The 282343-nt window shown below is 38.7% G+C and overlaps 22 protein-coding genes, 2 long non-coding RNA genes and 1 pseudogene across 31 annotated transcripts in view; 9 read left to right on the top strand and 16 right to left on the bottom strand.

Moving 5' to 3' along the window:
- Positions 1–5363: 5363 nt before the first annotated feature.
- Positions 5364–5895, top strand: LOC148157907 (uncharacterized). Its single transcript, XR_015764011.1, has 2 exons — positions 5364–5472; positions 5549–5895. It is a non-coding gene; the product is annotated as an uncharacterized LOC148157907 (long non-coding RNA).
- An 8914-nt stretch (positions 5896–14809) lies between these two features.
- Positions 14810–27797, top strand: pih1d1 (PIH1 domain containing 1). 2 transcript variants are annotated; one of them, XM_014967660.2, is made up of 11 exons: positions 14810–14910; positions 17772–17868; positions 18887–18944; positions 21583–21771; positions 22841–22902; positions 22988–23069; positions 23141–23237; positions 23899–23925; positions 24012–24090; positions 26824–26967; positions 27123–27797. In XM_014967660.2, the coding sequence occupies exons 1-11, from the start codon at positions 14831–14833 to the stop codon at positions 27162–27164; spliced, it is 957 nt and encodes a 318-aa protein (XP_014823146.2). In that variant the 5' UTR covers positions 14810–14830; the 3' UTR covers positions 27165–27797. The 2 variants fall into 2 exon arrangements, with proteins under 2 accessions (XP_014823146.2, XP_087864196.1); XM_088008070.1 differs by lacking the exon at positions 14810–14910 and adding an exon at positions 15763–16054.
- Positions 27798–40580: 12783 nt separating this feature from the next.
- LOC148157908 (serine/threonine-protein kinase pim-2-like) lies at positions 40581–49683 on the bottom strand. Its single transcript, XM_088007958.1, has 8 exons — positions 49548–49683; positions 46222–46509; positions 42589–42747; positions 42347–42441; positions 41534–41890; positions 41045–41222; positions 40774–40944; positions 40581–40672 (listed from the first exon to the last, which is right to left on the bottom strand). Exons 1-8 carry the CDS (start codon positions 49681–49683, stop codon positions 40581–40583), a joined length of 1476 nt encoding a protein of 491 aa, XP_087864084.1.
- Positions 49684–49911: 228 nt separating this feature from the next.
- LOC106909591 (uncharacterized) lies at positions 49912–59820 on the bottom strand (annotated as a pseudogene).
- Positions 59403–66186, bottom strand: LOC106912881 (serine/threonine-protein kinase pim-1-like). The gene is made up of 9 exons (XM_088007959.1): positions 66078–66186; positions 65692–65979; positions 62057–62215; positions 61815–61909; positions 61311–61358; positions 61002–61220; positions 60513–60690; positions 60242–60412; positions 59403–60140 (listed from the first exon to the last, which is right to left on the bottom strand). The coding sequence occupies exons 1-9, from the start codon at positions 66184–66186 to the stop codon at positions 60049–60051; spliced, it is 1359 nt and encodes a 452-aa protein (XP_087864085.1). The 3' UTR covers positions 59403–60048.
- Positions 66187–77108: 10922 nt separating this feature from the next.
- tnnt1 (troponin T type 1 (skeletal, slow)) lies at positions 77109–92092 on the top strand. 2 transcript variants are annotated; one of them, XM_014976002.2, is made up of 15 exons: positions 77109–77215; positions 82425–82490; positions 82582–82595; positions 82681–82755; positions 82899–82916; positions 85593–85613; positions 88004–88025; positions 88142–88202; positions 88736–88852; positions 88949–89026; positions 89502–89615; positions 89704–89813; positions 90815–90905; positions 91740–91780; positions 91872–92092. In XM_014976002.2, exons 2-15 carry the CDS (start codon positions 82465–82467, stop codon positions 91915–91917), a joined length of 834 nt encoding a protein of 277 aa, XP_014831488.1. In that variant the 5' UTR covers positions 77109–77215; positions 82425–82464; the 3' UTR covers positions 91918–92092. The 2 variants fall into 2 exon arrangements, with proteins under 2 accessions (XP_014831488.1, XP_014831489.1); XM_014976003.2 differs by lacking the exon at positions 85593–85613.
- Positions 92093–100297: 8205 nt separating this feature from the next.
- Positions 100298–107685, bottom strand: syt5a (synaptotagmin Va). Its single transcript, XM_088007913.1, has 9 exons — positions 107501–107685; positions 107297–107311; positions 106007–106194; positions 103771–103854; positions 102098–102265; positions 101842–102009; positions 101640–101757; positions 101426–101559; positions 100298–100580 (listed from the first exon to the last, which is right to left on the bottom strand). The coding sequence occupies exons 1-9, from the start codon at positions 107652–107654 to the stop codon at positions 100371–100373; spliced, it is 1239 nt and encodes a 412-aa protein (XP_087864039.1). The 5' UTR covers positions 107655–107685; the 3' UTR covers positions 100298–100370.
- Positions 107686–112168: 4483 nt separating this feature from the next.
- Positions 112169–114083, bottom strand: LOC148157909 (ferritin, middle subunit-like). 2 transcript variants are annotated; one of them, XM_088008076.1, is made up of 5 exons: positions 113994–114083; positions 113791–113908; positions 112819–112965; positions 112580–112705; positions 112169–112507 (listed from the first exon to the last, which is right to left on the bottom strand). In XM_088008076.1, exons 2-5 carry the CDS (start codon positions 113890–113892, stop codon positions 112352–112354), a joined length of 531 nt encoding a protein of 176 aa, XP_087864202.1. In that variant the 5' UTR covers positions 113893–113908; positions 113994–114083; the 3' UTR covers positions 112169–112351. The 2 variants fall into 2 exon arrangements, with proteins under 2 accessions (XP_087864202.1, XP_087864201.1); XM_088008075.1 differs by having other exon boundaries at positions 113791–113913; positions 113994–114082.
- A 2166-nt stretch (positions 114084–116249) lies between these two features.
- Positions 116250–117961, bottom strand: LOC148157910 (ferritin, middle subunit-like). Its single transcript, XM_088008077.1, has 4 exons — positions 117661–117961; positions 116909–117055; positions 116660–116785; positions 116250–116587 (listed from the first exon to the last, which is right to left on the bottom strand). The coding sequence occupies exons 1-4, from the start codon at positions 117760–117762 to the stop codon at positions 116435–116437; spliced, it is 528 nt and encodes a 175-aa protein (XP_087864203.1). The 5' UTR covers positions 117763–117961; the 3' UTR covers positions 116250–116434.
- Positions 117962–119818: 1857 nt separating this feature from the next.
- LOC106932757 (ferritin, middle subunit-like) lies at positions 119819–121531 on the bottom strand. Of its 2 annotated transcripts, none has more exons than XM_088008079.1 (5): positions 121435–121531; positions 121232–121349; positions 120484–120630; positions 120237–120362; positions 119819–120164 (listed from the first exon to the last, which is right to left on the bottom strand). In XM_088008079.1, the coding sequence occupies exons 2-5, from the start codon at positions 121331–121333 to the stop codon at positions 120009–120011; spliced, it is 531 nt and encodes a 176-aa protein (XP_087864205.1). In that variant the 5' UTR covers positions 121334–121349; positions 121435–121531; the 3' UTR covers positions 119819–120008. The 2 variants fall into 2 exon arrangements, with proteins under 2 accessions (XP_087864205.1, XP_087864204.1); XM_088008078.1 differs by having other exon boundaries at positions 121232–121354; positions 121435–121530.
- A 1858-nt stretch (positions 121532–123389) lies between these two features.
- Positions 123390–125101, bottom strand: LOC148157911 (ferritin, middle subunit-like). Of its 2 annotated transcripts, none has more exons than XM_088008081.1 (5): positions 125006–125101; positions 124803–124920; positions 124055–124201; positions 123808–123933; positions 123390–123735 (listed from the first exon to the last, which is right to left on the bottom strand). In XM_088008081.1, the coding sequence occupies exons 2-5, from the start codon at positions 124902–124904 to the stop codon at positions 123580–123582; spliced, it is 531 nt and encodes a 176-aa protein (XP_087864207.1). In that variant the 5' UTR covers positions 124905–124920; positions 125006–125101; the 3' UTR covers positions 123390–123579. The 2 variants fall into 2 exon arrangements, with proteins under 2 accessions (XP_087864207.1, XP_087864206.1); XM_088008080.1 differs by having other exon boundaries at positions 124803–124925; positions 125006–125100.
- Positions 125102–127261: 2160 nt separating this feature from the next.
- Positions 127262–128973, bottom strand: LOC148157912 (ferritin, middle subunit-like). The gene is made up of 4 exons (XM_088008082.1): positions 128667–128973; positions 127925–128071; positions 127676–127801; positions 127262–127602 (listed from the first exon to the last, which is right to left on the bottom strand). Exons 1-4 carry the CDS (start codon positions 128766–128768, stop codon positions 127447–127449), a joined length of 531 nt encoding a protein of 176 aa, XP_087864208.1. The 5' UTR covers positions 128769–128973; the 3' UTR covers positions 127262–127446.
- A 1825-nt stretch (positions 128974–130798) lies between these two features.
- LOC148157913 (ferritin, middle subunit-like) lies at positions 130799–132479 on the bottom strand. Its single transcript, XM_088008083.1, has 4 exons — positions 132182–132479; positions 131461–131607; positions 131212–131337; positions 130799–131139 (listed from the first exon to the last, which is right to left on the bottom strand). Exons 1-4 carry the CDS (start codon positions 132281–132283, stop codon positions 130984–130986), a joined length of 531 nt encoding a protein of 176 aa, XP_087864209.1. The 5' UTR covers positions 132284–132479; the 3' UTR covers positions 130799–130983.
- Positions 132480–134685: 2206 nt separating this feature from the next.
- Positions 134686–136683, bottom strand: LOC148157914 (ferritin, middle subunit-like). The gene is made up of 4 exons (XM_088008084.1): positions 136385–136683; positions 135353–135499; positions 135100–135225; positions 134686–135031 (listed from the first exon to the last, which is right to left on the bottom strand). The coding sequence occupies exons 1-4, from the start codon at positions 136484–136486 to the stop codon at positions 134876–134878; spliced, it is 531 nt and encodes a 176-aa protein (XP_087864210.1). The 5' UTR covers positions 136487–136683; the 3' UTR covers positions 134686–134875.
- Positions 136684–141247: 4564 nt separating this feature from the next.
- Positions 141248–142585, bottom strand: LOC106932747 (ferritin, middle subunit). The gene is made up of 4 exons (XM_088008085.1): positions 142259–142585; positions 141911–142057; positions 141666–141791; positions 141248–141593 (listed from the first exon to the last, which is right to left on the bottom strand). Exons 1-4 carry the CDS (start codon positions 142358–142360, stop codon positions 141438–141440), a joined length of 531 nt encoding a protein of 176 aa, XP_087864211.1. The 5' UTR covers positions 142361–142585; the 3' UTR covers positions 141248–141437.
- Positions 142586–148025: 5440 nt separating this feature from the next.
- On the bottom strand, positions 148026–161744 carry aldh16a1 (aldehyde dehydrogenase 16 family, member A1). 2 transcript variants are annotated; one of them, XM_088008087.1, is made up of 18 exons: positions 161684–161744; positions 161455–161599; positions 159764–159863; positions 159563–159689; positions 159318–159475; positions 159157–159234; positions 157873–158060; positions 157634–157789; positions 157388–157546; positions 155624–155777; positions 155337–155412; positions 154175–154280; positions 153419–153549; positions 153164–153334; positions 151636–151840; positions 151377–151562; positions 150176–150301; positions 148026–150071 (listed from the first exon to the last, which is right to left on the bottom strand). In XM_088008087.1, exons 2-18 carry the CDS (start codon positions 161542–161544, stop codon positions 149892–149894), a joined length of 2391 nt encoding a protein of 796 aa, XP_087864213.1. In that variant the 5' UTR covers positions 161545–161599; positions 161684–161744; the 3' UTR covers positions 148026–149891. The 2 variants fall into 2 exon arrangements, with proteins under 2 accessions (XP_087864213.1, XP_014867671.1); XM_015012185.2 differs by lacking the exon at positions 161684–161744 and having other exon boundaries at positions 161455–161670.
- A 576-nt stretch (positions 161745–162320) lies between these two features.
- Positions 162321–182513, top strand: LOC106933076 (histone acetyltransferase KAT7-like). Its single transcript, XM_015012138.2, has 15 exons — positions 162321–162490; positions 164266–164410; positions 165869–166096; positions 169080–169361; positions 169504–169586; positions 170955–171041; positions 172179–172277; positions 172364–172474; positions 174078–174269; positions 174362–174451; positions 174543–174683; positions 175709–175802; positions 175973–176119; positions 177477–177583; positions 177673–182513. Exons 1-15 carry the CDS (start codon positions 162476–162478, stop codon positions 177769–177771), a joined length of 1920 nt encoding a protein of 639 aa, XP_014867624.1. The 5' UTR covers positions 162321–162475; the 3' UTR covers positions 177772–182513.
- A 964-nt stretch (positions 182514–183477) lies between these two features.
- LOC148157915 (uncharacterized) lies at positions 183478–186280 on the bottom strand. Its single transcript, XM_088008088.1, has 5 exons — positions 185958–186280; positions 184375–184471; positions 184255–184281; positions 184101–184163; positions 183478–183984 (listed from the first exon to the last, which is right to left on the bottom strand). Exons 1-5 carry the CDS (start codon positions 186081–186083, stop codon positions 183950–183952), a joined length of 348 nt encoding a protein of 115 aa, XP_087864214.1. The 5' UTR covers positions 186084–186280; the 3' UTR covers positions 183478–183949.
- Positions 186281–193358: 7078 nt separating this feature from the next.
- On the top strand, positions 193359–195823 carry LOC148157916 (uncharacterized). Its single transcript, XR_015764012.1, has 2 exons — positions 193359–193494; positions 195168–195823. It is a non-coding gene; the product is annotated as an uncharacterized LOC148157916 (long non-coding RNA).
- Positions 195824–205589: 9766 nt separating this feature from the next.
- On the bottom strand, positions 205590–212099 carry LOC106933020 (growth hormone secretagogue receptor type 1-like). Its single transcript, XM_015012050.2, has 4 exons — positions 211811–212099; positions 209867–210042; positions 208087–208939; positions 205590–206155 (listed from the first exon to the last, which is right to left on the bottom strand). The coding sequence occupies exons 1-4, from the start codon at positions 211944–211946 to the stop codon at positions 205590–205592; spliced, it is 1731 nt and encodes a 576-aa protein (XP_014867536.2). The 5' UTR covers positions 211947–212099.
- A 1050-nt stretch (positions 212100–213149) lies between these two features.
- On the top strand, positions 213150–218216 carry eci1 (enoyl-CoA delta isomerase 1). The gene is made up of 7 exons (XM_015012069.2): positions 213150–213235; positions 213741–213851; positions 214608–214735; positions 214828–214974; positions 216116–216237; positions 216313–216491; positions 217571–218216. The coding sequence occupies exons 1-7, from the start codon at positions 213211–213213 to the stop codon at positions 217735–217737; spliced, it is 879 nt and encodes a 292-aa protein (XP_014867555.1). The 5' UTR covers positions 213150–213210; the 3' UTR covers positions 217738–218216.
- A 1121-nt stretch (positions 218217–219337) lies between these two features.
- Positions 219338–224172, bottom strand: dnase1 (deoxyribonuclease I). The gene is made up of 9 exons (XM_015012057.2): positions 224059–224172; positions 223152–223310; positions 222309–222397; positions 222109–222189; positions 221637–221752; positions 220576–220688; positions 220341–220495; positions 220174–220267; positions 219338–219466 (listed from the first exon to the last, which is right to left on the bottom strand). The coding sequence occupies exons 2-9, from the start codon at positions 223287–223289 to the stop codon at positions 219419–219421; spliced, it is 834 nt and encodes a 277-aa protein (XP_014867543.2). The 5' UTR covers positions 223290–223310; positions 224059–224172; the 3' UTR covers positions 219338–219418.
- Positions 224173–227454: 3282 nt separating this feature from the next.
- naa60 (N-alpha-acetyltransferase 60, NatF catalytic subunit) lies at positions 227455–236452 on the top strand. The gene is made up of 7 exons (XM_088008089.1): positions 227455–227666; positions 229915–230030; positions 230450–230579; positions 231058–231154; positions 232957–233191; positions 233923–234075; positions 234168–236452. Exons 2-7 carry the CDS (start codon positions 229921–229923, stop codon positions 234262–234264), a joined length of 822 nt encoding a protein of 273 aa, XP_087864215.1. The 5' UTR covers positions 227455–227666; positions 229915–229920; the 3' UTR covers positions 234265–236452.
- Positions 236453–238912: 2460 nt separating this feature from the next.
- On the top strand, positions 238913–254647 carry carhsp1 (calcium regulated heat stable protein 1). The gene is made up of 5 exons (XM_015012097.2): positions 238913–239089; positions 251726–251855; positions 252129–252237; positions 253252–253374; positions 254129–254647. The coding sequence occupies exons 2-5, from the start codon at positions 251774–251776 to the stop codon at positions 254289–254291; spliced, it is 477 nt and encodes a 158-aa protein (XP_014867583.1). The 5' UTR covers positions 238913–239089; positions 251726–251773; the 3' UTR covers positions 254292–254647.
- Positions 254648–260031: 5384 nt separating this feature from the next.
- LOC106933009 (neurabin-2-like) overlaps positions 260032–282343 on the top strand; it is a 30800-nt gene continuing 8488 nt past the window's right edge. The window contains exons 1-9 of one of the 2 annotated variants that reach the window (XR_015764070.1): positions 260032–260273; positions 268372–268767; positions 268847–269055; positions 269132–269464; positions 269544–270212; positions 277890–278022; positions 279911–280031; positions 281355–281459; positions 281572–281707. Coding sequence is in view for 1 of the 2 variants with exons in the window: in XM_015012027.2 (XP_014867513.2) it covers positions 268458–268767; positions 268847–269055; positions 269132–269464; positions 269544–270212; positions 277890–278022; positions 279911–280031; positions 281355–281459; positions 281572–281707 (2016 nt within the window). In the remaining variant the exon portion in view is untranslated. The remainder of the gene's footprint in view (positions 260274–268371; positions 268768–268846; positions 269056–269131; positions 269465–269543; positions 270213–277889; positions 278023–279910; positions 280032–281354; positions 281460–281571; positions 281708–282343) is intronic. The other variant, XM_015012027.2, reaches the window with a different exon arrangement.

Consider the following 282343-nt stretch of genomic DNA (forward strand, 5'->3'; position numbering starts at 1 on the left):
AAATGTGTGTGTGTGTGTGTGTGTGTGTGTGTGTGTGTGTGTGCGTGCGTGCGTGCGTGTGTGTCTAATTTTTAGCTGGAGTGCTTTCTTTAAGCAAATGTATTTTCGTAATTTTTAATTACACAATTTCATGGTTAGTGGAAATGCAGCTACTGACAGGTCTGATAGAGATCAGCTGCACTCGTTGCCCAGGATCTCAAAGAAAGATTGTTATTAGGACTAATTTAACATATGAGCATTCAACAATCATCTTTGAATATTGAGCAGCGTATATCTTTCATTTACTAACAGTTACATTTTAATCTCTTTGCATTTGATTAACTCAGCATGCAAGAAACTGCTAAGAACTCTTTATTTTATTTTGAAAATTAAGTGTAATATTGATTCCATTAGAAAATAAATTGTAATTTATGCTTGATTAAATAAGAGATTTTAAGCTGTTAATGTTGAATTTCTGAATGAATCAAACGAAACGCGCTGTTCATGCAGCCACCTGCTGTCCTCAAATCCTACACAGCCTCGACAAGTTTGGAAAAAAAACAAGTTTAGATTTAATTATCCTTCTGACAGAAGGAGAAAAGTGTCAAAGGTGTTAATGATGGGTAATGTGGCTATGTTCAGTTCACACACTCTTGTGATTTACACGGTTAAAGCTTCGCAGATTGACTCGGTGTGAAATCCTAACTGACTGCAGCTGAACCGAGCTTCAAAAACATTCAGACTTCAGAGCAGAGAAGCTGTTCAGTTCTGAATCCTTTTGACTTATCGCTTTTGGGGAAGAGTGATTTGAAAAGGTGTGGAAACAATTACTGCAGTAATTATTGGAGTGCATTCCTCTAACAGACAGCATGTCAAGACTTTGCAAACTGTCCCTGATTTATAACAAGATCAGGATTGATCCAATATGACATATGATCCTGAGTGTGACTCAGGATTGCTCCTTTAAAGGGGCAGTGCTACGTAAAAAATTTTTTTTTGAGCTTTACATCATGTTATAATGTCATTCCTTCATCAAAAATATAACTGATGTGTTGCCCTTATTCTTTCGCAGATGTTTGAGAAATCCTTTAAAACACTCAGCTGTACAAAACACTCGAGTAGATCTACCGCTGCCTTCTGTGGAATAAGCCTTTTCTTATCAAATGCAGGCTGTCTATTGCATCTTCATCACTGCACTGACACTGATTATAGATTCAATCCTGTACTACTTGTTGCTAAGCCTAATTTAACTTTAATTTTGAGATGATCAATTATTTTGTAGGACCTTCTGGCTGTAAGTTTGGGGGTACAGTAGATCTCTGATATTCAGCTAAAATTTGGGAATACTTGAGATACTCTCATAAATACAAAACAAACAAAAATAAATGAACACTTATAATCGCCTATTTTAATAGCTTAAACACCAAAACTACCTTAACCTATCTACCTTAACTACCTTAACCTAACCCACAGTGAAGTGTGGGTTAGCTTTGCACAGTGCACAATGTAAACCATCCTTGGACGACCGCAAAAGCTAATATTTACAGTTTTCCCTTTTTTTTCCCCGTCTTGAGGTTAATCAGACACCAAAGTTTTGGTGTCTGATTGGCACCAAAGCAAAACTAAATGGTGCTCATGATTGATTGGTTACTTTTGGAATGCCAGCCAATTGCGTGTGAAGTAGCATTGTGGCTAGGTATTTCAGCTTCCCTAACTTTTCCTTTTGCATATTTCACATCTACTAGGAGAATGTTGATAAATTTCTTGCAAATAATCTGAAGTTGTGTTCCACTGAAACGTCTGCAGATAGGAGAATCCGAGAACCGTAAATAGGGAGGTACCCACTGTATGTCTGCCAACTTCTGTTAGTCTTTCTTGGCAAAATAGCTTAAGTCCAGTAAGACTGATATGTTCCAATTCCATTCCAAGTCCCACAAAATATTCTGTATTGGGTCTACGTTTTGTCCTGAACTGGATCAGTTTAGTTCACTGATAAGTTTATATCTAAACTATTCTTTTGTATCACTGGCTGGACAATTAAAGTCGTGGCTCTGGTCAAAGGTGAACCTCTCCCTCAGCTGGCTGGTCTTTTGCACCATTTCGTAGGTTTTCTTCCAGTATTGTCCTCTGTTTAACTCCACTCTTCTCATCAACTCAGATCAACTGCCCTGTCCTGGATCATGAAAGCCCTTCTTACACCATAATTCTGCCACCACCATGTTTCACTGTTATATGGCGGTGAGGAGGATGCAGTTTTGTCACTTGCTGAATTTTTGCATGCTGTTTTTGAGTGAGGGGTTAGGTTTAAGACTAAGGTGTTGGTGAAGATTGGGTTAGATTTAGGGTTGTTCAAATACTGGTAATGGTAGGGTTAGAATACAGAAATGAAAAATGATGAGAAGTCACTGCAAAGTGTTTGTGAAGATAAAATGACATATTTGTGTGCATTTGTCTGAATATACAACATCATTTTAACATTTTAAACATGGTCACAGAAAAAAAGGCATGGTGTTTTCCAAGCTGGATGTGTCAATGTGCTTTTTGTGGCACTAAATATTGGCACATATTTATTATATTTAGTAATCAGTATTTAACTGAGGTTGGCATGACACATTTGTGGGACTAATACAGGCGGAAAGTACATGAAAAGATAGAAATTTTGCCATTTTTGATGAACAAAACCCCCACAAGTACTCTTATGAGGCAATGTCAGGCATAGGTTTCATCTCTCCGAGAACAATGTCCAGACACGCTCCGGGATCAGTAAATCTGGCACCAGATCAGGGCCTTCATGTCTTTCACTGAGCGCTTTAATTTGTTTCCAGATGGTTTTGCAAAATCCTGGTCAATCAGGGACTTGTGGAGTCAATGTGTGTGTTCGACACACTGGCTCCACAGTACCATAACGTAAAATCCTTTTCTTTGTTTTCCAGGTGGGGTTTACATAACCTACATGTTCACTCATTCAAGACAAGTCCCACCTCATCCTCATCCAGTTTAGACAATGCCACATCTGTGTTGTTCAAGAAAAGATTTTGGAGGGAAAATATGTGCAAAGTTCCCCAAGTCCATGTCAAGACATATTTTTTTATATTCTAACGTAATAATGATGGAAATAAGTCTTTTTAATCCCGTACTGTTTTCTTATTGGGCCTAATTTCACCCATGAATATTATCACTTATTCTTGAATATTTAGCATCTGATGTCAGTCTTTTAACATATGATCAGCTTAATGTCATACTTTTGAAAATTGAAATACTAAGCATACTAAAGACTGCTATGAAATTGATCAACTCATTTCTACTCACAGGATTTTCTGAAGTTTCTCTTTAACATAGCATACCTAAATCTAATTTAGTTTTTATCAGCAATTACAAACTACTTTAATAATTTGGTATCAGAAATAAAGCTAAGGGAGAGTCCATCAGAAGTGCAAGTATCACAGCAGCTGTTATAGTTTCAGAGAAAAGAGGATGGAGCATAAAATAACTTTTTTCCCTCAGCAGACTTTTTTTTTTTTTTTACATTATCATTTTTGCTTTTAATGCTAGTAATATTGATCCATTACAAAAAGTGGAAAGAATAATTTAAATTAATAACTATCTTTAAATTCTCAATACACTTTAAATAAATGTGTACAAACTCAGGCCTGTGTACACAATACCACATTGTGTACACAATGCGCGCATTATGTACACAATGTGCGCATTGTGTACATAATGCGCACATTGTGTACACAATGCGCACATTGTGTACACAATGCGCACATTGTGTACACAATACCACATTGTGTACACAATGTGCGCATTGTGTACAAATTCAAGTTCGTTTCAGTTGCTGAGTGCTGCTGAAGAAGTGGTTACTTTTCTGTAGCACTTCCTTTAGCACAAGGAACAATTTATCCCTGAAACACAAAATCCATTCTGTTGTGTTTCGTGACGGGAAACTTCCCCAGTCGATTTCGAATAACGAAGTGCACTGTGACTTTAGGAGCTGAAAGATGTTTGAAAGGCTTCAAGCGATCAGAGACCTGATCACGCTCAATGCTGACTCCAGTTCTACTCCGGTGTTGAGAAATGAAAAGAATAATTCATAAGGATACGCTTGTCTTCATGTGAACTTTGACAAAAACAAAATCAAACTGCTCCAGACATGTGTCAGGGTATTTTACAGATGTCTGTGCGGTGGGTCTGTGATTCTGGAGAAGGAAGGCGAACTCTGACCTGAGCAAAGTTCAACAATGCCTCTCGTATGGGCTGCCAATTTGACAACATCCAGCCAGCAACGCTGCACTGCCAACATTCCCTGGAAGTCTGGATGTCAATTGACAGCAGCCGGTTTCAAAACCTTGAAGCTCACTGGGTCTTATGAATAGATAGTGTCAGGTTTTTTTTTTGGGGGGGTGGGGGGTCTCCAACTGAGACAACAGAGCTTTGAAAGTTGAGATTAATTGCTGAAGGAAACACAAAAATTCCTTTTAGCATATTTCACATAAAATAGTTGTGAAACATGGACTACAACTGGAGCTTTATCTGGAACAGAATCAAAGCCAAACAGTGAAAAACTTTGTGTATGACGAGGTCCGCTCACGACCTTGTAGTAAACCCCAAGGGGGGCTCACAAACCTCTGACCTGCTTCTGTTTCATAAAGGCAAAGCGGAGCGGGCAGTTCTGCTGAGAGCAGGGCATTCAACAACATTACACATTCAACAGATTTAGTTTTGTGGGGGGTTTTGGACAAATTTCAGTCCATTCCATTTTCTTGGAGTTGAGAAAACACATTCTTGGTTTTATGGCACTTTTCATCTTTTCTTGGCATTCTTGACAATGATTTTGAAGAAACAAGTTCATGATTTGCTTAGGACATTGTTTCCCAAACTTTTTCAGCCCATTTATCAAACACTGTTGGACCACCAGGTTTGAAATTTCCCCTGCAGAAGCACAAAGGAAAATAGTCATGTCTTAACTAAAAATGTGCTGTTTTGTAAATGTGACTGGCCATGAACAAGTCAACTCTGGATAACTTGTTCATTGGTTTTGAGTTATTTACAGACTCTGAAAGTGTGGATTCTAAGCTTTCGTACAGTGTCAAACACATGGACTTCAAAAAGCAAGTTGTTTTTTTCTACAAGTATTGTAATTTGTAATTTAGGAGCATATTAAAAGGAAAATAGATTTGAGTTCCTTTGGCACAAGCAAAAATGAGGCCTGTCACAATAACAAACATAGCTGGATGATAAATTGTCCCAGAAGTTATTGCAATAAATGATGACATTTTTTGAGACCATTGTGACGTCCCCCTCCACTTTCTGTGGAGGGATCCGTCAGTTATTGTGTTTTGTCCTGAGGCGGAGCAGAGTGGGCGGAACCAGGATTCGCCAGGCCCAGCGCGTCATCGCTATAGAAGCAGCCTGCTTCAGCGCGTGAACAGAGAGAGGAGTTGAAGCTGGTTGGAGGGAGTCGGCTTCTTCACCCAGCTCTGCTCTGCAGAGGTGGCTCTTCCCTTACCTGTCTGGCCACCCCGTCCTTGTTAGGTTTTGTTTGTTTGACCTTTCTTTTCTTTTGCAGGACTTTTCCTTCATCACTGGCTTCAGAGATGCCATCGACCATAGGGGGGGGGCACCCGCTTGCCGCTGTTTGGCCCTGTTTATTTGTTTGGGTTGTTCAATAAAGAGTGTATTCTTTTATTGAAGGCCGTGTCTCCCTGGCTTTTTGTTGCGGCTCACGAGCCGGGTCGTAACAACCATTTTAAAGTCATAGTGGCAAAAATAATGCAAGAACGCATTCTCAAAGATCAACAAACTTTAAATTCTAGTGAACATTTAACACTGCAACTGGATGACATTTTAAATTTCCAAAGTAAATAAACAAAACAAAAAATATAAAATGAATTATGAAGTCTCTGTAAAACAAAATTGTCCTTCAAAATAAAAACTTAAAAAAAGGGTTAGATGAGAACCAAAGCTCCAGACTGAAGACCTTTGTGACCAGTTTTGGTAAAAAAAAAAAAGGAAAGAAAAAAAATCTGGAAGTAATTCAGTTTGTTTTCATTTATCATTCAAATAATTGGTGTCATGCTTATTGTGACAGGCCTGTCAAAAAATCCTCTTCTGCACCATTACATATAAAAATAATGCACTGATTTCTATTGGTTTTAGCTATCTCCTGCATTTCTTCACCAACGGAGCCATTTTAAATTAGATTAAAAAATACCAACAGCTGTTGATGCACGTGCAGAGCATCATAGGCACGAAAAGTTGTAAAAATCAAAACAAAACAACAACAACAACAAAAACAGCTCTTACTTCTGTACTAGTTGAACTGAGCTCACATCACGGTAAATACAAGTTCGTTTACATGCAGTACCTGGTGGGCCACTAGGGGGCGCCCGTGTACCACCAGTTTTGAGAAAGCCTGGCTGACGTAGGTGTCGGGAGACGTTTTAAAGTAGTTTTTTTTTTTTACGTATCTGTCAGGCAGAGGTAACCGTACCTATATGAATCTGTTTGGTACCTGAGGTGTTCAAAGACTTGAAACTTCATAAACTGTCCTCCTTATCCGACAAATGACTGAATGTCGTGTGAAGCGCTTTGGGGTTCCTCTGGACTACCTAAAGCGCTACACAAGCACAGGTCACTTCTTCATGGCTCACTCTTCGACGATCAAACACAAATGCAATTTATGTGCAATACAAAGGAGGACTCTCAAATTCAAAACTGTTTTTAAATTGAAAAATGGTTACACACAAGGCAAGTCGTAAAAAACAAAACCATTTTTCTACACAGAATTGTATACAACTATTGTTCAATTATACATGAACAGTAATAGAAGAAATTACATTGACTAAGTTAGTAAGTAAAATGTGTCAATTAAAGACAATGAGGACAAAACAAGGCTTTGAAACGTCATACAAATACAGTTCAAAGCATTGTATCAATGATAAACAAGCAAAGAATTACATTGCTATCATTGCTAAACTCACATTCTTCAGTTTCCTTTTGACAACCAACTTTCACTTTATCTGAATTCACCAGAATATTTAATGTTGGGAATTCTGAAGCAGATGCTTAACCTCACTGATGTCTCAACACACCAGCTGTTATAACTGAGACGTTGAGCCAGTCAACACTGTGTACCAATCACTGGATTCACTCGCATAACAAACCAGTTGCTGCTTCAGATTGCTGCAGGATGACAGCAGACCCTGTGAATTTGCTGCTGTTTTACCTTCTTGATCTCTCTCTGTGTTCTTTTCTCTTCATAGATGCTACGTCTGCTCTGATGTCCTGTTTAGCGGTTACATCTTCCTGGAACGGGAGTAAATGTGTATGAGTAATTTGAATTGCGAGAACATTTAATTTCCCTTTGGAGTTAGTAAAATACTTGACTTTTTTGTTGGCAAATGTTGCCATCAACTTACTGTCCTTTAACAGATGACACACCTGGCCCTTCTTTTAGTGTTTCTCCCAGACAGTCTATTGGCGCAACCCCCTCTTCCAAGAAGTGTGAACGCTGCAGGTCACTAGCTGCGTTTCCATTACAAATGTACGCAAAACTTTGTCTCATCCTAGCGCCAAGGATTTTTAACAAAAAGCGAAAATTTTTCTTTGTTTTATTACTGTTTTTCATTGAGCTCATTTATTTTACCAACCTCAAATTGTGCAGTTTTATGGGTAATGGAAATGCAGCTGGTGACTTGATGACATCTGTGGGGTTTCTTTAGACAAAAAAAAATGTTAAGGAATTAATAAAATAAAATAAAATAAAATAAAATAAAATAAAAACGTAAAATGAACTTTATAGCATTTGTTAGCAGACCCTCCCCGCCCCCGAATGAAGGATTGTGGCTTTACTGATGAATAGTGAGGTTTATTGGAAGTAAACCCTGCGTTTCACCATAGTACAGTATGTACTATGGTGAGTGTCTTTTTGTGAGTGTCAGTATGTACAGACATCACAAAAAGACAGTGTAAGCTATCAAATCACACTCTTACAACCTTAACGTTTGAACCAAAAAATAAGGTTCACTATTAAAATATCAACTCTTGTTTTATTTGTATGCAATAAAACAAATTCACAATTTCAATCGATCAACTTCAGAAATATCCTTATTTACAAAATAAACATACCTTGTGCCTCCATCAACAACGCTGTTGCACCTTGTCTTCCGCTCTCTATATTTTATTTATTTATTTCTGTTGTTAAGCCGCTGTTCTATAAAATAAACAGCGAAAGTTGTCTTATAATAAATAAAAGCATCAAATCAAAAGCCGAAATATATTTTACAAATAAAACAAAGTAAAGGCCATAAGCACAAAAAGAGAAAACAATAGATTAGGAATTTAAATTGGGGTTATTTACAGAATTGCTTAATAACTTGGATAAGTTTGGAAAGCAATTGGCTTGGATCGTGTGTGAGCCCAGAATTTTGGAAACTCCCAGAGACACAGAACCAGTACTTGCATTATGTATGTAAGATAATTAGAAGCTTAAGATTAAGAAAATATAGACAGTATCAATAAATAATCTAAATGCAAAAAGTCACACTGGGTGTATAACTCACTGGGTATGAAACAAGTTTAAAACAAATCATGTGTGTGTCCTCTGTGGAGTCTGGATGTAATTTACTGTTTCCGGTACACGCTGTCCAGTTCTGCAGCTGCCAACTTCTTTTCTCTCTGATTTGATAAGGGTGGAAAATGTTCAAATCTTCTTTCTCTTTTGCTTTTGACTCCCAAATGTTTCAGTGCAAACAAATTCAAATAGCAGACAAAGATGACTTGAGAAATTACAAAATGCTCTTATGAACTGATGGTTTCATTTTTCGAAGATCAGTTGATTTCTCTTTGGGTTCAGTAAAGTACTTGAACTGAATTGAACTGAATAACAAATGAAGCCCAGCATGAGTGATTTACTTCAGTTAGTGCTCATGATTCAACAATAATAGTGTAAAAAAGAAATCTTTTTCTTTTACTCTCTTTTTACTGTGGAAGACAGTGTGTTCCTGATAGTTGCATACTTTCAATAGAGTCACAAAAATAATGAATAATTTACAGATGCTTTCAATTAAATGACTTTATTATTTTTACCAGACTTGCTTTGGAGGCTTAGATTGGGAAAAAAGAACATAAAATGTTGGTGTCTGTCTGAAGAAGTAAGGACTGCCATCTGTCCTGCTGATGCAGATGGAGACTTTTCTGAGTATTTTTTTCTTTGTATGAGATTTTCAATAAAATTTAAGCTTTAAATAGAAGATTCTAGATGCTAAATATGTGTTTTTCTTTTATTAGCCGTGTTTTGTTTTGTTTTGTTTTCGATTTCATTTTACCGTCTTATTAAGTAGGGGCAAAAATCCTCCAGCGACTTTTTTTACTCAAACCCAGACATAACCCAATAACTAAAACAGTCAAGGGCTTTCAATCTTAAATATCAGTTACATGAACTAAATAATGAAAAAGCTGAATATGCCTTATTTAGACTTAAAATTAAATATTATCAAGGTGGAGAAAAAAGTGGCAAATTATTAGCAAGACAACTTAAACAACAAGATAACTCCAAAACATTCCAGTAATAAAAAAGGAGGTAAAACATTCACTGCAGCCAAAGACATAAATAGGGTCTTTGAAGACTTTTATAAAAACCTCTACACATCCACTAATAAATCTGACACTGAAGAAATTAATGCTTTTTTCTCATCATTGAAGCTGCCTACCATCTCCAATGAGCAAAGAGAAAAATTTGATTCTCCTATCACTCTGGAAGAAATCAAAGCTACGATCTTGTCTATGAAACCTGGTAAATCGCCGGGCCTGGCTTTCCAATTAAAAATTATAGAAAATATATTGACACCATAGCAACAGTATTGATGTATATAGAGAAGCCTTTGAGTCAGGATCTCTGCCTGGCACTTTCAATGAGGCTCTGATATCACTTATTCCTAAAAATGTCAGAGATGTTTCAGATCCATCAAACTTCAGACCCATTAGTCTTATAAAAGCAGACTGCAAAATATTAACAAAAACACTAGCATCACGGTTAGAAAAAGTACTTCTGGATATCATAAATGAAGACCAGGTAGGCTTTATTAAGAACAGATCTGCAATCGACAATATGAGAAGGCTTGTTCATCTAATACATTTGAATTCCTCTAATCCAATCCCTGTTGCGGCATTCTCTTTGGATGCTAAGAAAGCCTTCGACCGCGTGGAGTGGGGGTTTCTTAAAACAACACGTCTAAAATCTGGATTTGGATCTATGTTCTGCAAATGGGTGGAAAGACTGTATTGTAAACCAAAAGCAGCAATTATGACGAATGGTCAGTTATCCAAAATTTTTTATCCTTCCAGAGGGACAAGACAAGGCTGTGCCTTGTCCCCACTGCTTCCAAGTACTGTTACAGATATTTGACTCAGGGCTCACAAACGACTCCAGAGTTTAGTTTGAAAACAGAATATGTCACTTTTAGATAACTGCTTCTCCAAAACTACCAAGGTCTGCTTATCTTTGCTATCTGTGTTTTGTTCCTTTGGTTTGTTTTTCCTGGTGTATTTTTAAGCCTTGTCTGGGTCAGTTCATTTACATGCAGTCTGGGACAGCGCTCATTCTATTTCTAGATTCCTGATAAGATGTTTAGATTAAACACGCAGGGAAAACAAAAAGCAAAATCTGAAGCACTGGAAGAGAAAACATTTCCAGTGAGACATTCCCAGTGTATTTAGTCCCACCTGTTGTCTGTGTTCCTCACCGGGTCCTCGTCTATTGTTTGTCGTACGTCGTCAAGTCTTGTCTAATGATGGTTCGTCTGCCGGCACAGTTGAACTGTTAAGTCCTGTGTCGGCATCAGCTCTCGTGTGCAGACTTCTCCTTATCAGTCGCTACCGGTGTTAGCTTTATCTCTGCTCACTGTGCTGCCTGTTTTCTTGGACTGTTGAGTTGCTTCCATTAAATTCATCCTTCATCTTTCAACCTGGGTTCTCTGCATTCATTCTCACCACCATATACTGCTACATCATGACGCGCGCGCGCACACACACACACACACACACACACACACACACACACACACACACACACACACACACCTGGAATGCATTGTAAAATGAAATTTCTTAGACTGCGTTCACACTGCAGCCTGAAGTGACCCAATTTCAAATTTTTTGCCGTAATGCGACCTGCATCTGACCTTTTCATGACAGACCGAAAGATACAAGTCAGATTTTTTTCGAATGCAACCCAGGCCACTTGGATATCAGATAAGTATCTGATCTTTTCAAATGTGACCTGAATCTCAATGGCCAGGTAGCATTCATCCAACTTGAACGTCATTGCTACTCAAATGTCCAAATGTCCCTATTCTGCGTCCTGCAAGCGGGAAGAAAAATAACAACCGTGGCAGACTCTAATGAGGATTAAGTTGTTAATGTGCTGGTTCTGGTCGGACAACAACTTCAAGATCATAAGGTATGCATGGATGCTCATGCAGATGTAAACATGAGCATCCACATTTACTTGCGTAAACACTGAGCAATTCTTCGTCTTTATGGCGGTTGGCAAAACACGAAGCACGCTCTCTACATGTGACGTTATTGTATCCTCTACTGCGCAGGCAGGTTCACTTTTAGATCGTTTACTGTTCACATTGTAGTACACATACAGGTCGCATATATTAGGAAGTTTCCACAACCATGGCAAAAAAAAAAAAAAAATCCGATTTAACAAAAAAATTTGAATTTGGTCACTTCACGCCGCAGTGTGAATGTAGCCTTAGTCCAGGACTATTCAGTAAACCTGAATAGGTTTCCGCATTGTTTCAGATTATAGTGTACCTAGTCTCACTGACTAGGACCTTATCCCAAGAAATTTTATTGCAAGGCTATAATATTGAATAAATAAATAAGTAATAATAAAAGCATTGATGTAAATATATATAGTAGAAGATTAAACTAATGGCAGTTTAGTAGTCTTATGAAGGGATGAAGCTGTTGTGGAATCTGGTTGTTCTGCATTTGAAGCAGTTGAACCTTTTTCCAAAGGGCAGCAGGGACAACAAACCATGCTGAGGGTAGAAGGGGTCTTTTACAATCGCCTGAGTTGGACAGGCAGCAACGGTGAGCGGTGTCAAGGATGAAAGGAAGCTCAGTCCAGATGGTCCTCACCATACTCTCTACATGTTGCCAGTCAGAGGTGTTACATGATCCAAACCAGATGGAGATGCTGCTGGTCAGTTTACTCTCTACTGTCCCTCTGTAGAAAGTGGTGAGGATGGGAGAGGGAAGGTTTGCTCTTCTCATCTGACGTGGAAACTGCAGACGTTGCTGAGCTTTCTTCACCAGGCCAGAGGTTTGGACAGACCAGGTCAAAGTGTCAGTGATCTGCTCCCCTGTGGCATCGTTGATGAGGAGGGGTGTGTGACTTGACTGATTTTTCCTGAAATCAACAACAATTTCTTTTGTTTTATTGACATTCAGAATTAGATGGTTTGCATCACACCAGTCCACCAGATGTTTCACCTAGATCGTTGTCCCTGATGAGGCCCACCACTGTTGTATTGTCTGCATACTTAATGACGTGATTCGTACTGAACCTGGTTTGGCAGACATGAGTCATGAAGAGCAGTGGGCTCAGTACACAGCCCTGGGGGGAGGCAGTGCTGAGGGAGATGACCCTTGAAGCTTTTTTCCCAACCCTCCCAAACTGGGGTCTGTCTGTGAGGAAATCCAACAGCCAGTTACACAGGGGGAGTGTTGAGCCCAAGGGCAGCTAGTTTGCTCACCAGGTGCTGGGGGATGATTGTGTTGAATGCTGAGCTGAAGTCCAAAAACAGCATTCACACAGTTATCAAACAACTCATTAAGTTCATAACTGTGGGGCGCGCTCCCTAGGGGGGGCGCCGTGCCATTGCAGGGGGAGCGCGGGAAGCCGTCTGGATGAAAAAACCCCCCAAAAAACATGAACGCTGTATGCGCTGGGTTTTTACCTTAGAATGGCCAACTCTCTGTCATTCCTCTGTCAATTTGATACAATAGGGGCTTCCGCACTTCCCATATCTGTGTCCTCTGTCACTTTTATCAGCAGTTAAAACTGCTTAATCCGTTGTTAACATGTGGTAACCTGTTTTTCAGAGCCGCCTTTAAACGCAACATGAGCACTTCGACACTCGCGATGGGTTTACACCTGTGGGCAGTGAAGGAGACCTGCTGCTGCTGTGCAGAGCTACACAGGTGTGTTAGAATCACGGCAGCAAACCAGCAAAACGCAAAGAACTTTTCACAGTTTTTCCCCCAAACTAACAGACTGTTGAATAAAGCTGTTGGATGCAGGTAAAGTTAGCTAAAGGATGACTAGCTAGCTAATATCAATACAGAACCTTAAGCTTGTTAACAAGTAGCTTGTAGGCTATTGGTGTTGTTGTCTATGCTCAGCTATGATTCATAGCCCAAAAGTTGATTCCCCCCCTTGTTCATCTGGAGCCAGGCACCCAAAAAAGGGGGAGGGAGGTCTCTAAGAATAGTGGCTTAATGGAACTTTTGTTGGATGTTTGGTTTGATGTTGAAGAAGACGTGGCCTTTGAAGACGTTTTTTGTTTCTGAAGCCCTTCTCTCGCAGATGCCGTCTGATGGTTATTGGGCTGCAGTCAGCACCAGTAATGGCCTTAATTTGGGTAGAGGATCATCCCGTGTCTTGACGGACAGCCAATCAGACCCTTGCTCTTGCCACCAGGAGGTCTTGACAGTGTAAAGACTTGACAGAAAATGACATGGAATCCAGATTTTTGCACAGGTTTTGGCTTTTAAAGACTATGGTCTTAAACTTTTGATCAGCTGAAAAAATCATGTTTGAGTGTAAATGCAGTATTCAGAAAATTTCCTACTCAAAAGTTCTTGTCTCTTGCACTGATTTTTTCCTTTAACATTGTGAAGCTCTACTTAGAACCTTCTTAAGATCCAATAGTGCAAAATGCAAATTCTTGCAATTTTTTGGCTGGTCTTAAGATTTTGATCAGGAGTGTATTAACTAATTTTATTTTGTAACCAGGTTGCTGAGTATTGCAGACTTCTGCCCAGGTCCCTCTTGAACATGAGATCTGGATCTCAACGGGGTTTACCTGGTTAACTAAAGGAAATAAAAAAATAATAAAAAAAAAATATATATATAAATTGAGCATTTTCTCAGAAAAAAGAGAAAAAACTGACATCTTAAATTTCTTCCTCTTTACTGGTCTGTTACTGTCTTAGCAATATTTTTGATGGAAGCATAAAATTTACTCCGAAATTAGGCTGTCCTTGTTGGCATTTTTTTTATCAGTCTGTTTGTTTTTTTCAGTTTAGAACTTTGACCTTATCAAGCTGTAACTTGCATGACTTTACTAGAAAGGTTTGGAGTAAACAGGAATTCTTAAGGGAATTAATTACAGTCTTGGAAAAAAAAACCTGTTACAGTCTGTAAGACTGAGGGAGATTCACATTCCAACAGGACAAAAAATTCTAAATCTATAGTAGTCCGAGCTTAATGGTATCCTGTACGTCAAAGTAAATTATATGTCTAAGTATATATGTGTAAGATTGAATGGCCAAGTCAAACTCCACACCAAGGGTTTGAATATTTTAACTCGCTCTATATTCAGAGGGGGAAAAAGGCTTCTGTCTTTTCTTCTTCCAAGAAGCCGCGGAGAAAAAAATGGGGAGCGAGTGACTACAACTGCTGTTTTTACAAATTAACACAGCGAGGTGTTATGCTGGAGGTGTTAAGTGTTTGTGTTCCCCCTGCTGCCTCTGTGTGAGTGACATGTTTCACCGCGAACTTGCGGTTTCATTGCGCTTCTGGACATGTTTTGGATGCTTTTATTCTGAAATGCTCGAGGCGGAAAAGGTTGTTGCTACAAGGAAGATAACACAGCGTGCCTTCTGCTGCTTACCGGACGATTTGAAACAGTAAGCACAGATTTATTTAAGCATGTCAAGACGTGTTAAAATATTAAAGAAACAAAGAATACACTGTAGAAAGTTCAGCAGCTGCCAAAGACAACCGGAAGTTGTTCGTCTCGTGGGCTAACAAGCTCAAGCTAGGCTAATTTGCAACTGTGTCTTTTTCATTACGTTATAACAGTTTTGCACATGTAAACTTGTTACATGTGCAAATAATAAGCTAATGTCTGTTTTTGGTGTATCTATTCCTCTGTTATTTATTTCAAAGAAAAAAAAAACTTTTAAAATGCTTTTTAAATCCCTAATATGCTCTTTGCTCATGTCCCTATTAAGTTATACTATTCAAATAGAAAACCTAATGTTAAGTAACTCATTGTAAAATATGCCACACTTGTGACATTCTTCACTATTGCTGGATGGGTTTATATGAGGAATTCATTGTGTTTTCACTTTGGCTACATGTTGTTGTGGATCTCATTGTTAGCATACTGTCAAAGCTGCTGGAATGAAATAATGAGGACCAGAAGAATCAGAGGAAATAAGAGCAGACCGAGAGATAGTCCTGCACATCTGCTCTGGAAAGAAAGGAGAGAGGGATGGAGGCAGGCAAAGGGAAAGTTGCGACACTATTGAAGTTTATATCTTTTTGGTGTGTATCCAAGTGTGTGCACTCATACGTGCTAGGTTGAGAATGAGTACTCACAACCTCAAACCTCAGGCTGCAGTGAGGGGACCATGAATCTGCCGCTGTGCGCTATAAAAACAATAATACATTGAGCAAGAACCCTGCCTTTCACCCACACCTTGTACTTATATGACATTCTTTTTCTGCTCCACACTTCCGCCTTTAAGCTGTGGCGTGGCTCAGAACATCGGGTGTCAGGCTGTCAGAAGTTGGTCTTCACCACAAATATGAGCTAGGCTGTTTGGAAGCAATTCCCATTTCGTATCAATGTATAAATTAGCACTTTGCATGCTTTCCCTGGCACATTAAGGAGAGTAGATGTTTGCAGTAAGTGTCTCGGAGTTTTGCTAGCAGACTAAAACTTCTTTGTGCAACACAACAGCACAATCTGTGTTCACACGAGAGAGGTGACATAATGTGAGACAAAAGATCAAGAGGCTTCTGAGGAAATGAACGTCTGGCACCGTGAGTTCAGATTTACGTTTAGTCTGGAGAAGATGGGTCTTTGAACTGCCAGAGGTGATTAGACAGAAGAAAAAAAAGACCTCTGAACTGTCTGTGTATGACTTTGTGTACATCAAGTGCATGTGTCACACTAATAGTTGCCTAAAAAGAACCTCAGCTTTCGTAGAACTTAATTGCCGATACGTCGTCTTGTATTTTTGCAAGTATTACGCACTGTGACAGATGATAGAAATAATCATGAGAACAATTTCTGATTTATCCCGAAATGTGTGAAAATGTATCTGTACCTAACTGTACTTGAGATCAAGGGAGTTTGGGAAATAAAATAATAAAAAAGTCACTTGGTTGCAAAATGTCAGCCAGTGACTAAGCTGTTTTTTTGTCTTCGAGTAACCAAACTTCACTTTCTGTCTCACAGCCCAGTGTGGCTCGAAAGGCAGGCATGAACTCTTAATGGTTTGAAAACCCTGAGTAAGAACACTCTGCCGTTCTTACTGTTGCTTAATCTCATTAGTGAGATTATGGCAGTTTTGACGCCATCATTTTTGTAAAACCTTGGTGTACCTTGACCTTATATAACTTGACGAGTAGATTCTTGATTGTCTGGCACCTTCTTTTAATGAGGTTTGACAGATTGGATTTTAATGTGCTTCAAACATTTTGGGTTTTTGTGCATATTTAGAGCAACACACTTTTTATCAGACCGCCCAGATGACTAGAGTGCAGATGTTCAGATGAGAACAAACGGTTAGTAAGTATCAGGACTGGTGAAGGTGGAGATGTGGGAGAACCGAAATGCAAACGGCGACGGGGCATAATGAAGATTTATTTAACACAAAGACCTGACATGACATGACATATTCACCAAACTGCAGCCGTAAGACACACAAGAATCCCATTACCAGACAAAGGCATGACTCGAACTTAAACACTCTGCGAGACAGTAACTGATCAGGAAACACAGGTGAAAAAATGAGCTAATTTAACAGGAAATAAAACAACACAATTTTATACACACAATTATGTGTATACACAACATAATTATAGACCTGCATCAACCTATTTGCGTGTTCAGTACGCCAATACAGCCTAACAGCACAGAAAAAGAGAGGGAGAAGTAGAGAGAGTTAGTCAGCAGATGAAAGAGTCAGAGTAAAAAACAAACAAAAAAAAAACATTACAGCTCCCTTGCTCACTTTTTGAAGTCATTCAAGAAGTGAATTTAATGAGATTCCCTGCCTCCATCCTATTGGATGGATGTTATGATAACTCTATAGGACACCCAATGTATCAATAAATCCTGAATGCAGACCAAGTTCTCATACTTTTAAAAAAAAAAATAAAGCATTTTCATTTGGCAAGCAGACTTGAATTGTCATCAACATCTTATAAGTGAGTCTTTGTGTCCTTATGCTAGCATTATCTTCAGCCCAGCATGGATATGATGCTCACCTCACTTCACTACTGTAATTATATTCTTTAATGCTGAGTAAATAAAAAAAGTTGTCATAATGAATACAGCTTGACACAGCAAAGTCTTCAAATATGATGCTCCCAGATTTTTCTGCCTTAATGGCAGCTCCCTTTAATGTGAAACAACTCTTAATGTCAAGTATTTATTAAGCTTTCACATTTATGACAGCCTTAACTGCTATAGCTGGATGGGTGAAGAATGATATGTGAAGAATTGATCATCTTTGAATTTTCATTTTGGCAGCGTTGAGCTCAAACTGAGGATGACTGACTCATCACTTCTCAACTCTGAGCTGGAGTTACAGCAACAAGAGGAACTCTACCAGCAGATGCTGCTGCAGGTCATCATCCTTCCCTTACTTTATCACATCTGGTTTGCTGTTAGTATTCACAGTGCAAGAATTGTGAAATTGTCATATATTTTGATGTTTCAATGGTAGATCTCAAGGTATTTCATCAGGATTTTATAAGAGAATAAGACAAAGTAGAACATATATTGTACAGGTAGATCTCATAAATTAGAGTATTGTGGAAATTTTTCATTTCAGAATCTGAAATTCATGTTTTAATTATTGATTACATGGAGAGTGAAATATGTCGAGCCTTTGTTTGTGACTTCCAGGTAATGAAAACCCAAAAATCAGTGTCTCAGAAAGTGAGAATATTTTGAATTGACTGCTGACTGTATGGTTATGATCAACCTCCACTAGGAGGGTTAGTGACTAAAGGTCATTGCTAAAGACTAGGGTTGTTTACACTTATTCATTGAAGTTTGAGTGGAAGGAAACATTCTGGTATGAAAAGTTACACCAGCAACACCTTTTCATACCACAGCCTTATAGAATGTCAAGCAAAATCCATTCAGGCTGAGGCTGGTGTGAGTCTGGGAAATCTCAACGTGTCATTCTGAAATTATATTGATTTTTTTTTTTTTTCATGAATTTCCTGATCTATACATGCCAATTTATTTATTTACTCGTTTTTCTCCAGACAAAAATCTGAAAATTTAGTCAGTTAAATTCTTGTCTTTGGATGCACAAAGGTGAAATTTATCTAACATTTTGATTTAAATAGTGGCTAAATTTATTTACAACTACACATTCTCATTTACAAGCACAACATTTACATACCATGGATGTTCTGCACACAGGCATTCAGAAGAAATTCTCTGCCATTTTATGTACAAGGTTATAAAGCTCAATTCACAACCAGAACAAAATATTGAATGAAGTTAAATAAAATAGTTTATCGCTCTGAGAAAGCAACGTGTCGTAGCGCATGCAGTTGGAGAAGGGAGCAAAAGAAAAGAATGTATAACTTGTCCAAACACAGATAATAAAATAACTGTCGTTTTTGTAGACGATGGGAAAGCTGCAGTCGGAATCTCCAGATTCCACACTAATCCGGCCTCAACCAGGTAAGCATTTTGAAACATAAAGGTAAGTGTCAACCAGGTGCTTCATATCACAAGGGCCTGAACAGACAGTAGGATTACGGGATCATGCCGGGTGTGACACAAAGCAGAGCAAGCAATACTGAAATCCCTGATCGCTGTCGTCAAGAATGGAGGTGGAAAGGTGGAAATTCTAGAATCGTAATGTTTTATTTAAGAAATTCTATCCATCATTTAAATCCTGGGTCGTCCAAAAGAACAAAAATAATCAAGATTGAAATATGTGAAACAGAAAGAAATGTGTGCCGGACTTCTCCAGCTAAAGTTCACACCTTAAACTGATGAAATGCTGCAGTGGAAGCCTAAAGAACAAAAAGAAATAAACAAAGTAGTGTAATTTAGGTTGCATTCACACCAGCCCTGTTCATTCCCAGACTCAAGAAGAGTTTCATACTCAAACTCTACTTTCTTTAGAAGGTCTGGTTCGTCTGCGGAGGTGTGAATGCTGTGAAGATCCCCTCCCATCCACTAGGTGTCTCTTTTTTTCTTCTTCTTTTCAGGAAGCAGGCAGATAGGTTGGCCCCCTAACTGAACCGTATTTTGAACCATATATCTCAGAGCCATATTTTTGTATAAATAAATTGTTGTTTGTATAGACCCACTCGTCTCTCTCCCATTTTTGTCATCCCCTTTGAGCCAGGTATGATAATTTCATAAATGAACTCTGATGTGGACCAAAAAGGCGAACATCGGTTTGCCTATAAACCTGGGTTTCTGTTCTGTTTAAGTTATGCATGACAGTAGACCTCTCCAAAAGCAGGAAGTGGACTACATCATATACATGTGTATAGATACAACCAAAACAAACTTGGTAACTGAAGGAACGACTTGTGGTCTTTTGCCAAAGACAGAAGGGAAATCCTACAATCGCTAAAATTTGATGCCACGCCATTTTTGTTTACATTTTGTGAAGATGAAAGTTGCTCTCAATTGATTCAAAGGTTCCCCTGTTGAGTCCTTCAGTGGTTCGTGGTGCAGCGCCCCCACAGGCCAGGGGGTGAGCAGGTTTATTATTATTTATTTATTTATTTATTTATTTATTTATTTTTTAATATTGATTTATGATTTTCAAGAATAAACAGGCAAATTAGAGGACGAAATATCAAGGATAAAAAAAATAATAAAAACTAAAACAAAGAAAAAAAAAAACTAACCAAAATCATCAAAACAAAAATCCACAAGACAGAACAATCAGAACACTGTCAGCTAACAGAGGGTCTGATAAGAGGATAAAATAAGTGCACATCAGATTGTAGAGTGTTATCGAGCATGAGACAGAGTCCAAGCGAGTAACAGACATTTCTGAGGATATTGAATCAAACAGCTCACCATAGAATATGGAATAACAAGAAAAGATGAAAACAAGTTATAATCACAATAGAAATGACAAAACGGTAAATGAGTAAAATAAATTATTAGAAAATACAGGTCCAGATGTAAACGACAGTTATTTTAGCCTATTATTTTGTATGTATCTATTGAAAGGACCCCACACATCCAGGAACTTCTGATGATTGTCAGACAAAGAGTATCGAATTTCCTCAAGATAGATACAGGACACCATGTCATTAAGCCATTTCTTAAAACAAGGCAGGGTAGAGGATTTCCATTCCCGTAGAATAACCCGCTTTGCTACCACTAAACCAAAAATTAGAGACTGTTGTAGGGACATGGGAAGAGCAAGAGAGGATTTAGAGCAACCCAAAATGATCAAATGCCTATCCGGAAATAGAGGCTTGCCATAAGCATTGCTATAAAATTCAAAAATCCTGCACCAGAAGTCCATTAGTTTAGGACAGGAGCAAAACATGTGACCCAGGGTCCCATCATCTAATTTACATTTGTCGCATTTTGGTGAGACGCAGGGGAATAGCCTATTGAGTTTAGTTTTAGAAAAGTGCAGCCGATGGATAACTTTGAATTGAATAAGTTTCAGTCTAGAGTTAATGGAACAGGTCTTGATTCTCGAAAGAGACAAATCCCATTGCTCATCCGAAATCTCACCAGGCAGATCAGAAGCCCAGGCCTCTTTTATATGCCTAGTAGATGGGGATGAACTGAAAAGATTAACAAACTGAGAAAATAGGTAGCAGGTTTATTTTTTAACTGGGTTGACACAGTGCAGTGTGGAATCGAACCGTTCCAGCTGAAGACGGAACAAATGTGGCAATTTTGGTCCACAATCAAACCGAGTCTACTGGACTATCAGGTGGGAAAAACACCCAGAGTGTCCCAAAGTCTCTCAACAATGTTGTTGTTGGAAGTCGATAAATAGTAGAACATTGCTTGTACGTGATTACTGAAGATATCTGAGGGTCTGCAGTTCTTATGTCTTTGGGAGGGTTTAGGTTTTCATGACTTGTATCTTGAATCACGTTAAGCCTTATTGGGTGTAAACTGGAAGAGAGCAACGTGCTATTTTGTAATGGTAATATTTTCACCTAATTAGTCTGGGCTGACTTTCCCCGATCCCTCACACATGAAACATCTCTATGATATATATTTTTTTATTAATCCAAACCTGGTAGACTTTATAGTTTTCTTTTACTTTCTCCTTTTTAGTACTTTTTTTCTCTACATCTCCGCTCTTTCCTCCACCCAGGTCTGTGTGTGAAGACGTTCTCGGAGCCAGGCAAGCAGAAGGTTTTCATAAACATCTGCCAGTCGACCTCTGTCCCGCCGCCCCCTGATCTCTCCAGAGAGGAGCTTGTGCAGCTTCTCCAGTCGGAGGATCCCAGCGGCTACAGAGTTCCGATGAGCCTGGGAGAGCCGCATGCAGAAACTGACAATAGTATGTAGCAGAGGCCAAAGCCTGCAGGTTTCTTAAGATGACGGAAATGTGGAGGTTGTGATGTGATCTGTAATTTGGTCAAAAGGTTTGGTTAGTCAAAATAGTGCTACAGTATTTGACATTCTGAGCTGACTTTTTTCTTTATTGGTTTAGAACAGCAACATGGTTTTAATTATGACCATTTCAAACTGGATGTTTTTGTTTTACAGATTTGTTCACTATGTTCACCCTGTGCAATTGAAATTACAACTCTGTTGCAGTAATCTAATTGGTCAGTTAGCAGCCTGCATTGTATTTTTCTGGATATCTTCAAAAAGAGATGAAAGCAATTATGTTTGAGAAAGGAGAGAAACCGAGCTACTTCTGACTGACTTTCGATTTGTTTCAACTGCTAACGTCATGCAGGGAGCGTTGGGAACATTTAAATATTACACACATCAGATCACCATCATTTCTATATTCCTGAGAACTGGAGGGAGGATTTCTAGTATTACCTCAACATCTTCCTCGGGTTCCCTTCCTCTTATAATATATAACATAAATGAGTAATATATTCATCTGAAAACGCTACCAGAAACGAGTCACAACAGGAAAATTACAGTGCTGTTTAAAGTCTGAAAAAAATTCTGTGTTAAGGCCAAATGGCATTAATTATCTGCTGTTGTTCAAATGCAACACATGTTAACATTAAGATAGTTTTGACAGGAGTTGAACTAAAAATGCATTCAGCTTATCCTTCCTTTTCTTTCGCCTTTTCTCTTCCTCGACTTTTGACTGTCGTCTCTGGTTCGGCTTCACTCCCGAAAGTGGCACAGCGCGTAGTAGCCAGCTTCACAGGCCGTAGCCGGCGGTGTTTGGTTTTTCAAAAATACAGTAAAATTTAACGTTCAATATTTAAATTCATTTTTAATACTGACTAGAGTTAGCGTAAGTGCGCAAATGTAGGCTAAAAATAAACAAAAACTTCATTCTGAATCAATCAGCTACATGTGGAGGAAACCCTGGACTTAGATGAAATCTGAACAGCTGCGTTCCATTATAGCGCCACCTATCTGCTGCTGTCTTTCAGACTCTCAGGATTGCACAGCCTATGACGTCGTCATCAACCAGGACTTCTTCCAGAAGAGCCAGGTGACTTGTCAGATGACATGCTTACCATGTTTGGTGCTTTACAGCGTAGTAAAGGAAGTGGTGTGTGTGTGACGGTGTCTCGCAGAAGGATCCTCTGTTCCAGCAGTTTGTTATCTTGGTGTCCGTGGAGGGCCTGGAGAATAAATACAGCCTGGAGCTAAACAGAGGTCAGTCTGAGCTCATGTGTTTGTCTCTCTGACAATGACATCAAGATAAGGTTTGGGATGTGTTTGTGCAGACTGGAAAGTGCTGAAGAATAGAAAATTCCTTGGCTCCGTCAGTGAGCAGAACATCCGGACGAAGAGCAGGCCGGTGATCCAGGAACTGCAGCCTCAGTAAATCTTTAACTTGTTTGAATCACAACCTTAAACTTCAGTGTATTTTATCAGGATTAAGCGAGAGAGAAACCAACATACAGTGGAGTGAAAAGATGCATAATGTGCATTATTTATTCCAACTAAAACTCTGAAAAGCCTGGGGATTTTTGTCATCCAGTTTTTGGTAGAAACAGAGAGACATGAGCAAAACAAGCCATCATGCCAATGGAAACTGTTGAGCTTGTTTTAATTTATGTCATTAATTGGTTTATTGCAAAAGACTTAGCCTCACTGTTGCCATTTTAGCAACTTTTTAAATAAAGATAAATAAATAAAAATTAGTATCGGCTAACTTGGGAATGGTGATAGGCCAGAAAGCTGCAATCGGTGCACCGTCCTGCTTTTTCTATCGACATATTTCACCCTACGTTTCTGAATTCTGATGTACTTTTTTGTCACGTGAAATCTTAGTGAAACACACTGAAGTGGTTTTAATTTGACACCGTTCTAATGCACTGTGCAAAGTCTGTTATTTGTCCTCTGGGTGCAGTTCAAGCTAGTTCTTGGCATGAGACAACATTAGAAGTAATGGAATTCCATATTAAAACAATGAAAGCTTTAATTTTACACTGTAATAGTGTAAACGATGAATGAAGGATGAATCTCTTTCTGCCCTCAGGGAAAACGGCCCGGCATGTGTTAAAAGGTGAGGCAGCTCTTACTCTCTCTGTCTGTTATGCTACATTAAAATAGCGTTGGTGACATGGATGTGTGGGTCTTCTCTGTGCTCAGACCAGAATGCTCGCTGTTGGTGGAGCCCCCCACTGGACACCCTGAGTACCTCATTGCAGAGATAAAGCTCCCTGGAGTGGTAAGTGGTGCATTTGGTCCTTAGGGACCAAATTAAAAACTTAGAAGTGAAGATGATGTGGTCTTATCCAAGCAATTATTTCGACATATCAGTCCAGGAACGGTTACGAGGCCAGTTCCAAAACACTGTAGATGTCAGCTTTCTGGCTGCTTGTTTAGTGTTTAAACTTTATGATAGGACATTTGTGGGGGGGAATAAACAGCAAATGCATGCTTGGAGTGAAACAAACACAGCATTTTTTTTTTCTTCGTGTGTTTATATTCTACCAGATGGACCGGTTCCAATTTCACAATTCACAACACGTCGTCTCGAGGTAGTTTTCACAACAAACAAAAAAAAGAAAGAAAGGTCAGCAAATCTACAGCAGAGTGCTGATTTAAAGGGACAGTGTTATGTAAAATGTACTTTTTGAGCTTTACATCATGCTGTAATGTTATTCCCTCATCAAAAACACACCTGGAGTGTTGCCTTGATTCTTTCATGTATAATTTAATTTCCTGTGGCAGAACGCCTTCGAGGTGCAGCTCCTCCTCAGGGCTGCAGTTTCCAAACTTCCATCTCACAATTAGGTTTTAATAAACCTAAGCAACATTTTAAAACCAGTGGGAGAATCTGATTGAGTCATTAAATAATATACCCTAAGTAATTGCCAATCATGTTTTCCATGTTTTTATGTGTTTTTCTTGTGTTTGATACTTTGGTCAGTCTTGCTGTTTTGTAAGTATCTATAAAAAAAGTTGACTTGGCTAAAGGTTGTTTTATGATGCAGTAAAAAAAACCAGGTGCCATTTATGGACTATTAGTGAAGTGTCCTGACTTTCCCCATGCCTAAAATGTCAACCAGTCAAACTAAAACAAGATTCTCCAGAGGATGATTCATCCATGCTCTGTTGGTACTGCAGCCAGATTCCGATAATTAAAGTGCTATTGTTGCTAGACTTGCATTACTAAAGAGCAAGAAAACATTACACGACATGGCATGCTTGGCTTGTTTTTATCATTTGCCGCTCTACATGTAGTATAACCTGTTGCTGACACTCAGCCTGAGGCGCACTGCTTCACCTGTACCTGCTGGACGGTTTGTTGTGTCAAGTTACGACATTTGACAGCCTCGCAAAAGCAACACAATCGAAAGCATCAAGGAGCCAGTTCAGACCAGTTTGCGCATTAAGCGTTAACAGTAGAAGTCTTTTCAGTTGACATAATTATCTATCCGTCTGTATTGATCTGTTTAAATCATTGTGATAAGTCATTGTTCACAACAGGCTTTAAGAGATTTAATAGGAATATTTCTTTGACACATGACGTTGGCAGCCAGAGCGGTGCTGCCTTGAGCTGGTGCGGCTCAACAGATGTGGGGTGTGTTGAAATATGTGGCAGATTATCAGACAGTCATCTCATTTCATGGAGAGGTTTTAGCTTCATCTTGATATAAACACCTAGCAGTTAGTTTCACCGCAGCTTCTGCAGTCAAGTTGCAACATTAAATGAAAGAGGTAATGAGGAACAGGGTCAGCGTCAACTAATGAAGACCAGTCGTTGGGTCTTAGGAGCCTTTTGGGTTTTCTGTACAAGTAGAACAAACGGTCTCTGTTCCTTCATGTCCTCCAGATGTCAAAGTGATGGTGGCTTGAGGTCAAATATGACTTCATCCAAATACATCAAAGCGTTGAGTCAAAGAGGCTGAGTAGAAACCCAGGGCCGCTTTCCGAAGCGTAAAACAGAAGCCATGAATTCTGTCCATTCACTTTGTGTTTGTGCATTACTTTGTTTAGGTCCCAATGAAAATATCCTGGTTAGGTACCTGTTCTCCTGACTGCATCTCACACACACAGAAACATGGAATAGAAACCAGGTCCAGAAAGAAATGTTAGCTACTTTACTGCCAATAGAAAAAAAAAAATGCCAAAAGTGCTTAGAAAATGTTAATACAGCAGCAAAATGAAAGCTTTAAAGCTCCAGCATGTAACTTATAAAAACATCATATTTTTGACATATTTATTAAAACTGTCACCATGTTGCACCGCTCCCAGCCAAAAACAACCAATCAGAGCAAGTGAGGGTCTTATCGCTGTCAATCAATCTTGTGTACGCACTGCTCAATGTGCTAACCATTCCAGGAAAACATGCTAACATGGTGTCCAGTTAGCATGGAGACCTGTCATTAGGTGTCCATGCTAACTAGCCTTAGCATTCACAACAGGGACTGCTAGATGCAATGTAGCAGACAACAAGGAGGGTGATTGACAACACTAAGACCCGCCTCTTGGCTCTGATTGGTTGTATCTAGTTGCACTGGGTGAGGGCAGAGAACCTCAATGTTTTTCACAGATTCTCATATCATACCATAGTGTGTGTGTGTATATATATATATGTATATATATGTATATATGTATATATATATATATATATATATATATATATATATATATATATATATATATATATATATATATATGTATATATATATATATATATATATATATATATATATATGTATATGTATATATATATATATATATATATATATATATATATGTATATATATATATATATATATATGTATATATATATATATATATGTATATATATATATGAAAGTTACATAATGCAGCATTTAAAAGAAACTTATTTTATCAAATATTAAAAAGGAAAATGTATTTTATGCCAAAATACCTTCACTCTGTAGAGGGCTGGGTTTGTTTCAAGCGAGTGACCCTGTTCTCTATGCAGTCATCATCTCGCTCTCTGGTTCTGGATGTCGGAGAGGACCGGCTGGTGTTGACGGCGCGACCGTCGCTCTACCACCTCGACATCTTCCACCCGTTCTTGGTTGACCAGGACAACAGTGTGGCGCAGTACAACAAGAGCACACAGGTACGCAGAACTAACTCCGTGGGAAAGGAGAGCCCTCTCTTCTCTGGTTTCCACAACTGCGCCACAAAATTTGCTCCTTACGTTCACAACATATGCAGCTTTATCCTTTATGCTTTGCAGTATGAAAAATTTACTGTTTCTGTTTTTTCTTACAGATTCTCACAGTCACCATGCCGGTGGACTCATCAGGGCCATGAAGCTGCTGAAGAATCATATTTTTTCTTATAAAAAATGCTGTGACAATAAAAGTTTTTTGTTGGTAAAAAGTGAAATCTGTTTCTAATTTTATTTACTAATTAAATCCTACTCATTGTGTGACTCATGACGCCTTTAAAAAGTTAGCGCAATTAATTGCTGTTTTTTTGTTTGCTTTGTGTTTCAACACATAAAAAAGTTCAGAGCAGAACCTTTATACTTGTGTGTTTCTGGTATGTCATTAATCTTAACGGACAGGTGACGTCTGCAGATGGCAATGGTCGACAGAGTTCTCTTGGCCAACTTTTGATTCAAAAAAATCGATTTGATTGGACGCTGCAAAAATCTGTTATGGAGCCATTAGCCTGCTAGCAATTGCTACCTTTCTTACAAATGCTACCATCATGATAGCATTTGACAAAATACGTTTGTTCCTTGGGTCAGAATTGGTTACTGTGTTATGTTTTTATCATGTGAAGGACTTTCAACTGCCTTGTTGCGAAATCTGCTATACAAATAAACCCAACTTGGTCAGTCACATTTCAATAACATGATAAAGTTTGTGGTTGATTTTTTCGAGACAAATGTATATCTATGTGTATGTATGTTTGCTTGTAAATAAAAATATTACATGATTTAGTGTTATTTAATGCTCATTAGGACTACATGGTCTGCACTGCACAGAGCAGGAAATGCCAAGGACTGAAACAGCCATGTTTTCACAATATTGCCCTTCTGCTGCTGTGTGTGTGCGTGTGTATTTTCATGTATTTATTGTCCATCAGTATGTTAGTCTTCTTATTGCACTGTGTGTGTGATTGTGTATTTATAGTCCATCTATATATTCTTATTGCCTTATTGTCTTCTTATTGCACAGTGTATTGCAGTGTATGTGTGTGTAGGTGTGTGTGTGTGTGTAGGTGTGTGTGCGTGTCCGTGCGGAGGGGTTACGGTCAATGTCTTATTTATATGTTTAGTTTAACTGCACATTGGAGACTGGTGAAACGCATTGTCAAACTTCTGTGCTAACCCTGTTACATAGATCTTTAACAATAAAGTACACTTGACTTGACTTATAGCAGCTATTTACTGGTACCATTTAGTAACATTTTTAACATTTTTACAACTGAGTCCCAAACCTGTAAGCTGCCCTGATATTAATCAGAATCTGACTGAGTATTTATAAACCCAGAAAGACAACTAGCTAAAGACAAGGAATAAAAGCAAAGAAAGATGCTAAATAATCAGGAGCATGATGAACACCAGGGAAACACCAGGATCCCATGTTGTTGGGAAACATGTTCCCCACCAGTGTTTGTTTTTACTTTCAAATAAAAGTAAAAACAAGGAGTCATATCAGAGCTGCAAACTGACTGGCTGCAAACCAGACTGAAGACAGTGTGGTACCCCTTACATATCACTTCTCAATTGGAAAGAGCAAATATATTTATAGCCTCAGAATACAGATCCCTGTTGGCAGTTCAGACTTAATGAGCCTGCAGTAGTGACGCAATGTCTAGCCCTGTGGACCTCTGTTCAGTTAGTGTCTCTGTGACTCTGTCTGTTTGAGCCCTGGTCACTAATCATAGCAGTAGCACAACACTGACCTTTTTCTGGACGAAATCTTGTTGGAAGACAAATAGTCTTGAGCATCCCTCTCAGTTTGGCAAGACCAGCCGTTCCTTCTAGATCAGGGGTGGGCAATTATTTTTTCCATGAGAAACATAAAATATTGTGGAGGGTCGGGCCAAGGCTGAACTCAATTCTGTATAATATTTATTGTTATTTCTTTATATCAAAAGCAGTAAATACCATTGTTTTGACAAGCGGGCAAGACTAGTTAGTATATGTTAAGGTTATGCAATGAAAAAGTGAGGTTGCCTTCCAAAAAATGTAATTTATTCAAACAAATTTCTCAAAACAATGTTAGATGAATTGTTAACATTTCTTCTATTTGTTGCTCACAACAATGAACATTTTCTGTCAAACACATTTGACTCAAATTCCGACTCAGGTCCCAGATTAATAAATTTAATGCACACATAAAATAAAATAGACTAATTATGTGATATATAGAAATGTATATATATTTTTAAAAAAGTATGAGTGTGTAAATCATTTATGACATTAAGCTGAATTACACTCTAAAAAAAGATGTTAAAAAAGAACACAAAAAATGTGTTATTAAATTAAAAGCATATTTTGTGTTAATTTTACACATTGTGTGTTAAAATGAATTTAATAATATGACACACAGTATGCAACTTCGGTAAGTTTTAAATCTGTTTAAACACATAAATATAGTCTAGAATTTGAGGACTCAATGGTTGGAAAAAAATTTATTTTTTGTGCCACCACAGGGCATGAAAGGTTGTTGTTAATTAAGCACTGTGCACAGGAGATGGGGTCACCATTTTATCATTTGTTACAGTTGTCCTTTTTTTTGTCCAAAGTTTATTGAAGAGAGTAACATTTTAAAATTAAAGGTTGTTGAAGTTTTGGAATAAATGATGAATATTGCAGTGAGAATTTTTAGATGCAATTGTACATTATAGACAAAACGTAATTTCTTTTTTTAAAATAACACCTCCAATTCATTTTCGGGAAAACATCTCAATATTATAAATATTGTACATAAGTGTAAGTATTGTCAAATAATTTAGCTTTAAATTAAAATTGGAAGCCTTTGTAGTCTACAATGACTCTTTTTCTGTAAACTGGAAGTTAACCGCTTACAATAAAGCGGTTAACTTTTCTGTAAGTAAACGTTTAAGTTAACGGTTCTGTAAATTCAGTTTGGCAGTGAAAGAGACACTAACGGTTGGTCCTCTTAACGGATGTTGTCGGTCTGACACAGTAATATTTACTGTTGTTTTACTGATCTAACTCAAAAATTAAGATGGGCTGTTAGCGAACTGCCTTAAAGCTCAGATGGCGAAAAAAAAAAAAATAATAAGACATGGAAGTAATTGTAAGATGTTAGCCATGTTAGCACTTTCGAGTGGAACTGACGTTGAGTGGCATATCGGAGGTTTGATCAAGTAAAATTTATGTGGTTGTATTTAACGGCGCATTTCTAAATTAATTAAAATATTAAGATGGGCTGTTCGCGGACGTCCTTAAATTGAACTGCATTAAAACTCCGGTAGCGAGAAAAAAACAAAACCTAACTAATCATAACTTCCATGGTAACATTCCACAAAAAGTGTTTAGCATGAGGTACGTGTGTACTGATGCAGCCGGGCTGAAATTTTTACATTAAATACAACTGAAACGCTACCAGATTTAGTACATTCATTAAACATGACCTAGTAAGTATTGTTTTTTTGTTGACACTTTGTAATTTCGTTTTTTGTAAATGTGGATTTGTACATTTACTGTGTATCACAGCAATAAGAAGACATTTTTAATGTTTTGGTTTTTGTTCACTTTCAGAGGAGGCTTGTTACAGAATACTCGTGGTACTAACACACCTTCTGCCCCCTGTTGGTGGAAGACAATGTAGCATCAAGGATACAATAACACACCTTCTAGATTGTGTGCCGGTAAGTGTTTATCCTTTGATAAATGTTATTTTAAACAGAAATTACATTGAATTCCTGATCATTTCACCAACAAATGTGTTTTGTTTTATTTCTTTTTTTTTGTTTGTTTTGTTTCTAAGACTGGAACAATAATAGCATCCCTTTGGAATGATTCCTGTACTTCATCAACAAACCATCAGCCCCAGCTCATCTGCATCGGTAATCCACGGTCATCAAAGGAGTATGTCATCATTGCGAAAAATGACAAAGTCACCATCCCCCTAGACGATGGACTCACATGTGCTGTGGACAAGCTTTTTAAACTGTACTGGCTGTGTAACTTGTCTTATCCATCCCAACTTGGACCTCTCTTTACATATTTTGAATACATCTTTGATCTTCCATTCTCCACATGAAGAAAAGCAAGGGTGATTGAATTGATTGGACAACTTAAAGCTTGTAAATGAAATGTATTGTTGTCCAAGTACATTACTTGGATGAACTTTGTTGAACCAGTGACGCACTTCCGGTTTACTCTGCAAAAACTTTGCTCAAGCAACTAGGATATTAGCTATGGATTTAAAAAAATATATTTTTACCCGTTTGCTGCATAATCAGCACAAAGTAAGCCAACAATGTGAATATAATTGTTCAGACCACCTCCGAAACCAAAGCACAGTTGTACAGGTTGTACACGTTACGTTAGGGTCACGGCTGCATGTCCTTTATTGGCAGGAGTCAATTATTCTGGAGAGACCGCTATATTCGAGAGAAAACATTGCTATCTTAAAACATTTCTTGAAATTAGACAATTTTCTTCTTGTTCTAAATCTTTATTGAAGTTCAAAACAAAAGAAGATACACATTGTACAACAGCTGAAAATATGAAGAATTTAAACGAAGTAGCCCACTTCATTTTGTTTTGGAGCAAGATGGGGTGACGGTGACGTCATCGGCAAAATTATAACTTTTAATACCTCAAAGACGAAAGCTGCACAAACGACAGTTTTAACTGCTCAAACAAAGCACTAACGAAGTACCCCACTTTGGTTTGTTTGGCGCAAGGTGGGGTGATGGTGATGTCATCGGCCAAAATTATAACTTTTAATATCTCGCAAACGAAAGCTGCACAAACAAAAATTTAAACGGAGCACTAACGAAGTGACCCACTTTGGTTTGTTTTGGAGCAATATGGCGGGATGGTGAACTCTGGATGACCTAAAAAATTATTTTTAATATCTCAGAAACCAAAACTGCACAAACGGAAATTGACGCAAAATTGGCTCGATTTTGTGTTGGTAGTAAAAATATTGCAGAGGTAGTTAAAAAGGTAGCAAAAAGTAGTAAATTCAACTCTGGGATTCCTGTAATAAACCCTGCCCATGTACTCTTGCATTTAGCCTAAAATCATAAGTTTGATTTTGATTTAGGGAAACTTTAAGTTGGGTTTCTGCTGGCTTTCTCTAACAGACTTCTGAATTCTTTATAAAACATCTGGATATATGCTGAGATTAAATTACACACAACAGTGGGATTTCTAAAGGCAACTGGTTCATTTTTGTTACTTAGGACACCTTTTCCTTTGATCAACTTTACAGGTTGACACCATGTCTGCATTGGTCTATCATTTTGGTCTGTCAACATACAAAAGAGAAAATAAACACTGGTTTCACGAAAGTACCCATCCTGTGCTGATGTCCACTGAGGATGGGGACTCTTTGATTGCAACCTGCTGCAGGAGTTCGTTATTCTTCCTCTCAGCAGGAGTTGGAGATCCCTCTCCTTCTTCTGTTATTTTCCTCTTCAGTCTCCTCACAATCCTCGTCTGGTTCTGGTGGCTTTTGGATGGTCCGAACATCTTAGAAACCCTGGTCCATTTTCTGCGGATCTCTTTCTTAACCCTGTTCCTTCTCTTCGGTGTGCTGCCTTTAATAGGCTCTGCACTCTGTGGCATATTCCAGTAGAAATATTCCAGTAGAAGTCCAGTTGGACTGAAAGCTCTTTCCTCTGGATCAATCAGGAGTCAGCAGATGCTCGCTGCAGGGCGCCACCCACCTGTGGGTGCCATGGAAACCCTCTGGAGCAAGTCAAATGTTGTTCTGGGGAGACTGTTGTCTGAGTTTTCCCTCTTGGATCTGTAACCACAGCAACTCCCAACCTTGGGTAGGAGAAAGATGATGACTCCATGAAATCCTGTCTGATGCTGAAAGTCATCCTGTTGTTCCTTCATGGCTGCTGTTAGAAGTTTGTTGTTGCTCACCGTGTTTGGCGTTTTCCCAGAAAGCTCGATAACCTTCTTGTGTTATGAGGTTTCTTTGATTGCGACCTGCTGCAGGAGTTCGTTATTCTTCCTCTCAGCAGGAGTTGGAGATCCCTCTCCTTCTTCTGTTATTTTCCTCTTCAGTCTCCTCACAATCCTCGTCTGGTTCTGGTGGTTTTTGGATGGTCCGAACATCTTAGAAACCCTGGTCCATTTTCTGCGGGTCTCTTTCTTAGCCCTTTTCCTTCTCTTTGGTGTGCTGCCTTTAATAGGCTCTGCACTCTGTGGCTTCATGCTGCTGCTGCTGATCTCTAAAGTAAGAGATGTTGGGAATTAATAGTGATTATTTTTTACATGTTTGGTCTGTCACCATAAGCAAATTAACTTTAGTCTCATCAAATCGGCCAACCTACGAGGATGTCAACTGAGGAGGAAGACTCTCTGGTTGGAACCTGCTCCTGGGGGTTTTCCTTACTACACTTGGCCGGTGTTGAACCTTCTTCTTTTCCTTCCATCATCTTCCTCTTCAGTAACCTCCTGGTTCTGATCTGGTCCTGGCAGCTTCTTGAGGTTCCGGCAATCTCAGAGGACCTGATCCTTTTTCTTTGGATCTCACAGTCCTCAGCAGACTCTGTGCGTTGTAGCATCATACTGCCGCTTCTGTCTATTGTGAGTAATATTGTGGAAAATTAATGATTGTTTAGAGTTCATGTTTAGTATTTTTGAATTACCTCACATACTGATATCTGATCAGGGACTTTATTAACAAACTGATGAACATTTAAGTCTTTTTCATCCAAATTCATGCTTCTCCGAGAAGCCAACAGAGATTTCAATGTTCCTAACCAATAATAAAACAGAAATTCTGAGTGACAAAAACTCTAAATATCTTAACTATATATTAAGAGGTTTATAAGACTGTTATGTGTGTAAAATGACCTAAATTGTTACATTCACTACACTCTAAAACATTTGAGCAGCATTTAGTTGTGTCTACTAACTTCTACTCTTTAAGTCAAATAAATTTAGCATTTGATTTTAAATCTGAATATGTGAGTTTGTGTTAACTTTTTATGAATTTTGTCGAACCTCCAAGAATAAACTAGTTTTTAGGTTAGTACTTAAAAAGACCTGAAAGAAAACAAAACAGGAACTATTTCCCAGAGTGCTTAGCGGCATGTTTTTGTATCTTGTGTTGCACCGTGAGAGAGATGGAAGTATGTTGTGTTATGAAGGCAAATGTTTATTTTAATGCAACTGATAGTCTGAAAAGGTTGAGGACAACGTCTTGTTTCCACTGAATGGTTTTGAGCAGAATTTATTGTGATGTTTATCAGTTCAGAAAGTTTGTTCATGTAATTTGAAACAAGAATTTAAATTATTCTTAAGTAAAATAGTTATTTTAACTTGTGAATGATAATAGAGAAATGTGAACTCTTTTACTAGGTGAGGGCAGTTTTCTTCTTGTGTATTGTGAAATAATTGGTTTAAATTGCAGCATTAAGTTAAAACTCAATTCAAGATTAATGAACTTAAAAAAAGTTTAAACAAAGTGTATCTTGTTTAATCAACTGCATGAACTTTAATTTCTGAATTAAAACAAAACCCTAACCCTTTTCTTGACTTTCATTTTCAAGTTAAACCACCTTCAAATGTTTTACGGTGTAACTTTCCAAAAACTGAAACATAAACCTTGTCTTATTAAGAGTGAAACACAAACTCTTTACCTTTTGTTCTCCTGAACACTGGCCTTTTACGCTCCTGTTCAGATTCTTTATCCATTTTGGTGTAGGAGTTTTCAGTGTTATTCACTAGAAGAGACAGCAGGTTTAACTGTTATAGTTATGTCTCACTCTGTCAGAGATTTCTGGTGAACTGAGCTCAAATAGAATGTTGGGTTCTGACACCAACCAGTGTGACATCACGAAGAACATTCCAAAATGTTGGTTACAAAGAATGAAAGTGATGATGGGGACTGCACACAGGCGGATCTAGAAAAATATCTATGGGGTGGCAAGAGGGTGGCAATGATTTTTTTCAGGGGTAATGATGTGAAGGTTTGGAAAACATTTGAACATTTGTGCAAACAAGTAGGAATTTTAAAATATAAACGCTGTTTTCAGAGAGCAGAAAAAAATATCTGAGCTAAGTTAAAACTTGCTTTAAAATCCAAAGTATATTTGATTTTAAACAAAGAGAGATATAACCATTTGTATTTGTGTTCCTAAATACAGAATGATTCCACTCACATGGTATCTGACCTCACTGTCCTTTTCTACAGGTGTTGCATGTTAAGCGGAGTCAGTGATGCTCTGAGATTATGCAGCTGAAGTCGACCAGCAGCTGCTTGCTAGATGCTCTTTCTCTCCAGGAAGGTGCGTACTGCAGATGATACCTGTCATTATTTATGGTCTTTCTGCAACAAAGTCTAGGAATCGCTCTTGGTCTGACCCCGCCCTGAAGCCTTTATGCCATGTGAGACCCCACCTGAGGTGAAACTCACAGACAGCCAAGACTTCAAGACCACAGGGGTACTCAAACCCCTCCACCACGTTAAGGTGGCGATTCTGCGAAGGGGAGGAAACCAGCAGACTGCATCAGAGCTTTATATCAATGCAGTCCCCCATCCTGAGCAAGCATGGGGCGACAGTGGAGAGGAAACATTCCCCTTTCAAAGGAAGAGACCTCTGACAGAACCAGGCTCAGGACGGGCGGCCATCTGCCTCGACCGGCTGGGGTTGGAGAGGACAGGAAAGTGGACAAGACAAACAAAACATTCACTGGAGCTCTGGCTCTGATGGAAGAACAGACCTAAAATGACAAAGAACATGTTAGTGGGCCGATATTGTTGTCTGAGTGGAGTTACAAAAACAGCACATAGATGTCTTCCAAGATAATCTAGATGTGGAGGAAAACATAGTCAACAGAACACCTAAAAGACTAAGTGACAGAACATTACAAAAAACATATGAGGTTTGTTGTGTCTGGTGCCTGTCTAATGTCTGGATTTGATGAAAGACAAGAAAATGAAGACAAGGGGCAGGAGAGGAAGTGAGACAGGATCTGGTGAAGCATGAAAATGTGACTAATGACCAGCAAAATCAATATACATTGCACAAATACATATATAAACTACAAATACAAGGATACTTTGTTCCTCATTTTCTCAGCTGCTCTGTATCTTTGTGTGAATGTAACTATGTGATAGTTCCTGTAGTTGTGTCCCAACTGTGTGTTGAAATCTGCATGTTTATGGTTAAAAACTATCAACAACATAAATGTAGGCCATTTCTATGGAACCCATGAGGGTTCATGTCATCTTCATCTGGGTCCCTGCATCTCTCCTCACCACCATCAACCACACCACCTGACAGAGCTGAGAAACATAGTCCCTCCAACATGAACCGAAGTGACACGGTGCAGTCAGACATATTTAAAGTATGTGAGGGTATGATGACTATCACTGATAAAATGGAGTACCTTGAGGGGCAATCAAGGAGAAACAATCTGGTTTTTGATGGAATTACTGAATCACCAAATGAGACTTGGGCTGAGACTGAGGAGAAAGTGAAAACTATTTTAAATGAAAAGCTAAACTTTCAACATAAGGTTGATATTGAGAGAGCTCACCGCACCGGTAAACATAGAGGAGACAGACCCAGGCCCATTGTTGTCAAATTTTTACGATACAAGGACAGATCAACTATTCTGCAGAGCACCAAGGCACTTAAGGGATCTAAGATTTTCATTAACGAAGACTTCACGGATGCAGTAAGGAAAAGGAGGGCGGAACTAATGCCGGACTTAAAAGCAGCGCGTAAAAGAGGGGACATCGCTTACCTACGTTATGATAAGTTGATCACCCATCCACGTACTAGTACCCCTAAATTATCCAACAATGTATGACAGACAGCCAGACATAGCTGACGTTCACTTCTGAAAGAGAAACATGAAACAGATCATGGCCTATGAGGATATAGAGCTACCAGTATTCCAACACAGAAACTATCATCAGCAAGATATTGAAACTGACATTGATCCTGATAACAACTTCTATAATGTCAGCAATGATAATTGTCACTATTACAGCGATGATCAGTTCAACAACAGCATTAAAACAGAACAAAAGCTGTCAATAATTCACTTTAATAGCAGAAGCCTTTATGCAAATTTTGACAGCATCAAACAATACCTCCAACAACTTTCACAGACCTTCAATGTTATTGCCTTATCAGAAACTTGGCTCAATAGTGATAAGGGCATAGATTTTGAAATAAATGGTTATGAAATGGTTTGTAAGAACAGAGAAAACAAAAATGGAGGGGGAGTAGCTTTATATGTTGACAAGAAGATTAATTATAAGTTGATCGAAACAATGTCAACTGTGATGGACAACATGTTTGAATGTGTGACTATAGAAATACTCGTGGAAAAAAGGAAAAATGTCTTAGTGAGTTGCATTTATAGAGCCCCTGGATCAAACATTGAAGTACTCAACAACTGGATAGAAGAAAAATTTATAACAATTAATCAAAAAATAACATTTTTCTGTGGGGATTTCAATATTGACCTTCTCAATCCAAATAAACATAGAATGACTGAAGAATTTATTAACACCATGTTCAGTTTAAGCCTGTATCCTAAAATCACCAGGCCCAGTCGCATTACATCGCACTGCGCTACCTTAATTGATAATATTTTTACAAATGTGCTGGAAAATAATTTAACTATTGGAATATTAATGAATGACATAACTGATCACTTACCAGTGTTCATAGTCTACGACTGTAAGTGCAAAACAGACGATCAAAAAATAGAGACGCATTACAGACGGGTTACGTCTGAAGAGACACTAAAAGCTCTACAAGCTGAGTTGTTGGCCTACGATTGGAGATTAATATATAAAATGAATGATGTGAATTTAGCATATGAAGAATTTTTAAAAACATTTAAAATATTATATAACAAGCACTGCCCAATCAAACAATATAACAGGAAAAGCAATCAAAAAAATGAACAGTGGATCACAAAAGGAATACAAAAGGCATGTAAAAAGAAAAACAAACTTTATAGAGAATTTCTAAAACATAGAACGTCTGAATCAGAAAACAAATATAAGAAATATAAAAATAAGTTAACTAATATTATAAAAACATGTAAAAAGGACTATTATCATAAATTACTGGATAGGAATAAAAACAACATTAAGGAAACATGGAATATTTTAAATAGAGTTATTAGAAAATCTAACAATAACAACTATCCAGACTATTTTATAGATAATGAACAGAATATTACTGATTTGAAAAGTGTCGTCAATAATTTCAATAGATTTTTTGTTAATATAGGACCTCAATTAGCAGAAAAAATACCGACTACAAAAACTGCAACTCAGCAATATCTAATTGAGAATAATCCCAGCTCCTTATATCTCAACCCTGTACTAGAAGAAGAAATCATAAACATTGTGAATAACTGTAAAAATAAGACTTCCACTGACTGTGATGATCTGGACATGAAAACTATTAAAATAGTAATTAAAGGAATCTCTAAACCACTAACTTATATTTGCAATTTATCATTTCAAACAGGATTATTTCCCAACAAAATGAAAATAGCTAAGGTCAAACCAATGTATAAAACTGGCAACAAACACCTCTTCACTAACTACAGGCCTGTCTCTCTTCTCCCACAATTTTCTAAAATCCTGGAAAAACTCTTTAAGAAAAGACTGGAACAATTCATAGAAAAACATTCGCTACTTATTAGCAGTCAATATGGATTCAGAGCAAACCGGTCAACATCGCTGGCTGTAACTGACTTAATAGAAGAAATAACCAACGCAACAGATAGTAAGAAACTGGCAGTAGGGATATTTATAGATCTAAAGAAAGCTTTTGATACAATAAATCATGAAATCTTACTTAAAAAATTAGAACGCTATGGAATTAGGGGAGTAGTTTCTGACTGGATGAGGAGTTATTTAAAGAGCCGGAAACAATTTGTGAAATTGGGAGATGTGGAATCTGATTGGCAGGAGACTGTCTGTGGAGTACCACAAGGATCAGTATTGGGACCAATTTTATTTAATCTTTATATAAATGATATCAGTAAAGTGTCCAATGTATTAAAATTTATCTTATTCGCTGATGACACAAATATTCTAGCCTCTGGCGACAATTTAGAGCATCTTCTCTCAACAGTCACTTCAGAGATTAGTAAGTTAAAGATATGGTTTGACCATAACAAATTATCCCTAAATTTGGACAAGACGAAAATCATGGTCTTTGGGAACTGTTATAAAAATACTGAAATCCAAGTTCAAATAGAGGACGTAACTCTACAAAGGGTTTTTGCTAATAAGTTCCTCGGTCTAATAATAGATGACAAAATCAGTTGGAAACCTCATATTAAACATTTACAGAGTAAACTCAGTAGAAGTATATCCATATTGGCTAGAGCTAGACATGTATTGAATGCTAAATCACTTCATATTCTATATAACTCTCTGATTTTACCATATCTATCATATTGCTGTGAAGTGTGGGGAGTTAATTACAAGAGCTCTTTACATCCGGTAACCGTCCTACAGAAACGAGCCATTAGAATCATCCATAATGTCGGTTATTATGAGCATACAAACCCACTCTTCATAAAATCCAGAATTCTCAAATTTGACGAGCTTGTAGAATTTAAAATGGCTCAGTTTATGTTCAAAGTATCTAAAAAGTTGTTACCTGAGCACATACAGAGCACGTTTTCTGAAAGAGAAGGGGGGTATAACTTAAGGGGTCACTCAAACTTCAAGATCCGCAATTTTAGAACACCAAGAAAAAGCTTCTGTATTTCAATTAAAGGTGTAAAGTTATGGAACAAGTTACATGAAGATTTAAAACAAAGCAATAGTTTAACACAATTCAAAAGAAAGTACAAAGAGGTAATTTTCAATAGATACACATATGGGTGACAGAAAGCAATAAGGTGTGTATTGCAGATAACTTGGTGTAAGGGTTTAGAAAGACAAACCAGCATAAAATGGGAAAATGTATAGGTAAATATTAGTAACTGTTACTTCTGACTGCCACTTTGATTGTGATTTTTTTAATGACAGTAGGACTCTAAAGTTTCAAGTGTTTAGGGGGTAGGAGTTTATAAGTTCTCACTTCTTCCTACCCCATTTTGAGCATGATATGTTAACTGAAACAAAAAAATCTGTATTTTCTCTTCTTTCTTATGCACTTCTTGTTACTGTGCACTATTTTATTTTTATATTTGTATCATGTTCGAATAAAATTTCATTTTATTTCATTTCATTTCAACATGTCCTGGGTCTTCCCCATGGCCTCCTCCCTGTGCACATGTGGACGTGCCCGGAACACCTCACCAGGGACGCATACAGGAGGCATCCTAACCACATATCCAAGCCACCTCAGCTGGCTCCTCACAAAGTGAAGGAGCAGCAGCTCTACTCTGAGTCCCTCCTGGATGACCAAGCTTCTCACACTAACTCTAAGGGAGAGCCCAGACACCCTACGGAGGAAACCCATTTCGGCCGTTTGTATCCGCGACCTCGTTCTTTCGGTCATGACCCAAAGCTCATGACCATAGATCGTAGGGAACGTAGATCGACTGGTTTAAGAAAACCATGAGTGTCTCAGTAGCTCTTCCAGCGTGGGACGATCCTCCGGGTGTTTCTTGAGGCACCTAGTCAGAATATCCTGGCAGTCTGGAGGGTCAGAGGTCAAAGTGCCACAATAGTTAGAGCTGCGAACAGAGGACAGGTTTGTATATATGCTGTGAGAAGATACAATACAATGTTTGTCTCACTTTTGGAAAGCTTCCTGCTGATTTTCAGCTTCTTTTTGAGAAAGCTGTTGGTTTCAAAATTCCTATCGTGGAGAATTTCGAACAGGATCACCCCAAGCTGCCACACTGTTGTGGGTCCAGCAGAATATTTCTTTTGTGTGCGATATTCTGGTGATTCCAGAGCACGGGTCCCTAGAAAATGTGTGAGAATTAAAAGTCAGAAAGAAGAGGAAGAACAGTAAAAAGAATCTTTGTTTTCTCAGAACTGACAGAAAGAAGCAGGATATTGAACCTTGGAAGATGGTAAATTTACGTCCATGGTCAAAGCAGCTTAGACCAAAGTCTATGAGATAGGCTCGTAGGCCTTCTGAGCTCCTCTCAATAAGGACATTTTCCACTTTAATATCTCTGTGGAAAATGTTTGCGTCCTGAAGTTGAATTGTTGCTTCCACCAGCTGTTTTAATATGATCTAAAAGACAAACATGATTTGAAGCTCATAATTCTGCACAGATTGATGTTGGACTTCAGTGAAAAATACAGTGACTTGTAAAGATTTTTATTTTCATATGGATTTTTTTCACATTGTCACATTACACCCGCACACTTCAATATTTGTGGAGACGTTATGTGATGGATTAAAACAAGTTTTATAAAATTGTTTTATGGAGGGAATATAATATGTATTTCATGCCTCTGATTTTATCATATTCACTATGAAACAAAATCCACAAAAGCAACTGAAGTAACTGAACCCACTCGAATTTCCATCCAGCAGCTTACCTTGGCCTCCTCCTCATTTAGACAACCTTCATGCTCATCAAGGAAGACATTGAGGTCCTCTGAAGGCATGGGCCTCTCCATCACGAGGAGCAGCTCTTCCTCCAGCTCATACCAGTCCAGCAGGGACACCGTGGCTAACTGCCCTGATGAACTGGTAGTTATATTCTTAATCTTCAACATGATGGCCACCTCCAACGCCATCTCCTGACCATTCTCATCCTGAAACATCAAGGCAAACAGGAGAAACCCACAATGCATCTGGAATCCAATAGGACTTAAAGTCAGTCCTAGATGCTTTTGCTCACTTACCTTATGTTTGCGGCCCACCTTTTCATTTGGGATGTGTTTGATAGCCACCTATACAATAGAAATAAAGCCTTGCTCAGCAATGGGAATATCTTTAAAGGGTTCAGATTTTCTTTAGTTGCTTGATCTGGAGTTATCAGTATTGTGAGTATTATGGTGAGTTCACGCCAAACACTTTTTGAGCATCAGGCGCATTTGGTTTACATTCAAAGTCTATGTGTAGGCGTGTAGAGGGCCGTTGCGTTTCTACCATCTAGCGCAACGTGATTGGAACCGTTTGGAGTGTTTCGAGCGTTTGACACGTTAAGAGCGTCCAATGTGGCTCCACATAGATTTTCAAAGTTCGTTTGTGGCCTTTTACCTCGATTCCAAGATATTGAAATATGAATATCTATGAGGATATTAATTATTTTTTACAAACTCTGACTCCTGCTGACTTCTACTGTTAGAAGAACTATTACTGATAACTTCACAGAGCCTCTTTTTAAGTATTCCAAATACACCTACAGGTAATTTATCCACCTTTCGATATCCAGCAAACACAGATCCATAGCCTCCTTTTCCCAGTAGATCCAGCTCAGTATATTTTTCCAGGAATTCACCTAAACATATGAACACATCTTTAAATTTCATAAAGCACCAGAATAAACTATGTTCACTAATGTTACCTTAGATCTCATTATTACCACACCTTAAGTCTCTCTCATGAATGCTTAATATTACAATTTTATTGCAACTTAAACTCTGACCTCTTTGGGGATCCCTTTTTTCATTTGTCCTTTTCCTCATATTCTTCCTCCTATTCCTCAGCTGTGGTTCCTCAGTGTCCTCGTCCTCCCTCTTCAGATTCCTCTTCTGTAAATCGCCTATTCCTGAGCTGCAAAGTACCAGGTTGGAGCTGCTGGACTCTAATAATGAGAAAAACCCATAGAAACAGCGTGAGTATTTCACCAATATTTTCCATAAGAGAAAAACATCCCGACAGAAACATAAGACTTGTAAAAATACTTGTCCTCTTGCTTTTGCACATTTTGTCACATTACAACCACAAAACTTAGGGTATATTACTGGGATTTCATAAGAAGGACCAATATAAGGTAAAGCATCATTTTTAAGTTCTAAGCATACATTTATAAAATCCATCCATCCATCCAAGCTGCTGCGTGCATGCGTAGTGTTGGAACCACCTAAGGCAGTGGTCCCCAAACTTTTTCCTGTGAGGGCCACATAAATTTTCCCTTCTCTGGTGGGGAGCCGGAAATCGCTGACGGTTTTGAAGTATAAGTTGCTACTTACAGGCATTGCTTCGAAGAATTCAACCTGGAATGCAGCGTTCATAACAGACAAGGTTGTTTGCTCTACCGCTAGCAAACAACCTTACTGATGGCAGCAATGCACCATGCAAAACAAAACACCCACAGTTTACAGGACACACTTCCTGCTAAAGAGCCCCCTGGTGGTTGAAGAAAAATCCACATATAAACCGGAAAATACAATAAATATATGAAAAAAATCTGAATACTCTCTGGTATCGTTCAGGGGGCCGGACCAAATGTGGAGGCGGGCCGGATCTGGCCCGCGGGCCGTAGTTTGGGGACCACTGGCCTAAGGTGTTGAAACTAGCTAGTTATTTTGCGCTTCGCCATGGGAAAATATAAGTTTTCACAACTTTGGCTCGATGATCCGAGATTCAAAGACTAGGAATGACTGGAAGGCATTTGTAAAGTATGCAGGAAAAAAAAATCTAAATTTGACCTGGAATGACATGACAGTGAACCAATCAGACCGACCGGAACATCCACCATTCATCAGCAGCGCATTCCTGCGTGGGTTGAGGCTCCACCGTGGAGCAGATCCCCGTTTCGTTAATTGGTGTTAAACGAACCGATGCAACTGCAAACTCAAGCTCAGCTACGAGCTAAAGTTTTACCAGCGAAGTGACGGGAGCTGCAGACAGGCAACAGGACCTTGCTGACTCTAAAGTCAGTGCTCAAAGCTGAGCTGCTCTGAACACCACAGCAATTAAAGTAAGTTAAACTAGAAAATTCCTGAAGAAATTTAACCGGGGCCTGCCAAAGTGTGCCCGTCAGTTGGAACCCAACGTTCTGATGCTAAAAATTAGCATCAATGCTAAACTTAGCTAAGTTGTAGTCAATAACCTGTGGAGAGGCAGAAGCATGTTGACTAAGCTGTACTTGTACCATTCATTATGTTAAAATGAATGCATAAGCTAAAATTAGCCAAAATGCTAATGTTAGTATGAAGGCTATCAGTAGCATGTGGGGCATCACTAGCATGTTGTCTGTCATTGACTTATTCCATTCAGTATACTAAACATGGTAAATAAGTAAGAAAATTAACTAATAGGTTATTTTGGGCTAATCCTAATTAGCTAAGAGCCAAGGACAGTGAAATGCTAATGTTTGTGCTAATGTTAATGTCACTGCTCTTTCCTATGTAATGCTAATGGAAGGCCCCAATTAGATGTTTTAACATTTATATTTTGTGTATGTTTTTTTTTTTGGCTCTTGTTTCCTTTATTTAAAAGTAGCTTGACAGGAAATAGAGTAAAGAGAGAGGGGGAAGTCATACAGTAAATGTTGCCAAGCCGGGACTCGAGCCTGCGACTGCCGCCACAAGGACTAAGGCCTCCATATGTGGGTTGTACTTTGCCCCTGCGCCACTACAGTGGGTGCTGTTACATATTTTGTGTATGTTTAATACCTGCTAAAAGGTTATTTTCACCCTCGCTCCTCCTCGTCCCCACCAACTTGCAACACAAACTTACACCCTTGCATTCATTATTAGCTGATACCGTTTAGACACGTTTCATGTTATTGTTTACATCCGGAAATTTCAAGAAGGCAAAAAGATCTTCTTTTCCTTGTCATCCATAGCCGTGCTGCCGCTGTACAACGGTTCCGTTAAATGAAACCTTCTTAATTTAGAGCAGTGTACCACAACAAAGGGGAAATAACTCAGAAAAATCGTCAAAGAACATACAGCCGCTCTTACCCCACATCCCCACCCCTGCACCGCCCTTCTGTCTGTTAACTACACGGACCCGTTGCCATAGTAACCAACATACAGCTCCACTATATGTATGAGGATTCAATACCATAAAACCCCCAAACGTTTCCCACACAAAGGGCAACACATTCAGTCCTTAACAGTTTTGTGTTTTCAGGCTTGATGCTTATTTTGGGATTATAAAATGATCATCTGAACACACGTGGTGGTTGATTAGGTAATTTAAACTGCTGCTCCAATTGTAACGATGATCTGACAGAGTTGGTGTGTTGTCCCCGAAGCCCTGAATTTCACTCCACATGGACATTTGTTTATTTAAACTTGTCAATGACCTGTGAAATATGATACCCTTGAACCTTGTTATCAAGTTCTCCTAGTGTTGACAATTAGTAGCAAACTAATATTCTATTGAGAATAAAACATTGGCTTTTAAACTTGGAATGTCATTGCATTTTACTGGTATTCTTTGAAAAACAAATATCCTAAGTCTTATGGATTTAGGATAAAAATAATGCTTTCTGTTTTTAATGTGAGGTTTTGGTCAAAATAAACTCACAGTTAGACCTTCGAGTAAGTGGGATAAAGTTTTACATGAACACTGTTTACATCGGTGCACTGAGCCATGTAAGATGACTTTCTTACATGGGTCAGTGAACTGATTGCAGCTTTCTCGCAGATCATAGATTATCAATCTATAAAAAGTTTGACCTGCCGATTTCAATTTTAGCCAGTGCCATTTTTTTTTTTATTGAAATGTCGCTAAATATAGGAAGAAAGTCTCTTGAGTTGGTAACAGTTGGGTCACTATTGATAACTACAAGCTTGCAGGCATGACATGGTAGGCCGGTTTCAGTCAAACCTCTCACTACAGAGCAGAAAAGGAAACTGGCTGATTTTTAGATTTTTGCTGATGTAGAAAAGCTCAGAGGATAAGATCGGCTTTATGTAAATATCGACCGATCACCGATCTCCCAAAATTGAGGAAATTGACGCGAAATTGGCTCGATTTTGAAATTCAACTCTGGGATTCCTGTAATAAACCCTGCCCATGTACTCTTGCATTTAGCCTAAAATCATAAGTTTGATTTTGATTTAGGGAAACTTTAAGTTGGGTTTCTGCTGGCTTTCTCTAACAGACTTCTGAAGTCTTTATAAAACATCTGGATATATGCTGAGATTAAATTACACACAACAGTGGGATTTCTAAAGGCAACTGGTTCATTTTTGTTACTTAGGACACCTTTTCCTTTGATCAACTTTACAGGTTGACACCATGTCTGCATTGATCTATCATTTTGGTCTGTCAACATACAAAAGAGAAAATAAACACTGGTTTCACGAAAGTACCCAACCTGTGCTGATGTCCACTGAGGATGGGGACTCTTTGATTGCGACCTGCTGCAGGAGTTCGTTATTCTTCCTCTCAGCAGGAGTTGGAGATCCCTCTCCTTCTTCTGTTATTTTCCTCTTCAGTCTCCTCACAATCCTCGTCTGGTTCTGGTGGTTTTTGGATGGTCCGAACATCTTAGAAACCCTGGTCCATTTTCTGCAGGTCTCTTTCTTAGCCCTTTTCCTTCTCTTTGGTGTGCTGCCTTTAATAGGCTCTGCACTCTGTGGCTTCATGCTGCTGCTGCTGATCTCTAAAGTAAGAGATGTTGGGAATTAATAGTGATTATTTTTTACATGTTTGGTCTGTCACCATAAGCACATTAACATTAGTCTCATCAAATCGGCCAACCTACGAGGATGTCAACTGAGGAGGAAGACTCTCTGGTTGGAACCTGCTCCTGGGGGTTTTCCTTACTACACTTGGCCGGTGTTGAACCTTCTTCTTTTCCTTCCATCATCTTCCTCTTCAGTAACCTCCTGGTTCTGATCTGGTCCTGGCAGCTTCTTGAGGTTCCGGCAATCTCAGAGGACCTGATCCTTTTTCTGTGGATCTCACAGTCCTCAGCAGACTCTGTGCGTTGTAGCATCATACTGCCGCTTCTGTCTATTGTGAGTAATATTGTGGAAAATTAATGATTGTTTAGAGTTCATGTTTAGTATTTTTGAATTACCTCACATACTGATATCTGATCAGGGACTTTATTAACAAACTGATGAACATTTAAGTCTTTTTCATCCAAATTCATGCTTCTCCGAGAAGCCAACAGAGATTTCAATGTTCCTAACCAATAATAAAACAGAAATTCTGAGTGACAAAAACTCTAAATATCTTAACTATATATTAAGAGGTTTATAAGACTGTTATGTGTGTAAAATGACCTAAATTGTTACATTCACTACACTCTAAAACATTTGAGCAGCATTTAGTTGTGTCTACTACCTTCTACTCTGTAAGTCAAATAAATTTAGCATTTGATTTTAAATCTGAATATGTGAGTTTGTGTTAACTTTTTATGAATTTTGTCGAACCTCCAAGAATAAACTAGTTTTTAGGTTAGTACTTAAAAAGACCTGAAAGAAAACAAAACAGGAACTATTTCCCAGAGTGCTTAGCGGCATGTTTTTGTATCTTGTGTTGCACCGTGAGAGAGATGGAAGTATGTTGTGTTATGAAGGCAAATGTTTATTTTAATGCAACTGATAGTCTGAAAAGGTTGAGGACAACGTCTTGTTTCCACTGAATGGTTTTGAGCAGAATTTATTGTGATGTTTATCAGTTCAGAAATTTTGTTCATGTAATTTGAAACAAGAATTTAAATTATTCTTAAGTAAAATAGTTATTTTAACTTGTGAATGATAATAGAGAAATGTGAACTCTTTTACTAGGTGAGGGCAGTTTTTTTCTTGTGTATTGTGAAATAATTGGTTTAAATTGCAGCATTAAGTTAAAACTCAATTCAAGATTAATGAACTTAAAAAAAGTTTAAACAAAGTGTATCTTGTTTAATCAACTGCATGAACTTTAATTTCTGAATTAAAACGAAACCCTAACCCTTTTCTTGACTTTCATTTTCAAGTTAAACCACCTTCAAATGTTTTACGGTGTAACTTTCCAAAAACTGAAACATAAACCTTGTCTTATTAAGAGTGAAACACAAACTCTTTACCTTTTGTTCTCCTGAACACTGGCCTTTTACGCTCCTGTTCAGATTCTTTATCCATTTTGGTGTAGGAGTTTTCAGTGTTATTCACTAGAAGAGACAGCAGGTTTAACTGTTATAGTTATGTCTCACTCTGTCAGAGATTTCTGGTGAACTGAGCTCAAATAGAATGTTGGGTTCTGACACCAACCAGTGTGACATCACGAAGAACATTCCAAAATGTTGGTTACAAAGAATGAAAGTGATGATGGGGACTGCACACAGGCGGATCTAGAAAAATATCTATGGGGTGGCAAGAGGGTGGCAATGATTTTTTTCAGGGGTAATGATGTGAAGGTTTGGAAAACATTTGAACATTTGTGCAAACAAGTAGGAATTTTAAAATATAAACGCTGTTTTCAGAGAGCAGAAAAAAATATCTGAGCTAAGTTAAAACTTGCTTTAAAATCCAAAGTATATTTGATTTTAAACAAAGAGAGATATAACCATTTGTATTTGTGTTCCTAAATACAGAATGATTCCACTCACATGGTATCTGACCTCACTGTCCTTTTCTACAGGTGTTGCATGTTAAGCGGAGTCAGTGATGCTCTGAGATTATGCAGCTGAAGTCGACCAGCAGCTGCTTGCTAGATGCTCTTTCTCTCCAGGAAGGTGCGTACTGCAGATGATACCTGTCATTATTTATGGTCTTTCTGCAACAAAGTCTAGGAATCGCTCTTGGTCTGACCCCGCCCTGAAGCCTTTATGCCATGTGAGACCCCACCTGAGGTGAAACTCACAGACAGCCAAGACTTCAAGACCAGAGGGGTACTCAAACCCCTCCACCACGTTAAGGTGGCGATTCTGCGAAGGGGAGGAAACCAGCAGACTGCATCAGAGCTTTATATCAATGCAGTCCCCCATCCTGAGCAAGCATGGGGCGACAGTGGAGAGGAAACATTCCCCTTTCAAAGGAAGAGACCTCTGACAGAACCAGGCTCAGGACGGGCGGCCATCTGCCTCGACCGGCTGGGGTTGGAGAGGACAGGAAAGTGGACAAGACAAACAAAACATTCACTGGAGCTCTGGCTCTGATGGAAGAACAGACCTAAAATGACAAAGAACATGTTAGTGGGCCGATATTGTTGTCTGAGTGGAGTTACAAAAACAGCACATAGATGTCTTCCAAGATAATCTAGATGTGGAGGAAAACATAGTCAACAGAACACCTAAAAGACTAAGTGACAGAACATTACAAAAAACATATGAGGTTTGTTGTGTCTGGTGCCTGTCTAATGTCTGGATTTGATGAAAGACAAGAAAATGAAGACAAGGGGCAGGAGAGGAAGTGAGACAGGATCTGGTGAAGCATGAAAATGTGACTAATGACAAGCAAAATCAATATACATTGCACAAATACATATATAAACTACAAATACAAGGATACTTTGTTCCTCATTTTCTCAGCTGCTCTGTATCTTTGTGTGAATGTAACTATGTGATAGTTCCTGTAGTTGTGTCCCAACTGTGTGTTGAAATCTGCATGTTTATGGTTAAAAACTATCAACAACATAAATGTAGGCCATTTCTATGGAACCCATGAGGGTTCATGTCATCTTCATCTGGGTCCCTGCATCTCTCCTCACCACCATCAACCACACCACCTGACAGAGCTGAGAAACATAGTCCCTCCAACATGTCCTGGGTCTTCCCCATGGCCTCCTCCCTGTGCACATGTGGACGTGCCCGGAACACCTCACCAGGGACGCATACAGGAGGCATCCTAACCACATATCCAAGCCACCTCAGCTGGCTCCTCACAAAGTGAAGGAGCAGCAGCTCTACTCTGAGTCCCTCCTGGATGACCAAGCTTCTCACCCTAACTCTAAGGGAGAGCCCAGACACCCTACGGAGGAAACCCATTTCGGCCATTTGTATCCGCAACCTCGTTCTTTCGGTCATGACCCAAAGCTCATGACCATAGATCGTAGGGAACGTAGATCGACTGGTTTAAGAAAACCATGAGTGTCTCAGTAGCTCTTCCAGCGTGGGACGATCCTCCGGGTGTTTCTTGAGGCACCTAGTCAGAATATCCTGGCAGTCTGGAGGGTCAGAGGTCAAAGTGCCACAACAGTTAGAGCTGCGAACAGAGGACAGATTTGTATATATGCTGTGAGAAGATACAATACAATGTTTGTCTCACTTTTGGAAAGCTTCCTGCTGATTTTCAGCTTCTTTTTGAGAAAGCTGTTGGTTTCAAAATTCCTATCATGGAGAATTTCGAACAGGATCACTCCCAGCTGCCACACTGTTGTGGGTCCAACAGAATATTTCTTTTGTGTGCGATATTCTGGTGATTCCAGAGCACGGGTCCCTAGAAAATGTGTGAGAACTAAAAGTCAGAAAGAAGAGGAAGAACAGTAAAAAGAATCTTTGTTTTCTCAGAACTGACAGAAAGAAGCAGGATATTGAACCTTGGAAGATGGTAAATTTACGTCCATGGTCAAAGCAGCTTAGACCAAAGTCTATGAGATAGGCTCGCAGGCCTTCTGAGCTCCTCTCAATAAGGACATTTTCCACTTTAATATCTCTGGAAAATGTTTGCGTCCTGAAGTTGAATTGTTGCTTCCACCAGCTGTTTTAATATGATCTAAAAGACAAAAATGATTTGAAGCTCATAATTCTGCACAGATTGATGTTGGACTTCAGTGAGAAATACAGTGACTTGTAAAAATTTTTATTTTCATATGGATTTTTTTCACATTGTCACATTACACCCACACACTTCAATATTTGTGGAGACGTTATGTGATGGATTAAAACAAGTTTTATAAAATTGTTTTATGGAGGGAATATAATATGTATTTCATGCCTCTGATTTTATCATATTCACTATGAAACAAAATCCACAAAAGCAACTGAAGTAACTGAACCCACTCGAATTTCCATCCAGCAGCTTACCTTGGCCTCCTCCTCATTTAAACAACCTTCATGCTCATCAAGGAAGACATTGAGGTCCTCTGAAGGCATGGGCCTCTCCATCACGAGGAGCAGCTCTTCCTCCAGCTCATACCAGTCCAGCAGGGACACCGTGGCTAACTGCCCTGATGAACTGGTAGTTATATTCTTAATCTTCAACATGATGGCCACCTCTAACGCCATCTCCTGACCATTCTCATCCTGAAACATCAAGGCAAACAGGAGAAACCCACAATGCATCTGGAATCCAATAGCCACCTATACAATAGAAATAAAGCATTGCTCAGCAATGGGAATATCCTTAATGGGATCAGATTTTCTTTAGTTGCTTGATGTGGAGTTATCAGTATTGTGAGTATTATGGTGAGTTCACGCCAAACACTTTTTGAGCATCAGGCGCATTTCAAAGTCAAAGTCCCAGTAGATCCAGCTCAGTATATTTTTCCAGGAATTCACCTGAACATATGAACACATCTTTAAAATCATAAAGCACCAGAATAAACTCTGTTCACTAATGTTACCTTAGATCTCATTATTACCACACCTTAAGTCTCTCTCATGAATGCTTAATATTACAATTTTATTGCAACTTAAACTCTGACCTCTTTGGGGATCCCTTTTTTCATTTGTCCTTTTCCTCATATTCTTCCTCCTATTCCTCAGCTGTGGTTCCTCAGTGTCCTCGTCCTCCCTCTTCAGATTCCTCTTCTGTAAATCGCCTATTCCTGAGCTGCAAAGTACCAGGTTGGAGCTGCTGGACTCTAATAATGAGATAAACCCATAGAAACAGCGTGAGTATTTTACCAATATTTTCCATAAGAGAAAAACATCCCGACAGAAACATAAGACTTGTAAAAATACTTGTCCTCTTGCTTTTGCACATTTTGTCACATTACAATCATAAAACTTAGGGTATATTACTGGGATTTCATAAGAAGGACCAATATAAGGTAAAGCATCATTTTGAAGTTCTAAGCATACATTTATAAAATCCATCCATCCATCCATCCATTTTCTTCCGCTTTATCTGGGGTCGGGTAGCGGGGGCAGCAGCTTCAAAAGGGAGGCCCAGACTTCCCTCTCCCCAGCCACTTCTTTCAGCTCCTCCGGGTGAACCCCAAGGCGTTCCCTGGCCAGCTGAGAGACATAGTCCCTCCAGCATGTCCTGGGTCTTCCCCGAGGCCTCCTCCCGGTGGGACATGCCCGGAACACCTCACCAGGGAGGCGTCCAGGAGGCATCCTGACCAGATGCCCGAGCCACCTCAACTGGCTCCTCTCGACGTGGAGGAGCAGCGGCTCTACTCTGAGTCCCTCCCGAATGACCGAGCTTCTCACCCCATCTCTAAGGGAGAGCCCAGCCACCCTGCGGAGGAAACCCATTTCAGACACTTATATCAGTGATCTCGTTCTTTCAGTCATGACCAGGCCTGTCGCGATAAACAATAAATCAATTAATCGCACAATAAATTAAACCTATTGACCTCATTTTAATTATCGGCTTTATCGTCTCTTCCTGCCTTTTTTTTTTTCTTTCTCTTGATGACACTGAATGAAACTCCGTTGCTCTCCACTGACCCTCCCTTCCTATTAGCTGTGTGAAGCTGACATCCCACCCATGTCAAAAAATTCAGCAAATAGTCTGAGTGGTTAGTGCTCCGTTTCTGCAGGTTTGTGCCGTTAAAATTTTCGTTTGTGCAGTTTTGGTTTCTGAGATATTAAAATTTAGGTCATCCAGAGTTCACCATCCCCCATATTGCTCCAAAACAAACCAAAGTGGGCTACTTTGTTAGTGCTCCGTTTAAACTTTCATTTGTGCAGCTTTCGTTTAAAAGTTATAATTTTGGCCGATGACGTCACCATCACCCCATCTTGCGCCAAAACAAACCAAAGTGGGCTACTTCGTTAGTGCTTCGTTTGTGCAGTTAAAACTGTCCTTTGTGCAAAAATTATAATTTTGGCCGATGACATCATCAGCCGCCCCCATTTTGCTCCAAACATGAAAATTTTTGCTTTACCGCTGTTGCGTCGCCACCACCAACTGGTATGTAATGTGAACCACAATGTCACCCAAATGACTAAGTCTGATTTTACTTTATTTGGTGCGTTCAGAGTTTAAGATTTAAGTATAATTATCTCCTAATTATACTCAATTAGGGGACAATTAATTTCACCTGCTGCAGGCTGTACTTTCTGTTTTAGTTCTTCATTGGTTGTCTTCCAGCACATTCCTCTCGTAAGTGTTTTCTGTGTCGTTTTATGCAACTGAGGTTGCTATATTTTTGTAGAAAAGGTATTATAAATCGTGTATACAGTTAATAAGACAATATTTCTGGTAATTGTCTTTGTTGTTTTATGAAATTGCATGTGCCTTATGGTTTGCTATTGACACACCAAAATATCTGTATTGTAAGGCAAAGGGTTGGTATCCAAATTGAGAAGTAATGAATCATGACAGTGACTGTTTTGAATATCCAATTTAATTATATAGTCAAATAAGAAACGGTGTTGATTTGAACAATAAACTTTAACAATTGAAACAACAACAAACAGTGTCTTGATAATCTGAAATTTCTCCTGTCTTGAGTAGAAAACTCCTTTCATTTGAGATTTAGGCAGAGCTCAAAACTGTTGAAAGTCAAAATATGGAACGATTTGTCATATAATATGGAAGCCCATTTCCGCCATGAAAGAAAAAATAAAACCAACTTGAAGTTATAATTTTGAAATTCAAAGTCTCATAATTATGACTTTGAAAGTCAAAATTATGACTTCATGTTGGTCTTTTATTTTTTCTTCATGGTGGAAATGGGCTTCCATAATAACTTGCAAAAAGGAAAAGTTGCCAGGTTTGGAAGGTGACTTGGCTCGGGATCTCCAATATCCATCAACTCTCATGCCTTTGCTGACCTCCATACAGATGGTTCCATCCGACCTTCACACAACTCTTCTGAAATCTTTGTTTGTGCAGCTTTCGTTTGCGAGATATTAAAAGTTATAATTTTGGCCAATGACATCACCATCACGAAGGGTTCGTGACGTGAATCTTTTGGATTGGCCAGTGTGCAGGGAGATGTCAATGGAAGACTGGAGCACCACTGGGCTGTTGACCCTTTACTTTCCTTTTACCAGATGATGAAAACTTGTCATTATATTCAACTTTTTCTGGTATAAATTTAATCCGATCTTTAAATGGAACTTAAAGCTGAAAATCTGAATATTGTTCAGGAGAAGTGGTGTCTGAGTCAAACTCTGTGTCCACAGGGCTTTCAGGATCACTTCCTTGATTAACTTCCAAATATGACCAGATGTTTAGTCTGTTTAGCTTCACAAATGTATACAGACCTTTTGCAGACATTTTATTTCCCAACTGCTGACTTATCTCTGTCCAGACAGCGGCAGCTGGAGTGGCTATATGGCCGTTTTCTAGAATAGCCTCTTTTGAGTTGCACAGAACTGCGAAAAGAGACTCTCTGTCTACTGCTGGCTGTCGAGGCATCTCGTTAAAAAATAAAAAACGCTTTGCTTAAAATCTTGCCTACATGATTTCAAAGAAGCCACAAAACATTGGTATAGTAGTGTCTGCACAATTACACTGAACTAAAAGAAGTAAAGTTGGCTTTCATAGTTTAATTTCTAACATTTAAGCTAATTTTTAAAAAATCAATAATGCATTGTTACTAGTCCGGTGACTTAACAATTTAAGTAGCTGTTAAATTTTAATATTCCCTTGGAATTATTTTTGAATTTAATTCAGAAGATATGCTTTATGCATATGCTGAAGTGTTAATGATTCAATATAAATGTAAAGGCTGCAAGTTAGTGCCCCTCTTATCTTTCAATAGGTTTAAAAAGTCTGAATGCATAGGAGCTAGCCATGCATACATCCTCTCTGCTTTTATGGGGATGGATTACATTGAGTAAATATTTTATGTGAAACCTGAACATTAATTTACTTACCTTGTACAAAAATCAAAATCGGAGGGTTGGATAAATTCCAAAAATTATTTATTCAACAGTATTTCTCTGAGATTGCTAGAGTAATTTTAACGAGAGGTTGAAATGATACTTGCTCTGCCGCCAAAACAAGATCAGGGCTGGGGGAGGGGGTTCACTACAGTGTGGGTGGAGCCAATCCCAGTTGACGTTGTGTAAAAACTATGTCAAAGTTCACAAAAATTGTATGTGCTTTTAAAAATCCTTGAAGCCCATACACATTTAATGTCAAACAGGATGAAATGAAAATTGTTGCATTTAAAATGTATTTACTAAATATTAAGTACATTACTTGGATGAACTTTGTTGAACCAGTGACGCACTTCCGGTTTACTCTGCAAAAACTTTGCTCAAGCAACTAGGATATTAGCTATGGATTTAAAAAAAAATATTTTTACCCGTTTGCTGCATAATCAGCACAAAGTAAGCCAACAATGTGAATATAATTGTTCAGACCACCTCCGAAACCAAAGCACAGTGGTACAGGTTGTACACGTTACGTTAGGGTCACGGCTGCATGTCCTTTATTGGAAGGAGTCAATTATTCTGGAGAGACCGCTATATTCGAGAGAAAACATTGCTATCTTAAAACATTTCTTGAAATTAGACAATTTTCTTCTTGTTCTAAATCTTTATTGAAGTTCAAAACAAAAGAAGATACACATTGTACAACAGCTGAAAATATGAAGAATTTAAACGAAGTAGCCCACTTCATTTTGTTTTGGAGCAAGATGGGGTGACGGTGACGTCATTGGCAAAATTATAACTTTTAATACCTCAAAGACGAAAGCTGCACAAACGACAGTTTTAACTGCTCAAACAAAGCACTAACGAAGTAGCCCACTTTGGTTTGTTTGGCGCAAGGTGGGGTGATGGTGATGTCATCGGCCAAAATTATAACTTTTAATATCTCGCAAACGAAAGCTGCACAAACAAAAATTTAAACGGAGCACTAACGAAGTGACCCACTTTGGTTTGTTTTGGAGCAATATGGGGGGATGGTGAACTCTGGATGACCTAAAAAATTATTTTTAATATCTCAGAAACCAAAACTGCACAAACGGAAATTGACGCAAAATTGGCTCGATTTTGTGTTGGTAGTAAAAATATTGCAGAGGTAGTTAAAAAGGTAGCAAAAAGTAGTAAATTCAACTCTGGGATTCCTGTAATAAACCCTGCCCATGTACTCTTGCATTTAGCCTAAAATCATAAGTTTGATTTTGATTTAGGGAAACTTTAAGTTGGGTTTCTGCTGGCTTTCTCTAACAGACTTCTGAAGTCTTTATAAAACATCTGGATATATGCTGAGATTAAATTACACACAACAGTGGGATTTCTAAAGGCAACTGGTTCATTTATGTTATTTAGACCCCTTTTCCTTTGATCAACTTTACAGGTTGACACCATGTCTGCATTGGTCTATCATTTTGGTCTGTCAACATACAAAAGAGAAAATAAACAGTGGTTTCATGAAAGTACCCAACCTGTGCTGATGTCCACTGAGGATGGGGACTCTTTGATTGCGACCTGCTGCAGGAGTTCGTTATTCTTCCTCTCAGCAGGAGTTGGAGATCCCTCTCCTTCTTCTGTTATTTTCCTCTTCAGTCTCCTCACAATCCTCGTCTGGTTCTGGTGGCTTTTGGATGGTCCGAACATCTTAGAAACCCTGGTCCATTTTCTGCAGGTCTCTTTCTTAGCCCTGTTCCTTCTCTTTGGTGTGCTGCCTTTAATAGGCTCTGCACTCTGTGGCTTCATGCTGCTGCTGCTGATCTCTAAAGTAAGAGATGTTAGGAATTAATAGTGATTATTTTTTACATGTTTGGTCTGTCACCATAAGCAAATTAACATTAGTCTCATCAAATCGGCCAACCTACGAGGATGTCAACTGAGGAGGAAGACTCTCTGGTTGGAACCTGCTCCTGGGGGTTTTCCTTACTACACTTGGCCGGTGTTGAACCTTCTTCTTTTCCTTCCATCATCTTCCTCTTCAGTAACCTCCTGGTTCTGATCTGGTCCTGGCAGCTTCTTGAGGTTCCGGCAATCTCAGAGGACCTGATCCTTTTTCTGTGGATCTCACAGTCCTCAGCAGACTCTGTGCGTTGTAGCATCATACTGCCGCTTCTGTCTATTGTGAGTAATATTGTGGAAAATTAATGATTGTTTAGAGTTCATGTTTAGTATTTTTGAATTACCTCACATACTGATATCTGATCAGGGACTTTATTAACAAACTGATGAACATTTAAGTCTTTTTCATCCAAATTCATGCTTCTCCGAGAAGCCAACAGAGATTTCAGTGTTCCTAACCAATAATAAAACAGAAATTCTGAGTGACAAAAACTCTAAATATCTTAACTATATTAAGAGGTTTATAAGACTGTTATGTGTGTAAAATGACCTAAATTGTTATATTCACTACACTCTAAAACATTTGAGCAGCATTTAGTTGTGTCTACTACCTTCTACTCTTTAAGTCAAATAAATTTAGCATTTGATTTTAAATCTGAATATGTGAGTTTGTGTTAACTTTTTATGAATTTTGTCGAACCTCCAAGAATAAACTAGTTTTTAGGTTAGTACTTAAAAAGACCTGAAAGAAAACAAAACAGGAACTATTTCCCAGAGTGCTTAGCGGCATGTTTTTGTATCTTGTGTTGCACCGTGAGAGAGATGGAAGTATGTTGCGTTATGAAGGCAAATGTTTATTTTAATGCAACTGATAGTCTGAAAAGGTTGAGGACAACGTCTTGTTTCCACTGAATGGTTTTGAGCAGAATTTATTGTGATGTTTATCAGTTCAGAAAGTTTGTTCATGTAATTTGAAACAAGAATTTAAATTATTCTTAAGTAAAATAGTTATTTTAACTTGTGAATGATAATAGAGAAATGTGAACTCTTTTACTAGGTGAGGGCAGTTTTCTTCTTGTGTATTGTGAAATAATTGGTTTAAATTGCAGCATTAAGTTAAAACTCAATTCAAGATTAATGAACTTAAAAAAAGTTTAAACAAAGTGTATCTTGTTGTTTAATCAACTGCATGAACTTTAATTTCTGAATTAAAACAAAACCCTAACCCTTTTCTTGACTTTCATTTTCAAGTTAAACCACCTTCAAATGTTTTACGGTGTAACTTTCCAAAAACTGAAACATAAACCTTGTCTTATTAAGAGTGAAACACAAACTCTTTACCTTTTGTTCTCCTGAACACTGGCCTTTTACGCTCCTGTTCAGATTCTTTATCCATTTTGGTGTAGGAGTTTTCAGTGTTATTCACTAGAAGAGACAGCAGGTTTAACTGTTATAGTTATGTCTCACTCTGTCAGAGATTTCTGGTGAACTGAGCTCAAATAGAATGTTGGGTTCTGACACCAACCAGTGTGATATCACGAAGAACATTCCAAAATGTTGGTTACAAAGAATGAAAGTGATGATGGGGACTGCACACAGGCGGATCTAGAAAAATATCTATGGGGTGGCAAGAGGGTGGCAATGATTTTTTTCAGGGGTGATGATGTGAAGGTTTGGAAAACATTTGAACATTTGTGCAAACAAGTAGGAATTTTAAAATATAAACGCTGTTTTCAGAGAGCAGAAAAAAATATCTGAGCTAAGTTAAAACTTGCTTTAAAATCCAAAGTATATTTGATTTTAAACAAAGAGAGATATAACCATTTGTATTTGTGTTCCTAAATACAGAATGATTCCACTCACATGGTATCTGACCTCACTGTCCTTTTCTACAGGTGTTGCATGTTAAGCGGAGTCAGTGATGCTCTGAGATTATGCAGCTGAAGTCGACCAGCAGCTGCTTGCTAGATGCTCTTTCTCTCCAGGAAGGTGCGTACTGCAGATGATACCTGTCATTATTTATGGTCTTTCTGCAACAAAGTCTAGGAATCGCTCTTGGTCTGACCCCGCCCTGAAGCCTTTATGCCATGTGAGACCCCACCTGAGGTGAAACTCACAGACAGCCAAGACTTCAAGACCAGAGGGGTACTCAAACCCCTCCACCACGTTAAGGTGGCGATTCTGCGAAGGGGAGGAAACCAGCAGACTGCATCAGAGCTTTATATCAATGCAGTCCCCCATCCTGAGCAAGCATGGGGCGACAGTGGAGAGGAAACATTCCCCTTTCAAAGGAAGAGACCTCTGGCAGAACCAGGCTCAGGACGGGCGGCCATCTGCCTCGACCGGCTGGGGTTGGAGAGGACAGGAAAGTGGACAAGACAAACAAAACATTCACTGGAGCTCTGGCTCTGATGGAAGAACAGACCTAAAATGACAAAGAACATGTTAGTGGGCCGATATTGTTGTCTGAGTGGAGTTACAAAAACAGCACATAGATGTCTTCCAAGATAATCTAGATGTGGAGGAAAACATAGTCAACAGAACACCTAAAAGACTAAGTGACAGAACATTACAAAAAACATATGAGGTTTGTTGTGTCTGGTGCCTGTCTAATGTCTGGATTTGATGAAAGACAAGAAAATGAAGACAAGGGGCAGGAGAGGAAGTGAGACAGGATCTGGTCAAGCATGAAAATGTGACTAATGACAAGCAAAATCAATATACATTGCACAAATACATATATAAACTACAAATACAAGGATACTTTGTTCCTCATTTTCTCAGCTGCTCTGTATCTTTGTGTGAATGTAACTATGTGATAGTTCCTGTAGTTGTGTCCCAACTGTGTGTTGAAATCTGCATGTTTATGGTTAAAAACTATCAACAACATAAATGTAGGCCATTTCTATGGAACCCATGAGGGTTCATGTCATCTTCATCTGGGTCCCTGCATCTCTCCTCACCACCATCAACCACACCACCTGACAGAGCTGAGAAACATAGTCCCTCCAACATGTCCTGGGTCTTCCCCATGGCCTCCTCCCTGTGCACATGTGGACGTGCCCGGAACACCTCACCAGGGACGCATACAGGAGGCATCCTAACCACATATCCAAGCCACCCCAGCTGGCTCCTCACAAAGTGAAGGAGCAGCAGCTCTACTCTGAGTCCCTCCTGGATGACCAAGCTTCTCACCCTAACTCTAAGGGAGAGCCCAGACACCCTACGGAGGAAACCCATTTCGGCCATTTGTATCCGCGACCTCGTTCTTTCGGTCATGACCCAAAGCTCATGACCATAGATCGTAGGGAACGTAGATCGACTGGTTTAAGAAAACCATGAGTGTCTCAGTAGCTCTTCCAGCGTGGGACGATCCTCCGGGTGTTTCTTGAGGCACCTAGTCAGAATATCCTGGCAGTCTGGAGGGTCAGAGGTCAAAGTGCCACAATAGTTAGAGCTGCGAACAGAGGACAGATTTATATATATGCTGTGAGAAGATACAATACAATGTTTGTCTCACTTTTGGAAAGCTTCCTGCTGATTTTCAGCTTCTTTTTGAGAAAGCTGTTGGTTTCAAAATTCCTATCGTGGAGAATTTCGAACAGGATCACCCCAAGCTGCCACACTGTTGTGGGTCCAGCAGAATATTTCTTTTGTGTGCGATATTCTGGTGATTCCAAAGCACGGGTCCCTAGAAAATGTGTGAGAATTAAAAGTCAGAAAGAAGAGGAAGAACAGTAAAAAGAATCTTTGTTTTCTCAGAACTGACAGAAAGAAGCAGGATATTGAACCTTGGAAGATGGTAAATTTACGTCCATGGTCAAAGCAGCTTAGACCAAAGTCTATGAGATAGGCTCGTAGGCCTTCTGAGCTCCTCTCAATAAGGACATTTTCCACTTTAATATCTCTGTGGAAAATGTTTGCGTCCTGAAGTTGAATTGTTGCTTCCACCAGCTGTTTTAATATGATCTAAAAGACAAAAATGATTTGAAGCTCATAATTCTGCACAGATTGATGTTGGACTTCAGTGAGAAATACAGTGACTTGTAAAGATTTTTATTTTCATATGGATTTTTTTCACATTGTCACATTACACCCACACACTTCAATATTTGTGGAGACGTTATGTGATGGATTAAAACAAGTTTTATAAAATTGTTTTATGGAGGGAATATAATATGTATTTCATGCCTCTGATTTTATCATATTCACTATGAAACAAAATCCACAAAAGCAACTGAAGTAACTGAACCCACTCGAATTTCCATCCAGCAGCTTACCTTGGCCTCCTCCTCATTTAGACAACCTTCATGTTCATCAAGGAAGACATTGAGGTCCTCTGAAGGCATGGGCCTCTCCATCACGAGGAGCAGCTCTTCCTCCAGCTCATACCAGTCCAGCAGGGACACCGTGGCTAACTGCCCTAATGAGCTGGTAGTTATATTCTTAATTTTCAACATGATGGCCACCTCCAACGCCATCTCCCTACCATTATCATCCTGAAACATCAAGGCAAACAGGAGAAACCCACAATGCATCTGGAATCCAATAGGACTTAAAGTCAGTCCTAGATGCTTTTGCTCACTTACCTTATGTTTGCGGCCCACCTTTTCATTTGGGATGTGTTTGATAGCCACCTATACAATAGAAATAAAGCCTTGCTCAGCAATGGGAATATCTTTAAAGGGTTCAGATTTTCTTTAGTTGCTTGATCTGGAGTTATCAGTATTGTGAGTATTATGGTGAGTTCACGCCAAACACTTTTTGAGCATCAGGCGCATTTGGTTTACATTCAAAGTCTATGTGTAGGCGTGTAGAGGGCCGTTGCGTTTCTACCATCTAGCGCAACGTGATTGGAACCGTTTGGAGTGTTTCGAGCGTTTGACACGTTAAGAGCGTCCAATGTGGCTCCACATAAATTTTCAAAGTTCGTTTGTGGCCTTTTACCTCGATTCCAAGATATTGAAATATGAATATCTATGAGGATATTAATTATTTTTTACAAACTCTGACTCCTGCTGACTTCTACTGTTAGAAGAACTATTACTGATAACTTCACAGAGCCTCTTTTTAAGTATTCCAAATACACCTACAGGTAATTTATCCACCTTTCGATATCCAGCAAACACAGATCCATAGCCTCCTTTTCCCAGTAGATCCAGCTCAGTATATTTTTCCAGGAATTCACCTAAACATATGAACACATCTTTAAATTTCATAAAGCACCAGAATAAACTATGTTCACTAATGTTACCTTAGATCTCATTATTACCACACCTTAAGTCTCTCTCATGAATGCTTAATATTACAATTTTATTGCAACTTAAACTCTGACCTCTTTGGGGATCCCTTTTTTCATTTGTCCTTTTCCTCATATTCTTCCTCCTATTCCTCAGCTGTGGTTCCTCAGTGTCCTCGTCCTCCCTCTTCAGATTCCTCTTCTGTAAATCGCCTATTCCTGAGCTGCAAAGTACCAGGTTGGAGCTGCTGGACTCTAATAATGAGATAAACCCATAGAAACAGCGTGAGTATTTCACCAATATTTTCCATAAGAGAAAAACATCCCGACAGAAACATAAGACTTGTAAAAATACTTGTCCTCTTGCTTTTGCACATTTTGTCACATTACAACCACAAAACTTAGGGTATATTACTGGGATTTCATAAGAAGGACCAATATAAGGTAAAGCATCATTTTTAAGTTCTAAGCATACATTTATAAAATCCATCCATCCATCCAAGCTGCTGCGTGCATGCGTAGTGTTGGAACCACCTAAGGCAGTGGTCCCCAAACTTTTTCCTTTGAGGGCCACATAAATTTTCCCTTCTCTGGTGGGGAGCCGGAAATCGCTGACGGTTTTGAAGTATAAGTTGCTACTTACAGGCATTGCTTCGAAGAATTCAACCTGGAATGCAGCGTTCATAACAGACAAGGTTGCTTGCTCTACCGCTAGCAAACAACCTTACTGATGGCAGCAATGCACCATGCAAAACAAAACACCCACAGTTTACAGGACACACTTCCTGCTAAAGAGCCCCCTGGTGGTTGAAGAAAAATCCACATATAAACCGGAAAATACAATAAATATATGAAAAAAATCTGAATACTCTCTGGTATCGTTCAGGGGGCCGGACCAAATGTGGAGGCGGGCCGGATCTGGCCCGCGGGCCGTAGTTTGGGGACCACTGGCCTAAGGTGTTGAAACTAGCTAGTTATTTTGCGCTTCGCCATGGGAAAATATAAGTTTTCACAACTTTGGCTCGATGATCCGAGATTCAAAGACTAGGAATGACTGGAAGGCATTTGTAAAGTATGCAGGAAAAAAAAATCTAAATTTGACCTGGAATGACATGACAGTGAACCAATCAGACCGACCGGAACATCCACCATTCATCAGCAGCGCATTCCTGTGTGGGTTGAGGCTCCACCGTGGAGCAGATCCCCGTTTCGTTAATTGGTGTTAAACGAACCGATGCAACTGCAAACTCAAGCTCAGCTACGAGCTAAAGTTTTACCAGCGAAGTGACGGGAGCTGCAGACAGGCAACAGGACCTTGCTGACTCTAAAGTCAGTGCTCAAAGCTGAGCTGCTCTGAACACCACAGCAATTAAAGTAAGTTAAACTAGAAAATTCCTGAAGAAATTTAACCGGGGCCTGCCAAAGTGTGCCCGTCAGTTGGAACCCAACGTTCTGATGCTAAAAATTAGCATCAATGCTAAACTTAGCTAAGTTGTAGTCAATAACCTGTGGAGAGGCAGAAGCATGTTGACTAAGCTGTACTTGTACCATTCATTATGTTAAAATGAATGCATAAGCTAAAATTAGCCAAAATGCTAATGTTAGTATGAAGGCTATCAGTAGCATGTGGGGCATCACTAGCATGTTGTCTGTCATTGACTTATTCCATTCAGTATACTAAACATGGTAAATAAGTAAGAAAATTAACTAATAGGTTATTTTGGGCTAATCCTAATTAGCTAAGAGCCAAGGACAGTGAAATGCTAATGTTTGTGCTAATGTTAATGTCACTGCTCTTTCCTATGTAATGCTAATGGAAGGCCCCAATTAGATGTTTTAACATTTATATTTTGTGTATGTTTTTTTTTTTGGCTCTTGTTTCCTTTATTTAAAAGTAGCTTGACAGGAAATAGAGTAAAGAGAGAGGGGGAAGTCATACAGTAAATGTTGCCAAGCCGGGACTCGAACCTGCGACTGCCGCCACAAGGACTAAGGCCTCCATATGTGGGTTGTACTTTGCCCCTGCGCCACTACAGTGGGTGCTGTTACATATTTTGTGTATGTTTAATACCTGCTAAAAGGTTATTTTCACCCTCGCTCCTCCTCGTCCCCACCAACTTGCAACACAAACTTACACCCTTGCATTCATTATTAGCTGATACCGTTTAGACACGTTTCATGTTATTGTTTACATCCGGAAATTTCAAGAAGGCAAAAAGATCTTCTTTTCCTTGTCATCCATAGCCGTGCTGCCGCTGTACAACGGTTCCGTTAAATGAAACCTTCTTAATTTAGAGCAGTGTACCACAACAAAGGGGAAATAACTCAGAAAAATCGTCAAAGAACATACAGCCGCTCTTACCCCACATCCCCACCCCTGCACCGCCCTTCTGTCTGTTAACTACACGGACCCGTTGCCATAGTAACCAACATACAGCTCCACTATATGTATGAGGATTCAATACCATAAAACCCCCAAACGTTTCCCACACAAAGGGCAACACATTCAGTCCTTAACAGTTTTGTGTTTTCAGGCTTGATGCTTATTTTGGGATTATAAAATGATCATCTGAACACACGTGGTGGTTGATTAGGTAATTTAAACTGCTGCTCCAATTGTAACGATGATCTGACAGAGTTGGTGTGTTGTCCCCGAAGCCCTGAATTTCACTCCACATGGACATTTGTTTATTTAAACTTGTCAATGACCTGTGAAATATGATACCCTTGAACCTTGTTATCAAGTTCTCCTAGTGTTGACAATTAGTAGCAAACTAATATTCTATTGAGAATAAAACATTGGCTTTTAAACTTGGAATGTCATTGCATTTTACTGGTATTCTTTGAAAAACAAATATCCTAAGTCTTATGGATTTAGGATAAAAATAATGCTTTCTGTTTTTAACGTGAGGTTTTGGTCAAAATAAACTCACAGTTAGACCTTCGAGTAAGTGGGATAAAGTTTTACATGAACACTGTTTACATCGGTGCACTGAGCCATGTAAGATGACTTTCTTACATGGGTCAGTGAACTGATTGCAGCTTTCTCGCAGATCATAGATTATCAATCTATAAAAAGTTTGACCTGCCGATTTCAATTTTAGCCAGTGCCATTTTTTTTTTTTTATTGAAATGTCGCTAAATATAGGAAGAAAGTCTCTTGAGTTGGTAACAGTTGGGTCACTATTGATAACTACAAGCTTGCAGGCATGACATGGTAGGCCGGTTTCAGTCAAACCTCTCACTACAGAGCAGAAAAGGAAACTGGCTGATTTTTAGATTTTTGCTGATGTAGAAAAGCTCAGAGGATAAGATCGGCTTTATGTAAATATCGACCGATCACCGATCTCCCAAAATTGAGGAAATTGACGCGAAATTGGCTCGATTTTGAAATTCAACTCTGGGATTCCTGTAATAAACCCTGCCCATGTACTCTTGCATTTAGCCTAAAATCATAAGTTTGATTTTGATTTAGGGAAACTTTAAGTTGGGTTTCTGCTGGCTTTCTCTAACAGACTTCTGAAGTCTTTATAAAACATCTGGATATATGCTGAGATTAAATTACACACAACAGTGGGATTTCTAAAGGCAACTGGTTCATTTTTGTTACTTAGGACACCTTTTCCTTTGATCAACTTTACAGGTTGACACCATGTCTGCATTGGTCTATCATTTTGGTCTGTCAACATACAAAAGAGAAAATAAACAGTGGTTTCATGAAAGTACCCAACCTGTGCTGATGTCCACTGAGGATGGGGACTCTTTGATTGCGACCTGCTGCAGGAGTTCGTTATTCTTCCTCTCAGCAGGAGTTGGAGATCCCTCTCCTTCTTCTGTTATTTTCCTCTTCAGTCTCCTCACAATCCTCGTCTGGTTCTGGTGGCTTTTGGATGGTCCGAACATCTTAGAAACCCTGGTCCATTTTCTGCGGGTCTCTTTCTTAGCCCTTTTCCTTCTCTTTGGTGTGCTGCCTTTAATAGGCTCTGCACTCTGTGGCTTCATGCTGCTGCTGCTGATCTCTAAAGTAAGAGATGTTGGGAATTAATAGTGATTATTTTTTACATGTTTGGTCTGTCACCATAAGCACATTAACATTAGTCTCATCAAATCAGCCAACCTATGAGGATGTCAACTGAGGAGGAAGACTCTCTGGTTGGAACCTGCTCCTGGGGGTTTTCCTTACTACACTTGGCCGGTGTTGAACCTTCTTCTTTTCCTTCCATCATCTTCCTCTTCAGTAACCTCCTGGTTCTGATCTGGTCCTGGCAGCTTCTTGAGGTTCCGGCAATCTCAGAGGACCTGATCCTTTTTCTTTGGATCTCACAGTCCTCAGCAGACTCTGTGCGTTGTAGCATCATACTGCCGCTTCTGTCTATTGTGAGTAATATTGTGGAAAATTAATGATTGTTTAGAGTTCATGTTTAGTATTTTTGAATTACCTCACATACTGATATCTGATCAGGGACTTTATTAACAAACTGATGAACATTTAAGTCTTTTTCATCCAAATTCATGCTTCTCCGAGAAGCCAACAGAGATTTCAATGTTCCTAACCAATAATAAAACAGAAATTCTGAGTGACAAAAACTCTAAATATCTTAACTATATATTAAGAGGTTTATAAGACTGTTATGTGTGTAAAATGACCTAAATTGTTACATTCACTACACTCTAAAACATTTGAGCAGCATTTAGTTGTGTCTACTAACTTCTACTCTTTAAGTCAAATAAATTTAGCATTTGATTTTAAATCTGAATATGTGAGTTTGTGTTAACTTTTTATGAATTTTGTCGAACCTCCAAGAATAAACTAGTTTTTAGGTTAGTACTTAAAAAGACCTGAAAGAAAACAAAACAGGAACTATTTCCCAGAGTGCTTAGCGGCATGTTTTTGTATCTTGTGTTGCACCGTGAGAGAGATGGAAGTATGTTGTGTTATGAAGGCAAATGTTTATTTTAATGCAACTGATAGTCTGAAAAGGTTGAGGACAACGTCTTGTTTCCACTGAATGGTTTTGAGCAGAATTTATTGTGATGTTTATCAGTTCAGAAAGTTTGTTCATGTAATTTGAAACAAGAATTTAAATTATTCTTAAGTAAAATATTTATATTTTCACTTGTGAATGATAATAGAGAAATGTGAACTCTTTTACTAGGTGAGGGCAGTTTTCTTCTTGTGTATTGTGAAATAATTGGTTTAAATTGCAGCATTAAGTTAAAACTCAATTCAAGATTAATGAACTTAAAAAAAGTTTAAACAAAGTGTATCTTGTTTAATCAACTGCATGAACTTTAATTTCTGAATTAAAACAAAATGTTCTTGTTGCCTGCTCCAACAAGAAAATTGGAGCAGGCGGACTTTCATTTTCAAGTTAAACCACCTTCAAATGTTTTACAGTGTAACTTTCCAAAAACTGAAACATAAACCTTGTCTTATTAAGAGTGAAACACAAACTCTTTACCTTTTGTTCTCCTGAACACTGGCCTTTTACGCTTCTGTTCAGATTCTTCATCCATGTTTGGTTTTCGAGTTTTCAGTGTAAATGTATTCACTAGAAGAGACAGCAGGTTTAACTGTTATAGTTATGTCTCACTGTCAGAAATTTCTGGTGAACTGAGCTCAAATAGAATGTTGGGTTCTGACACCAACCAGTGTGACATCACGAAGAACATTCCAAAATGTTGGTCACAAATGTTAGAATGAAAGTGATGGACTGCACAGGGGCGGATCTAGAAAAATATCTATGGGGTGGCAAGAGGGCGGCAAGGATTTTTTCAGGGGTGGCAGCATATGCCACCACATATATATATATATATATATATATATATATATATATATATATATATATATATATATATATATATATATATATATATAATCACGTTTAGCTTACACAGACCCTTTATTGGGTTAGCTTACACTAACCCAATAAAGCTGATAAACAAATGAAGAACAAAACCACTTTTAATCTGCTTTTTTCCACTCTGTGTGTCGGCATTACCTTGCATGCAGACCTGTTGCCATGGCAACTGACAGACAACACCTCCAAGAGCAGACAAAGCAGAAACGTTCAAGCCTATCAATAGGAATCAACACAAAAAAAAATAAAAAATTCCCACACAAAAAAGTACGCAACAACACCAAAACATAATATTTGGTCTGTTACAATATGTTGTAAGGCTTACAACTAATGATTTAATATAGACAATGACACAAATTGTTCATTCTGCCAACTCTATGAAGAAGATCTCTGTCACTTATTCTGGTCATGCTATTTCTCTTGTATTTTCTGGCAAGATATTTGTACGTTTATTTCCCAAAGAATTCTTGATGATTTTTCCCTCACTTATATAAATATGTTGTTTGGATTCTTCTCTTATCCCACTAATAAAACAAAAAATTTTTATATTATCAATCTAATTTTATTAGTTGCAAAATATCATATACATAATTCTAAATTCTCAAATCAGAAACCTCGCTTTTCAGCCTTTAAAGAGGAATTGAAACGATATATTACATCTCTCCAGTATTCAAAGAATAGAAAAGCCATTAAGACAGTGGATATGAGCTCTCACTTTAACATCTTTCTCAGTTAACTTTTTATTTATATATTTGCTTTTCATTTTGTTTGTGCTTCCTATGTAACACCCTGACATTGTTGTCTTGTGTGTTTTGTTTGCTATTTTGTAAACCCCTTTATTGTCAATAAAGAAAAAAGAACTCTGTCCTGAACCGCAGGGCTTCAGTGACGGGACACAGAATGTGAATGGTAAGTAATCTTCACAAAATTACACCGTTTAGCAGCTTCTAAAGTGTCCACCCTGTTTCAAAGAAGAAATCTTACACAACTTATGACGACATAAGATCGCAGCAGCTTTGTCTGCTGCGATCCCCGGTAGCATATTGTGCTAGCTAATGTTAGCACTAGGTAAAGTTAAACAAGGGTTGTATAATATTCGCCTGTCTTTATGTTGAATTCGTTAACCAGCGCACCTCTGTCGAGTGGCATTAAGGTTGGAAAATACCAAATGTATTTGGAGGAAATATGTATTAAAAACTGTTGTCTAATCCTCCGTGTTTGCGTGCGTGTATTAACTAGCATTGAAGCTAAAGCGGGAAAACAGCGAACCGTTGCGCCAATGTTATTAGGTCCACGTCAAGCTGCACCACACGTCAAGTGACTGTGCAGATGATTTATTTACCAAGCACATAATCAGTGTTGTCGATGAGGGAAGGCAATGTAACTCTTAAATATATATTTTCTTTCAGATGCAAAATGTAAAACTAAGCTGGTAGGTCACAGGCCAAAGGAGGATATTCACATAATTTCTGTTTTTTTTTATTATTTGGTGTGTATGTGTCTTGTACTTAGTTTTATTTCGAATTAGATGTAATATGGCTTTTGCTGTGTTATGATATTAAATTAAATTGGTGTTCTCCTAATTCCCCATTCTAGTATGACCAGCAGAGTGCAGCTGAAGCAGGACAGGCTTGTAGGTCTTACTGATTCCTCCAGCTGCTAGAGAGGATCAGGGCATGAGGATGGAGAGACCAGCAAGTGTTAAGTCATAGAAGGCCAGGTAGGGAAGTAAGTGTTGCTTTTAAGGGCCAGGTGTATTTGGCTAACTATATTTATACAAGTCAGTTTATTTATTGGTTTTAAAACTAATGCATACTTATGTGTTGATAATCGCACATTGTAATAAAATTCAGTACAATTCAATACAAAAATGTAATTTTTGTATTCAATACAAAAATTGAATACTACTTTTTTGTTTGTCATGATTTATTTTTTTGATTGAATAATTGTGAAACAAATCTAACTCCATACAAAGATGTCAACTTCTGTGTGAGGGTTCTTACATAAACCAGCCAGAGACACTGAATGGAATCCAAAAATAATCTTCATTTAAACATAATTAAACAATGAAGAATTGGGGCCAGAACTGAGGTCAACATAACAAACTAGAACTCAGGTAGTAGCACAAAAAACTCAAGCACAAAACTGACCTAACAAACATGAGGGGAACTTAAATAGTGGCTGATCAGACCACTGCTGACATACAAGGGGTAATTAAACATACAAGAACTTAAACAAATACTAGTCAATATAATACCAAATATTTAAATTAAATAAACACTATTATAATGAAACTGACAATTAGTTTAATTTGACTATTTCTTTAAAGAAAACCAAATTTCCTCATCTCTGGCAAACAGATGGAATGACCCACTGAGGAGGTTTTGCCAGCCCTATAAGGATATCAATTAGCTGGAGCTCTTCTGTGACCCTTCAGCAGCAGCTCCAAAGGAAACTGGTAACTCTAAACAAAGAAATTAGTTTGTTGCATTTAACAAAAATATAAAGAACTGACAAATAAAGTTAACTAAATGGGTGCAGTGCAAATAGTTAACTAAAAAGTCAGGCTAATGAAAATAATAAGTCTAATGTTTCTGTTGGGATGTTTTTCTCTTATGGAGAATATTGGTGAAATACTCACGCTGTTTCTATGGGTTTTTCTCATTATTAGAGTCCAGCAGCTCCAATCTGGTACTTTGCAGCTCAGGAATAGGCGATTTACAGAAGAGGAATCTGAAGAGGGAGGACGAGGACACTGAGGACCCACAGCTGAGGAATAGGAGGAAGAATATGAGGAAAAGGACAAATGAAAAAAGGGATCCCCAAAGAGGTCAGAGTTTAAGTTGCAATAAAATTGTAATATTAAGCATTCATGAGAGAGACTTAAGGTGTGGTAATAATGAGATCTAAGGTAACATTAGTGAACAGGGTTTAGCCTGATGCTTTATGAAATCTAAAGATCTGTTCATGTATTTAGCTGAATTCCTGGAAAAATATACTGAGCTGGATCTACTGGGAAAAGGAGGCTATGGATCTGTGTTTGCTGGATATCGAGAGGTGGATAAATTACCTGTAGGTGTATTTGGAATACTTAAAAAGAGGCTCTGTGAAGTTATCAGTAATAGTTCTTCTAACAGTAGAAGTCAGCAGGAATCAGAGTTTGTAAAAAATAATTAATATCCTCATAGATATTCATATTTCAATATCTTGGAATCGAGGTAAAAGGCCACAAACGAACTTTGAAAATCTATGTGGAGCCACATTGGACGCTCTTAACGTGTCAAACGCTCGAAACACTCCAAACGGTTCCAATCACGTTGCGCTAGATGGTAGAAACGCAACGGCCCTCTACACGCCTACACATAGACTTTGAATGTAAACCAAATGCGCCTGATGCTCAAAAAGTGTTTGGCGTGAACTCACCATAATACTCACAATACTGATAACTCCAGATCAAGCAACTAAAGAAAATCTGAACCCTTTAAAGATATTCCCATTGCTGAGCAAGGCTTTATTTCTATTGTATAGGTGGCTATCAAACACATCCCAAATGAAAAGGTGGGCCGCAAACATAAGGTAAGTGAGCAAAAGCATCTAGGACTGACTTTAAGTCCTATTGGATTCCAGATGCATTGTGGGTTTCTCCTGTTTGCCTTGATGTTTCAGGATGATAATGGTAGGGAGATGGCGTTAGAGGTGGCCATCATGTTGAAGATTAAGACTGACTACTGACATCAGGGAAGTGCTGGATCATCCCACGCTGGAAGAATTATTCAATCACCCATGGTTTTATTAAACATTAAAATATTAAATGTAACTTTTTTGTTGGTAGTTAGTCTAGTTCCGACAGGCGCTTACAATCCCTGCGGTTGTTCTTCCCAGTCTCAACATTGCGCCGATAACTTTAGATATTTATTTCTGTACATAGGTTTGGAGTGTGTTGCACTTTTATTTTTTTTATTCTTTTAGTTATTAGGTTTGCTGTGTGTGTTTTTAAAAAAAGTTGTTAATAATGTTCATTATTTTTTATTTGTTCATGCATGCTTGTAAAAATAAAAATGTTATCTTTTTCATTAGTGAAAATGACAGTTATTTCGGATCATGACTCGCTGCTGCAAGATCGCTGCCATTCGGAATGGATATATAATATATAATTTAGATATCTGAATTAAGAATAACGTGGAAGTCCCTTTCTGGTGTCCAAACAGTTGCCTGCAGAATTTTATGTTTCCTGCACAAAATTGTCAGTAAATGCTACAAATTAGAAAGAGCTCAGCAATGTTGGAAATGTAGAGATAGCAAAACTTCATAAACTATAAGACTGCTTCTGACATCTGCAAAGAATTTCCTGTTTAATCATTTTCGACAAACCGAATGTGTCAGGGTCTGGGTTTTTCTGTTTTTTTGGGGGGGGTTTTTCGTTGGTTTAAGTTTTTTCTCAGCAGGGCCGAGCTCTATTCGTGACACCCCACCTGCTAATGGCACTTCCGGTGGCACTTGTGGCGCCTGCCACAAGTGCCACAACTGTTTTCTGGGCTAGCTGCCAGTGTTGTGACTGACTTCGGATGACTTCGGCATCTCATACTGGCACTTCCGCTGACACCTGCCATGATTGGTGCCACTGTTTTCGGGGCTACCTGCCAGTGTTGCCACCATAGACATTGCCACCATGGTTGCCACTGGCTTCGGCAAATGGACTACATATCCCACGATGCTTTATAACTAGTAGAAGAAGAACTTGAAGACAGACGAAGAAGAAATCATTTTTCAGGGGTTTTTTTTCGCAGAAAGACTTATGTTAGCTGAATTCCTAGACTTTTTGTATATCATGTATGATTCGTTCATCCTATTTATTCACTAAAGTTCATCTGAATAATCCAGCTGACTCCTTTTGTCTTTGAATTAATCGAATACACAACAGGTATCAGGGATGCCATTGGTTTCGGCACCTTTGCAACAGCTGAGTCTGGCTTCCACTAGAGCTGCTGTTGGGTGTCCAGGATGTTTAAGGGCTGTCACAACTGGTGCCGATGTTTTGGGGGATGGCAATGCCAGTTAGTTTTTGGAAAACGTGTTACTTATATTGCCTCTTTATAAATTTTTATTTCAATGGTAATTGTATTGGTTAATTCTCCGTTTAACACCTTGAATATTTTTGACTTAATTTAATTGAAGGAAGATGGCCAAAGTAATTGAATCCACCACTAAGTGTCACTATTACAGTGGAGCCTGTTGAACCCCGTTGGATTGCCAGATAGGGCTTTGGCCAAGATGGAAATACGTAGTAGTTGTGTAAAACGTATATTGTAGAAATTAATAAAGTTTGAAAAAAAAATGTAAACGTAATGAAATATTATAATTTCTGCTGGTGTAGTAAATTCACACGTTGACTAAACATGAATTTTACAGAAGACTTCAAATGATTTCAGAGAGGGATTTTATAATACACAAATATTTTAGTTCTTGGCTATTGAAAACTTAAATCATATGTTATTGCTGTTTAAAGTATTTACATACAATGGCTAATAAATATTGACAAATCAATTACTATCCATATACTTTGTTACATAAACTTTAAAAAATGTTGAAACATATCTGGCAAATAAAATAATATGTAAACAGCACAATTTTCTTTGAAAAAAGCATTTGCATCTTAAGTATAACCCAAAGTGATTTTTATTTCCAAAAATATGTAACAATCTTGTTCTTAATGCTGCTTAGGAGTCACACATTGTCAAAGTTTTTGAGGTGTACTTGTGTTTTGACTTATCAATATTCAATATTAGTGTAAAAAATTTGAAGGTGGTTTAACTTGTGTGCAGTGGCAGCTGGGAGTGATCCTGTTCGAAATTCTTCAGGATAAGAATTTAGAAACCAGCAGCTTTCTATAAAAAGAAGATACAAACCCTGAAGTCGTTCTTCCCAGCCTCAACATTGCGTTAGTGCAACGTTCAAACATTACTACTACCTCACTGACATTTTGGGCGCTTTCCCATTTGGATTGTATGATGTCATAAAAGGGGTGACAAACATGATGAATAAAATATTGTTCAAACTAATATTAGTAACTTATAAAGTGAGAATTTGAAATATAAACCAAAAATTTAAATATTAATCATGACATTAAGCTAATCAATGTTGTTGATTCTAATCTCATTGTGTGGAATACCAGCCATTTCAAATCACACATCAATAGAGATTTCATGACATGTCGGTAAGAGGTCCCACATCTTGCATCAAGAAGATCAGATTAAGAAGGTCCATAGCAGATGGAAACATGCCAAGAATTATCTTGATATATAAACTGATATTGTCTCTGAAATTGTTGTGATAGGGTTAGGGTAACATAAGGCTATCTGATGGGTTATTTTAACATAAGGGGAGTGGTGTCTGATGGGTGAAATGTGGCCATCAGATACCATTCCCCCACTTTATAACAAGGGGAACACTATCTGATGGGTGATTTTCAGTCATCAGCCTCACTTTACCACAGGGTGAATGGTATCTGATGGGCAATATTGAGCATTAAAATATATTACCCTGTTTTCATTTCATATACTGTATTTATAATTTTCTTTTTTATTACTGTATATTTTCTTTTTTTTCTTTTACTCTATGGACCTATTTTGCGTCTTTAAATAAAGTTGATTGATTGATTGATTGATTGATATAGCACCATATATATGTGTGTGCATGTATGTGTGTGACTTATATATATGTATTTATTATTACTATTAGTATTATTACTATTAGTTTCACGCAAAAACGTGAAGAAAGTGTGACAACTTTACCGAAACATGTTGTTTGAGCTTTCACGGTGTCCGTAGTTCCCCAAACAAGCGCGCTGAACAAGCGCATGCTTGCTACACGCGTCCTTTCTCAGTGCTCATAACGAACACGCGCATATTTTGCCGCCTGGGCGGTGCGGAGCGGCAAGAAGACTCAGGGGGAAGGTATCTGATGGGGAAACGCGGATTGACTTAACAGGGGCATCAACTTATTTTGGGGGGGCAAAATGAGTCTAGTAGCTGAACAGACAACATCAATAGCCTACAGCAGGGGTCCCCAAACTACGGCCCGCGGACCGGATCCGGCCCACCTCCGCATTTGGTCCAGCCCCCTGAACAATAACAGAGAGCATTCAGATTTTTTTTTCATTTATTGTATTTTCCGGTTTATATGTGGATTTTTCTTCAACCACCAGGGGGCTCTTTAGCAGGAAGTGTGTCCTGTAAACTGTGGGACGCATTGCTGCCATCTGTTGGACTTTTAGGGAACTGCTTGACTTTTATGTTATTTAATCAGTACGGTTGTTTGCTAGCGGTAGAGCAGATGAACACACGTGTCTGTTATGAACGCCGCATTCCAGGTTGAGTTCTTCGAAGCGATTCCTGTAAGTAGCAGCTTATACTTCAAACCAAGCCTTTATGTTAACATATGAGAAATTAATATGTTAAAGTTACTTTCCCTCAATGGAATATATACTAGTCAGTCCCAGTGATCGTTTCACTCATGGGTTTTGCCCATGTGCTTTCTCGGTAAAAATCAATCAAGAAACGCATCCCCCCACACCCAATCAACAATCTCCGGCCCCCCACCAGAGAAGGGAAAAGTTATTTGGCCCTCACAAAAAAAGGTTTGGGGACCACTGGTCTACAGGCTACTTGTTAACAAGGTTAACGTGCTGTATTGATATGAGCTAGTCATCTTTTAGCTATCATTACCTGCATCCAACAGCTTTACTCAACTCAGTCGGTTAGTTTGGGGAAAAAATTCTGCAAAGTTATTTACGTTTTGCAACTTGTTAGCAACATATTAAACTGTTTTAACTGCTGAAAAAGGTGACAGAGGACACGGATATGGGAAGGGCAGGAGCTCCTATTTTATCAAATTGATAAAGGAATAACAGGCTGTTGGCCATTCCAAGGTAAAAACAATAAACAGCTTCCAGTCCGGGGCCCGCTACGGACACCGTGAAAGCTCAAACAAGGTGTTTCAGCGAAGTTATCCCACTTTTTCCAACTGCATGCACCCTAATCAGACGCACACAATGCGTGTTTTCTCCCAATCTATGGGAGAACGGTACCTGATAGGGAAACGCGAATCAACATGCCTTCAAGTAGAACTTTTTTTTAAACACATGCGCACTCAGTTTCAAAGAACCTAGCACCAACTAGGCGCAGCAAGCATTACACGTTTTCGATTTGTACCATTACTGTGTAAACACAGATCGTAATTAGAACGTTTTCGTGTAAACGATCCAACAAAAACGGAACAAAACTTCTGTTTTTGTTGGATTGTTGTCGTGTAAACGCCCCCTAAGTTACACCAACTCTGGAACTTTGTCTAACAGGGAAGCGGGAATTTGCTGATTTTTGTGTAAATTTCCACGAGAATTCTTAAGAAACTGGAGGGACTGATTGATATAATATGACAGTAAACAGAAAAAAAAACTGCATTAATTTGACTGATATAAAACGTGAGCACTCTTAGTGTTTAGTCTAGATTCTAGACTCTAGAATCTAGAGGGCCACATAAAAAGCTATGGCGGGCCTGATTTGGCCCACGGGCCTCAAATCTGACACATCCGATTTAAAGGATGCAGACCTCTAATCTTTGAGGACTTCAGTTTGAGACACTGGATTAAAGGAAGCTATTTTCTAAAGTTCCCCTAACAAATACATATAAACTGAATGTGGATTTTTTTTTTCTAAGGGTCTAAAAAGATGAGTGATAACATCAATTTTTTTTTCAACTTCTTTTCCACTCCCACCTGCTCTAGGGGTTAAACACCAAATTTAGAGTTGTAATGTAGAAAAACATCTACAGTCACGTCACAAAACCTCCTTTTCCTCTTTACAATTAATTACCGCCACCCTTCCCTCCCTCCATCTTTTCCTCTCTCCATCCATCACCCCCCCAGCCCTCTTTATTCCTTTCATCCCCCTCTCCACCTGCCCTGTGGCACCCCTCCATTTGTCCAGTGAGGTCATCCCTGTGTTCTCCCTAATCCTCTGAGGTGCTCGTCTTTCTGCCTCTGCTTAATCCGCCCATGGCCCCCAGCCCTGACCACACACACACACACACACACACACACACACACACACACACACACACACACACACACACACACGCACACACACACACACACACACACACACATCTGCTCATATGTGCACATACTCAGTTATTCTTGTATTGTATGCTCAGTCCCACAGTAATTCCACAGCATGCATGCACGCATTGTTATTCAGTCGGTTATATATATATACACACACATAATGTCGCTCCACCTCTTGGTATAAAATCTGTCCGTCTTTGTGCGTTGGACGTACTGTGTGTCCCCATCCATCTGTGTGTCTCCTGTGTGTGCTGCCACCGCCTTATCTTACAGGTATGTCCATCTCTAAGACCATCTAACAGCTTCTGTGATCTAATGCAGCTAAAATGAAAATTACTTCCTCTGGTTTCTACTCATCTTACTAAAGCATTAAACACTATTGTTTCGTGACTATTAGTTCTTAATACTCCGTTTCTCTACATTATAATTTTATTAGGACCAGCAAAAAAAAAAAAATCTGTTTTAACACAGTGACTCTTGGATATTCAGTGTTCCAATTAGAAGTCGAACTGCCAACATTTTTCTTTTCCATCATTCAATATAAAGCTGTCATTTTTAAATCAAACTTTTACCAAAAGACAAATTCAAAAAGTCTAACGCAACAAAAGCCAAATGCAAATAAAAAAAGGTAGTCATGGTAACAAATTTAAATACAACACAGAGACAGAGATGCTGAGCCAGCTTTTTTTATTTTATTGATGGAAACAGATTATTTTTCCCAGCTGTCTCTGCTGTCCTTTAAAAAACAAACACAGAGTCTTGACAGATTGTGTTAGTACAACATAAGCCCACAGTTTAAATATTTCAGTCATATTCATCGCCTAAAACTGATGTGACATACGTAATGAATCAGTTTGATACTATGGCGCTTACAACTTGTCACCTGCGCTGTAAACAACCATCTTGCACTGCAAAGAGAGAAGTGCCGAGTCGAAATGTGTGGCTGTTATTGCTAATTCAATATTTGGAATCATAACCGACACGGCTTCCTTCACTTCCTCTGCTGCCATCGCTAAAACTACAGGCAGGCAGACTACCATTTGAAAAGCACAGAAAACCAACGCCATCATTCACAACTTCTTCTGTTCACTGATTGGAGGAATTAAAATCAATGGGAGAAATGGAGTAGGTGTTGGAAATAACTTATATTTTTACAGTGATTGCATATCAAATGTAGGCTATGCAGAGGCATAGTCTGCTTTATTAATACTACCGTAATTCATTCATGCACTCTATGCTGAGCATCTAAAGAAAAAAAAAGAAACAAAGATCAGCAGTTTTTTCCTCTGGCTGAGTCAGTTTCCAGTTGTTTTATTCGGTCCTCAGTGGCCAAACTTCAGGTTTGACCTGGTTTCATAATTTTTGGCCTTATTGACAATAAACTAAAACATTGACAATTGTATTAAAATCAACAAAATAGACACATTTTTACTTTCAAAAATCCAGAGTCTTGCCATATTGCATTAGTACAAGACAAACCCACAGTTTATAATTGTTTTTGAGTTTTATTTTTTTCTTATTATTTCTATTTCAGCTGTACGATTGGCTGTTGAGTAATAACAGGTCAATACATGTGACAGAGCACATTTATTGTCAATAAATGTGGTTCTATTTGCTCCAAAATTACAATGAATGCGAATAAACCTCTAATATAAGGGAATCTATTTTTGGTACCTCATCTTTTTTCTGAGATGAAAAAGCGTTCATTTGCATCAACAAACACACTTGCAGGTCAGATTTGCTTCGGACACAAGCGACACAAACTCCAACACCAATCAAGCTAAAATGTCCAATCTGATCAGAAGCTTATTTGGATCAGCATCCCCTCCGACAGTGTTGTGTTTCCTCCGTCCAGCTGGCGCTTGGCCCCGCCCCCCTTAGCAACAGCTGAACAGTAGCTGACATCCTCACCACCAGGCTGGCTTCGGTCCACAGCTATAACCTCACTGAAGACACTTTTTAATCTTTGAAAAAATATTCTGTTCATCACTCACATTTCCCAGCAGCCTTTGCATTACCCGGAACCCAGCGAGAACACGGCTGGCTTCACTCCTAGCAGCCAGCCGAGAGCTGCGTGCTGCCGGACATTTATACCCACACAAATGTTTGTCCTTGACCACTGAGGCTTCGGAACATGACGCTATCCCCAAATCCCCTGTTTTGTTTTTTTTTTTTTTTTTTTTTTTTTCTTTTGATTTTTTTCATCCCTATTCCCCTCCAGCGCTCCACCCCAGTCCTGACCCCGGGTAGCTTCCAGTTGTTTCTACAGAGGTGTTGAAATGCACACCTCTCATTCATCTTTCCAGACGTTTTTCACACCCTCTCACCCCCCTTTCCACTCTGGATTGTCTTTTATGTTGGGGAGAGAATGTTCTGGATCTCATGAAAAGGAAAAGCATTGCTGAAGCATAAATCTGCCACCATGCATGATTTGCAGTTAGTTTTCCCACCACAGTGTTTTTCATGAAGGCCAAAATTGGCTTTGGTTTCATCCGAACACAGAACCTTCTTAGAAATGTCTACAGTCACAGACAACCTTCTTTATGCTTTTACTTTTGCCACTAAGCAGGATTACTGTTGAGCCAATATTTTACATGTGGCGTCATATTTAAATATTTAACTCTGGAGAACTGCATACGAAGCAGTTCACAGTGAATGACTAGTTGTGTTTCCTTTACATCTGTTCACAAATCTTTCTCTGTATTCTGCCAACGCCGAAAAAAAAACAAAAAAAAACATTTTCGCAACTGCGGTGTTTCCATGAAAAGGGAAATTAAATTAAAATCGCACGTGAATAAGCTTGTTCACACGAGAAGCCATTAATTATTTCAACGACGGATGTAGACAGTTAAGTTTGATACACTCCAGTTCAGCCATAGTGCTAGCCTTCTTCATCTATCTGCCAATCAGAGGAGACATCCCCATCTTTGAGTGTCCACCTACATATGCGGCTTTCTGGGAAAACTGTTTTACAAATTTATGGATTCAACATGTTTTTGGGGGTTAGTTACACTAAATCTGTGAAATTGCTCAACATCAGCACAAGCATCAACTTTCATCAAGTAAAACTAAATGCTTGCACGCAAATTTTTCTGGAAGATACAGTCGGTTTCTTTACAGAGCTCCATTCCTCAGTGTTCCGAGTGACAAAAGATCAGTAGCAGCACATGGGCGGGTTAGAGACTTACTGCTGTGCTGCTGACAGCAGAGCTACTTCAGGCTATTTGATCATGTATGATGGCTGGAGGAGAGACAGAGCAGAGCTGTCAGCGAAGCTTTAGTCTGATCTTTGCTTTAACGCTGCGGTCACATGGCTGCCCTAAGTTCTGCCTGAACACAAACCCCTAAAGTGTGCAGAAAAAACATGGCAACAGGAGTTGAATAAAGTTTAAAGTGAAATTATTAGAGAAAGGAACATGGGGGAAAAAACATATTATTTGACATGATGAGTGATCTTATTGTAAGCTTATTGTAGTGTAAAATGAACCTCTGACTTCTATTAAAAGTGCCAAAATCATTATAGATTATCTCAGCTTGTCAGCAAATAGGTTAACATGGAAGTATCAGTTTTAATTTAATTTAATTTAAAATAAAAAAAAATCAAATCTGGCAAGGGCAAGTACAGATTGTTTTAGCAGAACTTGTTCCTTGGTAACTGATTTAAAAACACATCAACCCACTTAGAACCAGTCTGACAGAAAGCCTGTGATGTGAGGAGCCAAAGTTGGGCTGAAGGTCCAAGAGGATGAATCTGTGTGTGTATGGGGGGAGGGGGTGCATGGGGCAGGGAAGTGACAGAAACACAATCGTTTATGGTTTCTATGCATTTGACCCCTCTGTTACATTCTCACCTGTTGACACCTCATCAATCTCCCACGCTCCCCTGCCAGGAAGGTGTCAGCAGGCCGCGCCCAGGGGAACCGTCCGTCTGTGTCAGGGTCTATGTCAGGACAATGGCAGCTCAGATGGACAATTTAAAGCCAAATCTCTCAGTGTGTGTGTGTAGGTGTGTGTGTGTGTTTTCACCAAAGTGATTAGTTACAGGATAATGTAAAATATAGTGAGGATGACTCACTCCTGCTTCTGAGCTGACAGTAGGCAGTATTATGTTACCACAGTTTTATTTTGCACATAGCAGTGGTGTTGGATACAGTATAATGAGGTGCAGTTGCTGTTTCTATCGTTTTCTTGTTTTATAAAGGATGTGGCATTTCTAGGTTATGTTTTATTTAGACATTGTCACATTTCTGTTACTTTACAACTACAAATTCCCATGTTTTTAACTGTTCTATTAAAGAGAAACCTGCTACAGGTTGCAGAAGACTGTAGCTGTGTTTGTCTGCAACGGGGAATTCTAATAAAAAGCACCGGGCCAAAAACTGGGAGCTGGGGAACACCAGCAGTTTCAGAGTGAAAAAGTTGCATTTGTACAACCTGAGGAAAAAAGACCCATATAGCAAACCATAAAGTTGATGTACTGATGAAAGGTATGAAAATTTGAACAGATGATAAAAATTTTATATGATTCTAAAATCTGAGGAGAAATCACCATTAGCTGTGGTTAGAGATTTTGAATTTAAGAAAATTTCTAGAATATCTATGAAATTTCTGAGCTCCAAAAGTTGAAAATTTGTGAGTAAAAATTCAGAAATTTTGAGACTGTCAGTTTTTTGTTTTGTTTTTTGTTTTTTTGTTTGTTTTTTTTAAAAAAAAACCCTAAAATTTCAGAGCTCCAAAATTCAGAAAATTTAACATTTTCAACTTTAAAAGGTCAGAAAATTTTCCCAGGTTTTTGCAGAAAACATGTGAAATCTCACATTTTCTGAGATTTTTCTTTCTCACGAATTTTCGAATTCGAGAGTTTGGAAATTTCAAGCATTTTTCTAGAAAATTTGAGATTCATCTCAAAATTTCCGAGTTTATTCTCTCACAAATTTTTGACTTCAGGAGCTCATAATTTTCCAAGATTTTTCTAGAAAATTCCTGAGATTAATCTCAACATTTCTGAGGTTTTTTTGGTGGAAATTTCCTCTCCCCTTTTTTGTTTCTATCTACAATGACCCTGATACACCGTCACAGTAAACATTGAGAACAGGCATGAATTTTTAAATGATTTGATCAATTGGGACCTCTGTGTATAGAAGCAGTACCTCAGGGCAGAAGTAATCTCATAATGAGAGGAGAGATAGAGTAATTGTGCAGTTACTGGAATTTTGCAGAATGTTCCACAGGGCTGCAGTGTGTGTGTGTGTGTGTGTGTGTGTGTGTGTGTGTGTGTGTGTGTGTGTGTGCGTGTGTGTGCGTGTGCGTGTGTGTGTGTGTGTGTGTTTGAAGGCATCCCTAACACATCGTTGCATATTGAACCCAGTTGTGAGGGAAGTAACTTCCCTCAGACATGAGTGTGTGTATGTGCATCTGCTGGTGTGTGTCTGTGTTAGTCTGTGATGGACGGGTAATAAAAGAAAGTTTGTTACATTCACAGGCCTCAGATTCAAGAACAGAAGCCGTTTTTATTTCCAGCTATGTCAGACGCTGAAGAGGAATACGAGTGAGTGGAGTTTCTCTAATCATTCCTGATTTATTACATGTTGTCACTCAATATGTTTGCAAACTCTTTTTACTCTAACGTGTCTCTGCAGGGACCAGGCGGTGGGTAAGTTCCAGGACCGACACGTTTCTTGTTGTTTTCAGAGAGTTCAGGTTAACTCTCTGAACTCTGTTGTTTTCCATCTCACTAGAAGTTGAGGAGGAGCCAGAGGCGGAGCCGGAGGAAGAGGAGGAGGAAGCTCAACAGACTGAAGAAGATGGAGGAGGTATGGTTAAAATTAAAAAAGAAGAAATGTGCAGATTGTAACTGCGTATTGATAAGATGTTATGCTGTTAGTTTTTGTTTAATGCATTAACATATTTTTCCTGCTTTCTGATTGGGTGTCACTGTGTTGGTCCGGGCCATTAGAACAGCAGGAGTACCAAGGTATGACAAATCTCTGACTACACAAACTTTATCTGCTATCAAAAGTACATAAAACAAACTAAAATACTCTAACTAGTCAGTTTGAGACTGAGGTTTCAAACTGAACTAGTTAGTTTGAAACCTAACTAGTTTCATTGTCAAGTGATTTGACAATGTCAAATCACTTGACATTGTTTAGCACCACAAAGCTGTTGTGCTTAGGGCACCCAAATGTCTGGCTCCTGCCCTTGTCGTGCCAGAGGAACATCTAAATGTTCCAAACACAGAGCCTTGAGGGCTGGAGTTTGACCTGAGCTTGTGCTCGAGAATAATGTTCTCTAGAAAACCTCTAAAGATTAGCAGGACAGTTATTTGTTTACTAGTAGGCTCAGTTTATTAATTAGGGAAGATATTTATTAATCTAGATTTTATTTCAGTGTTTAAAAAAAAGAAGAAAGCATTCCAAGTTTTTCCAATTGTTATTTGTGAAAAAAAGAAAAAATGAATCAGCGTATCATTTTCCTTCCACTTTACAGTTGCGTGATACTTTGTATTGTCCTGTCACATAAAATCCCACTACAATACATTCATGTTTTTGGTTCTAATGTGACAAAACTCAAAGAAGCTCCAGAGTTAGAAGTAGTTTTTCAAGGCACCGTACTTCCACTGTCACAGGGATCACGCATTCTGCTTTTTTCATTGCTACCTCATGCAGAGCTTTAAAGGTGCAAACACCTGAAACAGAAATCAGATTCCGTTTCATTTTGCACACGAACAAACAATGGTTTTAATGATTTGTTTTCCTCTTAAATTCTCAGTTGGCAAATTTGCTGGTGAAGAGACCTTACTGCAAAATTCATAACAGAACATGTATTTTCTGTTTGGGAAAAAGGTTGTACCTTTATATATATATATATATTATATATATATATATATATATATATATATATATATATATATATATATATATATATATATATATATATATATATATATATATATATATATATATATATATATATATATATAATATGTTAATATTGGTGCATTCAAAATGTACTTCGATTTCCAGTCTAAAATGCATGAAGAATGAAGAACACACACACACACACAGACACACACACACACACACACACACACACACGAGTTGACCTAATATGTAAGTTGTAATTTTAAATGATTGGTTTGAATTTTTTCATGTTTTCTATCTTAGTGACATGCTTAGTAAAATACAATGTCTGTTTATGAACATGTTTCTTTATTGTTTAAGTACATTAAATAAAAAAGATTAAATAGGGAGACATATGTTGCCATCACCTTGTGTTGCTAATAGCACTTAGCACCGCAGGAGTTAGCTGTTAGCTGTTCTGGTGTCCGATGTTGTTCCCAAATTCCAGCTCCAACTGCAGGGATGAATGTAACACGTAATAGATTTTTTTTTATGTTAGAAGATGAAATTTGAATCTTAAGTTGACCTTTCAACCAACCTAGCCATTTACAAGTCACAATATGACTGACAACTACTAGTTGTTGCACTCGGTGGGCAAACTAAATGCTGTTAGCAACAAGCTAATTGCTCAGTTATTCCAGGTTCTCTCCACCTTCAATTCAAGTATTGATCAAACATGATGACAAATTGACGTTATTCATTACTGCCTTTGTCACTGATTTAAAGACATATACACCATCAGAAGTATTACGATTTTTTTAAAGGTTTTTATTACCACAATTATCGCTATTCAATATGGAATAGTTGAATTAGGCTCCTGCTGCTAAATCTCTGACTATTCCTGTCAGATTCTCATTTCAGGAGATTTTACAGCTGATATTTCCACAACTCTGGATCCTGATAAACTGAACTCTGTAATATTCTGACTTAACTTGTAAGGGAAACAAATATTCTTAAAAGCAATACATCAACATTTTGGAAGATCATATGGTGGGTATTTTCATGCTAACATAGAAATGCAGAAACCAGAAGAGCAGACCTCTTACACTTGTTTTTGATCTAGAATGAGTATTATGAGAAATTTCTCTTCTCAAAGGCTTTGTTTGGAAAAGCGTTAGTTTGCTGTTGATACTGACACTGGTCTTATTGTGTAAGAAACGAAGAAACGCTAGGCTATCACAAAGGAGCTAACAATGTTATTTTAAAAGGTTTTGAATTTACTGCAATAAAATTTGCAAAAGACATTTAAGAATCACACAAAAATAATAAACTCATATGCAATAAGGTCCGACTTGCCAGTACATGTAACTAACTCCAAACCCTTTGGAAAAATCTCAAGAAATATTCTCAGCACAACTTTAGGGGATGAAAAGAGAGTTTGGGTCCAGTGAAGTGGTGTTGAGAAAATGAAGTGGGAATTTTGGAACATTCCAAAATGTTCCAAAATTATCAACAAGTTCAACTCGGTGCTTCTGCAGAATCAATATTAACTTCGTTATTTTAACTGTCCCATCATCACCTGTCTGCTTTTATCCTCTTTGTTTTATTTTTATTGATATTTATGACTCTATCCTCACATCTTTTCACATTCATTTTTTACTTTTATCCATTTTCTATTACCATCTCTTACACAGTGTCTTTTTTTCCCTTGGTCTCATGTTCACATTTGACCCATATCAACGATTCATTTGTTGCTTTGCTGTCATCTGTGCATCTTTCACTGTGCTTTCATATGGCTGCTCCATCAGACCAAGATGCCCAGGAAGAAGGTGAGAGCAAAACAAATATGGAAAAAAAAACTATTTTCCCCACCTTCCTAAAATAATTACCTAACATATATTAAAAAATAAAAAACATTGACTTTTATAAATCCAGCATGATTCACTTCTTAGCATCAGACTGTTGGAGTTGATCTTGATTAAAGGTAAAGTTCTAAAGTTCTGGTCAGATCATCAGCATAGATGTTGCTCTCTTTTGAGGCCTTCAGTGATTTTGTTTGGACTGTTCTTTTTTCAGGGTGGACAGAACTTTAATGACTTTTCAATTTAACACAGATCTTCTAGCGCAGTGTTTCTCAACCCTGGTCCTCACCGCCCCTCTTTCCTGCATGTTTTAGGTATTTCCCTTCCGCTACACACCTGAATTGCATATCTGGGTGATTAACAGGCTTCTGCAGAACTTGATGGTCATGCAATCATTTGAATCAGCTGTTCTGGAATAGAGGCACATCTAAAACATGCAGAGCAAAGGGGGTGAGGACCAGGGTTGAGAAACACTCAACATTCTGTTCTAGCGAAACAGTGGCTCTATGTTACATGTTGCGTCCTGACAAATATGGCCAACCTTGTTGGTTGCTCTACGGGCACAGAATCAGCTTTTATTCAGGAATCTCCAAAAACCAGTTCTGATGTATGTTTGGGGTCATTGTGCAGATGTAACACCCAACTATGTCCAAGTTTCACTCATCTTGACTGAAATGTCGCCATCAAGATGAATGAAATTTGTTTAGTGTTTAGAAAGAACCTCGTAGTGTAGATTTATGCTCGTCCACCTATAATGAACATCATACTAAATTATTATTATTAGGCTCTGCACCTTGGACCATTGACCTTGTGTTACTGTCAGTGTAGATTATTTGATGGAAAACAGAGCAATCTGAAGGTTTCTGGCACAACTTCCCCTATTTCAAATCTTGTTTAAAGGAGCAGCATTGTGTGAAATTGACTTTTTTGAGGTTTACATGATGTTATGATGTTTTTCAATCATCAAAACCATACCTGGAGTGTTGCTCTGATTTTTTCATGAATATCTGAGAAATCCTCTAAATCTCACGTGGCAACCATTCAGCAGTGCAAAACGCCTGGGTGGACCTAGCCCCGCCTCTGAGGACGAAGCTCCACCTCTGAAGCGGTTTCCGAGCTTCAGAGCTTCTGCCTCACACTTGAAATTGTCCAACTTTTCAAACTCTGAAATTTTCAAGGATTTTTTTTCTAGGAAATTTCTGAGATTAATCTCAAAATATCAGAGATTTTTTTTCATGCAAATTTATGACTTTTTGAGGTCAAAGAATTTACTTTTTTCCCTCTTTTTCTTTTCTTTTTTTTTTTTTTTTTTTTTTTTACAGAAATTCACACCTGTTTTCCTATCTACAACAGCCCTAACAAGCCATCGTAGGTTACAGATCGCATCCTCTGGGTGCTTAACTTATTTATCCACATGTTGTAGGATACGAGATAAAAAGTAAACTTACAAGTTCCTTGTGGTTTAAGTCACCTTGTAGCGTAGAAACAATTCTGTTCAAGACATTTTCCAGTTTTTTGACATAAATTTACTCCTCTGTCTTTTATTATTTACGACGGCTCTAAATCGTGAAAATGACTTTGACCTCAACTATGTTAAGTAATGTCTAGTCCAGGGGTGGGAGGGCCGGTCTCCTGCAACTATTAGGTGTGGCTCTACTCCAACACACCGGAGTCAAATAATGAGGTCGTTAGCAGGACTCTGGAGAACCTGACTGCACTTAGACTAAGGAAGTGATTCAGCTGTTGGATTCAAGTGTGTTGGACCAGGGAGACATTAAGAGTTGCAGGACATGGGCCCTTGAGGACCAGGATTGCCCACCCCTGGTCTAGTCTGTGTCAAAAAGCTGAGTCCCTGGCAGGAAATGACTAAAGAAGAGAGAAGAATCACACCAGAACTTTGACTGCAGAGAGCATGTTCCTCTGCAACTTAAGCAGCTGTTAGTGATTTAAATAATTCCCTTAGTTAATGTATCATCCAGAAAACAGAACGGTTCAAATGCTTTTCTACAAGCCCAGTGTATCTGTGGCATCCATAGAGATGATTATTGTGCAACAGCTTCTATGGTCTGTTGTATGTTTAATGCAATACTCTTACCACTTCCTGCTCAGACATTGTGTGTTTCTAATAAACTAAGCAGTCATGATCCAAATCTTTTTCTTTGTCAGGTATATTTAACACACAAAAGTCTTTGGATTCTTGTTTTGTTTTGTAATTTCTGATGATAACATACTTTTCCAAACACCTCACCTGTTGTCCTTTTCAAAATATCAACCATCCTTTACACTGTTTCACAATCCTTTCTTTCACCTCAGGAATAAACTCTAAACTTGTTTATTTTGTGCATTTTTCTCTGCAGAAGAAGAGCGCCCCAAGCCAAAGTATGTTATGTAAACCAAAGCTCAGATTGCTTCATCTGTCTTTGTGCAGTTTCCTCCACTTTCTTTCACTAAGCTCTGTTTTGTTTTCGGTTTTTTTTTCTTCTCTCCACTTAAAGACCTCTTGTGCCCCAACTTGCTCCTCCAAAGATTCCTGAGGGAGAACGAGTGGATTTTGATGTAAGTTAATAAGACAATTGAAACAGAGGTGCCATGTTCACGGCTAAAGTTAGAGCGTAGTAGAAGGTACTGACTGGGATCAGACGGAGAGCTAAGTTCTGCTTTGGTCAGTTTCTAGCCGGGTTATGGTGGCGTAACACATCCTGCAGCGGATGGCTTCATTTCATTCCAGAAAAAGTCAGAGAGAAATCTGAAACTAACTACAAAATTAGGCATGTCTAAAAAAAATTTGTTTTTCCACATGAAATATAATTAACTTATTGTTGCTACAAAACCCTCAATACATTGGAACTAAAACTCAAGTCCTGTCCCATCATTGGACAAAATGCTTTAGCAACATTAAGGTAAGCTGTTGGTTTGGTTCTAGCTCAGTAATCACCCAATGGCCATCTTCTAGATTAACTCTTGGATCAGCTACCCAGCCCTCTAGTTGCTAACAGTTGGTTTTGGTCTTTCTCTTCGATCGTCTCTAGACGTTGAACAATTGATCACCAGGAGTTGTCTCTCAACTGTTTCCTTCGTCACTTTGACAGGACATCCACAGAAAGCGAATGGAGAAGGACTTACTGGAGCTGCACACCCTGATCGATGCTCACTTTGAGCAGAGGAAGAAGGACGAGGAGGAACTCATTGGGCTCAAGGATCGGATTGTGAGATCACTTTAAGACCCGTGCGGCCGGTCAAATCTCAAAGCTGGTTTGGAGCGCAAGTGGGATGAAATGAATGGCCAAATGTTTTCCCTCCAGGAGCACCGCCGAGCCGAGAGGGCCGAGATCCAGAGAGTCAGAGCCGAGAAGGAGAAGGACCGACAGAATAGGATTGCAGTAAAGACCCGCATTACTTCATAAAACTGTATCCCATACCTGTTCAGAATATGAAATCATAAGTTTACCTGCCATGTACAGTTCATACGTCATATGTAGAGTGCCTTGCAAAAGTATCCATACCACAACGTCATAACCATAAACATATCTCACAAGAAATGAAAATATCTCTTGGTAGTTATGCATTATTGAGAGACTGGAAAATTAACACCTTAACACCAACTATAAAGTATTTTTAAAAAGGCAATAATTAAGAACAAACTAAAATAAATTAACAATGCTAAGCCTGGTGAGGGCACCAGGAAGGCCTGGTGGACTGCCAGGCTTATAATACCTCATAGGAAACCCTGTACATCTATTGGAGGTACTTCATCAACCTGTGCAAGGCATTTACATCTGCTATGCTGCAACGATAACGCATTGAAACGGCAAACATGATATTTTGTCTCTATCCTTCGTCCATTCCACCTCGCAGGAAGAACGTCACAGAAAAGAGGAAGAGGAGGCCAAAAAGAAGGCAGATGACGACCTGAAGAAGAAGAAAGTGCTGTCTGGCATGGGAGCCAACTTTGGAGGTTTCCTGGCCAAAGTCAGTGTGCCTGGTGTTTTCACCTCGGGTCGATGATGAAAAGTAGGAAAAGCGGAGGATGATCGTGTGCTGTTTAACCCCGATCCAGGCCGAGTCGAGGAAGAGCAAGCGCCTGACGGGGAGGGAGATCAAGAGGAAGACGCTGGCCGACAGACGGCAGCCTCTAGGCATCGACAACATGAGGGAGGACGGCCTGAGGTGAGTCCCTTCCAGACGCATCGCAGTCAGTCAGTAATCCAGTGCAGCGATGGGTTTTTATATTATTGTCACAGCACTTCATGCAGGTCTCCATCACAGGAGGTGAGCATAGACATAAATACAGGAGGTGACTACCAGTAACTTATTTTACTTTTGGACTAAAATATGGACGCTATTAAAGGGCCGGTTGTGTCAGAATGTTCTGATAAAACCCATGAACAAACTTTTAAAATATTAATAAATTCTTACAATTACATTACATTGACCAATCTTTTCACATGCAACGTTTCCTCCACAAAATTTGCTAAGCCCCTCTGGTTGGGCGTGAGGGCAGTCATTCAACTAGCGGCCTGTTGTGTTTTTTAGTTAAAAAATGTTTAAAGTTGACAGGAAATTTGAAAATATAGCTTGATAATCATGTGTTATTGAGAGATTGGAAGATTAATACATGAACACCAACAATAGACTTAAAAACTGCAAACATTTTAAAAAGATTTAAATATATAAGCATTTTGTGATTATTTGCAAAAAAAAATAAAAAATCAAATGTTTGTCATACATATGTGCAATAATTTGCACATATGTATGCAAAACCACACAAAAATGTTATCAGTTTAGTCAGAACATTGTATTTCTCTAAATCAAGTTAGAATAAAAACCTGAGAAAAATGTACGTCATTTCAGGATTTAAAAAAAATAGTCCTAGTTCAGTTGAAAAAAACATATACATCTTCCAAAAGGTTGATTTTTTTTTTTGTAACCCAGTGTGATAAACCCAGTTTCATAATTTCATAAATGTTGTTGAACAGGTATGGCATGAAAACTAATCCTGAAGTACAGCTCTCTGTGGTCCATTATTTTGTTCTTTGGCTGAATTTTCATATCACTCAAAGGACTTTACGCTGCATGGTGCCACACTCACCCAGCCAAACTCATTAAAGAGTCACACACTAAAAGAATTTACAGCATAGAAACACAGTGTGTGGCTCTGTGTTTCTCAGGAACCGGGCCCAGGAGATGTGGAACTGGATCCATCAGCTGGAATCTGAGAAGTTTGACTTCATGGAGCAAATGAAGCACCAGAGATACGAGGTAGGCTTTACAACCCGCTTTACGACCTCCGTGTAACGGGAGGAAGGTGAGTTCAGCTGATTGAGCAAATCCATTTTCATCACACAAATTAGAATTAAACTGTAAACGTACTGAGAGGTGACCCAGCTGGATTAAAGGTAAATGGCTCCACTTGGTCATGTGTGGCTGCTACTTGATACACATTACTGTGGACCAATGGGAAATTGTGTTTCCACAAACAAAAACATGGATCCAGCACATTCAAAACATGTTTTGCTGTGTAAACATGGAACATATTCAGCAGAAGCCTTCTACAGTTTCTGAATTTCTGGTCATTTTTCTGAATATTTTCTTTGGTACGTACGTTGAGCAGCTGTGTTTGTTATTTCATTTCTGTATCAATCCAGCTGTTTTGTGAAGGACTCAGAGGTTTACTATAGGACTTTAGTGAATAAACAGCAACACAAAGACCAACACTGGAAAAACACACAATCTTACCAAGTGTTTTTGGTTTAGTTTTTAGTGCAAATATATTCATACACTTGAAATAAGACAAAAATAACTTACAAGTAACTTTTCAGGAGAGATAATAGGGACTTGTTTTAAGTCAATAATTCCCTTACAGTATATTGATGAAAAAAGTACTATTACTACAGATTATGACAGATTATTTGAAAAATGTTTTGTTATAAGTGAAACAATCTGACGATAAATACATTTTATTATGTTTGTGGTTTTAACAAGACGAAAAGAATAATGTGAAAAAGTTCAAGGGTGATGAATACTTCTTAAACTTTAACTAAACTCTAATAACAATCTGCTAATCCCAAGAACACTTTTCTTTGCCTCCCACAGATTACTGTGTTACTGAACAGAATCCAACATGCTCAGAAATTGTGAGTAGATGCAAAATCTGACATCTCTGATTCTGTCTCCTCCCGGCGCCGCGCCTCACTCGTCTTTTCCCGTCTGTCTTTTCTCCCTTAGCAAAAAAGGCCACGGCAAGGGGAAGGTGGGTGGTCGCTGGAAGTAAAACTGCAAGCACAACAACAGAGATGGGAGCAACGTCATTCAAAGACAATTAAGAAAAAAAAAAGTTTGTTTTTTTAAATTGGATTCTTTATAGCGCTCCTGGGTTTCTCTGAACTGGATGTGTTGTAACTTGATGTTATTTGGCTGAAATAAAAGTACATGCGCTACATTTAAAAGGATGTGTGGTTTTGTTCAGCATCTTCAAGCCAAATAAAAACATTTGAAAATAAACTCTGAAACAGACAGGCAGCCAGACAACCCAGGAGCAATACGCTCTCCCTCGTTTTGAAACCAAGGTTTCAGCATTCTGCTAAAAAAGTTTCATAAAGACCGACAAATCAGAATGGTATTTGTCTGACTGCACTGTGCTAAGTGTAAAGTTTGGTGGAGGGTGGATTATGGTGTGGCAACATGATAATAAATTCAGAGCCGTTTGGCAGCTGAAAAAACCGGCTGTCTTAAAAAGAGCCAAACTTCTCATCACTATTAAAACAATAAAATACACTGACGCTTGTGGCTTCAGGGTGAAAAAATGTGAAAAAGTACAAAAGTGAAATTAGAACTAAATAGTCTCTTTAGCTTTAAGTTAACAAGCACTCCATAGGTCTGATTTGTTGTTGTTGTTGTTACTGTTGTTTTTTTAATGAGTAAATTATTATAAATTTAAAAAAAACAACAGCAGGCAAGCTCTTCAGTCTTCTCTCTCAATATTCTCAGGAGACGGCATGACATAACTTATTTTTAAAATGTTGTTTTTCTCCTGTCATGAGGATATATTGCTTTGCCTGTTGTGAAAATAACACTGGACGACTGCTGGGCCTCTGCAGGACAGCAGCAATGAAAACAAACTTCTTGGCCAAAGCAGCCAATATTCAGGATGCAAGTCCTAAACAGGAGCCTGCATCTGTTCATGCTAAAAAGGGCAGCAGAAGAAGACAGAAGAAGGCTGAGTTTGTATCTGTAGAACCATTTTGGTCTTGGATCGTTATCTCAAAGGACCCAGTGATGATAAATTTTCATCAATCAGATTTTCATCTAAAGAGTTCATAATGCCAAGTGCTTTTTGCAAAGTTCCTGGGGCTTTTTGGAAGAGCATCACAGATCCTCCATAAAATTTAACAACAGCCATGATGTTTTTCTACATGTGGAAAAGCATCATGGCCGTTGTTGGAATTTTGATTCCTTTTAAAGTCTCAGCAGCAATTGGAAAACAGCATCTAGCTGTCATTAAATGGTTGTTATTAAGACGCACCTTGCAGTTCTACTGCACCTTGAAATATGTTTTTCTCTTTAAAGAGTGGGCTTTTGAATTATGAAACACTTATAGTATATCCTAAGAAAACAGGAAATCATGATCTCACAAAAGGTTCCTAGACACAAAACGCCACATGGCTTGGAGGTACGGCAGCCACGCCATACACACACTCCAATTTAGATTAAAAGGTAGAGTATAAATAAAAACAAATGCTTCTGATTCTGGAATCTGGCTTTTCTAAATAAAATTTTTCTAGAGTTGACATAAACTTTTGCTACTGCAATAGAAAAACAAAAATTTATCTTAGAGCATTTCACACATCTTCAGCTGGGCAGCTGGTTGTTCTTTGGATACTGCGACTGTATATTTTCACCATAAGGAGAAAAACCTGTTACTGTGGATTGACATGCTTCCACTGCTTGTGTGGTCCTTTCCAGTGGTTCTTTCCAGAACACTTTGCCATGTTTTTCACACCAAAGAGTTAGACACAGCGATTTCCAATTCACTTGGAACCTCGACATGGGATCGGTCAGTCGCTACTTGTCCATGTCAGGGGAAATTCTTCTTGGACGTCATAGGTTAAACAAAACTGTTGCCATAATTAAATACACTTTAAAAAAATAAAGCTCAGACTAGTACCACAATAAAATGGATTCAGACCACCAACACTGCTAGTGAGATAAATTAAACCACCAATCACCACCATTTTTAATAACACAGGAAGTCCTGTTTTTGAAAGGTTGGTGCTACAGCACTTTGAATTGCCTTGTTGCTAAAAATGTGCTATATAAATAAAATTACCTTACCTTACAGCTTGCCGAGGCACATAGTTGCTTTCGAAGGAGAATCTCAAAGAGCATCTTAGTGATGTCCTGATCTACTGATCTGCCTTAGAAAAAAACATGAGAAACAGGTATGGAGACGTTGACATGACAGCTGGAAAACGCTTCAGTGGTACAGATTAAATGATTCTGGAAAAAAGGGGAACCCTTCAGACATCGCTCTGAAAATTTCAATCACTTAAGTGGAGCTGGAATCAGCTATCAGCGACGTTTGCACTGTTCCTGTACGACGAGATGTTAAATGGCTGTGAGGCAGACCGTGGACAGCTCACATGTCCGTTTCATGATGGCGTCTTGATTTTATCAGAGCTGCTATCTGATGTAGTTAATGAGTCAGTTTTCACTCATGCATTCTGACGGATGAAGAGATAATGAAAGGAATGCTGAAATACGATGGACGTGGTGAAATTCTCAAGAGTCAAACTAAATTGTTATGTAATAGCGGTGATAGGCATTTAAACCGAAGACGGAGAAAGATGTAAGATCGCCTTGCTGTCAATGACAGGCCAAAAATAATGGCAGAGGTCGCCCTCAGGTGGCAAAAAGTGGCATTACGTGTGAATGTGTATAAAATCCAGTCACCTTCCTAAAATAATTGCCTAAGTCATTTTTGCCAAAAGTGATCATTAATTAATTTATTTATTTATTTGCTGTTGTTGTTGTTGCCTAAAACACTTTTGGCAAAAACAAATTATGGAATTTTTAGGAAGATGACAAACATTTAAAAATGCAAATAAAGTATGTTATTTATGTTTAAAATATATATTAATATGTTTTATTTATTTTATGCAGTAACTATTTGTTTTTGAAAGAAAGTTTTCGGATTTCCCCCCCACCCCCCAGCAATTTGTTTCAAAGTCATCTTTTCCTTGGCTGGCAACAGTGTTGTGGTACTCGAAGTTGGTCTTGGTCTTAAGACCGGTCTTAAGACCATTTTTTGATGGTCTCGGTCTCGTCTCGGACTCGACCGCATTTGGTCTCGGTCTTGTCTCGGTCTTGGGCGCTGAGGACTCGGCATTTTATTTCAAGACCAGTCAAGACCGCAACTGTGAAAATATCACTAAACGTACAGCATACTGTCCACTTTATTTGTTAACATCTTTGTTTTCAGTGGATGCAAAATGCACCAATTAAAATCCAAGCAACTACGTGTTTCTGTTACTCCCCCCACCCTCCCCAACTTTCACTCTCCCTCCTCCTCCTCCCCACCTTTCACTCGCACACGGCGCTCCAGGACATGCGCAGTGGTTTTCTCTCAGCGGCAGAAAATGTTTGTCTAATCGTCAGTAATATAATAGCGCTGCATAAATAGTAAGAAATCCGATGGCCACAGCTAACTCAGTAGCGCTTCACTTTCACAGACGGTGGAGACAACGTCTAACTTTTTTCGTCACTTAGAAAAGTAGCTCAAAGAAGGTAAGCTCCGTTAACGTGATGTTAGCAAAGCTAGCTGTACAGAGACACATAAGCATTGTGATGAAATATGTTATCACTCACTGTGCTGAATTATTGTGCGGAGGTGTTGACTGACTTGTCGCATATATGGGACAACGCTATGTCCAAAAGTCTGCAATATAGTGAGGTGACATTCAGAAACAGTCGATTCTTCTCCACGGCTCTTTACTTATTAGATAGGACTGGAGTGTCACTCACTGAGAGCCGTTGTTCTATCAGATAGCCATACGCTGTCAGGATAGCATACATGCATTAAGCATTAAGAAATCCGACTGTCAGAGGAGTTGTCAGTTCACCATACGCAGCAAGTTATGATGAACTTAAGTCATTAAATTGTTTTCAATGATAACTATATAGATATACATGTGTTGTCATGGTTTCAAAGTGTATTTAAAGCAGGGTCTGGCTGCAGCTGGAGTTAGCTACAACACACACCCGTGTAAAACTCACTTAACCGCTAAGTCAGGATGCCATACAACTGTTAATAACAAAGTGTATGACGATCTACGTCATGATTCTATGTTGTTGATTAAATTAAATCTTATGGTAATGATGTGTCTGACAGATATAGCCGGTGTTCTATGACATAGCCATACGCTGTCAGAATAGCATACATGCAGTGAGTACCATGCCAGTGCATGCGCATTAAGTCCGACCGTCAGTGTAGTTGTCAGTATACGCAACAAGTTATGACGAAAATAAGTAATTAAATTGTTTATAATATGACATAATGTGATAACTAGATGGATATACATGCGTTGTCGTGGTTTCAAAGTGTGTTTAAAGCAGGTCTGGCTGCAGCTGGATGCCATACAACTGTTAATAACCAAGTGTATGATGATCTACGTCATGATTCTATGTTGCTGATTAAATAAAATCATATGGTAATGACAGCGTATGCATATCTGAGCTAAACGTACGACTATCTGACAACGTATGCTGATCTGACAGAACACCGTGATCTGACCTGACAGAACACCCGTTCTTTGTTCTTGTAATGCTCTGTGTACACTGCATCATTATTTTATTTTATTATGTACGTTAATATTTAAATTAACAAATAACTAAAACACAAGAACGAAAGAGCACGCAGAGCATGCACATTGCTCTTTGATTGTTTTTGTTCAAAGTGGCAGCTGCAATGTCTGCCATGGTGTCAGACTACCTGGCTTCATGTACTAGGACAGAGAGTGAAAACAGTCACTATGAGCGCCTTCTGTTTGGTTACTTCTTGCTTGTTGCTCCTTGGTCAGTGTTCATGGTTGAGCGTTATTTACCGTCAGGGCATTGCCTCAATTGCTATGTTTAATGGTGCAGACAGTGGTGGCTTCTTATATGAGCAATATGGGCAAATGCCCAGGGTGTTATGTTTTTAGGGATGGCACGAGACCATCACACTTTTTAGCACATAAATGGAATATTTAATATTAGTAAAATGTATTAAGTATTTAATATCTAGGTGTTTTATGGTAATATGGATCTTTCAGATTATTTTGAGAAGCAATTTCGATCATATTTTACATCTTATTGTGTCATGTAGCGCGGGCCGCTGGTCTTGGTCTTGACTCGGTCTCGACTCCCCTCGGTCTTGGTCTTGACTTGGTCTTGGACCCCAAAAGTCTTGGTCTTGTCTCGGTCTCGATACACTCTGGTCTTGGTCTTGTCTTGGTCTCGGGTTAGGTGGTCTTGAACACAACACTGGCTGGCAATTGAGTCAACATTTGTAGATTGACTTTAAAGCAGAGTAAAGTCAAAAAAGAAAAAACCTCAATAGCTGATCAACAAAGTCTCATAATTAACAGGAATAACAAATAAGAAAAAGAGGTGGCAGGATTTGTGTTATTTCATATGTTCATATAACAAAACCAGGCACTAAAAGTGAGTCTTCTCTTCCTTATTTGAGTCACATAAAATAACATAAAATTCTTATATTTAAGAAAAAAAAATTAAAAAGGGGTGAAAAATGCCTCATTGTGAAAGTAAAAAAGTAATTATTTGTTCTTTTATTTTCATTGAGCTTTTCCGTCTCTCGTCTTACTGTGGACAGGTTTTCTGCCCTCCCCCCAGTTTAATTCCTGCCTCACATGTTTGCTCTCTGCAGGAGTCAAGGACTAATAAGGACACACCAATAATCCGCTCTTTCGCTGGTTCAGTCAGTCGGGGAAAACACAGACAGACCTATAAAAGCAGCAGTGCTGCTGTGGGTCTAAGGGGCTTTTTGGGTTCAAATAAGTGTTAATGGCTTTAAACTGTAAAACCTGACTCAAACAAGAACGAAACTGAACTAGTGACACTAATGGCAACATGCTGAGTTCCACTCAGGAAATATTGGTTGAATCTTAAAGAGTAGCTAAACCCCAATCAACTTTCTTTTTTTTTTTGCAGGAGGGTCCACTATGACATTATTTCACTCCAAAAATGCTTCTGTTCAACAAAGTCTCATCGTTAAACATGAGAAAAAAAGAAGAAAAAAAAAAGACCTCACAAACACGTCATCAGTGTGGATATTTCTCAAACAGTGTCTCTCAGCCGCAGTGTAAACACAGCTGTCACAGTAGCCCCAGATCACCTGTTCCCTTATGGCCCGGTCCATGTTGGAATTGTAAACAGCGATTGTTGCCAGTTATTTCAAAAATTATTTACTAAAACTAGATAAGGGTGACAAAGTTGCTACGTTAGCAGTGTCACTTGGCATACCGCTCTTTGGTGGAAGAGGTGGAGGTTACACTTTCCAATCAGGTTCAAGAGGAGTGGATTGAATTGATATTACGGTACATTTACATTCAGTATCAAATTATTTCAACAACCAGTGGCAGTTCATGAAAGAATCAAACTGCAAGCACATCCTTCTTCTGCCCAAACTTCATTTTATTTATTTTTTCAGAGCTTGTACCTCCCCCCAGGGCCTAGGCTATGCAGCACTGGGCGGAGAGCCATAGTGACTAGATCAGAAACAGCCTGTGTTAAGAACGGTTTGTAATAAAGCTTCTTTCACTGACAACTAAATATCTGACTGTGTGTGTGGCTTTGTAGCTTGATGTGAATCCATCAGTCCACCAAACCATCTGTCTTTTATTTCATCTGCTTTTTTATTTTACAATCACAATATAAGGGATAGAAAGTGAAGCCATAAGAATTTCTGTCTCATTTTTTTTTAAAGAAACAAATAGCAGCACACACATGCATGACACCGCCACTCACAACATGACTTCTGTTCTGTTCTGAGAACAAATCTGACTACAGCACATCAAACTGGAACAATCAAGCATAGATCCGATTCGCTAAAGAGTAAAGAGGAGGAGTTCAGGTAAACAGAACAGGACACGAACATTTCTGGTCAGCAACAATGTCTTGGTGTCCATTTTCCTTTTAGCAGACTCTAAATTCTAGTGCTATCTTGTAAGTAGATGGTAAAATGGGTCTTAGCTTTATCTGGACACCCTTGCTAGCCTTAAAAACAAAATCTTAATCTGATGCTCAAGGGATACCTCAGGAGTTTTGAAGTAAGATTATTATTTTTAATTTAACACCACACCTACAGTAGATGGCTCACTTGGCATCTTCATTTAGTTTAAATCAAATTTAGTTGTTCTTGAATATAAAAGCTAAAAGCTAGCTGGAGAGGGGCAAAGACCATGTGAACTTTTACTGTCTTAAAACAACTCTAAAATCAAAAACACTGGAGCAATTTATGTAAAAGCTATTTTATGAATCTTTAAACTGACACCATATTTACATTGGGGAAATAATTAACACAGAAGCAAATGACTGAGAAATGTAGGTAGGAAATTAGTGCACCATTCCTGTTTGAAACATGTGAAGTGTTTCATTCAGCAAATGAGCTCATTAGATCACTGTAGCATTTTTATATTCTACTGCTTCATTTGTGTATGTATGTTTCACATAGGAAGGTTATTAATAAACCTCCAATTAAAGTGTAAATAATCAGCAATTTCTCCTTAATCAACCAGACAGCACAAAAGCAGCAACCACTTAAATGTTAGCAAAATAGCTTTAGCATTAACCACCATGATATTTTGAGACTTGAACATTTTTAAGACACAAGAAGTCTTGGCTCCTCTCAGGCTAGCCGTTAGCTTAGCAATTAATGTACTACATGGAAATGCCTAGAGAGCAACGAACACAGCAAATATATTAGCTACTTATGCAGTGATTAAGTACTTCATAAGTATCACTTATGCAGTACTTACATAAGTAGCAGAGCCATGCTTTAACATTTCTTAATAGACCCTTCAATGCTGGTTTAGAGTAAGAAATAATTCACCACTTTTGAGTTACCTTTGAGACTCAAATTAGCTGATGTAAAAATGAGAGAAAATTATCAACGAAATAAAACAAAAACAGTTACGTTTTATATGTCATGAGCTAGCTGGCTAACAGATTAGCCAGTTAGTTAAAGGATCCAGCTAGCTAACAGATTAGCTTGAACAAGGTTAGCACAGTTATTTTGTGTTTTTGTTGCTGAACATAGCCGTCTGCGTCCCAGTGCTAACGTCTAAATAAAGATGAAATAGTCTTTTTTTAAAATTTCTATACATAACCCTCCTGTCTTCTATTTCTCATTGAAAGCATACAGTATAATATATAATACAATATTTTGAAGCCTGTAGACCACATGACAGCATGGCACAATTTACTCACGTTAGACAGGAAGTTACTCACTGAGCCATTTCAAAGATTATTTTGTCACAATGAGTATCTTGCATATTCCTTCACTAGTGAACATGCATGTACATGTATCTGTTGATTTGTGAAAATGAAGGTCATGCGCACGCACATACATAAACACGCACAATAACTTAATTTAAAGTAAAATATTACAAATAAGTCAGTAGTTCCTGGAAAGTTACACTGTGAGTAGCCCAGGTTTCAGGGGCCACGCTAGCGGATGGGGGCCTTCAGGGCCGCATCCACCTCCTCCTCTGGCAGCAGTGTGTGCCACTGGGCCACGGGTCGCCTGGGATTGGCCAGCATGTCTGACCAGTGGCGCAGCCCGACGCCGGAGGCGCCATAGCCGATCCAGCACTTCCCGATGGGATCGTTGCTGCCCAGTTTGTCGTAGTCGTACACGGTGATCAGCACCTGGATTTTCTGTGTGTGGAGACAGAGGAGGGTCAGTGGTACTTCCTGTAAATGTCTCGCTCGCATGTATGACGTATGTGACATTTAAACTATATCAGTCTAGACTTGATTACTAAAAGCATCGCATTTTCTCCTCAAATTAGACAAAATTAACAACAAATATAATTGCAGGGTCATACAGTTTTCCTATGGGATTTTATCACGGCTAACCCAGGCTGTCCTCTCAGGACTCTTGATACAACAACTGTTATGCATAGTCTCTCTAGCCACTGTGCAAAGATGAGCTCTTGCACATAGAAATCAATATGCATTGGAATTCCCATTGTAGCAGAGCACACATCTCCAAATTGCACCCTAACTCTGCAGTGGTTGGAGAAAAAGAAATTACTTAAACATTATACTGTCAGCAGAGAGTTGCATTAAAATCTGATGTTCAGGGACTTCATGTATGTTCATGCAAACTTTCTGATTTAAGCTTCAAATAGTTAGCATAGTATGTTGGAGTTTAAATAATTAAAATCATATAGCTTTGTTCAATAATAACTTGGTTTTTGTTTTCCTGTATCTGCCTGAGAAAGATTTATGATCCACTATTAAGACATTAAAACCCGATTGCGTTTTGGACACGTCACATTTCCTCACGGTGGACGACAAAAACACTAACAATGACTAAAACAAAAAGCAACTATGTTAAATGTTCTTTATGCAAAGCAATCAGGCCTACTTATAAGAAATATTTACAGAAAATTGTCTGAAAATGTTTCCTTATTTCAAAAGAAATACTTTTGTGTTGTACTACGTTCATGCAACAGTCAACAGATCCAAATATCAGTGAAACTATGCAGAGTACAAACCTGAATTTGGGAGAAGGGAATCTCAAAGCTGAAGCTCTCGTTGAAGTAAGGATTTAGAGTGTTTTGCTTCACAGATGTCTTCTTTTTCTTGAGTCGTTTGCCGTTGTGTTGCAGAACCACCTTGACAAACGGATCTGAGAGGGACAAATACGAGTCAACGCAGACCTCCAATACAAGTCGATCATCAACCTTTAGGTACGCGAACAACATATACCTGACAGTCCTCCAACGTCCATTTTCTTCAGGTTCTTTGCTTCCATCACATTGACCGTCAGCTTACCAGCCGTGGGGACATAGCGAAGGGAAATGCAGATATCACCCAGTTTCTCTTGCTGTCAGAAACACAATGCATATATCAGGTGTTTTGTTAAAGTCTGGATATGCCTAGTTTTGGAGGGAAAAAAATAAACATTTACCTCTTCTTTTTCTCCACCAACTAAATCTTTCCATTCATGTATTGGTTGTCCGAGGTCTATGCTGTTCATTGGGATCTTGATTTCGCCAATGACATCATGTTTTCCAAAACGGTCAAAATCAAAAACTTGCAGCACCAGAGTCTGACCACCCAGCTCACTGTAAGGGATCTGGAGAGGAAGAGCACTAGCATCAAATTTAGCTTTGAATTCTGTTAGAAAATACCTTAGTATTCTAAAACGACATCACTGTATAGACCTTAAAAGTGAAAGTCTCGTTAAACACAGGGCAGAGGTTCTTGCGTTGAACTTTGGTCTCAAACTTCTTCTTCTTGTCCGGCAGCATGTACACTTTAACGTAAGGGTCAGAGGTTCCGCCCATGTCCATCGCTGGGAGGTCCTGAGCCTGAAGGATGCCCACGATCAACTGGAGGAGAATCCAAGAGCAGAAGATCAGTCCGAGTTCCAAACTACAGCTGTGATTCCGTCACAAATGTAAGCAAATCTACGTAAAGCCTATTTTCTGCTAGTGGTGAAAAAACACAATTTCGCAATTGCAGTGTTTCCATTAAATGAGAAATTAAATTAAAATCACATGTGAATTATCTTGTCCACATGATAAGTCAGTAAAAATCATGGCAGTGACAGATGTAAACAGTTGCATGAGATGCTAGCGCTCATCATGTATCAGCCAATCAGAGGAGACGTCAGCGTCTCATTCAAGCTTTGGGAGCGGCTGCGTATCCAGTGTTTTGGGGATATTCTAGTCAGTGATTTTACAGACGAGTTATGGATTCAAAACGTTGGAATGACACACGACTTTTTATGAACTGTGATGCTGTGAGGGCTCTGGTGGAGCCAGCTGTTTGTTGTCCAAAAAAAAAAAGAAAAACAAAAACAAACCATCATCCTCCTACCACTTCCTGTCATCTTCTTTGTAGTTTCAACCAGTAGTAACATCCGATGTGAAAGAAGTGTTTGCATTTGCAGTGTTTTGAAACGGATCTTTTTGGCTGAAAAGCCACTTCGTCCTAGCTTTTTCAAAATTGGAGTGTTTCTATTAAATGAATTTATTTCAAATTGCACAATTTCTGGAGGTACAACAGGTACATTTTTCTTACCATTTTGAACATTTAACCATGTGTCAATGTGTAGTTGAAAATAATGAGGTGGTAAAATATTAATGGTCTTTCTGTGTAGCTTCTGTGTAGCTGAAATGTTGCCATCAATGTTTTCTTTCTTTTTTTTTCTTTTAACCAGCAATCCCAAATAAGGCATCACATTTTGTATGCCACCAAAGCCTGTTTGTGTTCAGACCTTAATAAATTTCCCACCAAAGGAAAGTACAAGCTAAAAGACTCTGAAGTCTTTAAAGATTTTCAAGTGTTGACAACTCTTGCTACTGTATTCATGGACTTTCATTTTGACAAGAGCTGTATTTAGAATGGGAAACAAATAGGAAAAAGCATAATGGGAGATTTCTTAGTTTCTCCTATGCTACTACATTATTTGAAGCTTAGGTCTAGTGTAGCTCTATTTTGAGATGGAGTGCTCCCTTGTATCCTGAGTCATGAATGTAACCTAAATCATTTTGTTGCTGATTGGTTTTTGACGAATCACCAGTCAGTTAGAAACTCAAAATTCTAACCTGTCATACTAAGACACAGGTTCACCAGAGCTGTGTTCTGGGTAAATTTATACCTTCACCAATTGTACTGGCACCTTTGAAAAATAAAATACAGTCTCATACATCTTACTGTCTAAATATATTTCCAATTGAAATAACTTTAAAGTTCAGTTGCCAATCCAGGCATCTACCAAACTTCACCCAAGCATGTCAAAGCTTTAAAACATGAAGGCTGTAAAATCTTGTTCTAGTTACGATAACTCTAGAAAAGTCAGTGCGGTGTGTTGTGTGTGAGCATTGTGCACCTGATTATCAGTAAAGTTATAATCCAACGAGTACTCCAGTTTGCCGAAAAACTCCTTCTCCTCTTCCTTTTCTTCCTCTCCATCCTGAAAAATATGACAGGGTGGCAAATCGTCATGGTGACATTATCAAACTCACACATGTTGCTTCTGCTCTCCTTTGATTACCTGAAGCAACAAAAGCACAATAGAACATGAGCAAAGGAAATATTACTGCCTGTAGGAGGTTGTGGTGCAATGAATTTACTAAAGACGGTCAAAGTAGAGATTAACAGGTGAACCTTTAAATGACTGGAACAAATAAAGAACATTTTCTGTCAGAGTGCCAAAGCTTTTCAGGAATATGTGTTTTTTACACTGGTGACAGACATCTTTAGATCTTCAGCACCAGTCAATCGTGTTGTCTCTGGACACTGAGGCCGTTGCCCAGATAGAGCACATACTTCAGAATGCATGTCTCAACCTGGACAGAAGCCAAACTTCTGTAACTGTAAAACTGAGATTAAAATCAGGAAGCCAGTAAGCAGCAGCTGTCTCTGTCTGTTGAAGGATGAACACAGTAAACAGACTTGGACCACCCAGAAAAAAAAATAAAAATTCCAACAACACCCGTATTTGTTCAGTGTTCAACATGACATGAGACGACATGACATTATATGTTTACATACTATAATATTATCTCTTTGGCAAGAAAAAGAAAGAATCTTATCTATCAGCGCCATCATTTTGCTGTGTTTTAAACAAGCCCAGTCAAGTCGTTATCTCCTGTTTCTATCCCCCTGTTAGCGCTAGGCTAAGCTAACTAGCTCCTAGACTCTGCTAGAGAGGGAAGAGACATAAATTAATTGTGGTAATTTGAGTTGAATTTCTCTTGCCACTCGATTTGATTACTGCCGCAACTATTCCCAAAGCAGAAAACACCTAAACTGGAGTAAAATCTATAAACAAATGTCAAAATGTACAAAAGAAAAAAAAAAACAAAGTCATTGAGATGAATCTTGTAAGACTGTGGGATTCCAGTGAACAGCAGTGAGAGCCATGATCCACAAATGGAGAAAACATGGAACAGCAGTGAACCTTTCTGGAGTGGCCTGCTGACCAAACCGACCACAACTCATCTGACCGGTCATAAAAACTGCAGAACAACATCCAGAGAACTCCGGTGCTGGCTTAATTCACTAATGGTAGGTTCTCATGACTTCACCACTGGGCCTGGGCAAAAGTAGCAGGGCTGAGCTCCAAGAAAACCAATGCTGAGTGAAAGGAACATGGCTATTATCAGTTTTGCCAAAAAATAATTTGATTATGCAAACATTTACAGAATCTATTCTGTAAACTGGTGAGACATGTTTTTTGAAGAGTTGGGTTTCAATATATCTTATCTGATATAAAAGAAAAATAGAAGACTTGTCATGGAAAATGAAACCATGAATTCTGCTCCCTGCAAAAACATCCTGGGAGAGAATATCATATCTGTTTATGACCTTAGGTGCATTGGGGTTCAGCGGAACAATGACCAAAACACACCAGCAAGTCCGTCTTTGAATGGCTTAAGGAAAAACCAAATGAAGACTTAGGAATGGCCGAATAAACGTCCTGATCGGAATCCAACTGAGACGTCGTGGCGTGAACGTAAAAAAACGTTCCAAGCTTGAAAACCCTCCAAAGTGACAGGCTTATTAGGATTCTGCAAAAATGAGAGGATCCGAATTGATAAAAACTGGCGGATAGATCCTGTTTACCAGTTACTGCAAGAGCTTGACTGGAGTTGTTGTTTCTATGACCCAACTATTTTGGCTTGTTGCCAGTTGCGTTTTCTTACGGGCCCTGGTGAATGAAAACCACTACACAACCATTTCTTTTTTAAATCAACAGTTTATCAAAACAGCTCAAGTCGTATGCACTGAACTCAGACATTATTTAACAATCGCAAGATGAGCTGCAGGATATATTATTTCAATTAAATGCTATGTTGCAGGCCTTCTGGCCAAGTCTTGGTCATAGATTAACAGGTAGGCCAGAAGGTCAAATTTCCGGTCTGTAAAGTAACGAGACAAATGCATTCCACTTGTTTAAAGATTTTAAACTTGAACTGCACATAATTTTTATTTGTGGAGCAATATAATACTTATTTAAGTGGAATGTGTGCATACATTCATTCATTTTGTCCTTTTTTCTGCTCAGGGTTTTTTCAGTTATTCAGCAACACAAATCCGTAGAAGAAATCAGCTCTTCTCACCTTTTTCTCGTCTCCTTCTTCTCCCTCCTTATCCTTCTTTCTGCGCCCCCGCCCGCCTCCCCCTTTCCTCTCTCGAGCCTTCTTTTGCTTCTTGCCCTTATTGAAACACTTCTTGTAGATGCAGAATCCAAGGCAGGCGACGAGGGCAAGGACCACAACCACGATGGCCCCCACACCCCACATGGGCACTGGACAGAGGAGAGAAACGGTCAATAGCAGGATGGACAGCTCTGATTCTATCTGAAGGGGTGATAAACTAAGAGTCACCACTAGTGTAGATATACACTGGCATTTTTTTTTTCATCCATTGGTTCTTGAAATTTTAATTTTCCAAGTTATTGTGTTGAAATACAAGAATTTCACATAAAGTCAGAATTCCAGCTGTGAACCAGGGTTATTATAGTTTAATTTAGTTTTTTACTATAGTTTAGTTTTATTTCGTCCCAGACTAATAAGTATTTTCAGAAACAACATGAAATAAATAATCTCTGAAATACCCAAATCTCATGTCTGATTGAATGTAATCGTTTACAACTTCCAGCAATTTTGTATTTGAATTTTGCAATTTTATTAAAGTAAAAACATTGACATCTATTGTTATGAAAGGTTTTGAACGGCCATCATGGTCATGTGACACATTAAATCCGTTCTTCCTTCCACCTTAGATCCTTTCCAGTTTGTATATAAAGCAAAGCGATCAACAGAGAATGCAACTGGTTTTGCTCTTCATTTTGCACTTCTTCATCTGGATAAAAAGAAAATAATTGTTTTGTTGATTTCACTGGAGCATTTAATAGTACAAAAATACAATTCAGCCTTTCTGTACACACTACTAGATTATCGAACTGTTTCTTCCATCAGCTGGTGAGGACCCTGAATACTCTCCATCTGAGCTGTTAACTACGTAAGAGTTTGTGTTTTTAAAATTGTATATTGTACCTGATTTGTGGGATTTTTTTCTAATATTATTGCTGTGTTTTCTATGGATTATGGAAAACTTCTTTTCATGATTATTTGTTCTTATTTATTGTAATGTGATATTTTTAGGTTATTAGTTTCACTGGCGAAGGGAAAGAAACAAAATTTTGACTCCTTGTATGTCTAGTACATTTGATGAGTTGACAATAAAGTGATCAGTCGACTTTGACTCTGTCTACTACAAAACTCCCTATGAGAAGAATGGAGACAATGACCCGTCAGCACTAGAGCAAATCCTTTTCCTGCTAGTTGGGTCTTTATTCAACCTGACGTAGGACACATGTGATGGCATGAGACACAAGACGGACTTACTCTTGAGTTTATGATCTTGGAGAGCAGGACACATTGTTCACACGAGGAGAAAATGAGGAAAGAGAATGAAAAAAAATGACACATGAAATGGCAAAAAAGGAAAGATAATGATAAAGGAAAACATGATGGTGTTATGATCTTATAATGTATCAGCAATGTGTTTTTCCTAAATACTCTACGTAGAGAGCATTGTGTTGTGCTCACTTGGCAGGTGTGTGAGCTCGTTGAAGAACTTGTTCTTCATGCTGGCAAACTGGTGGTTGGAGTGGTGAGACGGGGGCACAGGCGGCCGCGGCTCCCTCTCCTCTTCCCCCGCCGCCCTCCGGAGCCGCACTGCGGCCATGTTGACCAACGGCATCACTGCTCTGAAAGGACAAAGGAAGGATATTTGTTAAATAAATGAATTGTGGAATGCTAATATGTCCTGTTTCTTTAACCTGCAATGATCTGGTTCAATAAAAGACACCAAAGAAGAGTCAGTAGCAGAACAGACTGTTTGTCATTGGCAGAGAGGATCTAATGAGTTTTTTATGTGAAATAAAACCTTTTTTCAAACATATACAAGTTGATGCAAAGGAAGAAAAATAAAAAGTAAAAATAACCTAGTTTTCATGCTAAGTTTCACATTTTGTTGTGTTTGGGTGAGCTTGTTTATGAGTTACACCTGTAATAATACTTTTGAATAAACTTTATTATTCAATCCATGACTTTGTTCTTTGTTCCTACTATCTAGGAAACATGCCATACTTCAAAAGATAAAACTACTTAGTCTATCAATTATCAATTTTGAAAAATGTAATCTGTTCTTATCCACAATAAATATCAACAAATGTCAGTGAGTAATTCCAGCTTTGTATCCAATATCCAGGCTCGTTTACTTCAAAGTGATTTTAAATGTACTTCAATTTTGTGTAGTAGTTTAAAATGACGCAAAACTGATATTTACTTTTTGTGAGTCTGTGAACAAAAGTAATAGAAAACAAAATAAAATCTGCCAGTTTTTGGTAGTCGTGCCTGCAAGGAGTTCCAGCTGTCAGTCCTTATCCTCGTATATAAAAAGGGAGATTTAAACACACTCACACACAGAGGCCGCGCCCACACCAGACATCCCTCTGTTGCTGCACTGCTGTGTAACAAGATTAATTGTCAGAGGTAATCCAAAAATCCTCGGATTAAACAAATTAAGGACAGTTTGCTGCTCCTCTTCTCTAGCCGCCCATCCCATCACCATTTTCTTCACTCTTTGCTCCCTTGCTTGGGACCCATCAGGCCTCATACCTCCCATGTCCTGCTCACACACACACACACACACACGCACACACAGAATGACCAAACTCCCAGAATCAGACCTGATTTAGGTAGCGAGCTTTGTAACGTGGCCCAGATGGGATCTGCAGAGGATTACAGAGGGCGATCTCAGTGTGGTGAATAACTGCTGTACATAAGGTGTTTATCTTTAAATGAATTTATCCAAATCCTCCATTGATATGTTTTTATTTTATCATCCTTTATTCTGCCACATGGGTCCTCTGTTGTTTCTGAGAGAAGCATTCCAGGACAGAAAGGCTCCAAAATCCCCACATGTGATTTCCAATGTTGCAGAAGAATATGTATCAAACACACAAAGGTGCCTTCTATCTAGCCGTAGTAGATGACAATTTCCCATAAAGTATCACATTTCACTTATGATTTTTATAGTGGACTACGCCTTTTGCTTTCTTCGCTCAGTTCTCTCTCTACCATCACACTTTCTGCACCAGCAAATCCATATCAGTGGTTTCTATCAACTTTCAGGACAGATATTAGCCACAGGTGATTTGGTGTTCTATGTCCATAAAGAAAGTTTCAGCAACAAGGGATTGATGTGTCACTCTCATCTGGACAGACCAGAACTTACATAGTCATGCAATGTGTTAGAGATTTAAATGAGCAGTCTACCACACAATACAGATATGTTTAATACAATCTTTTTTTAAGTGTTTCGTGTTAGATTTTGGCATTCATTTTATACAGTGCTTTCAAAAGATTTATGACATATTTATATTTTATCACATTACAATTACTGACTATAATATTTGGAATGTATGGGACAGATCAACATAAAGTAATGTATAATATTGAAAAGAATTCATGGTTTTTGTTGTCAATAAAAAAGAAAAATACATATTATTTACATAAGAAATAATATATTTAAGAAAATTAGAGAAAGTCATGTTTAAACTTTGCCAGAAACTATGTGGACAAAGAGCAATTGTCAATATATTACTTGAAAATGGTCTCAAAACAACAATACTTTAAATTATTGAAATCATTTCTGGGTCAGTTGATCATCCAGCAAAATGTGCTATTGTGACAAACTCTAAGATCAGTTGTGATTAATAATAGTGTTTGGTTACAGACCTGAATCCAATTTGTCTCTTGTAAGAATTGGAAACTGATGTTCAGAAATGCTCTTCAACCAACCTAATGGAGTTTAAGCTACTTTGTAAAGAAGAATGAGCAGAAATTTCCATCTTTAGATGTCCAAAGTTGCTAGAAACAAAGGCATGAAGTTTTGACTACAAATAAAAGTTTTAGTACTGACTGAGGGGAAATGAACTTCATTTTTCACATTTCCAGGGTTTTATTTGTAAAAACATTTGAAAGTCCAAGAACTTTTCTTATAAATTTCACAGATTGTCAGTCTGTGACAGAAACTCAACAAAAAAAATCATATGTGAATAAACTTGGCAGCGTCTTATGTAAACAGCTACATAAAATAACCCAAATGAATCAAGGTGTTGTGTTATTTTCACAAATGTGTGAAAATTTAACACCTAAGCAACACTGTGCAGACAGCACGCAGACGTGTTGTCTACGTGCTAAAAGTCACATATATTTGAGCTGGATGGCTTTCCATAACTTTACAGAAGAGATATGGATTCAACACATTTACATGACATGCAACTTTTTACAAACTGTGTGAGGCTGTGAGAACTGGTGGAGCCAGGTACCCCCGAAAAAAGAAAAAAAAAACATCATCCTCTTACTATTTCCTGTCGTCTTCTTTGTCATTTTCACCAGTACTAACATCCGGCTGTTGATGGTGTGATGTGAAGGAAGTGTTTCCATTCCAGTTTTCCGAAATACTTCTATTTTGATACGGCCAAAAAACCACCTCATCCTAAAGCAAAACATTTTTTTAATCAAAAAATTGGAGTTTTTTGAAACTGGCATGTTTCCATTAAACAAATTTATTTTTGTAATTTCAAATTGCGCAATTTTATGGTTAATACAAACCCAGGCACTGACAAAATGTAAAGTTCAAACGCGCATGAAGAATCATATAAGGCCAGCTTTTATTGCATCTTAAGAGTAATGTAAGAAAGAAAGTTAACAAAACAACCACATCAGAAGAAGTCTGTCTGACCAGCAGACAGTCGTATAAACCTCTGTCCGTACCAAGCTGTGTCCAGCCTGCTGCAGGTGACTTCATGTGAACAGACACCAACCAATGCAGCTTTAGCCTTCAATAAGCCACTTAAACTAATCTCTGCCACTTTTAGAACATTGTCCATCATGTCAAATCAAATGTTACAATCATCTATGAACTTTCTTGGTGAACTACAAAGAATTAAATATGAACACTAAGCACTAGCACTGAAAGATCAAATTTAATTAACCCTGATGTCATTCACCTCACACTCCACTGTAGCAGATTCAGTAAAAATCAAGGAAATTTTAGACTCTAGCAAGAAAAAATGACAATACATTCCACCAAAAATGCTAATTTGAAAATCATTAATTGTAAATCAAAAGCTGCTAAATGTTTTTATTCAGTGATAGATGGCTATAATGGAACTTTAACACATAAAACATCTTAACTCACCCAATGTCTCCTCAATCCTTATATCCTTTTTATCTTTTCTTCTGTCATGCAAACGTCATTCCACACAGATCCACCAACACTGACTGGAAGTGGTTGTGTCCAAGTCCAGCTCCCTCTCTCTTCTCTCCCCCTCCTGTTAATCCTCACTATATCCCTCAACACCACTTAGTTACTGTCCACTTCCGGAAACCATTGTGATTTCAGCAAAAACTGTTTCAGCTTTATATACACACACATATAGTCCTATGTTAAAGTATTTGCAGATTTCTTCTGTTTTTCCTTTTCTGGGACACTTGCATACATCATTGGGGGAAAAGAAAAAAGAAAAAAAAAATCAGATTAGGAACAAAATGCAGCTTTCAAATAAAAATGAATTTAAGGGGGAAAAGATTTTCAAACCAACCTGAACTCTAGTGAATACATTTTAATGTTGAATTGCACTATTCACACCAAGATCTGATAAATGGAAATTTTTTAATTTAAACAGAAAATGTCTGAAAGTATTTAAAAAACACATTTAATGTTCTGCAATATTGTAAGACCTGCATCTTTGTGTGGTTTTGTCTTAAAATTACCCCTTAGGATAAGTTCACTTGGAAAAAGCCTTGTACCTCTGAAGAACCCGTTGTTAAAAAAAAAAAAAAAAAAAGCATTCAAGTTTCTTCCCAATAACCAGGGGATTTTGCTTCAAAGTCTAGTGATTTGGCTCAGGTCTATGAAATCTCTTGCTCCTCTAATGATTTACCAAGCAGATCCAAGTTTTATTTTGGCTAAACACCAGGTAGCATTTTAAGCTGCATGATCTTGGTCACCTGCCGTTAAAAAAAAAAATAAAAGTTTGCCGTGGGATCTTGTGTTGACATTAACAGCAGTCATTTCTGAAACATGTTAAATCAGGAAACTTGTCAGTTCTACCACTTCACTTTTAACCAGGACATCCCTTTGAATTTACCCATTTTGGAGACACAAGGCCCTCAAATCATAAACAAGTCAGACCACAGAACTCCAGCTCAAAATGTTTATTCAGAGAATCAGAAGTTCCACTTATCCAGAAGTGTACAGTAGTTGGTCTAAGACACTCGACAACTTCAGAAACCGATTAGGTCAATGAAATTATTAAACTGAGTAGACAAGATTAGCCTGAAGCCTTTGTTGCACACTTCTACTCCATGTTCCCTTCTGGGCATTTAGCTTTTGCCTCCCAGGGTGTGCTTGTCAAACAGGTACTCCGCCATCTTGTTGTTGTGGGCATCCATGCGGGTCAGGTTGGTGATGTAGTCACCGAGCTTCTTGATGGACTCCACCTGCTCGTTCAGGTAGTGGGACTCCAGGAAATCACACAGCTGAAACAGGTTTGTTTGTTGGTTTCAAAAGCATCAAGTGTCAATGAAGCAAAATTATAACTTTTAACTTACATGGGGATCAACATGATCAGAGGCCAGCTTGTGCAGATCCAGCAGAGCCTGGTTGACATTTTTCTCCAGCTGCAGAGCACACTGCATGGCTTCCAGCCCACTGCCCCACTCATCCTTCTCTGGTTTCTGTAAAAAATTTATAGTTAAATTTTTTTGCAGTATGCAGCAGTAAATTTGATACAAGTTGCAATTTAAACAAAGTCCGCTCTGTGTACTGTGTATGCATTAACTGCACTTACCTTGATATCCTGGAGGAAGATGCGGCCTCCTCTTTTGTTCTGGAAGGACAACAGCTTGTCGGCATGCTCCCTCTCCTCCTCACTGTTCTCCTTGAAGAAATGGGAGAAGCCCGGCAGGGCCACGTCGTCACGGCAGAAGTAGTGAGCCTGTTGAACAAGCAAGTAGTACAGTTAATAAAAAAAAAATACCTCACACCCATCATTATCTGGCAAAGAAACAGCTATGGGCAAATTGTGTGGAGTAATGGCAAAGTCTAAGAACAACTGAAGCCTCAGCTAGAGTTGCCACCCATAAAATACGGAATTGTCCCGTATTTGGCTTTGAAATGTTGCATTCCATATTTCAGCGCTTACTTTTGGCCACGTCACCTGAATTTAAATTAACTCAGGAGTTATGAACATTGCTACAAACATTGAGTAATGTTTTTAGCAATATTTTTACACTTATTTAATGCTAAATCCATTTCTACTTGCATGTAGATGTTATGCTACTTTGACTAGAGCAGCATTTCCCAACCCTCGTCCTCAAGGCACACTGACCTGCATGTTTTAGATGCCCCCCTGCTTCAACACACCCCATTCAGATGATTGCAATTCAGCAAAACTCTGTTAATCAACCATCAAAAGAAATCATGTGTGCTGAAGCAGGGCAACATCTAAAACATGCAGGTCAGTGTGCCTTGAGGACCAGGGTTGGGAAGCACACAATTTTGGGTACACCAACTCTCCTCTGCGATGATTGCACTATTGACTTTGTAAAGAAAAAATAAATTATATAATAGCCGTGAAATAAAGTACACCACTTCTGCAGACACCCTAACCTGTTGGCTGTCCCTTATTTTCATTTCTGAAAGCCGTAGCCTCAGCGAGATGCAGCATTTTATTTGACGAGGTGGGTAATATGTAGCGGCTAAATAGTAGAAGGCTGACTAATGAAGCAAATGTAGTGCAAATAGTATTCATGTTTCTTACCATAGAGGTGTAGGTGTAGGAGGCATACATCTCCATGTTGACCATCCTGTTAATGGCGGCCTCGCAGTCGCGGTGGTAGTTCTGACGCACCTGGGATTCCATCTTGGTTGGCGTTTTCCTGTGCTTTTAACAAAAAACTTAGAAAAATAAAGCTTTACGTCGACTACTACAGTAGTGTTCAAGTAGGAGCAGGGTTGAAATACCTCGAGTAGGACAAAAAGGAAGCTCCGTTCAAACACTGTTGAAGCAAGAACTCTTTAAGGCTTTGGTCCCCGTTCTGTGAAGGAGTCGACGCTCTTCCGTATTTATACAGATCTCGTGACAGGTGTGAAAGTCACTCTGCACGTTTCCGCCAATCAGCAATCGAGGATGAGATAAGCAGAATCGTGGTGTCGCTTTTGAAAGACAGCAGGACGGTGAGCGATCAAATTTCGTTCCCCCCTTTATTGATTAATGGAAATGGTGAACCGAGGTGTTTCTGTTTAACATGGTGCCACCTGCGATGACTATGTGTTTCCTGAGAATTACGTGAAGAAATAAGCTCAATAAGAAATGTATCCAAATTGTTCATGTGAACTATATATGAGGGCTATATAACTTTTTTTTTGCTGTAGCACAAAAATACCACAAATTTGGCTTAATTCTAAATAAATTAATCATTGTTTTTAAAATGTGTTGCTGTGTTCTCTGAGCTGTCTCTTTAAAAAAGTGATTTTCAACTACTAGCTGCACTGGATTTCTTTCATGGTCATCAAAGTGAAGGAAGCTGTTAGAAATCCACAACATTTTTGACTTTTGATAAAAAAGTAAGGAATGAAAACAATGTGCCATTTTCCTTCCACTTCACAACTATGCATCGCTTTGTATTGGTTTATCATTTAAAATCAAATGAAATAGATTAAAGTTTAGTAAAAAAAAAGAAAGTAACATAAAACCTTAGACTACATCACACCCTTCTGTCTGCCTATCAGCCATCCATCCACTCACATTTGTTCAACCATCATAATGAACAGCTTGAAATCCATCATCTGAAATACAGTGTTTTCAAAAGATTCATGGCAAATTTATATTTTATCATTATAATAACTTACTGTATATTATTTGGATTGTATGGGACAGATCAATGCATAGTAGTGCAGGATATTGAAAAGAATTCATGGATTTTGTTGTCAATAAAAAAAAAGAAATTAAAATAGTAATATAGAAATAATATTAGAAAAAAATTAGAGAAAGTCATGTTTAAACTTGGCCAAAACAATACTATCAATTATCACAATTATTTCTGGGTCAATTGATCGCCAAGCAAAATGTGCTATTGTGACAAACTCTAATATCAGTTGTGATTAATAATAGTGATTGGTTACAGACCTGAATCCAATTCGTCTCTTGTAAGAGTTGAAAGCTGATATTCAGAGATCGTCTTCAACCAACCTAATTGAGTTTGTACTACTTTTAAAAGAATGGGCAGAAATTTCCATCTTTAGGTGTCCAAAGTTGCTAAAAAAAAAAAAAGTCCTGAAGCTTTGGCTACAAAGAAAAGGAGATTTAGTACTGACTGAGGGGAAACAAATGTCATTTTTCACATTTTCAGGGTTTTATTTGTAGAAACATTTGAAAATGGACAAAAACAGATCCACCAACACTGACTGGAAGTGGTTGTGTCCAAGTCCAGCTCCCTCTCTCTCCCATCCTGTTAATCCTCAATTTCCCTCACCATTTAGTTACTTGTCCACTTCCAGAAACCATTGTGATTTCAGAAAAATCCGTTTCAGCTTTTTTCTTTTAAATCTAGTCCTTTGCAAATTTCTCCTGTTTTTGCAACACTTACATCATTGGAAGAGAAAATGACAAAATAAAATGTAGTTTTCAAATTAAAGGGGGAATAGATTTCCCAACCAACCTGAACTAAAAATAGATTTTAATGTTGAATTTCACAGAGACCTAACTACCTGATCTATGGAAACTTAATCATAAAACATGTCTGAAAGTATTAAGAAAATACATTAAGTGTCCTGAAATATTGTAAGACCTGCATCTTTGTGTGGTTTTGGCTTCAAATTGCCCTTTAGGATAATTTCACTTGGAAAAAACCTTGTACCTCTAAATTAAAAAGTCAAGCAGTCTGAAGTTTCTTCCCAATTCCTCAGGGTTTTGCTTTAACATCTAGCAATTTGGCTCAGAAGGTGCATTAAATCTCATGATTCACCAAGCAGATTTTCAAGGAAACACCAGGTAGCATTTTAAGCTGCATCAACATTCCAGGTGCCGTTTTAAAAAAAAAAAACGGCCTATGGGATCTTTTGTTGGCCATTTCTGAAACATGTTAAATCAGGAATCTTGTTGGTTCCAAAATCTTGTTCAACATTTTACTGCTTCACTTTTAACCAGGACATCCCTTTGAATTTACACATTTTGGAGACACAAGGCCCTCAAATCATAAACAAGTCAGACCACAGAACTCCAGCTCAAAATGTTTATTCAGAGAATCAGAAGTTCCACTTATCCAGAAGTGTACAGTAGTTGGTCTAAGACACTCGACACAACTTCAGAAACCGATTAGGTCAATGAAATTATTAAACTGAGTAGACAAGATTAGCCTGAAGCCTTTGTTGCACACTTCTACTCCATGTTCCCTTCTGGGCATTTAGCTTTTGCCTCCCAGGGTGTGCTTGTCAAACAGGTACTCCGCCATCTTGTTGTGGGCATCCATGTGGGTCAGGTTGGTGATGTAGTCACCGAGCTTCTTGATGGACTCCACCTGCTCGTTCAGGTAGTGGGACTCCAGGAAATCACACAGCTGAAACAGAATTGTTTGTTAGTTTCAAAAGCATCAAGTGTCAATGAAGCAAAATTATAACTTTTAACTTACATGGGGATCAACATGATCAGAGGCCAGCTTGTGCAGATCCAGCAGAGCCTGGTTGACATTTTTCTCCAGCTGCAGAGCACACTGCATGGCTTCCAGCCCACTGCCCCACTCATCCTTCTCTGGTTTCTGTAAATATGGAAAATATTTATAGTTACTTTTTTTGCAGTATGCAGCAATAAATTTGAGCTTAGTTGCAATTTAAATGTCAAAGTCCACTCCGTGTACCATGTATGCATCAACTGCACTTACCTTGATATCCTGGAGGAAGATGCGGCCTCCTCTTTTGTTCTGGAAGGACAACAGCTTGTCGGCATGCTCCCTCTCCTCCTCACTGTTCTCCTTGAAGAAATGGGAGAAGCCCGGCAGGGCCACGTCGTCACGGCAGAAGTAATGAGCCTGTTGAACAAGCAAGTAGTACAGTTAATAAAAAAAAAATACCTCACGCCGATCATTATCTGGCAAAGAAGCAGCTGGGCAAGCCACGTGGAGTAATGGCAGTTTCCCCTGCTGAAGCCTCAGCTAGAGTTACCACCCGTAAAATACGGAATTGTGAAATGTTACATTCGATATTTCAGCATTTACTTTTGGCCATTTGACCTGAATGGAAAATATCAAAATCACAAGATAAACATTGAGTAATGTTTAGCAATTTTTTTATTTTTATTTTATTTTTTTTACACCATTTAAATCTTAATACATTTCTACTTAGCATGTCGAAGTATGCTACTTTGACTGGAGTACCATTTTTGTTACACCAACTCACCTCTGATAATTGCACTGAGTTTGTTTTTTTTTACAAAAAAAAAAACAGCCGTGAAATAAAGTACACCACTTCTGCAGACACCCTAACCTGTTGGCTGTCCCTTATTTTCATTTCATAAAGCCGTAGCCTCAGCGAGATGCAGCATTTTATTTGACGAGGTGGGTAATATGTAGCGGCTAAATAGTAGAAGGCTGACTAATGAAGCAAATGTAGTGCAAATAGTATTCATGTTTCTTACCATAGAGGTGTAGGTGTAGGAGGCATACATCTCCATGTTGACCATCCTGTTAATGGCGGCCTCGCAGTCGCGGTGGTAGTTCTGACGCACCTGGGATTCCATCTTGGTTGGCGTTTTCTTGTGCTTTTAACAAAAAACTTAGAAAAATAAAGCTTTACGTCGACTACTACAGTTGTGTTCAAGTAGGAGCAGGGTTGAAATACCTCGAGTAGGACAAAAAGGAAGCTCCGTTCAAACACTGTTGAAGCAAGAACTCTTTAAGGCTTTGGTCCCCGTTCTGTGAAGGAGTCGACGCTCTTCCGTATTTATACAGATCTCGTGACAGGTGTGAAAGTCACTCTGCACGTTTCCGCCAATCAGCAATCGAGGATGAGATAAGCAGAATCGTGGTGTCGCTTTTGAAAGACAGCAGGATGTAACACAACACGGTGAGCGATCAAATTTCGTTCCCCCCTTTATTGATTCACGGAAATGGTGAACCGAGGTGTTTCTGTTTAACATGGTGCCACCTGCGATGACTATGTGTTTCCTGAGAATTACGTGAAGAAATAAGCTCAATAAGAAATGTATCCAAATTGTTCATGTGAACTATATATGAGGGCTATATAACTTTTTTTTTTCTTTTTTTTTTGCTGTAGCACAAAAATACCACAAATTTGGCTTAATTCTAAATAAAATAATCAGTATTTTTAAAATGTGTTGCTGTGTTCTCTGAGCTGTCGCTTTAAAAAAGTGGTTTTCTTCTACTAGCTGCACTGGATTTCTTTCATGGTCATCAAAGTGAAGGAAGCTGTTAGAAATCCACAACAACATTTTTGCCTTTTGATAAAAAGAAATAAACAAAAATGATGTGCCATTTTCCTTTGACTTCACAACTATGCACCGCTTTGTATTGGTTTATCATTTGAAATCAAATGAAATAGATTAAAGTTTGTGGTAAAAAAAAAAAAAAGTATAATAATCTTAGGCTCAATTACACCCTTCTGTCTGCCTATTATCCATCCATCCACATTGATTTGTTCAATCATAATGTACATCTGTGTATCATCTTTGTAGTTATGGTAGATATTTAATAGGAATGTTCCAGGATTTAACCTTTGGGTTCCTCACATGTGATTTCTAATGAGAAATTATGTATTGAAATTAAAAAAATCCCTGTTCCTCAGGTATAATTAAAACCACCTGAGTTCTGGCCAGAGTCCATCCAGCTTAGTGGACTACGCCTTTTGCTTTCTTCGCTCAGTTCTCTCTCTACCATCACACTTTATGCACCAGCAAATCCACATCAGTGGTTTCTATCAACTTTCAGGACAGATATTAGCCACAGGTGATTTGGTGTTCTATGTCCATAAAGAAAGTTTCAGCAACAAGGGATTGATGTGTCACTCTCATCTGGACAGACCAGAACTGACATAGTCATGCAATATGTGTTAGAGATTTAAATGAGCAGTCAGTCTACCACACAATACAGATATGTTAATTTTAAAAAATGTTTCATGCAGGTCAAATTACTATTTAATGAATTTAAGAGGGAAAAGATTTTCAAACCAAACTGAACTCTAATAGATTTTAACCATTCACAGAGACTTCATAACTACCTGATCTGTGGAAACTTTAAATAAATCATAAACAGGACATGTCTGAAAGTGTTAACATGCATTTAGTGTCCTGAAATATTGTAAAACCTGCAGCTTTGTGTGGTTTTGTCTTCAAATTGCCCTTTAGGATAAGTTCACTTGGGGAAAAAAAAAAAAAAAAAAAAATCTTGCACTTCTAAATTAAAAACCCTAAGGAAAAAAAAACCCACAAAGGTCAAGCAGTCTCAAGTTTCTTCCCAATTCCTCAGGGTTTTGCTTTAACATCTAGCAATTTGGCTCAGGTTTGTGTATTAAATCTCATGATTTACCAAGCAGATTTTCAAGGAAACACCAGGTAGCATTTTAAGCTGCATCAACATTCCAGGTGCCGTTTTAAAAAAAAAAACTGCCTATGGGATCTTTTGTTGGCCATTTCTGAAACATGTTAAATCAGGAATTTTGTTGGTTCCAAAATCTTGTTCAACATTTTACTGCTTCACTTTTAACCAGGACATCCCTTTGAATTTACCCATTTTGGAGACACAAGGCCCTCAAATCATAAACAAGTCAGACCACAGAACTCCAGCTCAAAATGTTTATTCAGAGAATCAGAAGTTACACTTAGACCAACTACTCAATACACTTCTGGATAAGACACTCATCACAACTTCAGAAACTGATTAGGTCAATGAAATGCTTAAGCTCTGGAGTAGACAAGTTTAGCCTGAAGCCTTTGTTGCACACTTCTACTCCATGTTCCCTTCTGGGCATTTAGCTTTTGCCTCCCAGGGTGTGCTTGTCAAACAGGTACTCCGCCATCTTGTTGTTGTGGGCATCCATGCGGGTCAGGTTGGTGATGTAGTCACCGAGCTTCTTGATGGACTCCACCTGCTCGTTCAGGTAGTGGGACTCCAGGAAATCACACAGCTGAAACAGAATTGTTTGTTAGTTTCAAAAGCATCAAGTGTCAATGAAGCAAAAATATAACTTTTAACTTACATGGGGATCAACGCGATCAGAGGCCAGCTTGTGCAGATCCAGCAGAGCCTGGTTGACATTTTTCTCCAGCTGCAGAGCACACTGCATGGCTTCCAGCCCACTGCCCCACTCATCCTTCTCTGGTTTCTGTAAATATGGAAAATATTTATAGTTACTTTTTTGCAGTATGCAGCAATACATTTGATTCAAGTTGCAATTTAATCAAAATGGCTGCTCGGTGTATTCCGTTAGCATTAGTTGCTCTTACCTTGATATCCTGGAGGAAGATGCGGCCTCCTCTTTTGTTCTGGAAGGACAACAGCTTGTCGGCATGCTCCCTCTCCTCCTCACTGTTCTCCTTGAAGAAATGGGAGAAGCCCGGCAGGGCCACGTCGTCACGGCAGAAGTAATGAGCCTGTTGAACAAGCAAGTAGTACAGTTAAAAAAATAAAAAATACCTCACGCTGATCATTATCTGGCAAAGAAGCAGCTGGGCAAGCCACGTGGAGTAATGGCAGTTTCCCCTGCTGAAGCCTCAGCTAGAGTTACCACCCATAAAATACGGAATCGTGAAATGTTGCATTCCATATTTCAGCGTTTACTTTTGGCCATTTGACCTGAATGGAAAATATCAAAATCACAAGATAAACATTGAGTAATGTTTTTAGCAATATTTTTACACTTATTTAAAGCTTAATCCATTTCTACTTGGGATGTCGATGTTATGCTACTTTGACTAGAGTACAACTTTGGGTACACCAACTCTCCTCTGTGATGAGTGCACCATTGACTTAATTTAAATAATAGAAAGAAAGAAAAAAAACAGCCGTGAAATAAAGTACACCACTTCTGCAGACACCCTAACCTGTTGGCTGTCCCTTATTTTCATTTCTGAAAGCCGTAGCCTCAGCGAGATGCAGCATTTTATTTGACGAGGTGGGTAATATGTAGCGGCTAAATAGTAGAAGGCTGACTAATGAAGCAAAGGTAGTGCAAATAGTATTCATGTTTCTTACCATAGAGGTGTAGGTGTAGGAGGCATACATCTCCATGTTGACCATCCTGTTAATGGCGGCCTCGCAGTCGCGGTGGTAGTTCTGACGCACCTGGGATTCCATCTTGGTTGGCGTTTTCCTGTGCTTTTAACAAAAAACTTAGAAAAATAAAGCTTTACGTCGACTACTACAGTAGTGTTCAAGTAGGAGCAGGGTTGAAATACCTCGAGTAGGACAAAAAGGAAGCTCCGTTCAAACACTGTTGAAGCAAGAACTCTTTAAGGCTTTGGTCCCCGTTCTGTGAAGGAGTCGACGCTCTTCCGTATTTATACAGATCTCGTGACAGGTGTGAAAGTCACTCTGCACGTTTCCGCCAATCAGCAATCGAGGATGAGATAAGCAGAATCGTGGTGTCGCTTTTGAAAGACAGCAGGATGTAACACAACACGGTGAGCGATCAAATTTCGTTCCCCCCTTTATTGATTCACGGAAATGGTGAACCGAGGTGTTTCTGTTTAACATGGTGCCACCTGCGATGACTATGTGTTTCCTGAGAATTACGTGAAGAAATAAGCTCAATAAGAAATGTATCCAAATTGTTCATGTGAACTATATATGAGGGCTATATAACTTTTTTTTTTCTTTTTTTTTTGCTGTAGCACAAAAATACCACAAATTTGGCTTAATTCTAAATAAAATAATCAGTATTTTTAAAATGTGTTGCTGTGTTCTCTGAGCTGTCGCTTTAAAAAAGTGGTTTTCTTCTACTAGCTGCACTGGATTTCTTTCATGGTCATCAAAGTGAAGGAAGCTGTTAGAAATCCACAACAACATTTTTGCCTTTTGATAAAAAGAAATAAACAAAAATGATGTGCCATTTTCCTTTGACTTCACAACTATGCACCGCTTTGTATTGGTTTATCATTTGAAATCAAATGAAATAGATTAAAGTTTGTGGTAAAAAAAAAAAAAAGTATAATAATCTTAGGCTCAATTACACCCTTCTGTCTGCCTATTATCCATCCATCCACATTGATTTGTTCAATCATAATGTACATCTGTGTATCATCTTTGTAGTTATGGTAGATATTTAATAGGAATGTTCCAGGATTTAACCTTTGGGTTCCTCACATGTGATTTCTAATGAGAAATTATGTATTGAAATTAAAAAAATCCCTGTTCCTCAGGTATAATTAAAACCACCTGAGTTCTGGCCAGAGTCCATCCAGCTTAGTGGACTACGCCTTTTGCTTTCTTCGCTCAGTTCTCTCTCTACCATCACACTTTATGCACCAGCAAATCCACATCAGTGGTTTCTATCAACTTTCAGGACAGATATTAGCCACAGGTGATTTGGTGTTCTATGTCCATAAAGAAAGTTTCAGCAACAAGGGATTGATGTGTCACTCTCATCTGGACAGACCAGAACTGACATAGTCATGCAATATGTGTTAGAGATTTAAATGAGCAGTCAGTCTACCACACAATACAGATATGTTAATTTTAAAAAATGTTTCATGCAGGTCAAATTACTATTTAATGAATTTAAGAGGGAAAAGATTTTCAAACCAAACTGAACTCTAATAGATTTTAACCATTCACAGAGACTTCATAACTACCTGATCTGTGGAAACTTTAAATAAATCATAAACAGGACATGTCTGAAAGTGTTAACATGCATTTAGTGTCCTGAAATATTGTAAAACCTGCAGCTTTGTGTGGTTTTGTCTTCAAATTGCCCTTTAGGATAAGTTCACTTGGGGAAAAAAAAAAAAAAAAAAAAATCTTGCACTTCTAAATTAAAAACCCTAAGGAAAAAAAAACCCACAAAGGTCAAGCAGTCTCAAGTTTCTTCCCAATTCCTCAGGGTTTTGCTTTAACATCTAGCAATTTGGCTCAGGTTTGTGTATTAAATCTCATGATTTACCAAGCAGATTTTCAAGGAAACACCAGGTAGCATTTTAAGCTGCATCAACATTCCAGGTGCCGTTTTAAAAAAAAAAACTGCCTATGGGATCTTTTGTTGGCCATTTCTGAAACATGTTAAATCAGGAATTTTGTTGGTTCCAAAATCTTGTTCAACATTTTACTGCTTCACTTTTAACCAGGACATCCCTTTGAATTTACCCATTTTGGAGACACAAGGCCCTCAAATCATAAACAAGTCAGACCACAGAACTCCAGCTCAAAATGTTTATTCAGAGAATCAGAAGTTACACTTAGACCAACTACTCAATACACTTCTGGATAAGACACTCATCACAACTTCAGAAACTGATTAGGTCAATGAAATGCTTAAGCTCTGGAGTAGACAAGTTTAGCCTGAAGCCTTTGTTGCACACTTCTACTCCATGTTCCCTTCTGGGCATTTAGCTTTTGCCTCCCAGGGTGTGCTTGTCAAACAGGTACTCCGCCATCTTGTTGTTGTGGGCATCCATGCGGGTCAGGTTGGTGATGTAGTCACCGAGCTTCTTGATGGACTCCACCTGCTCGTTCAGGTAGTGGGACTCCAGGAAATCACACAGCTGAAACAGAATTGTTTGTTAGTTTCAAAAGCATCAAGTGTCAATGAAGCAAAAATATAACTTTTAACTTACATGGGGATCAACGCGATCAGAGGCCAGCTTGTGCAGATCCAGCAGAGCCTGGTTGACATTTTTCTCCAGCTGCAGAGCACACTGCATGGCTTCCAGCCCACTGCCCCACTCATCCTTCTCTGGTTTCTGTAAATATGGAAAATATTTATAGTTACTTTTTTGCAGTATGCAGCAATACATTTGATTCAAGTTGCAATTTAATCAAAATGGCTGCTCGGTGTATTCCGTTAGCATTAGTTGCTCTTACCTTGATATCCTGGAGGAAGATGCGGCCTCCTCTTTTGTTCTGGAAGGACAACAGCTTGTCGGCATGCTCCCTCTCCTCCTCACTGTTCTCCTTGAAGAAATGGGAGAAGCCCGGCAGGGCCACGTCGTCACGGCAGAAGTAATGAGCCTGTTGAACAAGCAAGTAGTACAGTTAAAAAAATAAAAAATACCTCACGCTGATCATTATCTGGCAAAGAAGCAGCTGGGCAAGCCACGTGGAGTAATGGCAGTTTCCCCTGCTGAAGCCTCAGCTAGAGTTACCACCCATAAAATACGGAATCGTGAAATGTTGCATTCCATATTTCAGCGTTTACTTTTGGCCATTTGACCTGAATGGAAAATATCAAAATCACAAGATAAACATTGAGTAATGTTTTTAGCAATATTTTTACACTTATTTAAAGCTTAATCCATTTCTACTTGGGATGTCGATGTTATGCTACTTTGACTAGAGTACAACTTTGGGTACACCAACTCTCCTCTGTGATGAGTGCACCATTGACTTAATTTAAATAATAGAAAGAAAGAAAAAAAACAGCCGTGAAATAAAGTACACCACTTCTGCAGACACCCTAACCTGTTGGCTGTCCCTTATTTTCATTTCTGAAAGCCGTAGCCTCAGCGAGATGCAGCATTTTATTTGACGAGGTGGGTAATATGTAGCGGCTAAATAGTAGAAGGCTGACTAATGAAGCAAAGGTAGTGCAAATAGTATTCATGTTTCTTACCATAGAGGTGTAGGTGTAGGAGGCATACATCTCCATGTTGACCATCCTGTTAATGGCGGCCTCGCAGTCGCGGTGGTAGTTCTGACGCACCTGGGATTCCATCTTGGTTGGCGTTTTCCTGTGCTTTTAACAAAAAACTTAGAAAAATAAAGCTTTACGTCGACTACTACAGTAGTGTTCAAGTAGGAGCAGGGTTGAAATACCTCGAGTAGGACAAAAAGGAAGCTCCGTTCAAACACTGTTGAAGCAAGAACTCTTTAAGGCTTTGGTCCCCGTTCTGTGAAGGAGTCGACGCTCTTCCGTATTTATACAGATCTCGTGACAGGTGTGAAAGTCACTCTGCACGTTTCCGCCAATCAGCAATCGAGGATGAGATAAGCAGAATCGTGGTGTCGCTTTTGAAAGACAGCAGGACGGTGAGCGATCAAATTTCGTTCCCCCCTTTATTGATTCATGGAAATGGTGAACCGAGGTGTTTCTGTTTAACATGGTGCCACCTGCGATGACTATGTGTTTCCTGAGAATTACGTGAAGAAATAAGCTCAATAAGAAATGTATCCAAATTGTTCATGTGAACTATATATGAGGGCTATATAACTTTTTTTTTCTTTTTGCTGTAGCACAAAAATACCACAAATTTGGCTTAATTCTAAATAAAATAATCATTATTTTTAAAATGTGTTGCTGTGTTCTCTGAGCTGTCTCTTTAAAAAAGTGATTTTCAACTACTAGCTGCACTGGATTTCTTTCATGGTCATCAAAGTGAAGGAAGCTGTTAGAAATCCACAACATTTTTGACTTTTGATAAAAAAGTAAGGAATGAAAACAATGTGCCATTTTCCTTCCACTTCACAACTATGCATCGCTTTGTATTGGTTTATCATTTAAAATCAAATGAAATAGATTAAAGTTTAGTAAAAAAAAAAGAAAGTAACATAAAACCTTAGACTACATCACACCCTTCTGTCTGCCTATCAGCCATCCATCCACTCACATTTGTTCAACCATCATAATGAACAGCTTGAAATCCACCATCTGAAATACAGTGTTTTCAAAAGATTCATGGCAAATTTATATTTTATCATTATAATAACTTACTGTATATTATTTGGATTGTATGGGACAGATCAATGCATAGTAGTGCAGGATATTGAAAAGAATTCATGGATTTTGTTGTCAATAAAAAAAAAGAAATTAAAATAGTAATATAGAAATATTAGAAAAAAATTAGAGAAAGTCATGTTTAAACTTGGCCAAAACAATACTATCAATTATCACAATTATTTCTGGGTCAATTGATCGCCAAGCAAAATGTGCTATTGTGACAAACTCTAATATCAGTTGTGATTAATAATAGTGATTGGTTACAGACCTGAATCCAATTCGTCTCTTGTAAGAGTTGAAAGCTGAAATTCAGAGATCGTCTTCAACCAACCTAATTGAGTTTGTACTACTTTTAAAAGAATGGGCAGAAATTTCCATCTTTAGGTGTCCAAAGTTGCTAAAAAAAAAAAAGTCCTGAAGCTTTGGCTACAAAGAAAAGGAGATTTAGTACTGACTGAGGGGAAACAAATGTCATTTTTCACATTTTCAGGGTTTTATTTGTAGAAACATTTGAAAATGGACAAAAACAGATCCACCAACACTGACTGGAAGTGGTTGTGTCCAAGTCCAGCTCCCTCTCTCTCCCATCCTGTTAATCCTCAATTTCCCTCACCATTTAGTTACTTGTCCACTTCCAGAAACCATTGTGATTTCAGCAAAATCCGTTTCAGTTTTCTTTTAAATCTAGTCCTTTGCAAATTTCTCCTGTTTTTGCAACACTTGCATCATTGGAAGAGAAAATGACAAAAGAAATAAAATGTAGTTTTCAAATTAAAGGGGGAATAGATTTCCCAACCAACCTGAACTAAAAATAGATTTTAATGTTGAATTTCACAGAGACCCAACTACCTGATCTATGGAAACTTAATCATAAAACATGTCTGAAAGTATTAAGAAAATACATTAAGTGTCCTGAAATATTGTAAGACCTGCATCTTTGTGTGGTTTTGGCTTCAAATTGCCCTTTAGGATAATTTCACTTGGAAAAAACCTTGTACCTCTAAATTAAAAAGTCAAGCAGTCTGAAGTTTCTTCCCAATTGCTCAGGGTTTTGCTTTAACATCTAGCAATTTGGCTCAGAAGGTGCATTAAATCTCATGATTCACCAAGCAGATTTTCAAGGAAACACCAGGTAGCATTTTAAGCTGCATCAACATTCCAGGTGCCGTTTTAAAAAAAACGGCCTATGGGATCTTTTGTTGGCCATTTCTGAAACATGTTAAATCAGGAATCTTGTTGGTTCCAAAATCTTGTTCAACATTTTACTGCTTCACTTTTAACAAGGACATCCCTTTGAATTTACCCATTTTGGAGACACAAGGCCCTCAAATCATAGACAAGTCAGACCACAGAACTCCAGCTCAAAATGTTTATTCAGAGAATCAGAAGTTCCACTTATCCAGAAGTGTACAGTAGTTGGTCTAAGACACTCGACACAACTTCAGAAACCGATTAGGTCAATAAAATTATTAAACTGAGTAGACAAGATTAGCCTGAAGCCTTTGTTGCACACTTCTACTCCATGTTCCCTTCTGGGCATTTAGCTTTTGCCTCCCAGGGTGTGCTTGTCAAACAGGTACTCCGCCATCTTGTTGTTGTGGGCATCCATGCGGGTCAGGTTGGTGATGTTGTCACCGAGCTTCTTGATGGACTCCACCTGCTCGTTCAGGTAGTGGGACTCCAGGAAATCACACAGCTGAAACAGAATTGTTTGTCAAGTTTCAAAAGCATCAAGTGTCAATGAAGCAAAAATATAACTTTTAACTTACATGGGGATCAACATGCTCAGAGGCCAGCTTGTGCAGATCCAGCAGAGCCTGGTTGACATTTTTCTCCAGCTGCAGAGCACACTGCATGGCTTCCAGCCCACTGCCCCACTCATCCTTCTCTGGTTTCTTTAAAAATGGAAAATATTTATAGTTACTTTTATTGCAGTATGCAGCAATAAATTTGAGCTTAGTTGCAATTTAAATGTCAAAGTCCACTCCGTGTACCGTGTATGCATCAACTGCACTTACCTTGATATCCTGGAGGAAGATGCGGCCTCCTCTTTTGTTCTGGAAGGACAACAGCTTGTCGGCATGCTCCCTCTCCTCCTCACTGTTCTCCTTGAAGAAATGGGAGAAGCCCGGCAGGGCCACGTCGTCACGGCAGAAGTAATGAGCCTGTTGAACAAGCAAGTAGTACAGTTAAAAAAAAAAAAAAAAACCTCACGCTGATCATTATCTGGCAAAGCAGCAGCTGGGCAAGCCACGTGGAGTAATGGCAGTTTCCCCTGCTGAAGCCTCAGCTAGAGTTACCACCTGTAAAATACGCATCATCCCATATTTGGCTTTGAAATGTTGCATTCCATATTTCAGCATTTACTTTTGGCCATTTGACCTGAATGGAAAATATCAAATCATGAGATAAACATTGAGTAATGTTTAGCAATTTTTTATTACACCATTTAAATCTTAATCTATTTCTACTTAGCATGTCGAAGTATGCTACTTTGACTGGAGTACCATTTTTGTTACACCAACTCACCTCTGATAATTGCACTGAGTTTGTTTTTTTACAAAAGACAGCCGTGAAATAAAGTACACCACTTCTGCAGACACCCTAACCTGTTGGCTGTCCCTTATTTTCATTTCTGAAAGCCGTAGCCTCAGCGAGATGCAGCATTTTATTTGACGAGGTGGGTAATATGTAGCGGCTAAATAGCAGAAGGCTGACTAATGAAGCAAAGGTAGTGCAAATAGTATTCATGTTTCTTACCATAGAGGTGTATGTGTAGGAGGCATACATCTCCATGTTGACCATCCTGTTAATGGCGGCCTCGCAGTCGCGGTGGTAGTTCTGACGCACCTGGGATTGCATCTTGGTTGGCGTTTTCTTGTGCTTTTAACAAAAAACTTAGAAAAATAAAGCTTTACGTCGACTACTACAGTTGTGTTCAAGTAGGAGCAGGGTTGAAATACCTCGAGTAGGACAAAAAGGAAGCTCCGTTCAAACACTGTTGAAGCAAGAACTCTTTAAGGCTTTGGTCCCCGTTCTGTGAAGGAGTCGACGCTCTTCCGTATTTATACAGATCTCGTGACAGGTGTGAAAGTCACTCTGCACGTTTCCGCCAATCAGCAATCGAGGATGAGATAAGCAGAATCGTGGTGTCGCTTTTGAAAGACAGCAGGATGTAACACAACACGGTGAGCGATCAAATTTCGTTCCCCCCTTTATTGATTCATGGAAATGGTGAACCGAGGTGTTTCTGTTTAACATGGTGCCACCTGCGATGACTATGTGTTTCCTGAGAATTACGTGAAGAAATAAGCTCAATAAGAAATGTATCCAAATTGTTCATGTGAACTATATATGAGGGCTATATAACTTTTTTTTTTCTTTTTTTTTTGCTGTAGCACAAAAATACCACAAATTTGGCTTAATTCTAAATAAAATAATCATTATTTTTAAAATGTGTTGCTGTGTTCTCTGAGCTGTCGCTTTAAAAAAGTGATTTTCAACTACTAGCTGCACTGGATTTCTTTCATGGTCATCAAAGTGAAGGAAGCTGTTAGAAATCCACAACATTTTTGACTTTTGATAAAAAGAAATAAACAAAAATGATGTGCCATTTTCCTTCGACTTCACGACTATGCACCGCTTTGTATTGGTTTATCGTTTAAAATCAAATGAAATAGATTAAAGTTTGTGGTTAAAAAAACAACATATAATCTTAGGCTCAATTACACCCTTCTGTCTGCCTATTATCCATCCATCCACATTGATTTGTTCAAACATCATAATGTACATCTGTGTATCATCTTTGTAGTTATGGTAGATATTTAATAGGAATGTTCCAGGATTTAACCTTTGGGTTCCTCACATGTGATTTCTAATGAGAAATTATGTATTGAAATGAAAAAAATCCCTGTTCCTCAGGTATGATTAAAACCACCTGAGTTCTGGCCAGAGTCCATCCAGCTTAGTGGACTACGCCTTTTGCTTTCTTCGCTCAGTTCTCTCTCTACCATCACACTTTCTGCACCAGCAAATCCATATCAGTGGTTTCTATCAACTTTCAGGACAGATATTAGCCACAGGTGATTTGGTGTTCTATGTCCATAAAGAAAGTTTCAGCAACAAGGGATTGATGTGTCACTCTCATCTGGACAGACCAGAACTGACATAGTCATGCAATATGTGTTAGATTTAAATGAGCAGTCAGTCTACCACACAATACAGATATGTTAATTTAAAAAAATGTTTCATGCAGGTCAAATTACTATTTAATGAATTTAAGAGGGAAAAGATTTTCAAACCAAACGCTAATAGATTTTAACCATTCACAGAGACTTCATAACTACCTGATCTGTGGAAACTTTAAATCATAAACAGGACATGTCTGAAAGCGTTAACATGCATTTAGTGTCCTGAAATATTGTAAAACCTGCAGCTGTGTGGTTTTGTCTTCAAATTGCCCTTTAGGATAAGTTCACTTGGGGAAAAAAAAAAATCTTGCACTTCTAAATTAAAAACCCTAAGAAAAAAAAAACCCCACAAAGGTCAAGCAGTCTCAAGTTTCTACCCAATTCCTCAGGGTTTTGCTTTAACATCTAGCAATTTGGCTCAGAAGGTGCATTAAATCTCATGATTCACCAAGCAAATCTTTCAAGGAAACACCAGGTAGCATTTTAAGCTGCATCAACATTCCAGGTGCCGTTTTAAAAAAAAAAAACGGCCTATGGGATCTTTTGTTGGCCATTTCTGAAACATGTTAAATCAGGAATCTTGTTGGTTCCAAAATCTTGTTCAACATTTTACTGCTTCACTTTTAACCAGGACATCCCTTTGAATTTACCCATTTTGGAGACACAAGGCCCTCAAATCATAAACAAGTCAGACCACAGAACTCCAGCTCAAAATGTTTATTCAGAGAATCAGAAGTTCCACTTATCCAGAAGTGTACAGTAGTTGGTCTAAGACACTCGACACAACTTCAGAAACCGATTAGGTCAATGAAATTATTAAACTGAGTAGACAAGATTAGCCTGAAGCCTTTGTTGCACACTTCTACTCCATGTTCCCTTCTGGGCATTTAGCTTTTGCCTCCCAGGGTGTGCTTGTCAAACAGGTACTCCGCCATCTTGTTGTTGTGGGCATCCATGCGGGTCAGGTTGGTGATGTAGTCACCGAGCTTCTTGATGGACTCCACCTGCTCGTTCAGGTAGTGGGACTCCAGGAAATCACACAGCTGAAACAGAATTGTTTGTTAGTTTCAAAAGCATCAAGTGTCAATGAAGCAAAAATATAACTTTTAACTTACATGGGGATCAACATGCTCAGAGGCCAGCTTGTGCAGATCCAGCAGAGCCTGGTTGACATTTTTCTCCAGCTGCAGAGCACACTGCATGGCTTCCAGCCCACTGCCCCACTCATCCTTCTCTGGTTTCTGTAAAAATGGAAAATATTTATAGTTACTTTTTTTGCAGTATGCAGCAATAAATTTGAGCTTAGTTGCAATTTAAACGTCAAAGTCCGCTTCGTGTACCCTGTATGCATCAACTGCACTTACCTTGATATCCTGGAGGAAGATGCGGCCTCCTCTTTTGTTCTGGAAGGACAACAGCTTGTCGGCATGCTCCCTCTCCTCCTCACTGTTCTCCTTGAAGAAATGGGAGAAGCCCGGCAGGGCCACGTCGTCACGGCAGAAGTAATGAGCCTGTTGAACAAGCAAGTAGTACAGTTAATAAAAAAAAATAAAAAATACCTCACCCCCATCATTATCTGGCAAAGAAGCAGCTGGGCAAGCCACGTGGAGTAATGGCAGTTTCCCCTGCTGAAGCCTCAGCTAGAGTTACCACCCGTAAAATATGGAATTGTGAAATGTTGCATTCCATATTTCAGCGTTTACTTTTGGCCATTTGACCTGAATGGAAAATATCAAATCACAAGATAAACATTGAGTAATGTTTAGCAATTTTTTATTACACTATTTAAATCTTACTCTATTTCTACTTAGCATGTCGAAGTATGCTACTTTGACTGGAGTACTATTTTTGTTACACCAACTCACCTCTGTGATAATTGCACTGAGTTTGTTTGTTTTTTACAGAAAAAAAAAAAGCTGTGAAATAAAGTACACCACTTCTGCAGACACCCTAACCTGTTGGCTGTCCCTTAGCCTCAGCGAAATGCAGCATTTTATTTGACGAGGTGGGTAATATGTAGCGGCTAAATAGTAGAAGGCTGACTAATGAAGCAAATGTAGTGCAAATAGTATTCATGTTTCTTACCATAGAGGTGTAGGTGTAGGAGGCATACATCTCCATGTTGACCATCCTGTTAATGGCGGCCTCGCAGTCGCGGTGGTAGTTCTGACGCACCTGGGATTCCATCTTGGTTGGCGTTTTCCTGTGCTTTTAACAAAAAACTTAGAAAAATAAAGCTTTACATCGACTACTACAGTTGTGTTCAAGTAGGAGCAGGGTTGAAATACCTCGAGTAGGACAAAAAGGAAGCTCCGTTCAAACACTGTTGAAGCAAGAACTCTTTAAGGCTTTGGTCCCCGTTCTGTGAAGGAGTCGACGCTCTTCCGTATTTATACAGATCTCGTGACAGGTGTGAAAGTCACTCTGCACGTTTCCGCCAATCAGCAATCGAGGATGAGATAAGCAGAATCGTGGTGTCGCTTTTGAAAGACAGCAAAATGTAACACAACACGGTGAGCGATCAAATTTCGTTCCCCCCTTTATTGATTCATGGAAATGGTGAACCGAGGTGTTTCTGTTTAACATGGTGCCACCTGCGATGACTATGTGTTTCCTGAGAATTACGTGAAGAAATAAGCTCAATAAGAAATGTATCCAAATTGTCCATGTGAATTATGTGTGCAGTGACTATATAACTTTTTTGTTGTTGTTTTTGCCTTAGCTCCAAAATACAACACATTTGACCTAATTCTAAATAAATTAATCATTATTTTTAAAATGTGTTGCTGTGTTCTCTGAGCTGTCTCTTTAAAAAAGTGATTTTCAACTACTAGCTGCACTGGATTTCTTTCATGGTCATCAAAGTGAAGGAAGCTGTTAGAAATCCACAACATTTTTGACTTTTGATAAAAAAGTAAGGAATGAAAACAATGTGCCATTTTCCTTCCACTTCACAACTATGCATCGCTTTGTATTGGTTTATCATTTAAAATCAAATGATATAGATTAAAGTTTAGTAAAAAAAAAAAAAAGTAACATAAAACCTTAGACTACATCACACCCTTCTGTCTGCCTATCAGCCATCCATCCACTCACATTTGTTCAACCATCATAATGAACAGCTTGAAATCCATCATCTGAAATACAGTGTTTTCAAAAGATTCATGGCAAATTTATATTTTATCATTATAATAACTTACTGTATATTATTTGGATTGTATGGGACAGATCAATGCATAGTAGTGCAGGATATTGAAAAGAATTCATGGATTTTGTTGTCAATAAAAAGAAGAAAAAATATATTATTAGAAGAAAATTAGAGAAAGTCATGTTTAAACTTTGCCAGAAACTACGTGGTCTCAAAACAACAATACTATCATTTATCATAATTTCTGGGTCAGTTGATTAACCAGCAAAATGTGCTATTGTGACAAACTCTAATATCAGTTGTGATTAATAATAGTGATTGGTTACAGACCTGAATCCAATTCGTCTCTTGTAAGAGTTGAAAGCTGAAATTCAGAGATCGTCTTCAACCAACCTAATTGAGTTTGTACTACTTTTAAAAGAATGGGCAGAAATTTCCATCTTTAGGTGTCCAAAATTGCTAAAAAAAAAAAAAAAAAAAGTCCTGAAGCTTTGGCTACAAAGATAGGGGATTTTAGACTGAGGGAAACAAACCATTTCACATTTTCAGGGTTTCATTTGTAGAAACATTTGAAAATAGACAAAAACAGATCCAACACTGACTGGAAGTGGTTGTGTCCAAGTCCAGCTCCCTCTCTCTCCTCTCCCCCTCCTGTTAATCCTCACAATTTCCCTCACCACTTACTGTCCACTTCCAGAAACCATTGTGATTTCAGCAATATCCATTTCAGCTTTTCTTTTAAATCTAGTCCTTTGCAAATTTGTTTTTGCAATACTTATCATTGGAAAAGAAAATTACAAAACAAAATGCAGTTTTCAAATTATATTTAAGGGGGTTATAGATGTCCCAACCAACCTGAACTCTAATGAAAATAGATGTTAATGAATTTCACTATTCACACTCAGACCTGATGACTACCTCATCTATGGAAAATTTAATTTAAACAAAATGTCTGAATTTTGAAAATGTATTTAGTGTCCTGAAATATTGTAAGACCTGCATCTTTGTGTGGTTTTTCTTCAAATTGCCCTTTAGGATAATTTCACTTTGAAAAAGCCTTGTACCTCCAAATTAAGAACCTTTTTAAAATCAATGCCCAGGGATTCCCAAGTTTCTTCCCAATAGCTCAGGGTTTTGGTTCAAAGTCTAGTAATTTGGCTCAGGTCTATGAATCTTCTCTCCTGATTTACTAAGTAGATCTTACCTTTATTTTTGGCTAAACACCAGGTAGCATTTTAAGCTGCATAAACTTGGTCAGGTGCTGTTAAAAAATAATCTTTGCCTGTGGGATCTTGTGTTGACCGTTATTTCTGAAACGCGTTAAATCAGGAAAGTTGTCAGTTCCGAACCTTGTTCAACATTTTACCGTTTCACTTTTAACCAGGACATCTCTTTTGGAGACACCAGGCCCTCAAATCATAAACAAGTCAGACCACAGAACTCCAGCTCAAAATGTTTATTCAGAGAATCAGAAGTTACACTTAGACCAACTACTCAATACACTTCTGGATAAGACACTCATCACAACTTCAGAAACTGATTAAGTCAATGAAATGCTTAAGCTCTGGAGTAGACAAGATTAGCCTGAAGCCTTTGTTGCACACTTCTACTCCATGTTCCCTTCTGGGCATTTAGCTTTTGCCTCCCAGGGTGTGCTTGTCAAACAGGTACTCCGCCATCTTGTTGTTGTGGGCATCCATGCGGGTCAGGTTGGTGATGTAGTCACCGAGCTTCTTGATGGACTCCACCTGCTCGTTCAGGTAGTGGGACTCCAGGAAATCACACAGCTGAAACAGAATTGTTAGTTTCAAAAGCATCAAGTGTCAATGAAGCAAAAATATAACTTTTAACTTACATGGGGATCAACACGATCAGAGGCCAGCTTGTGCAGATCCAGCAGAGCCTGGTTGACATTTTTCTCCAGCTGCAGAGCACACTGCATGGCTTCCAGCCCACTGCCCCACTCATCCTTCTCTGGTTTCTGTAAATTCAAATATATTCATTTATAGTTAAATTTTTTTGCAGTATGCAGCAATAAGTTTGATTTTAGTTGCAATTTAAACATCATAAAGCCCGCTGCATGTACTGTGCTAGCATTAGCTGCTTACTCTGACATCCTGGAGGAGGATGCGGCCTCCTCTTTTGTTCTGGAAGGACAACAGCTTGTCGGCATGCTCCCTCTCCTCCTCGCTGATCTCCTTGAAGAAATGGGAGAAGCCCGGCAGGGCCACGTCGTCACGGCAGAAGTAATGAGCCTGTTGAACAAGCAAGTAGTACAGTTAAAAAAAAAAAAAAAACCTCACGCCCCATCATATGGCGATGCTGCAGCTATGGGCAAGACGCGTGAAGTAATGGCTGAGTTTAAGGACAACTGAAGCCTCAGCTAGAGTTACCACCCATAAAATACAGACGCTTAATTTATTTCTACTTAGCATGTCAAACTAATGCTACTCTGACTAGAGTACAATTTTGGGCACACTAACTCACCTCTGATGGTTGCACTTGTGAGGTTTAGTTTTTTTTTTTTTTACAAAAAACAGCCATGAAATAAAGTACACCACTTCTGCAGACACCCTAACCCAGGGGTCCCCAACCTACGGCCCGCGGGCCCGCCACGTCATTTGGTCCGGCCCCCTGAACAATGCCGGATCCGGCCCGCCTGCTCATACCACAGAGCATTCGAGTTTTTTTTTTTTCCATACATTGTATTTTCCGGTTTATATGTAGATTTTTCTTCAACCACCAGGGGGGCTCTTGAACAGATATGAAACTAACTTTCCCTCAATGAAATATATACTAGTCAGTCCCAGTCACCGTTTCACTCACGGTTTTTTCCATTTGCATTCTGGGTAAAAATCCATCTAAAAGCGCGAATGTGTCGTCGCGCCCCCCCCCGTCGACAAGAATTTTCTAAGGTTTTTTTCTCCAAAAACTAAGACCGGCCCCCAACCAGAGAAAGGAACAGCTATGTGGCCCTCGCAGGAAAAAGTTTGGGGACCCTTGCCCTAAGCTGTTGGCTGTCCCTTAGCCTCAGCGAGATGCAGCATTTTATTTGATGAGGTGGGTAATATGTAGCGGCTAAATAGTAGAAGGCTGATTAATGAAGCAAAGGTAGTGCAAATAATATTCATGTTTCTTACCATAGAGGTGTATGTGTAGGAGGCATACATCTCCATGTTGACCATCCTGTCAATGGCGGCCTCGCAGTCGCGGTGGTAGTTCTGACGCACCTGGGATTGCATCTTGGTTGGCGTTTTCTTGTGCTTTTAACAAAAAACTTAGAAAAATAAAGCTTTACATCGACTACTACAGTTGTGTTCAAGTAGGAGCAGGGTTGAAATACCTCGAGTAGGACAAAAAGGAAGCTCCGTTCAAACACTGTTGAAGCAAGAACTCTTTAAGGCTTTGGTCCCCGTTCTGTGAAGGAGTCGACGCTCTTCCGTATTTATACAGATCTCGTGACAGGTGTGAAAGTCACTCTGCACGTTTCCGCCAATCAGCAATCGAGGATGAGATAAGCAGAATCGTGGTGTCGCTTTTGAAAGACAGCAGGATGTAACACAACACGGTGAGCGATCAAATTTCGTTCCCCCTTTATTGATTCATGGAAATGGTGAACCGAGGTGTTTCTGTTTAACATGGTGCCACCTGCGATGACTATGTGTTTCCTGAGAATTACGTGAAGAAATAAGCTCAATAAGAAATGTATCCAAATTGTTCATGTGAATTGTGTGTGCAGTGACTATATAACCTTTTTTTGTTGTTGTTGTTTTTGCCTTAGCTCCAAAATACAACACATTTGGCTTAATTCTAAATAAAATAATCATTATTTTTAAAATATGTTGCTGTGTTCTCTGAGCTGTCTCTTTAAAAAAGTGATTTTCAACTACTAGCTGCACTGGATTTCTTTCATGGTCATCAAAGTGAAGGAAGCTGTTAGAAATCCACAACATTTTTGACTTTTGATAAAAAGAAATAAACAAAAATGATGTGCCATTTTCCTTCCACTTCACAACTATGCATCGCTTTGTATTGGTTTATCATTTAAAATCAAATGAAATAGATTAAAGTTTGTGGTATATATATATATATATATATATATATATATATATATATATATATATATATATATATATATATATAAAAACATAATCTTAGGCTAATTTACACCCTTCCATCTGCCTATCATCCATCCAGCCACATTGATTTGTTCAAACATCATAATGTACAGCTGTGTATCATCTTCGTAGTTATGGCAGATATTAAATAGGAATTCAGGATTTAACGATTGGGTTCCCCACATGTGATTTCCAATGAGAAATTATGTATTGAAAGAAAAAAAAAAAACCTGTTCCTTAGGTATGATTAAAACCACCTGAGTTCTGGATCAGAGTCCATCCAGTATATTTAAACTTTGCCAGAAACTGTAGGACAGATAGCAGGCGTGGAAGAAGGTGCTCTGTCCAAATGAGACTAACATTAACATTGGTTTATTTTATTCATTTGTTTATTTTTCTTGTATTATGTCATTATCAATATATGATTTGAAATGTCAAAACAGCAATACTATGATTTATCGCAATAATTTCTGTGGCAATTTATCGTCCAGCGAATTCTGCTATTCTGACAGGCCTAAATTGTCAAAAGTTTTAGATCAGTGTTTTGAATAATGATATTGATTGGTTACACTAGAGCTGGATCCAATTAATCTGTTGTAAAAGTCAAAAAGTGGTGTTCAGAGATAATCTTCAACCAATCTAATGGATTTAGAGCTTTTTTATAAAGAAAATTGGGCAGGAATTTCCATTTTTAGATGTCCAAAGTTGCTAAAAACAAAGCCCTTCAATTTTGACTACAGAGAAAAACTGACTGAGGAGAAATAAACTTCATTTTTCATCAAAAGGTGCAAACTGTTTTTATTCAGTGATAGTTGGCCATAATGTAACTTTAGCAAGCACATAAAACACCCTAACTCACCCAATATGTCCTCAGTCCTTATATCCTATTTATCTTTCATTCTTCTGTGTCATCCAAACGTCATTCCAGACTGACTGGAAGTGGTTGTGTCCAAGTCCAGCTCCCTCTCTCGCCTCCTCTCCCCCTCCGGTGTTAATCCTCACAATATCCCTCAACACCACTTACTTAGTAATTTCAGAAAAAACTGTTTCAGCTTGTAAAAAAAAAAAGAAAAATAGTCCTTTGTTAAAAAGTATTTTTAAAAAGGATTTTTTTTCCTTTCAATGTTTTTGCATGTATCATTGAAAATATTTTTTTATCAGACAAAAAATAATGAGTACAAACAAAATGCAGTTTTCAAATTGCTATTAAATGAATTTAAAGGGGAGAAGATTTCCAAACCAACCTGAACTCTAGTGAAAATAGATTTTAATGTTGAATTTCAGTATTCACACACAGACCTGATCTATGGAATTTTTTAAGAAATCATTTAAATAGAACATGTTTGAAAATATTAAGAAAATCTATTTAATGTTCTGAAATATTTAAGTGTGACCAAAAAAAATTAAAAACAAATTAAATATGTAAAAGGGGAAATACTTTCTGCCATTGCATTTTATGGCATCTTTACAGATAAACATGTTTTCATAAGAAGGTATTTATCTCTTTGAAACAATTACGTCCTTTTGCATGAACCTCTATCTCTCTCCATACCGGACCTGACAGAAGTGTCAGATGAACTCCGCCCCATGGGACAGAACGGGTCAGATCTTAATTAAAGTCTTCACCCCTGAAATAAGAGGTAGAGGCAGAACTATCCAAGTCCATGCTAAAAATAGGACCAACAACGATATGAACTCCTCAGCTAATGTCTCATTTTCTGGGAGGATTACATGATATTTTTTAGAAACTATATCGTAGTTTTGGATCTTCAAAGATTTGATTGCAAATAATAACTAACGATCGAAGATAATTCTTTCTTTCCTTCTTTCTTTCCTTCTTTCTTTCTTTCTTTCTTTCTTTCTTTCTTTATTTATTTATTTTTACAAAAAATAGCCATTTTTAAAATATAATTGTCATTTAGTGAAGTGAAGAAAAAAACTTACGTGGCTAGACGTCATCTGTTGAAAGATGTTTTGAGAGCTGAAGTTACACAATCGTAACGAAATGAACTGTCTTCAAAATTTCGTGCAGAGCTTTTCCACTAGATGGCGCTCTGCAATAACAAAACTCCAAAGCAACTCAGAAACGATGTTACAGAAAAAATAAGCTTTATTTTACAGAAATTCATAAGAAACATGCAGGAAATGAGCATTATTAATCAAATTATTTTCATTTTAGGTACACAGTGAGTAAAACAGACATATTTTATATATTTAACGCTCCCAGGTTCTTTCACATTTTGTGTTACTGTAATTTTTGGCTTTACGTAAAATATATTAAATGGTTGTGTTGTTTAGGAGGTTGTATTTTATTTCCATTTTTTTCTGATTTACTTTTATCTTTACCTAAATAGAGCACACATTCTTACATTTGCATTCAAAATGTCTTTATTAAGAGCGGCAACAATTTTTGTTACTATTTCTCTGATACTGAAAAATTAAAAATGTCATGTTTTAGTATTCCTGTATTATAAATATACCAATCTCCATAATTTCCCATAATGCATAGGTGGTAAGGATGATTCAATATATTCACTAGAAAGTCTCAATGCTGCCCAGCCTGAATAGAAAAGACAGGTTCATACAAATCTTGAATACACACGGCCTTGAAAATGGAATATTAAATATATTTAACCATTTACTCCAGTAAATTCAAGTTTTATCCACGTAATCATGCATATTGGGAGTGTAGCAGTAAGCCAGTGCTCCCACATTAGCCATGTGAGAACATCCAAACTCCATTCAGAAAGACCCCACCTGAGATTTTTACAAGGGAATAGCCTCAAATGGTCAATTCCAAGTCCACATTGTAAAGCCTGCATCATTGTTTTTAAATTGCCCCTTAGGATAAGTTTTGGAAAAAGCCTTGCATCTCTAATTTGAAAGTCCAATCATTTCCTTCCTAATAGCTAGGAGGTTTGCTTCAAAGTCTAGTAATTTGGCTCAGGTTTGTGTATTAAATCTCATGATTCCCTGATTTACCAAGCAAATCTTTCGAGCCAAATGCCAGGTAGCATTTTAAGCTGTATGAACTTTGTCAGGTGCTGTTAAGTTTGCCTATGACAGCGGTTCCCAAACTTTTTCTCCTGGGCCACCCCAGTGGTTTCCAAATTATTTCTGGGCCCCCCCATGGCTTACATATAGCTGTCTGGTTGGACGATGTGTGTGAGCGAAGGGTGTGGGAGGTGGATTCTTAGAGATTCCCTGTTATACTCGGCCCCAGACGAACAAGGGAGGGGGGGGATCAACTTTTAGGGGGGCAAAATTAATAGCAGCTGAACATAAACACCAGTAGCCTACAAGCTACTTGTTGTATTGATATTAGCCAAGTCATTTAGCTACCTTTACTCAGTTTGGGGGGAAAAACCGAAACGTTCTTTGCGTTTTGCTGCCATGATTCTAACGAACCTGCGTAGCTCTGCACAGCAGCAGGTCTCCATTGCCGCACAGGTGTAAACCCAGCGCGAGCGACTAGACATGCTGCGTTAAAAGGCAGCTTGGAAAAAACATTACATTTTAACGGATTAAACAGTTTAACTGCTGATAAAAGTGACATGGGAAGTGCAGAAGCCCTTATCAAGTTGACAGAACAGTTTGCCATTCTAAGGTAAAAACCCAGCGCATACTGCGTTCATTTTTTTTTTTTCATCCAGATGGCTTCTCGTGCCACTGGCACAGCACCGCCACCCCAGGGTGCACACCCTAGTTTGGGAACCTCTGGGATCTTCTGTTGACCATCATTTCAGAATAAAAAAAAAAAAAACTTCTCAATTCCAAAACCTTGTTTGAACATTTTACTGCTTCACTTAACCAGGACATCCCTTTGAATTTACCCATTTTGGAGGCACAAGGCCCTCAAATCATAAACAAGTCAGACCACAGAACTCCAGCTCAAAATGTTTATTCAGAGAATCAGAAGTTACACTTAGACCAACTACTCAATACACTTCTGGATAAGACACTCATCACAACTTCAGAAACTGATTAAGTCAATGAAATGCTTAAGCTCTGGAGTAGACAAGTTTAGCCTGAAGCCTTTGTTGCACACTTCTACTCCATGTTCCCTTCTGGGCATTTAGCTTTTGCCTCCCAGGGTGTGCTTGTCAAACAGGTACTCCGCCATCTTGTTGTTGTGGGCATCCATGCGGGTCAGGTTGGTGATGTAGTCACCGAGCTTCTTGATGGACTCCACCTGCTCGTTCAGGTAGTGGGACTCCAGGAAATCACACAGCTGAAACAGAATTGTTTGTTAGTTTCAAAAGCATCAAGTGTCAATGAAGCAAAAATATAACTTTTAACTTACATGGGGATCAACATGATCAGAGGCCAGCTTGTGCAGATCCAGCAGAGCCTGGTTGACATTTTTCTCCAGCTGCAGAGCACACTGCATGGCTTCCAGCCCACTGCCCCACTCATCCTTCTCTGGTTTCTGTAAATATGGAAAATATTTAGTTACTTTTTTGCAGTATGCAGCAATACATTTGATTCAAGTTGCAATTTAATCAAAATGGCTGCTCGGAGTATTCCGTTAGCATTAGTTGCTCTTACCTTGATATCCTGGAGGAAGATGCGGCCTCCTCTTTTGTTCTGGAAGGACAGCAGCTTGTCGGCATGCTCCCTCTCCTCCTCGCTGTTCTCCTTGAAGAAATGGGAGAAGCCCGGCAGGGCCACGTCGTCGCGGCAAAAGTAATAAGCCTGTTGAAAAACCAAGAGGTAAACTATCATTAAAACGACTCGCGGCCCATCATTATCTGGCGAAAAACAGCCGCATGAGTAATGGCGGAGTTTAGCAAAAGCTGCCGCCTCACCGTGACGCAGCATTTTATTTAACGAGGTGCGGTCGACTAGTTAAGGGTAGACTAACGAAGCAGTGCAAATAGTATTCATGTTTCTTACCATAGAGGTGTAGGTGTAGGAGGCATACATCTCCATGTTGACCATCCTGTTAATGGCGGCCTCGCAGTCGCGGTGGTAGTTCTGACGCACCTGGGATTCCATCTTGGCTGGCGTTTCTTTGTGCTTTTTTTAACAAAAAAAACGTAGAAAAATAAAGCTTTACGTCGACTTCTTCAGTAGTGTTCAAGTAGAAACAGGATTGAAATAGCGCTGGAATGTAGGTTCAAGCGAAGCTCGGAAGACAAAAAAAAGAAGTTCCGTTCAAACACTGTTGAAGCAAGAACTCCTTAAGGCTTTGTTCCCCGGTCTGTAATGGAGAGTCTGCTCCTCTCTATTTATACAGTTTGGGCAGACCTCGTGACAGACGTCAACGTCACCCTGCAGGTTTCCGCCAATCAGCAATCAAGGGTGAGATAGGATCGAAGTGTCGCTTTTGAGACAGCAGGATGTAACACGACACAGTGAAACGATCAAATTTCATTATGTCCTTCGGTGATTCACGGAATGGTGAACCGTGGTGTTTTTGTTTAACATGGTGCCACCTACGATGACGACGTGCTTTCTCAGAATTACGTGAACAAATGAGCTAAATAAGCAATTTATCCAAATTGTTAATGTGAACTACGTGTGTACTGATTATATAACATATTTTGCTTAAACATAAAAATGGACACATTTGGCCTAAATATAACTAAATTAATGATAATTCTTAAAATATGTTGCTGTGTTCTCTGAGCTGTCTCTTATGAAACACACAAAGGTGAGGCCTTGCAGCCACAAATTAAGGGTTGTCTTGGAGCTGGTTGCACTGAACCACTAACGCGCAAGGGAAGCCAAGGCAGGTTTTAAGTATGGCACAATCCAGCAACAAGACAAGAAGTGTACAAACAAGTTTGAAATACAGACTGAAATTAATAGTGTTCCAGTTAATATTAATAAAAGGCCAAACTGAACAAATGGGTTTTTATACTTGATTTAAACTATCTAAGCTGTTTTATTTGCACGGTTTTCTAAAAGTTATTCCAGTAGAGTGGAGAATAAAACCTGGATGCTGCTTGTTGAGCTCTGGGGATGGAGAGCAGACTAGAACCAAAAGATCTGAGTGGTCTAGATTTATAATCTAACAAATGTATTTTAAAGTGGGATAACTTTAGAACTGGAGGGGCATGCTCTATCTTCCTGGTTTTGGTGGGAACACCAGCAGCAGCTGTCTGATTGACTTTTTAGGCAGTCTTGCTGAAACAACCAATTCGACTAAAGATAAACCAGGAGTTTCTCAAGAACTTGTTGGAACATTAGTTCTTTAATCCTAGAATTATTTCCAGGTGATAGAAGACTGACATTGTAACAGTTTTTATGTGTCTCTGAAAGTTCAGGTCTGAGTCCATCAATTTGAACCTCAATTTTGGCTCAGATCAGTAGTAATTAACTGAAACTGTGCTGAGTCTTCATCATTCCTCCTTAGGTGTACAAACAATTACTTCAGGCAATGGCACACCCACACATTGATTTGTTCTAAGCATCTACTGAATGCTTGTAGTCATCTGGTGACATCATAATGTAGAGCCGTGTATAGCCGCATTGTTATGGTAGCTTACCATGTCATTGCTTTCTACTTTTTTGTGAAATAATTTGTCATCATTTCATGTTTTTGGATCACAAAAACTAGCATTTAAAAGGGCTACAGACTTTTGAGGTCCTCTTTAATTTGACCTTCACTGAAACACAGTAGCTAAGTTTATGACTGCACAAAGCCAATAAACTGAACTTTTACTTCCTAAAACACCACATGACTTTTAAAACCGCTGACGTGGCACTGGGATACAACCAGTGTGACTTTCAGGGCTTTACTCAATAGCAGAGCAATGTTGCGAGACATTACAAAGCATAAAAAGACCTCAGACATCATGTCATTGTAGAAAACATTAAACCAAGGAATAATCTGATTAATTTTTTATGAACAAAGATGCTGTCTTTCTCCTAATAAGAGTTTTACTGAAGAGGAACTCTCAGGGTTGCATTTTGTCAGGACCTCAGCATACTTTAACTTTAATTCTGACATCCAAACCTTCCTAACTCACGTTAGATGTAGTTTGAAACATGTGGCAACTGTTTATCTATTTGTTTTAGTAATTTGTTGTAAATGTATGTTAGTACATGTAACCCTAATGAAGTAAAAGAGAATGACACGTCACAGCAGGCCAGTAATTTTCCATTTGTTCTTGCTACTCTTTCCATCTGTTGCCTCATTCGTGTAAGGGCTTGTCTTCGTGGTCAGCTACTTTGTTTAGGACCCGTTCAGACAGTAGAACCACAGCCCTACTTCACAAAGCAGCTTCATTAACTTTTCAACGCCCTACCAACTGACATACTTGTACTCGTAGGCAAAGAGATAAGAAATGAATGCCAATAAAATCAGTGTGCAAACTTGCAGAGGTTGGTGGTAACACATAGTTCCTCTGTGATTCATCGACGGCTGATGCGTAGCAAACGTTCCCTGCTTCTATAAGAGGCTCACACTGCAGAGCCGGTTCACCCATAATCACGTAACTCGAACTTCAGTCATGGAAGAGCCTAGTAGGGTATTTGGGTTTAAATAATTGAATAATAATAATAATACTTTTTATTTTGTAGGTGCCTTCCTTCACCCTGAATGTTACATTACATAGTTTCACATAAAAACAGATGCAATATTAAAATATACAGTAAGATAATAAAAAAATATCTCCTATCAGTCTGAATCCTAATAATTTATGTGAACAATGAAAGTGTTTTGTTTAGTAGTTTGGCGTCTTTAACAGCAGACAAAGGGCAACATTTGGACGTTATTTTTTTTTAAAAAGAATTTTGATAAAAAGAAAAGAATAAAAACAATGCATCATTTTTCTCCCACCTCTTAATTATGCATCACTTTGGTTTGGTTTATCACATAAAATCTCAATGGAATAGACTGAAGTTTGTGGCAAAAGGTAACAAACTAGTTACTATATAAAAACTAATTCCCTGTTCAAGGTAACATACACAGATAGATTAGATTTACATTGAATAACATTTATTTATCTTTGATTAAAGCACAAATTAATGAGTTTCAAGATCACACATTGAAAAGTTGTCTGTGACAATATGAATATACAGTAAACAACAACTTTGCAGAACCTGTCGCTCAAGTTAAAGGGCAATTACACAAATGCCGAGTGTTCCATCCTTCTTAGAAAAACACTTTTTCAGCCATTTCAGCTGAATTATTTATGTTTGACAGCCTTAGCTGTACTATCTCATCAAACGTTTATCAACCCTTACATTTCAGATGGCATTAGGTGACAAATATCTGGTCTCCAAGTTGCCTCTTCACCTTTAGCTCTTTAGTTTCAGGCCTGCATGGAGAACTGTGAGTCAGCAAAAGAAAACAAGACTGAAAGTATTTGGTTACAACTCCTGTAGGACATGCTACCTTTGTAAAACAAAGCGTCATGAAAAACTGCAAACAGTCTTAGAAATTAGACCTTCTCTTGACATAAAGTGCTTAAACCACATTTTTAATTAGATACACTAAATTTGGCTAGGCATGGTAACAAAATGTAACATCTTTTCAATTTGGTTTATGTTTCCTGGCACATTTTGTAATCTTTGCTTTGATCAATGGAACGCTTATGAAATTAGAAATATGTGAGACAAAGTGGAAAAAGTCCCCATGAGATTAGAGGAAGCAACCAACTGCATTCTTGGCACTGAACAATGTTGAATATGTAAAAAGCCTGTTCCTTAACATGTTGACGTCTTTATTTAGAAATAAAAAGCAACTGTGGTCTAAATGTTCTGGAAGGGAAGCTTGTTCTTTACAGAATGTGTTTTATACCATTCATCTACCAGAGGCTGCAAATTGAAATTAGCATGTAGGACTGAATCAGCTTTATTTACACAACGGACAAAAGAGTTTAAAGAGTCTAAACTCTTTAAACTCTTGTCCGTTGTGTAAATAAAGCTGTTTATTAATGGGAATTGTCCCTTTAAATAAACAGAGAAATAGAGAAATAAAGCAGAAATAGATATGAAATTAATGGAGAACAATAAAACCTCAAAGAAAGAAAGTTGATTTGCATCACAGCTGAAGTCCAGGATCGTATCTCTGATCCACAGTTTAAAATCTACAATTTATTGTAGGCAAAACTTTTAGCTAAACTCAGACAGTGACTCTGCATTTCTGTCAATACCTTTCCATCTCTTTTTCTATCATATGACACTATTAGTCAGCTTTTTCTCAGAAGTAGGATGTGAGTTAGCACTAAAAAAGAGCCGTGTCACTGTTGTGACTCGGCATTCCTCGGTTTCTCGGTTGCGCTTCCTGGTACTTTGTTCCTCTTCAGATTAGACAGTGGAGGGAGGAGACAGGTCTTGTGACCACAGAGGTGTTTACGTCAGCAGGCTTCTGGCTGGAACCAGTTTGGGAGAAAACTAAAAGGGAAGCAAAACTGGTTTCTGAAAATGAGATGCTAGGAGCAAATCCTTTTTACTCATGTCGTCTAATTATGTGCTGCCTGCATCTCTGTCCACAGTGAAGTGAGTTTTACTACTTGCTGCCACAGACGGAGTGGTTTTCTGAAACAAAAATGCCAGCATAAATAGACCATAGTAGGTCTTAATGATCAAATAAGTTTGAGATGACAACAGTTTGTTTGAAGGAGACCATGTACGAAGAACACATAAAAAACATGGTGGAAACAAGAGATTTTTAATATCACAAGTGATGATCCAATGATTCTAAACACATCAAAACAAGTTAATGGATAAAGCAGGCTAACATTAAGCTAACTTTAAGCTAATATTGCCCTCCAGAAGTCTACACAGCAGCCATTATGAATATTTATGGCCTGTGCTTAAAAAGTCAGATCTGTCAGGAAACCGACCAGTTAAAATCAGAATCAGAGGTTATATGTCCTGTCCAAAAAACTCTTTATTCAGGAAATGTTTTCAAGCTCGAAAGCTAATTTAGTAACAGATTTTATGTGGATGTTAAAACACAGAAAGCTTCTCTATGACATCTTTTGACCACAAGGTAAGCTATTAGCACCAGGTCCATCTACATGATGCTAAAATCCAACTACTTGTTCTTTGCTTGGCTATTTAGAAATGATTTCTTGATGAAGGCGTGGACTCTTGAAGTTTTTAATTTTACTCAACTTCTAACATTTGGCTGTGATGTAGGTATTGCGCTAGTTTGACACTATGAAGCTTACCGAACGCTGTGAACAACCATCCTTCACTACGAAGAGAAAAGTACTAATCCCAACGAGGCGGCTGTTAACGTTAATTCAGCATTTGGAAGTGTGACCAACATGGATTGAGCGACTCTGTTCATTTCCTCTGCTGCCATTGCTAAAACCTTTTAAAAAGCACAGAAAATCGATGTCATCTTTCACAATTTCTCCTTCTGTTTGCCGATTGGTCCGGTTAGAAATAGTACCGGAGAAATTCACTTAATTGGGAAGAAGCCCAGATGGAGCAGCGAAGAGAGATAAGAGTGGAAAGAAATGGTTAGGCTAGCGTATTAGCAATAATAGAAGGAGTTCTGGGTAAATATAAACTAGCAATAAAATTAATTCTAAATTTGTAAACTCAAAAGCAACAAACCTACAAGTGAAATCTGGTAAGCATGCAGAAATGCATTCAAGATCATTCATTAAGGCACCAAGTTACACAACAAATTGCATACTTTGTGTAATTCTTTAATTTATGGTTTAGGACAGAAACGTACCAGGTGAGTCTGTGGTAACAAACATTTCAAAATAACTTTAATCACACAATTTCGACATAGATGTTCACATCTTGAAGAGAATGTTTACACTGCAGTGAACCCATGGCCTCTATTACAGTTTTATGGTACAGTAAAAAAGACATACAAGCAAAATCTACAGTCATTTTTTTAACTGAGCTAGCTTTTTTTTTTGCCAAGTCACTGACAGTCCTGTTTATACTTGGCCACAGATGCAGGCACGGTTCCACAAAGATCTAACTGTTGTCAACACAGAGCCTTCTGGGAAGACTAAGCTCAGTCACTTTAAGCAGTTAACACTACAAGTCATTCTGAAGCCCATGATGATGACGCTTCAGTCTGGTGGACCTGAATAGACCTCTGGTGTGTAACAGTAAGGCAGTTAGGTAAGATGTTAGAGATCAAAACTGCATATCTAGGACCTTTTTAAGGTATTGATACTTCTTCAATCTTTTATACATTTTGTCACATTATAAACCATAAACTTCAGTTTATTTCATTGGGATTTTACGTGACAGGCCGACATGATAGTAGTGCGTCATTTTGAAGTGAAAAGAGAAAGATACAATGTCGTAAAAATTTAACAAATCTCTGGCAAAGTTGGTATTCACATCCTTCACTCTGACACCCCTGAATAAAATCAAGTGCAATAAAATCCCTTCAGAGGTCGCCTAATCCAAGTGTACAAACTTAGACTTTGTAAATTCTCTTCTTTTTACTTTATAATGATGCACCATTTGTGTTCATTTGTCAAAAAAAAAAAAAAATCTAGATGAAATACCCATAAAGTCATGTTTAAACTAGTGGCTCACCAGTTGCAGTTTCCTGGCCAATCACCAATTTTTAAAAAGCTTCATCAGCCAATATAATTTTTCTTTGTTTGAAATTAGGGATGCACACAGATGAACATTTGTGTTGATGTTGGTACCCAACATTAATATTACTGTTGTGGTCGATATTTTTTTATTTGACTAATATTTCTCTACTGAAGAGACCAGAAACAGATGTGAACAAGATGAAAGTAAATATCTGTTGTTTATCTTGGCTTAGTTTTATTAATTGGACCAATACTGACATGCTAAAAAAAAAAATTACTAATATCGGCTGATACCGATGTTAGTTGCGATATATTGTGCATCTCTATTTGAAATGTCTCCAAACATAGTGACAACGATCTTTGCAGAGGTAGAAAATATTGGTTTCACATGTAAGAAATCAGCCGACCGCCGATCATCCAAAATTAAGGATCTATTGGTGCAAACCTAGGTTAAAAAGGTAATAAAAACATTCAGAGGGTATGAAGACTTCTGGAAAGTACAGTATTCGTTAAAACAGTGACATTTCAACAAAGACTGGTCACAATAACCGTATTATGTTTAAGTCCAGACGTTTCAACTCACCAAATGTGAGTGAATGAGCTGAAACCATGGAGACAGAAGCCCCGCCCACTAACCCTGCTGCGGTTTGGCCAAATCAAGCACAATGTCCCAGACTCCAAGGCCGACACTTTACTGACATCTGTCAGAGATTTTTAACATCATTATCCAATATGTGTGTAACACTGATAGATCCAGAGAAAATGAAATGATTTCAACACAAAATATAACATCATGTCAGCACTGTTCAGTTAGAATCGCACTTTTTACTTTGACAGTATGAAAAAGTACTGCCAGTGAAAAAAAAAAGTGTGAATAATAATAATAAAAAAATGGTCCTCATATATTTGATATATTTGGACAGAATGTAAAAAGTGAGTAAATCATCTTGAGTATTGCTGTTAATAATTAACCTGATTTCACTTCCTGCCAGAACTAATAACCAAACATCCTTCTGTTCTCTCTGCTGCTGGACGGGGTCAGCGTCTCATGCGGTCGGAATCCACACGCTTTTCCACTGGACCGCGTTTCTCCACAGGTCTTCCATCAGGGACGGGTGAGGCTGAGCCCAGTCCGGGGCTGCGCCGCGCCCCTCCCCGTCCTGTTGCCAGGACAGCCTGAGGGTTTTCAGCGGGCTGGTGCAGGTGTGCTGCAGGTACTGACAGCCCTGAAACAACACACAGGACAGAGACATGATCAGATTATACATATTATTTATATATATATATAAACTGTCTATTATATTTAACGATGGTAGCGTGTCGTCCTCACCTGGGCGCTGCCCCAGTACCAGATGGCCTTGATGACGCTGTGATTAGCCAGCGCCACCGTGAGCTGGTCTCGATTTCCTGTGATGATGTTCACCAGACCTGCAGGCAGGTCAGAGGACTGGAGCACCTGATGAGGACCAAAACATGCACGAAAGATACAAATCTGAGTGCAGGTGAGATCAGGAAAATGTCTTAAAATGAGATTCTGAAGGTTATAAACGAGGAATGCACTGATAGAAAATGTTTGGCTGATTAAGAAAATCGATATTATTGTCGGCTGATAACCGATAAATCTAAACCCTTTCAATAGCGACAAAGTTGCTAAGTTGGCCACAGCGGGGTGACTGCTGTTAACCAGGCCCATGTAGAGGTGACCTGGTGGGCAGGTTTGACTATGGCAGATACCGAGGGAACAGTAACTGCGTTTCCATTGATCATCTAACTCCACAATTTGACATCCTGAAAATAAATTTGCTTGATGGAAACACGGTAATTTTGATTATCGATAAAACATTTTGCAGCCAAGATGAGGTCTTATTCAGCCGTAAATTGGTTTATTTAGCAAAAATGCAATGGAAACACTTTTTTCACATCAAATGAGTCACATTGGTCAACAAGCAGATGTTGCCAATCACGAAAACCACAAAGAAAAAGATGACAGGAATCATTTGAAGGATGAGTCTGTAGCATGTTTCTTAAAAACCTGTTGCAAAAACAAACTTATTCACTTGTGATTTTAACTGCATTTCATATTTAATGGAAACACCGCAATTGCGAGTTTTTTTTTCCAATATATTGACCAAGTTTTGCACAAATTTATAATCAGCTAGTAGCTAATTATCAGACTTTTGTCAGGATAGATAAGGTTAGTGAATACGATCGGTTTCACATGTAAACATCAGTCGATCGCCGATTTTCCAAATTCAAGGAAAATGGAGCCGATTGATTGGCCAGCCTGAGCGCCTTTATCGGTGCGCTCAATGGCCAACCACGTCCCAAGAAACATAAACGGCAATAAGATGTTAACTAGTTGTTATGGGCCAAGTTTCTTTTATTGGATTCATACTGATATGTTTAAAAAATTACTAGCAGTGATCAATACCACTGTTATTGCTGATATATTGTGCATCCCTAATATGAACTTCATAAATATTTTTTCGCATCTCTGTATCTGTTGCATCAGTGCTAAATTGCTCTTTTACCTGAACAAAAGCCAATGCGGGGAGTGGAAACCTCTGACTGGGCACCATGACGACCGCGTTGCCTGTTGCGATGGCTGCCCCGAGAACGGTTACCATGGAGAGGAGGGGCGCGTTGTCAGGTAAGACGATCCCGACGACCCCCAGTGGTTCGGGGAAGGAGAGCGCGGCGCCGGACTGGGTCATGGGCTGAGGAAGAGGAGGAGACGGTCAACACTGACCACAGCGATGCGCGGCACTGCAGAGATTCTAAGGGCCTCACCGGGGAGCCACCTTGTACTTTGTCACAGTACGCCGCCCAGACGTTGAGCCGGCCAACGCTGAGCTCCACCTCTCTGTCAGCTTCCTCGGCTGGAACCCCCAGCTGGGCGCCGACCGACGCAGAAACCTCCTTCCTCCTGGACTCCAAACCTTTAGCCAGAGAGTAGAGCGACTGAGCGCGTGCAGATGGACTCTTCTTCATCCAGCTGAAGGAGGAAAGGAGTGTTAGAATGATTCTTACTGGACTTTGACGTTAACAAATGGGTCTGTGGAAATAAATATGTTCTACCCAGCAGTTTTAGCTTCACCTGGTTCAAACTATGAAAACTAAATCTCCAATTAAGCATCTTTTTCTGTCCAGTTAATAATTGTTCATACAAAAATAAATCAACAGGTCAGTCCTACACTGCAGCCATGTTAAGTCAAGCAGAAGGGGCTGAGCTTATCACATTTAGAAGTATTCTACTTTACATGCAGATGCATCTTTTGCTGCAAATGATCAATTGTTCACTAAATGAATGCTTTGTTGTTCTAAGGAAATACAATGTTTATTTTCTTATTTAAACAAGGAATTGAATCAGTTATTTCCATTTTTCATGTATTCTTAATGTTGTACAAAACAAACTTAAGCAGATAAATAACTCTGCAGAAAGTGCTAATTTTCTTTGTCCAATAAACTGTTGGAATAACTCGATTGCTAATCTAATCGCTAGCTGCAGCTCTACTCCACCATTCACACCACTTTGTGTCGCTCCGTCATATTTCGGTGCGTGATCACCAACTCTGAACGTTTACAGAGTTTTGCCAGCAGCTGTTCAGAATCAGAGACGATGTGTTTATTACAAATCGTTTCATCACTCTCTGTTGATGATTAATCTCTGGACTTTGTTCAGACACTGTCTGACTCAGCAGGAACAGTCTTATCTCTATCACATTGAACTAGGGAGGAATAACAAGAGGAGCACGGGAAGACAATAAAATGTGTTTTCTTCTGAGTCTGAACTTGAAAAGCTCCACTTAACGATAGCTAGTTACTGTATGTTTGGACATGTTTCGGCCTTGGTCAGCCCACGTGATACAAATGATAGAAAATGTTTAATGCTTATTTTTTACTTTCTTCCAGTTGGCTGCATTTTTACTCAACTGTAAAGGGACAAAATCTAGTTTCTGAATATTTTTTCCTTCCCATCTTTAATACCAGCATAAACAAATGTGGCCTGGTTATTGACTGTGCAACCTTACAGATGTAGGTTTATGAAAATATTTGTAAGTTAAAGGGAGATATCAGTTTTGTTAAAGGTTTCAGGTTCTTCCTCTTTTATTTAAATCATTTGTGTATTTTTCTTTGTTTCTTCGTGCTTTTTTCTGTCTTGTTTTCTTTCTGTGTTTCTTGTTTTTCGTTTCTTTTTCTTCCTTTCCTTCTTTCTTGTAACCAGCTGAATAAAAACCTGTCTCTTCCTTAGTTAGAACATGTTTCTTTTCATTATGCTGTTTGTTTTTATTTGTGAATATGTGCTCAAAGCTCTCACCCAGGCTGAACTTTGATCGCAGCCTCCACGGCATTCCGGACGTCTTTTCGGCCTCCATCGGGACAAAAGGCCAGCACGCTGTCGCCCCCTGGTGCCTGAACAGCCACACTGCAGCCTGACACCGATTTACATGCTTTACCACCGACAAACTGAGGGTAGGACTGAGGGATGCTGTCACACAGAGAGAGAAACATTTACCTCTGTGCTAGCTACTCTATAGTGTATCATTTAATCTGGGGAGGATTAAAAACCTGCCTGGCACCATCTGTGCTATCAGGAATGACAACCTGGGCAGCTTCTGTTCCAAACTTTGAGTATTCCAAAGAAACAGGAGACGGGCGAGGAAGAGGAGAAGAAAAGGAAGGACGCAGGAACTGGTACAGGCCCTGGAGGAGAGATAAGAATCGTTATTAGTAGGACTGCACCAATCAAAGATCTTTAAATAGCTTGGCCTGCCGATTCTAATTCTGGCCGACACCAGAATTTTTTTGTCTGAAAAGTTGCTAAAGCCCATGAAAAATCTGTGGCAAAACTTTAAAATTAATCTTCACAGATGCTCCCTGTGCCGTCTGACTGAGCTTGAGCTCAGAGAGGATTCTACAAAGCAATGAATGATTCAAGGGAACCAAATACCGTCTTTCACTTTGCAGTTACATAATTGTTTGTGTTGTATTGTCCAAAAAACATGTTGATGTTTATGGTTGTAATGTGACAACATGTAAAAAAGGCTAAGGGGGGAAATATCCAGTATCTCTGCTTCCTGAAACACTGGAACACTGAATGGATAGATTAGCATTTTGTACCAATCTGATGGTTAAATAACCTGAATAACAGATTAAAAACTATAAATATTTGTTTTTGAGCTCAAATGTCTATTTATTCCATCGGTTAGCAGCGAAAGTGGGTTCGAAATGAAAATATTGCTTATTGTGTTTTACTGCAGTCAGCTGTGTGGCTTCACAGGGATGAACAGTCAAACTGTTGCCATGGTGAAAAAAGATCCAAACTCACCTCCTGTCCTCCGTCGGTGCCGGTTCCACTGTCTTTGTGACCGGAAACGGGAAAACATGGATCGGAGACGGAGCTGGAGTTCACCCACACCGAGCCCACAGACAGACTGGAGGAAAACAGTCACAGGAAGAGGGTAAAAAAAAAAAATCAACAAGAGTTTCACAATATTTGAGCTTCTACGTTACAAATATTAGCAAGGAATTTTGGAATATTTGCACTTATACATGACGGTAAACGTAACTACGTGTTACTCGATATATCAGTCATGAACAAGAAGTAAGGCTGAGGCAGCAGCTTGGTAGAAGTAAGAAGTACTGCCACCTGCAGGTGAGAGTTGGCATCACTTAAATCCAAAGTTTTTTTCTTGACAATTTTTCCAGAAAATTTGCAATAAGATAACAATTATGCACTAGTGTGAAAAAAGTTCTGGTGTCTGATGATTTTGGTTTAATTTTCACGATTGAGAAATTGCTAAAAATTGGAGGGACTAACTTAACAGTTCTAAAAATATTTACAGATATTAAAGGGGCAGTGCTATGCGTTTTCCAAGCACATAGTGCCATTTTATAGGATAATACAGTAACTACATTACCTTCAGCTCCTATAAATATGTGTTGTATATCAAATATAACATAAAATGAATTTTACTTCATAATTCAACTCCTTGAAATTGGGCCTCTGTCTCTTTAAAAACTCCTGCTCTTTCTGAAACTCCGCCTTCAGCAAGTCAACACAACATGGCTCCTCTATTAACTCTTTAACATTTCATTTAATTAACGTTGCACTGAGAAGTAGCTCATATAATAAGCTTAGCTGATGTGCAGTTCCACCGGGTGTTTGCTAACTGCTGCTGGCTAGTCTGAAGGAGCTGAGTACACCTGCTCTGTCAGGCAGAAGATTGGGAACTGCAGCTTTGAGGAGGAGCAGAGCTAGGTCCACCCAGGTGTTTTGCACAACTGAATGGTTGCCATGGAGATTAAAGGATTTCTCAAACATGCATGAAAGAATCAAGCCAACACACCAGGTATGTTTTTGATGAAGGAATGACATTACAACATGATGTAAAGTTCAAAAAAGTCAATTTTACATAATACTGCCCCTGTAAGAGTAATGAGATGATGCGTTTTGGTAGCATAACAAAAACATGTTTAGTAATGTGAACCTCTTAGCGGTCTCCAGAGCCAGGGTGAGGTCTTCAGTCCAGATGGACGCTGCGTGGCCATGAGGGCTGTGGTTCCCTGTGTGGAAACAGAGCGACAACAATGACAGCACCAAACACCCGGGGTTGAATTCTATTTAAATATGTGATTGATTCAATGAACAACAGTGAAATCCATGTAGAAAGCTTTTATGTTTCAGCAACAGATGCTATTCCCTGAATTTTAAAAATGCTTTAGTAAAAGGGGAGTTTGACAGAATGGCACATTTTTTAAAGTGTTGTTTGTTTACCCAGCAGCACAGCTTCTGTGTTGCTCCTGAACATCAGCAGAGGCAGCAGAGGCCCAGGAGGTGGAGTGACCACATATGGAGAGGAAGGGGCCGCCCCACAGAGCACCGTGGGGGGGTACCGGGCCCCGGGACTGACACCGCAGGGCTGGACCAGCTGAGGACGGGGACACAAAACGGGAAAACCTTTTAACCCCGTCCTGATTCCATCAGCTAACATTCAGAACTCATCTTTAGCCCCTTTTTAGAGCTAAATCCAACTGCAGCAGTATTGAAAATCACTGTTCAAAGAAGCTCTTGATCCAGTCTGGCTGAGCTCGACCTGTTCCACAAAGAAAACATGGCTGAACGCTTGAGTGCCTACAAAAGCAAGCTGCTAGCAGCTAAATGTAGTTCTATAGAAACACTGTCTCTGAGGCACTGGGTGCAAGTACAGACTTTTTGTAAAAAGAAAAACAAAAAAAAACACAAAACAAAACCAGGCAGTTTTAACCTGAAATTTTTTTTGATTAAATATGAATACTTTTGGAAGGCGGTTTAAATGTCTGTCAGTTTGTTTCGTCACATTTTTGTATAGCTTTGAAATTTCAAGACAAAAGTTCCAAAACCCTTAATTAAAATGCAACTAAAGAACAAAACTAACTAAAACACAACGTGTGACAAGTCTAGAAACTCTTTTTCTATGAGATCTTAAAGTGTAACTAATCCTCAAACCAACATTTTTTGCAGATAGTGTCCAAGTAGGCTCTTAATAGTGCTATCTTTGTTTCTGTGCAAATGTTGACACTTTAGTGTAAATTTGTTCAGTTCTGCAATATTTTTCCCAAAACCATCTTTTGCTGTCCCCTTTGGGCTAAAGGGTGCCTACTGCAGTGGAATTTTAATAAGGACACTTATTTCTAATAACTTTGTTTATAAAAAGATAAAAACCAAAGTAAAATATCCAGATTAAAGACACCCAGAAAGACACCCTATTGGTTACAAACAGTAAAGCTTGGTTGATGTTTACATCACAGAGGCAGGTGTTTGACTAGAAAACCATCTGGTGTTTTCACATGTTGCCATAAAAGTCTCAGGTAACAAAGGAAAAAGTCACAAGTCACATTGTTGATAGTCGCTTTTTCTGGGAAAAAAAAAAAAAAAAAAGTTCTTATTGGGGTCTGAAAAGTGACTACATATAGAGACAGTGGATAAGTTGGCCACAGGGATTTCTCGTCAACCCAACAATTGGCCACGCCCCTTAGTGTCTCCTGGCTCCGCCCACTTTAGTGGAACTGGTCTGGAGGCAGGATTTTGCTTTCACACAGGGGTTCATTTTGATGCCTTCCAGTCACCTGGGAAATGGGAACTCAGAGCTGGGTTTGACTCCGGGTGAAGGCGTCTGGTTAAAAGTCAGAATTTCAACATGGCGACACCCATAAACACTGTTTGAAAACATCGTTTTAAGCTGTACTTTCCATTTTAATTTGTTTGGATTATATGTTCAGTTGCTTGAATGTAACATTAATTTAAGAAGCATCTTTATATGTGTCTTGTAAAACAAACGTACTTCCACCACATCTTACTACCACTGATGCGAGGAGTGGCCATTTTGAAACGTGAAGTCAGTCTTAAAAGTTGTAACTGATGGTAGCTGAAGCTGATCCCATTTTCCCAGTGGGGGATGCGATTTCGCTTTTCAGTTGACTTTGTCATAGTTTCGACTACAACTGGAATCCAGCATTACATTTTTAAGCATTCGTAGCTTCCTGAGGGTTTGAAACTAACCGTCGCCCCCTGCTGCAGAGCCTCCTGTACTGCAGCATCCACCAGGACCCTGTCTGCGTCGCTGCTCAGAGGTACACTCTTTATGTTTGCCATGCGCAGCTTTAGCCGGGCCACAACGCTGTCCGACACACTCTCCTGAACACACAGCACCCAGTGGACCTGAAGGCAAAGAGAAAAGTTTACAACTCAACACTTTGGTGGATTTACAGAAAACAAGAGACAAGCTGCAGCTGCTTCTTCTCCCACCTCCTTCTTCTTGAAAGCAATCTGTATGACTTCATCCACGGCGCTGTCGATGTCAGCTGACTCAAAGATGATAAAGGGGCAGGTGGCACCAACGCATGAGGAGACGGACACAGGGACGCCCATCCCTGCTGAGGCCTTACACAGAGCCAGCCCGTCCTGAGAGGGAGCGGGGTGAAAGGTCACATGTAAAAATAATTCAACAAACGGATGCTAATTCTACCATCAGACATGTAACACACCTGCTTGTTGCCACAGTAAGCGATCAATCTCACGTCGGGATTCCGGGACACTTTGGCGCCCAACGTGACATCACTTCCTGTTAGGATGTTAAGTGCCCCAGCAGGAAGCCCTGCTCCGGTAAAGAGCTGCGCTAAGAGGAGCGTTGGAGGGGCGGCGCTCCGACCGGGAACGACAATCACAGAGTTTCCTGGAACAAACAGATAGCGCTGGTACAACCTGCTGAAAGTGTTCACACCCCTTTAAGTATCTTACGTTGTGTAAAAATGTTCTAAACGCAAGTTTCAATGTTTCACTAGAATTGTATGGGAAAGATCAACATACATTTTTTTATGCTTAAAATTTAAAACTGGAAACAGAATCCCATGTTTAAGGCCGACTTACTTCTTAAAATGAATTTGAGACATTTTAAGGCCTTAATCTTCAAGATACAAGAATTTAAGACTTTTTAAAACATTATGAATAGATATTAAGACCTACATCTCCACACAAATGTGTAAACTTTGTCCAGCCAATTGGCGATAAATATGAAATTACAAATGGCAAATACAAAAAAAAAAAAAGCTAGCTAGCAATGATATTTTAGCAGCTAGCTACTGGTAGCCTCAACCCCCTCCAGTCACAGAACATTACTTTAAGACTATTTTAAAGCTTGTGGTCAAGTTCAAGGGTTATTAAAGCTTTTCAAGGCACATTGAAAACATCTTAGTCTTCGTCCACACGTAGCCAGACATCTGGGAAAACAAATACATTTTATGTATTTGTTTTCCCACTCGTCCACACGAAAACTGTTTAATTTCACTGAAACTGATTAGAAAAATTCCTTCCAAAGTCAAGATTTGCGTGTATACATGGGAAAATGGAGATTTGGTGCCATTCCCATTACAGTCTGTGACAAATAATGCACCACTATGTCCATACATTGATGATTCAAAATGGACATTTTCTTTTCTTTTTTTTTATTTAACGTTATATTCTAATACACTATTTAAAATGAGCTCAACCTATATGCATATATCTGTCCACACAAATTAAGCTTTTGGTGCCATGTTTAATTGCTAACAGGAAGTTGCGGATGTTTTGAAGCAATCTGACTGGCTGATATAGGTCTTAGCTTTGTGCTACACTGCCACCTATAGGTTTGGCATGATATTTTTTTAAACGATGTGGCAGAGATATTTGTTTTCATAAAAAAACACAACTATGTGTGGAATGTTTGTGACTATTTTAAAGGTTTAGACGTCAAAACAAAAACTGTATCTGAGATCCAGATGTGTGTGTTTTACCCATGGCCAGCGCTGGCAGGACTTTGAGCATGAGGGAATAGAGAGAGCAGTCATCAGAAGAGACGACTACAACAACGCCTGGAAGAGAAAATAATCAAATTAATTCAAAAACCTTGAAAATAAAATAAAACTAAAATAACACAGCATCGCTGATTTCTCACCGACAGGCGTCCAGCCGGGTATGAGCGTGTCTCTGAGCTGAGCCCAGCTGCTGTAGTACTGCAGCAGCCTGACCAGGGCGGTGGGTGAGCAGGACGCCTCACACAGCGCACACAGCTCTGACACACACTGACCGTGCAGCCCGAGGACGCCCACCAACCTGTTCGGGGCGGACATGAAGCATCCAGGTTAGTGGCTCAAACAAAGCCCAGCAGAGCGGTCTGGGTTCAGCGTGTGCGAGTCGGACCTCAGCAGGGCCTTGGCTCTCTGGGAGCAGCTCAGGCTGCTCCAGGACTTCCAGCCGGCGGCAGCAGAAGAAGCACACTGGGAAACATCAGCGTCCTCAGCGCACACCGTGCTGCACACAACACCGCCTGGGGAAACGGGATGAAACATGAAATTATATTTCTGATCAAACGTCATCAGATGACACGGACGCAGCTGTCACCTTTGGAATCAGTCAGGGAGAGGCTCCGTCTGTCTGCTGGCAGGATGAACTTCCCATCCATGAAGAAACCCAGAGAACGGGAGTGATGGTCCAACCAGGCCTGATGGAGAACAAGGACAGAAATGAATCCTTAAACAATATGAATAATATGCTAATTTTACATATTTGCTAGAAACTGTCACTATGCCATTAGTGCATAACATCAGACAAATGATCTGTGAATTTTTTTTTGAAGTTCAGTCAGAAACAACCAATCACAGCCAGGGAGGCGGGGTCTTACTGCTGTCAATCACTCATTGATGCTAAGGCTAGTTAGCATTGCTGTCAATGAGCAGCTGCATGTAACTGCAAGTTGTTTCTTCACTATCAGCAGGTCGAGCGGTACGTACACAAGCATGATTTAATATTGTGGGATTTTTCTCTTCAAAAAGTTGAATTTCTTAAAAAAAAAAAAAAGCAGTCGGTGGAGATTATTCTGATTTTTTTTATGGCTTTTTACACATCTTTGCTAATGATACCAACAAATCTGCCTCGCATTCTTTAAAAGCTCTGATGGGCCAATGGGGGCAAGAATGACTCGAACTGAGGCTCTCAGTTTATTGGTGACCAGGATGCCTCCTCTGTTTGACAGGGACTGGTCAGGCTGGATGGAATATGGCAATGATTGACAGACATCAAACCAGACATCAAAGTCCAGAGCTCAACCTTGATCTGCACTTTTTTTTGTAGTTTTGTGTTCTTCCCACATAACACAGAGCCAAAAACACCCCAACATTAAATAAATAACAACCTCAGAATGCAGAAACTGCGTAATAAAAGTGAGAAACATGTTTTAGTAAGCAGCCTCTGAATATAACAGGTTAACTTTTCAGGATGTTTAAAGTCATAGACGTTATAGAAAGTCTTCAGTTTTCTCCAGTTATAAAACCGTTCTGTATGACAGAATGGAACGAAACCAGGGCCGGATCTGGAAGAACCTGGAGCCCTGGCCTGGAGGCAGAGTTGGTGCCCTATCCATTAAAGAAAAAAAAATTACTAATGAATTAATAGGTAGTCCTGTGTATCACTGAGAATGAACCAATGATGATAATAATTAATATGTCCCCTGGCCAGCAGCTCCATGTTGAGTCCAAAATATTTACGATAACTTCATAATATGTAAATACTTGAGTACCCTTTAAATTCATAAAAATCCCAAAATATTTATGGAACTCAGCTCATCTGGGCCAAGTAGATTTACATAAATAATACAGTATTTGCAAAACATGTTCATGTTTCTACAAAATGTTTTTACCAAACAGTAATATTCAATAGTAGTTTTTCATTGCACGTAAAACATAACTGGATAAAATATTCTCTTTAAACCCGATTAGAAGAAGTTACCAGAGTTTGTTTCTGTTTTCTAGGCTATTTTTAAGACTCCGAGAATACACAATAATTACAATTGCGTATGTTATAGATATTTCGTAGCTCCTTCATTTGACGTTGTTCCTGTCCACTGATAGAAGTCACGTTTGCCTTGTGAATTACAGTCAGCTAACAGTTAATGAGCTTCACATGGATCAAACAGGGCTGCACTGGCCCTGCACCACTGCTGTATATACATGTATATGCAGCCACATATAGGCTTTTTAATGCAACTACAGCGAATTCATTACGTTAGTCGCAGTAAATTAGACTGGAAAACTCACCTGAGCAGTGGGAGTGCTAGTAGCTGCAGCTGGTCCCTGCTCCATGCTTTCAAAAATCTCGTACACCGTCGGGTTGGTGCTATCAGCCATAATAGTTAGGACTCAGTATAAAAGGGAAACCACGCCGTCTCCGTTTGGGGCTTAACTATAGAGCAAGAATAGGAGATTTTAAAACAAGACCACCGACCTATTACTCTACATCCACCGCGGAGGGTTCACTCCTACTTACTTCCGGTGTTCATGCTCCACCACCAAAATGTGTTCGGTAGCATGACGGAATCACATCATTGCGCTTATATGTAGATTTTTATGGTCAAGCCATGGTACATTTAAGAACATTTAGGAAATTGACTCAAAAAAATAACGTCATGTCGGAAAAAATTCACATGTAATTATAATAATTTTATTTTAATTATTTGTTTGATTTAAAAAGAGAGAGACAGAGAGAATGACAATTTAATAAAACCAATGTAAAGCAGTTAAATTTATTTAAAATGGAATATGATGTTATTTATAAAGTGCTGAGAAGACCTTGGTGTTAATTTCTTGAGTTATTTATTTCAAGAGACCGGTAGTCTCATGTAGGAGTTCATTAAGTGCACCCTCGCGATAAAAACGAAGCCGTAAAATATCGTGTAGAGGCGCAACTTGCGGGGGAGACGCATCTTAACGTGACACCGGTGTTGTGGTCGAGATGCAAAACAAAAGTATTAACGCTTTATGACATACATAATTATTATTTCAAAAAACATTTTTATTCTAATCCATTTATATTTTGTTAGAAAATATTAAAACATCTAAACAATTTTTTAAGTTCAGTGGTGTGGCATCTTCTGGCGGAGCTATTTTGTCAACGTACCGAACTTGCTCAGCACTCAAGGAAGTGCGGGGAAATTTGTGCGCTTCTTCCAGCCGAGTTGGTCCATGTTATGCTTTGGTGGCGTTTCTCTTTTGCAGCTTATATGGAAGCTTGAATACTTCCCCCCAACGTAAAGGATAAGATACTTCCACAACTGAAGATATGCCACGGAGAAAGGTGAGAGAAGACGTTAGAGGCTGTGGCAGTGCAGTATAACGTCATGGCTAATGTTAGCCGTGGAAATGAAACTGAGGCTGGAAAACGAACGCCGCTGAGGCGCTTGAATGTTTTTCTTCAAGGTGTTAACAAACTGCGCATGTTTTTATTAACTCACTCCAATAAGAGTTATGTTTGTGCTAGAGCTATTAAGCTAAGCTAGCTCACATTTACAGCGTAGTTGCAAGAAATTATTGTTGTTTCTTAAACGTCTTATTACTCTTTGATTACTAGTTTAGATTGGCTCTTCCTCCAACTTGCCGTGTTTATGGACAGAACGGAGTTTAACGGCTTGTAACGGTCACTAGCAAACGGATGAGGACGGGTTGTTTTTTGGTTTCCACAGGATAGAACGCTCTACACCAAAACAACGCTCCGATTGGACGGAGTTTGAACTACGGCTGCGTTAATTGGTTGGACTTGCGCAAGTCCCGCCTCACCTCTAACTTAATTGGTGAAATGCAAATAGGATGCACGGCCCTCTTGTTGTGAAGTTGTCAAATATGCGGCCATGCTGCCAAAGCAGTTACTCATATTTACGTCTGGATCAGACGGTTCAACCAGGATGTCGCGTCTTGGAACATTTTTTGAAGGATAAGGCAAACGCACGAAAGCAGTTTATTTCTCTACTACAAATGCAGATGTTTACTGTTACTTGTACGTCCGCTGATGTCAGTGTATCCTTACAGTTTATAGTTCTAGAGTATAATTTATTAACCTTTGGTATATAATCGATGACAGTTTTATATTTAATAGCCTCCATAGTTCCGTGAGGTGTCTCCTTAATTGCTGCAGTTGAATTTCTCTGTGGTGCATTATTCGCTACATGTATTAATATTTAAAGTGGGCAGCTGCGGTCCAATCTTGGATGAGGCCCCAGGCAGTTTTATTGGAGGGGGGCAGTTCTAGTTAAGCCTATCGCAGTTACTGTAAGCTTATCTTGGTTCACAAGTAATCATGGGGGACAAAAAACTTTTACTTATTGATCTATTTATAGAGAATTATAAATAAATTTTATGCTTGTGGCTCTAAGGATTTGTATACATACTAAGCAAATCCTTAGTATGTATACAACTGTATACAATACTCACTCTCTTTTTTTCTTTCTACAATTTTTTAGTAGTGTTTGAGTTGTCGTTTATTGTAGCTATTTATTCATTTTCAAATCTGAAGTAGAGAAATATGTATATAAAGCAAACCAAAAAATACTTATATGTAATTGGAACTCATCTTTGTGAAAAGTAGGAGTGCTCACTCCAAACTTTTCTGTTTTACAAAGAATTGGTAATGTATCTATTTTATAATAATTTTCATTATAAAAATATATTTTTTGTCATTAAAACAATCTGTTAATTGTTTTATCTGTCATACTGTACTGCTATTTAATTAATAATTGGAAAGCAAAAGGTGCTTAACAGTGATAATTCAGGTGGCACACATACTTTTGTGGCACAGGAATAAAACCTGGATTTTGCTCAATCCAAAGGCTTATTTCAAGGATTTCTTGACAAAGTTCCAACAGGAGATGATGAGCTGAAGGTGATAAATAGAAGGGGTGATGTTTCCCGTCCAACATGGGATCTCTGCTGAATAAATCACTGGTAAAAAGAAGCAGGCAGGGGGAAAAAATTCTATATATGTACATATTATATATACAGTATATACACATACTGTTTTTGATATATAAAAAAAAAAAAAACAAAGAGATAATTTGTTGACTGTTTCTGGTTTCTCAGAGAACGGCAGGAAGCAGCTCGGATGGAACAGAGGACTCTGATTTTTCCGCCGACCTCGAACACGTCAAAGCTGCAGTAAGGGCGCGTCGGCGCAGCAGTACGCGCCTGACTCGCGCATCCCTGCGCCTCAGCCAGAGCTCACAAGGTAAACTGTTCCTACCACTGTTAAATACGTAAACAAGGCCATAAAATGAGTCTTTTTTTAACAAATTGGTGGTTAAAAAGGAAAGTTTTTCTTTCTTAAAACTTTGCCCATTTTTTCAGGGTTGTTAGCAATATTTTAGGGCCCAATTTTTATCTACTTATTTTCCAATTGGAAAAACGCTGTATAAGTCTTTAAAAAAAACAAAACTTATGTTATGAAACTTCAGATTTTGACTTTTGTTTGTCTTCTTAAAGATATGTAAAATGCCATAATATAACAAAAATTTACCATTTTAAAAATATATTGCCATCAGTGCAACTTGGCTACAGAGGCAGTTGTCTGCGGATCGAGTGCCGGCCACAGGCAGACACGGTTGAATAAAGGTCACAGAAACCTTCAGAATTTTGCCAGGAAACTATCTAAAATTATTTTTTGATTAGAATTTTACCATTTTCAGTTGTTAGTAAAGCTGAACAATAAAATTATTTCAATAATTTATTGAGAAACAGACAACAGTACATCAGTACTTAGCCTAGCTGCTAATGGGATCTGTACATCAGTATATAGCTGAGAAAATTTTATTATGAATTAATAAAGACCTCTACTTCTCAAAGGAATTCAGAGATTAGTTTTTGACTTTCTTTTTTTTTTAAAGAAATGTCAGTATGTACTATTTATGCTTTATTATGTATATTTCAAAATTGTTCTTTAAGTTGACATTATAACAGAACTTATATTAGAAGCGGGACTTTTTAGTTGAAATGCAGTCTGGATGATCACAGCAAGTTAATTTAGAAAATAACATTGTAACAATTTAATGTAATAAAGAAACTATGAAAATATTCCAAAGTGGAAAAGCTTTGACATTTGAAACTTAGACATTTCCAGTGTTATTCTAGAAAATATTTGAGATTAGTCTTAAAATTTGAGGGTTTTTTGGGTGTGCTGTGGTGGCGCAGGGGTTAAGCACAACCCACATATGGAGGCCTTAGTCCTCGACGCAGCTGTTGCAGGTTCGATTCCCGGCCTTGGTGACCTTTGCTGCATGTCTTCCCCCTTCTCTCATTACCTACTTTCCTGTCAATTAACTATCAAATAAAGGCCACTCAAGCCAAAAAAAATCTTAAAAATTTGTGGGGGTTTTTCTATAAAATTTTTGCTTTGAAATTCATACATACAGTTTTTTTTTTTTTTTTTTAGAAAATTTCTGAGATTAACCTTAAATTTTATTATTGAATTGTTATAAAATCTTTTGGTTGAAATTTACTCCTTTTCTTCTCATCTACAGTGGTCATACTATGCCGTCGTAAGGCTTTGACTGAACCGTTCTCGAACAGCTTTCCTTCCAGGGTCGTCTTCTGTTTAGCTGCATCCACTTCTGAGATTTGAATTGATAAAACATCATGTTGGTGATTTAAAGTTCGACTCAGAAAAGTGGCATTTCCTTCTTCCTTCTAGATAACTCCAGCTCATTACGCAGCGGCTCCCCGGCTGCTGCCGCTCACGATGAGGGCCCTGATTCCGCAGCGGAGTCGGCCCCAGCAGCAGCAGCAACAGCAGCACCTGCCTCCGTCTTCTCCTCTGGACGCAGGATCACACGTAGCCAGCAGGGGGCAGCAAACCCCAAAGCCAAAAGATACCATTTGCGTCAGAGCAGGTCGTCTGGCTCAGACACCGAAGCCAATGGTGAGCTGCAGTTCTTCCTTGCTGTCTTATAAAAAGATAAAGATGAGATCTGAGTTAGAAGCATGGAAAAGAGATGAAGGTGTGAAGCAAAGCAGCAGCGTTAGGGGATATTTTAGGAAGTGGCTTATAGAGGCAAGAAGGGAGAACAAGAGGCGGAGGATCTGTATGTTTCTTATTTTTTTCTTTCTTTCTTATGATGCAGGTGAGTCGATATAAGACATATGAAGTCAGTCTGTTCCTGGTTAGAAAAGGGAGTAATAAGTGTTGCATTAAAATTGGAGGCTTGTCAAAGGAATCGGTGACAAACCGTCCTGAAAACTGCAGCTGTTCTCAAACTTTACTCACAATGAGGTGAAGGCACATCCATACAAGTGTTACAAAAAGATCATCCTTTTACTTTTGATGTCTTATTTACCAGGACAAAATAAAAAGATCTGATTCATATCAAGCTAAAACATTAGACAAATATAACCTCTAATGGAAAAAAAAAACCCATAATATATTAGGTCATTTATTTGCATCTCTTAATATTTCTTCCAAAATATTTCAGTTAAGTTGAGCTCTGGACTTTACCAAGATGTTTTCCTTTTTCACTGTAGAATTATAATCTCAACATATTTGAATGTAGACATAGCATTATAACAGATGGATCAGCAGCAGTTATTATCTTCTCAAGACCGTTGCTTCTTTCTTTCCACATCGACATTGTCAAAACTCCCGCTTCCCTAAAAGTGGCCACACTGATGATCAATAATCATAATAACTTTTCTTTGTGCCATGATACTCACAGCCTTTCCTGTTATGTATTCACCATCTATCTTGAACCCCAGCCTTTTACATATGAACCTGCAGCTAGAGCCAGCAAACCTCGTTTGACTTATCAAGTTGACATCCAGCTTCCTGCTTTGCCTCAGTGTGAAATCTATTGTTAGAAACTGTTACGTCAGATTTCCCGAGTCCACTCTTTAATTACGGTCACTGAGTGGTGTCTCTTGCAGATGCAAAGCAGGTGGGGTTTTACATTGTGGAAATGTTTTGCATAAATAAAATATCTATTTTGAAAATCTGATGGATCTGTTTACCAGTTGCGCGTTAAGACTGGAGATGGAGATGAATCTCATCCCTGATTTTATTTTGAAGAAACCTTTCCCCTGATGATAAAGGTTTAAACTGACTCCAAATGTTCAAGAAGAAAAATAATTAATGGCATTCAGAATATTTTTTCTGTCCTGCTAAAGCAATTGTTTTTATTGTTAGAGATACCAGCAATAGTTTTTTCTTAAAGTGTATATTAAAGTTTCGCATTAGAAAAGGTTGATGAAAATGACAAAATTAAAAATAATACGATATCGATTTGGGGCAGAACCAGCAGTATGAAGATCAACTAGCAATATTGATCTAAATTTTCATATCGGTGCATTCCTAAGTCTATTATATTTAGGAATTACTGTAGATATGACATTTTTAGCTGTCTTTAGCATCTTATATTTTAAATTAGCATGGTCATCTTTACTAAGTATTAACAGACATTTCTGTGTGTGTTCTCTGGAGACTCTAAAACTCCAGTGAGATTACTACTTATTTCCAAATCCAGAATATTCCACAGATGAAACCTGAAAGCTTGACAGGATTTAACAGAGCCACTTTGCTGTTATACTTTTAGTTCTGTTGTTCTCTTTTTAAATGACAGCCTGAACAGACAAGTATTGATATCTCAACATGTATGAAGTAACATCTTACTGGAGTTGAAATTTGCCAACTTTGAGTCTTCTTCCCTCAGTAGCAACTTCTACACTTTGGACCTTGTGCCTGAGTTAAATGTGGTTGTGTTTGACACAATGTTGTAGTGATTAAGAATGGTGTGTTCACTGTTCCACATTTTTCTAATGCACATTTTGAAGTATCACATTAGAAAAGATTGATGGAAACGGCAAAATTAGAAATAACTTCCTCCAAAAAAGTTTTGACACTTGCTTGAGTTGGCTTTTAGTTTTTCAAAAAATATGCGCTAAAGGGAAGACAGGAACACATTTGACAGTAAGTGCTTAAACTTTTCCTTTGCATGACTGATCGGATGTTTCCACTGTCGGCATGCGTGACAATTGCATTTCTTTCTCTACATCTTCAGACAGCATGTAAATTCGCCAGTACTAGTTGACATTACAGAACAATTACAACTTGCCGGAGAACACATTCCTGAAAACTTCTCTCCATTTTTCCGAGACATGTGGTCTGTACTAGCTTGTAACTTCTACTTCCTGTTTATCACAGCCAAGCATAATGTCAACATCTGACATTTGCAGAGCCTACTTGATTCGCTCCAAACACATTGATAGAAACACAGCTAATTCACATTTTCTCTCTTTTTTTTTTTTGTGACATTTTAAAAATTCACTCAAAATTCACTTAGAAATTGGATGGAAACATAGCCATGGTTTTTGATCGGACTAATTGACATGGAAATTGACCAGTTCTATTCACAACCCAATTTTCTTGACGCATTGTCCCCTAAAATATAAAAGACAAAGGACTTTGGTTGCAATAGAAAGATAAACAAAAGAGAACAGAAAAATCTGTTTATGTGCTATTTTTCTTCACAACCGTATTCAGAGTTGCTGCTGCTACTTCTCTAACATGCTGGTCACACACACAACTACACCTTCTGTGTTAACTGAAGGCTAAAAGAAAAAAAAATAGAAGCATAAAAGGAACAGGTTGAAATATGTGCTTTCATTTGGCAGCCTGGGTCTCACAGCTGCCTGATCTTCAGCAGCAGTAACATCATTCTTCACTATTGGATTTATCTGAGTGCTGCCACTGCTGAAGGCTGTTAATTGCATCTGTATGTGTGGACATATGTGACCTGCAGAGATTCCCCCCTTAAAATAAATCAGAGGGAGTAAAGGGCTGTAAAGATGCTTTCTTTTCAAATAAATTGACGTTAGAGTTTAGGATTTTTAATCTTTCTCAACTCGCCCAGCAGACGCGAAACAAGGAGCGGACCAGGACGAGACGCCCCCGCGGACCCCAACAGGCAACGCCCCATCCTCGGAGTCAGATATTGACGTTTCCAGTCCGAGCAATGACCACGTCTCTTCTAACAACAATATTGTCGTTTCACAAGAGGAGGACGAGAGACTGGCGAAAGAGCTGTCGCTCAAAGAGGCCGCCGCCCACGACCTCTCCCATCGACCCAAACGACGACGATTCCACGAAAGCTACAATTTTAACATGAAGTGTCCGACCCCAGGATGCAACTCACTCGGTGAGAGGACCTAAACGCCACACAGATTCCCTGCCGCCCCCCGCCCCCCATCAAATGTCATACCGCTTTAAATTTACTGCCTTTCATCTGCAAACATCCTCTCATCTTCCTCTTGTTCTCACCCGTCCTGTTTTTCTCCCAGGTCATCTAACAGGAAGACATGAGAGACATTTCTCTATATCAGGCTGCCCGCTATACCACAACCTCTCTGCTGATGAATGCAAGGTACACACACACGCACTGCACACAGATGCACATGTTTGTATTCCATACATACTAGGGCTTTGTATTGACTTGCATTCATTTTAGTTACTGTAGTGAAGCCTAAACCAGACATTTTCCCTAACCCTGACAATACTAGACTTTTCCTAACTCTAACCTTAACCAAAACCTAATTCACACCTCAACTCTAAAGCTAACTGCTAAATGTAAACAAAGGGGTCTACTGTATCAGGTCTGGGCTTTGGTCCCCCTAAGGCCCATCAGTCTTCAAAAGGTTAGTAAAATGTCTTAAATGGTCCCAAAGAGCTAGGCAGGTACACATAAAGACCTTAAAGATCCAAATTCCTTTCTATCACAAGGACTTTGGAATTTGTTCTATTATTTATTTATTTTTTTCATTTCTATAGTCTAGCCCTGACCTTTACCCTAAACATAACCTGCATAACCCTATACCTAAATATAAACTCAATTCACACATTAGTCCAAAACCTAACCTCTAACCCAAAAACAGCACCACTTTTTCTGGGGCTCTTGTTTGGGCCCCAAGAGCAGCAGTCAGTCCCCAAAACTGATGTGTTAGGACGATGGTCCTCACAATGTATCAAATACAAGAAGACACACACACACACATCTGCGGACTTCAATAAAACTGAGGACTTTGTATTGTCTTCCATTCATTGTAGTAACTGTATTTATGCCTAACCCAGACATTTTTCATAACTAGCGTTAGTCTTTTTCTAACCTTAACCAAAACATAATTCACATCATACCTCTAAATCTAACTAGTAGACCACAGTAGAAGTGAAAAAATATGAGAATCAGGAAAAAGTTCTCATTTATCAAGGAAGATCTCCTTCTGTGGGTAAAAACGGTGAATGTGGTCCTCTATATAAAGATATACAAGTAGATGGCGCATACATTCAATAAAGAATCTGCAAGGATTTCAGATAAATTGTGTTTAACTATGACAAAAAAGTCACACAAAGCTGGAATGGCTGGAAAGTACCCAAAGCCATACATTTACACATGGCTGTATACGTTGCCTTGCAAAAGTTTTCACACCCTGGAACTTTTTAACCTTTTATGATACAATCACAAACTTCTACATTACATTGTTTGTGGATTAATGTTTGCAATCCACAAGCATAAATCTGACATAAAACATAAATCTGACAACCATTCTCCTGGTTACTGAGGAAACATGTTGATGGTTGAACTGGTCCTCTGGTCTGCCATCACACCAAGTGTTTGGTGAATGAATGTGAAAAAAGCAAGAGAAGCAAATAGAAATTGGCATGCTGTAGAAACATGGAGGAGGCTGCTGTTGTGTTTTTGCTACAGGGCTCCAGACAGTGTTGATTTGTTTGACAGGGCAAGGCAACGACACGCGACAAGCAGTCCGAAGAAAGGACGCTGTCGCATCGGCAGGATGAGAACAGACACTCCACAAGGCACCAGGTAATGTGCTGGAAAGCAAACACACACACACACACACAGGTTTGTGTCCCTCCTGACTCATGTGTTGCTTTTGAGGTAGGAACAGCTGAGATCGCACCGCTGGTCGTCAGGGTGGCAGGGTCAGAGCGATGACGGGTTACTGTCACTTGGTTCTCAGTAAAATCCTCGTCTGATGCACCTGTTTACTTGATTTGATAAGGCAGGTCGTTCTAAAAGTCTGAAAGGAGATTACGAGATTGGAATAAACAAAGAAAAAACAAACAAGTTCTTTTTATGTTTGAAGTCTTTTTCTATTCTTTTGATATAACCTTGTGTAAAATTATCATTTCATTTTTAATTAGTTTTTTTTTTTATTGATTTGTTTAAAACAGCTTGCCAAGTGTGGTGTTAAAACCTGGAGTAATGGATGTCCCTCCTTTATCTTTAACGCCGCAGCTGTCTATATTTAAACATAAAAACACAATTTAAGATTTTTGCTGTTTTAAAACCACAACTTCTTGAAACCTTGGCATATTTTGGTACCAGTAATTGTCTGTTAGTGATGTAACAATCAATTAATCAAAATTGTACCACATCTCTGCATCTCAGTTGGTCAGAGAATTACAATTCTGATATTTTTATTTTTTTACTTGTGCTGCATTTTATTGGTACTTCTAGGTGAGAGTTTCTGAGTTTCCAATTGAAAATACAACAAAAACATTTCCTGAATTCAGAACTCTTCCTTGCACTGTCAGAAGTCACTGAGCATCCAATCGTAGTTATACAAGTATAAAGTCGTAGTAAAACCGGAACAGTAGTAATATTATGAGAACAAAGTCATTATAATATGAAAATAAAGTCGTAGTACGAGAATAAAGTTGTAATATTACTAGAATAAAGTTGCAGTTGTATGAGAATAAAGACATAGTACCAGAATACTTATTGTGGTATAATTTTGAGTAACTGGTAGAAACGGTGAATAAGCTATAAGTAACCAGTTTATGAAAACATCGTCCGCATCTAGCTAACATTTTGGCAGGTGTGAAGGTGTGAATTTAAGCAACCTTTCTATTTACATGATACCTCTAGTCAGCCCGTAATCTTCATCTGCAAAGGCCCAAATCAGCTTTTCGTTCATACCAACTGTGTTTGTTCCAGGCCCCCACAGAGGGACAGCAGCGCTACAAAGATAAGGTGACAGAGCTGAGGCGGAAGAGGAACTCTGGCCTCAATAAGGAGCAGAAGGAGAAATATACAGTAAGCAGAGAAGAGACGTCAGACCGAATCTTCTCCACGTTATAAAAATCCCACTTTTCTCGTTATTTTTCCCCACTTGCTCCCAGGAACACCGACAGAGCCACGGGACGAGCCGGGAGCCGCTGCTGGAGAACATCACCAGCGACTACGACCTCGAGCTGTTCAGGAAAGCGCAGGCACGTGCCTCGGAGGACCTTGTAAGAGAGAAAACTCATCATCACCTCCCACCCTTCCACTTTTCCTTCCTTCTGTTTTTTTGATTGTTTTTGTTGTTAACCCTCCCCCGCTTCTCCCTTTTTCCTACCTTACTTCTCTTCTTCTCTTTTTCAGTCTGAAAACCTTCCTCTGCAGCCACAGCAGGAGTCTCAGATAGATTTGGTAGTTTGGACGATCACTTCATGTCATTCCATGTTCATTTCTGATACTTCAGATGTTAGCTGACAATGAAATACAGTAATTACCCAGTGAATTCACTTCGAAAACACAAAATCTTACCCAAGTATTTCTTGCCTAGTTTCTAGTTCAAATATCTTCATACACTTGAAATAGGAATTTTTCAGCAAGAAATGTTTTAAGTCAATAATTCTTGAATATTGATTTAAGAAAGTCTAGTTCTACTAACAGCTTTATTTGTTCATTTATAACATTGGAAAGACATTTTGTAGAACTGTGCCTGTTACAGTAAGTAATTAACCAATTAATAACATGATAAATTAAAATGAACTTGATCATTTCCGATCTGATGATTAATATTTCTTGACAGGCAATGTTGTTTACAGAAACATCATAACCCATTTTATTTGCTGCTTCAGTTGTGCGTGGTTTTTATTTTCGTTTTACTTTTTGCTTTTTGGTTGTGTTTTAATTTGGATATTAAAAAAAATCTTCCAGTTCAAAGTGTTCTATGCAAAATTTAAAGTTACTGTTTTTTGAGAGAGCAAACTTGCATTATTATGTCATCACAAATATATAACTTGACAAAACAACAATATTATCAATTATCTCAATAATAACAGGGACAGCTTATGGTCCAGCAACATTTATTGTGAGAGGCCTAAATGAAGCTTGTAATTTTTAATATATGTTTTTAAACATGTCCTGTCTGGCAGTGTGTCAAGATGAGGCCCAACAGATTTACTTTCACAAGCCCAGGATTACTGCTTTTGCCATGTTGCTCCCCTTGACATATGGAAGAAACTTTATTAGAAATTTCTTTGGGTTTTTTCCAAATTTAATGGACACAGAGAGAAAAGGAAAGGGAGAAAGATGGGAAAAAGTTTGAATGGAAAAGAGTAAAGAGTAGAGAAAGAAGCACAGAGGGAACACAAGTCAAGACTCTTGAAGTTTGTCTCTAAACCTGCAGAAAGAGAGAAAAGAAAACCGAGAAACCACAGCAACAAACAATGTATGCATATATATATATATATATATATATATATATATATATATATATATATATAATTACAAAAGTTATCAAACCATTAGAATGTACATGGTAGTACATGTATTTAGTGACAATGATATTCAAGAATGTTCACTAGAAACTAGACAAAATACTTGATAAGATTTTTTTTTTTTCCAGTCCAGATGACTTTCATCTATTCAAGTGAAGCTTATAGCGTTACTTCCCCATCTGACTTTTTCTTCCTGCACCTTTAATTTTCTTGGCCGGGTCCCTCCACTAAGGCGGTTCCTTTGTCTTCCCTTCAATAATTGAATCTTTGTTCCCGCCTTTCCTCCCCGTCTCCTCTCCGCCGCCTCCTGTCCCGTTTGCCCGTCTGTCCCGACCCGGCTGCGCAGGAGAAGCTCCGTCTGGCCGGCCAGGTGTCGGAGGGCAGCAACATGATCAAAACCATTGTGTTTGGCCGCTTCGAGCTGGACACCTGGTACCACTCGCCATACCCCGAGGAGTACGCCCGCCTGGGGAGGCTCTTCATGTGCGAGTTCTGCCTCAAGTATATGAAGAGCCAGACCATTCTGCGCAGGCACATGGTAGGGCACCCCTACTGCTCAATGTTTGAGTTAAAATTTTGGTTGGTTTTGAAAAAAAAAATGCTAACCTGAAGTTGTTTTTGCTGCTCCAGGCCAAGTGTGTGTGGAAACATCCACCAGGCGACGAGATCTACAGAAAGGGGAACATCTCTGTCTTTGAGGTGGACGGAAAGAAGAACAAGGCAAAGCTTTACATCTGTAATCCCTTTCATTAACCGTTGTCAGGCAAAACGAATCGGTTTCATCAACCTGTTGTCTTCTCTCCACTCACAGATTTACTGTCAGAACTTGTGTCTGCTAGCGAAACTCTTCCTGGACCACAAGACACTGTACTACGACGTGGAGCCATTCCTCTTCTATGTCATGACGGAAGCCGACAACACGGGATGTCACCTAGTCGGATATTTCTCCAAGGTAACGCCTTCAGAAGCCTACTGCTTTCTCGCTTTGTGGAAACTGTGCTGCTTGATGTTAGCCCGTGAATGCAACACCAAGCATTCCCTGGTAATTATCTAGATTTAAGTTTTTAAAGCACCAGGAAGTTGGAGGAGTTCATACTAGGGCTGGACGATAAATTGATTTTATCCAGGGTTTCCCCCAGAAAACTTGCTAAGCCCGGTGGTCGGGGCGTCGAGTCGGTCCACCGGTGGTCCACTGTGTTTTGTATTAAAAGATGTTAAGTTGACAGGAAATTTAAAAGTATTACTGTTTAATTATATGTTATGGGAAAAGATCTCGAGTGAAATGCTATTTAAACCCACAACTAGTCTAAAAACAACACATTTGCACTTCTGTTTAATCCAAATTAAGTCAGCAGCTCCATCAGGCCCCCAAGAGCTTCAGGAGCCCCATAAACACTAATATTTGAAAACAGACCACAGATTCATAAATGTAACACTTGTTTATTGAGATGATCAATGCTGTTAAATTTGATTCAATTGTTTAGGCATACATGAATTTAATTATTTTAAATTGTTTAACATTTAAATACAAGATTTTAAGGAACTGGCAAGTTTACTTTGTAAAACTTCAAAGAACAATATTCATAGTTAGATTGTTTTGTTACCATAGCAACAATCTGATGCTGTGAGTTTGGAAATCTAATCTTGGATTAAAAAATATCGAAGATTAAATTTTTTAAGCCATATTTCCCGTCCCACCCTGGTTCATACTGTCAGATATTGGGCCAGAGCACCCACACATTTTTTTTTATTTTTATTTTTTTAATGAATGCATATTTGGCAGACATTGTACTTTTATTTTCAGATTTTTATGAATATAAACAATACAAAAGTATTTGAAAATTATGAAGTTATAGTAATTTTGTGGAGGGAGCAACATGGAGCTACTGCCTAGCGTCAGTTCATACCCAGTTAACATGGTTTCCAGCCCAGGGGCCCCATCCTGCTCTGTCACAGCAGTTTCCTCTCCTTCCACAGGAGAAGAACTCGTTCTTGAACTACAACGTGTCCTGCATCCTCACCATGCCGCAGTACATGAGGCAAGGCTACGGAAAGATGCTCATTGACTTCAGTGAGTACAAACACGGCTCTCATTCACTGATAAATGTCGCCTGATTTAGGAGGGTGCCTCTCAGAAAAGTTTCAGCAAAACTGTTGTACGTCTTTTCTGTTCTGCACTAAGATATGTGCAGAGAATTCAATTAAAAACAACTTTCTCTCTTGTCCAAAAACAACAAACAGGCTATCTGTTGTCCAAGGTGGAGGAAAAGGTGGGCTCGCCTGAGCGCCCCCTGTCCGACCTGGGTCTGATCAGCTACAGAAGTTACTGGAAAGATGTTCTGCTGCGGTACCTCAACAGTTTTCAGGGAAAGGAGATCTCCATCAAAGGTTGGAATGTTTTTCTTTTATTACTATTTTACCTTTATTTAATCAGGAAAGTCCCATTGAGATTAAAAACCTCTTTTTCAAGAGAGTACTGGCCAAGAGGCAGCAAAGGTCATACAACATTTAGAAGTAGTTCTGATGTGCTTGAATGTGCTTATACAGAGACACCGAGTCCAGATTTTGAAGGAAAATTCTGTAGAATTTTTTTACATCATGGATTCCAGTGAAAACTAGGGGTTCACTGATTGCAGTTTTCTGGTCAATCACCAATGTTTATAAACCAGATTTTGGGCAGCACCAATTATTTTTTTTGTCTGAAAAGTTGCTGTGGAGAAGCAGCATTCAGTTTCTACGTTCCACTAATCTAAAACAAACTTCCAGAAAACTGCAGAACTGCCGAAACAGTTCCTTTAAATGAAGGCTAAAAACCGTTTGATTTAAAGCTTCGTTTGAATCATAATAACTGGAACATTGATAAATATAGTCCAAGTACATGAGCTTGATGATTTTGATGTTCTCATTTGACAAAATCTTGTTTCATAAATTAATTACTGTATTATTTTTTTATGCTCTAAACACTTTGAACTGCCTGGTTGCTGAAATATGCTATTCTATAGCATGTAGCATATTTCAGTTTGAGAAGATGAAATTAAAATGTTTCTCATTTCCAATTTGCTTGGTGAAGAATGAAATACATATTTAGCTAATTTAATCCGTCATTAATAGTACTACCAGTATAATTGCTGTATTTGAAAGCTTTTAAAGTCGATATCTTTAAGGGAAAAGGCGTTGAAGTCACATTCTAGAGCTAAAATATTTAGCAAGATCTCTACAGTCTCTCATTTGCTACGTTTCCATTTCAAATTTGCCCAAAACTTTCTCAATATTCTGCAAAGTCAAAAAAATAAAAATTTGCAATTGTTTCTATTTTAAAAGAAATGGAAATAAAATTGCACATGGATAAGCTTGTTTATTTAAAAAAAAAAAACATCCTCCTACCACTTCCTGTCGTCTTCTTTGTCATTTCTGGCAGTAGTAACATCAAACTGTTGATCACATGACTTGTGTGATATGAGTTTTGTAAAATACGATCATTTTGATGGTGAAGAAAAAACCCATCAAAAACCTTTTTTCCACAATTGCCATATTTCCATTAAGCAAATGTATTTTTGTAACTCTAATTTGCGCAATTATATGGTCAAATTAGAATTGATCATTTTAATTTGATCATTTAGATACCAGCTATATTGGTACCAATCAGTCGAACCTACAGTATTTGAACCACTGAGGACCGTGGATTCAGCAGGCGCTGCTGACCCCACCACCCTAAACTCCTTTAATTTCTCCCTTTCTGTTGCAGAGATCAGCCAGGAGACAGCAGTGAATCCGGTGGACATTGTCAGCACACTGCAGTCCCTTCAAATGCTCAAATACTGGAAAGGAAAGCACCTGGTTTTAAAGAGACAGGTGAAGAACTCGGACTGTTGTCTTTGGTTTACAGTTTATTTTCCCATCTAGTCAGTAACTAACTGTCTTTTTTTCCTTTCTCTCTGAAGGACCTAATTGACGACTGGAAGGCGAAGGAGACCAAACGCGGTAATGGGAAGACCATTGACCCCACGGCCTTAAAATGGACGCCGCCTAAAGGGACGTAAAGGAGCTTCCTTCTTCCTCCTCCTTTGTTCACTGGCGTCCTCACAGCTGCAGCACAGTCACATCTGACTACCGTTCACCATTTCTTTGGGTTCAAACAGTTTACGTGTTGACTTAAGTGAAACAAATATATCACTATGTAAATTTTAAAGGTTTTTATTCCTGCGGTTCACATGCTAAAATACTTTACATTAAAAGGAAAATGTGGACAAAGTTGGACCTGGATTTTAATAGGGTTTCCACTGATGATATGAAGAAAAAAAGTTATACTTGAACTAGACCATTAAATTTATGGGTTAGTTCATAAGAAATTTTTACAACTAAAATGGTTATATTAAGATATATAAATTGTGATATTTGCTGTATACGTGAAGAACTCTTCTGGAGTTCCTATATATTAACTAATTTATGCAAAGACAAACTTGACCTCTAAGGGTACAGGGTAGATAAAGTTTTACACTTTTTATGAATTTTAGGTTGGGAGCAGAGTTTAGCGCGTAAGAATTTTCTTTATCATTTCTTGTTAGATTTGGACCGACGGCGTCTTGCAAAAGTATTCATACCCACTGACATTGACATACTTTACATAAAACCTATAGCTTGTAACTGGTTTTCCTCCAAGATTCCCCTGTCTTTAGCTCCACCCATCTTCCAACTCTTACCAGCTTTCCCATCTGCTGAAGGAAAAACTTCCCAAATGACCAAAAAAAAAATTAAGGAGTATGAATACTTTTTGCAAGAAACTATAAAGCCTTTGCATACAGGATGTCTGAATCATCATGTAGTTTGGTCTTAGGTCTCAGTGAGCCCATGTGTTATCTGAAAAGTGAAACTAATAGAGCGCCACTCGCCTGCCTCATCACTCAATTAGTAACGGGCACCAGACGCGCCTGCTAATCCAATCTGTGGCGGGCGGCATCGAACTGGAGCCGCACCTCGTTCCGCTGTGGAGATGCAACGCAGGTCAGCAACACGTTGACCTATGTGAACACGTCCTGGCTGACGCAAACCAGCTGGCCTGGCTGGGTTAGAAGGACACACCCTGAAAATATACAGTTTGTTAAAATAAGAGCTCTGAACAAGTGGACTTTTTAAAAATAATTGTGTCTTAAAAACCTGTTTAGAGTTAAAATTATTACTATTTATCTTTCAAATATCTAGAGAAACTCGTTTACACACTGTTTCCAACTTGAATGGGATGATTTCCTTAGACGCTGGTTGTAAAATCAATTTGCTTTTGTTCTAATTTCTGTGTACAAGTGAGTGGAGTGAACCAGCACTTCCTACCAATCTGCATCTGAAGTCAACATTGTAAATCCCACTAAGTATCGAAAAAGAAAAATCGATTTGGAAATATTTTAGTACCTGCAGTGATTGTGTAACCCTTCATCTGGCAACGTTGAAGAAACGGAATCAAAAAATGTCTGTTTGAACCCAAAGTAAATAACCTGTACGCGTCTTGTGTCTTACGTTCAGTCTGTCTCGGCGGTCAGTTTGCCAGGAAGCTATAGCTGCCACTGGCCACGTTCAGACGGCCCTCTGCTGTCGGACAGATTGTCACCTGGATGTGGGTGTGGGATCGATCACCTCTTGCCTGTTTTTACTCGTTTTCGTATCACTCGTGATGTTTGCGGTGTCCGAGGTTACACACGTTTGTTCTGTATCCTTTCATTTTTAAAAGTTCTCATTTCAGTTTTATACTTTTTCTACCTCTGAGGTTTTACTACTGTTTAACAGTTCAAGCAACTGTTGTTCTGTGTTTTCCTTTTTAACATGTGTTGACAATTTTATTTTATTTTTTTTCTAGTGGTTTAACCCACTTGGCGTTTACCTTCTTTTAATAGCATAATTAATGCTATTATTTACATTTTTCTCTTGGGGGTATTTATATTCTTAACTTTAGAGCGTAAAGGGATGCTTTATTTAGCTGGACTGGCTTTCTTGTAAATATATTTATGTGAGACCAATATGTAGATCTGAATGTTGAAAGGTCGTTTAAAGAAGGAGGATTTTAGGTTATCCAACCCAACAAACAGTGACAGATTTTTTCTTTTTTTTTTTTTTACATTTCAGAGGCTTATTGCCTGCTATAGGAAGTAACAAGACTGAGTCAAAATGTGTCACTTTTGCACATTGTCACCACTTGTTACAGCAAAAACAAAAAAATGACAAGGATGAATAGGGTATAAATGAGCTTGATTAGCAGCCCACACTGACAGACCGAAAGGGGTTTTGTTTTATTAATATTTGTATTGGTAATTAATCTAATTCTGTTTATGTGATTAGTCATAATCTGTTAAATGCAGTTTATTATTTTTGAGAATATGCTGTAAGATAAGCTAAAACCTACTACCGTTTTCGTTAGATTAGCACAAAGAGTATGAGCCGTTAGCTAGCCAGGTTGTTGCTTCTTCTGCTCCTGTAATTGAACAGTTTAAAATAAACCAAATGTGGAACATATTTATGGGACTCATATGGGTCCTTGTTTAGAGCAAAGTCAATCGTCTAGTTTCTTTTTGTTTTAGTCTTTGAAATAAGCTGAGCAAACTGAGTAGTTCAGCTTAGTTTTGTACTTAGCTACCCAGCTGCTAGCCTTGGTTTGCACTTTTTTTGCTTTACAGCTATCCTTACGTAGCTTCTTACTGGGCTAAACAAAATCACTATAGCATAGATGTGTACTTAGCGACTACCAGTGTTGAGCATAGCTTTGTACTTAGTTTAGCTAAGCTATCTGAATGGTAGCTTAGCATAGCTTTGTACTTAGCCAAGCTAAGTGACTGTCATCTTAGCTTTGTTTTGTGTTCAGCTAAGCAACCTGAGTGATTGTTTAGCATAGGTCTGTACTTAGCTAAGCTTACTGATTGATGTCCTAGCTTAATTTTGTGTGGTAGCCTAGCATAGTTTTTTTAACCTATCTAAGCTAACTCACTGCTGTCTTAGCTTTGTGTCTGAATCTGAGTGGTTGCTAAGCAATCTGAATGGTAGCTTAGCGTAGCTTTGTACTTAACTAAGCTAACTGTCATCTTTGCTTTGTTTTGTATTTATCTAAGCAGTCTGAGTGGTTGCCTAGCATAGCTTTGTACACAGCTAAGCTAACCAACTGCTGTCTTAGCTTTGTCTTTAGTTAAGCAAACTGAGCGGTTACTTAGCACAAGGTTAGCACTTAGCTAAGCTGAATGACTGCTGCATTCACTTAGCTTTTATTTACCTCACCAATCTGAGTAGTGACTGACCTAAATTTGTATTTAGCCTGCTTTATACTGCTAGCTTAGCTTAGCTGTGTACTTGGCTTACAAGAGCATGCTATCTTAGCTTTTAGTTTTGTAAGCAACAAGAAACAAGATAAGTGGCTTGTGATGAAATTGAAGTCTCAACATCATTTGATCATAAAACATGTATTTTTTTTCCCATTTGATATTTTGTTTTGGAGCTTTAAACATTTAGTTGCTGACATTTTTTTGTCTCTGCCAGACTGTAGTTTTTTTGTACATTTTGTCTAGTGTGGTGTAATATATTCTTTCTGTAAAATATGTGAAGTTGAAGATATTCTCACTGTTTCTTTGTTTCCTCTGTTCATGCATCTGTAGAAACATGACTGGCAGGCCGATCTTAATATGTTTTTACTTAAATTCTAAATAAGGACTATTTTTTGTGCCAACCGTTAAAGGCAAAGCGCACTCCATTGGTTTAAAGTTGTCAAAGAACAAAAGTCTATCCAAGGAAACTCTTCAAATGACTGTTTCATACTTGACTGTGAATCTTCTGGTGTTGAGCGCTCGTCTTTTACAACAAAGCATAGCTTGAACCTATTTCCTGTTTCTTAACCTTGGGAGAATGGTTACCTTGTTTTTAACACAAAAGGAATACATCCTATTTGGTAACGCTTTATTTGAATGGTGTCTATAAGACTTATATAACACCTGTCATGAAAATGAAGACACTTCAGGAATGTTTACGTCTGTTGTCATGAAGCGTCTTTCGGCAAATAATGACACTTTCAATGCAAAATTGAGACATTTAATGGACTTTTAATGCTACTTTGCATTATTTACCGAACGACACTTCATGACAACATCATAAACATTCAGGAAGATTCCTTCATGTTCATGGCAGGTGTTATGTCATGTTTATGACTTCAAATAAAGTGTTACCTCTTATTTTATTTTAGAACATGAAATTCTCATTTGATGATAAAATAAACTTGAAATAACGGGCTCCATCCACACCACAGACTATTTTTGTCAGAAATAGTCTGTGTGTTGAGCGTGTCAGTCCATTGTAACTATGGTGAGATATTCTCACATCGTGTCTTTGTATGCCTTGAGGTCACCATATCCATTTTGTTTCTTTTGTATTGTGTTTTTTTTAAATCCAATTATTGTTTCTGTATTATTTTTACCTTTTTTTTTTTTTGTTTGTTTTGGTTTTTGTGCCAATGGCAGCTATAGATAGACAGCTTCCAAACTTGTTACAGGTCTTCACCTTCCTAAATATGTATATATATATATATATATATATATATATATATATATATATATATATATATATATATATATGTCACCAAGTAAACTTTCCATCAGCTTCCATCAGTCAGCAGCAAGCTGTTGTATACTGCTACTACCTAATAAACCACTCACAAAGCAGCAACAGAGAAAAGTAGCGAAAAGTGGCATTGGTATGTAGCTCAGTTGTGCTTTTGCACTTGCTTTCACCCCCTTCCACCTATTAAATGCAATCGTTGAAACGGATGGTCTGGTGTGTTTGTGTGTCGGTCTATTTCACTTTGCGTCAGGATCACACTAAAGAAGGTTAATAGCAAGAAGTCACCGGGAAATTGATAAAAACTTTTAAGTCAGGTTGAATTTACAAGAAATAAGTAGAAAGCCATGCAAACAAAACTAAGACCTTTTATTTTCACCATTTATATTTCAATGGACTTTGGTGCAATTTTTTTGGTCATTTCAGAAATGCCTTGAAACCAAAAAATGTCCTTGAATTCGTGATGAATTCTATTCAAATGAGCCGAACAGTGCCTATGCCCGCTCAGTGTTTGTCCGTTCGCACATTCACGGATTTTTCTGTGGAAGGTAACTCTAAATTATTCTTGGAAAATTTGCCTGCTCGTGGATATTTTTTCTCTTAAAGCTCTCCTGCGGTCTTAGCATGACGCTCAAGAAGAGTGCGGCAGATGTCACGTTTGGACAGCGGGGAAGAGGGAGGGTGAACGGGTGTGTTGTCCCGTCAGACCGTCAGTTTCCAAAACCACAAAAGAAAGCAAAAAAGTTGGGGAGAGAAAATGCCTCGGTACAATGGAACTTGACATACTGGCTGGTGTCTACAAAGCAGCCAAACCAAGAGTGGATGCAGTGTTAAGACAGTTTCCACTGTGTACTAATTCACATTAAGGTATACTTGGTATTTGAACTGTCAAAATTGACAGTTAATACGAGTCTCAAGTCTTCACAGAGGTTCACATTCCTGTAAGTCGGCAGCCCTAATATAAACTCTAGAGCCAGAACTGGAATGGAAATGGTTTAGATAACATACATCACAATTTAGGATGGCGTAAAGTCCAGAATTTAATCCAAATTAGAGTCAGTGAAACGGATGTGAAACAGTTCTTGTGGTATTGGGTTGAATATTTCCGCAGCCTGACCCTCGACATTTTCCACCATATGTAATCGAAGAGGATTGAACAAGAGACCGTGTGGCCAAAACCAAGTTTTATTAATTAATATGCAACAACATGATGTATTTTGCTGTTATGAAACAATTGGAGCTCTGTTTTTCAATACTAAATGGCAAATTTGCTTCAACTTATCAAAATGTAAAATAAATAAATAAATACCACTGTGTTGCAACTGTTCACTTCAATAGCATTGCTCATAATGTGGGAAATCACAAATAGATGGCAGATATGTCAGGTGTTTAGAAGTATTACTGAATAAATCCATTGACGGGATTTAAATGTGCATAAATAAAACATAAACAACATACAGCAGATGACAAATTTATGGCAAAGATCTGAATGACATGAATTTGCAGAATCTTGCATTTATTCATGTTTACTGCTGCAGGTGTGCATCACCGTGTCTTGTGGATCTGCAGAGGTACTGAATAGAAAACGTCATTAAAGTGAAGCTTTCTTTATTAGTTCATCTTTTTTTTCTTTAGTTATCTTCAGAAAGAGTCAGGTTTCCACTCTTCGTCGCTGTCTGGGGGGGAAAAAAAGCAAAGCGGCGATTATATTTTTTACTCAACCCTGAAGAACGTCCACATGAAGAACCCGTGAAGAAGATTTTTTACTCCGGACACAGTGAGGTGTTGTTACCTTGTCCTAAACTTCTCCTGCCCATGAGTCCAACAAACATCTCGCCTTTGTTGTTATTATTTCCTGATTAAAAAGAAACATGACAAAAGGAAAGGGTGAGGGGAAAATATTCATTTCGAAGACAACAATACAACTAAGATGTGATTAAACTAACGTTTTCTGCCCAGTCTTGCCAACACACCTGAAATAAAATATGAAAGACGTATAAAAAAAAGGAGCTCAGGTGTTGACTTTCAATGTATATTACATGGATAATCTTGATTGTTAGTTTTACCTGGACTTCTTCCCATCAAGCCGTGGAACTGCTGTGCTTTGGACCTCTTGATCAGATCTGCCAGCCGGATGGTTAATCCTCTCTCCACTGGGAAACCCTGAGTCACAAGACAGTCATAAATCCTCTAAACAGGGGAAACGTCTTCCTAACTGTCTAAAGCAAACTGATTTGTTGGTTTTAATTATTACCTGCTCCTGCACTGTAAAAAGAACATCTGAAAATATTCAACTCTAGATATTAATGTTAGTTTTATATTATTATTTTTATTTTCAACCTAATGTCAGCCGATATTTTTTTTTTTTCTGTTATATGACGATTGGAGACCAGTGAAATTTAAAAAGTGTCATCCGACTTATGGCTCAGAACAATTCTGAACAATTCAAAATAGATAAAACGTCAAGGATTGAAGTTTTATCTATTTTAACAATTTCAGCCTAACCTAAAGTCGCTTTAATCCCGAGGTGTTAAAAAGTCGTTGCCAAGGAACGCCACACCTTAGCTGCTGAGTGGTTCAGATGCCACTTTGGTAAAAACAAAAACTATTATTATTATTATTATTATTATTATTATTATTATTATTATTACTATTTTTACATTTTACTTACATTTTATACTATTTTCACTTTCTTTAACATTTTACTTGTTTTATATATAAGATGAGTAAAATGGTTTTGATAATTTGCTGGAATTTAACTGATTTGTGTATCTTTTTTCAGTTAAATTTACATAATTTCTACTCAGATATACTGAATAAATTCCACCCAAATCCAACGTAGGTAAGATGTTGATTTTCAGGTTCACATCTAACAGTTTATTTTTTACTCAACAACAACCTCTCAGCTTTATGAATTTTAAAAACAATTCTTTTGAAATATAGAAACGGAGCATAATTTATCATTATTAAAGTTAAAACAACTTGTGGTATCAGCTGTTGTTCAGCTGGACTGTAGTCTGCATTTTGACAAAGAAATTTGGATAAAGCAAGCTGATGGAATTCTCTGTTAGTGGGATGAGGAAAAATTATATTTGTCTTCTTAGATTTTGTTATATGCTGAATAACGTCACTGTTGAAGACACACAGCGCTGGTTGTTACTATTATTAAAAGCAAGTTTGATATGTATTGACTTTAAAATGTATGATAATACTTTTCACTTTGACACTTTGTATTAAAATTCTTGTTTACAATTTGTGTTTACATCAAAATAGCACACATCAAAACCAAATCATATATATGTTTTTTTTTTTTTTTTCAAATATTGTGCTAAAAACTAAGCACAATATTTGAACTGTATTGGTTTCAAAATATATGTCAATATTTTTCATCTTTGCATATTTTTGCATGCAAGTTATTGTTTAAAATCAATGTTTAGATCAAAATAGCAAAATAGTACACGTCAAATCCAAATCATAGTTGTTGGGTTTTTCTTTTCAAATACTGAACTAAAATTTAAGGTGCGTTCAGAAGGTGCGTTTCCCCTAAAGCCGCTCGCGGGTCCATGCAGCGCCCGTTATGTTCTTAATGTGAGCTGAAACTCGGACCAAAGTCCATAAACTCGCCATATTTGCTTGGTTTCTGTCTTACCTGCCAGTTGTCCACCGTCCACATTTGTCCCTCCTCGTCCTCCGCGGACAGCGGAGCCCCCAGCGCGCTGACGGTCTGCACCAGCACGACCAGCAGTAGCACCGCCGCTAACTTCACACCCTCCATGGTCAGCGGTCAAAGCAGCAGCAGCAGCAGCAGCAGCGGGTGGTGGTGACTGAAGCGCCGCTGCTTCGAACGCATACAGGGGCAAACTGATGTCAGCTGCGCAAAAACAGCAACCGGTTGGGTTTTATTATTATTATTATTATTAGATTCTCCGTCTCTCTCTTAGGTTTCATCTGGAATGAGGGTCTCTGCTTGTTCTTATAAACTCCTGATCGCTCCACCCCACAAACCAAGCGTGTTTCCCCCCACCCCACATGTCTGAGTCATGAAGCGTTGATACAAGGTAGGATGTCTTTCTGTACCAGGTGAGTGACACACGCTTTCACTCAATACATGAATGAACTATACCGAAGTGCAAATTTAATATGTCAGGAAAAAAATAACTATTGGAAGTGACAAGAGTGTACTTTTTACTTTCAGGTCTGCCTTCAGCTACAATAACCATAAACTGTCATGTTGAGTTTTTATGTCCTACAATCTCTTCAGGTTGAGGTGTTCGTTTCCTATTAGTCACGCGACTGACACGGTAACCTGATTTATCCATTCTTTAAATAATCTCTGCTACAACCAATTTTGAGAATTTACCGTTCCCCAAGCTAACATGTTACACAGAGGTAAAGAGTTCCGGTTTACAGGGTTGGAATTTAAGACCTATATCTCCTCAGAAATGTACAAACTTCAACAGCCCAACTGACAATAAATTTGAATTTACCCATGATAGACGCAAAAAACCTAGCTAGATAGCTAGCAAGGATATGTTGGCAGTGTTAGCGTTAGCCTTAAGTCACAAAACACAAGATGTGTGACTCAAACTTTTGACTGACAAAAAAAGTGCTGTGGAAAAAAAGAACAAAGAAAATATACAAGATTAAATAGTCCTACTAAAATAAAATTGAAGACCTGGTTGTAATGTATCTAAGGCCAACTTAAATTTTTTTAAACGAGTTTAAGACACTTTAAAGCCTCAATTTTAGATGCATGAACCTAATAATGAATATAAGACTTGTTATGTAAATATTTACTTTTTGTGGGGGGAGCCTCTAAAAATAGAGCTGCTCATCTATTTTTACCCATTTTTGAAGTAGATAAAGTATGAGTGCAAGCATTGAGTTAAGGGGCGTGGCCAGTAACAGCTTATTTGCATTAAAGTTACAGAGCCGTAAAACAGTTAATTCTGAAAGAAACTCCAATTAGGCAAAACTGAGGAGCTGAAATCTCATTATTAGAGGATGATTTTGGGCAAAAAAGGTAATGAACATGTTTTGGGTAGTCCATGGACCTACCTTCACATATCTAAAAGAAAATATAAAAGGTACCTTTTAAGAATTGTTTTAAGGATGTTAGGACACCCTATTTTTATATATATTTTTTCATGTTACCACCAAAAACTTCAATGTATTTTGGCATGAGTTTGCAACACTGGTAAAAACGTCGAAGGGCTTATAGAGGCTTTGTGGTGACTTTAAGGCAGAGTTTCAGAATGAGCAGGAGCTTCTTAAAGAGACAGACACCCAATTTCAAGCTGTCGAATTTCTTTTAAGTCACATTTGATATGTAGACTTATAAGAACTGAAGTTATTTGAGTTACTTGACTATGTTATAAAATGTCTCTATGTGCCTGGAAAATACATAATACTGCCCCTTTGATAAAAAAACACTGAAGTTTTTTTTTGTAACTTTATCAAATGTGAAAACATTATACTGTTGTACACTGAGCTTCCCTTCACTTCCACAGTCCAACACCAGAAAGAAGAGCAAAGCTCCTGAATGAATTTGAAAACTGACATTGAGTTTGAAATGCCTCACAAAATTTGAAGGACAAAATTTGTAGCGCACAACAGTAGGGCTTTTTTTTTCCAATGACCTTACATGATTGGACAGCTCTGAAGGTTGTTTGCACATCTCAATTTTTTTGACTGTATCTGAAAAGGAAAGGCATGCTGACGTGAAGCTGCTGTAAAGGACGAAGCTTTTCACAGAAATAATAACCAAGGAAGCTGCATCTTTACAATATGAATATTCCCTAAGTTACTCCTTGTCTAGATGACGTTATCAACTACTGATATATTACTGTCCTTTGTTTTGTGCCTCTAAACATCTTCCACATGTGTTTGCTCATTTTGATCTACAGTGCCTTGCACAATATTCATACAGCTTGGGCATTTTCACATTTTTAACATCAGAACTGGCCACTTCACCCACACTTCAACAAACCGGATATATGGAAAACAAATAGATTTTTATGCATTTTGATCTTTCATCCACATGAAAGTGGAGATTTGAAAAAGCTCAATATTTGTGTTTGTGTGTGTAGTTGGGAAAACAGAGTTTTAAGGTCCTGTGCATTACAGAGACCTTTATTTGGTCCCTGTATTTGGTGCGACAAATAATGCACCAATACTTGCTTTGACACGATTCCTAATTGACATCGTCTTGTGTTTTAATAATACCTTATGTTCTAATATGCTATTTAAAAGTAGATCGACCTATACATGGACCTCCTGGCGCCATGTTTAATTCCTAACAGGAAGTTGTAGTTGTTTTGAAGCGATCAAAAAAGCTGATGTAGGTTTCAGCTTTGCGCTACACTGCCCCCTACAAGTTTGGCATGCTTAAAACAATGTTCAAGGACATATTTGTGTCTGTTCATGTGTAAGAAAACTTTTCTGTATTTTTTTCAAGCCATGTGATGGAGATTTTTATACATGCGGAAGGTGTCTCACTGCAGGTTTTAACCTGCCAGCATCACAACCTTTATCATATATGCAAGGCTGGGTGGAATGAAGCAAAACAAAACAAAAACAGAATCATAAAGTAACTTGTTGACTGAAAAAAGAGACAGGAATAAAAATTAGGATATGGATGACTTTTCTGTTTTTTTTACATTTTCTGTCCCAAACTTTTTTCCTAGAGAATATTTAGAAATATTTCAAATTTTTCCCACTAGATGTCTAAGTGGAATTTTTTGCTAGTCAACAATCTGTCAATCTTGCGTGATAAATAAACTTTAACATGTTAGAACATCTCAGTAACTCTTGACCTTTATGATGGTAGAGCAGTTCTGTGTTCCTCCCATTGAGTGGGATGAATAAAATCCCGTCTAAGCTTTGTAAGAAAACACACATATCCTGAAGAGGATAATTCACACGCCCCAATCAAACAGACATCTTTGCTAATACTTCACAAGTAAGAGTCCTTGCATGCATATGTCAGGCAGATAATGACGGGCTCAGCGGACTCCTCGAAGCATCTGACTAAAATAACCTTCATGATTACACGTCTGGTTAATAATCCTATGCATGTACAAAATGTAGTCTTTGAAGAAAAGAGACTTTCTTTTGAGGCGAAGCATGTTTATTTTTACACAAAGTAACTGAAAATGCTAATCACTATACGGTCTTTGACGTAGCAAGTTAAAAATGTATTAAAAATTGGGCATTTCATAAAGAAGCAGGCAGTAAAATACACATTTTACAGTAATAGTTAGAAGCCACTCATTAGGAGATTTTAAAAAGTCTATCTTATTAAAGGAAACATCCATTAAAAATTATGTTTTCAGTCCCTGATTTAGCCAACAGTTTCTGCTGGAGTTATCTCTGTCTGTATTTTTGTCCCTGGTTAATTACAATCAGTGCCACGAATGTGTTCAAAAACACAACAGAGTTTATAATTCTGTTCTAAACAAAGTGTTTAGAACAGAATTATAAACACTGAACTAATTTGCCACTGGGATTTCAAAGTTCAGATGTAAGCTATGTATGACTCAACCTTTACAGCTACAGTCTCCAGTTAGCTCATGGCTTGCTAATGCTAACAACGCTTTCACCTGAAATAGTTTTGTGAAGTGTTAGGCTAATGCTAGCCATTTACTTTTGCTTGAATATTTTCATTGATTTATTTAGAATTTGGATTTTTCCTATATTTCAGTATATACAGTTATAGACAGCTAATTGTGTCACTATATACTTTCTGGAAAATCTGGTCTCCTGTTTTGTAAACTTAGCACTTCACTTTAAATATGAAAGTTTTTGGTTAGTGTTTCAAATGCTCTCTTTTTTCTGGGAATCCCTTTAATGTTTCGAACATTTTGGTACGTTGATCACCGGTTGACTTTGAAATAGATTTTACATGGATGTAAAGATTTAATGCAAATTTCAACCCTTGCTTTCTTGGGACCAGGAAAAATGATTTTTGTCCCTCCTATGTTTGCAGGAGGAAATTCTGGTCATTTGATTCACTGAATTTAAGAATATCCTTACATGGTGACTGTTGTGGACTGAAGTTAAGAGGCAACTAAATCAACAGGCTGTGTACTATGAACATAGTTTTGGTTAAAGATGGCACAATAATCTATAATCCTGTGCCAAAGGGAGCACACTGATTATAAATAAAAGTTGTCCAATCACGAAGCCTCGAGGAACGCCAGATGATTTTTCTTATTGTCCAATGATAAAAATACAGCTTTGATCTGCCATGACGAAATTAAGCACAAAATTGGGATTTCCCACCCAATTTACAAGTAACAAATCCACCAATTAAAACAGTTAATGTTTATGTTTAAACACCCAGTTTTTTTCCAAATACAAACAGGATTTTGTATTTGGAAATTATTATCAACTTTAATCTCAGTTTTAGTTTCTTTCAACACATTTTGTCTTTGTTTTCCTGGGTTACAGAGCATATAAAAAGTATATTGGATATTTGGATTATTTCACTCTTTTTGTTGCTTTTACAAATCAGTTATCAGAAAAATTTGACTTTTTTTAACCAAACAAAAATTTAAATTAAAAAAAAAGAAAAAACATTTAAAACTGATTTCTACAAAATAATGATGGAGTTTTTAGTGCTAAAATTATTTCTTAAAATTGTAAATTGTCCAAGGAGGTGAATACTTTTAATACACATGGTATCCAAATTTGTACAACACTTTGAGCTGCTCGAAGTGTGAAAGATGCTTTATAAATAAAATTGATTGATTGATTGATATCTATGAAATCCTTCTATTGATTTACTGTTGAGCTTTGTATCCCACAATTGGAAATAAAAAGTGTTTTCTGTACTTGTTTCAGCTCATTTTTTCACTGTGCCACAAAATGTTTTTCCTCGACAACTGGAAGTTTTGACATACTATTCTGGAAACTCACCTCTATTTTTCTCATGAGATATTTTAAATTTTTTAATTAAGCCTGCTATTCTGGAGAGCGCACCTCTACTTTTCTGACAAGTAAAATTCTGACCCTCACAAAGGCTACAAGGACACTGAATCCTTCAGTCACCCAAAAAAATAAATAAAATTCTTTTCCCGACACACGCTGTTGTAGTTTTGTCCCAGGCAAACATTCGGTCTAAATAAAAGCTGTGAAGCCGTGGCATACCTTTTTTAATTTCAGATGCAGATGGATTGAGGCAACTTCTGATATCCAATTTTGTGCTGGAAATTCTTTCTAATTTTATTTTTAATGGAAAAACAACACCTCACATCAGAAAAGCGTGGAAAGAAATTCTCAAACTCTGTGGTTTGCTCATCCTCACTTCCATCTGGGGTCAGAAGCTGACCCTTAATCATACTGCTTCATGGCTGACCAGTCGAACGGTCAGTTGTGCATAATGTGATTTATGCTGATGACAGTGGTTTATCTCTCTGAATCACACTGTTTTGATTGAGGCTGCAGCAGTATCGTGTGCAATTAGTCTCTTTTCAATCAGGTCCTATTGAGAATCAGAGGGAGTGTTTTTTTGTTGTTTTTTTTTTTTTACCCGTGGCCTTGCAGAGGAACGGAATGAGATGACGGTGGACTTCCAGAGAACATCTCCCACTTCCCTCCTCTCACCATCGTCAGCAACACTTTCTTACTGCAGAACCCTTCCAGTTCGTGAAGCTCCATCTCTCCTATATCTCCTACCCCAAACGGACAATCTGCAATAGCTGACCAAGCCTAACGACTGGCAGCTAACATCTTTCCATCCAGACAATAAAGCAATGGCTCTGCTATATGTAGATAACATCTGAGTTCGTCCCTTATTGCCTGAATTCATGCACAGTTATACAAAGAACAAAATTATGTTAGTTGGGCTGTCAAGAAGGTGATAAATTATGGAGAAATAGTTTTATGTGAAACACACACAGCAGAAATAAGCTTAGGCGCAGGTTATGCTAATTAGTTAAATAAGTCCAAACTAGAGAGATGACCACAAAATGGCAGTAAAGTTCTGCAATAAGCACCTTCGTGTGTGTGGAAAAATCATCAACCAGCACTAATGGAACAGATACAATACTATGGCGGCATTAAGAACAGAAGCAGTTTGAGGCAAATTTGCGACAATAGTCCACAAGGGGTTTAATGCTGATGAAGTTATGAAAGTAGTGGAAGCTCCCACTACCCGTCGCCCAGAGCAACAGTCGGTAGCCAATGAGACTGAATGCAGATTGGTGGAGAGGCATTATTGCTGACCAAGGAGTTACACTGTCCTTTTCATTTTGTTTACTCTTTGGTGTTTTTTTTTTTGTTTTTTTTTTGTTGTTTTTTTTACCTCATTTGTATTCTGCAGAGCAGAAAAAATACAGTAGTGAAGTAAAGCCGTTCATTTCTCTGTTGTTGTTACTCTTATATCAAGAATACATCAGACATTGAAAACAAACCCCTTGTGGTGGTGATTGTCTCACCAACCTGGAAAAAGCCCCAGCTGAAATGCATCATTAAAAGCCTGAAGCTGCTTCGACATTTGTGTGTTTTTGATAAGAGGCTCGATTCTGCAACATTTGCCGTTATACAGCAGGAGCACGGAAGAGTTTCAGCAACTCGAGCAGGTCTCATTTGCTCAACTTTTAGGTTCGTATAGGAGAACAAACAAGGTTCTCTTATTGTTTTGGTTTTGTAAATTGCAGCGGAGGAGATGCAGCTGAAGCCGAATCCTGTTAGCATCCCAGGGAGCCGTTTCAGCTGCATTAAATTGAAGCTGTAGCTCCAACCGCTTTCACTTTATCCTGTTCAAGGCATAAGCAAACTAGCAGCCGCTTAGGGGCCCAAGGCCACTAAGGGGTCCCCTCAGTGGAGCAGATTTTTTTTTTTCTTTTTCAGTAATAATTTCTATATCAGTATAATATCAAAAACACATATTTTCACTGTGACGTTATTTGTTATTAGACTAATATATATTTGATAATGTATGTAGAAATTATTATTTTATCAATAAAAAGGAGAAAAAAAAAATTGCTCTCGGGGGCCACTGGTGGCCGCGGTAGGTACCGCATGCTTCGCCGGTTTCATGAGCTGCCGTGCAACGTTGCATCCAACCGTACAAAGCTCCGGTCAGAAGTTAAGTTAGCAAAACAATGTGTCAATAAAGGACTTATCCTTCAGGGAGAGAGAAGAGGAAGAGGAAGAATAGGAAAAAAAAATCCAAGATAAAGGTTTGTTTTAATGTGTCTTGGTAATGTAATGTAAAAGATTTGTAAAGCTGCTAATAGAAAATTAGCTTGAACGGTCCAGTTCAACAGCCAAACATTTATGCTAGAGTCTTTGTGTGAAACTGAGTTTTAACTTTAAATTAGTTTATTCTCATGGTTGGCTCTGTATATTTCTGAGGTATTTTTGGCTTCAAAACGCCGTGTTTGATAACGTTTGATAATAATTAAAACTTCTCAATGTTTGACATTGTTTAGCAAAATGTTTTTACGTCAGGCTACATAGCTGCTACATCGATTAGCTGCTCTATGCTGTACTTGGGGTTTACGAATGTTTGCTGCTGAGCATAATCATTTTGTGGCTAAAACTAATATTATTTTTACATCAACTTCTAAGTTGAAAAAAGACTCACTTGATATAAATGACATTTTTAATTATTGGAGTTACACTTAAGAGCAATTTATTTAATCAAAGAATGTCATGAATATGTGTGTAGGGCTGCACCGATTGCAGTTTTCTGGCCGATCCCTGGTTACCGGTCTTTAAAAAGCCTGACCTGCCAATTTTGATTTTATCTGATATGAAATTTTTTTGTCTGAAATGTCATTAAATATAGCAAGAAAGTCGGTGAGTTGGCAACAGTGAGGTGGATATTGTTAACTGTAAACGTTCAGACCTGACCTGGTTGGTCTGTCAGTCAAACCTCTCACTGCAGAGCAAAAGAGAACAGAGGCTGATTTTTAAACCTTTGCTGTCGAAGATAAGATTAGGGGATAAGATGGGCTTCACATGTAAGTATTGGCCAATCATGATCCTCCAAAATTAAGGAAATCGGCACCCAGAAATCAATTGGTTGATAAATCAGTTGGCCAATAAATGTATCCTATATTATACATGTATATAATGTAAACAGCATTGCCAGAGATGCAATAAGTTTATAGCATGTGTGTGAATGATCTAATGATCGGACGGCTGATTGCAGCCAGTCCACATTTTTAGCAGAACTAGAGGGCCCTAAAACTAAATTTCGCATAGGGCCTAATGGAGGCTTGGGTAGGCCCTGCCTGGGATGAGCACAGACAGAGGGATGGATGTGTAGCTGAGTTAATTTTATTTATTTATTTTTGTTCACTGATTTTAGATTTTTTTTTTTATTATTGATGTGTTTCCATTTTTGTAAAGCACTTAGTGATTTTCATGTCTGTGAAAGGTGCTATATAAATAAACTTTACTTTATTTATTATTTTTCTTATATATATATTTTTTATTATTATTTTTCCTTCTCAAAACTCATTTTCTTAGAATTGACATGTCTGTTGTCGCCTTTGCACTGCAGCAGGGCTATTTCTCTTTTATACTGCTTTTATTTTTGGTTCCTAATATTGTTCTGGGAGGACGGTTATTAGTGTTGCACAAAGCAAGATTCTGTGAGTAACTGCAGTAGCCAAGCAGAAGCTGCCTAACTGAGCTGCTGGTAAGATGCGTGCTAATGCTACCTCTCACTCTCAGTAATGTTTATAAAGTTAAAAGTAGTTCTCACAGTTTGCGTGTGGCATAAAAATATAATGTTAATCGTTTTTAAGTGTTTTAAAAACTTTGGGTTTGGTTAAAATTGAACTGTTGCTTTTATAAAGTTTGTCTGAAGTTTTCCCTCCCAAATGTGTGTCTTGGGCTGCAGGGATCTGACTGTGACCGTGTACCACACGAGTGGCCGGATCGCCGCCGAGATTCGCCCGTGGGCCGCAGAGGGTCCTGCTGCTGGTGCCGCTTGGGATCGGTCGGCTGGCGACGGGAGGGACTGAGCGCCGGAGAGGACTGCGCCCCCTCTTGGGCTAGCTAAGAGTCCATCCTTCCTTATACAGACTTACCCATTGACTCTGCCGCACATTCTTGCCTGCATCTTTTTTTTGTGATTAATTCTTTTTTATTCTTTTTATAAATTAACTTTTATCAGCTCGTTTTTAAAAACCTGTGCGCAGACTGAATGGCTTTATTTATTTCTTCCGTTGCAATGGCCAAACTACAAACTTCTGTGGAGACATTGTGATTTTAAAACTGAAGAAATTGAGTTCAATGGGAGAAATCCCAGACAGCGCACTGAAGAGATTAGAAATGAGCAGAATTGTATTGGAAGACAATTGCCAGAAAAAAAATGGAACACTTCAGATGGTTTATACAAACACTTTGAAGATGAAAATAGGATATATTTTTTCCAGATTTTTTTTTTTGTAATGATGTAAAATTAAATATATGACAAATGACTTATTTCCCCTCAATTTGGTTTTGGTCTGTCACATAAAATACAAATGGAATACATAAAAATTTAACATGGAACATGGTAAATGTTTTTTTATTTAAGAAGGTTTTGAAAAATATGAATAGCTTGCATATCTTTGCATGCTGCCTATATGTTTTCAGATGCTCTGCCATGTTGTAGGTCACACAGCGTAATCCTGGTTTGACAGAAGACGCACAACATCTTGCATGGCACTGTGCCATAATGAAATGAGTGCAGAGGTCCAGAACAGGAGGTGACAGGAAGCCGCCTTTCATCACGATGCTTGCTGCAGATTCAATCAGCTTTTATGTGTTGGTGACTCGCCTCTGTTTTCTTCTCACTTGACCTCATCCAAGTTTTTCCTTTTCTTTACAGACGTAATAACTCCAAGTAAACAAGAAATCGGCAAAGACATCTTAATATGTTCTACAGTCAAAAATTCTCGACAAAACCCACAGCTCCACAATAAATTATCAGTATTTATTATTCAATTTTCAGTTAGATAAAATTCTTCAAAATGTAGGAATACATGTTTATTGCTTGTCTTCTACACGTTTGTTTTACCTATGTCTTCTATTATATCTGAGTAACAGCACTAACCTGAATCCTTATGTTGGCAAAGTCACAGTAAATTTGCTTTAACTCATTTTTGGTTTTTGTCATGTAAAATGAGAAACTTAGACCTCTATTAAGTGTGCTCAACTAAAAAAGAATCCAAATTTTATTTAAGCCTGTTCTCGGTGGTTGCCAATCCACCTTGTCTTAAGACATATGCAACTGCGTATGCGCACATTCATGTTAGAGTGTGATGAAGCTGTGATAAAGGTAAGAAGAAACTGTTCAGAGTCTGGAGAAGCTTTTTTTTGGTTCCCCACAATAGCTGGTGTCTTACCAAAGAAGGTAAAAACAGAAACACACACAAACACATGTTTGTCTCGCTGTCTTTGTGGAAACTTTCCATTGACTTCCATTCACCCCAACTCTAACCAAAACTGGATTCACACCTTGGACCTAAACCTTGCCTCGAAACCAAAAACAGCAATTCTTCTTTGGGAGCAGTGAGTCCCCACGATGCATCAAATACAGGATACACACCCACACACAACAGGCTTCTACTGGCTCAAAAGAGTAACTCATTTGTGCTAATCAAGACTGAAGGAGTGTTTTATTGTGTAATTTCTCGAGGACAGTTGGATTAATTTAACAAAATGGCAAATAGTGGATATCCATCTCTGCCTGAAGATCAGGGTAGCCTGCTGATGAACAAAAGTTCTTCTGACATCACCTGTGAAACACTGGAGATAGAAAACGACAAACTCTGCCAGTTGGTGGAAGATCTGAGACGGACCGTCGAATGCTCCCAACCTGGCAGGAGATTCAGGCAATCGGTCTTGCAAGCTAAATATAACATGATAGCAAGTGAGAACAATGTACTTCAATCTCAAATCATGTCTCTTCGTGAAGAGCAGGAAAACATACAGCTTGAACATGAGAGTTGAGGTACATTGCCTGGAACGAAACTTTAAAGTCTGAAAATGCTCAGCTAATTGCAAGATTGGCTCTACAGCCTGAGGAGTACTTGGTGAGCAAGGGACCAGTTTCAGCTCTCCGAAAAGTTGGTGAGAGGGTAGGTACAGTTTTTAAGACCATGAGCCGAACAGCAACACTGAGGTACTGGTTACCAGAATGGCTCTTCTAAATCCATGCTGGTATCCCTCTGAAAACTTGCTGAAACTGGTTCCAGAGAAACGGGTCACTTTGCTGATCCTGGTTCCAGAGAAACGGGTCGCTTTGCTGATCCTGGTTCCAGAGAAACGGGTCGCTTTGCTGATCCTGGTTCTAGGGAAACGCGTTGCTTTGCTGATCCTGGTTTCAGAGAAACGGGTCGCTTTGCTGATCCTGGTTCTAGGGAAACGCGTTGCTTTGCTGATCCTGGTTCTAGGGAAGCAGGTCGCTTTGCTGACACTGTTTCTGCGCCACCCAATGGATGTGAGGAGACGTCAGTTTTCTGCTCCATGTTTCACTAAATATCCGCCAGCAGTGCTACTGATTGCTAACAGCTACTGATCTTAGGCAGGATTTTGTTCACCCAACCAAAGAAAATGTATCCACAGATCCAACCGTTAAACACAGTCACAAAATCCATTGAATAGATTTTCTACCCTTCATTGATTTACTCGAGCTTCGATCAATATACCCTGTATATAGAGATATCCAGACCACTGCTAAAATATTTTTTGTACGTACAAACTCCCTGGGACAAGCTAGAGATTCAATTCAAGATGCCGAGTAAACACAAATTAAAAGCCAGCAAAGAGGGATCCGAAGGCGACCCTAGCAGCGAAGTGGAAACCGAGCAGATGGAGGAGGTTAACGTTAGCTCCCAGACTTCTGAAGCTAACCTCCTGGAAGCAATTTCAACTATGGGAGATTATAACTTCGAATCAAGAAATTAAAGACACAATTGGAGTGTTCTTTCTCTTAGCCTAACATTTTCAGACGTTAAAGTCATGTTTTGTTGGCTAAGCTACTCGATCTAATCACAGTTCTCCAAACTGTTTCTCTGGAACCACTTTCAGCAAGGCGGCCAGTTTTACCAGAACAACCAGAAGGATTAGAAAATCCATGCTGGTATCCAGTACCTCAGTGTTCCTGTTCAGTACATGGTCTGGAAAACTGTACCTACCTCCTACCGAAGTTTCGGAGAGTTGAAACTGGCCCCTGTCTGTCCTGGTTCTTGATCTTCTGGTGCTCCTCATTCTGCTGTTGAGTCAATCTTTCCCTTAGCCTAGCATTTTCAGACGTTAAAGTCATGTTTTGTCGGCTAAGGGACTCGATCTCCTCACAGTCTCTGTCGTACTGGCTCAGGAGATCGCCTAACTCCTCTGAAAGACTCTTCAGGTCTTCGGATCGCTTTTCAGTGCACAGCTGTGCCCTTGACAAGCTCATCCGAAGCTGCTGGAGTCTTTGTTTGAGAGTCGGTCGGGCTATTTCCAGGTGACGCACTTCAGCTCTCATGTCTTCATGTTTCAGCTGTGTGTTTTCTTGCTCTGCACGAAGAGACATAAACTGAGCATGAAGTGCATCATTCTTACTTGCAAGCATGTTATATTTTGCTTGCAAGTCTGGTTGCCTGGAACTCCTGCCAGTTTTGGAGCACTCGATCATCCTTCGGAGTTCTTGGTTTTCCTTCTCCAGTTTTCCGCCGAATCCCGCATTGGCAAACTGGAAGACAGCGTCGCCTCACTAACAAGTAATGAAGCGTCCATACAAAAGAAAATCCGCGGTTGAAGACTGCACTTGAAGCTAACTTCACTGCGGTCCGTAAACGCAATATAAACTTTGAACTGATATTCCCAGCAAAGATGAGGATTTTCCACCGCGGTAATCAACGAGGTGGAAGAACACACATACACACACACACACACACACACACACAAGAACTCATCCTGTGTGTACTTTTAAGTGATATCGTAATTGATATTGTTATATATGTATGTGTTGTTGTTTGTGGCTATGGTTTCTCTATTCTCTGTTGTTTTTTTTTCTCTCTTTTTCTGCAGACATGTAGGGAGTCGTCTTATTTTTACTTTATTCTTTGTTCTCTCCTCTATTTTTATTACCTTTAAATTTAAGCTTTTTCTCACATCTTTCTCCCTTTTTTCCATCTCAGTGTTCATTATATTTTAATAAACCCTTACCCTTATGTGTACATACATATATATATATATGTGTGTGTGTGTGTGTGTGTGTGTGCGTGCGTACATGTGTTAGGGATGCACCAATTTAATTTTTTTTTACCTTCAATACAGATATCTGAGGTTTAGTATTGGAAAATACCAATCCGATACAGAAAAACAGCTGAATTGACTTAAAACGTTTCATTTTCTAAACAGAGAGAGAAATGTACTGAATTTACAAATGTATTTGATAACTCTGCACCAGTACAGCACAAGTAAATACGCCAATAACTTACCAATAGCACACTTTTTCAAACATGTAAAATAAACACAACTTTCATTTGTTCCATCTGTGAAATTTTGAGTATAACGGTCAATATAAAAATAAATAATAAATAAACTGATACTGAAAAAAAACAACAGGCTGAATTCCTTGGTGAGAAATGTAAAACAAACTGCAACAAACCTTCTTTTGAATGGGTTCAGAAAGTCCAATTAGGAATTCTAAATATAATTTAAAATAAATAATAATAAAAGTATTATGTCGCTCACAGCATGTAGCATAGAATTAGACTGAATAGATCTGCCCTTATGGATGGGAAACATTATCACCGATACCTGAACTAGAATTTTTTATTTATTTTAGGATCGATCCAGATATTAATATCAGATCGGTGCGTCTCTAATTTATATGTACATGTACTAACAATTTAAATATCTCCTGAAAGTTGCCATTTTGAGCAACTCTATTGTCGGTGTAGATTCTGCTTTCTTCCGTAAGTCTTGTACAGATTTTACTGCAGTCACAAAACCAGGCTTTCAGGCTCCACACCAGCAAAGAGCTCTGATCGTCTTAAGTTTTGTTACCCAGACGATCTTAATCCATAACCCATCTGTTAACTCCCTACCTAAGAGGTCTCCGCTGAAATCCCTCCTCCTGTGCCACATGGCCACTGGTAATGAATGCCGGTTGTAAACCTGACTGGAAGTTTCTCCACATTTTATTATTAGATTCTTCAATCATTTAATGCGGGGCTACTAGCCATGCTGAGGGGGCTTACCACCCGTCTGTAGGAGGGGGACTTAGAAGGCGTGAGACTCTGAAAAGACTCTGAAAGCCCTTTAAGCATAAATTTGTTCTGTAAAAGTCTCTTGCTTTCATGTGCAAGATTGTCGACTATTTAATGAAACATGTAAATCTACCTTTACAATGATGCCGGACTAAAGCTTGCTTTGGTCCTTATGAGATGTGGCTCCTTAGGTGTAGGCTAGATTCCATAAAATGTAACAGGATGTACAGACTATTGGATTTAAATCAGAGAGAGAGATGCATGGTGTTCATTCCTGCTGCTATCACGTCTGGGATCCTTTCCGAGACATAAATGCTGTTCGGTTATGGATAATTGTTCCTGTAGCGCTCTTTAAGCAAGACGGAGACAAAGGCCAAGTAAACAACCTCTCAAAGTTTATCTACAAAAACAATTTGAAACTGTTTTTTCTATACATTTGGTGCCATGAATGAAAAGGATACCTGGCTAGCAACAAGAAAAGACCCAAATATGTGGTGTGGATTTATGGTTAGCCTCCAAAAACAATACTTTGTAATAATTTTTGTCATTTTGAGGTAATGCCTAGTTCACACAGAAAGACTTTTATGCTGTTTTTTGTCCTGATTTTTCCTTCTGGAAATCTTCACCCTGATTGGCTCTTAAGATAAACTTAAGAAAAATTCCTGTCTTGTGTTGTGTTGAAAGTGATCTTGTTCGTTCAGAAGGACATGGAGATTGGTCCGATCTAAAATATTCAATCCGTTTGATTGTCTTGGCCCGATTTGACATTGTGTGTATTGTTCCCTGAGGACAAACCAACTGGTTTGGCAAATCAGAAACCGAGGTGAGGGAAACATGGAGGAGAATCCAAAACACACTGAAGATAAAACAACTGCCACAGTGCACCATAAAGTCCTTTGGAAATGTCTATGAACTGTAATCTGATCTCACGTTTGGTCTCTGCTCGACACAACACACCGTACGACCAAACCTGTTCTAACTAAGAGGGTTTTTAATCGTCATCTGTGGTGTCTCTCAGGTTTTGAAAAGCGGGCGACAATTTTAAAATCTTGCTGTGTGAACCAGACATAAGTGGCCACATCTTTGATGGATGCAGAACACTGATAGGATGACACAGCAGAATATGGAGCACAGGAGTTTGTGAAAAGGTAGCGCAAGAACAGACTCAAGAAAAGATGCAAGAAAAAACATAAGAATATGAAAGGGAACTATGGCACACATCATACACACACACACACTCACACCAGACACACGCACGCACACACACACACACACACGAGGTAATCATGGCACAAGGAACAACTGTGATTAATTCCTGAAGGAGGAAACAAAACAAGAGAACCAAAGCGTAAGGGCTTAACGTGACAGGAAACAATCTGATCCAAAATATCAGAAGACTTTGATATATGTCCCACAAAAAAAGAAGCTAAAAGACCAGAGCTAAGCTAAAGTAAAGAAAACAAGGCAGCGATCAAAACCATTTCTTCACAAAAAACTCAACTCATGTCTTGACACAGATTCTCAGTTGGATACAGGTCTGGATTCTAAAATATAAAATGACCACAGATCAGACACATCTGTTTGTGGCTCTTTCACATTTTTGTCGCACAGCCCCATCTGCTGGTAGACAACATGTAAGGCCCTTTAGCTGGACCACAGTCTCTTAGACCAATTGTCTTGGATGAAGCTCTATTACTTCATTGAGGAGTTATACAGAACATGTAGTAATGTAAAAGATGATAATGTTAACCAGTTAACATGCTAATAATATTTGAGAAGCATCCATAACAGGGCTGCCTGTCAGGTCAGTAGAACATGTTGAGTTTTATAACCCTAATGTTTTTATACTGCACTATTTCTTGATGTCTACAGTCTACAAACTGTAACCTTCGTTTCAAACATGATCTGGATTTTTGGACACATGACTACATAGGAGAGTTGGATTTGCGATACACTGTCTTACTTCTTAAGGCCAGCAGAGAGCAGTGTCCCTTCAACTTTGTCTGCAAGGTAGCATAAGGTTCCTTTCAGATGGGAGGAGATAGGTAAACTGTGAAGCCAAAGACCCTCAGAAAATCTGAAAATAAACCCTTTTCTCTCGTATTTAAATGATAAGCCCCTTGTTGAATTATCCTAAAAGATAACTGCAAAGTAAACACTAAAAGTGTCTTTAAACAGCAGTCTCTTCAACAGGATTTAGACAGTTTATAAAAAGTATGAAGAGTACTGCTAATTTCCTAACTAATACACCAGATTCTATGTTAGGCTTTGGGGACTGACAGACATGAGGAGAATTTTGATAGCTGAACCATCCAGTGTAGTCTCATTGGTAACAATGTTATGATAGATCCATAAAGCTGAGGCAAAACAGTACCGGAAAACCACAAAACAAACAAGCATCAGATGACACCAACTGTCTTTGGGTTATGGATCTAGAAGCTTACAACAAGATGTATCAGTGGCAATTACCCAGAGCACATCCGAGAAAAAGTGTGTAAACTTGGACCCCATCAAGCCCTAGAAAATAGTAAATCTTCTTATTGAAATGTAAATAAATTAGGATAGTCAATGTTAACATGTTAGCTTGTGGTTAATCTAAAAAGTTTCAGGCGTTAATATTAATATCGTTACCTATTTTGAGCTAAAAGCCTCTCCTCCGAGGAGGGTTACTTAGTTCAAAGCAGCACGTTACACTGTTTTATGCAGTGGTGCAATGCAGAGATGCAAACGCGACTCGCGAGTTAAAATATGAAAGAGTAAAATCAGACTTGATGAGCTCAATGGCAATTTCGCTTAAACAAAAACATCGCGGTTAGAGCATCGCGGTTTCCAGAGTCTGTAAACCGCGATGCGGCCGTCCCGAGTTCGAATCCCGTCTTTTGCTCCTTTGCCGCATGTCTTTCCTAGCTTCTCTCTGCTCACGCCCTGTTAGTCAGATTACTGTGAAATAAATGCAAATTTACACAAAAAAAAGAAAGAAGAAAGGAAAAACCATGATGGATGTCTGGATAAAACCAAGGGAACCTACTTTTTGGGATTATCTAAACACATCCCCGTTTTTGTAAAAATCGTTTGAAGCTAAAGTCCTTCTTTTAAACGTTCCTGAATATGAAAACCTAGAAAACTAAGATGTTTGGTTTGAGATAATAAAACATTTTGAAAATGTGCATTTTTACGTTTCAAGTATATTGACTAATCGTGATTAATCATATCATTATAATATGATACATCATGATTCAATTTTTAACTGATTGATAGCACTAAAATAAATACAAATTATTATGTAGTGCATTTTCTGATTATGTAGGTTCTACTGTGTATATCCATAATAATAATAATAATAAACAGTAATAGAGTAATAGCCATTTGTACGTAAGCAAAGTAAGAAAATTAGTCACCATTACAACTGTAAGCAGTCTTTAATAGGTAAATGTGAACATAAATACAAAAAAATATGTAAACATCTTACAGCTTATATTAAATCTTTTAACATGTCAAATGATCAGAACATAAAACATTCAGCATCCACCTTTGATTTAGAGCCAAAGTGTGCGTTATACCAGTTGTACATTAACTGTAAATTCACCAGGAGCAGAGAAAGCAATGAGAAACATTCATCACTGTCCATGTCTTACACGCTCGTCATAAAGGAGAGTTTCATGTCCATTTCAAATCGAAATCTCAAGACCATATTTCTAAGAACACGGTTCTTAGAAAAGAAAAGAAAAAAAATATTCAACACCTTGCAGGAATAGGCTGGATTACAGATCCAATCTAATCAATTGTCCCTCGCCCTGAGGCCACTGCGCCCGCTGGACTTCAGGAAATCCATTCTCAATCGTTACCTGCTGACAGACGAGCCAGCATCGGAGGAAATGTCCTTTACACAAGACATGAAACTCTAACTGCCATCAAATAAAGGCATTTGTAGCCGTATCTGCCACATCAGTGTCCATAATGTGATATATGTTACATAAAACACATCGACCTGAATGAAACTACATGAATCAATGAAATAGCCCTGCCTCGTTTGTCTGTGTGAGGTGAATATGTGCGAGTGTGCTTGTGCAATCACATTTTTATGCATTTACACACAAATATGCATATTGAAGCAACCTTGGCATTATAAAGAGATTTAAATACTTACATTCTTAACCTTGGCTTAATCTTTTCCAGATCCTGCAGGACAGAAACTCTGCCAATGAGAAAGACGGTCTGTCCATTCAGTCCTACAAAACGACCAGGTTATGATCTTAACTTATTGAAAAATTATGTAACACAAAGCATCAAACAACGAACAAGCATATGGAAATTCCTTAAAAGTAATTAGAGATCACAGATATTTATATGCACTGTATAAATAAGACACATAACCATTTAGTTCCTGGTCATTGTCATCAGACAATGAATTGCATTAAATGTTTCCTTTTTGTGCTAAAATATATCTCTTAAAACAGTAGAGATAAACTTAGAAAATATTGTTTGAATGAATCAATGTTATGAGAATTGTTTGTGTTTTTATCACATTTAGTTTTGTTCTATTTTTCTTGTTTTTATTCATCATGTAACCTCATGACTTGTTTAAATTCTCGAATTTGTTAACACTTTTGGTTAGTATATTCTATAATGTGGTTCATTCAATGGAATTAAATTAAAAAATACTTTATTAATCCTTAAGGGAAAAATGTTTTTGTAACTCATATTGCTCAAGATTCTTAAAGAATTGCTATGTCTTCTTTTTCACTCTTAATGTGTCAGTTTGAGTTTACCAATTTGTAATTTCAAGTTTGATGTCCTGAGATTTATATTAAAAAATACATATTTATTCCTAATTTCATGTACACTTTTGCTTCATTTCCTGTGGATTTGTTGTGAATTGCTGTATTAATCCCCTCTGCCAGAAGACTGAAAACTTGTCATCTGGCCTTTTTTAGAATACTTCAAAACATTCGGCCAAATCAACACAAAAGTGGTTCTCAAGACATAAAAATAACCTTCGTCCATGCCATTCCAGCCCTGAGCCCTAAATCTGTGGGGTGAGCTGGAGAGAACATTGCCGCTCTGTTGTTAGCTTACAAAGTGGTGGTGGAGTGCCGAGCCGTGAGCGTGCGCAGGCGGTGAGGGTGTGTGTGAGAGCGTTTGTGTATGAGGCTGTGAACAGCCAGTCTGTACCTGGCAGACATCAAGTTATAAAGTAACGGATTGACAGCGGCACTGAGGTAGAAGAGGACAGAAGACACGAGATTAAAATACTGAGACAGATAGTACAGAAAATACATGTGAGTGTCAGGGTGAGAGTGTGTGTTGTTTAAGAGAGCGTTGTGTGCAACGTCAACATAAAGGTCCGGGGGCGTCGTGGTGTACGCGTTCATGGTGGTGGTAAGACGGCCGGGACTTTGTTTGACCTGTTGGGGGCTTCCAGTAACCGCAGTCCTGTTTGCCACTTCATAGGTTGTACTGTTGTGAAACTGTCTTTTTGTCCTAATTTTCTCGAGAGCGCTGGTGTTCGCGTCAATGTGGGAGGTTGCGTTCATGTAGGCGTCCTGTCTCTCAACGATGGAGCCGAGAGAAAGGGATAAAATAGTCCGGCCGACGTGGAAGGGAAGCCAACAGAGCACAAATGCCAAGACGATCACTCCTGGTGGAGGTAAAGACGGAGAGGAGAGAGAATTTAAGAGAGTGACGTGATCGTAAAGTAAAACCTGCACAGACATACTAAACTTTTTACAGAATTTCAAGCAGCTACTTCTTCAGAAAAAAAAAAAAACAGTTATCCTTTGTACACATTTTAGTTGTTGGCATCAACAAGTAAAATATCTGCATAAAAGTAGCACTGAGACAAGTTATAAACAACTTGTTAGCATTGTGACAGGCTAACAAGTTGCTAGCTCTTATAGACTGACCTTGAATTAAAATTTCCTTCCAACGGTTGTGTGAAACCGAAACTAGAGAGCTATTGTCAGCATTTAATGTGACAGGATGAGATTTGATCATCTGTACTTCAAAATGCAATTCACTGACGAGGGTGAAGAGGAGCCAGAGACTCTGAGTGTCAGAGACTCTGACTCTGAGCGTTCAGAGACTCTGACTCTGAGCGTTCAGAGACTCTGACTCTGAGCGTTCAGAGACTCTGACTCTGAGCGTTCAGAGACTCTGACTCTGAGCGTTCAGAGACTCTGACTCTGAGCGTTCAGAGACTCTGACTCTGAGCGTTCAGAGACTCTGACTCTGAGCGTTCAGAGACTCTGAGCGTTCAGAGACTCTGACTCTGAGCGTTCAGAGACTCTGACTCTGAGCGTTCAGAGACTCTGACTCTGAGCGTTCAGAGACTCTGACTCTGAGCGTTCAGAGACTCTGAGCGTTCAGAGACTCTGAGCGTTCAGAGACTCTGACTCTGAGCGTTCAGAGACTCTGACTCTGAGCGTTCAGAGACTCTGACTCTGAGCGTTCAGAGACTCTGAGCGTTCAGAGACTCTGACTCTGAGTGTTCAGAGACTCTGACTCTGAGCGTTCAGAGACTCTGACTCTGAGCGTTCAGAGACTCTGACTCTGAGCGTTCAGAGACTCTGACTCTGAGCGTTCAGAGACTCTGAGCGTTCAGAGACTCTGAGCGTTCAGAGACTCTGAGCGTTCAGAGACTCTGACTCTGAGCGTTCAGAGACTCTGACTCTGAGCGTTCAGAGACTCTGACTCTGAGCGTTCAGAGACTCTGACTCTGAGCGTTCAGAGACTCTGACTCTGAGCGTTCAGAGACTCTGAGCGTTCAGAGACTCTGACTCTGAGCGTTCAGAGACTCTGACTCTGAGCGTTCAGAGACTCTGAGCGTTCAGAGACTCTGACTCTGAGCGTTCAGAGACTCTGACTCTGAGCGTTCAGAGACTCTGAGCGTTCAGAGACTCTGACTCTGAGCGTTCAGAGACTCTGACTCTGAGCGTTCAGAGACTCTGACTCTGAGCGTTCAGAGACTCTGACTCTGAGCGTTCAGAGACTCTGACTCTGAGCGTTCAGAGACTCTGACTCTGAGCGTTCAGAGACTCTGACTCTGAGCGTTCAGAGACTCTGACTCTGAGCGTTCAGAGACTCTGACTCTGAGCGTTCAGAGACTCTGACTCTGAGCGTTCAGAGACTCTGACTCTGAGCGTTCAGAGACTCTGACTCTGAGCGTTCAGAGACTCTGACTCTGAGCGTTCAGAGACTCTGACTCTGAGCGTTCAGAGACTCTGACTCTGAGCGTTCAGAGACTCTGACTCTGAGCGTTCAGAGACTCTGACTCTGAGCGTTCAGAGACTCTGAGCGTTCAGAGACTCTGACTCTGAGCGTTCAGAGACTCTGACTCTGAGCGTTCAGAGACTCTGAGCGTTCAGTCATTCAGAAGTCTGCATGACTACAGACTGCCAATTCAGCCTCATGAATGAAGTTTTCATTGTGATGCTTTATCTATGACCAAAGACAATGTTTCACCAACTCAAGACAATTGACTTTGCTTCTCACTTGTCTTCATACATTTTTCTCACTCATAATGGACTCTTGAGCTTTACACAGTTTGAAGGTTCATGGCAAGGCCCTCACCTAACATCTTCACTGTGCTTCGGTGACTCTGGTCTCTTCTGCTGCTCTTTGGGCGGAGCCACAATGTCCGTCCAATGAGAGTGTACACCAGGCCGAGGATGCAAAGGGGAACCAGGAAGTACAAGTTGGAGAGAATCATCATGGCGGACAAGAGACCTGAGGAGATGGCGTAGTGTGTACAGCGGCACTCCCTCCTGTCGATCTCTCCGCCACGGCTTGCATCGGCTCTCTCCTCTCCTCCTCCCCCCTCATCTTCTTTCTTTTTGTTTTGCTGATCTTTCTCAAATTCCATCTTCCCTTTCTCCTCATTTGGCTCCTCAGCTTCTTCTGATTTATCTTTAATGTCCCTTTGTTTCCATTCGGTTCCCTCTCTTGATCTGCTGTTTTTGTCGTCAAGCCATATAAAGTCTGTGAGGTCTTCACCCCATTCTACTTCCTCCTTCTCTCCCCACTTTATTTCCTCCAACCGTGGATCCAGCAAAGCCATGACTGCGCCTCCTCTCTCCGCTCTGCTCATCATTATCCCTCCCTGCTCTCCCTCTCCGCCCAGCCGGCCCCCATCCTCCCTCCACTGGTTGAGCCCAAACTCTTCTCCCCCGACGTCCTCCACTCCGACCATAATCAAGACGGGCGACGCGCTGACAGCCGCACCCAGCCACAGGCAGCCGATGATGACCCTGGTTCTGCGGCGTGTCACGACGGTCTTGGCTGTGATCGGCCAGCACACCGCCACATACCGCTCCAGGGAGAGGAAGGTGATGTGGAGGATGGTGTAGAAGGTGCAGCACTCTGAGAGGAACATAGTCAGCTTACAGGCAAGGTCTCCCAGGGGCCATGGTCTGGGTCTCCAGAGCTGGAGGAGACAGAAGGACAAGTTCGATTAGCCAACACATTGATGGATATGTGGAAGTGGAAGGCAAAGAAGAAGATAATAAGGAAAAAAAGATGGCATACAATTGCCTTCCACCTAGGTTGCTCTGATATAATTAAATTCAGTTTACATGTACAGCCTAAATTCACAACAATGTCGTCTCAAGATGCTCGTCATTGACTTTACAGTCAGAATGTGCTGCAGTGGCAGCAGACAGGAAGACTTCCCTTCAGCAGGAGGAAACTCCCAGCGGAACCTGGCTCAGTGGAAGTGGACATCAGGGAGGTCAAACCCTGAAAAGGTTCGATTAGTTACCTTCAGAGCTAGCTTGGTAAAAAACCAGCCCCTTGTTCAATGCTTGGTCTGGACAGCAAGTATTGAAAATTGATCTTCAGGGATGCTCTCTAGTTCAATCTATCAGGGGACTACGCACAAACATTAGTCTGTAGACGTACAAGCATTAATGCCAATAGACTCCTGTAAATGCGGAAAAATTTGGGAAAAAATTTGTTCCAGTTTAAAATTTTGCATTACTTCAGTTTGTCTATGAGGCAATGTATTCATTAAATCAAAAATAGACTTTAAAGCCTATAGGTTTAATGGGTATGAACATTTTTGCAACAGTTTTGTGATTATTTCACTGGTACAGAAGAAATAGAGTGATTTAAGACCACTGTGAGTGTAGCACAACACTTGAAAGAAAGAAAACCTAATTCTGAAGGATTCTCCCTGAGGGGACAGCAGCAATAACTTGTTTAACCAATCATCACTGGTAACACTGAGATTTACAACATGGTCTGTTCCTTTCTCTCAAACAGGAAGGATGCTCCTTAAGAAAAAAAGAAAATCAACATTTCATGGCGTGATTGTGGCTGCATGTAGACAGAACTGAGTTCACCCTGAGTGTACCTTGTACAGATCCAGAGGGAGCAGAAGGAGAATCAGCAGGTCGCTGACCGCCATGCTGCTCAGGTACAGGTACGTGGAGCTCCTCATGTGTGGACGAAGCCACACCACCAGTATGGTTAAGATGTTCCCAAGAAGGCCGAATAACATCAGTGGAATATAAACCATCGTCACGCAAACTGGAACAAAACAAATAGATTGAAGTGTTTTAGAAGAACTTTCCTTTTTGTAGTTCTGAATGTTCAGATTGGGTTTTTAACCGAGACTTTTGAGAAAAAAAACAAAAAAAACAAACAATAAACCAACAAATGATGAGCAAACGAGCTGTGAGTGATGTTACATCATTAAAATGGGTCAAATTTTAAATCCAACAATAAATAAATGATAAATAAAGCAACAATATCTCCTTAAGAACTACAAAACTACAACGATTTTCAAAGTTTGCATATATTTCTTTAAATGATTGTCAGACTTTGCATAGTGATAATATATTTGTAAAAAAAAATAAAAATAAAAAAAGTAAAGTGTGGGTTGAACAAAATTATTGAAGTCCATGTCCTTAGGTTCGTAAAAAAAGATTTTAGTCTAAAATTCTATGACATTATTTTAGATTGAATAAGATCTTAAAAGTTCACTTCTGTCTTAGTCCTTCTCAGACTAGCCATTAGCTTTAGCCTAATGGACCGTCCAGGATTTAAACAAATTGACGATTCGAAAAAGAAAAAATAAACAACAATGGAAACCGTTTGAGAATATTGTGACTGGCTAATCAATGTTTTCCTAGAGTCTGGATTATGTTTGATATTCTGTGGTTTGTAATCTAAAAGACAAAAGAAAGAAAGTTGCCTGGTTGCTTGATTCTTTCTGTTTGACGTCGTTGGAGTGTCTACTCATCTAAATTTATCTCTGGAAGCACAGAGGAGCCCTTTGTCACTTTTAAATATTTCATGTGGCAGGATTTTTGGTAGAAAAGAAAATATTACATGAAGATGTAAGAGTGACAGAAAGAATACAGATGATTTGTTGTCACTGGGAGAAAACAGCTGCTAGCAAACCATTAACCGCAAACAATGCTAATGCTGCCATCTGCTCCAAGCAACTGGCTCTAAACTAAATGATTATTTCGCTGTTTTGTTAGTGAGTCAGCATTTCCTTTTCTCCAATTTAGAATCTAAAATACTTGGACTCAACATGAACTGGATTGTCCTAGAATGAGCAGGGGTGATTCCAGTTTTATATTTGTGAAAAATGTATTTTTGAAAAAAATTAAATAAATAAAAAAATAAATACCAAAAGAATTTCCACACAAAAAAAAGAAAGAAAATTAAAAACTAGAACAACCAAAGATTGTTCAGTGTATGGAAACAGCAACATTAATGTTAGTTACATTGAATACTGATTACAAATTCGTTAAAACACAGTTTTACTATTTGTGAAATCTTCACTCTCTGAAAACTGAAAACAAGCTGATTTCCCTCAAAATATGTTCAAATCTCCTCTTATTCTCATTAATCTTTCTTGCGTCTACAACCAGATGACTGAGTAAAGACTGGAATGACAGTGGATTGTCTGAATTGCCTAAAAATCATTTAGCAAAAATTGACATTTTCTTTGAAAATAGCAATCAGTTCCTCTCTGTCCAAAGTAAACAATGACAACAAACTGAAAATCTAGCTAGCTGAATTTGTTGAGGGACAAATTCAGACTTTTCAAAGTATAATAAGTATCTATCTTTTCTGTAATCCATTCTAATTGTGCTCAGAAGTGAAAATAATCACAATGTGTTTCACAGCAGTTTGCATTGTTTCAAATTTTGACCTAAAGCCTGTCAGTGGCCATCTTGATTTGGCTCTATCATCTATGGTAGAGTCCTCAACTTTAGTTCAAATTTCTAGAACACATAAAACTTTTTGCTTGTTTGTTTGTTTGTTTGTTTTTTCTACCTACCTAACTCAATCAGTCCAAACATGGGTTCCTCCCAGTAGCAGTCCTGGGTTTTGCATTCCTCCTGGAGTCTTGATGCTAAGCTGCAGTTTTTGCCTTCACAGCCACTGCTCATGTCTTCCAAGTCTGTCAGATCCATGCTGATGTGCAGGCAGGGTTGGATTGACAGAAGGAGGCAGAGGGGAGCAGTATGTCCCCCAGGATACGGGCAGCAGAGGTGACGCACAGTGATGGATTTCCTATGACACTCGATGGCCACCAGCAATGAGGAGGAAGAGCTAAAGGCAGGAAGAAACCCCCCCCCCCCCAACCACCAAAACTCATTTACTTCATATCGCCTGCTACTGTAATGCATTCAAAACATGAAATAAGTGAGCAAATGGAGGAAATAGCATGTGACATTTTACATTTAAGCATAAAACTTAAAATTACACATAAAGGAAAAAAGGTTTTTGTTCAATATTTTTAGGTGAATCTAAATACAAATACATATTTTAATCCTAAATGTAATATACTCACTGACTGAGAAGAGCTTCAGCACAGAAAGGGGCGAGCTGACTGTGACCGCATAAATTTAAATCATTAATAACTAATCTAATTTTTAACATAAATAACAATGAGAGAAAATCAAGTTGGAAATTAACATCAGTCCAGCACCTTCTACTCTTAAACATTAAACAAAATATAATAAATAACCCTAAAAACAGAGCAATAACTCCCAATGAACAGCTGACAGCAGTTCACTGTTGCAAAATAAATGGACAACATTTTAGCTAATGTTGTCCAATCATGAATAATTTTGCCAAAACATGGTAAAACTATACATGAAACACTGTATTTAATTACATTTGTCTATAATATGTCTTCAAATATAATACTTGTAAAAAGAACAGAGAACTGATCGTGATCATACCACAGTTACAAACGGCAACAGAAAAAGGGGACGAGCTGTCGGTTACTGGTTGCTATGGTAACCACCAACTGTCAAAAGAAGTGTGCCAATAAATGTCAGGAGAAATAAACTAATTTTACATATATCTATAAAAGTAATTTTAACTAATGTATTTACTAAAATTACTGAAAGATTTAATAATGTATTTACTCAAATGTGCTGTGCATACTCACTTTTATGAGATACATTTGAATGTGTATGTTCAATTTTCATCATTTATATTACCGAACTTTTATTATTAAATATCATCATCATCATTAAAATTATTATTATTATTATTATTTAAAAAAATATATCCTAATTCAAATTGGAAATATTTTTATGAAAATAATCCTGTTTTCTACGTCATTTTAAAGCATTATTCAGAGCGGGCAGACGAGGGCGCTGTTTCAACAAAACAAACTCGCTTCTACTGTCCGTGCTGTAGAAGAAGATCTACTTGCGACTCAAAATGGCTTTGAGAGCTGCTCTGAGAGGTAAGAGTGTCTTAACAGGTTTGGCTTTTATCACCGTTTGTGTGCTGTTATGATATAAGTGTTACTACTCATTGTTATTTACTTCTTGACCACTTGTCCGTTATGACCTCTCTGTTACCTGCTGCTTGCTTTGCTGTTTGACATAGACAGAAAGTGGAGCAAAGGTCACAGCGTACTGTCGCGTTCTGTGTTGTGAGCTTTATTATTTACATATTCACGCGACAAAAATAGTAAAATCTCGTTACTTTTATGCATTTTCATTGGCATGTTTGTATGAATACTTACACTTTTTCATGCTAAACGAAATAGCTTCCAAATGTACAATAATATGCCTGTATTTCGTACATTTTTAGAGTAATTTCTTGGCTTAATTCACTGACGTATTGAAGAACTTTCCCTCGTAATATGTTGTTTCTTTAAGCTGGACAGTTAACTTAGCACAGATTGGACTTGTCCTGTGTCTTCAGACACGGTGAGACGGCTTGTTTTTGTGTTTTTCCTGAAGGTCTCCTCTCCTGCAGCAGTCATGGCAGGTTATGTGCGTCCTCCACCTCCTTCAGCCAAAGGAACAACTCCAGCTCAGCCAACCTCAAGGTGGATCATGACCAAACTACAGGTGCGACTTGTGGTTTTATTGCCATCCATTTTCCTCCAATACCTTCTGTCACGGGGTTTGGACAGAAGAAGACAGAAGACTGTTTTTGTCCAAGTTTACCAACTTAAACAAAACATTTTAACATTTTCCAGACAAAAAAAATGTTCATACCCGACTACTCAGTCTTTTTAATGTTTTGGCATGTAACAAACTCAAACTTTCTTTTCTCCTTTAATGTTTTTGGTTTAATTGTAAAGGCAACAATGAATTATGATTATTGACTCTTTTTTTTTTTCTTTTTCTTTAGTTTTTTTTTTGGTGCATAAAATCTTAAAAGTGTGGCATGGATGTGAAACTAAAGTTTATTTGCTAAATAAATGTAAGATTAATTGGGAAGCTTCTTTGAACTATGAGTGGACTGTTATCATTATTGTTACCAGGGGAACATATTATAAGACTTATCACTTATTGTGGTAAATTATAAATGTGATGATTTTGGACCTCAAGAGGCCAAATTTTTAAAAAATAAATACATTGTGTTCTGTTCAGCAGACTGGAGTGGTGAAATAACATTTTATTTTTATAGCAACATCTTTTAGTCTTGCCACATATTCTCAATGGTATTAATAAGGTCAACCCTTATTAATCCTATTGATTAATAAGGATTAATCCTGGACAAAATCTAATAAATGTGAATGTGGGATTGCAATGAAACACGGTCTCTCATGTTTGGAGTGTTCATGCTGAAGTCCAGCATCTCTTCTTCTCTGTGTTCAGGCGTGGCTGTGATGCACATGCAGAGTCCTCCAGTCAACAGCCTCAGTCTAGACTTCCTCACAGAGATCTGCATCACCTTGGAGAAGCTGGAGATGGACAAAGGCTGCCGAGGCCTCATCATCACCTCGGTACCGTCTGCTTATGTAGCCACCATGCAGATCAATGTGGTGGTGATAAATAGTTCTGTGAACGTGAGTGTTTGTGGCTCTGCTGAATCCAGAGCCAGCCCAAGGTGTTCTCCGCCGGCCTGGATATCCTGGAGATGTACGGGAAGAGCCCGGAGCGCTGCGGAGAGTTCTGGAAGGCCGTGCAGGAGATGTGGCTGAAGCTTTACGGCTCCAACATGGTCACCATAGCAGCCATCAACGTACGTAAAAAAACAAAGCATGGATTCATGTTTCATATTGAATAAACGTGACACGTCATTTCCATTTGTCATTCAGATCAGAGTAGATCATCAGGATCCTGTTCACACACTGATAGATCAAAGCAGAAATCATTATAAATTATTGTTTTGACTCGAAAATCGATTTTGACTCGAATCGCAGCCACAAAAATTTGGTACCAAATTGTGAGCTGGTAAAATATTCACATCCCTCCTATCTAGCTTTTTGGCACTTTAGTGGTAAGTGCAAATTTATCACCAGTTGGCTGGACGGCCCGTACGAGGCTGGTCGCATTCTGTGCAAACCAACTTTTCAGCTTGGCATTACAAAACCAGACAAATATTTATTATTATTTTATCTTAAATTACATTCAAGTGGCATTAAAAAAGTCTTAAAAAGTCTTAAATTTATGCATCTAAAACTAAGGCTTTAAAATATCTTAAATTTATTTTAAAAAGTGTAATTTGGCCTTAAATCCATTAATCACAAGTCTTAAACTTTGTCATGATGGAACTATAATAATCATGTATGTGTAGTTTTTTTTTTTCACTGGCTGGATTTTTCTGACAAAAGTTTGCGTCATGCTCAGACATCTTCATTGGGTTCTGTAACTCAAAGCCCTCGATTCTACCGTTAGCTAACTGCTAATGTACCCTTGCTATCTGCCTAGCTATCTTTTCAGCATCTATTGTTGATAAATGCAAATGTATCACCAGTTGGCTGGATGATGCTTGTTTCCTCCTCTGTTTCACTTTTGTTGCTGATTCATATGAGTCTGCTCATGTTACAAAACTTTAAGTCACTTAAAGTTATATTTATGTTTTTCTGTCTTAAGTTTTATTCGAAGTGGCATTGAAAATGTCTTAAAAAGTCTTAAACTTGACTTTCTGAAACCTGCAGATATTCTGTTTGAGCCTGGGTTTTGACTGGGCCACTCTAATACATTTATTTGAATCCTTCTCCCATTCCTTCTGCTGCTTCCAACTACTTTCCTGCACAAGGACGTTTTTTTCCTCATCCTGACTCATGGAGTTGATCCATATAATGTTGACAGAAACTCTCACCTGAGCTGGGACGGCTGACACTAAACCCCATCACCCTCCATCCCTTTTCCCTCCACAGGGCTCCAGTCCTGCAGGCGGCTGTCTGATGTCGATGACGTGCGACTACAGGATCATGGCGGACAACCCTCGTTACAGCATCGGACTGAACGAGACCATGTTGGGCATAGTGGCACCTTTTTGGTGAGGAGTTTTCTTAGTGTGCTGACAATAGGTACTAGTGCATCTGACCTAAACGATCCCATTCTGTCATCTCAGGTTTAAAGAGACCATGGTAAACACAGTGGGCCACCGGAACACAGAGATATCTCTGGAGCTAGGGCTGCTCTACAAGCCTGCTGAGGCCCTGAACATAGGACTGGTGGATCAGCTGGTGCCTGAAGACCAGGTCCTCTCTGCTGCCACTCAGACCATGACCAAGTGGCTGGCCATTCCAGGTAATCACAATTAAAGCACCAGTGGTGCTTTGACTTGATATGGATTCAGAGGTGATTTATTTTGCCAAAAGGAACTGCAAATTAAAGGTACAGGCAACACATTTCGACAGGACTAATGTACACACAAGACGTCTGCACATGCTTAGGAAGTCTAAAATCCATGTATCTAAAATTAAGGCCTTAAAATGTCTTAAATTCATTTTAAAAAATGAAGTTGGCCATAAATATGTTAATCACACGTCTTAAATTTTGACAAGGCAGGGCTGTTTATTTATGAGGCAGGGCCTCATAAATTTTCTATCAGGCAAAAGTTTGAGTCGCACGCAGACGTCTTCATTGCATTCTGTGGCTCGAAGCGATCGAGACTACTGCTAACTAGCTACCAGCGTAATAGAAAAGCCAGCCAGCCTTTCAGTGTCCATCATAGGTATGATGGGTAAATGCAAATTTTTTCATCGTTGTCTTGACAACATTCGTCTTCACCATTGGCTCACTTTTGTTGCCAACCCATATGGTGCTACGTGCATTAAAATAATTAATAAGAACAGTAACATTGTTTTTGTACATTTCTGTTGCGATACAAATCTTAAATTTAATTTGTAATGGTCTTAAAAAAGGTCTTTAAAATATTTAAATTTGAAACCAGCAGAAGTCCAATGGAAATGTCAACAACTGAGTGATAAACATGCAACCCCACAGCACCTCCAGACTCTACAGTCATGCAGCAGGCTTGGTGCACTACCGCGTGCAGGTGTCTATTTAAACCAGTGGTGTCCAAATCTTTTGCCAAAATCAATAAAAATGTAAATTGTAAATGCAATACTTTTTTATAGAATTTTTAAAACAATTTTTTTTGCCTTTTTTAATTTCATCTGCTCAATAATAAACTGAAATTCAAGGTCGAAACCCGTTTGCAAGGCTTCACTTGTTTTGTTTATTTGCCTAAAAATGTCATTCAAAGCCTTATGTAATTTTAAAAACTGTCACGTCATATAAATGGCATCACTCTACAACAATTATTACAGTTTTCAATAAAGTTGTAACTGTTTTAAGTCAACGGTTCTTCTGTTTCTCTGCAGAACACGCCCGACAGATCACCAAGTCCATGATGAGGAAATCAACGATTGAAAAACTGCGTTCCAACAGAGAGGCCGACATCCAGAACTTTGTCAACTTCATAACAAAAGAGTCCATCCAGAAGTCACTGCGCATGTACATGGAGATGCTGAAACAGAAGAAGGCCTAGGGTTCACAGTCTCTCACACACACACAGAATAACTGAATGCAGAACTTTATAGCTCATCTTTGTGTGTTCCCATGGGAACGACCCAAGAATTAAATACAGCAAAGGTCTGAAGGGTTTATTGTACGTAAAACACACCTTCATTGGTTTTTGCTCTGATTTTCTATCATCTTGATATAAAAAAAAACATATTAATACCCTAAAGTTGAGCCTAAATTGTTAAAAAGTAAAATACAGTGAGTGAACAATGATGAGGCAGCCTGCCAGTTTCTGTTACTTTGTGACAGACGAGCCGTTGACCTGTAAGTGCCTGTCTTTCCTGTACTGTACAAGAGCCCTAACAGCCGCGGTAGCCATTGATTCATGTAGATTAACTGAAGCAAAGCCGAGGCCGACTCAGGAGTTTTCTTCTTGTTTTTCTACACTTTCTGTCCGTTTAACAATGTGAAATGTCTCAATAAAGCTTTGGATTTGTATAGTGAGTGGATGAAAGTGTTTATTTACACACCCAAAGTGTTTTACCACTTTAAAGCTGCTGTATGTAACTTTTATAAACAATGTTTTTTTTTTACTTATTTGTTAAAACAACCAATCAGAGCCAGGAGGAGGGTTTTAGCACTGCCAGTCATGCTCAGCTACATGCTGCTAAATGTGCTAATGGCGGAGAAACGACTTACTGTTATAGTAAGACCTTTCATCCGCCCTCATTGTTGTATAGCAGAGATCTGTGTTAAAATATTAAGTATTTCCTTATTTGTAAAAATGACACCAGCTATAATGTCACAGTGTTCCTCATTTTAACAAAGTGTTTTGTAGAGTTCTCATAAAGTTACACCTTTATTCTCTTGCTAGAAATAAGACAAAACTTCTTACTCTGGCCCCATTTCTGCAATGTAAGCCAGTTGAAAAAGGCCAGGAAATAGACGGAGCCTGTGTAACCCTTGGGTTTACCGTGAATATAAAATGTTATGCACATTTCATCTCTTCTGACGAGCTGAAATATATACAACATTGTTGCAAATTTTGCACAAGAAATGTTAAAAAGAAAGCTCTTTACCTTTAAGACGAGAATAAGTTGAAGAAGCTGATCAGTCAGTAAAAGTTTTACTGTGATAAGTCTAAAAAAATGAGCAGCACATCCCAGTGAATCATTAAGCAGTCCTGATTAAATGTTGCTAATTGAGCTAATAAAGTGAATTGGAAATTGTTTTGAGATTTAAAACAACAGAATGAGAAGAAATAACTGAAAATTAGAGTTATTGTGGTTTATTTTATTAATCTTTTAATCAGGTCATGGAAAGTTGGTGCCGGTTTTAATTCTTTTTAAATGTTATCAAATTCTCAATGGTATTAGTTGTATTACTTGGTAAGTAATCCCTACAGGTACGGATTACTTAAGTAAGTACCCTGAGGTACTCCTACAAGTACCTGTAGGTTGTATTGCTAGTGGATTGTACCTAACAGATCCTAAAGTTGACGAGATAATTTCAGTTCTGTTTTCCCATTACTGAACATCACTTTCCAGAACAGAAAACACAGGAATACGACCACAAGCTTCTATTTTTTTTCTCTCCTTTTTGTTTCAGAAACAGGAAAGTCTGAATTTGTGAAGAGTTATTTTCATTTATTCATTGTATTTCATGAAATGATTGGTGAGATTGTCCTCGGTTGTGGGAGTCATGATTCAGGTCAGTTTCACCTCCACCGGGAAATGGTCGCTGACGGCCAGCGCCTGGAGGAGAAAGAGACGGAGCAAACGTTGGTCCAGCTTCCACATTAAAACACGCAGCCTAACACTCAACTCCAACCATCCAAATGCAGTGACTCACTCTGTAAAATGCCAGGGTTTTGTCATTTTGACACCATGATGAATCATTTCATCAACTCATTTTAATGTGATATAAATGTATATGTTGTCGCTGTGGTTTCTCAGTTCTCTTGTTTTTTTCTCTCTTTCTGTAGGCGTAGAAGCAGACTTCTAGGTTGTTGTCTTTTGACCGATTTCTGACTTAGAAGAGTCAATTTTTTTCTAATTTCTCGTTTGTACAGTGACAGCCTTGTGTTCCTTTGTTACCACTTGGCAAACGATATGGCATTTATTCTTTGCAGAAGAAAAGCCATAACTGTGGAAAAATTAGATACTTTATCACGGTGTCATTGTTTTACATCACAAAAAACTTTTGAGAGATACTACATGATGGCACTGGGTACAGCTTGACGGCTGCGTCTACAAATGATCTACAGTTTGCTTTTTAGTTGCTTCTTAATGAAAGTTAAACACTAAGCTGCAGTAAATTAGGTATTAGATCAGAATGTGATGTGTAGAGTTATAGGGCGGATGGAAAACTTTCATCTGAACACATCAAACCCCCCTGGTCACTATGACATTGACCAGATAACACCTAAGGCCAAGAAAATCACTGTATTATTAAAGTTTACCAGGCTGTGACTGAGCTTCAGGTTGGCCATGAAGTCATAAACCTGAGCGCTGCTTTGCACCACTCCCTTCAACATGTCTGCTGTGACCACGATTCTGCAAGAAAGGATGAGTGAGAAGATAGTGGAGTCTATGTATGTGTGTGAGTGGTCAATGAGTGTGGACGTACCTGTCATAAGGGCAGTTAGTGGTAGAGACGGTGGTGTCAGCCGTATTGGGGATCAACCAGTGGAAGCTCTTGTCTGTGAACAGGCGGATCTGGTTCCATTCAGAGCTGCTCACATAGGTACAGCCTGCGTTGAAGTCCCCCAGCAGCACAATGTTCTGCACAGAGAGAGCGAAGGGTTGACGTCGCTTTGTGCTTTCAAGCATTCTCACCACGTTTTCACTTTCGGTTTATTCACATTGGTGTTCCACCGGGTGCGGACATCAGTCACCACATCGTACAGGGCATCCGTCTCCACCACAGCCGACTCCGGAGAGGTATGCTGGGGGATCAGAGTGAAGGTGGGCAAGGCTGCAAAACAAACAGAGCAGCTAATAAAGGCCTGAGCGTGGTCAGCAATAATCGGACAGGCTGTCCAGAGGCCCATAGCAACTCTGGACGATCCATTACAGAGACATATTGACTAGTAGACGAGGACTACCCAAATCTAACCTCTATGAAAGACGAGGGGAGTCCACACATCCTTAAAAAAATCTTACATTCATGTTTCTATAACTAAGGCCTTAAAAAGTCTTAAATTAATAAAAATGCAAGTCGGTCATAAATACGTTAATCACAGGTAATAAAGTTTGTCATGAAAGGACTATTTAGTGTTGTATATGTATGTATGTAGTTTTTTGGGGGTTTTTTGTTGATGTTGGTCATCAAGTCAGGGTCGTGACTGGAGTTTCCCAGAGGTCTGATATTTCCATTTCCTTGACATTTGTGTAAAACAATTCCAATGTCTTGTTTTCTTGAAAATCCAAATTAAATATATTTATGTTGCTAATTGTAGCATGAATTGTGAAAAACTAAAGGGAGATGGTAGATTTTGCTGCAATTTCTAAAAATATGCAAAAACAAATTCCAGTGTTTCTGAAACTGCTTTTTACTGCAACCAACTTTTGATTATCCATCTCATATGTGAAGACAATGGCTTAAGATTTTATTTACGATGTATTTATAACTCCACCGGACCCGCGCACAGGGCGAAAAGCTTATGGGCTCCACTGAACCCCGTCTCTTGAGACCACAATACAAGATGAAACAAGAACAATTTGATGTTAACACTGGATTCAATATGACAAAAGAAACCAGAATAATGATAAAACGACTTTCAAAGACATCGTGACCACTGTAAAGGAGAACGTCAAAGTTTGGTTCCTAAGAGAGAAAACTAACCAAAACTAATGATGGTTTAACACTTTTGCACAGCAATCATTGGGAAAAGGCAGAAAACTTCGCCTTTGTGAAGCATACCAGTGTATTTGGATGAGAACATGACGACAAAAGGCTCTCTCATAAAAGTGTCTGTTCCACAAGACTCACAGCCGTCATCATAGGTGTAGCTTTTAACCACAGAAACACTCGCCTGCCTGCAGAGGGAGGGTTCACATGCATTATGTTAATTTTTCTAAGCGATTAAGTACTTTGCAATGCAAAGTTTCTTTAATCAAGACATTAAAATATAACAAATCAACTCTTTTGCTAATAAACTGTATAAATAAGTTATGGTTGTATTTCTGTACAAATGTTGACACTCTAGTTTGCCTAAAATGGTCTCTGTCACTTTTTAAATTGAGATCTACAAAAACAAAATACATTTCTTCTGATACGTAAAGAGTCAACCTTCTTCCACACAAAGTTTTGTAAAGCGAACAAATGATCTTTAACATTAGACCTACATCTTTCATGTTGAAGCATATAAACAGTGTGTATTTGCCCGTTGTACCTGTACAGGAAGAGGTATCTCTCGGTGTAGGTGCTGCGGCCCAGGGGCTCACTTACAATGTAGCTGAACTGAGAAGAACCTCTGTGGAAAACACAGGGAGATGAACATCAGAACCGCGACATGCGGCTCCTCTCTTAAACGGAGTGCTAGAAAGAGTCCAACATGTGGTGAAATGTGAGCTGGGTACGAATGAGTCTAACTTGTTGACGTGATCCATGAGTTTTTTGGTCGCCGACAGGTCGCTGTCTCTGACCTCCTGGATCAAAACGACGTCATAGCGTTGAACGATCTGAAGCGGGGACACACAGAAAAACTCAACTCATTTTCATTCTGCTGGTTTTATAGATCTAATTTAGTTAAGTTATCATGTGAAGTCTGAAGGCGTGCTCACACATTTTAATCTTGTTGACTCGGTTTGATTGGGGGCCAAAGACGTCACATTTGTTACAGTTTTAGCTGCTGCAGTTCGTTTTCATACTGAACTGTGTCCAACGGATCAAACCCTTTGAAAAACCTGTTCCCTACCTCGCCTGTGGGGGGCGCTGCACCAAGAACCACTCAAAACTTCGTAAGATTTTGTGCTTTTGTCATGTACAATGAAATGGTTAAGATTCAGGAATATTTTTGCATTTGAGTGTATTTCATATTTAGACGTACATCTATAATTTAGATTAATTTCATTATTTTGCAAAGGAGAACGTGCAGATATTTCAGTCCGGATGTGTAAAGTTCTAATAGACATACCACAAATGGTGATTCTAAAAAGCATAAGCTCAGGCTGGTACAATTTATTATATATATATTTTTTTCTTTCTTTTTTTTAACTTAATTTTTGTAAGCAATTTATTGTTGTATTTTCACTTCACAAATATAAACTGCTTTACAAAAATATTTGATTTGAAATAATCGCAAAAGAAGCAAAATTCACTCTGACTTTGGAAACATTTTCATGTCTGATTTCTGCAGGATTATAGTTTTACTTCCACTGTTTTATTCATGCAGAAACAACAGAATGAAAGATTTAAAGCACATGAAAAGCAGACCGTGCTGATGATGTCCATCAGAGTGGTGTTGGAGGCCTTTGTGTCCCCAAATGTCTTGATGTTAAAGGCTCCCAGCAGGAGGCTGGAGGACAGATGCAGCAGACCTACAAAGAGCCCCACAGAGCACAGCGCGCGCATCCTGGGCCACTGACGTTCAACCTAAATGTGGAAAAGCTCTCAGTTAGCAGAAGCACTGAGATCATCCAGAGGTCATTATGTTCTCCTTTTCAGCAAATCACACAATTATTAATTGGGTTTCGGTCCATGAACTGTAATCATTATTGAAAAAATATCAACTTTGTGTACATTGTACTAAAAATATTCTTAAAAGTAAAATAATTTTTTTTCCCCCAGAAAACGTTACTCAAGTAGAGCTAACTGAGATGCGATGTTTTGGGCCTCTGCTTAAGGCAATATCACATGGCATAGCATCAAAGCTACTATATAACGAGATTTTAAACGTAATCACACTATTTCGGGAAAAGTACATCAAATCAACACAAAACTGGTTTCCTATTCCTACAGCAACAAAAGTTGTGTTAATTCTGAGGCTTTTAGGACATTTTTACCAGGGGATAAAATGTCTCAGCTGTGTGTCCAGAGTTAAAACCCCGTGAAGGCAGAACACCGGCCTCGGTGTGGGAATGTGAAACAGTCAGAACACCTGCGCCATCACCCACAGCGGCGCGCGCCGCCTGTTCGGGTCTGACTGCAACACAGGAACCTTTAATGCCATATTCTACTTTTTTTTTCTTCTTTTTTTTTAAATGCCAGGTAAAATATTATGCCTATGATGTATTGTGTTATCCGGCTACCCTGGTTACACGTTCCTGGCGGAGAAAGCCACCAATGTTTTCAAGGAGAGCAAACAGCCGTCGAATTGTAAATAAAGCGAAGAAGTGCGTACCTGTTCAGGGAGAAGAAGAAGAAAGTCAGCCGTGAACACAAAGCCTGGCTTGTGCCGGTCCCCAGAGCTTTTATAGGAACAGCGATAACATCCCGTATGAGGGGTTTTTGTTTACCTGCTGCTCCATGTGACGACGGCGTGCTGGGAGGAGAGATGAAAGGAGGTGGATTGTGAAGGTAGATCAGGTTTTTTTAAAATTATTATTCAAGGTCCAGTTTAGACTGCTACTGTAACACTGATGACCCATGGGGCTATTTATATTTTATTACGTCAACAAACCTCCATTTTCATGAAGTTTTCACGAGTGCAACCTGCAGCTCCAGGGCCACATGGAGCCCTGGAGCCACATGGAGTGGATCCACATCATCCACTGTGGATCTTAATAACTGTGCTCAAAAAATGCTAAACAATAAAAAAGAAAAAAAGAAAACGTTCTATGTATTTAAGTGTTCTCCTTTTCTGGTTTTGTTTGATGTACTTATTGTTCTGTTCGTGATTTTACCTGATTCCTGTAAAGTGTCTGAATGTTTAGAAAGTAAAATGTATACAATATTTATTATTAAAATGTAAAGGCAATAAAACAACCTAGCTGTTTTCATGTGATATATGCAGATCATTTTCACAAATAATGCTAATGGTGTAAGAAATATTGTTTTGAAAAAAGTAAAAAATAAGTACATATTTTTCGTCTTTTTGTTTGTTTTTTTTTAAAGAAAAAATATTCCATTGAAAAACTGCGATCATTTGTTTTGCGTGAAAAAGTTTGATCATTTTCTTTATTTTGAAATGTAACATCATAAATAAACATGTTTTTTTATTTTAAAATCAAACATTTTTAATAATCTAGGTTAAATTAGCTAATTTTTTCCTTGTATCATTTGCGGCTGTAATCCGTTGTAAAGCTCACTGACCTCTGCTATAGACCAACAAAATTAATGCATATTGGTATCAAATTTATAGTTTCTGAAATTCTTTGCACATTAAAATGTGACAGTAATATTGGACTTTTGTATTCTGCCCCCTTTACTATGTTGCCCCTTTATGAAATCCAATGAAAGCCTTAAAGCTGCAGACATTTTTATCCATTGTTCTTTGCAAAACAGTTCAAGCTCAGTTAAACTGCCTGGAGAGCATCTTTATCATAAGCTTTCAAATCTTGCCAAAGATTTTAAACTCAATTCAGGTCTGAACTTTGACTGGGCCATTGTAACACATACATTTGTTTTGATCTAAACCAGTGGTGTTCAAACTATTTTGTTACGTGGGCCAAAATATTTAATTTAAAAGTGCTTGTTGGCCAAAATATTAAAAATAAAATAAAAAAAACACTTTCTTTTACCTCCTCAACAATAAACAATGTGTAATATTTCATTTGAACATGTGTAGTAGTCACTTGTTTTCTTATTTTTTGTTGGAAATGGATATTAATAATAGACCTTCTATTTCTGTCTATGCTGAACAATGGATACCCAACAGTATAATGCTGCCACCACCTTGTTCCAGTATGTGGTCAAAAAATGTTTTAGCCCATGGAAACAGTGTTTGTGTCATAGTTGCTATATTACATTTAAAGCATTAAATGTAATACAAATGAACCCACTAAGTCATTAAGGCAGCCATTCATTTAGTAAGATACTTTTGGGTTTTAAATCAAAAAAGTACAAAAGGACTTAACATCATCCTCCAGACACTGAACTGGAGATTGGGATTTCAAAGTTTGTTCTAAAAGGATATTTTTTAGCAACACGTTTAGTAGTTTTTACGAAATATTTGAATATGTTGAAAATTCCCTATCAGTTCATATTCCCAAAATATGTCCAGATGTTGTTGGTTAAAAGTGTGAATTGGGAAGGCAGCAGCTGGTGGCTGTTTGTGATAAAAGTTTATTTGTGGTTATGAGTGATGGAACATTTCTGCTACCTTCCCAGCCACAGCTTTTTGACTTTTGTGCCAAAATCAACACTCCTCCCATTTGGCTGTTGTTGTATTTGCAGAGTCGCTTTTGAATTAATTCTCAGTATTTGATACACTGCTGATATGTGAAGTTTTCCCACTTACGAAGCATGGAGAGGTCTGCAATTTTCATTGTATGTAAACTTCATCTGGTAGGAACTATATGTTTATTAAAAAAGAAAATCACATTGTATGATTTTTAACTTATTAATTAGCATTTTTGTTATTTGTTGAGCGATAAGCCCAGAACTACATAGTAATAACCTAAACAGAGCAGAGACCAGGCTCTACAGCCAGCTTGTAGACTTGGACTTAAATCAAGGTTTTGACAGTTTTCCAGCTGAATAACTGGATTCACTGCCATCACTGTGGCACATAGATCATCACTGAGAACATAGATACGTGTCTAGAGTGTCACATCATCTGTCTAACGTGACAAGATAGATGAAAAGAGATAAAGAGCTTCTGAAATCTGAATGTTTCTTTTTTTTCTCAACAGGTTCTTCTTTACTTATCAGACCACTGCACAAATTTATTTCCGCTTTTCTACAACTCCCACAAAGGCACTTTTAAGAGCCACATCTGTCATATGTGTCATTCTTGTGTCACTGATGTAATACTGTTCTTGTTCTTGTTCTTCTGCCTGTGTTTCGGCCTCTGTTATCATTTGTGCATAGTTCTGCTTGTTCGTTTGTTTTTTTGTCTGTCCATCGCCATGAGAGACTCAAACCTCCGAGATCCTTTAATGATCCTGGATTTTGAGATACATCAGCAGGAAATAAGTGATGAGCTTCAACACCTCAATGACTTGCTTGCTGATCTAGACAAAAGATGAAGCTCAAGTTAGTGCCTGTGAAAATATCAATCTCAAAACAAATCTGCTTGGATTGATGCCCCAGTGCCTGTAAAATACCTGAACCCAACATAGTGAAAGTTGTTCATCAAGAAAATGACCCTATACAGAAATATGTAGTTTTTACTTCATCCTATATCCCATAGAACTTTTTTCCCTGCTGTCAATGTACGTATTTGCTTGTTTTTAATTTTGTTTGTTCAGACGGATAAAAAAATGAATTGAATCTGATGTAATACTGTAATTTTCGGCGTCTATCAGTGTCGGTAGCAATGAATTTTAACAATTCCAAGCCTGATAACTTGGAATTGAGCATGTAGCAGCCATTTAATAACAGGAAGAAAACTCCAGCAGAACCAGAACCTGGCTCAGAACGAGAGGATCAGAGAGAACGGAAAGGAGACAAAAGAACTTGACTTTATGTTGAGGAAACAAAGAGCTCGCACAGTTACAGAAGCACTATCAAAACACTGTATCTTACATATTTTTAAAAGCGCAGCCAACACTTCAAGCCAGTGTGTGGCAGTAAAGTGCCAATAAACGCGTGATGCCGTCTAAATAGGTAGTAGAAGAAGAAGCCTTGCCTGTCAGGTTACAAACAGGAAGAAAACATCCAGTTGTTGTCCGAGCCAGGGACTGGAGTAGCAGCTTGCGTTCGAGTGGCTCCGGAATGAGGCGACTTTGAGGGTTGGAAACCAGCCGGGGTGTTACCATGGTGTGTCCGAAGTAGTGACAGAACCGACTGATAGCACGGGAATTCAGTGCTGCTCCACTTTCCTCCGGGTGCGACTGTTGAAACGAGGTAAGTTAGCTTAGCCACCGAGCGCTAGCTTGGGGTTAGCCTGAGTGGTAGCAGGCAGATATTTGGGCTTCATTGGAATTTAAAGCGTTATTTTATAGCGCGTTGGTTCCTCCCTTAGCTTATGTGTATTTTGTGATTTAATCTAATAGTTTATCTTAATGACAAATTAAAACTATTCAGCCCTTTATGTGTCACCTGTCCTGCTCTGAGCTCAGTCTTATAAATCGCCAGAAGTTCATGATGCTTGTAGCGGATTGTGACAGTGTTATAAACAACTCCGCAGCTCCGTAGAGGGCATATTAATGAGGATCAGAAAATAATCGATCATACTATTGCTTGTATTCATTTTAAAAAGTTTTTATTTATTCCAAAAGGAAATTAAATGTTGTAACTTAAATCATCCGATTATCTTCAAAGATCATCCGGTAGCAGTCAGTCTTTCAGCGAATCTGAAGAGACCTCTGATTGAAAGTCATTGCTGTATGACTGTCATGACATTGTCACAGCTCAATTTCCGGGGAGCAGAGAAGATATTCCACAATAGCATGTCCTGAATGACATCATCAATTGTTGACCAGCATTGTTAACCCACCTCATTAGCTTTAGCCGCTCCTCTTCATATCTTTTTGTGGTTAGGAAGACGTTGGAGGTGGAGTTATGAGCCTTATTAATTATGGTTAATGGATTATGGTTTATTTGGTTCCTCTCTGTATCAATGAAGTCTCTTGTTCACTTTCTGTAGAATTTGGGGTCAAAGTTCAGGAATTGTTTGAGCTTTAGAGATGCTAATCAGGTTCTCCCCTTTGTAAAAGCATAATAACAGCATAATAACAACTGTTTGAAAGTTAAAAAGTAAGAGCAAAAATTCTTCCATCGGCACAGCATCCAAAATCAAAGGGTTTTACATAATCATGCTAAAGTTTAATTTAATTATTCAATTTTTTTAAAGAGGAAAAGACAAAAAGAAATCAACCTAACTCAGCATAATTGCTGTTGTACAGCATAAATAAATAACAGAACAGATATCCAACATTACATGACATACACCAGGGTTTCCCCCAGTGTATCACAAGCCTGGCGGGCCACCAGGCTTTACTTGTGCCCCCACCAGGCTTTGATTTATTTATTTATTTATTTATTTATTTATTTACGTTTGCATTTTTTAAGACTTTCTACTTGGTGTTCAGGTATTAATTTTCCTGTCTTTCAACAACACATAATTATCAGATCATATTTTACAATTCCCTGTCAACTTTAAACATTTTTTAACTCAAAAACATGACAGGCTGCTGTATGAATGACTTGTGAGGGCCTCAATCACCAGGCTTAGCAAGTTTTCTGGGCAAAAACTTGTGCACTATAATCACACAGAGACAAATTTACAAAATAAAAATCAGAATATCAAGAGCTTTGTAAAAGTTTTCATACTGCTTGAACTTTTTCACACCTTGTCGCGTTACGACCACAAACCCCAATGTGCTTTGTTTAGAATTTGTGTAGATAATCCAACACTGTATAGCACTGACCTGAGAAATGGAGGAATATGGGTGTTTGGTTTTCATTCATTTTTCCATTTAAAAACCTGGAATCTCTAGCACACAGTTTTACATTAAAGAATGAGTGAACTGCTTATAAATTCAGCTTTTTAAATTGTAAATGGCCTGTGTTTGTGTAGCGCTTTACCAAGTCTGAGGACTCCAAAGCAATAAAAAAAAATTCAAAAATTTATTTTGTTTTTGACACAATGCAAAAAAGTTCAATTTGTATGAATGTTTTGCTTGTCTTATTTTTAGGATTTAAATAAAGTTTTGCTTATTTTAACCTGACAGATTATGCTGCTCTACTCCTGAAATCAGCTGCAGCATAAGGAAGTAGTTGCATAGCAAATCAGTTATAAATGTTTCATTTGTTTTATAATCTTTGTAATGGTCATCTGTTTGCTGCTGGTTTCCGAACTGTGTTTTAGTTAAACAAGTGAAAATGGAAGTAAGTTCCTATTGTCTTTTAATGAAAAAAAAAAAAAAAGTAAAACATGTTGGATCCACAGTTTATGCTTTTTATTCTGGTAAAATTGCATACTCATGCAATCCTGGTCGACACAAACACTCGCTCTACCCCGGAAAGTCAACCAGTTAATATTTGGAAGCGATTGATGTGTGACCGTCAGGCATCCTGAAGCTGTAAATGCAGGCTGATGTGTGTTTGCAGACTGACTAAACCTCCGTGTGATGTGTGTTGACCTCTGCAGGTGTGAATGAGTGACGTGGTGCCTCCCACAGCTCTCAGTGAAGTCCAGCTCCGCTTCCTTTGTCACGATGACATAGAGAATGTCAAACTGCTGTGTGGTGACTGGTTCCCCATCGAGTAAGCTTCACGATTTCTGAACCTCTCTGCGAATCAATCAGTCAAGTTTGTGTATCACATTTCAGCAACAAGGCAGTTCAAAGTGCTTTATGTCATAAACACACACACACAAAAGTATGAAGTTATATAATTATTCAATTATTAACTGAATTATTCAAATTATTATGTCACATTTTGTTCACAGAATTGATTGGATTTGATGTAATAAACTGACAAGGTATTTTAAGAATTGTAAAGTGGAAGGAAAATTATACATGGTTTTCAAAAAAAAAAATTCTACGAACAAAAAGCTAAAAAGTGCTACTTGTATTTGTGTTCACCATGAAGTTTGTGATTTAGTGTAACAAGTGGGGGAAACAAAGCTCCAAGGAATGTGGATATATTTTGCATATGTGGTTCTGTCTGACATTCGTCTCCAGGTACCCAGACTCATGGTATCAAGATATCACCTCCAACAAGAAGTTCTTCTCCCTCGCTGCCACCTTCAGAGGAAACATCGTGGGAATGATTGTGGCCGAGATCAAAAGCCGGACCAAAGTGCACAAGGAGGTCAGTCGGTTCTGCGACGCTGTGTGAGGGAACGCGCGGCTGGATTGAGCAGTTTGAACTTGTTCTCTGTGAAAATGTTGTGAACAGGTGTGACTCTACCAGCCGCGTGTCTAAAGAGTCAGTTGGTCTGTTTTTAGTGTGTTAATTAGATAAACCCAACACCTCTGACTGAGAGAGTCTTTAGTCTGAATGAAAGACAAAATGCATGATGACAACAAAACTGTGTCGAGTACAGACTTAAAGATCTGTTTCGCTGCCTTAGGCCATGTTCTTCTCCCTAATTTCCATTGGGAACGATTTGCATCTGTAGAATTTGCCTTCCCTGTGGCTAGTTTGCGTAGACGGAGATGCAGTATGTGTCATAATGAGAGAGAAAGCTGAAAACATGTTTAGGGTATTAATACAGATACTCGACAATTGAAATACGTTTTATAATCAGGAGGAATGCTTGATTCTGATGATCTATTCTGTGTCTTAGGATGGAGACATCCTGGCCTCCAATTTTCCTGTGGACACACAGGTCGCCTACATCCTCAGCCTGGGAGTGGTCAAAGAGTTCAGGAAACATGGCATAGGTACAACTGCTTCCACAGACTATTTTTTAAATTAAAGTAGCTGGTTTTTTATGGGTTTTGTTAAGAGTTCTGGTTGAACCTGAGGTTGATGCTAAATTGTAGACCAATTCAGACTATCTTCAAAGTTTCTGATAGATAAACAATACAGTAATGTTACAGTTCCATGTTCTCCTAAAGTTATCTACAATTAATTTCTATTTAATAAAACTATGCCATTTTTCATCTCTGCTATCAGATTGTTATAAAATTATTCATACCTTAAAAAGGAACGAAAAACTGCTAAAATAATTTCCTGTCCGTTGCTTCTTTTTATTATTATTTAACATCCACAATGCAGGAAAAATGGTGGAGTATTATTCATGCCTACTGGACATTCCTTGAAATTGAACTCAAAAGCACAGGGTGGAATTGTAAGTATTTGGTACACTGCCAGTACTTCAGGTTTTCGGCCATTAAAAAAACCCTAGAAAAAAATAGTAAACCCAGAAAATCACATTGTATGTTTTTTAATAATGGCGCAGTACTATATGTTTTCCAGGTGGATAGAATAATATTATATCACAATCAGATAACTTCAGTTGTTATAAAAGGTGTTATACCAAATATAACTTAATTAAAAATTCACTTTGTAATTTAACGCCTTGAAATTGGGCCTCTGTCTCTTTAAAAAACTCCTGCTCTTTCTGAAACTCCGCCTTCAGGAAGTCATAACATGGCCTCTCTATTAACCCTTTAACAACGTTTTTACCAGCGTAGCACTGAGAAGTAGCTGCTATAATGAGCTCAGCAGATGCTAATTGCTGCCCGGTAGCCTGTCAGAGATGAGTAGGGGAGAGCCGCTCTGTGGAGGAGCTACGCCTCGAAGGCGGAGCTCTGTCCCTCCTGGCGTTTTGCACAGCTGAATGGTTGTCATGGGAGATTAAAGGCTTTCTCAGACATGCATGAAAGAATCAAAGCAACGTTCCAGGTCTGTTTTTGGAGAGGGAACAAAATTATAACGAGCTCAAAAAAGTAGATTTTTCATAACTCTACCCCTTTAATTATTAAGGTTTGCACTCACTACAGCAGGGATTTTGTCAGCAGGGATTTTGTCCCAGTCCTCTAATCAGATCTTCTCCAGGTCTTCAGGGTTCTGTGGTTGTTGCTGGAAAACGGAAAGTTTCATCTCTGCCGAATGATTTTCTATTGGGTTCGGTTCTAGAGACTGACTGGACCACTCCAGAACCGTGAAGTCCTCCTTGTGGAGCCTCTCCTTCGCTATTCTGGCTGAGTTTCAGGTCATCTTCATGCTGGACGACTCAGCCACGATCCATCGTCAGTGCTCTTTCTGAGGGAAGGAGGTTGTTGACCAAAATCCCGGGACAGATGATCGTACTCATCTTTCCTCTTCCTTCTAACATGCCAAGTGGAGTTTACACCAAAGAGTGATCTCAGCTGACCTCATGACCTTCTCCCATGCCTTCACTGGCTTGTGTCATACACAGTCAGAGTTTGATACTGAAGATATGATGCTCTCTCTGTATCAAACCGCTTTGCCTAAAGGCTGATACACACACTGCTAGAATGGATAACTTTGTTCTTTCTCCTTCTGCTATTGCTGATTGCTCTTGTGCGGAGGCAGAGAAATATTGTGTGATTAACCAGAAGGTGAATAAAGTCAGTTTCTCATGCAAGTGTTGGTCAAGCTCCCCAAATGGAGGAAATCAGGGACGATTTATGGGCGCACTCCGAGTTCTAAGCCATTTCCTGTCATTTCATTGATGGAGCTCTCTGGCTCTCCTTGTTCCCCTCTGACCTCCCAGGCTCCCTACTGCTGGACAGTCTGAAGGAGCACATCTCGACGACCGCTCAGGACCACTGCAAGGCCATCTACCTGCACGTCCTCACCACCAACAACACTGCTATCCACTTCTATGAGAACAGGGACTTCAGGCAGCACCACTACCTTCCCTACTACTACTCCATACGCGGCGTCCTCAAAGACGGGTTCACATATGTGCTCTACATTAACGGCGGTCATCCACCCTGGACAATATTATATCCTTTTGTTGGAGCAAAAATGAGGCAATGTGATTGGTTGTGCAAAAATATTGTTGATTTTTTGATTTTTTTTTTTTTTTTTTTTTTTTTTTTTTTTTTTTTTTTTTTACATTTTCTCACATTAAAACATCCAAATAAAAAAAGTTTTATTAGGATTTTAGTAGTGGTGGGCATACTTCTGCTAATCTGCTAATAATGGAGCTAATCTTTAGCTTAGTGCTCTTCCTAACTTTGAAAACATTTAATGCACATACCTTCCACCATGAGGTATTTGGTGGCACTGTCTTATGAATTTTCAGTTGAAAATATTTGACATCTGTGTTGAAGTTTTGGTTATCGACTTAAGAATTCTCCAAGTGCTTAGCATTTATATTCATGCTCTTATTTTGAAGTGGGTGTTTACGTAACATTTCACTTCCTCTCCTTTACGTCATAAAGGAACAAAACAAAATACAGACAGTAGGGAGCTAGATACAAACATGGCTACAGTATGTGAGAGGTTTATGTAGCATGTAAGGTATGCCAAAATGAAGTTTGTTCTCAGGGATTGTGGCAAATTGGTTGGACTGGAAGTTAGCATGTTAGCATTAGCTTCTGCTAACTACACTGTTGGTATAATCTGTCATTGGCACAACTGCAAACCTACCAAGACATTAAAGCCACTTGAAGACGTACATAAATAAAAATCCTTGTAATATTGTGAGTTTTTCCTTAACCCTGCTCTCCACTGACTACATCCAGCACATCGGCTCCACCCTGGCCAGCCTGAGCCCCTGCTCCATCCCACAGAGGCTGTACCGCCAGGCCCAGTCGCTGCTGCGCTCTCTGCTCCCCTGGTCCAACATCGCCTCCAAAACCGGCATACAGTACAGCAGGACCATGTGACGTGGAGCAGAGGAGGGCCGTTCGCGATGGGAGCCGCGCCGTCTTTGTCATCGTCTCGCTCTTTTTATCTGTTTTCTGTTTTTTTTAGGAGCTCGACCGTCCTCGTCAGTCTTAGCCCTCCGCTGTACAGACCAAGTTCACGACATTCTCAATCTCTTCCGGCTTCCCTCTTCCTGCGTGCATGACAACGGACTCAGGTTAAGCATCCCCTCGTTCCCGCGCCAGATCCTTGCCGTCGATTCAAAACGCGTTCGGTGCCGAGCCTGCAGATTCACAGGGTCGTATTTATAAAGTAGTTCCAGGTGATTTTAGAGATATTCGCTTCCGAGGTATTCTTCTTCCCGTTACTTGGCTGTAGTCATGAACCACTCAGGTTACCCTGCCTGTAACCTGTGTTTACCCCGTTACTCCACAGCTGAGCCAATCCAGATTGACTTTGAGGCCAGACAGCGGAGCTACAGGTCAGATAATGACACGCAGAGGTCAGCAGAGGTCGTACCGTGAGACTGAAATGATGGTGCACGCTCACCAGGAACCACAGAGAGAGACTAAAGTTTTACGTCTCTTTTCATCTTGTCAACTACTGTCAGATACTATGTATTATATTTGTATATATTATATTTAGCTAATATATGAATTTATCTTAATATGTATGTCGATTCTATTGTATGTCGTTATTGGGCTTAGTTTGACCCATTCTTGTCCCGTTTCTTTTGTTTTTCTTTTAAGTCTCGATTTAAGTCTGAATCATTCACAGTTTTGTAAAATTGACACTGAAAAGCAAATTTTATTGATGAGATTATCGTAATGTGATTGAAATAAATTTGATTTGGCAAATTATCTCTTTGAAACCATTTACGTTTTCTAGGGGTGCAGTTTTCTGGCCGATCGATGATCGGCAGGCAGTATTTAAAAAATAATCTGACCTGCCCATTCCAATTTTGGCCGATCCAGATTGGTTTTTGTCTGAAATGTTGCTAAATGTAGCAACATTTTTAGGCCTTTGAAGAGGTAGACAAGATCGGTTTCACATGTAAGTATCAGCCGATCTCCCAAAATTAAGGAAATCGGTGCACTCCTAAATTTTTCCCCGCAAACACTCATCGAAATGAGTCTTTTATTAGAATACGGTAAGTTCATTATGATTCTATGGCTATACATTCTGGCCACTGAACAATGATGCAGAGCTGTTTAAGGAAATGCTCTCAACCTCATTTAAAAATCGTCCAAACACAGTCCTTGTTTTATACATTTTAAAAGCTGACTGAGTGCAGTCTTGGTTTTTTTTTTTTTTACTTTTATTTGCCTCTTTATTGCTGCTAGTATGAAGAAATTTCCAAATGTGAAGAAATTTCTGTGCAGACTAAAAAAAAAAGAAAATATCCCAGTTTAGATTTTTATGTCAGCCTGTGAAAGAGATTAGAAAATACATCCACTTCATATTCCTGCACACATGCAGGAGGTGTGAGTTTTTGTGTGTTTATTTATCAGCACCGGCTTTTTTATGTTTCGTTCTATTTGAATCAGAAGTAAGAATTGGGAATGACGTCAAAAATAAAGGGATAGTCTATAGAATCTCACTCTGGTTAATATGTTACTCACAGTAATAACTCCAATCTCGAAATGTCAAAATAAGTTATGTGAGAGATGTCTTATAAATCTTTGATTTGTTCCCACTGGGCGATTATTTAGCCGGAAGCCAATGATTACACACACAGGAAACTGAGGTTGGAGTCAGCGCGCCTTCAATGATCTTCCTGTGTGAAATGCATACTGTGAATGAATATTTATTGTGTTTATTGATCAAACTGGTGATCCTGCTGCAACATACTTATTAATAGAGAGACGTAAACTCCCATTAGTCCAAATATGGCTTTTATTACTGTAGCAGTCGCCACATTTTATGCGTTAGCTGGCAAATCAAGTTTTGAGGTTCGGTGAGAAATTTTTACCCTCCAAATTTCTGTATCTATTTTCACGGTTTTGTTTTTTGTTGTTGTTGTTTTTCTTGTTTTTTCAATCTCGACTTGTGGATTCAAATAGAGCACATGTAAGTGCCAAATGCTAACGGTGACATCAGGAAGCAACGCTGCAGTTTCTCAGTTTCATTCTGTTCTGCTGGAGTTGAGAGGGATTTTTACACCCAGGAGCTAATGGATCAGCCACTGAGCGAATAATGGATTGTTTTGTTTGTTTTTTTCTTGTTTTTCTTTTTTACTTGATATAGTACTGGGTTGAGGTATGGGTGACAGTGTGGAGAAATGGAAGTTCTTTGTGGAAACCTTAACATTTCTCACTTTCCCTGCCCTGTGGAAGGTGATGCAAGTTCTTTACAGACATTGTTTATGCAATAAATCTGTTTCATTTCAGTTATTTCAACGTCTCGGTTTCCTTTTTTCTTGTAACTTCTTCCTGTCATTTAAATACTGTTATTGTTGACATGACATTCAGCACCACTATGTGAACATCTTGGCATGGTCGAGCCGGAGTCCAGACTTGAATCTGATTGGATATCTCTGGAGTGATGTCAAAATGGCTGACAGATGTCTCCATCCAACCTGATGAAGGAGGAGAAGAAGATAAAGAAGAATGGACCACAATGGCAGAAGATAGGTGAGCTGGCGGCATGATGAAAAATGACTTGAGGCCGGAGTTCTGCCAGAGCTGGACCAACAAAGTGAATACTTTTGTCTTTTTAAAGGGGCGGTGTCGTGCAAAATCGAGCTTTCTGAGCTTTATACTATGTTAGAAATTTATTCCCTCATCAAAAACTGTTGAAGGCAACATAGTTACGTGATTGTGGTTAGAAAACACATTTGCAAAACACTCAAAATTTTTCTCCCGCAGTGTCATATAATGGGCTAGAACTTTGATGAAAGAGATTCCAATAGTTTGGATTAAGGCTGGAACATTACAAAATATCGGAAAAGTGAAATGCTCTGAATGCTTTTTTTTTTCTGGAAAAATCCACTGTTACTCCAAATCCTGATACAATCTGTGAGAGGAGTTGCCTCTCTGAGTGAATGGGCTGACTCATGATTCTTAGCAGGATCCCCCTCTCCTCCCCCCAGCCTGGTGGAAAAGTGTGTCATAAAACTTTCGCTATAAGAGAGTAACAAAGATCAGAACGCTGAGTATTTGGGCTTATAGCCAAAATCTACCCACTGAGACTCTGTGGTGGGTTTATTTTATTTTTTCAAAAACTGGGTGGATTACCAGAAAATAACAAATGTTGACCGACTCCAAGCAAGAATCGGCCAGGATTCATCTGAGTGTGACAGCGTGACATTAAAAAGCTGTTTGGCGTCAGGCCAGTTTTTAACCCTGCTAAATGCGCTTTGCTCCTTTATTGCATCCTGCCAAGTTCCTTCTGGTGGAACTTATCTATCACAAGACTTTTCTTATCTGTTGGGCCAATGGGAAGCAAACACATCTCAGCTCCACCACAACAACAGATCGCACCTTGGAAACAACGCTGGTAGAAAACTATTTACTCTCTGCTCTATTCTTTTGCTGTATGTTTACTGCAAAACAGAAAAAACATACAGAAAATCCCCCCACCAAAAGTATGTTCATTTGAATTCCAGCTTGTATTTATCCAAGCTCAGAGTTGTTTCTGAGGGCCACATCTTCTACTTGTGATGATGTACCACACAAAACGTACTTTCATTTGAAGACTTTCAAACACCTTACTGATTCTCACAGACAAAACTGGACAACTATTAGCACCAGAAGCATAACCATCATGGAAGAGTGCCAAGAAGGATAGAAAGTCTTGTTTGCAGTTTGCCACAAGCCATGTAGAGGGCACCATCAACATGTGGAAGAAGGCTTTCTGGTCTGACAGGACCAAAATGAAACCTTTTTGACCCGCATGCAGAATGGTATGGTGAAAAATTACTCTGATTCAATTTGATTGGGCCTTTTGCAAAGAATATGTAAAGTTTTCTGTTTTTAAACACGCAAACTGGTCAAGATGTAACATTAAAGATTTGGGAGAAAAAAAATATGTTAAAGTTTCTGGATGCAACGATCCACTTTATTCACTTTCTATACCGATATCAATATCTGAGATTTAGTAGCAGCCATTACTGATCTGAAACAGAAAAATATTGCTGAATTGACTAAAAGCTTGGTCAAACTTGTAAAAACAACACAACTTTAATTTGATCAGTCAGTGCAATTAGGATTATAACAGCCAATGTGAAAAATAATAAACTGAAACTGATAAAAACAACAGGCAGACAATCTTGGTCAAACATGTAGAAATAAACTGCAACAAACCTTCTTTCAAATGATTCAGAAAATGTAAGGAATTCTTTATATTATGTAGAATAAAACATGATGTTGCTTAGAGAACAAAGCAGCTGAACCAAATAGATTATGGATCGGGCACATTGTCTCCCAGACTAAACGTTTTTTTCAATATCAGAACCGATATAGATATTTAATATCGGATTGGTGTTGTCTATTAAAGTTTGTGGTTGTGTAAAAGTTAAAAGGGTATGGATATTTTTGAGTACAATGCAATGTTCTCTGTGGAGAGGTGCATTTTAAATAATCTGTAAGAAAAAATACATATTACAAACATACATTGAATAGTCATATAAATAATAACATTAACAGCTTAAATTGCAGCCAGTCATGATAACATATTAAAAGAACCATTCGAGCTGAAAGAACTTTTATTTCAGCATTTGCTTTGCGCGTTGTATCTGATACTTACGGGGGAGTGTGTTTCCCCATTCTCACTGGTTGTTACGGTAACTCCTGACGTCCCTCCCCACTCTACAGAGAAGTTACGCCCATTCATAAAAAAAGAGAGAGAGAGCGCGACAGAGCGAGTATTTACGGTTCTTGGCTGCTGGAGGATGAACCTCATCTCTTCCACTCTTAGTGCAGCAGAAGAAAAACATTCAGCCACATAATTTAACCAGACCCGGGTTCTTTTTGGACGCTGTTTTCAAGCTTCAGAACTAACTTGTCACTTCATAACTTGAAGGAACAAAGGTGAGTGATGCCATTAAAACACTTAACAAGCTCAAACTCTTGTGAATCCCGCGGTGCTAGCTGAGTAACAATGTGTTAGAGGCTAGCTGCTCAGTTTCAGTCTGAGTTCGGCTCCGGAAAAATCTTTGCTCGGTTGTCGAGCGTAGAACTTTGTAGCTGCAGAGGTTTGCTTTGGTTCTCCTGTAACTTCGGAATGACGTTTGAATGGACAAATCTCCACAAACTCTGCTGTCCAGTGCGGGATTGGGCTTTCCTGGCGCGTGCAGGCGGTCATTTCCTTTGAAGGTGGGGGTGGAGATAAAATACCAAGAGAAGAGGGGCCAGCAGGCGCAGTCAATGTGAGTTTTGTCCGAGAAAGTACTGTCGCTGTGATTCACGCCTTGAAAAATCCAATTCTGCTTTAAAATAAATGACAGAAAGATGCTGCCGCTCACTATTTAAAAACATTCACACGCCTTCGCCATAATTACCTTTGGAGTAGCTGAAAAGAGTAAGTCTTTCCGACTCGTACTTCAGGTTTGCTTATGGTAAAACGAATAAAAAATATAAGATGGAGATATGAATCCTACTTATGTCAGATATGTTGTTTAGGGGGCGGTGACTGAGTATGACTACTGCGTTGGAGCTAAGAAATGGGAGTTTTATAAGCCTACAGTTTTGCGTCCTCCGGAACACAAACAAACCGTAGACTGGCGTCTGATTTACAAACACACACGCTAGTCTGAGGTTATCATTTGAAAGTTGTCTTTCCACATAGTTGCTTAAGAAATGAGAAGCCACTCATTGCACCAGCTGGGGTTAAATAACTTGTTGCCAAGTGGGACACAACAGTATCTATCCAATAGGAAGCTCAGACCTATTTGCTCAGTTAAATTCAGCTGGTAACATTTTTATTCTGTAATTTTTTTTAGCCAGGCAGTGAGCACTACTGTGATGATGGGTAGTTATGGAAAGCTATTGATGGATTTAATCAGTTAAACCATTATGTATACACAGGTATTCCACCATACTTTTCCACAGCCATTTTTTATTTTTCTTGCTAAGCCAGTCTTGAGTGTTTGTTGATTAAAAAGATCAGTCTTAACCCCCGTCAGATTATTATTTTGTTCCATAAACTGCATGGGTTTTGTTACACTTTGCAGACCAAAGTGTTAGTTAAAATCCCCAAAGAGTTTAGCAATTTGTGATGGTGGGACAGAGAAGGCTCTTTTCTGGTATCTCTGTCAAAACAACTCGTTGGCGTGATGATTGCACCCAAAGGGTTATTATTTAGACTTGATGATCACAAGATTACACTGTTGCTACAGTTCTTTACCATTGAATTTTGTATTTGAAAAAAAGTTATATTTATATGACAGTGGACCCCCACCTGTTCGTGGTTCAGAATTTGTGGATTTTTCTTTGAAACATTGCCCCAAATAATCTACATAAAATTAACCTTTTTGGGTTTATTCTATAGAGTTTATCTTGAAAATAACTCAGTTTGAGAAGCTGAATACGGTGGTACTCGACACGCTGGCATTTGCAAAGCAACCAATCCTGGAGTTCCTTTAATTTTTCCAGGGTGCTGATCCAAGAAATAAGGGTGTTAGCTTCTAATGCTAAGATGGTTTCTACTGTGTGTATTAGGTCATAGTAAGATATGTTATGTGGTTTAACTATTAGGCCATCGGGAGGATTTTTAGAGAGTATCTTAAGTATTCGTGGTTAATATGGGTTCTAGATCGGACTGTGTCACTTTAGATTTATTCCCAAGTGAAACAGGAAGTCGTCGATTATCAATTACAAGTTCCTAGAATCTCTGATCAGAAATAAATGTACTCAATTCAAAGGTTTATTTTTACTTTATTTTGTACATGGTTATGCTGCAGTAGTAAAAGATAAATTGAACTCTTAAATAGGGCTTCACGATATGAAAATTAAAATTGACAGTGCTAAGAACAAATTGTAAAAGATTAATACAATACCCAAGTCTTTTTCCCCTTTGTATTCTCATATTCCCATCCCCTTCAATTGATTTTCCCTCACATTTAACAGTGTACCAACATTTTTTTCATACCTGCATTAAAATATATTTTACATATGGCCATGATTAACTCATATCTTTATTTCATTATTAACCAGAATGTGATTTACTTTCTTGTTTTTTTTGTAGTTTGAGTGAAATTCCTGTAAAAAAAAAACCAACAAACATTTAAATAGCCATCTAAATATTTTTTTTAAACTTTTTTTATAGTCCTTCTACATGCTGTTGTACCACTGCGTTTATAATCACACCGTGTTGAAGACATTTTTCTCGCAGGAGGCTGAAACCAATCGACAGGAAGAGTAATAAATGTGGATGATTTGTGGGGCCGTATAAAGGCCTGACAGGAAGATTAATGGAGTTCTGTTATAGAAGCTCATGTTTGTTTTTTACCTCTCAAACTCCTGCACGAGCGAAGTGTCTGTCTGCAACATGAACGTTTCCAAATCGTTGTTTCCTGGTGTTTGCACAAGGGAACAAATTCCACCGACATGAGTCAAATGTGACCCAGCCAGCTGGAGACATCTTTATTGCCACATCAAACAAAGTAACGCTTTGCAAAGTGCCACCATCAGTGTTGAAGTGTATAAAAGTGATTTCAGTTTTTTTTTTTTTTTTTTCCCCTATTTAAAGAGACGGCATGTGAATATAATACCAGGTTCTTTCAGTTTAAAAAATAGTTTCTAAAAATTAGATCCCAACGAGAAATTAAACATTTTATTAATAAAGTTGAGGAAGTCATTATAGATTTGTGAATTATGTAGTTTAACAGTGGAGCTACCTGTACTGCCTGTACACTTAGTGTGTTAGCATGCGGGATAGAAATCTGTAAACATCAGTGTGTTGGTGGTAACACACACACACACACACACACACACACACACACACACACACACACACACACACAAAACAGGGGAAATACAAGGTTATGTTGCATTGTTGAAACTGAAACCTGCTCAGAAGAATGATACTTTGCAGAACTTGTTTCATTAAAACCATAAACACCAGTGTAATTTTTAAAATAATTTTTATTACTACCAGCCTGGGCCAGCCTGTCATAAAATAATTTCTGGAGTAAAGCATTAACTAAGACCTGACTTGACCTACAAACTGATGCAAAATGTTTGAAGTTTTGAAACACTTTGAAAGTTTGTATCTGACATGAAACCTGGTGCTCAGAAGAGCCCACAAAGGTTCCTGCACTGACAATAAATAAACCAAAACACACAAAAGTAAATCTTTTGTTTCTTTCAAATATAAAACAAGGTTATTATTTGTTTTGAAATGCAATGTCTTATGTGGTTCACAGCTATAAAAAGTAGAGGCAAAATGTAGCTTTTTAAAGAAATGTACTGTAAGTCTTTGGAGTTAAATTTTCAATGTATGTAGAAGTAGAACCGAGACCTGTTTAGTGTAGCTCTGTTAGCGTGTTTGCAGTCGGCGTGCTAAAATCAGTGATTGAAACCCAACCACAAAAGCTCTCCGCAGGCATCAGTTGCTTCTCGTGTGTGAGGAAAACATGGCTGATGAAGACACAGTGGTGTCTCTGTATCTGCATTTCCATTGACCATGTATTTGTGCAATTTCACATTTTGAAAATAAAATTGCTTAACGGAAACACACCAATTTTGGAAAAACGTTTGTTTTTTCAATAAAAAGTTTAGCCGCTAAAATGAGGTGCATTTCTTTTTTTGGCCATATGAAAATTGTTTTATTTCGCAAAACTGCAATGGAAACTGGGCCGATGGCAATAAATTTTACTGGATGATAAATTGTTCCAGACGTTATTGTGATGAACGATAATTATATTGTTTTGAGACAATTTTCAAGCAATATAATGGTAAAGGTATAATAATGCAAGAACACATTCTAAAAGATTTTTAAACTTTAAATTTTAGTGAACATTTAACACTGGAACTCTAAATAACAGAAAAAACAAAATAAACTTTGAAGTCTTTGAAAACCAAATTGTTCTTCAAAACAACACCAAACTGAAGACTTTTATCATCCAGTTTCTGGTAGAAAGAAAAAAAAAGATAAATCATGCAAATGAAAATTATTGAGCTCATTTTAATTTATCATGTGATAAGTTGATTTATTGTGACAGGCTTAATGGAAACACTTGTTTTTGCATCATGAGTCAAATGATGAACAACCAGAGGTTACCAGTGGCACAAACCACAAAGAGGACAGGAAGTAGTTGGAGGAACATGGTGTCATTTTAATGACTTATTTGTGTATAATTTTTTACAATTTTTATTGTTTCTTATTTAATAGAAATAACGCAAAAATAGTGGTGTTGTTTTTTTTTCCCACATTAGGGGAATATTGACAAAGTTTTGTGTACATTTGTAATGCAAGTATAGCTACTGTCTTCTTAGAAACACAAAGGCAGCATCTTGAAGTCAACATAATCATAGCTGTGTAATAAATGAGTCTGAATAAATCAACTCACTGTTTTCTTGTCACCTCGGCTTTTAATCAACATCAATCCTCTGGTACTTTCTGTCACCTCATTATTAGTTCCATTTTAACGCCTCTGGTCATCTTGAAAGTGTTTGGAAGAGGCTAATTACAATCAAATGAGTTGTGCTGCAGTGCCACCATAACATTTCTGTGGTGTCGATACAGAGATGAGGTAACGGAGGAAAGCAAGTGGAGTGATGGTTTTGCTTGACTCACTGCTGGCATAATTGCCAGCTCTGCTCTGTGTTTGAGCTGCAGTGACTGACAGCTTGACACAGTCTCACTTTCACTGTCTTCATTGCCATCAGTGAAGAGAAGAGAATAGATGCTGATCCTTGAAAGAATCCCCAAAGTCACTCTATTTGCTATAGGGCATATTCAATCTGAGTAAATACGAAATCAGTTTTCAAATGAGGAATTCATGTATGATCGAAAAAACGGGTTGTTGCGCTTCTCCAGGATCAGGATGGGTTGCCATAACGATGGAACTATGAAATCCGTCTTCTGGACCTTCAGTTCAGTGACCTCAATCTCTAACAACATTGGTTTTAGCTGCAGGATAATGATATGAACATCACAAACACTTGATGCTGTTTGTTGCTGCCAACGGTGACTCAACCAGTCATTAGCTTTAGAGGTCAGTTGCTTTATCAAAGGGTCAGATTGAAGGAAAAAATAAAAATATGAGAGTTTATTTTTACTTTCAATGTCTCTTTAGAGTCTGTACTCTTTGTATTTAAGTGTAATTTCAAAAATAAATAAATAAAAACACGGTAGGGGTATTAGGAGGTGCGACATAGCTTTAGTCTGAGTGCTAACCTTGACAGCTAGCTCATGCTCCGTTTGTACATTTAAATGCAGACTGAAGTGAGGTCCAGACCAGGAGACTGCTGCTGCTGCAGTCAGACTGACTCTCAGCTACAGAGATGCTGCACTGACGCACATTGCTGGGATGAGTCATGAAATTGTCAGAACAGGATCATTGTTTGCTATCACACAGGCACATCTCATTTGGCCTTGTGCACACAAACACTCACACACACTTGCATCCATATTCACAGGAGAGCCTGTAGAAAATGCAGGCTGTGTTTGCACGATGCCCCTGTTGTCGGTCAGCGTATTGAAGGTTTTCAGTGAACTGCCCAGAGCTGCTCATGTTCCCGGTTCACTTCATCCATTCACTTCAGTTACTGTCTCACAAAGGCAGCACTATAACAGTCCTAACATCTGCTGCAAAGGCTCCAATGCACACAGAGTGGGGGGGAATACTGAAAATGTGAATGCAGATATTCTCGTTTTTGTTTTTTCAATTAATTAATCAAAAGTTATGTTTACCTTGGAAACATTGTTTCTTAGTTTCAGGTTTTTCACATATCTGAAGCATTTACATCTTTTGATCAAGTTGTGATGAAAATATTTAAAATCTTGCACTTTGATATATTTTATTCTATTCATTCCTGTTTGATTTTAAAAAGCAGAAACACTAAGACGGCAGGTAATCAATTGGGATCATTTCTGATGAGACTCTTTGGTCTTCAGGTGGTCTGTAGTGTTTGTGGTTGTAATGCGACATAAACCTGGCATCCTTTCATCTGCTTGTCAGCAGGAAAGCAAAACTCCCCCATGCCAAATGTCAGTGCAGATTTTAGATAAAGCCATGGGCGTAGGTTTGGGTAGGGACGGTAGGGACATGTCCCGACCAATATTCACGGGATATGAAAAAGTCCCGACCAATTTTTGCCATATTGGCTCAAAGAACGTGGATCTACGATCTTTGATTAGCAGCAACAGGCGGTGCGCGGAACGGAAGCTTCTTAGTTTGACATTTATTATGAGCCTCCGAGTCCGTGTCGGAACGGTGCTGTCGGGGGGTGGGGGGTGGGGGAGTCAGTTGAATCGTCGGACGTTCTTTGATTAGCTGCAAAAGGCGGCGGCTAGCTGGGCACACGCGTCTCCTTCTGAGTCTCTGAGACCATGTCGCCACCAAAAAAGAAAAGGACAGACATTAGAAGTTATTTCGCTACGTCGGCTGTAAGTACAGTGAGTGGACCCATAAGTTAGATATCTATCACGCAACGCATTTGTTGTAAAGTCCGGTGTTTAGTAAGGTCAGCACTGAATGTGAGGTAGAATAGGTCTGTTAATTATGTAATATTTTTTCACATAGGATGCTCAGACAGCAGAGCAAGGGGCAGAGCAGAACGATGGAGAGGTGGCTGGAGCTTCAGGGCTCCAGGTGAGGTGTTAGTTCTCAGATATGAAATATACTGTGAAATTATCTCAGTAAATATGGCATTTGAAGTGTTAGTCTTAAATTAAGTTAAGCTAGTGTGAATACAAACCAGGTTACGCTTTGTTTGCTCTATAGGAGGCAGTCAGTGTGAGTGCCAGTGACCAGGGAGTATCCAGAGGATATTTCTTTTGATCTTACTTGTAACGTTTGCTGAATTTTGTAAAGGAAAAAGTAAAGTGTTCTTGAACTGATCTGCTGAGTATGACTGTATCTGGTTGATGTATGATATGGTTATGGTTGGGGGGAGGGGTTATTAAGCCAATGTGGTTTCCCCCCCCTTCTCAAAAATGTTCGGTGCTCTTGGGCATTTCACTGTGCTGCCGGGGGGGGGGGGTGTCAAGGTCCCCACCAAAACTTAGACCGAACCTACGCCCTTGGATAAAGCTAAAGTTGAAGTGACAAGACCTGCAGATAAAACAAGTAAAAGGTCACTTCATCTCTTATCTGTAAGGTTTGTTTTTCACTCCAAATGTTTTCATTTTTAGATCTACATTTCTATGTCAATGGAAATGTACATTTTCTAATACATTTTCTAAGGTTCCAGTTTTGTTTAGCACCCAAGCTAATAACTGGGCGAACCTGTGAAGGTACCATTTAGACACAGATTTAGCTCAGTGTCTAAATCTGAGCTAAATCAGATTTAGCTGATTTAGCTTTCTTATTTTCTCTGATTTTATGTATTTATTTTTATAGAGACTATTTAGCTAGACGCTGCACAGTTGCGCAATTTGTAGAGCTGTTGGCTCTTGCCTGGAACGTTAGATGGAGATAAGCACCAGCATCCCTCCCGACCCCACCAAGGGACAAGGGTGTAAAGAAAATGGATGGATGGATTTAGCAGGAAATATAATAGCATCTGATGTACATGAACTACTTAACAAAATGGCAAAATAGTCCTTTAGTTTAGCCACGACAGGAAGCTAGAACGCTATTGCTAGCTTTAGCATTGGTAGCGGCTAAATGGCTGATAGTCATGGTATTCTCCCAGTGCTTTAAAGCATTCTTTATTAGCCAGCACTGTCAACACTACACTGCATGCATGACCTAACTTCTTTCTGACTTGAAAGTAAGATTGTTACACACAGATAAAACAGCTTACAACTCATAAAAAGATTGTAAAATGTTATTTCATCAGATAAAGTCACATGCTGACAGCATGATACATCTACATGTTTTGGCCTTCCCCTTTGTTTAATATTTGTGACATGTAAAACCTTGCTTTCCTGTCATTTTTTTTCTTACCTGCCTTAAAAGGCAACGCTTCAAACATCCATATTAGTTTCTTTCGCAAAGCAGTTAATTGAGGCTGCAAAAGCAGCAAAACGTCTCAGGCTTGACCTGAAATCTTTTCTGAATGATGGAAATTAATTTCTTAGAGGCCGGATATTGCTGTGAGCTGTTTTTTTTTTCTCAGGCTGTGTGTTTATTTCCTCAGTTACAAGCTTACTCTCCAAACTTGTCTAGTTTTGATTTCCTGCCTCATCCAGCAGGATGGGAGGAGGCATGACTTCCTCCCATTCATCACCCAGCTGTCTAAGTTTAACAAAAATACATATTTTAGCTATTTCACTGACGGGGAAACTAAACAATGTTCCAAAGATTAACAACTGAACAGTCAGCTCTGATATCCAAGTTAGCATAATTACCATGACAACACTGTTGCTTCAAAGTGCAATCACTCTGGTTGCATTGAACTTTTAACTACCCAATCACATTCTGGATGCTGAACTCTCCAAAGTTTTACTAAGCTAAAAATAAATATTATGGAACACAAAAAACATTAGTAACCATCCTACAGTGATTCACCAGGAAGTGCAAGAAAAAACATTTGATCTTACCTACCACTGATTACTTGAATCCTATGAAACAAGTGGTGTAAACCCCCCTCCCCCCAATTCTGAGAAGTTGATGCAAATTATACATTTCATAGCATCTTTAAATGCGATATAGATACAAATCAGGGCTTCCATCCTGTACAGAACTCTCTGGATGCAACATCCCATCTCATAGATATTTAAAAGAGTAGGATTATTTATTTTCCAGGCATCTAGAGCCATTTTATAGCACAATCAAATAACTGTTACCTTCAGTTGTCATAAAAATGCTGCATGTATCAAATATGACTTGGAAGAAATTTGACTTTCTTATTTAACTCCTTGAAATTGGGCCTCTGTCTCTTGAAAAGTTCCTGCTCCTTCTGAGACTCCGCCTTCAGGAAGTCAACATAATACGGCTCCTCTATTAACCACTAACAATGTTTTTACCAGCATTGCTCTGAGAAGTAGCTCCTATGAATTCAGCAGATGACCAGTTCCACCAGGTATTCGCTAATTGCTGCTGGCTAGTCTGAAGGAACTGAATGAAGGCAAAACTATGTTTTTGATGAGGGAATAACGTAATGTAAAGTTCAAAGTCAATTTTACACGATGCCGCCCCTTTAACTGCCACTGCAAAGCTCTCTCCAATACTGTACCTACCATCACTGAATACAGTTAGGGACCGCTCTTTGCTTGGAATTATTCGAGTAATATCCATGCAAAATAATCGCTAACATAGAAAGCTAATATTACTTCCTGCTGAAATGTGAGCGCTTGTGTCTGAGTAACCAGAGACGCAGCTGAACACATGTACAAACCGATCAGGTTTGTGCTTATCACGCCTCTCCGCTCCGCCGTTTCTCCACACTCGTGTTATTCTGCAGAGTGGTGTGTGTTTGACCCCACAGACCCCATGTGTGGCGTTTGGATGATCAGGTGTTTGCATGCTGGCTGCGCCCCGGTGGACCGGTATGTGCTGTGTCAGCCGGGTCATTAGGTGACAGGGAATCCATAGAGGATGAGCATGGAAACTTCTGTGTGAGTGGAGGAGAAAAACAAAGAGAGCGGCATTTTGTTGCGTCTGCCTGACAGACAAAGTACTGAACACAAAGTGGAAGGAGAAATTCTTATGCAAAGTTGCTGTTTTCATATTGTTCTAAATGCAGCTTTTATTTGTTACTATGTTAACAACCTAAACTCTGTTACTTATTGGTTAAATTTAATTATAACCTTCCACCAAATATCTAACCTAATGTGTTGATCATGACAAAATTTTCACACAACTTTGTTGTAGATACAACTCAAGCTGAAGATGTTTTGATGTTTCCTCATCAAACCAATTGATTCTTTCTGTTCCAGTGCAATTTTCTTTTTTATTTTTTCCCCCAACTCTAGAGGCACTGAATCCACAATCATTGAATTTATTGACCCTGGTCAATAGTTTACTAGGTATGAAACCAAAAAAGTAGAATGTGTTGTTATTTTGTCCGTCATATTACTTGAACATGGCATCAAAACAACAATTTATCACAATAACTTCTGGGACAATTTATCATCCAACATACTGAATCGTTATAGTTGTAGACTATCTTTGTTTCAAATTGAGGAGTCTTGGCTAAAACATTTACAGACATTAAAGGTGAAATGAATATATTTTGTACAGTTTTGGTTTAATTACAACTCTGAATATGGTGGGGGGGCTTTCAGTAAGCTACCTGGTTTTTTTTTGGGTTTTTTTGGAGTGAATATTCCAGTTAACAATTAATCAATTACTAAATCAATTGACTGTTATTTCAATAAACAGTTACAGTAATCACGATTAATTCAGCCCTGAAATAGAGATGACTTGACTGTGAAACTTCAATAATTTTAGTTAGAATTTACATTATTCTACATAATTGCCGATAAAACCTTTTAAAAAAAAGTCATAGCAGTAAAGATCAGCTCACAGGGTGAAAAACACATCCATTGTTAGGAAAAACCCAACTCGACTGGATCAATAGAATAACACTCACAGACAATAATCTGCTTTTTTCAAGCTGTGGGCACAAAAACACACTGATGGTTCCAATAACTGGTGAAACGTTAATTATTGGACATGGAGTCCACCAGTGGTGGCTGAGCTGGTGGACTTGAATTGTGTCCCATGACAGCTGGCTGTGGGAGACATTGAGACTGTTGTTCTGCGAAGCGGTAAAGATAAATGAAGCATGCTGTCCAGAGAGGGAGCAATCGCATTAACTCATTGTTTATTGAGTTTTGTCCAATCAGAGGCCAGAATCACTCTGCTCTCTGTTCCTGCAAAGTGTGTTCAGACAACTGGAAGGAACTGTTCACATGCTTGGACTCTCAGGTCTTCTTCTAAGAAACTGTAAACATGGAGGCGTGATGTTTTACTTAGCTTATCAATTAATCATCAATCATTTATTGGTATCGCTGATCTGCACTGTTTCTGTGGAAGTTGGGCATTTCCCGTGTTTAGTTTTCATTCGTCTGTGTGCCATGATGTCCGACACAGCTGAACAACACACACACACACACCAGCTTTATGCCCTTCAGTTCAGTTTGGTCAGATGGAAAAATCACAGTTTTTTTGTGGTTGTTTTTTAAAAAACAGTAGTTTTGTGGATGTTTTATTATGTTGCATCAAATTGCCAAAGAAAACAGGATTCATGCTGTGGAGACAGCGGCTTCAGTTATCACAGTGAAAAGCTCGTCTAGTTCAGCCAGACAGATGCAGCTCAGTGCGGCGTGTGTTTGGACTCGCCTTACACACGAGCTGCTGTGGACAACATGGCAGCATTTCAGGAAGACGAAGCTGAAAACCTAGAAATGACAGGCTGTCATTATAGCAGCATGTGGTAATTACGCTGTCTGTGACCCCATAGCAGCTACCATAAATACCACAATGGACATGGCAATTAAGTAAAGATAATTTACAATTTGGATTTGGATCAAATTATTTTCATCGGTTGGAGTGGACCTCTCAAAACCTAAATAAGGGTCTCTGTGTGTCCTTAAAAAGTCTTAAATTTGCTAAAATTAAGGGATTAAGTTATTATTATTTTATGTAAGTTGCCCATAAATATGTTAATCACAGGTCTGTTGTTTGTAATTTATATTATCATATTTCCCCCCCTCTTTTTAGGGACTTTTCTGTCGGGCAAACGTTTGAGTCACACACACACTTATTCATTTCATTCTGTGACTTGGGATGGTTGAGGCTAACTAGTAGTTAATATATCCTTGCTAACTAGCTCACTGGCAGCTATCTCTCTCTTACCAATCCATACGACGGTAGATGCACTCTGTGCAATAAGGCTCAGCACTACGGGGGCGGAGGTTGTCGTGAACATCACAAAAATATGCAATTTCCTGCTGTAAATTTCCGTTTTGATACGTCTTAAATTCCATTCATTGTGGTCTTAAATAGTCTTGAATTTGAATTGAATTGGTGAATTGAGAAACCACACAGATCTTTGTAATACCATCATTGTGTTTTTGTTCAATAAGGATAAATTGTTGATAAAGTCGTAGATATGAACACATTTCCAGAGCGCTGAATCTTTCTGCTTTCTATTCTGTTGGATTTGATGTAAAGCCGATCAGATTTCACTGCAACTCAAACTCAGCCATAGAAGCTAGCTGACACTGGATCTGAGGTAATTAGTCCTTTATTCGGCTGGTTTAATGGGCAGAAAAATCCAGCAGTAATAATAAAAGGCAGCTCTTACATAATCGACCAATCACACCTCAGCGACTGTGTGCCAACCAGTTAGAAGAGAGATGGATAAAGGGGTCTGCTCTCCCCCATCAGTGGCATCAAAGCGCTCTCAAATTATTGTTGCTATGGTTACAAGTTGTGCAACCATTTCTCCAGTCATCCACTGCTTGAGGGTTAGAGTTTATACCCTGCTATGACTTTATTTGCCCCCAGGGAGGGAAGAAGGTGAAATGTTTCTCTCAGGCTGTATGTGACGTCTCTGTGGGTTTGATGTGTGTCCATCCTCCTGTCCTCCTCCCTCCATCTTTAGAGTGCTGCTCCGTGACCCTTCTGACCCCGTGACGCCGACTCTTCCATCATGTCTTCTGAAGCCACGTCCATCCAGGAGTCTCGACCTGTGACCCCTCCACTGGCCTCCCCAAAATCTCCAAGTTCACCAGGTAGAAAATGAGTTTTTTATTGTTTTATTATTGTTGATTACGCTTAATGTACCAATAATGGTTCAAAATTTTCGGTTAACACTTTAGCCCTTATGCTAACTCTGAAAACATTTAGCATACTTTGTTTCATTTTTTATTTTTCCTAAACACTAATTTACTTGCCTGTTTGATAAGCTTTGAAAAAAAATGTATGTCTGTATTGAAGTTTTGGTTATCAGCTTAGCTAATTCTGTGTGATATTTGTTTATGTAAAACCTTTTCATTCATTTTCAGAGTCTCTGCATCTTCCAACCACCAAGTTCAGACAACGCTCACCTTCCCCAATGAGAGACTTTCTCATCCCCAGCCCTCTGCCCACACGCAGGAACAGGACCAACTCGGCGTGAGGACACACACACACACAAATATAAAGTTATAGGTACTATCCAGATAGAACATGTAGCTGTTATGTGAAAGTTTAGTGTGAAACATTTACTTTAGTTCCTCGACGGCGACACAATGATGCTGATTAAATATGATAATCAGGGAGCCGTGAAAATATTTCTGCACGAAGTCCAAACTATATCAACTAACTGTTACTGTTGCTCAAATGCAACATATGTTAACATTCAGCTTAACCTTTTCTTTAATCTTTTCTCTTCCTCTACTTCTGACTGTCTCTGGTTTTGCTTCACTCCTCAAAGCTGCGCAGCGCACAGTGATCAGCTTCACAGGCTGGAGCTGGAGGTGTTGGTTTTTCAAAATAAAGTACATTTTAACATTTCATGATACTTAAATTAATTTCACACTCTAATTATGGTTAGTATAAAGTGCCCAAATATAGGCTGCATGTAATATTCTGTACATTGTTTTAACGTGTATTTTTTAAAAGATCTTCATCTTGAAGGTGAAACGGCTTTTATTTTGCCATGGCAGCGTGCCACGATCAATTACCAAGATTTATTTATTTATGTTTTGAATCTGAACAAGCTGATGAAGTCAGAGGTACCGTCAGGTCCACTGTGATACAGACTGCTGCAGGAGATCCTTCCTGTCCTCAGCCGTCTCTGAAGAAACCTGGATAGTTTGACTTCTTAAAACATCCAGGTTTTCTTTACTTTTCTTTTTTTATTAATAAAGTCTCTTTGGATTCAATTTCCTGACATTTAAAGACAAAACTTCAGATTCCTACTGAAAATGCAACTTTCTTTTATTTGAATTTGAAGTAATTTTCAGTCACTTGAAATGTCCTAATAATGTGGAATGTAAGAATGTACTTGAACCACTGCAACAAACGACATCAAGAGATTAAGCCACAGATTAGAAGCACAGGTGACATAAACAAAGACTTAAAACACGCATATAAATGAACAACCTGTAATATCTCCATGTATCCCCCTCCTGTCTTGTCCTGCAGGTCGGTCCGGGCAGCAGAGGGCCCCGTGTTTAATGGAGTGTGTAAATGTTTCTCCCGCTCCAAAGGCCACGGCTTCATCACACCTTCAGACGGAGGCAACGACATCTTCGTCCACATCTCAGAGTAAGTGTGTGTGTGTGTGTGTGTCCTGCTTCACCACCTATGACGAGGTGCTTTGGTTTGAATCACCGTCATCCGGCCTCAGAAACACACACACACACTCACACACAGAGCAGGGAGGAGTGTGTAGGAGGACCACCTTCACCCCAATGCCTTTGTTTTCAGCCTCAGATGTCAGAGGAGCACACACACACACACACACACACCCTCCCCTACCACCCCATGGATGTGAAATAAAAACATTCAGATGAAACCTAATGGAACGACTTGATTTCAGCAGAACAGATGAGAATCATCTCATAGAGTTAAACTGACTCTGAGCAGGAAGCTTCTGGTTTAAACCGGTTCCATTCCTCTGATTTATTACTTGTAAAGTTCATTTCCTGACCTTCAGGGAAGCAACATTTGTTAAAAGATCAAACAGTGATCTGGAATTTCTGCCAAGACAGACTGATGAGATAAACAGGAAAATTTAAGTGATTTCAATTCATTACAGTGTTATACAACTGTTGTGTAAATGTATTGTATAATAATAATAGTTGACATTTAACACTGCAACTGGGAGGCATCTAAAATGTTCAAAATAAATAAAATGGATACTGAAATTTCTGTAAACCGAGACACGAGAAAAACGAACCATCATGCAAATGGAAATGATGGAGCTCATATTCACTTATCATGTGATTAATTGATTTCTTATTATGACAAACTGAACCCCGAGTTCAGCTTTTCATGTTTGTTTTGTTTTGTCTTCCAGTGTAGAGGGCGAGTACGTCCCGGTGGAAGGAGACGAGGTGACCTACAAGGTCTGCGCCATTCCTCCCAAACACGAGAAGGTCCAGGCGGTGGAGGTGAACATCACCCACCTCAAACCAGGCAGCAAGCATGAGACCTGGGGGGGGCACGTCATCACCAGCTGAGCGTGCAGACCCTCACCATGGAGACGGGGGCGGGAGGATTTTAAAGGTGTGTGAGTGGAGGATACTGTGGGTGAATCAGGTTAAGTCCCAGCTGTCTCATCTTCTTCTCACTGAAGTGTGAGCCGCCGCCCGTCGGCTCCGTCTGGACAGAACTCGCTTTTCTTTCATTGGATCTGAAACCTCAAGCGGAGCTGAACCCACGGCTCTCGTTATTCCTGTTGAACCTCACAGAGAAGCGTTCGGAAGTGTTTGGAATCATAAAACACTCACTGAATGTCGGAGTGTTTCCACTGATCTGACAGAAGCATAAATCCATAATCATGTCATGTTTGGGTGAAATAAAAAACTTTCAACAATTCCTGTCTGCTGGTTTATTCTTATTTTAATAGATAGTAGCTTCGTTTTCATGATGTGTTCAAAACTCTAATATTCTGTTAAGGTCCAAAAAAACACAAATGCAACTGCAGTGTTTCCTTTAAATAAGAAATCCAGTTACAATCTTGTGAACAAGTTTAACACAAGTAAAAACAAAAGAACACCATCGGCCTCCTGCCACTTCCTGTTGTCGTCTTCGTCTTTTACGCCAGTAGTGATATCCTGTTTGATCACATAACTCATATGATGTTTCAATTGAAATATGATTCTGTCGATACAGTCAGGGAAAAAAAATCCCCCTCATGGCAATGCAAAAACCTTTTATCAAAGAAACTTTAGCTTTTTCAAAATTGTTTCCATTAAGCTCATTTTTCTGAATTCCAATCTGTGATTTTTTTTTTTTTTTTTAAGTCAATGAAAACGCAGCTATAGTGGATGTTGCGGGGGTTTTTTTTTTAAATTATTTTTCGAGTAATTTGCAGTTTAGCATTTTGTAATAATATAGGAAACTGGTGATAACATTTTAAATATTCCAGTAGAAGTCCAGTTGGACTGAAAGCTCTTTCCTCTGGATCAATCAGGAGTCAGCAGATGCTCGCTGCAGGGCGCCACCCACCTGTGGGTGCCATGGAAACCCTCTGGAGCAAGTCGAATGTTGTTCTGGGGAGACTATTGTCTGAGTTTTCCCTCTGGGATCTGTAACCACAGCAACTCCCAACCTTGGCTAGGAGAAAGATGATGACTCCATTAAATCCTGTCTGATGCTAAAAGTCATCCTGTTGTTCCTTCATGGCTGCTGTTAGAAGCTTGTTGTTGATCACCGTGTTGTCACGGAAACATTCTGGCATTTTCCCAGAAAGCTCGATAACCTTCTTGTGTCTTTCCATCCTGTAGACGGTAAGAATGCAGCGGAGCAGGCCTGGAACACAGCAGCACTTCCTTCCTTCTTCAATGATTCAAACTCAAAGACAAACTGTTGGATTCAGAGGAACTGAGCTCTGAAGAGGTTACAACTAACAGCTGAACATGGATCCTTTTCCTTTCATTTCCACTTATTCTGGGTTTATTTTTCCCCTCTTGGTTAAATTTCTGGTGGATCCCGTTATCAGCAGCAGTTCGGCTTCTAGGAATGTGAACACATTCTTTTCTAGATCTCCCTCCCTCTCAGCCTGGTTTAGTGGTTCTGTTTCTGCTTTGTTGCACTTTTTTTTTTCTAGCTCAAAAAAAGCGAATTTTCATAATCACCATTTAAGATCTGCTCCTATTGTACTCAAGTCATATTTTACTGATGAAATTACGCCTATCTAAAACATTTTAAGTATCTAATCAGATGAAATCTGAGGAAGTCTATATGTTTTCATAACGCTGTTTGTTTTTTGCTTTCATCCGCAGCGTTCAGCCAGTGAGGTTCATGCTGAACACTGGATTTGTTTATTTGTTGGCCGCCTTCTCTTTATGCTTTTGACTCTGGAAAACGGTCAGATCTTTCTAGCATTGTAAGGCACATGTAAGTTATGCTTTTAAGGTCCAGAAAAGATTTCAGAAGGGCACTTTGCTGTTCAAAGGAGACATTTCAGGTGCTCTAGCTCCTCCTACTGTCTATTTTTGCACATTGCTGATAAAAAAGTAACTCAATGTGTGGACTGGACAGGAGTTGCATGCCAGGCCTCCGTCATTTAGCTAGCGCTAGCTTAGTTAGCCCACTTTGCAATGTCTAACACCATAAAACTATACACTTGGAATTAACCCTTTGAGAAAAATCAATGATCTTATTGTTATGTTTGGGTTTCCTACCTCAATAAATAAACTACATTTTGTTACTATGTTATTATTTGATAATAAACTGAGCCATCCAGTTTCCTCGGGTGTTACTGCAGACCTCTAATGTTTTTAAAAATGTGCTCACTTTGACTTTTAAGTTCTTTGGATTATTTAGCCCCTTTTGAACCATATGTTTATTATATCTGCAGTTTTATTGCACTTCAAGAAAATAATTGTAGCTACTGTATTTTGTTTTATGGCTGTGTGTAATTTTTTAAGCAAAATATTAAAAATTAAATACAAATATTTAAATTTTTATTCATTTATTATACTTGTGATTTTAGTTTTTACTCATATCAGTATCTTACATTTTTCTGTATAACTTTTTTTCTTCTCCTCCTCATCCTGAGTGCAGTTTAATTCCAATAGTTTGCTAAATGCATGTTTCTGGTTGTCCCTCCTGTTCAGCTCAGTACAGGAGGGAGTTTTTTTCCCCTTTGTGTTACTATAGTTTGTTCCGATTACTTCCTGATCTTATCTAATGTAAATCACTTCACGTTGAGCTTATTATGTATGGAAAAAGCTGGATAAATATAGACAGGCAGACACAGGAGGGAGCCACATTTCTGCTCCCCTCCTGATGTCTGAACAGAAACTGAAGGAGGAGTGAAGGAATCCGTTCCCATCAAACCGGAAAAGCAGATTTAACACAGAAACCGGTCTCAGGTTTTACAAAAGCACCATTGATTCTCCTCTTCCTCTGCTGGCTCCACCACAGCTCTCACCACGACACGTGTGACAGAAACATGTTACCGTCCTAAAGAAAGCACAGGGATGGACGTAGAATGGGCAGTTCAGCAACAGGTTGGAGACGGGCAGCGTCAGAGCAAAAGGTTCCAGTGGTTTTAGTGGCTGTGCATCAGGAGGCACGCGTGTAAACGGCCGCACCTCCTCTTTTTGTATTATGTAAAACTCCACTCAGCTCCTTCAAACTAGTCAGCAACAATCAGCAAAAATTTGTTTAAAAAATTATTATATTTTTTAAACAAAAAAAAATTGACACATCCATGGACATCAGACAGTTTCTAGGGCTTGACATGTATCCTGCTTATTTTAAGTGGGTATATGCAAATTAAATACATTTTAAAGTGATACCTATGCAACACACACCACTAACTACACCAGTTAGTTTGTTGTTGTTGTTGTTGTTGTTTTCTGGAAAGTCGTGCTCATTGAAGCAACTTTATGTTCAAACACAAGCCCAAAAAATGCAAATCATTAAATTCGCAAGTGACTTTAGAAAAAAACAAGGCCAAAGTTGCTAATAACAAGCAGTTAATACAGGAGCCCAGCTGTGATGACTCCCTGAAGGCAGAGTTTCAGAAAGAGCTGGAGTTTTTAAGAGACAAAAGCAGAAATTCAAGGCATTAAATTACAAAGGTACATTTCTTTTAAATCATAATTGATTTATACAGCATCTTTATAACAACTAAAGGTAACATAGTTACTTGTTTGTGCTATAAATGACCCGGTGTGCTGGAAAACACATAATACTGCCGCTTTAAAGTAAAACTGTGAAGATAAAAAATGAAATCAGTCCAAGGGTCCTATTAGTTATGGTTTCTGTGCCACATTAAATTCAGTTAGTATTATTTCTTTTTAACAGGACCAGTTTTACAGGGACACTGGGCTCTGTTAAAGCCCTTCCCTTCCAGGGTGTACTCCACCTGACCGCTGGAGGGCGCCACCGGCCCCCGGACCTTTCCCCAGAGCCTGCAAGGATAAACGGACACAGAGACGGGATGGATGGAGGTTTTGCTCGGCCTCTCCACTTGGGAAAAACGTCAGTGTGCTGCCCTCCTCTGGCCACATTTGATTACTACAGCTCTAAGCGGTTAAATAAAACACTGAAACATAATAATTATATCAAAGTGCCCACATGAGATGTTGTACCAGGGCAGCCTGTAAGTCTCTGCTGGTACATTTTTATTGCGAACAATTCTGCTTTCATATTAAAATGCCAATTTAAAAAATCTGGGAACTTATGAAGAATTAACAAAAAGAAAAAAAAAAGACATTTGTTGTATAAATTCGAATCCGACGACTTTCATGTTTTTGCATTGAACATTATTACGTTGATTAACATGTACAGTCCATTTCCTACCTGTATTAAACTAATTGTAACATTTTATCATTTCCCTCTGTTTTTTTTTTCTTTCTTTCTTCCAGAGCACTCGACCCGATGAGGGGCCCCAGCCCTTTGTCTGGACGGTGAGGGGCCAGCTGCTCTGCTTTGGCTCTTGGTCCTGACTTCAGACCGCAGGAGGCGGAATCTTCAGGCTGCCTTCTGTCCGCATTTACTTTCATGTTTGGACTTCTCACCCGTCGAACTGAACTCGAACAGCGCTTCATGTATTTGGCCAGCAGATGGCGCTGAAACACTGCTCCAGCCTTTAAAACTAACGGTTCGTATCCGTCTATCTTCTGCTCCAAAACAATAAAAGGTCAGGCAGCCGATGGAGCTACAGGGCCATGCTAAGAAAACAAAATTAAATTACGAGAATAAAGCCATAATATTCAGAGAAGTTGCACTAAAAGGATGCAAGCTTTAAAATTCTATGTCTTGGACCGAGGACGTTTCTGATGGAATCTTCTAGCATGTCACATAAAAACACATTGAAAAAGGTTTAAATGAAATCCTAACCAGAAATCTTTAATAAAATTCCCTAAATTCTGTTACAAATGGGAGTTTCTCTGTGAAACCAGAGCCGGTCCAAGCCAAAAGCAAGTTAAGCTGTTGTTTAGCACTGCAGCAAATGCAGTTGCCGGACCAAATGAGTAACACAGGAAAAAAAAAAAAAGTATATGTTTGCTGTTTATTTTATATTCAAGCAACCTTACAATCCAAAGAGTGCTTTCACCCTCCATACGGTGAAATAAAATTCATTAGAGCTACAAATGTTACGTGACTTGTTGGCAAAAACACATCTACTATGATAATTTTGTTGTCATTTTTAAAGAACCACAGATTTATTTCTATTTTTCACAGACACACATAAAAAAAATGAAAAGATTAAAAAATCACACCAAAACACAGATCTATGCATCGACTTTTGTGGAAATTCATTGCAATTATTCCATGAAGAAAAGATTAATAATAAAACCCCACATTTGTTATTATATCTGTATCTAAAAACATTTGTTGTCTCCGGAGCCTCAGGTTTGAGACCCCTGATCTGATTATATAGCCTTTAAAACTGAGTTAGTAGAAGTTGATCTTTATATGAGAAAAAAAGTCTTAGAATTTCAAAATATGTATATATTTTTTAAGATGTGTTCAATAAATTCTGTTAATTAATTTCCCATGGGGATCAATGAAGTATTTTTAATTGAATTGAATTTATCTGTAATAGACAAATAATTATTACATTCAAAAATGTTTAATTGTCTTATAATTTTCTATTTGTGAGGCAGGCTGGTTGCCATTTATGTAAACATAGCAGCGGTTGAGGTGAACTTGGGGCCCCAATTTCGATTCCACTTCCGCCCTCAAACAATTTTGGACGGGCCCTGGTGCCACACCAAGATTATAATTAGTGTCCGCCATCTGGCCAGTTCTTTACGAACTTTGTGGAGGCCCCCCTGATCAAGAAGGAGAAAGGAGGAGGGAAATGTGAGGTGGGGAGAAAGGGATGGAGGAAAACAGATGATGAGCGAAAGGAGGAGGAGGAGCAGCGAGGAGGCAGGCACTCACAGGAGGAATCAGCGACAACAGCAGGACAATGGGCTGTCTCCGCTCCAGATCATAACGGACACCGGGTTTGCTCCAACTAACTGGATTACCAGGTATGACTTGCGGCGGAACGGGTCACCTTCCGGCTCGGTGTTTTTCTTTTCTTTTTTCTTTTTTTCGTCCCGCTTTTGAAATGTGCTGTTTGTCAGCGGCAGAAGGGGAGGGTGGAGGTGACGGAGGGGGGAAGCTGCAGGAAGGAAGCAGCGCAGTAGCTCAGCAGCAGACACCCAGCGGGGCCTGCTGACCGTCTGCCTCCGGCTCCCAAAGCAGCCGGTGACACCGAATTATTCGGCCGCAGCTCTGGCTGGGCCTCCGCTGCTCGTGTCCGAACCGGGCGGACCGAAAAATCACAGCGCGAGCGCACATCCGGAACGTCCGCTCGCCTGTACAAACGCGCCCCCGCCAAACTCCATTATGAAAATCAGCAATTTGACATTTTTAGCCTCCCCAGCAGAGATGGTTGTCACTGAGGATGTAGATGAACCCGACATTGTTTCTTAATCCATTCGGCTCAAATGATAAGTATTAAAATGCTCGAATTAAAATCAAAATTGAACTATAAAATAAAAAATATATGTATTTTCTATTTTTCTACACACATATTTAGCGATGTAACTGAAAGTAACAAATACATTATGCACAGTCGGGAAAATATACGTAGGTATACATATATATAAAGAAGTGCCTCTACAAACATCCTGACCAGCGGCAGCAGCAGCAGCTTCCTCCCAGCCGCACCAGTCCAGGCCCGGGTGTCTCCTGCACAGATGCGGGGATTGTCGTGGGAATAGACGGACTCATTGTGTTTACTATAATGCGCCTTCTGTTGGACGCTGCGTGTTTGTGACGCACGCAGACGAGCAGCGATGGGGAGATGCTGTGCGGGCATCACTCAGGAGAAAAACACACAACACTGATGTGACCGGAGCTGCTGATGCAAGCAGACAGATGTGACCGGCCAGATGCACATGCGTGTGTGTGTGTGTGCGTGTGTGTGTGTGGGTGTGTGTGTGTGTGTGTGTGTGTGTGTTTGGGATGCTGCCAAATGTTTGATGAGGAGGACAGAAGAGATTAGGTGGGGAAAGATGAGGAAGATGATGTGTTGAAGCGACTTGCACCCGGTGCGCGTGGCATCTGTTGGAGGAGGCCGGGATCCTCTGATATCAGATGCTATAAGAGAGAGAATCTTATGCGCTGGAATCCATGGATTTAGATGACAGAAGTCGCTAGAGCAGAAAGAACTGATTAAAGGGAAGTGCTGGGACAGAAGCAGGGCTTTTACTGCAGCTTTTATGGCATGTAATAAACAGGTTTAAGCACACAATCAGAGCCAGCCCAAGGCATAAGGGAACTATGTAGCTGCTTCAGGCCTTCAACCCCAGTGTGGCACACTGCTCAGTCGGAAAAATAGCTAATAGCTGCTGTAAAAGTTGCTAACTGATGTAATTGCCAAATTTGCATAATTACATCCACATGCATTTGCAATAGGTACTGCAGGATAAACGGATAATATCACAAAGAGGAAGTAAAAGCAGCCCGTGTCTTATTTGTATCAGAGCAACTAAAATAAATCTCAACCGCTACAGTTTTCCATCTTGCCCTTTGTTTTTTTTTTTGCAAAAGATTTTGTTGTGGTGATTTGATGTGATTCCAGTAAAAATCTTAAAAGTGAACATCCCCCCACCCCCACCTGTTACTGAAAGAAAGCTCGTACTTGATTCCTTTTCCCACAAGTTAGCATTAGTTAAACTGTGCCGCCCTGTACATTGATGAAGCAGTTTTGAATTTAACCGCTGAAATTGGTGCAGCGGTTTATAGAAATTCTATTTTAATGGATATTTAGGAAGATACATTATAAAAAAATAGCTAAAGAAAAGTAGTTAGTTAGATTCAAACCCGTTTATAAATTGTGCTCACTCAACTATGTAACTTCAAGGGATGTAACTTTACAGAGTTACATCCCGACCATATAATTTATCTAGTCTGGTTAGTATTTAACTTTATAGCATGTAAAAAAAAACAGCAGCTATGAGTGGGTTGTGGTTAAGGGCATAAAACATCACTAGTAAACAAGCTGGCGTGTAAAACGTTTTCCTTGACAACCACAGCTAAGATGTGTGGTTCGTTGGCAGCTAGTGACTAATTGTTAAGAGGCTCAGCCTGCTATATGTTTGAGTTAAGCGTTAGCACTGTCGCTTAATTAGGTAAAGTTGAATCTAAACTTATATTCTCGCTCCAGCACAAGTACTTTTTCTACCATTCTTCTTGGATTTTTTAATTTTTACTGAGTTGATGTATTAATTTGTAAAACAACCCATACATCATACAGATACCTTTTGGAGGATGTTGAATAGTAGTCATTAAAACTGATTCAATTTTAATCAAACATATTAGTTTGTGTTAAGTTCAATCACTGCAACAAGAAAAAAAACATTTTATTTTGGTGTAGATTAGAACTTAAAGAGGCAAAGACAGATCACCGATATGATTTTATGTTTTTTTTATTAGGAATGATGATATCAACTAGGTAAAAGTCAAGAACTGTCATAAAGCTTGTGGCTAAGAAATAGTCTAGCAAAAGCGCTAAGGTCAAACTTGCTAGCAAGTTGCTTTATTCTTTGTGTGAAGATATAAAAATAAGAAAAGCATTTGTGAAGTAGTGAAATTTTAATCTACTCTAACAAGGTGACATGAAAACCTTTTACTTTCACCACTGAAGTTGTGCCGTTGATTGACAACGACAAGGTCAGTGTAGCTTAGCTTAGTAGCGAGTTAGCTATTCTTATTTGTTTTGTCTTATCCAGCAGAAACCTAAAGGCTTATCGGTTTATCGTAAAGTAATTATATAACAGTTTGCTTCTTAACAAAAATGTTTTGATCTTTTGATCCTGACTTATATCATTAAGAAAGAATTTCATAAAGAACTTAGTAAAAGTTAGTTCGCTTAGCTTGCTAGCAAGTGACTGTCACTAAAGGAGTTAAATCTAGATCCAATCTTAAATTCTTGCTGCAACAAGTCAACTTTCTCAACCACAAGTCTCAACCAGACAAACTTTTATTAGCATTTTAGGTAACACTTTATTTCAAGGGGGGTGAATAAGACTGTCATGACACTTTCATAAACATGACATAACACCTGTCATGAACATGAATAAGTCTTCATGAATATTTATGACTGTTGTCATAAAGCGTCATTTGGTAAATTATGACACTTTTAATACAAAGTTGACATTATTCAAAATGTCTGTTATGACAACTTGACATTAACCAAGAAATCATTACTGTTTAAACTTTACCTTTAATAACATAAAGTTACCTAATTTTTACAGTGCAATCAGTAATACTTTTATAACAAATTTATACCAGTAATGATTTCTTGGTTAATGTCAATTTGTCATAACAAAGACATTTTGAATAATGTCAACTTTGTATTAAAAGTATCATAATTTACCAAATGACGCTTTATGACAACAGTCATAAATATTCATGAAGGCTTATTGATGTTCATTACAGATGTTATGTCATGTTTATGACAGTGTCATGTCAGTCTTATTCACCCCCCTTCAAATAAAGTGTTACCGGGTTTTATAATTATATTCATATGTAGTCATAACACAACACATATAAACATGTCATCCTTACTGTTCTCTGAGAGAGAATAGCTAACTTGCTAGCAAGCTAAACTTCTTAACCTTGAGGCAGCTATTGACAATGAATGACACTTATGTCCGTTTGACTTAACCAATATTTTTAGTTAGGTTGTTATCAAAATGTTTAGGTGGGATTTGTTACCAAAATGAAGCTGCTGGTGTTTTGAGAATGTTCCCATTATTGAGCATATACAAATTAATGTGTGTGAGTAAAAAATATATTTTAACAACTAAAATGTAACACCTGGGGTTGCACAGAGACGCAGTCGGTTGGCCTGTTGCCATGTAGCAAGGAGGTTCAGACTGAAGGAAGTCTACAGGTTCTAATAGAATTCCGTTTAGAGCCACATCAATCCTTGGACGGGTTCTACACGTTCTGCTACCCCCAACTGGGGCCTAGACATACATTTCTGCTAGCTGCCTCTCACCAAACAGCAAAAGTCTCCATCTTTAAACAGGAAGAAAAACAAAGACGCAATTAGGAGTGATCATCCAGGCTGAATAGCAGGAAACAGCTCCAAACCACAGGGAATTAGGAACCCAGCAGGAGGCAGATGGAGTTGTTCTTGGGAGACCACTGCGGCTGTAGTTTGTTGTTTCTTCCTCACCAAAGAAGAAGAGATGCACCAAAGTCACGCAGAGGGGGGGTTACTGGATTCAGCTTTTGTTCTCCTGTGTTTTTCACCTAAAACAGGAGCCACCAGCTTCATGGTAACAATAACAGGAAAGAGGCGAGGAGCCGCGGAGCAGCCGTTTGCTTTTCTTTGTGTGTTTTTCTATGCATATGTGTGTGTGTGTGTGTGTGTGTGTGTGTGTGTGTGTGTGTGTGTGTGTGTGTGTGTGTGTGTGTGTGTGTGTGTGTGTGTGTTTTCCTCTAGGCCTCTGTAAAGATTGTTTGCATCATATTTGCTCCACATGATCAGTGTGCAAGAATCCATTATTTGGCCAAAAAAAAGTGTCACAAGACTGCAGTTGCAGTGTGTATGTGTGTCAGCAGTGCCATCAGGAGCTGCTGTGGGACCAGACAGTAGCGTAAACACTCCTTGCTATTCCCCAGACCGCCTTTAAGCACTGTTTACAATGAGCTGGCATACAAACATGCTTGGCCTTATTTATTGTTCTGCAATTTATCTTTAGATACACCTGTATGAGTTTGATTGCAGTAAATACAACTACAGACTGAGCAGTAACAGATGATAACCTTGAAAAAAGATGCTAGAAAAGCACAGTTCAGGGTGTTATAAGCCTGGCGGGCCATCAGGCTTTACTTGCCCACCCCAACAGGCTAAGTACTGTTTGTTTATTTCAATTTAGGGTTTTTTTTTATACACCAGTAACAAAGACAGTAAAAACGGATAAAGCTAGGTTTATAGTTGACACATTGAACTGGATACGAAGGTTTGCGCACCAATTGTGCCGTCCCTGCATTTGTCCATTGGCCTCACACACTGTTATTTCCAAATTATGATACCTGATGGTGCAGCTTTGAAATTTTGTCATTTACAAATAAAAAGATTTTACACAAAACATTGTGTTGGTGGACTGCCCTCGCACCCCTACCACTGGTTTTCTGGGGTAAACCCTGCAATTTATGAGTTAGCGAGGCTATCTGCTCAGGTAGCTATTTTCATTACAGTCTCTTCATCCATATTAAAAGTCAAATCATTAATTGCTTGGCATACCTCAGCATCACCCACCTGTAAGTAGTAAATTGTGTTTGATCAAGACATCAAAATGTCACACAACCTTTCTCAAGATATCTAGTTTCAGCAAGTCCAATTAAAGACTTTTTAAGGTCTTTTTCATGCCACGTTGAATTATTTTTAAGATAGAAAAAACTGTAAATATAGGGGAGGTTGAGGGATCTTGATAATGAGGCACCGAAAACGCTAAATCTTTGTGGCTCTTGGAGGTGGTGCCATGCTTCTCACGCTACATATAACCCCTGTAGTGCCAAGCTTAAAAGTTTTCTTTGCACAAAATGCACTTAGCCTTGTATGGGTTAGCAACAGAAGTTAAAAAAGCTATGTAGCTAGGTACCAAGAGGATATTAGCAAATAATTGTCTGTAGCTCCAACTGCCTTGAGGCACAGAACACAGTGAATATGTCTGGGCATGACTCAAACTTTTGCCTGAAAGGAAAGTTCCATAAGAAAAAAAAGTACATGTATGAAATCACACAAGATAAAATAGTCCAGTCACAACAAAATGTAAGACCTGTGGTTAACATATTTAAATATCAACTTACTTTTTTAAACTGATTTAAACTGATTAAGGCCTTTATTTTAGATAAATGAATTTAAGACTCTTTATGGATGTTTTTTTTTTTTCAGTAGTGTGATGAAACATGACCCAAATACAGTCTGTATTGGTGACATCATCACCACCATTTCCACTCCATTGATTGAGAACCTGCAAGACCAGTTGAGTTTTTTGGACAGCTCTCAGACAGTGCCTCTTTGGCACTGTTCTTGTTAAGTATGTCAAATTTAGAGCAAATTTATGTTATATGTCCAGTTTAGACTCACTGGTGGTATAAATCCTCACACCTCAGCTGTGATTTTTCACACAAATCCCACAGACACGGCTGAAAAAAATGAGATTCATCCTTTTAACTATTAAAAAGGTCATCGGAGTCTCCAGAATATACATTTTGTGAAAGGATTATCACAATGACAAGCAGCCATGTATTTGTCTGACGGATTACCTTTTGAATCATTTAGTCCACATTCATTATGTGATTCTTACCTTCTGTGAATATATCAGTTTGACACAATTTCTGCTAAAACTATAAACAAAATTACAGGACATAATTTCATTGCTGTTCTCTACAACAGAAATGTCTACTGCAGCTAAAAGTAAAAAGAAATTAATGACTGCATTCATAATAATGTTCTCTATTGTTATAAAAGACATAGGTTAAGCAGTCAGACTATCTGCTCAGTCAGCTTTCAGGCGGTTATTATGTAGATATTACGCCACTGGTTTCTGACCAACTGCCATCTGAATACAGCACTAACATTTTAAGAGTGATGACTGGTGCATCTTAGTTTACACATCATGACCGTCCGTTTTTTATGCAATCCAAAATATTTCTGAACAGCCAACTTTGCATTTTTTGTATCTATACATAATTCGCAAAAAATTATCATGTTTTCTCTTCTAGCCATAAATACGGTATGACGTAAAATCTTAACGGTTTTGAAGACATAACTTTCAAAACCTTGATTAACATCTCATGCATCATACAAGAATAAGAATCCAAGCCGATTGTCTCCATCGCTCAGAAATGGTGTACAGGACAGACAGGGGCAGCTGTAATTGTGCCATGTTTAGAGGACCCTCTGTTTTGTTCTTTATATATGTTTTTATTGTTTTTGTTTATGTTTTATGAAAAATGACAATGTAAAGCATTGTGTTTTGTCATTAGAAATATTCTAACAAAACAAATAGGGGTTGGTCTTTTTGCCGCTTTTGCCATTTTATACCCTTGTGATTTTGGTCATTGTGTTGATCCTCATAAAAAAACAACAACAACAAAAAGACGTTTTATACAATAAATGGCTTGAAGTTATTTTCTATAACCAACTCATCATCTGTTGTTGTGTTTCTATGGATCTTTTCCCTAGCCGTATATTCTCAGCTTATCAGACGTCATTTTCTGAAAGAGTCGACTGGCCCAAACTGGGATCAGAACCAAAATAGACGAATGAAGTGTAAGTCTTCAGATAACAGAAAATAAGTGAAATTATTTGAGAGATTTGAGCATTTCTATAAAGCTTGATCTTCATTATGTACTAAAATTTCTGACAATGAAGTAACAATGAAGTAACATAACTTAGGGCTGGAGGATATGGCTGAGAAACAAATCATGATATAAGAATCTGTATTGGCCGATATCAATAATTACTGATTCATTTTTGTTTTCAATATCTGAAATACTCTCAAACTGGTGGCGTGACCTTTCTTCTGTTATCGACAGTTTTTGCTCCAGCAGCTATGAGGCACAAAACTTTAAATGAAACTGCTGCTGCGCAAGTTACTCAATAGGTTGTTGCTAGGTAACCACAAATTACTCAACTAGTTGTTGCTAGGTAACCACGAGTTACTCAACTAGTTGTTGCACTTACGTAAAAAGTGAGTCAGTGAGTTTAGCTGATGCCACCAACCGTGAGGTTGAGCAGCTAAAGACTTTCCTCTGCCTACATTCCCCAGAATGCTGCGCGGATCTGGATCAGAGTAATACATTTGATCCAGAGTTCTGGATCAGATATATTATTTATTGATACCGACCACGTTGCTATCGCAATGTATATTCTTATTGATTTATTGTCCAGCCCAAGTATAACTTCCTGGGTACAATGTTGTTGGTTTATGAGTAGGAAATAAAATATGGAGGGGACAAAATGGCAAAGTATAGATACCAAACAGCGAAGGGGCAAACTGACCCACAGCAAAATTACCTGACACATATCAACAGCTGTCATTGCTCTGTTTACAGGAGGCGAATGTAAAGCAGCACCAGGATGTGGCCCCCTTTATCCCTGTTAATCTGCCGTTCACCCAGGGGCTTTTGACTTACCAAAAATGATGAAGACTGAACCCCCATCGGCCACAGGGGGGAACGGGGCCTCTGGTGGGAACAACGGCGGTTCCAACCTGCGGAGTCCCTCGCCTCACCGCAATGCCTACGAGGCGGGGCTAGCGGCTCTGAAGAAGGCCACCGACCACCTCAACAATGCCGCCAACGGAGCTCCCAACCCTGGCTCCAAACCTCCCCTTCTCCCCCGCCCGACTGGAAGGGGCAAGCGGTACGGGTCCAACGTCCACCGCATCAAGAACATGTTCATGCAGATGCAGTCTCCAGGTGATGAAGAGGATGGTGCCAAAATGTTAGGTAAGCAGGCTCCTTCAGGGGCACATCCTGATTAGGTCGTTTTAAACTATTTGTTTAGTTAATCATTTGTCATTTGTAGGTAAGGAAGAGGCACTGAAATTATCGATTCCAAGGGCCTCAAGTCTCAATGAGAATGTCAACCACAGCGCCTTGCTGAAACTTGGAGATTCAGTCTCAGAGAGAGTCAACAGGTTTGACTCTAAAACAGGATCAGAATGTGGAAACTCATCTTTTGGTCTGTCCAAGCTCCAGGAGACCAGGCGAATCTTTGAACAACGAACTCTACAGGTTAGTTCCTCAATATGTCGGCGTCCTCTAATCCGTTTGCCCTAAGGTTTGATACTGATTGGTGTTTCTTTGTCAGGAGAAGCAAGCCGCTACCAACCGCATCTTGCTGAAAAAGGAGCGTGCTTCGGGCTTTCAGGACAGCCGTCTAGACGTTGTGGCCCGCTTTAATGGGTCAACAGAAGCTCTAGACCGACTGGACGATCCTCCAGCGCCCAGTCCTGCTACCCTTCCGTCTGCTGCGGCTTCGGTTGGCCCGAGTGAGGCGGTCAGCCCCACTGTGAGCCAGCTCAGCGCGGCGTTTGAAAAGGGTGACGTGCAAAACAACCTCTACCTCCCCCAGCGTCGGTCAGCCCCTGCCTTAGCGCCAAAACCCAAACCTCCAGCTAAAGGAGATGCAGCTGAAAAAAAGGTAAAAAGTGTTGAACACTTGCATAAAAAAAACCCCTTTGAATTAACTGAGTTAAAACAGATCTTTCTTGCATTCAAAGGCACATTCTGTTGGTAAGGAGGCCAAAAAGGAGATAACAGCAGAAACAACAAACACCACAGCAGCTGTGCCACCGGAAGCAGCAGGTTCTGTACAAAGGAGCGCTGCAGGACAGGCTACATGCCAAGAAAACGATGGGTTTGGACTGTCATTAGACCACTACTTAAACTCATCAACGCCTTCGATTACAGTGACTGTAACGTCAGCCTCATTCGAGGCAAAATCTGAGTCCCAGGTGGAAGGAAGCGAAGAAACGGATTCAACTATGGTGGAGTCCCAGGCCAAAGAAAAGGACGTGTCCAATGAGGGAACCGGAGGAACGTTGGTGCAGGCTGAGGTTCATGTTTCACTAGAAAATCGGGAGAAAGAACCTCCGCCTTCCTCCGGCGAGACAGAAGACTCTGAATGGAGAGAAGCAGAAGAGGACGAGAACGACGAGGACGGCTCGCGCAGGGAGGATTACTCGGAGGGAGATCTCATAGAAATCAGTGCTTACAGCGGAATCGGCGAGGAGGATTCAGGGGGAAGCCAGCTGGACGACGAGGATGACGAAGAAGACGAGGAGGCATATCAGCCGGAGAGCAGTTGCTCCGAGATGCCCGGTCTCCCCGAAGAAGAGGAGGCCCCGCCGCCCAGCAGAAAGATTTGCTTCAGCACAGACCCAATCAAGGTCAGTTGGTGTTTGCTGTCCTCCAGTCTCTACCTTACAGGTCATTAAAAAGTACATTTTACACGTTAGAAGACGCTGAAATTTGGGTAAACAGGTCAGGGAGAATGTTGTGGAGCAGAAACAGTATGGCTCAACTTCAAACCTTGTGGACAGGAAAGCTGTTTAAAGTTTATGGAAAGATGGATGGAGCAAGAAAAGGCATTGGAGGCTGCAGCAGACTTTAGACAGGGGTGAGGTTCACCTACAGCAGAACGGATCAAATATTATCTGTTAGAATGTCCCAGTCAAAGTCCAGGCCAGTCTGTTGCAAGCCTTATAAATGGATGCTCAGAAATGCTCTCCAGTTTGAAAAAGCAGCAAATCTTTGAGTCTGTAGATGTCCAAAGTTGACAGAGACATAACGCAACTGACTTGCACATGTAATAGGAGTAAAGGGGGGTTCGGAAATGTACTCTGGAAAAATATGATCAACTAATCATCAGAATTAAGTGATTAATTCTGACGATTAATCACTTGATTGGATAAACTAAATTTGTACATTATGCAGATTTTTCATTAATCCATCTCAGCTTATACAATATTAAAAAAATATAAATAAACACATTATTCAGCTCTTTTTTAAAATGCAATAACATAGCATTCCTTAATGAATGTTTGCTCACAAGCAAACATTAATTTTGAAAATGAGCAAAATTAATGCTCATTTCAAAAATTAATGAACTGAACAACTTGAAAAACAGTGCAAGTATTGCCAAGAGCAAAACCTAGCAGCATGACTTGGGTTCGTGAAGTCTTACTGGATCAATGCTTAAAGTGTCTAGTTTCTACTGAAAATATCTTATCCCTTGAAATAAGACAAAACAAGTAACTTTCCAGCAAGATGTAGCAGCTTGTTTTAAGTCAATAATCCCACAACACTGAGGAAAAAAATACTAGTTATACGTGAAACAATCTGCCAGTAGAACAAAACATTTTCCTGTGGGAAGTTAGTTATAAGTTGGTTTTATTTCAAGTAACTAAGATATTGTTGCACTAGAAACTAGACCAAAATACTTGATAAGATTTTGCATGTGTGCAGGTCAAGCTTGCTGAAGTCTTGTCTAAAAGAACATGTCATTGTCGTTTTTCATTCCTACGTTAACGCCACGAGGCTTGAACTTATTAAAAGTGGCTCCATGAAGCCGTTCTGTTATCCTTTGACATTTCTGCACAATAAAATTATTGAGCCACAGTGAGACGGAAAAAAAATCACCCACATCTCTGTCCCATATATGTATGACATTAAAGATAGTCCTGGCACTTGTTTGCATCCAGTTAGAGCCATGATCTGAATGAACTAAGATGTCCTTTGGAAAGATGAGAGCAGATTTATTATGTTGTATTTGACCAAAGTACACAGCTTCATGTTTGGAAAAACCAAACGAAGCATGTTGGCACAAACACAATGCATGGTGGTGGAGGACTCATGCTGTGGGCTCATTTTGAAGCCCTTGCCGTCATTGAGTTGACCACGAATTTCCTGTGTGTCAAGACCATGTCTGAAAGTTAAAGCTCGGCCCAAACTGGGTCACTCAGTGGGACGGTAGAGCAGGATGACTGAAGAAGAAAAACCCAGACTCCTCAGACTCAACGGAAAAACTGTGTAGAAATAAATGTTGTGAAACTGAACGATGCTTCGAAAACAAGAGATACGAAGGTCTTGTAGCATAACAGAGACGATGACTGCCTCACATTACTGACTCAGGAGGTGTTTCTGCAGGCTGCTGAGTCATGCTTATTTTTTTATTTTATTTGTGCTTCTCAGTTTAATAAACAAAATAAACACAATATTCTCTTGTTTTATGCACTTCAGGCTAGAGTTGCATCAATTCAGAGTCAGGTAACAACTTTTCTACAAGAAATACATGTTCTAAAACAAACCAGAAGTACCTGGAGGCATTTTTTTTTTCACCACAGTTTCCTGCTAACTGGAGTTGATGCTTGGGCTACATGTACATGAATGTGGGCTTTGATGTGTGTTGCTAGTCAGCTGGCTGAACACTTCCTCTACTCTTTTAGGAGGAACAAGTTTACCGGTCCAAACTTTCGATTTTTTTAAAAGCTTTTTTTTGTTGTTCCAATTCTACTCTTCTTGTTTCTACCAGGACTGCAGCAGTGAGCTAGCTTGCGACTGAGCGTTGTGAAACATGTCTCTGCTCGCGCAGATAGTCATAATATTACCAGCATACTTCCTCTGTTATACGGAGCATTTAGCGGCTTGTCAGAGAGAGAGATTAGAAAGTGTTTCAGTTGAATATAACTTGAGAACATGGGAGGCTAAATAACGTGCATTGATTAGGAGGATCAGATTTAGCTTAGCTTGCTGTTTTAAGATGATGGTTGTAGAAATTGTTCATGTCAAGAGGGATTTCCTTTTTCATTTTCTTGACCAAATGTTTAGCCGCTCATCTGTGTTGTGTTGCCTCGGGCAGCTTAAGGTAAAGAAATGGCCTGAAGCGGCTGCGTTAGCTGCTGCAGTTTAAAGGTTCAAACCACTACATTCGTATCAAACACAAATCTCAGATTTTTATTTCTTACAGAGGACAGAAAAAGCCTCACATTTGTTTGCATGTACTCTTCAATAAAAGTGTGCAGTGTAGGGGGGGAAAAAACTGTTTTCTAGATTTTAATGTTGATACCATCATAGCTGATAAAGGTTTGAACTTCTTACAAAACATTTTGAGTCATAATGATTCTTCAACTTTTACTTTCTACAGTGAACCAAATAATAGGCTTGAAATCTTGACCTGCTTTTTCATGTTTTCATATATGTTGGACTTTACCTTTGTTTGGTGATTCAGCTGCATATAATAATTATTTAATTATCATATAATTAAAGGAAATTGACATGGATACAATACCATTACAAAGGCCCAGGCAATGAGATCAGAGCATGTAATAGTTGTATGTGTTAACAGTTAAATGTCTTTCACTGCTGTTTGGGGGTATTGATCTGATACCAAGTAAACAAAGGGTCAGTATCAGGTTAGGGAGGCCTGTCGTAATAACTAATAAATTAATTAATTGCATGATAAATTAAAATGAACTCCATAATTTCTATTTGCATGATTGTTTTTCTCATGTCTGGATGACAAAAACCTTCAGTCTGGTTGGTCTCAACTAGTTTACAGAGACTTCAGTATCCACTTTATTTGTTTTGTTTATTTATGTTGGATATTTAAGATGTCTTCCAGTTCCAGTGTTAAATGTTCATTGGAATTTAAAGATCATAAATTTTTGCATTATTATTACCATCATATTAGTTGAAGATGGTCTCAGAACATTCTTATCATTTATTGCAATAACTGTTATCGTGGCAGGCCTAATCGCTTTTACTTAAGTTTGATATGTCATCAAACTTCTGACGTTTAGGTGTTTGTGTGGTTGAATAAAAAAGCAACCCACAACTTTCAAGTTTTAATTTGTAAAGATTTTGAAAATCGTGCACAATTCCCCCAACCTCACATTTCTGCACAACTTTACTTTCACTTGAAATCCCACCAGGAAAGTACATTGAAGTTTGTGGCTGTAGTGTTAAAAAAAATGCAAAAATGTTGTATAAATACTTTTGCCAGGTACCTTAAGCCAGATTTTTATGACTAAACCAGATGTGTGTGGAAGAACTAGCGCAGATGGAGAAACCCCTTCTTGAGGTTTGCAGCCACAGCCAGAGAAATATTCTCCTTCCAGAGAGACCCAGGAGACTCACAGCCTGGGCTTGTTCGCTGTAATTACGTCTCAAAGCTGGTTGTTAATTGCAGTTCTGATAATATGTGTTGAGAGCTCAAATCTCTCCCCCCCACTCCCTCCGCCCCCGGAGAGCTTTGCAAGACTGCAGCCTTCTTCAGCTGAACATCCTGTTGTAAAATTTCCGCTATATCTGTAACATCATGTGACTACAATACTTTTCAGGAGACTCAGCAGACTTTGCACTGTCACACACAAACTCAGCAGCCAGTGGAAGGCCGTGACAGGCTGAGAAACGGCCGTCAGATCCCCCGCCCTGACATTCTTCATCTCACCTAAATTCAGACGCACCGAATGTGTTTGCACTTGGATGTACACAGGCCTACCTCTGTGAGCGTGTCGGCGGCAGCTGGAATGTGGTCAAATTTGTTTGTTTTCCTTGGAAAAAAGAAGGGCAACACGTACACGCTCACACACACACACACACATACGCACACACTTGCGTTCAGCTCAACCAAGGGAAGCCGATAGATAAGAATCACAGAATGTAGCTTTGTTTGGATGAAAACCCCACCTGGTGTGTGCTTTTAACGGAGCTGATAAGCTAACGTTTCTGATTCCTGCTGGTCTGCTCGGTGTAGAAAGAAGCACAAACTGTTAAGAGGAAAAATGTTTGCAATGAAAAGGCATGTTCTGTGTTGCTCCGCTACATTGATTCTGATGTTATTTTATGTGTAGATAAAACAACATTTTAAATTTAAGTACTTTAAAAAGTCTTACATTTATGTCAACGTGTAAGTTGGTCTTAAATCTTGTTTGCAGGATTATTTAATCTTGTACAGTTTATATAGTTTGTTTTTCTCCTGAAATTTTCTGTCAGACAAACGTTTAAGTCACGTACAGATAGATATCTCCTTTGCATTTTGTGACTCGAGGCGGTGGGAGCTACGGCTAACTAGCTGCTAACATCCCCTTGTCAGCTAGCTTTTTGTGTGTAACTTTATCGCTGGTTTGCTTGATGACGTTCATCTTTTCCACTGGCTCACTTCCGTTTCCAACCCATACGATGCTACATTCACTCTGTGCAAGAAATCTTACCATTACTATTATTTAAAAGCTCACATTTTCTTTTGAACATTTCTGTTGTAGTATAGGTCTTAAATTTAATTCAGAATGGTCTTAAACAGTCTTAAACTATATGGCTTCTGAATTCCAGTAAAAACTGGGAGGAAAAAGTGATCAAATATTCAATTCAGCTTTAGAACCGCAAACCTGAAGTTCTTAATCGATCCAAGACTAACTATCAAATTTTATCCTTTCCCTTTTTAATTTAATGGATCTGGCTTCAGCTGTGCCCAGAGAGCTGCCCTCTGTCTTGGTGCCATGCTTCTTTAACAAAAGCAAATTATAACCCAGAGGACTGGCAGTGCCTGAACACTTGCCTCCACCAAATATGACTCACTCCTAATTTTCTTGTAAATCATCCGTCAAACCTTCCTGCATCGGCGTTCACGTGAAAGGGGACGTACGTTGCAAACTAGCTGAGGCTATAAATGTAAGACAGATGGAAGGAAAGGAAGAAAAAAACGAATTAATTGAAGCACAAGAAAATAATAATACAACTCCACATTCGTCCACATTTGGAGGCTGCGTGATCTGAAATGGACAGAGCCTTTAACAAGACGCTGGCTGTGGAAACTGGCTGAAAAGAATGGAACCTTCAAGGAGGTCGTTTTGTCAGCGAATGTTAGAAAACACTAAAAATGCCAAAAAGCTTGTATCGTCTGAATAAGACTTAGAATTAGCTCCTTTTGACATATGTTATGGCTGAGGACCCAAATGCAGAGAACTCAGCAGTATCAACATAGTGGGAAAAGAGATTTAACAAAGAACTTTGAAACTAAACACAGAGAAGATGCAACCAGGGACATGGTGAGTCTAATTAATGGAACCTGGATGAAACATTAAAGCCTCACAGCGTTACCTGATGTAGGTTCCTTTCACAGTACTGGACTGACAGTAGATTCTAATAGTGTAAGTTATTAAAACAGGTCACATGTATGGAGGCAACAGTTTAAACGTGAATATTCCAGCCTCTTACGTTGTGATCTGGATTTCGTTTGCCGTGCCGGTTTGGTTTCCCACGCTCCTGTGTCACAACACAGCCAGCTGCAGTAAGACGACATGTACAAAAACACAGCACAGCGTTTTACTGAAGACCCTCCGGACTCATGTGGCCTTCATCATGCAGTCAAGTAACATGGGAGTCCAGGATCACTGCACAGACAAAAACCAGGAATGTTGAAGCATTTCCTCATGGGAGAAAACATTCTACATGTTGGTGGGATTTGTTGTTTTTGTTTTGTTTTATTTTTGTCTACCATTGACATGGAAATTCAACATATGTCCATGAAATGGGAATAAGAGCAATAGTTTACCTATTTCAACATTTTAACACAAAAAAGGAGAAGCTGAAAGTTCTTAAGAGTTGATGTTAGTTGAACTAGTGAGTTCTGCTGAATTCAACAAACTTTATCTGGTTATGGAACTCATATGTTTTGTTTGACGCTGTGATTTGTCTTTGCTATCTATCTATCTATCTATATATATATATATATATATATATATATATATATATATATATATATATATATATATATATATATATATATATATATATATATATATATATATATATATAGATAGATAGATAGTTTTTTTTAGTTTTTATTATTCTCTTAGGCTGACTCAGTTGTTCTTGCTTGTCTTCAGGAAACATTAGGACCCTATTACAGACAAGCTCTTGCATTTACACAGCTTTAAAGTTACTCAACAGGAAGGAAGCGTGACAACAGGAAGCAGTCTAACAATACTGCCCTATGACCCGGTTTCTGCTGGTGTGTGTGTGACAGAGAGAGGCAGAGAAAGAGAGAGAGAGCAAAAAAAGAGAGAGAGAGGGAGACAGAGAGACAGAGAGAGAGAGAGAGAGAGAGAGAGAGAGAGAGAGTGTGTGTCTTCCACACACTGGAACGTAAATAATACAGTAAGAAAAACCGCCCACACAATAAAATCCTTCAGCTCTGTCTTTGGTTTATGTTACACACACACACACATATATATATAAATTTATATATGTTTCTACTGCAAGATTGGCACTAAATGTGCCAGGCTTCCATCGAAATGCAGCCATGTGATCAACAAGATGGTTACCAGGGAAACCGATGCTGTTGACCTTTTTGGGTTGGGGGAGGGGAATTATAGATAGCACCACAAATGAGAGGGTACAGTGAAAGGAAAGGCACACATAGTGTGAGATTTACAAAAAGAAACAGGAAGTGACTTCTTGCTTTAAATAACTATAAGTCTATATACATATATATGTCTCTATGTATATATGTCTATATGTAGATATATCTCCTTTTTATATATCTTTTTTTTGCTTTTCCTTGTGATATAAGAACAATCTTCATTGTGCAATATTGTGATTCTATGTGACTGAACAACACAAGGTAGAGCATAATTCATGGTGTAGTCGTGGTTTTTCAAATTTATTTTTACAAAAAGTATATATTCAGATACTCAAGAGCCAATAAATTGTGGAACTACATTCCACCAGTCTTTAGGGGAATGTCTACTGGCTGAAACCATTATTTTCTGTAAAATAGCTCCAGAACATTGATGAACAGCAATTTTCATGTGTTATCACTGATTCTCAATTTAATTCAGGTCTGGACTTTGACTGGGTCATTCCAACCCATGAATATGTTTTGATCGGACTATTCTAGTCCTGTTGGACGGTGTCCCGTGCATCTTTCCCATTGTCTCTTTCCTTAGGGACAAAAGTCGTGGTTCACATTTAGGCCAAAAAAGTTCAACCACACAGAATGCTATTCTTTGACATTTCAGTAAAGTGCTGAGTTGCCTGACCTTTAACTTTTGTCATATGTTCAGGTCTTCACCACCTACTCTAATGAAGACTACGACCGGCGCAATGACGACGTTGACCCCATGGCTGCCTCGGCCGAGTATGAGCTTGAAAAGAGAGTCGAGAAGCTGGATTTGTTTCCTGTTGAGCTGGAGAAAGGTTTGTACACACGTTTAAAGTCGCTAAGAGTCACTCCGTCAAGTCTCTTATGTAACTACACACACCACATACACACACAGATACACTGGCAGGGTTCTCTCAGAGGACATACACTGTCTGTCTGCATGTAACTCTTATCTTCTTATGGGATTAAAGTTTGTGTGGATTAGCCTAATTAGCAGCTAGTCATTCTGGAGGTAATAGATTTGAACCAGCTGCTATGTGTGATGGCTAGTTTGTAATATTAGATATAACAGCAATGTATGTAAGTATTTTAAATACAATACTAATATGTATCGGCAATATTTATTACAGTACTAATAGATGTTGACAACTGCAATACCGAAATGTTTTAGTATAGTAGCTTTATATACTATGAAGTCTGACAAGTAATAACATGAAAGCTACATTGCTAATATGTATAAACATAGTAGCTGGAATACTAATGTGTAACAGTGATGTACCTATAATAGTTAATAAATGCTAATGTTTTAGCATGATAATTACATGATAATTACAATATTAACACATATTAGTTCAACAACTCCTAACATATACTAGCATGGTAATCATGAATCCAGCATATATTAGCCTGTTTAGCTACAATACTAACAAGTGTTAACATAATAGCAACAGTACTATCATGTATTAGCGTAGTAGCTAAACATGTTTTAGTGTAGCAGCTACAATATAGGGAAGTAATAAAAAGAAAACTGCAATGTTTATTACTAGTGGCATAATAAATACAATACTAACATGTATCAGCATCACAGCTAGAATACTAATATTTATTCATATATTAGCTATTATAATTAACTGTATTAGCATAGTAACTATAATACTACCTCTTAATAGTATATTAACTACAGTACTACCATTCATGTATTTGCATATTTTGCTAACAATTGTCAGTATGATGGCAACAATACTGTTAGCATACTAGCTGAAATCAGGACACTTTTTTGCATAATAGCCACAATACTAACAGGCTTAAAAATAATAAAATACAATGCTACCTGTATCACCACAGTAGCTACAATATTTACATACATTAGCATAATAACTGGAACGCTAACATATGGAGCATATTAAATACAACACCAGCATTTAGCAAAGTAAATTTGGTATCTACAAGCATGTGTGAGTAATGCAGTAATGTTAAAAATTAGATATACCTTTTTGTGGCAGGATTCAGGACATAGAAAAAATCATTTTGCCCTAAAAAAAATAATTTCTCAAAATAGTAAGCTTTAACTTCAGATCAACAGGAAGGGACAGTTTTCAATATGTGCAAAAACTAAAGGAGGAAATTGTTTAAGAACACTAAATGTTTTTACCTTGCCTGCAATAAGGTTAAGAGAATAATAAAGGTTAATATACAACAGCTTGGCTAAAATTAGACCCATTGAACCACAGTTCTGTTTAGAACAGTCAGGTTTAAAAAGCTAAATAAGCTGTTGCAATGAGTTTGCCGCAGTCATGACCTCAGGCTGATTGAAACGCTGTGGTGGGATGTGCAGAAACAAATACCCACAAACCTCTCTGAACAGAAGAGACATTCTAAAAACAATGAATCACACTGATAGAAACTGAGAATAATTTCAGTAACTTCTCCTTAGAGCTCATTGAATTTATTACTTCATGGTGGTACTTGTTTGTTCACACAATGGGTCTGACGTGCTAAATAATTTGTCCAAATTTTTGATGTACTTGTTTCGACTAGAACGGTATCCACATGCTGACTGGAAAACAAGTATATGGATCAGCTGTTTGAAGTTATTTAATGTGCTAACTTTTTAGTAGATACCATGTACTTCTTAACAAAAGGAAGAAGTAAAGCAGGAGATTCGTCACTGTGTCGCTGTGTTTTTGTCTTTGCGCCCTTCAGACAGCGACGGCCTCGGGATCAGTATCATTGGCATGGGAGCAGGAGCGGACATGGGCCTGGAGAAGCTGGGGATCTTCGTTAAAACTGTCACAGAGGGTGGAGCCGCTCACAGAGACAGCAGGTAAGCTGCCCACCTGTCTGTACTCGCCCTGATACTTGTTTCGACTGGAACGGTATCGACAGGCTGACTGGAAAAATGATGTTTACAGTGGTTTACAAAACTATTCAGAGCACGTGAACTTTTCCACGATTTGTCACGTATGTCCACAAACTTTGATGCTTTATTGTATTGTAATTTTGTGTGATGGAGTAACTCAAAGCACTGCGTAATGGTGAAGTGGATTCACAAAGATGGAAGTTTTTGAGCATTTTTCGCTAATAAAAAACCCAGTCTTGAATAATTTCCAACTTCTAACAAGTAATCTTCATGGAATTCATTCAGGTGTATCAAACTAAACAGAGTTAGTTAATGCTGCTCCTTTTAAATTTTTATTAAACTTTTCCATGTATCATTTTATTTCTATTTCATGGTTCTGTTAGCTTGGCCATTGCCTTCTCATCCAATTTTGCTTGATTCTCATCTCCCTTCAGTGTGCCATCTTGGATTTCTTCCATTGAACTCGATTTCTCACATAGAATTTTTAACCAAGTGAACAGAAGGAGTTGTGAATGATGATGTTAATTTTTTTGTGCTGTTTTAGAATTGTAGTCTGCCTGTTTAAGGTTGTAGTTTGGCAATGGCAGGAAAAAGAAGTTAAAGCCATTCAGTCCGTGTTGGCCACACCTCCAAATATTGAGCAATTAAAGTCAGAGCGAGAGGAATGTTTAAGACATTTTATTACTGGCAAAAATGATGTTCAGCTCAGTAAGTCTCTGTTTGCTGAGTGTGGGAAGGCATTTTCCTTTAAGTTCATAGAATAGCTGGTGCATCACATACGTTACAGCTAAACTTTAGAACTGAGTCAAATCAGATCCAATCGTTTAAAACTTCAACAGAGTCCACGGCTTCAGGAAGCAAAGCACAGAATGAGGAACTAGTTTTTACGAGACAGTATGCGTTGCCATTAACCATAAAATTTTGCAAATTCAAATTTTGAAAATAAATTTGTTTAATAGAAACAAGTATATTCACCTGTGGTTTTCATTAAATTTTTCACTTAATAGAAACACCACATTTGCAAAATTGTGTTGGCCTATTACATAAAGTCCCAATAAATTCTACTGATCCTTTTGGACTTGTTCAAAAGGTATTACTATTTCTGAAAGCCTCTATAAACGTCAATTAAGCTAAAGTTTTAGTTCAAGTCTTTTTGGCCTCTGGTGTCACTGAAACTGTTCTCTACAGCTTACTTCCTTTCTGATACTGGAACTTAGACACTGACGGTTTGGACTTAAGGTGGTTCTGTGACTGCATACAGTGAGTTTATTTCTGCTGTGCTTTCAGGATCCAGGTGAACGATCTGATAGTGGAGGTCGATGGGACCAGTCTGGTTGGCGTCACCCAGAGCTTTGCCGCCTCTGTCCTCCGCAACACATCAGGCACAGTCAAGTCAGTCGCATTTGCTTTCTGTGAACTCATGTTTTTAATTTTTGAAGCTAATAAAGGAGTTTCACGATTCATATGTGTGGGTTAAATTATTATTATTATTATTATTTTTTAGGTTTGTTATTGGCAGGGAAAAGCCGGGGGAGCAAAGCGAAGTGGCTCAGCTGATCCAGCAGACTCTGGAGCAGGAGAGATGGCAGAGAGAGATGATGGAGCAGAGATACAAACAGTACATGGACGACGACGAAGAGGTAGGGGGGGGGAGACAGGCAGCACGTCGAAGCGTTTATTGAAAAAAAAAAGTACAGCTTAGATAACTTGTCCAGGTTTTTTTCTGTCTGTATTTCTGAAGAACAAAAAACAGTCAGCTGTGCTGCTGCTGCAGCTTCACGTAACCACAGGAAATCAGAAGTGTCCTTTCAGTGTGTGTTTGTGTTGAGACAAAATGTCGTCTGTGTGCAACCACATGGCCTGTCCTTTCTCAGTCTAACTTCTCCACCTTGTGGTCAGAAAAGGGAACAGAAGTCTTTCAATTAGCATATAAATTGCCTTTGTTATTTGATGCCAAGAAAATTACAGTTAAGTATTAAAAATGTGTTTAATAGCTCCATCTGCTCGCTCGTTTTCCTTATGAATTAGTCAAGTAATTCCTGCATAACTCAGCTGTAAATTGGATGGCGGAAGGAAATGAAATGGATTGTTGAAAGAGAATCGATGATTATTTGTGCACCTGCTAATATTTTTTGGGAACACAAAAGAAAAATATGTATTTTACATATTTTTATCTGTTTATGTTGTGGTTTTTACTTATTAATTTGGGCTACTTTCAGACACGTATAGTTTTTGTGACAGAAACTGAGAGGATGGTGCGTTCAGGGTCACATGCA

This window comes from Poecilia mexicana, unplaced genomic scaffold (genome assembly GCF_051168715.1).
Source record: "Poecilia mexicana isolate PSO_F unplaced genomic scaffold, ASM5116871v1 scaffold_8, whole genome shotgun sequence".
Lineage (NCBI taxonomy): Eukaryota > Metazoa > Chordata > Actinopteri > Cyprinodontiformes > Poeciliidae > Poecilia > Poecilia mexicana.

Bases quoted from the DNA above. Each gene is read 5' to 3' on its own strand.
- LOC148157911 (XM_088008081.1), bottom strand. From the start codon at position 124,904: ATGGAATCCCAGGTGCGTCAGAACTACCACCGCGACTGCGAGGCCGCC. The intron at 123,934-124,054 runs GTAAGAGCAACT...CCATATTTACAG, and splicing joins TCTTCCTCCAGGATATCAAG to AAACCAGAGAAGGATGAGTG. The intron at 123,736-123,807 runs GTAAGTTAAAAG...ATTCTGTTTCAG, and splicing joins CTGATCGCGTTGATCCCCAT to CTGTGTGATTTCCTGGAGTC.
- carhsp1 (XM_015012097.2), top strand. From the start codon at position 251,774: ATGTCTTCTGAAGCCACGTCCATCCAGGAGTCTCGACCTGTGACCCCT. The intron at 251,856-252,128 runs GTAGAAAATGAG...ATTCATTTTCAG, and splicing joins AAAATCTCCAAGTTCACCAG to AGTCTCTGCATCTTCCAACC. The intron at 252,238-253,251 runs GTGAGGACACAC...CTTGTCCTGCAG, and splicing joins AGGAACAGGACCAACTCGGC to GTCGGTCCGGGCAGCAGAGG.
- LOC148157910 (XM_088008077.1), bottom strand. From the start codon at position 117,762: ATGGAATCCCAGGTGCGTCAGAACTACCACCGCGACTGCGAGGCCGCC. The intron at 117,056-117,660 runs GTAAGAAACATG...CTTGTTCAACAG, and splicing joins CCTACACCTACACCTCTATG to GCTCATTACTTCTGCCGTGA. The intron at 116,786-116,908 runs GTAAGTGCAGTT...CCATATTTACAG, and splicing joins TCTTCCTCCAGGATATCAAG to AAACCAGAGAAGGATGAGTG.
- pih1d1 (XM_014967660.2), top strand. From the start codon at position 14,831: ATGCTCGAGGCGGAAAAGGTTGTTGCTACAAGGAAGATAACACAGCGT. The intron at 21,772-22,840 runs GTATGTAGCAGA...GCTGTCTTTCAG, and splicing joins GCATGCAGAAACTGACAATA to ACTCTCAGGATTGCACAGCC. The intron at 23,070-23,140 runs GTCAGTCTGAGC...GTGTTTGTGCAG, and splicing joins CAGCCTGGAGCTAAACAGAG to ACTGGAAAGTGCTGAAGAAT.
- aldh16a1 (XM_088008087.1), bottom strand. From the start codon at position 161,544: ATGGCTGATAGCACCAACCCGACGGTGTACGAGATTTTTGAAAGCATG. The intron at 153,550-154,174 runs GTGAGTTTGGAT...TCTCTCCTCCAG, and splicing joins GCACCGACGGAGGACAGGAG to GGCCTGTACCAGTTCCTGCG. The intron at 150,302-151,376 runs GTAAAAGAGCAA...GGTCCTCATCAG, and splicing joins CCGCATTGGCTTTTGTTCAG to GTGCTCCAGTCCTCTGACCT.
- LOC106932747 (XM_088008085.1), bottom strand. From the start codon at position 142,360: ATGGAATCCCAGGTGCGTCAGAACTACCACCGCGACTGCGAGGCCGCC. The intron at 142,058-142,258 runs GTAAGAAACATG...GTTTTTCAACAG, and splicing joins CCTACACCTACACCTCTATG to GCTTATTACTTTTGCCGCGA. The intron at 141,792-141,910 runs GTAAGAGCAACT...CCATATTTACAG, and splicing joins TCTTCCTCCAGGATATCAAG to AAACCAGAGAAGGATGAGTG.
- LOC148157915 (XM_088008088.1), bottom strand. From the start codon at position 186,083: ATGGAGGGTGTGAAGTTAGCGGCGGTGCTACTGCTGGTCGTGCTGGTG. The intron at 184,282-184,374 runs GTAAAACTAACA...ATTTTATTTCAG, and splicing joins CTTGATGGGAAGAAGTCCAG to GTGTGTTGGCAAGACTGGGC. The intron at 184,164-184,254 runs GTTAGTTTAATC...CTTTTTAATCAG, and splicing joins GGCAAGACTGGGCAGAAAAC to GAAATAATAACAACAAAGGC.
- LOC106933020 (XM_015012050.2), bottom strand. From the start codon at position 211,946: ATGGATCTGACAGACTTGGAAGACATGAGCAGTGGCTGTGAAGGCAAA. The intron at 208,940-209,866 runs GTACACTCAGGG...TGTCTCCTCCAG, and splicing joins TCCCTCTGGATCTGTACAAG to CTCTGGAGACCCAGACCATG. The intron at 206,156-208,086 runs GTGAGGGCCTTG...TACCTCCACCAG, and splicing joins AAGCACAGTGAAGATGTTAG to GAGTGATCGTCTTGGCATTT.
- LOC148157914 (XM_088008084.1), bottom strand. From the start codon at position 136,486: ATGCAATCCCAGGTGCGTCAGAACTACCACCGCGACTGCGAGGCCGCC. The intron at 135,500-136,384 runs GTAAGAAACATG...CTTGTTCAACAG, and splicing joins CCTACACATACACCTCTATG to GCTCATTACTTCTGCCGTGA. The intron at 135,226-135,352 runs GTAAGCAGCTAA...TTGAATTTACAG, and splicing joins TCCTCCTCCAGGATGTCAGA to AAACCAGAGAAGGATGAGTG.
- LOC106912881 (XM_088007959.1), bottom strand. From the start codon at position 66,186: ATGATGGAAGGAAAAGAAGAAGGTTCAACACCGGCCAAGTGTAGTAAG. The intron at 61,910-62,056 runs GTCAGAGTTTAA...TCATATGTTTAG, and splicing joins AAAAAGGGATCCCCAAAGAG to GTGAATTCCTGGAAAAATAT. The intron at 60,413-60,512 runs GTTCAATATCCT...CACATTTTCTAG, and splicing joins TAAATTTACCATCTTCCAAG to GGACCCGTGCTTTGGAATCA.
- naa60 (XM_088008089.1), top strand. From the start codon at position 229,921: ATGAGTGACGTGGTGCCTCCCACAGCTCTCAGTGAAGTCCAGCTCCGC. The intron at 233,192-233,922 runs ATATCCTTTTGT...CCTGCTCTCCAC, and splicing joins CATCCACCCTGGACAATATT to TGACTACATCCAGCACATCG. The intron at 234,076-234,167 runs GTGACGTGGAGC...TGTTTTTTTTAG, and splicing joins ATACAGTACAGCAGGACCAT to GAGCTCGACCGTCCTCGTCA.
- LOC148157909 (XM_088008076.1), bottom strand. From the start codon at position 113,892: ATGGAATCCCAGGTGCGTCAGAACTACCACCGCGACTGCGAGGCCGCC. The intron at 112,706-112,818 runs GTAAGTGCAGTT...AATTTTTTACAG, and splicing joins TCTTCCTCCAGGATATCAAG to AAACCAGAGAAGGATGAGTG. The intron at 112,508-112,579 runs GTAAGTTAAAAG...AACCTGTTTCAG, and splicing joins CTGATCATGTTGATCCCCAT to CTGTGTGATTTCCTGGAGTC.
- LOC106933076 (XM_015012138.2), top strand. The intron at 166,097-169,079 runs GTGAGCTGCAGT...CTCGCCCAGCAG, and splicing joins CTCAGACACCGAAGCCAATG to ACGCGAAACAAGGAGCGGAC. The intron at 172,278-172,363 runs GTAAGCAGAGAA...ACTTGCTCCCAG, and splicing joins AGCAGAAGGAGAAATATACA to GAACACCGACAGAGCCACGG.
- tnnt1 (XM_014976002.2), top strand. From the start codon at position 82,465: ATGTCAGACGCTGAAGAGGAATACGA. The intron at 88,026-88,141 runs GTATGTTATGTA...CTCCACTTAAAG, and splicing joins GAAGAGCGCCCCAAGCCAAA to ACCTCTTGTGCCCCAACTTG. The intron at 89,616-89,703 runs GTCAGTGTGCCT...ACCCCGATCCAG, and splicing joins TTGGAGGTTTCCTGGCCAAA to GCCGAGTCGAGGAAGAGCAA.
- dnase1 (XM_015012057.2), bottom strand. From the start codon at position 223,289: ATGCGCGCGCTGTGCTCTGTGGGGCTCTTTGTAGGTCTGCTGCATCTG. The intron at 221,753-222,108 runs GTACAACGGGCA...CTCCCTCTGCAG, and splicing joins AGATACCTCTTCCTGTACAG to GCAGGCGAGTGTTTCTGTGG. The intron at 220,496-220,575 runs GTGAATAAACCG...CTCTCTGTGCAG, and splicing joins GCACCCGGTGGAACACCAAT to AACATTGTGCTGCTGGGGGA.
- syt5a (XM_088007913.1), bottom strand. From the start codon at position 107,654: ATGCCGTTGGTCAACATGGCCGCAGTGCGGCTCCGGAGGGCGGCGGGG. The intron at 103,855-106,006 runs GTGAGAAGAGCT...CATATTTTTCAG, and splicing joins AAGAAGGAGACGAGAAAAAG to GATGGAGAGGAAGAAAAGGA. The intron at 101,560-101,639 runs GTATATGTTGTT...TGTCCCTCTCAG, and splicing joins GGACGTTGGAGGACTGTCAG to ATCCGTTTGTCAAGGTGGTT.
- LOC148157913 (XM_088008083.1), bottom strand. From the start codon at position 132,283: ATGGAATCCCAGGTGCGTCAGAACTACCACCGCGACTGCGAGGCCGCC. The intron at 131,338-131,460 runs GTAAGTGCAGTT...CCATTTTTACAG, and splicing joins TCTTCCTCCAGGATATCAAG to AAACCAGAGAAGGATGAGTG. The intron at 131,140-131,211 runs GTAAGTTAAAAG...ATTCTGTTTCAG, and splicing joins CTGAGCATGTTGATCCCCAT to CTGTGTGATTTCCTGGAGTC.
- LOC106932757 (XM_088008079.1), bottom strand. From the start codon at position 121,333: ATGGAATCCCAGGTGCGTCAGAACTACCACCGCGACTGCGAGGCCGCC. The intron at 120,631-121,231 runs GTAAGAAACATG...CTTGTTCAACAG, and splicing joins CCTACACCTACACCTCTATG to GCTCATTACTTCTGCCGTGA. The intron at 120,165-120,236 runs GTAAGTTAAAAG...ATTCTGTTTCAG, and splicing joins CTGATCGCGTTGATCCCCAT to CTGTGTGATTTCCTGGAGTC.
- eci1 (XM_015012069.2), top strand. From the start codon at position 213,211: ATGGCTTTGAGAGCTGCTCTGAGAG. The intron at 214,736-214,827 runs GTACCGTCTGCT...TGCTGAATCCAG, and splicing joins GAGGCCTCATCATCACCTCG to AGCCAGCCCAAGGTGTTCTC. The intron at 216,492-217,570 runs GTAATCACAATT...GTTTCTCTGCAG, and splicing joins CAAGTGGCTGGCCATTCCAG to AACACGCCCGACAGATCACC.
- LOC148157912 (XM_088008082.1), bottom strand. From the start codon at position 128,768: ATGCAATCCCAGGTGCGTCAGAACTACCACCGCGACTGCGAGGCCGCC. The intron at 128,072-128,666 runs GTAAGAAACATG...CTTGTTCAACAG, and splicing joins CCTACACATACACCTCTATG to GCTCATTACTTCTGCCGTGA. The intron at 127,603-127,675 runs GTAAGTTAAAAG...ATTCTGTTTCAG, and splicing joins CTGAGCATGTTGATCCCCAT to CTGTGTGATTTCCTGGAGTC.
- LOC148157908 (XM_088007958.1), bottom strand. From the start codon at position 49,683: ATGCCTCCTGTATGCGTCCCTGGTGAGGTGTTCCGGGCACGTCCACAT. The intron at 42,442-42,588 runs GTCAGAGTTTAA...TCATATGTTTAG, and splicing joins AAAAAGGGATCCCCAAAGAG to GTGAATTCCTGGAAAAATAT. The intron at 41,891-42,346 runs GTAGGTGTATTT...TCTATTGTATAG, and splicing joins GAAAGGTGGATAAATTACCT to GTGGCTATCAAACACATCCC.